The sequence below is a fragment of the Globicephala melas genome, chromosome 1 (assembly GCF_963455315.2).
Source record: "Globicephala melas chromosome 1, mGloMel1.2, whole genome shotgun sequence".
Classification (NCBI taxonomy): Eukaryota; Metazoa; Chordata; class Mammalia; order Artiodactyla; family Delphinidae; genus Globicephala; species Globicephala melas.
In genome coordinates this window covers 176,151,443-176,427,889 of record NC_083314.1, presented here as the reverse complement: position 1 = coordinate 176,427,889, position 276,447 = coordinate 176,151,443, and the positions used below count along the sequence as shown (strand labels likewise).

The 276,447-nt window shown below is 49.0% G+C and overlaps 4 protein-coding genes and 1 non-coding gene across 5 annotated transcripts; all 5 read left to right on the top strand.

The window, feature by feature from the left end:
• Window positions 1–25,162: 25,162 nt before the first annotated feature.
• TMEM51 (transmembrane protein 51) lies at window positions 25,163–69,896 on the top strand. Its single transcript, XM_030877827.3, has 4 exons — window positions 25,163–25,384; window positions 62,010–62,084; window positions 66,090–66,625; window positions 68,735–69,896. The coding sequence occupies exons 3-4, from the start codon at window positions 66,288–66,290 to the stop codon at window positions 69,141–69,143; spliced, it is 747 nt and encodes a 248-aa protein (XP_030733687.2). The 5' UTR covers window positions 25,163–25,384; window positions 62,010–62,084; window positions 66,090–66,287; the 3' UTR covers window positions 69,144–69,896.
• A 21,509-nt stretch (window positions 69,897–91,405) lies between these two features.
• FHAD1 (forkhead associated phosphopeptide binding domain 1) lies at window positions 91,406–227,974 on the top strand. Its single transcript, XM_030877800.2, has 30 exons — window positions 91,406–91,535; window positions 95,982–96,088; window positions 116,179–116,385; window positions 132,444–132,714; window positions 140,645–140,754; window positions 143,843–144,076; window positions 155,467–155,590; window positions 159,193–159,323; window positions 161,586–161,675; window positions 162,703–162,807; window positions 166,346–166,453; window positions 169,193–169,276; window positions 170,314–170,466; window positions 171,339–171,534; window positions 184,191–184,348; window positions 187,513–187,620; window positions 190,913–191,020; window positions 194,497–194,604; window positions 196,996–197,169; window positions 199,301–199,523; window positions 201,041–201,125; window positions 202,718–202,824; window positions 204,596–204,755; window positions 205,977–206,109; window positions 210,668–210,797; window positions 211,467–211,591; window positions 214,511–214,606; window positions 215,029–215,249; window positions 215,791–215,956; window positions 227,413–227,974. The coding sequence occupies exons 2-30, from the start codon at window positions 95,996–95,998 to the stop codon at window positions 227,527–227,529; spliced, it is 4,125 nt and encodes a 1,374-aa protein (XP_030733660.2). The 5' UTR covers window positions 91,406–91,535; window positions 95,982–95,995; the 3' UTR covers window positions 227,530–227,974.
• On the top strand, window positions 178,699–178,805 carry LOC115867228 (U6 spliceosomal RNA). The gene has a single exon (XR_004045013.2). It is a non-coding gene; the product is annotated as a U6 spliceosomal RNA (small nuclear RNA).
• A 10,367-nt stretch (window positions 227,975–238,341) lies between the features above and the next one.
• Window positions 238,342–255,124, top strand: EFHD2 (EF-hand domain family member D2). The gene is made up of 4 exons (XM_030877796.3): window positions 238,342–238,715; window positions 250,835–250,982; window positions 252,182–252,316; window positions 253,349–255,124. Exons 1-4 carry the CDS (start codon window positions 238,411–238,413, stop codon window positions 253,478–253,480), a joined length of 720 nt encoding a protein of 239 aa, XP_030733656.1. The 5' UTR covers window positions 238,342–238,410; the 3' UTR covers window positions 253,481–255,124.
• A 4,959-nt stretch (window positions 255,125–260,083) lies between these two features.
• Window positions 260,084–266,356, top strand: CTRC (chymotrypsin C). Its single transcript, XM_030865694.2, has 8 exons — window positions 260,084–260,207; window positions 261,470–261,561; window positions 261,658–261,755; window positions 262,647–262,772; window positions 263,649–263,785; window positions 264,593–264,738; window positions 265,594–265,746; window positions 266,285–266,356. The coding sequence occupies exons 1-8, from the start codon at window positions 260,168–260,170 to the stop codon at window positions 266,297–266,299; spliced, it is 807 nt and encodes a 268-aa protein (XP_030721554.2). The 5' UTR covers window positions 260,084–260,167; the 3' UTR covers window positions 266,300–266,356.
• Window positions 266,357–276,447: the final 10,091 nt, after the last annotated feature.

Here is a 276,447-nt window from a genome sequence, read left to right as displayed (position 1 = left end):
TGTCCAGGAAACCACTGCAGGCACAGAACCCACATTTCTTCAGGAATCTTCCAGAATTGCCCCAAGACAGGAAGGACTCCTCGCCAGCCACAGGATCAGAGGAGCCTGGGGATCAGCGCTTTGTTTTCTTGACCAGGGCCAGCCCCAGGGGACATGGGGGGCTGGCTGGCGGGGGCCCCTGCCTTTTCTCATGGGACAGCGGGGGCCATGAGTTTCTGATGAGCTCACATCACAGGTGAGGGTGTCGAGGCTCAGAGAGGAGACGCGGCTTGCCCAAGTTGACGCAGCTTGCAAGGGGTCAAAGCCAGGTATTTAAAAAAAAAAAAAAAAGAAAAGAAAGCCAGGGGCTGGAGCTACAACTTGGATCTCGTTCTTCTTAATCCTGGCAGAGAGAAACGGCTCTACAATCATCACTTAAAGAAGAAATCCCCAAAGCAGTGGTGGCTAAACGGAAACCCCATAAGCACACGGAGGAACACGCAATCCACAGCTCCCCCCTGACCAGCAGCTACTTTGCTACCATCCAGGGAGGCTCACTTGCAGCCGAAAGAGGATGGGATTTAGCACCCAGGACCTGTCCTTCAAGGTTTGGTCCCCAGCACTTACCTCCTGCATGACCCTTGGCCTAGATGAGAAACCCAATCTCAGTCGCCACATCTGGAAAGGGTCAAGGGAATAGTTGTATCCTTCTCTCCCTGGGCTGCTGGGGGGACTGGATGAGCCTCCAGTAGAGGACATGGTGAGCAGCAAAGCCTTTAAATCCTGGGATAAAAATAGTCCACAGCTGAGCTCACCATACACCACACACTAGAGCTCAGACTGGGGGAGTGGTTTCTAGCTGAGAGGGGGGCAGGTGGCGCAGAGGAAATAGTTTTGGAATTCTATCTGGAATGAAAATACAGTAAGTCCCCCTACGTACCAACCTTCAAGTTGCGAAACTTTCGAAGACGTGAAACATGCGTTTCGCATGTCCCAAATACATGTTAGTTTCATGTGTCTGGTGTACGTTGTCACGTGCGTGCATCCTCCACAGGTGGCTGTGCAGCTGGCCCCACCATCTCCTGTTTGCTGACGATCCTTCAGCTCTACCATCTCCCCACCTCCTCTCCCTCCTCCAGTCAGTAGCTCTTCTTGCCTGTTCACTCGATGCCAGCCCCTGGATGCCAGCTGTTGTCCTGTACTACTGTGCTTTTTCAAGGTACTGTACTGTAAGACCAAAAAATGTTTTTCTTGGGCTTCCCTGGTGGCGCGGTGGTTGAGAGTCCGCCCTGCCGATGCAGGGGGACACGGGTTTCGTGCCCCAGTCCTGGGAAGATCCCACATGCCGCGGAGCGGCTGGGCCTGTGAGCCGTGGCCCGCTCGGCCCTGCACGTCCGGAGCCTGTGCTCTGCAATGGGAGAGGCCCACAGCAGTGAGATGCCCCGCGTACCGCCAAAAAAAAAAAAGAAAAAAAAATTATTTATTTTTTTGTTTTGTTTTTTTTATGTATTATTGTGTGAAAAAAGGATTATAAAACCCATTACAGTACAGTCCTATATAGCCGATTGTGTTAGTTGGGTACCTAGGCTAACTCTGTTGGACTTATGAAACAAATTGGACTTACAAAACATGCTCTCAGAAAGGAAACTCGTTCATATGTAGGGGGACTTACTGAACATCACGCTGTGACGCTCACACGTTCATTCATCAAACATTTACCAAGTGCCTTCTCTGGGTGGGGACCCCAAGCTTGTCATGGGCAATAAGGAAAACCAATGGGACACAGTCCCCTCCCCTCAAGGAGCTTACATTCTACTAGAAGAAGACATGTAAGCAAATAAATTCCCTGAAGAGTAATGGGAGCTCTCAAGGGGGCACCCGAGGCCCAGAAAAAGGACAGAAAGAGGGGGTGCCCCTGACCCCCTGGGGACTCTCCAGTGTGCTTCATATGTGTGCTTGGAATGATAGAAGAGCTGCTGTCTTTAACCAGAATTTGAGAAAACATACAGGAAAGAGGAGAGAGGTGTCAGAGCAGAGTAGAAAGGGGCCCCTGCACCAGTGGTCAGAATATGTGAGTTTCAAGGCCAGCACCGCCTCTGATTGGCTGTGGGGACCCTGGGCATGGAAGCCACAGCCTTCGCTGGCCCTCAGCTTCCCATCCGGAAATGAAAGCATCCGGATATTGCAGCCCTTCCAGCCCCACAACAGGGATGCTGGAAAAAGATGGCGATGTTTATGATTAGGACACTCGGCCAAAACAGGCCCTGAAACTAGGTGGCCCCAGCTGGGACTGCGCTCCCCCAGGGGAGACAGCGGGGGTGGGGGCGTGAGGGGGCAGCCCCAGGGCCCCCTCCCTCAGTTTCTGTGCCTTTGTCCCAGAGGTATCCTCCACCCTTCACAGGCTCATCTTCAACGTCCCTCGTGGCTCTCCCTTGAGAAGCAGAGCCCCGGTAAATTAACGTTTTCTGCCACACAGCACATAGGGGCTGCTGGGTTACTCAGCACGGCCAGGAGTGGGCGGAAAACGACCTGTGTGGGATCACCACTTCGGGCTCAGCTGAGGGTGAAACAGTAGGGCTGTGGATGGCCGGCTCCCTTATGCGTGTCGATCATGAAAAGACGGTCATTATCGGGGGCGGCCACTGATAAATGTGTTTTGTCACACACCACTCATTTGCTGTACTATTATTCTATTATGCTGTACTATTATTCCATTATTCATTATTCTATTATTCATTTGCCTCATGAAATAAAATGGACACGGAAGATAGAACATGGAAAAAACAAAAAAAGATAAACGTATTGTACTATATGCCCAAAAATACATGTATTAAGAGGGAGATGTAAATAGTTTTTCTAATGACACATTCTATTAACTCTGAATCAGTACTTTTTTTTCTATCAAAAAATGTTAGATAACTTTTATAAATGAAAAAGTTTATTCCTATTGTTCCATTCCAGCACTTTCTACAGTTTATTCATAGGACTTGCATAGATTCCTTGTGGGCTAGCTTGAAAAAACCACCTTGGTTTTTCTTTTCTTTTTTTCTTTCAATTTTATTATTTATTTATTTATTTATTTATTTATTTATTTTTGGCTGCGTTGGGTCTTCATTGCTGCGAGGCGGGCTTCCTCTGATTGCGGCGAACCAGGGCTGCTCTTCCTTGCGGTGCACGGGTTTTCTCATTGTGGTGGCTTCTCTTGTTGTGGAGGCACGGGAATCTAGGTGCGTGGGCTCAGTAGTTTGTGGCGCATGGGCTTAGTTTGCTCTGTGGCATGTGGCATCTTCCCAGACCAGGGCTTGAAACCCATGTTCCCCTGCATTAACCACTGTGCCACCAGGGAAGCCCCACCTTGATTTTTAATAACACTGTTTGCTATAAGAAAATAATTTTTTTATTCCCAATCACACACTTATCAAGAAATCTTTGGAATATAACCAGCTCCCATAAAGCTTTCTTGAATATTACAATCAGGAAAAATTCAGTGTACAATTGTCACTGGTAATGTCATTGGGTAAAATAAGGACAGAATAACTTTTTTCTCCCCCAGGTAGCCATTCTGTTAAAGAAGCTCCATTCTGTTAAAGGAGGTCCGCACCTAGGAGAGAAACTAGTTTCTCAAGTCAAACACCAGAGGCAAGATCTAACTTAAAAACCTTCCAAGGAAGACACCGTTAATTTCACAGGAAAAATGAGCCTATCAGGTAATGAAAACTGGGGTCCTTCTACAGGGGGGTAGGGCAATTTTTAAAGATTCACAGACTCGTAAAAGAGAACTTGGATCAAGTTTCGCACTGCAGAATGGTGGACAGAGTGCCTGAGATATTCATCCTCTCAGCCCCTCAGGTGGCCCGCAGATGCACCCAGGCCTTACACCTCTGGCCAGGAGCAGCCTTATCTGTTGATCCCAGGGTGCCAAGCTGTGATGGAAAGCAGGGACCTTATTCAGGGGCCCTCAAGCAATAATAAGCATAGGAAAACACCTGGCTGGCTGTTAGACCTACAGATGCCTCACCCAAGACACACTGAGCTACCCAGGGGGGTTCTTAGTCCTGGAGGCTAGGTGCATAGAAAACACCTGGAGAGGTTTTCCTTAACCCTAACATGAGGGTCCCACCCCCAGAGATTCTTATTCAATTGGTCTGAGGTGGGGGCCCATAGTTATTCTTTTAAAAGGTGATTCTAAACACACAGCCAGGGTTGAACTCCACCGATTTTTCAACCCAAACTCCCACCCAATGTAAGAGTTTCCAAAGACACCTTAACAGGTATACATGTAGCCTAATTCCCCAGACATCCTCGCTCTTTCTTGCCACTGAGACCAGAGTAAGCACTATGTAAAATTCTGGCTGCCATTATTATTGTTATTATCATTATTACTATCATCATTGGTATTTTGGTCATACCTGCAAGTTCAGCCCACCGGTCCCCCATATCCCAGATGCCATGACCCTCTGGTTTTGGGGTGGAACATGGCTAAGCCAATCAGAGTACTGCTCCATTCCCTACATGCTCGCCCTCCTCCCAGTGATTGGTTCAGCAATGAGCATGTAACCCAATCAGAGCCAAAAAAAGATTTATATTGGACATTGTTGGCCAAGAGGATCTCTCTCTTTTTCCCCCTTGTATGTACCTGGGAGGATTGTCAGCCTAGAGCAGCCAGGGCCACCATGATGAAAGAGAGGCTGCCTAAGATAAAGGCAGCACAGAAAAAAGATAAGCAAGAGAGATGGAGAGAGACCTTATCTAGATGATGTCGTTATATAGGTGCCCTGGATCTAACCATACTGAAGCTGGTTGTAGGCATAGATTTTACATTCCCTTTTCTGTGAGTCAATGTGAGATTGGTTTTCTAGGACTTGAATTGACAAAGACATCCTATTACATTACCTAACATCCCAGCTCACCTTGGACCCTACCCATGCTGACTACCAGCCTGGAAGGGGGCTTCTGCCCCTGAGCCTCCTACTGGTGACTAGGGCATTGTTACCTGATTACAAGCTTTCCCAGGTGCTAACTACCTGCTAGGCTACAATTATTCTCCATTGCTGTGCTCTGCTCACATGTCAGGACACCTCTGGGTCATCTTGAATTAGGATGACCAACCGTCCCAATCTGCCTGGCACTGAGGGGGCTCCCAGGATGTGGGACTTTTAGTGCTAAAATGGAAAATCCCAGGCAAACGAGCAAGGGTCACCTTATTTGTATTAGAAGCAGAAACTGCTAGAACCACTGGAAATCGTTGGCTCCAACAGCAGCCAACACAGCTGGGATTGCCCCCACGGGGCTGGCCTGCCCCAGAGGGAGGGGAAACACTGCCAGACCTTTCATCCTGCCAGCCTGCGCCCACCCACGCCTGAGACGGCCACCTCCAAGAAAGCAAGCACAGTACAAAGAGCCCACAGACGCATCCTTCCCACTGAGGGGAGCCTCATTGCCTCACAAGGCAATCCATTTTTTGGTTGGAAAATTTAAGGTGTTAAAAATAACGAGATCGGGACTTCCCTGGTGGCGCAGTAGTTGAGAATCCACCTGCCAATGCAGGGGACATGGGTTTGAGCCCTGGTCTGGGAAGATTCCACATGCCGCGGAGCAGCTAAGCCTGCGAGCCACAACTACCGAGCCTGCACTCTAGAGCCCACGAGCCACAACTACTGAGCCCTCGTGCCACAACTACTAAAGCTCACGCACGTAGAGCCCATGCTCTGCAACAAGAGAAGCCACCGCAATGAGAAGCCCGTGCACCGCAATGAAGGGTAGCCCCCGCTCGCCACAACTAGAGAAAGCCCCCGCGCAGCAACGAAGACCCAACAACGAAGACCCAATGCAGCCAAAAATAAATAAATAAATTTATTTTTTAAAAAATAACGAGATCATGCGTATAAAGATCTTAGCACATCTGTAACTCTGTTTTGTAGATAAATTCATTTGTACCCTTTTTTTAGATCCCACGTATAAGCTATATCAAGTTACGATGTAGAAAACAACTTACGGGCTTCCCTGGTGGTGCAGTGGTTGAGAGTCCGCCTGCTGATGCAGGGGACACGGGTTCGTGCCCCGGTCCGGGAGGATCCCACATGCCGCAGAGCGGCTGGGCCCGTGGGCCATGGCCGCTGAGCCTGTGCGTCCGGAGCCTGTGCTCCGCAACAGGAGAGGCCACTGCAGTGAAAGGCCCGCATACCGCAAACAAAACAAAACAAAAAAACTTATGATTTCCAGGGGGTAAGGGGGGGAGGGATAAATTGGGAGATTGGGATTGACATATACACACTACTGTGTGTAAAATAGATACTAATAAGGACCTACTGTATAGCACAGGGAACTCTACTCAATACTCTGTAATGACCTATACGGGAAAAGAATCTAAAAAAGGGTGGAGATATATATATATGTATAACTGATTCACTTTGCTGTACAGCAGAAACTAACACAACATTGTAAATCATCTATACTCCAATAAAAAATTTTAAAAAAAGATTCTAGCACAGTACCTGGTATGCTGTGAAACCTAAATAACGATGGTTAGCTGATGCCCCTGCTCAAAACAAGGGTTGATTGTTTTCCCAATTAGCACTAATTTTATGGAGCTTCCTATATACCAGGTCTTATTCTAAGTACTTGAATGCTATTGACTCATTTAATCCTTAGAGTAACCTCAAGAGGTAGGTATTCCCATTATCCCCATTTTACAGGAGAGGAAACCCCAAAACTTACCTCATGGAGATTGAATCCATCAGCCATTATTCTGGAGTCAGCCTTCCCTTCAGGCCTGACTATTGTATAGTAATTCGACAAACATCTAACTGAACACTTGTTATGTGCTAGGCACTGTTCTAGGCACTGGGGATACTGCACTGAGCCAGACAGTCCCTGCTGTCCTGGAGCTTACATTCTAGTGGAAAGGACAACAATGAAGAAGGGAATCAATTGCAGAAACCAGCCATGCCAAGAAAGAAAGAGAGAAAAAGGGAGAGAGGGGAAGGAAAGAGAGAGAGAGAGAGAGAGAGAGAAAGAAAGAAAAAGAAAGAAAGAAAGAAAGAAAGAAAGAAAGAAAGAAAGAAAGAAAGAAAAGAAAAGAAAAGAAAGAAGAAAGAGCAAGTGAAAGAAAGAAAAAGAAACCAGCTGTGCCTGGCTTTTGCAAAAGGGAATTTCCTGGAATACTGGAATGAGCCCTCAGGGCATCACTGAATGAATAGACCTGCTGTAATGCAGATCCAGGGAGGGAACATCTGATTGGCCTGGGCTGTGTCCTGGGCCCACACCGAGGCTATGAGAGGGCGGAGCTTTTGATTACCTTCTTCTCCTCCTGACTGTAATCAGAGGAGATGAGGTAATTCCCCCCCAGAAGACATCAGAGGGGAGTATAAAGGGGAAATCCATGTCCGGCAGCCGGAAAACAACAAACATCATGACACCAGCCCTCAGACATTTCAAGACTTAGCATTCTACCGGTCTCTCCTCTGAGTTGAAACCCCTTGTTCCCCCTCTGGGTTCCATCAACCTAACCCTCGAACTGGATGACGTTAAAGCTGAAATCTACAGTCAACCAGCTGTACAAGTGACCAAGCCCCTGCCTGGCGGAGAAGAAGTGGAGTGCATCCATCAGGGCCCAAGCAGAGAAACAGAACCAGCAGGAGATATGTATGAGGTGATTTATTGCAAGGAATTGGCTTATGCAATTGTGGGAGCTGGTGGGGCAAGTCTGAAATCTTAGGACAGGCATCAGAGAGGGCAGGGGGGAAGCCTGCTATCCACAGGTTCCCCAGCTAGGATTTTGTCTCCATCAGCGAAGCCTCAGCTCTGCTCATAAAGCCCTTCAACTGATGGGATCAGGGCCACCCAGACTATCTAGGATAAACTCCTTTACTTAAAGTCAGTCATTATGAACCCTGATAACATCTATAACTATGTCTGTCAGCAACACCTAAATTAGCATTTGATTGAATAACTGGCCAAGTTGACACACAGAGGTGACCTCATTAAGCCTCTGGGAAGATGTGGCATGTTTAGGGTTGCCAGATAAAATAGAGGAAAGCTTAATGCCCAATTACATTTGAATTTCAGGTAAACGATGCATAATTGTTTAGTATATGTATGACAGAAAGAGAAAGAGAGGAAGGAAGGAGAGGAGGGAGGGAGGGAGGGAGGGAGGAAGAGAGGGAGGAAATATCCTTTAAAAGCCCACCTGCATAAAAAAAAAAAAAAAAAAAAAGCCCACCTGCATATGAAGACTTGGAACTCTGAAGCAACCCTGGGAAGGAGCGTGGCACCGAAGAACCAGGGGCCCCTCTCATTCACTAAACAGCTGTGAGTTTGGAGAATATTTATTGAGCACCTATTATGTGCTAAATACCAAAAGCTATAGCTAATACCCACATAGCATTTTCCATGTGCCAGGCACTGTTCTAGCTGCCTTTTAACTTATTAATTCATTTAATACATAAAACTCAGTGGGAGTAGGTATAATTCCCATTTTATAATGAGGCAATCAAGGCAAAAAGACTAAGAAATGGTCCACAGTCCCAGAGTAGGTAAATGGTAGACCTGGGATTTGAACCCAAGTAGTTTGGCTCCAGGGCTCATATACTTGATAGCCTGTGTACCAGTCAAGGTTCAGAGAAGCTAACCCAGTAGGAGATTAATACACACACACACACACACACACACACACACACACACACACACGCGTGTGTGTGTGTGTGTCTATGTATATACATGTATGAGGGGAGGGAGGGAGAAAAATACCCTTTAAAAGCCTTTATGTATATACGTATACATGTATGTGGCACGGAAGGCACACGCTGTCACCTCCAGCATCACCTCACACTATTGATCACACAGGGTCAGCCCTATTTTGTGTAGAGGAAATGGCCCAAGGGTGTGGATAGCAGGAAGGGAGGTCATTCAGGCCATCTCAGAGGCTCTGCCACACTTCCCCGCTAATCTGCCCCTCTAGATCCTCAGCTTGGTACTTGGGGAATTGACAGTCAACAAGAGCAGCTCTTTCCCTGTCCTTCTAATGCCTTAGGGTGTGAGGGAAGACACAATCAATAAGTAAACAAATAAATAAATCATTACAAGTTGTGGTATGTGTTACAAAGAAAGCAGCAACTGTACCTGGGGTGACTGATCAGGGAAGGCCTCTCTGAGGAGGTGACATTTGAGCTGAGACCTGAAAGGTAAGAAAGAGCCACTAGTCAAAGAGTAGGGCTGAGCCGCATGTGCAAAGGTCCAGAGGTGGGACAGGCTGGCAGGAGCTGAAGGAGGAAGGTCAGTGGGGCTGGAGAGTGGCCTTACAGGAGTGCCATCGGGCAGGCGCTTGTAGGCCTGGTGAGCAGTTAGAGCTTCATCAGAATGAGCAAAGAGAAAGTGGGGGAGCAGATGAAGGGACAGGAGAGGAAGAATCAAAGTCACTTCCCTGTCCCAAACACACACACCCACACTCACATTTACTTGGCTGGAGGGATTGGGCCCTCACTGGAGGGAGACATAATGAGACCTTTCCCTGCTGACTCTGGGGAAGGGAACCTGAAGGAAGGGTCTAGAAGAATGAGAAAGACCCTTGTACCTGAAACCCAGTGGCCTTCTCCGCAAAGCACATCTGCTTCGCATTTAAGGTGCTGAAGTCTCCTATCAGGACCAGTGTTAACCTGCCAGGAAGTCCTGTTTGTGCCGCCTCAAATCATGACCAGGACACGCCTCCCTCCACTGTCCCCTCCTGGCCAAGCCCCATCATCTGTCACTGGGTTATCGTCACAGCCTCTTAAATGGTCTCCCTGCTTCTGTCCTTGTTCCCATCTATTCTCCATGCAGCAGCCAGCTCCTCTTAGAAACACTGTCAGATCCTGTCACTCCTCTGCAGGAAGCTTCTCTGAAGGCTCCGCATCTCACTCTGAGTAAAAGCCTGAGTCCTTCTGGTAACGCACGTGGTCCTACAGATCCCGTCTGCCCCTCACTTCTCTGACCCCATCTCCCACCACCCTCCCAATTGCTTGACTCACTCCAGCCAAATGGTCCTTCTCGGTGTTCCCCAGATACCTTAGCAGACTCAAGCCTCAGGGCCTTTGCACTTGCCGCGCCTCCTACCTAGAACACTCTCCCCATCCTACAGCCCCCATCCCACTCCACGGCACCTCTCACCTCCTTCAAGGTTTCTGAATGTCACTTTCTCTGATCACTCTGTTCAAAACTCCAACTCTCCCCATCCCCCAAGCCTCTAATAGTTTCCATCCTCCTTCCTGCTTTGTTTTACTCTTTTATCTTTATCCAACTTACTTCACTTTCCTTCTTTATATGTTTATTGGTCTTCTCCCCTGACAGAATGCAAGTTATATGAGGGTAGGAATGCTAGTCTGTTTTATCCCCTGCTTATGCCCAGAGACTGAAACAGTACCTGGCACATAGTAGGTGATCAATAAGGTTTACTAAAGGATGAACAGAGTAAATCTAGAATTTGACGCTCAATAATCATAGAAGGATGACTACTAGTAGACTATAAACTTTTGGGATAAGTGTTCCAGTTTAGCCTGATAGCACTGGGGAAGATAAATGAATATAATCCCTTCCTCCCGATTTACCGATGAGGCCCCTAGAGGCCAGGACTCATTGTGTTCTGAGCCCTGTCATTTACCAGCTCTGAGGCTTTCGTCAAGTCACTTTTCGGGGCATCAGTTTCCCTATCTGTAAAATGGGAAGGATGGACTTGATCACCTCTGAGGTCTACCAGACATTCAAACATTTCAACAGGCACCATCAGGAGGGGAAGGGGGGACCTTTCTTCCAAGGTTCAGAAAATCTCTCATGCACATCGCCAGCGAAAGATCAGATGACATTTTTGAAAGGGGAAATGCTGTTGACAAGTAGCCAACTTCTTTTTACATCTTCTTAGAGTGCTGCAGTGCGGTGCCCTCTCTCTCCTTTCTGCCTCTCAGACCCTCACACCTGCAACCCCAGGGTGGCTATGTGGGGGGAAGGGGGAGGGAGGAAAACACACTAATGCCCTTTTCCCTTATTTTGGAGCATTTTCAAATAGAATGCCTAAAAGGCCTGGAACCACTCCAGGGTGTATGCCTGACAGAAAAGGGAGCTTCTGTGCACTAAAAACTGGCGCAAATACGATCATAGTTGCTTTATTCTTAACAGCCCCAAATTAGAAACAGCCTGAAGGCTATCAACAGAAGAATGAAAACATCAGTTGCAGTATATTCAGACAATGGAATACAGTACAGCAACGAAGAAGAACAAAGTACAGCCATACAAAAAGCCCGCCTGGATCTCCCAGACACAATACTGAATGAAAGAAGTCAGGCACAAAAGAGTACATACTGTATAATTCTGTTTATTCGAAGTTCAAAAACAGGCAACATTTATTTACGGTGATGAAGGTTAGAATTAAGATTACTTGTGGGGGACTTCCCTGGTGGCACAGTGGTTAAGAATCCGCCTGCCAATGCAGGAGACACGGGTTCGAGTCCTGGTCCGGGAAGATCCCACATGCTGCGGAGCAACTAAGCCTGTGCGCCACAACTACTGAGCCTGTGCTCCAGAGCCCTTGAGCCACAACTACTGAGCCCACGTGCCACAACTACTGAAGCCCACACGCCTAGAGCCCGTGCTCTGCAACAAGAGAAGCCACCGCAATGAGAAGCCCGCGCACCGCAACGAAGAGTAGCCGCACATGGCAACTCGCCGCAACTGGAGACAGCCCGCACGCAGCAACGAAGACCCAATGCAGCCAAAAATTAATTAATTAATTAATTAAATTTTAAAAGAAAATAAATAAAACTTCACCTGAAAATATTTTTTAAAAAAAAGCTTTAAAAAATAAATAAATAAGTAAAAGGGGGCTTCCGGTGGTCCAGCAGTTAAGATTCCACGCTCCCAGTGCAAGGGGCCCAGGTTCAATCCCTGGTCAGGAAACTAGATGCCGCACGCCACAACTAAGAGTCTGCATGCTGCAACTAAAGAAAAAAGATCCTGCCTGCCACAACTAAAGATCCCACATGCCAAATAAATAAATAAATATTTTTTAAAAAAAAAGTAAAAGGCCTGAAACAAAGGAAGTTTCCAACACAGGCAGGTCGTCGACCACCTACCTGTAGCGGATTTCCACAAAATTGGGTGGCAGTTCCCACCTCCCCCTGGCAGCCCACAGAGTCACTAACTCAGAACTCAGCACATCTGGCCACTGCTTCCTCCTTCTGAGCAACCTGGTCCCCAGAAGCCAAGAGGACAAAGGGCCAGCTGCTTCTGGCTCTAGGCTGCGTGATTCACCCACTACCCTCCTACCCCTTCCTGTCTCCCACCTCCCTCTTGAGGGCCAAAGCCTTGGAGGGGTTCCAATTCCTCCATCTTTTGCTGGCCTCCTCCCCCCACAACCACCCTCCCCCTCACACACAGTGTTGCATAATCCTGGATGAGATGGAGAGGAAATCCCAGCCTGGCACCTGCCTCCGGACCTTTGTGGCTCTCTAGGTGAATTCCATGGAGCGTCCAGTTGGTTCTCCAGTGCCAACCAAGACGCTGGGGAGTCGAACTCAACTACCAGGACGAGGTCTTTGGCACTGCAATCATAGGTCTGCTGAGACCAGTGACTCCTGACTCAGGGCAGAGACCCCATCACTCCACCCCCTTCCTGACCTGGCTTCATTCACGTTGGGAGTTTCTCTCCAATAACAGTAAGAGTCTCCTTATACAGAGCAACTTTTCATTGCTTGCTGCTTCCTTTCACAGATGTCAACTTGTCAGGACTGTTACTGACCCCATTTTACAGATGAGGAAGCTGAGGCTCTGCCAGGTTAAATGACTCACCCAAGGAGCTGTAAACACAGAGCCAGGACTTGAACTCAGGCAGCTCAGCTTCAGTGCCATGTGCCCAGCAGCAAGCTAGACTACCTCACACAGGCACAAGTCTAAATATAAGTGCCGGCACTGTGAATGCTGCCTGGGATTAGCTAAAAGGCAATATAAGGTGCAAGAAATGGTTACGTTTCTCAAAGGAAAAGGTCCCAATTAATACAAAATTTTAAATGTTGAATTACGTTGAATTATGTAGAGAAAACCACTTTCTCCTTTCTGGCCAGAGGGCCAGTTAGCCTGATGGTGCTGTCCAAACTAGGTCCACAGGCTGTCCAAGCAGAATGGAACCGCTGGGAAAATCGAAAGGCATAGGGCAGGTCTGTCTTTTCCCAGGGCTGCACTGGTGCATTGTTACCAGCCCGCTGGCTGCAGAAAGCCTCAGAGCAGAGCCCGGGGTGCGCAGAGGGTTGGCAGGGCAGATGGCTTATCAGGTGCTCCTACACACCAGAGGTGAGGAAGGAATGCCTTCCCACCCAAGCGCTTAGAGAAAACAGGCCCCCCTCCCCGGAGCCCCAGGGACTTGCAAGCTCTTGGACTGCTCAGGGCCCTTTGACCGGAGACAGCCAAGGGACATGGCGCGAAGCTCTGCAGGGAGCTGAGCAGAAACCCAGGGCGCCCTAGGCTCTGCATTATAATTGGATTTTCCAAGAACTGGCTTTGTGCCGCTTTTCAAGCTGCTGATTTACAAACTGACCTCAGCCAGCATTTACTCTTCCCTGTAACTGGATTTGCCAACTCTCAGACTCGGCCTCTTGTATCATCCTTCCATTTTTATCCCTGCTCTTCTCCAGGGAGTCGACCTGGCCCCGCTGTCTGGACTCTCTTTCTGATGTTTAAGTGGAGTGAAGAGAGTCAATATATTACGCTGTGTCAATAACGGCCTCCTGTCAGTCACAGCCATTCTGCCAATCGTCTAGGGTATAGGCGGGCCTTAGGAAAAGTTCGACCAATGGCTTTTCACTTTCGCCCAGGTGACGCTTGTGACTGGCCCCGGCCCTGAGCAGACGGGCAGGGACTTGGGGGTGCAGGAAGCAGGGAAGGCGGCGGTGAAATAAAACCATACCTTTGTGGGAACCAAGTGGCTAGGAGGATAGGCTCTAGGTACAAGAGCCAGCTCTGCCCCCAACTAGCTGTTGATTTGGGACAAACACTCCGTCTCCAATTTAAGGCCTAAATGAGATGCTGCATGTAAAGTGTTTAGCACAGCACCTGGCATGTACAAAGATGATGAAGGGTGACATTTTAACGGATGGTGTTCTTCAGTCCCAGTTTTTCTTCTTGTTTCAAGATCCTCGCCACCCCTAAAATTCAGGCAGCTGTTATCATATGTCTGCTGGAAGGCATGACACAGCGAAAAAAAGAGAGCCAAACAGTCCTGACTTTTGAATTTTGAAAGCCTAGGAAGTCAGGGAAACAGAAAGGACTGATGTGAACGGACAACAGAATAGATGGGGGGCGGGGAACAACCCAGATGCTGGACTAGCAAGACTTCCTGCCTCTTAAGACAAAATAAAGCTTCCCACATCGGAAGGAGGAGGGCAAGTCTGAAAGGAAGCAAGGGAAACCGAGAACGGGCCCCTGGGCTGTGTCCCATTGTGTCCCTTTCCGTGTGGAGTCTGGGAGGGCAGCAGGACCCTAGATGGAATGGTATATCTGGGCTGGTGGATCTGAGACAGCGCCATGATGTTTCTCTGCACCAGCAAGGGGCAGGAGAAAAATCGTCCCGGGGGACCCGAAAGTGGCAGAGGCAGGGAAGAGTGAGGGCTGCCAGCTCAAGTGTGTACACAGGCCAGACAGGTTTTATAAATGAGTGAATCCAGGCTGGATGTGTAACAGGGAGTGTTGGGGACGGTGGTGAATCACAAGCGGGCATGCCTGGTCTGAAGCGGCAGCCACTACACAGGTCCAGCAGATCACTGCTCCACTGGAATGTGTGCCCAGAGCCCTCTGCTCCAGACAGCTAGAGCCTTATGTGAAAATTCCCATTTCAAATATTGGTAACTAATTGTTTTTGTAATAAAATTTTGAAAATTTTGAAAAATAAATGCTATTTATTTTTCCTTTCAGTTTTCTTGAGATACAATTGAGATACAGCATTGTGTAAGTTTAAGGTGTACAGCATAATGATTTGGCTTACATACATCTTGAAATGATGAAAACGAAAAGTTTAGAAAGCACCCATCATCTCATATAGATACAAGGCAACTAATTTTCAAAAATACTATATGGACCAAATCAAACCTACCTCTGGACTACACACGAATGAGAGGATGCCAGGTAGGGGCTCGTCATCCTGCCAGGTTTCCCCTGGGCCCAGCAGGGTGTGGGAGTTGGGGTGAGGGATGGCTCAGTGTGGACTTGCAGGGTCCACAGCCAGCAGCCAGTCTGGGTGGATGGCATTGGCTCCAGATGTGCTCCTAAGGTTGGGGGAGTGGGGTGGCACTACAGAAGGCCCTCAGAAGTTAGATGCAACCCCAGCAAAAGGGGGAAGGGAACATTTCTGCCACCTGGCAGAAGAGGGACTTGTGAGACAAATTAGGCTGAGTCATGGAAAAATAGTTACCTTTCCTGCCAGCTTGTGTTTGTGGTCTGAGGCTCACCTCCTCTGGAGATCTGGGACATTCAAATATTTCTATACTGCATGTGATTTTTGAGAATTCTTTTCTTCCTTATGTCCCTATGTATTCATTTATTTTATTAATCTATTATTTGAGTTAAGATCTTTATTTTGAAATAATTAGATTCACAGGAAATTTTGAATATACAGGAAAACCTTGTGTGTCCTTCACCCAGCCTTCCCCAATGGTAACCTCTTGCGTAACTGTGGTACAATAGCACAGTCAGGAAACTGGCACTGGTACAATTCACAGAGCTTATTCAGATGTCACGTTTGACATGTATTTGTGTGTGTGTGTGTGTGTGTGTAGTTCTCTGCAGTTTTATCACTCGTGTAAATCAGTATGATCACATGTGATCAGTCAAGATCCGGAACTGTTTCATCACCGTAAGCTCCTTCAGCTACTCCAGTGTAGCCACAACACTTCCCTAATCCCCATCCCCTCATCCCTACCCCCATCCCCTGCCAGTGATCTTCAGCTCTGTAATTTGGTTATTTCAAGAATATTACATCAATGAAATCATAGAGTATGTAACCTACTAAGATTGGCTTTTTCTACTGAGCATGATTCCCTCAGCTCAGCGTAAATTGCTGCATATATTGATCATTTGTTCCTTTTGATGGCTGCATGGTATTCCATGGTATGGATGTGCCAGAATTTAACCATTCCCCTATTGAAGGACACTCAGGTTGTTTCCAGTTTGGGGTTATTATCGATTCTTATGTATTTAAAATTAGTTAGAAAATGTCAGCCAGGGGCAGCTGTGTTCTGAGTTTGGATGGGGTACCATATTTTCTGTGGCCCCTCAGTCATGGAATTTTGCACAGACTTTTTCATTGGAACCCTGCAGAAGCCCTGGGAGGGAGGCAGGGCAGAGATTCAATCAACACAATTTTCTTGAGCACTTACTATGTGCCATGCACTAGATACTGGAGTTACGGTAGTGAATGAAACCAGTTAAAACCCCTCTCCTCATTTATTATCCCCACTACACATGTGGGAAAACTGTGATTTGCTCATGGTCACACAGGTAAGAAGTGACAGAACTGGGACTTGAACCCAGGTCTTCTGACTTCCAGGCCAGTACTTTTCTGATTATATTTCTCTGTCTACCCTCAATGACAGCAATATCAGAGCACAAAGCACATGCTGGGGATCCTGTGTGTGATGCTATAAACAGAGGTTCTTAACTGGGGGTGATCTACTCCCAAGGATGTTTGACCATGTCTGGAGTCAGTTTTGGTTGTCACAACTTGAGAGGGGGTTGCTACTAGCATCTAGTAGATAGAGTCTCAGGGAAGCAGCTAAACATCCTACAAGGCCCAGGATAACCCCCACGGCAACGAACGATCCCACCCAAATGTCAACAGTGCTAAAGTTGCAAAACTCTGGTCTAAAGAGCCAAGGGGGCTTCCCTGGTGGCTCAGGGAATCCACCTGACAATGCAGGGGACACAGGTTCGAGCCCTGGTCCAGGAAGTTCCCACGTGCCACGGAGCAACTAAGCCCGTGCGCCACAGCTACTGAGCCTGCGCTCTAGAGCCCGCGAGCCACAACTACTGAGCCACCGTGCTGCAACTACTGAAGCCCGTGCACGTAGAGCCCCTGCTCTGCAACAAGAGAAGCCACCGCAATGAGAAGCCCACGCACCGCAACGAAGAGGAGCCCCCGCTCGCCGCAACTAGAGAAAGCCCGTGCGCAGCAACGAAGACCCAACACAGCCAAAAATAAATAAAATAAAATAAATAAATCTATTTTTTTAAAAAAAGTAGCCATAGGAGTCACGGACAAAGACAACAGCTACCCAGACAACGTAGTGTCATGTTGAACTTCCACCCAAGCCGACACAATCATGTACTTGACAGGTATGGTTAGAGTAGGTACATTGTTGGTTGGGGGCTGATGGAGGGTCCTTATGAAATAAGTACAAAGAACCATCACCTCCTCTATATCGGTGCTGGGAGGATTTTCTGCAGGAGACGAGGGTGCAGGGACAGCAGAAATGGTCGAAGACAGAGACTGGTGATGCAGAAGGGGTAGGAGTCCTATTCCTCCGTTCTGTGCTCTGCCTCCTCTGCTTCTCCTGAAGAACCTTGTTAATCCCCTCCTTCAGGTAGAAATGTACAAGAGGGCGGGGCTGAATACGCCCAGCCCTTTGAGGAGCAGCAGGGAAACGATTGGACATTCAATCCACGCCATAAAGCGCACAAGAAACATAACTTCAGTTTTCAAAACGAGACTTAATTTCTACTTCACTTCTGGGTGGAAGAAATGATAGTTAATCAGAGTCTCCCTACTTCCTGTTCTGGATTGTGTCTATGTTTCTTATATGGGGAGAGGAGGTGCTCCCATAGGGCCAGACCTGGGTAGGGGGCAGGGGCGATCCGGTCTTTTCTGGCACCTGCTGTGGTGGCCTCGTTTCTGTCTTCCAGGAGGCAGGTGTGCCCTCCCAGGCTTCCTGGAATCCATCTCCAGGCCCAACTTCTCTCTCTTTCTTCTCTCAGCTTCTTCTGCCCTCTTGGGCACACGGGAGACGTTGGCAGGGCCTGGCAAAGCCCTGCAAGGCCGTCTCAGCCCCTCTGCCAATCACTCTATGTGACCATCCCTTCCCTTCCCGTGCCACGCTGGGTAAGGGGAGACATTCTCCGAGGCTTGTCCCCAATCCACACTCCCTCCCCCAGACAGCACAGGGCCGCTGCTTTGGTCACGCCTCATCTCTCTGGAGACCCACATCTTCATAACTCTGCCCTCTACCTGCCCCCCCCCCCCTTTGACCTTAACTGGCTTGAGGGAAATGGCTCTTGGGTCTCAGTCTCCAAACATTTTGTTAATGACATAAACGTTATGCCCAGAGGCCTCCAGGCCTTCCTCTTTTGAAACTCAAAGGCCATGTTCTTGCAACTCAAAGTCCTTGTTCTTGAAATTCAAAAGGGTTATCTCTGCTTTCCTGATGAATTGAGTCTTCCTCCAAAGCAAGAAGCGCCAAGGTCTGGAAAAAAGCAAAAGGGAGAAAAACAACTTTCATCAATATCACCAAATATTAGCCCACTGTGGCAGCCTGGGTGGAAGGAATGGGCCACCAGGACCCTAGCAGGTGTGGAAGACACGGCCATGCTCCTCCTGTTGGCCCCTCTCAGCCAGGGGAGCTGAATCTCTGTCCCCCTGTTCATCTTCCATCTTCTGAACCTGGATCAAGGAGTCCCTCAGGGTTTCATAAACACCACTTACATGAGAACCAGGGTAGAAAAGCAGGTGGGAGCACAGGCTCCAGGCACATTAGGATCATAGGCAGACGCCCCCCCCCCCCACTTACCAGCTGAGTGACCTTGATTAGGTCACTTAACCTCTCTGTGTCTCAGTTTCCTCATCTGTAAAATGGGGGAACTCTAGTACCTTCCTCATGTGGTTATGAGGATGATTAAATGAGACAGGAATTGTAAGGTGGGTAGAACACTGCCTGGCACACCGTCAGCGCTGTATGAATGGTGGCTGCTACTGCTATTTACTTATCCTAGAGGTGGATGTCTTTCCTTGAAATCCAAGTCCCACAGGGCCCTTGTGTTTGCTGCTGGTGGTTTCAATGCAGTTAGTTAACTGGGAGAGGATCAGGGCACCTGTGCTTGGTCTCTGGCCCTGCTTCCAGGCTGCTTGCAAAAGCTTCCAAGGGATTCTCTTAAGGTCCTTTTGTTGCAAGCAATGGAAACTCATCAGACTAGTTTAAGTAAAAAGGAAACTCGGCAGAACAGGAATACTGCTCAGCCTGAAGAACTGGAAGGCCGGCAGGAATCCCGGAAGCATCTCTCTCCCACTCTCTCTGCAGAGGGCTTTGCTGGTTTGGCATGTGCCAGCCCAACATGGAGGCCCTCCTATACTGATGGTGCCTGCTATAGGTGTCTGCCGGGGGCTACCAACAGTCATTGGCTTCTTCATTCTGTTGGCAAATCCTCCTTTTGTCTCAGGTGTCTGCACCAACCCCAAGTGACTCCAGGTCAATCCCAAGAGTCTACCCCAGTCTGGAGGGTTCTCGCTGCGATGGGGTTAGGAGTAGTCATGTGAGCCAGCTCCGGCAAGGGAGCGATCAAGGAACTTTCCTAGGAGCTTCTGGGAAAGGTTTCATCATTGATGGAAAAGGGACCCACAGGAAGAGAGAGCGACAGAGGAGGGAGCCTGAGGGAGCGTGAGTAAGGAGGCTGAGCACATCAGAAGGGCCACCTGATTATGAAGTCCCCGTGTGTCCTTGTCAAGGAGTCTGGACTGGATGCCGAGGGCAGTGGGGAACCGTTGCTCAGATCTGTGTTTCACACCGCTGACCATTCAACGGGGAGAATGGATTCAAGGGCGAGAGCTTGGGAGCCCAGTTAGGAAGTAGCTGGATGAACTGACTGATGATTATGAGATCTAGAGGAAGGTTCTACAGGGTGGGGCACAGAGGAATATGGGGTGATAAGGAGGAAGGATTGCTGGTTCTCTGTGCTCAGGTGTCCCAAAAACCTGTACCCCAAAGCCATGATGCCCTCACCAGCTCCATTCTGGGCCATCTGATCCATCTACACAGGCCCCATTAAGCTGGTAACTCAGGAAGAGATGTATTTCTTGAACAAAAAAATTTCAGGCAACGGGATGAAGTTGTTTTATTTAAACAAATTGTCCAATTATCCAATTTCACTTTGCACTACATGAGCACAATTTCTCACCGTGCAGACCTGATTAAACCTTCAGAGCGGTTGGGCCAGTATGTCATGGGTAATGCCTGCAAGCCATACACATCCTTTCCGGGTAGGTGACTAACGTGAACCACTCCAGGTGAAGGTCAGGTTACAAGTATGGTACGTGTTTTACTGCTGACTTTGGCAAGAGTCACAAGGTAGAGACATCATTCAGATCCTCAGCGTTTAGAAATGAGTAAAGGTGGGAAGAGGGGGTCATCTGCTCAGAACTGAGCAAAGGAAGAGTGGCAGACGGGGAAAGATCACAGCAAGAAAGGGAAGACACAGGGGCAGACAAAGGAGGGTGTGCTCTTGGTGGACCATACAGGTGGTTCCTGGCCCCCCTATTTTTTCTAAGTTTTATTATAAATTTAATACATTCTTTTTGAAAAAAATAATAATTACCTCCTCCATCTCTCCCTCCCTCCCTCCCTCTCTCTCTCTCTCTCTCTCTCTCTCACACACACACACACACACACCTCTTCTCAATTTCTAAAGGTAACTACGGTTTGGTTTGGTCTGGTCCCTCCTGAACACTTTCTATGCGTAGTCAAATACATGTGTCTCCATCTGTTTTAAAAACCATTTGTAGGCTTCCCTGGTGGCGCAGTGGTTGAGAGTCCGCCTGCCGATGCAGGGGACACGGGTTTGTGCCCCGGTCCGGGAAGATCCCACATGCCGCGGAGCAGCTGGGCCCGTGAGCCATGGCCGCTGAGCCTGCACGTCCGGAGCCTATACTCCGCAAGCGGGAGAGGCCACAGCAGTGAGAGGCCCTCATACCGCAAAAAACAAACAAACAAACAAACAAAAACACCATTTGTGTGGCATCAAAATTCTTGGTCTCTTGCTTTTCTCAGTTAATGGTCCATCTTGGATATTCATCCCTGTGAGATAGTGCCTTCTCTCTTCATGACTGCATAGTATTCCAGTATGAGCCTGCACCATAATTAATTTAGCATATCTCTTTTTGGTGGCATTTAGCTTATCTCTTTTTGGTGGCATTTAGCTTGACAATGATTTTTCACCATTATAAATAATCAGCAATGGAAATCCTTGAACACATCTTCTTGAGCACACATGTGAGTTCTTCTGCAAGATGATCTCTTCCTCTAAGTGAATTTTTCAGCCTTACTTTATAACAGATTGTGGTCAGTCACTGACCAGAGACAGTCGAATATTTTAAATTAGTTACTTGCTCACTCAGGCAGAGCAAGTCAAAATGTACGCCAGGAAATGCTCGGAACAGCATCCAGTCCTCCTCAAATCCAGACTTTCAGAGCTGGACAAGTTAATGCCCCAAACGACTCATGTTCAGATGTCACTGGACCATTTATAAGGCACTTTTTCACATTCTGGTTCACCTAATCCTCATATTGGTCCTGAAAAATAGGTATTATTGGCATCACTCTTTTTACAGATGAAGAAACTGAGGCTCAGAGAGGATGAGACATTTGCCCAAGGTCACACAGCTCATAAGTGGCAGAGGATTCAGAAACCAAAGAGAGATCTGATGAAATCCTGCCTTCTTTCTAAATCTATGATACAGGTTGTATCATGGTGCCTCACATGAGAAGAGCTTTACAGTGAATAGTTAGCTGAAAAGGTGGGTGAAATAAACATCTGCCCACGTGGCTGAGTTTGCAGGATGTATTGGTTTCCTATTGCTACTGTAACAAATTACCACAAACTCTATGGCTATGAGCAACACAAATTTATTATCTGACAGTTCTGGAGGTCAGAAGTGCAAAATCGGTCTCGCTAGGCTAAAATTTAGGTGTCAGCAGAGCTGTGCTCCTGCTGGAGGGTCTAGGGGAGAATCCATTCCTGACCTTTTCCAGCTTCTAGAGGCTGCCCACATTCCTTGGTTCATGGCCCCCTCCAGCAACTGCATTATTCTGACCTCTGCTTTCAGTGTCGCATCTCTGACTCCCACCCTCTTGCCTCCCTTATGAGAACCCTTGTGATCACATCAGGTCCACCAGGATAATTCAGGATAATCTCCCCATCTCAAGATCCTTAACTCAATCACATCTGCAAGGTCTCTTTTGCCATGTAAGTTAACATATTCACAAGTTCTGGAGATCAGGATGTGAATATCTTTGGGTGGTCATCATTCTGCCTACCACACGGGGTTCCTAGCATAGTTGTTACGAGCAAGTATATACCTTGGTTCAATTCTTGGCTCTACCACCTGCTAATGGATCCAGGGACGTAACTCCTCTGAGTCTTAGCTTCACCTGAAAAACAGGAATAATAGAATTTTCCTTTTAAGGCTGTTGTGATGATTGAATAACACAATGTTTGTGGAGCACTTGAAACATAGGGCTCGGTAAATGGTAACTGTCATCTTCCCCATTGCCTATGATGGTAACAGGTAACAGAAGTTCCACCATTCTAGATTTATTTCTTTGGCTCTTTTCCCAAGGGCATGTCTCAGGCCCTTGTCAGCTGACAGTGGGATAAGGTGGCAGTTAAATTAAGTCAGGCTCCTCAATGGGACATAGAGAACCTGGGAAGATTCAGAGAAACTAACCACATAGAGGGAGAAGGATTGAAGGGGAGGATGACAAAGAGAAATATGGTTCCTTTGCCAGCTTCTGGGTTCTGCCTGTGGCTCAGCTTTGAGAGTTTCTCCAGCCTCTCCCCAGATTAGCCAGTGTCAGCCTGCCTAAAAGGAACACTCTGAAGATGATTTTCTCAGATAGACGAGACCTGCCCAGTTGGGTGTGCAACAGAGCAGGGCGGCTCTGGAGTTGGTCCCTGGCATGGAAAAGTACTGAGGCCCTTGGCCTCTGGGTAGGAGCTGGAACAGCTGTCTGAAATGATCACCCGCAGTCCAGGCCTCTCCAAAGTTGGTCTTGCAGAGTGAAATGAAAACCAGATTCCTGGTCTTATCTGAGAGCTATGTGACTGTTTCCCATCACTCCTTCAGAGCCTGGAAGTTTCCCAAATTCATTGTCTAAACTTTGCAGTGGATACGCACAGCTCTCAAATGGGAGCCTGTTATCACAGGTCCCTTCTACACAAAGGTTCTCCCCATTTGCTAAGATAATGTTATTATTTGGGGCTTTCATTCATCCAGCAAATATTTACTAAGCACCTGCAGGGGGCCAGTATGGGGGCGCAGGGGTCCCAGTCCTCAGGAGAGCAGGAGGCAGACTTGTAAAAAATGACACCGCTATGCAGAGTGCGACACTGGTGTCTTCTTCCTGAGTGACAGATAGGAAAAGCAGAGGAAGCTTGTCTCAGGGCCCAGAACATGACAAGTGATTTTTCTATCGCAGGGAGAGCACAGACTCTGGAGGGGACCAACTTGGGTCAAGCTCCTGACCCTTCTCAGCTGTATGACTTTGGGCAAATGACCTCAACCCTTTACGCTTCAGCTTTCTGTTCTATAAAGTGGGCATAACTGATAACCATCTCCAGGGTTGTTAGGATTAAATGAGGTGGTGCAAGGGCAGCAGGTGGTAACCTGGTGCTTGATCCGCAGTAAGGACGTGAGGGATACCAGTTACTGATGTACTTATGGAGACCATTACTCTGTTTCTCTAAATGCCTTTCCCACCCCCAAATCACAGGACAGCCCCAAACTGGCTTCTTTATAGACACGAGGGGCCTGTTGAACTGTTGCCATTAAGAAGCAACAACGGGAAAAAATACCCACATGTGACCACTCTGTAGGTATACACACATGGGGACCATGTGTACCCATGAAGTCAGCAGTTTGTAAGTGAGCTTGATTGCAATTACCAGCAGGGTGTCTATTTTCCATCCTGGACAGGGCAGATTCCCAGTAGGAGGCGCCTTCTGTCCTCAGCTAGATTCTCTGACACCCGGCCAGCTGCCTATCAGCTTTTCTCAGGACTTGAACTTCAAAGGGCTGGACACACACTGGAGAAATGGACCCTGGCCTGCCCAGTCTTGGAATTCAGAACAATGTAAGGTTGAGAGAGGAGAAGGGCAACCTTCTCCCTCTGTGTTTAGAATCGGGCTGGGTCCCAGCAGCGCAGTTCCACAGCAAACCTCCAGGCAGCGGCCCCACGCAGGGTCGCAGGTTAGAGTCGCCCTCCCAAGCTGTGGTTCACCCTCCCCAGAGCCAGGCCTTGGGCAGCAGCTCTGGGGCTCTCAGCAGAGGCGGACCACCTCCCTGCCACCTGGTCGTTAGGACACCAACCGGTGCTTCCTTGGGCAAGTCCTCCGCAAAGCTGGGAACGGGCCTCCAGCTGGGGAGACACCCGAGCCGGGGCGGCCCCATCCCGGGCGCGGGTGCAGGCACCTGGAATGGGCTCCACCCCGACCAAGGCCCAGGTGTGAGACCCGGAGGGCGCCCAGGGAGCCCGGGAGCGGGTGGGGAGCCGAGTCGAGGGCCTGAACAGACTCGCTTTTCAAAAACTCGCTTCCTCCTTTCTTACCTCCGCCCATCAGTTACCTCGCAGGGCCCCAGCCCTGGGCGGTGCAGGCGGGGCTCAGCACCCTGAACCTGCTGGAGGGTGAAGAGGGAGGCGGCAGCCTCCCCAGGAAGGGGCGGGGGAGTGGGGAGGCCGGTGCACCGGCTACCAGGTGAGCGCCTCACCAGGTAAAGGCGCGGCAGGCGGGCCCGCTGAGCTGAGCCACCGGGCCTGGTGGGGAATCTCTGCTCTTACTTAACCCTTAAAACCCGGACTCCGGGCCAAGACGCCCCTCCCCACCCTACCCGCATACATCCAATTCTCAGTCCCCCGCGGGGGTGGAAGGAGTCAGGGCCCTGTCCCCTCCCCCCCCCCGCCCCCCACCCCGGTTTAGCCAACTTCATGCGTCCCAGCGCCCCCGGCCCGCACTCCTCCCCCAGGCGACTGGACGGAGTGGGTGTCCGCCCTCCGCAGCTGGGGCTCGGCGCCCCGGGCCTCTGGGTGGAGCAGACGGCCGGGCTTGGCGGAGAGGGTCGACTGGTGGGCGGTGCCTCTCGGGGCCGGAGGCCGCTCTGGGCCGGCACCGCCCTCCGTCTCTCGCGGTCCCTCCCTCCGGCACGCCGGCGCCCAGCGGCCGCGCTTCCTGCGTCCCCATCCCGGTGCGAGAGCGGGCTGTGCGCTCTCCGCCCCCGCGCTCCCTCGACCGAGATTCCCCGGAGCCCCCAGCCCCGGGATCGCGGCACCCGTAGGAGGCAGCCTGTGGGGGCCGGGGTCGTGTGGCCCCCAGCCCCCGGTCGCCCGACCGAGACAGAGTTGGACCAGCCGCTGCCCCGGTGAGTCTGCGCCTTCCGCCCCGCCGTGCCCCGCGGAGGGATTGTTCCCCACAGGGCCCCGGGGGGAGTCGACGGCTATCTGGGTCTGTCTGTCCGTTCGTCTGAGAGCTTCCTGCCCGGGGTCTTCGGCGGGAGGACTGTGTACTCGCATCCTCTGGAGCCGCGCCGGGCCAGTGAGGGACCACCCGGCTCCCGGGCATTGCGCTGAGGACAGCTGGCTTCGCCTGGTGGAAGGCAGCCGGCCTCCGGGCCCCCTGTTGGCGGGGACAGGTGCCATCCGCCTGGCGGATTTCGAACCCTTGGCCAAGGAGGCACCTTCCCTCGGTGCTTAGAGCAGAACTTCTCAGTAGGTCCCAGGAAACCACCCGGCGCTGCCCGAAAGAGCCCTTTCCCCCATCCCTTACTCCTTTTTGGAAAGGGAGACTTTTAAGGGATATAGATTCGTGTGTGTGTGTGTGTGTGTGTGTGTGTGTGCGCGCGCGTGTGTGTGTTAGGTACTAGAGGCAAAGGGTGAGAAATTAGTGTGAGCAATGGGGTGTAACTCAGGTTTCTTCACCTAGAAAAATGGGAGTGATAACCTCCCGGGGCGAGGTGGGGCATTAGTGCTTGCCGCAGAGCAAGTATCAATACTACTCAGGTCCAAATCAGATATCTAGTCTGCGCCCTGAAGGGAGCCCTGTGGCCCAGAATGCCAAGTCTGATTAAGAGGGATGGGCACTTTCAGAGCGAAATCTTTCCTAGCCAAAGGACGAGGGTGCAGGAAACCTGGACGTCCTTACGGTTTCCCGAGAAGCTGCGACGGGTCCTCGCTAACTCTGCGGGTGGTCCAGGAGCTGGGAACCCAGGTGTAGCCGGAGCGGGGTGGGCGGGGCCGGAGCCAGCCTGGCGGGAGGCAGGAGAGGGATTGCCCTCTAAGGCTGGCTTCTGGCTTTCGTTTTGAGGGGGGTCACTTCGAGGATGGCCTTCCTAGTGAAGGGTCGGCTCTGGGACCTGTGACTGGCTTTTACACTTTGGAGACGTCACACAGGGATCTTGACCTAAGTTGATAGGGCCAAATGGAATTGGGAGGGGGCCCCTTTCCCTCCAAATGTGTCCCTCCCCAGCTTGCCAGAGCTATCTCCCAGATTGGGAGAAAAGGCAGAAGAGGGAGAAAGGGGAGGAGACTGGCTGTGCATCGGTTCCTCACAAGGTCCTGAGCTGCCAGTGGTTCAATGATTAGGGCCTCTTGAGTATCACAGAGGCCTAGGCCAGCCCCCTGGGGATACAGGGCCAAGGGACCTCAGAGAGTTCCCAGCCTAGTGAGTAGTAAATGGCACGTGTCGTGAAGAGGTGGCAATATAGTCAGACCCCACCGCTCCCTGGCTGTGTGACCCACAGTGTCACTTTGCCTCTCTGAGCCTCAGTTTCTTCATCTGTACAGTGGGAATGATAACCTAGGGTGAGGGGGGACATTCATGCCTCGCACACAGCAAGTACTCTGTAGGAAGCTATGGTACAGGTTTAGGGAAGAATGGAAGAAAGAAAGTAACTCAGGGTGAGGCGTACCAGCAGGTCCTGCTAAGAAAAGAACGTTAGTAAATTAAACGGTGAGGTGGAGTCTCAAGGGGACAGGGTAGGAAGGGTGTCTGGGCAGATGGAACAGCACAGGCAAAGGCACGGAGGTATGAAGGTGCACGAGGTGTGCTGGACCGAGGGAGGCGCTCAGGTAGTGGCAGGTGGGTTTGTGGGAGGATGCAGGGAAGTAAAGGGATTGGAGGGTCTGGAGTGAACTGGACTGGAGAGGTGGGGCGAGGTCATCACAGGTGGGACTTTATTCAGTGGACATCTTAGAACCGATCCACAGATGTTGACTGTGTGCCTTCTATGGGCCAGGCACTGTTCTAGGTGCTCAGTATACATCGCTGGACAAGAAAGACACAAATTCCGTTCAGGCTCTTTAAGCGGGAGAGTTATTTGATCCTGTTGCTGTGTTAGGAAGATAAATCTGGCTGCATGGAAGTTTGGAGAAGGCTGCTAGGGGAGAGGAGGCTGGCCCGCAGGCTGGTGGAGGCATCAGGAATGAAGAAGCTGGCTTGGTGCCCCGCACAGGAGGCAGAGGTGGTCTTAGCATGTGACCACTGGTCAAGGAGGAGATCTGTGGATTCAGTGTGAGGCTCAGACTGCCAGCCTGTCCTCTACCAGAGCAGGGCCCAAGCCCCTCCAGCTGAGGCTTTCCAGCTCTCTGGTTTGAGAAGTCCCGAGCCCCAGGAGCGTCTGCGTCTATGCGAGGAGTGGCAATGCTGGAGACAGAGTCAGCAGCCCATCTCCTGTTGGCATTTGCAGTGGGCAGCCTATCCCTTTGGGGGGGCTCCTGTTTTCCTGGGTCACGGTTCTGGTACATGTTCTTTCCTCCCTCTGCAGGGCTGGCAGTAAAGACCTCAGAGCTCTTGGGCTGGAGGAGACCAGAGCTCCAGGACCTTTGGCTCTGGGCTTCTCATTCGAGGGACTGAGGAGAGTTTTCTCCCTAAGGGCCAGGAAAGTTCCCTAATCTCAGATGCCTTCTGACTGGGGATGGGGTGAAGGGTCTGCTTCTGGCTGCTGGCTTTTGCTTTCCCTTTTGTTGTGTCTGCTCTGAAGTTTAGAGGAGTTTTTTATTTGTTTGGTTGTTTTGTTTTGGTTTTTGCAATTGACAGCTGTAAGAGCATCCTTCTCCTGGTTATAAGTCTCCTTTACTTGGAGGTGGACCATGCACGGCCTTTCACCTGCCACGGGAGGACCCTAGAATGTCCTCTCATTTGACAAACAAAACTCAGAGAGGGGAAGGAACTCACCCAAGGGCCCACAGCAAGTCAGCAGCAGAACCGGATCTAGGTTCCTCTGCATTATCCCAGGAGACTGGCCACGTTCAAGTCAAAGACTTGTTAAGGGCCCCAGGTTAGTCCAGGGTGGGAGATTTTCTCAGCATCTGTCTTGCTCCTCCCCAGTTTGGACAGGTGGCCCCGTTTAGCCTGGTGATGTTTTTTTTCCTCCTTTCTTCTGGATTGAGGCTTTGGTGCACCAGCCACCGTGCTGGGAGCTCTGGCTCCGCGGAGAAACGGGTCACTTGTTTGGCTTTGCCTGCTCCAGGCCACCCACACTGCCCTACCCTTCCTGGACAGCCCCGAGACGCTGGCCTGAGGTCGTGCTCCGGGGATCTCTGCTAAGTGCCTCAGGCTCATCCTCTGCTCCTCCCTCGCCTCTGCCCCAAGCCCTGGGTCAAGATGCTGGGCTGGCCCCCGCCTTCTAGTCTGTGTCGTTTACTCGGGCTGAGCAGCTGAAAGTTTCCTTATTCTCTCTTGCCCTAGATTTCTCAGACATAGCAGCCCTTCAGCCTGAGTGCTGGTTCCTTTAGCTCTTAGAATATTGGAGCCAGAAGGGACCTTAGCCATCCGAAAGTCCACTCCATTTGTTTCACGAACTGGGAGATTGAGGCCTAGGGAAGGGGGAAGGGAAAGGACGGGCCTGAGATCAGAGCTGGGGCTAGAACCCAAGATGCCCGATTCTGTCTTGAATGACTTTGAGGATGGTTCTTGAAGAAAAAACAAAACAGAGCACACTCCTCCTGCAAGGGCCCCTTTCTCCCTATACTCCACACTGCCAGGAATTTGGGGGGTACCCACAGTCACACGTCCAGAAGGAGTAAACGCTGGGGCCCCCGGAAGGCAAGGAGTATACGTATCTTGACGTTTTCAGGACCTATCTCTTCAAACTGACTTTCACGCCAGGGACTAAACTAGTGATTAAACTTACTTGCTGCTCCCTGAACCCTACTTTATCATGTACCCCGGATAGACAGGCTCTTGAAGTTATTTTCTCCCCCAGGTTACAAAGGAAGTACATGCTGATTGTAGAAAACTCGGAAGGAAAACATCACGATACGCTGACAACCACTGTCGCCACGGTGGTGTCTTATTCAGACTTTTTTTGTTTGCTGGCTTGCCTGCTCTGCTATTTCATATCCTGGTCTTCCAATTCATCAATCACGATGTGTACTTTCCCCACGTGACGGTTTTTTCACACCGGTTCTAACCTGCCAGTCTCACGTGCTTCTACCATGTGATGACTGGAAGGTACTTAGGAGGCCAGAATTTTGTGGCCAAAATCAGAACGCTCCAGTAGCCCAAATTCTGTAACGCTATGCAAATTACCACTGTGGGACTTCAGGGGGCCACTTCTCGGGTCACCGTCACCATGGCTGTTGGGGAAAGGGCTGTGTTTACCAAATCTAATGCAAACATTGATTCTCAGTGAGCTTCTTAGAAATGGGGGACATCAGCCATCAGGGGTGGGGTGGGTGTGATCCCAAGATTCTAGGAGGGAGGGAGAGAGCTTCGTTTCTTCTGATCTTTTGCTGTGTTGGTTTTAACCTAACCAGGTGCTTCCACCCTGTTTTTATCACCCCTTTCCCCAAATCTCCCCAGGACTAGGCACTGGGGTGGCAAGGGCAGGTCCCTCGAAAAATCAGAATTTGGGTTGCTTGTCTCCAAGCCCTACCTCTTGGAGAGGCAAAGATGGCAAAGACGTGCAGAGAATTTGTTACCGACTCAGGTGATAAGGTCAGTCACCCCACCCTGGGGACAGGATTTCCTGGCGTCTCTCATCCTCTAACAGGGTTGAAGCCTTGCTAATGCCATGTAAATTGTCAATACTAGTCGTGATCTTGGGGACTTCCCTGGTGGTCCAGTGGTTAAGTCTCCACGTTCCCAATGCAGGGGGCCCAGGTTCGATCCCTGGTCAGGGAACTAGATCCCACATGCTGCAGCGACGATCCCGAGTGTCACAACTAAAGACCCGGCTCCGGTTCACTGGGTTTTTTTTTTTAAAGATTTTTCTTTTTTTTGATGCGGACCATTTTTAAAGTCTTTACTGAATTTGTTAACAATATTGCTTTTGTTTTATGTTTTGGCTTTTTGGCTGCAAGGCATGTGGGATCTTAGCTCCCTGACCAGGGATCAAACCTGCACCCCCTGCATTGGAAGGCGAAGTCTTAACCACTGGACCGCCAGGGAAGTCCCTCACTGGTTTTTATATGGTGACCCTGGGAAACTTGGGATTCCTTGGACAGGTCCTAGAAGCAACTCAGGGGTTTGTGGGGACAGGGCTGAGTGGTGGGAAGCAGGGCCAGCTGGGCAGAAACTCTGCTTACAAATATTAAAGATGTCATGGTGCGAAGGATCCCTTTAAAGAGATTCTGCGACTTTAAAAAGAAAACGAAACCGCTGCTGGTCTAGCCACCTCGATTCTTAGAAGAAACTGAGGCCAGAAAACAGAGTCTGAGGCCTGTGCGGAGCAGGTGAGGGCTCTGAGGCCTCTCACATTGATGAGGGTCTTCAGATGAGGCACTAAAGTCAGTATCAGACAGAGCTCCTGGCTGGAGACACACGTTGGCCCTGCAGCCTGCTTCTCCTCTGGGCCACACTGGTATGTGCGCTAGGAATTCATGTTTATCATCATGACTGTAACTGTCGTGCCAGTGGTCCAGCTTAAATTGCACAATGCACAAAACAGTCATTTGTTCAATGCCAGCATTTAAAACACATCACAGGGTTGGTTAAGCCTGTTTAATGTCCCCAGAGCTTCCCTAATGGAAACATCCTACAGGCGATGGGCCCAAGGTCACCCAGCAAATCTTGGCAGAACCAGGATGAGAATTCACCAGTGAGAGAGGTCCTTTTTTGAGATTGTGGTCTCATATGATGTATAATTCTGGATGCCTCCAGGAGGTTCTGCTATTTTTTCTATTCAAGATGTCGAACCACGTGGCTCTAATGCTTGGTGAATTTTTTGTCTTTGCCAGTTGTTCCTCTTCACAGCTGGTCTGGGAGAGAAAAGGAGAGACAGAATTTCGTTACCCTTGTTCCACATTTTCCCCACCCCGACTGGCCGGGCTTGTGTTGGTTAGGATGTGGACATGGTTTCCTGAAACTTGGGCATGGGGGGAATATGATAAAAAACAAAACACTCACACTTTCAGACTCCATATATTACAGCTTCATTAGCTGCAGTGTGGTGGGTAGGGATTATATATTGGAGTTGCCTTTGGGTAATTGTTTTCAAACACTGACAAATGCAAATTAGACCATGGGGAGTGGGGAGGAAGTTGTCTTTGGCTGCCAAGAGCTGCCATTTTAAACGAATGTGCTGCTAGCATTGCGTGCTGGTCACGAGCTGGTGGGGACCTGAGAGGCCAGCTGCGCCCCCTCGATGGGCCAGTGGTCCCGGGAGCCACCGTTACAATACAGCTGACCAGTGGCAAGGAAACCCAGGAGCTTGGAGGAGTTGGTTTAACCCAGACTTGGAGAGTGAAGGAAGGATTTTCAGAAAGGGCAGAGTCTCAGCTGAAATCCGAAGGGGGAGCAGAAGGTCAGCAGCTGTGCCTGGCAGAGGTACAGCCTGTGCAAAGGCCCAGCGGCATAAGAGAGCTTAATTCACATGGGCTGATACTAGATGTGAAGGGCAGGGGTGGGAAAAACCATTTACTTGATTTCTTTCATTCAACCAGTATTCACTGAGTTCACTCTACAGGCCAGGTGTCCAGGGTTTTGGGGGGAAATGTTCCATAAGGGAGACTCAGTCCCTGCTTTCCTGGAGCTTACACCGTACTGGGTTGGGGGAGGGGTCCGTACATTAGGAAACAAACAAGGGAACTAAACCAATAACCGTATCAGGCACTGAACTGAAATCTTTGCCGCTTCCCCACTGCCTGCAGGGTCAAGTCTGGGCTAAGCCCCTTCGCTTTCAAAGCTCTGAAGACTGGACTCTTTAGAGTTTAGACTCAGTTTACCTTTCCAGAACCATTCCGGCTGCCCCGATCCCTCTCCGCACCCCGGTGCTTTGGTCAGAAGGAACCAGGAACCGCTTCCCACCTCACTTTCCTTCCCCACCCATAGCCACGAACTTTGATGAATTTTCTGTCTAGAAAACCAAAACCAAAAGCAAAACTTGGAGAGGTGAAGGGCATTGTGCATGACCCTAGTGTACGTATCAAAACTAAGAAATTCACATTGCTGCTGGCTAAACGACAGACTTCACTGGGATCTCACCAGCGTTCCCACTGTCATGTTTCTGCTCCAGGATCTGGTCCAAGACACCACCTTGCGTTTAGTTCTCCATCCCCTCATCTCTACTGATCTGTGACCGTTTCTCAGTCTTTCCTTGAATTCCATGACCTCGAGAGCTCTGATGAGTACTGGTCAGTGTTTTGTAGGATGTCCCCCACTTTGGGTTTGTCTGGTGTCTTCTCATGATTAGACTGAGGTTTGAGGAAAGAATACTGCAGAGGTGAAGTGTTCTCGTGACATTATGTCAAGATTTCCACTATGTCAGCATGACTTATTGGGGGTGTTAACCTTGATCCTTTGGTCAAAGTCATGTCTGCAAGAGTTCTCCACTATAAAGTTACTCAAGCCCCTTTTTGTAAGAGGCTTTTAAAGCATGGTAGTAAAAGGTCAAATTATAAAATAAATTCTTGAAAGTGACTGACAGATTGGGCTTCTAAAGTTAAAAAAATTTCCATAGAGTAAATATTAAACTGGAGCAATATTTGCAACACATCCAGACAAGGGGCTGTTTTCTGGACACATACAGGATCTCTTCTAGTCAGTGAGGAAAGGCTAAATGCCCTAGTTAAGAAATGGGATAAAGGAATATATAAAGAAGATGTGGTACATATATACAATGGAATATTACTCAGCCATAAAAAGGAACAAAATTGGGTCATTTGTAGAGACATGGATGGACTTAGAGACTGTCATACAGAGTGAAGGAAGTCAGAAAGAGAAGAACAAATATCATATATTAACACATATATGTGGAGTCTGAAAAAATTGGTATAGGCGATCTTATTTACAAAGCAGAAATAGAGACACAGACGTAGAGAACAAACGTATCGATACCAAGGGGGAAGGGGGAAGGTGGGATGAATTGGTAGAGTGGGGTTGACATATATACACTATTGATACTATATATAAAATAGATAACTAATGAGAACCTACTGTATAGCACAGGGAACTCTACTCAGTGCTCTGTGGTGACCTAAATGAGAAGGGAATCCAAAAAAGAGGGGATATATGTATACGTGTAGCTGATTCACTTTGCTGTACAATATAAGCTAACGCAATATTGTAAAGGAAAAAAAAGAACAAATGGCATTGACCCATAATCATATAGGAAAAAACCCAACAATATTCAACCTCATCATATTAAAGAAGCTGCTAATTAAAACAATGCCATCTTTCACATATAAAATTTTAAATGTTTTGAAAAGTTAAAAAATTTTAAGCTGAAAAAAGGAATGCTGGGGCTTCCCTGGTGGTGCAGTGGTTGAGAGTCCGCCTGCCGATGCAGGGGACACGGGTTCGTGCCCCGGTCCGGGAAGATCCCACATGCTGTGGAGCGGCTGGGCCCATGAGCCATGGCCACTGAGCCTGCACATCTGGAGCCTGTGCTCTGCAATGGGAGAGGCCACAACAGTGAGAGGCCCGCGTACTGCAAAAAAAAAAACAAAAATGGAATGCTGGGCTTCCCTGGTGGTGCAGTGTTTAAGAATCCACCTGCCAATGCTGGGGACACGGGTTCGAGCCCTGGTCCAGGAAGATCCCACATGCCGCAGAGCAACTAAGCCTGTGTGCCACAACTACTGAGCCTGCGCTCTAGAGCCTGCAAGCCACAGCTACTGCAGCCCGCATGCCTAGAGCCTGTGCTCCGCAACAAGGGAATGAGAAGTCTGCACACCGCAATGAAGGGTAGCCCCTGCTCGTCACAACTAGAGAAAGCCCCCGCGCAGCAACAAAGACCCAACGCAGCCAAAAATAAATAAGTAAAATAAATAAATTTATTTTTTTAAAAAAGGAATGCTGATATGGGGAGATGGTGATTTCACAAGCTCAGGGAGGGATTGTAAATTGGAGGACATTCTGAAAATGCATGTCAAAGCTTTAAGAAAGGTAGCAGTTTCAATACTAGGAATTTATCCAGAGGAAACATGATTGTATAAGGAGTTAGTTTCAACAGTTTTTTTTTTTTATAATAGCAATAAAGTGAGAAACCAACTGTGTGTCTGGCAGTAGAGGATTGGTTGTATAAATGATGGGTCCTCCATGTACTGGAATATTCCTCAGCCACATCAGTTTAGATGAACACTGATGATGTGCAAAATTGTTCATTATGTATCAAAAATTTCAAAGGTCACAAAAGCATACTGCAGTAAGATCTCATTTTTGTAAAATTTTAAAAAGTGTGTTTGTTTACAAAACACTCAAAGTCTGAACACCGTCATAGATATTATCAGTAGTTACGGACGGTGGGGTAATGGATGATTTTAATTTTCTTTCTGCTAATCTAGATTTATTAATTTTTGTTTAATAAACAGGCAGTATTTTTATAACAAGAGAAAATGTTTCACTGTTAAAAATCTCATAGGGTTTTGTGGATCCCCTTAGGGTTCCTACTAGGTAAGGTGCTTTGTGAGCTGTAGAGGGCTTTGCAATTATTAGCCTCTATTCCAGGTGATTCTTTTCTCATTTTTAACTTTGAGCATGTGGGTCTCCTTTCCTACCCTTAGGAAGCTGAGATAGGAGCAACGCGGGAACCACAGCAGCTCACTGATCTGTCTGTGATAGGCTGAATGTTTGTGTCCCCCCCCGAAATTCATATGTTGAAGCCCTAACCCCCGATGTGATGGTAATAGGAAGCAGAGTCTTTGGGAGATGGTTAGGTCATGAGAGTGAGACTATCCTCATGGGACTAGTGTCCTTACATGAAGAGGAAGAGAGACAGAGATCACCAAGGAAAGGCCATAAGAAGGCAACATGAAGGCTGTCATCTACAAGCCAGGAAGTGAGGCCTCACCGGACACCAAATCTGCCGACACCTTGTTCTTGGACTTCCCGCCTCCATAACCATAGGAAATACATGTCTGTTGTTTAAGCACCCCCTCCCCAGTCTACGGCATCTTGTTATAGCAGCCTGAGCTAAGATACGACCTCCCAGCATTATGATGCACACGTATATATATGTGTGTATATATAAAACCTGAAGTGTGTGTGTGCTTTACAAACAGTAAAATGTACCCTTTTTCATGTACAGTTCTGTGAGTTTTGGCAAACACAAACAATTGTGTAACCTCCACCATGAGGAAGATATAGAAAAATTTCATTAACCACCCCCCCACATTCCCTCATGCTGCCCCTTTGTAGTCAACCCCTCTGCCACCCCTGGCCCTTAGCAGCCAATCATGTTTGCTGTCCTTGTAGCTTTGCCTTTGTTCCAGGATGTCATGGAAATGGAATCGTACAGTGTGAAGCCTTTTGAGGCTGGCTTCTTTTACTCAGCGTAATGCACACGAGACTCCTCCACGTGGCATTTGTTCCGCTGTGTGGATGTACCACAATTTACGTGTTCCTTCACCTGTTGAAGGTTATTTAGATTGTTTCTGGTTTGGGGTGATTATGACTAAAGCTGCTGTAGACATTTCGCGTGCAGATTTCAGGATGAACGTGAGTTTCTCATTTTTCTTGGGCAAATACCTAGGAGTGGGATGGCTGGGTATGTATGGTGAGTGTATATTTATCTTTATATGAAGTGGCCAAACTTAGAAAGTTTCATGCTGAGGATCCAAGGCGGGGAGGGGGAAAGAGAATGGACTCTTATTGAGCACCTACTGTGTGCCCCGCACGGAGCCAGGAATTTTACACACACAGCCTCAGGCAATCCTCAGCACAGCCTAGGAAGTAATGAGCTCTGGCCCCCCTTTACAGGTGACCCACAGAAAAGGCAGTTTCACATAATCTGACCTAATAAATGCAGAACTACTCTCCTTGACTCTGGGGGCAGCCAAAGCAGGGGCCATGGTAGGAGACCGTCTAGCCTCCATGGTATGTCCTTTACTTCTACCCACCCCCGCATTGTTCCAGCATTTATACATCTTTATCACCTCTAGCCTAGCTCAGAGTCCATTTACTTGAGTGTGCACCCCTGAATTTCCGTAAGGTTTTTCCCAGCTCCTACTTCCAGGACCACAGCTGTATAGGGACCTAATAAAATATTAATAACACCCTCCCCTCCAATGTGGAACGTTAATGACCTGTGTTGAACACCCAGTAGAAACCACTTGTCATCTCTCCTTGAGTAATATTTTGCCTTTTCCCACCGTCATTCAGGGCTGCTGGTGACTCCCCCTACCTCCTCATCCTGCCATGCTGCCGCCTTGTGGGTCTCAGCTGAAATGTCCCCGTCTCTGAGAGACCTTCCTTGATCACCCTGTCCAAAAGACCATCTTCCCCCTTTACTCTTTCCTATTCTGTTTCCTTTTCAGAACATCTCTTGTTAATCCATCCCTCCATGTGTTTGTCTCGTTCAGTAGAAGAGAAGCTTCATGAGAACAGGCTTTGTCTTGTTCATGCCTGTGTTCATCATGCCGGACCCCCAGTAGTTGGTCAGTGAGCGTTTGTTGAATGAATGAATGAATGACATCAGCAGAGATTTGTTGAGACTTTATGACGGGCATAGTTCCGTGCTCAGGGTTTGAGGAGTCCCAGAGAAATGTAAAAATGCCCCGAGGTGGCAATCAGAAGAACACAGGTATTAAGTCCTGCCTGCTTCACTTTTTTTTTTTTTTTTTTAAGATTTATTTATTATTTGGCTGCGTCAGGTCTTAGTTGCGGCACGTGGGACCTTTCGTTGAGGTGTGTGGGCTTCTCTCTAGTTGTAGCATGCCGGTTTTCTCTTCTGTAGTTGTGGCATGTGGGCTCTGTAGTTTGCGACATGCAGCCTCTCTAGTTGAGGCACGTGAGCTCAGTAGTTGCGGCGCGGGCTTAGTTGCCATGCGTCACGTGGGATCTTAGTTCCCTGACCAGGGATCGAACCTGCGTCCCCTGCATTGTAAGGCGGATTCTTTACCACTGGACCACGAGGGCAGTCCCCTGCCTGCTTAACTTTAAATTCAGTTAAAGAGAGAAAGTGGGAAGGAAAAAGAGTCCCTCAAGACATCCGAGAGCTGCTGGTGGCAGTTGGCTAAGACAGAGGACCTGCATTGACAGCTCAAAGGAGAGCTGCTTCCTGCTGGCTGTGGGGGAAGGGGAATCAGTTGGATGTGGAACCAACCAGGATGCGCCGCCTTCCTGGTTAGCTGGGGGAGGGGAGAAGGCCGAGGCAGAGAGACTCACAGTGTGCAGAGACGGGGAAGCAGACCTACGTGACCTCAGGGGCGACATCAGGACCGTTTCCCTCCCTCGGACGTGTCCCTGATGTTGCACCCATCTTCCTCCTGGGAGAGAGCACGTTTTTATCCATGCTGGAATCGTTGGTGCCTGGTACAGGGCCCTGCACACAGTGGTCACTCAAAGAACATGGGAAGTAAGGTTGGGGGGGGGGGGTGCAGACCACACCCTCCCGGGAGATGGGACTTTGTCCTGTAGGCTCTGAGGGACTCCTTTGACGTTTTGACAGACACAGTGGCTGGAGGGTTGGCGTGGCTGCACTTATAGGCTGAGAAAGCCTTAGAGAAGCAGGTTTTAGTAATTCTCGCAATCAACCAGGCCTGAGGAATAGGAGGGAGATGGTTAGGGTGGGAAGAATCACTGCAAAGAAAGGCTTTGAGAAGGAAGAAGAAACAAGTTTGGGGACCAAGGGGGTGCGGAAGTGAGCAGGGGCTGCAAATGCGCATGTCTAAAAGGATGCAGCAGCGGGTGTTAAGGGGAGAGTCTGGCCAGACATGAGGCAGCAGGGAGTGGTGGGGACTGTGGCAGAGTGGAAGGCAGGCCCCTTCCATAGGAGACAGCTGTGACACAGCACCGGCTGCCTGTTACATGTGAGAACTGGGGCCAGGGCTACCCGGTTTTCAAGTTTTGTGTATGAGGTCACCACGTTCTCAGTGTTGGCAACTACTCTATAGCATATAAAATAAATAACACTTCACGGACTAAATAAGACATGTCCGTGGGCCAGATACAGCCCTTAGGCTGCCAGTTTAAGACCTGGAGGTGTGTCTGGGCTGGGGATGGAGTAGGGAGGAGAAGGAATGCTCAAGCACACTGAGATTTCAAGCCCAGGTCACCGGGAGAATGGTGGCCTCTCACACTGTAATTAGGAAGTCTGGAGGAGCGGGGGCGGGGAAGGATGATGTTGGAATGATGTGGACAAAGGAGGATGTCTGTGATGTATGACGAGGGACACGGACCAGCAAAAGCAGCTTTTCTGTGGAAACAGCTGGATTGCAAAGGCCGTTGGTTAGAGACTGGAGGGAGGGCCTGTGAGTGTGGTTCTTTGGTGATGGGGCTGGAAGTGGTCTCCCTGGGACCTTCTGTAAGGGGTTCATTCGTTTTAGATTCGGCAGAGGGTTCGTTTAAGATTTGCACCCTGCTAGGAGGCAAACGTAAGAACGCGGTGTTAGAGCCTTAGAGACACGGGTTTGAATCCTGGGTCGGCCCCTTGCTGTCAGGGACCTTGGGCCAAGTCTCTCTGGGGCCCCCCTTTCCTGGGTCTCTGTCCCACGTGGATGAGAATGTTGGCCTTGACGGGTTGGGAGGAGGTGTCCCCAGCCCCTCCCCAGGTCCCCGTGCCCCACACCGGGCACTAAAATACTTGTCTTACAGTAACCCTCACCCCGCACGACCCCAGCCTCCTCTCCTGGGTCCAGGGCCTCGGATGGGATGCACACGGGGTCCTTCCTGGTTCCCCTCAACCCGCCTGGGCGTCGTGAATCCTACCTCCCCCAGCGTGGCTGCTGCCATCGGCCACCTAGAGCCACGGCACACCCTCAACACCCTTCACCGCGGGGGACTCTCAGCCTCCCGGGGAGAGATCCTGAGGTACAGTGAGTGGCCGCCTCCCTGGTCAGGGCGGCTGGAGGACATCCTGCGGCCCTGGACGCCGGTTCAGGGGTAGTTTTGTGTGACATGGGCCCTGTCCTCATGGAGCTTCTAGTCTCTGGCAGGAGGGAGGGTGACACAGGCTACTCAACACCAGACCACAGCGTTTGTGGTAACATTTATTGAGCACTTACTACAGGCCAGGCACCGGGTTACCTGGCTTCTCTGGGTTGTTTTCCTTAAGTCCCACAACATTGCACTAAGGGTCGTTCTATTATGACACCCACTTTACAGATGAGGAAACTGAGACTCAGCGAAGTCGCTTGCTCCCCTCCCTCCCTAGGTTGCAGAGCTGGGCCCCCCTGGCTCTCAGGAGACCCCACCATTTAGCTGTAGAGAGCCAAGCAAACGGGTGTATTAGGAGCATCACGGACAAGGTGGATTCAAGCTGAGACCGAAAGGAGGGAGAACACAGCTGGAAGGAACAGCCGTGCGCACGAGAGGGCCATGTCCTCTGTGCCCAGGCCCCGTGCGTCCGGGAGTATTTCTCAGTTGTCCACAGTCACCAGCTGCATCCTCCAAACCTAAAGTGGAAGCGAAATAAGCTCCTAGTGCTGCATCAGTACCAACTGGCTGAAGGCTGCCTGGCGTGGTGGTACGTGCCCTACCCGCTCGAGCTCATGGCTTCCTCTGGCAGCTCCATTAGAGAGACACACTTTATATTATGCCCTTTTTACAGCTCAGCTGAAGTAACTTGCTCAAGTTCATAACCAGGAAGCTGTGAAGCTGGGAGTCGAACCTAGAACCTCTTAGCTCCAGAGCCAGAACTTTTAACCCTTGCGAAGGTGGTAGGACTCTGCTGAGTTGACCCACAGGCCACGTGAGGCATGTGTGGCCAGAATCCCTGGGGCAGAGCTGAGAGGCAGTCTTGGTGGAGGAATACATCAGTCCCTGGTCCTCCCTGGCCCAGCTCTTAGCTGTAGCTCTTGCAAGCCTCAGCTCCCGCACTGGGTCCTTCCACCCTGCCTGTCTCTGTATCCTCATGCCCAGCTGACTTCCCAGGCTCCGCCTTGGTCCACACTCAGGATGAGGGTTCTAAGGCTTCCGTAAGCATCGGAATCACTCAGGGAGCTTTGCCAACAGCAGGTCCCGGGCCCCACCCCAGACTCTGCTTCTGTAAGTCCACAAGGGGGCCCTCCAATCTGCATATTTAGCAAGCCCCCCTCCCCACCTCTGTCAGGTAGGGGATGCAGGGGTTCTCAGATAATAGCGGGGCTCAAGTTCCGCTCCCTGACCCCCACCTGCTGCTCAGTCAGCCACGGCCACCTCCTTTATACACCTCCGGTTGCTTAGTCCTTACTCCAGTGCCACGATTAGTACTGCGGGTGCCCCCATTTTACAGATGAGGAGAGCAAGGCTCAGAAAGGGGAAGCAGTTTGCCTAAGGCCACCCAGGCAGACCTGGATTTTAATCACCACTGACTCTACCCACGTTGCTTTACTGCCTCTGCTAAATTGGCATTGGAGCTCCCTGCGGGTCCCCGGTGGGGTTTAGAGGAAGGGCTGTGAATGATGCATTTTCATCACATGCAATCTGTAGACGCTGGGGAAGGAGGCACGAACCTTAGTCAAAGCTTCGGCAACCAGAACACTCCTTGTGTTATCTCCATGGGCTTTTCAGCCTGGTGTGAACAGCTGACGTCATCAGTCAGAACTCCACGGGTTCAGCTTTCAAAGCTACATGTGAATCAAAATGTGGAATGACTCAGATCATTGGCTAGGAGGACGGATTCCTCTGTGACCCAGAGCAGGTCCAGTAACCTCTGGGGGCTTCTCCCCTAGATAGAGGGCTTCTCCCCTAGATAGACTAGGGAATCCCACCCCAACTGGGCTGCAGCACCCAGAGAGAGGGTGAAAGTAAATGCTTCTCCCTGTGCCCCAGCAATTCCACTGCTGGGTATTTATGGAGAGAAAGGCCAACAGCGACCCACCCAAACTCTTACACGTATGTTCATAGCAGCTTATACCCAGCGGCCCAAACGAGAAAGCAGCCCAGGTGTCCACCAGAAGGTGACCAGATTAACAAACTGTGGTGTAGCCACACAACGGACTTCTGAGCAAGAGAAAGGAAGCAAACGAACTACAGACACAGGCAACACCGCGGATGAACAAAAGAAGGCGGACAGAACACACGCCGTATTGGTCCATTTATATAAATTCCTAGTACAGGCAAAACTAACCTATAGTGACAAAAAGCAGATCTGTGATTGCCTGGGGTGGGGGATGATTGGAGGAACGCGCACACAGGGAGCTTCCTGGGAGGGGCTTGTATCTTGATCTCAGCAGTGGTTACATGGATATATGTTGTTAAAACTTATCAAACTGTACACGAAGATCTATGCAATCTACTAGATATAAATTATACTTTAAGTAAACAAGTAAATGACCAGATGCCTCTACCCCAGCCCTGGCAACTCAGAGTCAGCAGTCTTGGGTGGGGCCCAGGGGCATCTGCATTTTCAGCAAGTACCACAGACAGCATCGACCTTCAGCCTGGGGTGGGCACCCCAGACTCTAATCGCTAAAGTTTCTTCTGGCCAGGACAGTTGAGTCTTTGAAGAGGTTGAGCATTTGCTCTGAGTCTGTTTTGAAGCATAAACCTAACTGGGGTCAAAGTCTGGTCCCGGGACTGACTCCTGATAACCGGCAGGAGCGGCTCTAAGCCACGCACAAAGCACCCTCAGTTACCGGGCTGATCCTGGCCGTGTGCCGGGCATCACAGGGTCTGCTGTGCTGGGGACAGAGGGCAGGACTCCCGCACAGGGCTGCGGACGCCTGCCAGGCGCTGGGCATCAGGCAGAGCTAGACAGGCCCTCTCTGGGTTCTGTCTCCCTGCCCTCCAGAAAATCATGACTTTGGCTGTGTGTTGAGGAGCTGTTGTGTTATACCGTTTTGTGTATACGTTGAATTTTATAAGAGGATGTTCTTAGGCACCTCAGCTTAGAGTCAGCCTAGGCTCAAGCCCCACATCTCCACAATTAGCTGTGTGTCTTTGTGCAAGTGACTTAACCTCTCTGTGCTCCTTATCTGTGAAACGAAGAAGATGACAATACTTCTTCGCAGTGCCTTGAGCAAGGGAAGCATTTAGCAAATGTTGGCTGTTACAATTACTATTACCTAATTGAATGCTTATAATAACCCTATGAGCATAGGTGCTATTCTTATCCTCATTTTACAGAGCCAAAACTGAGGCTCAGAGAGGTCAAGTCCCTGGTCCAAAGTCACACAGCCAGGACTGTGTGGAGCTGGAATCAAAACTGGGGTCTGCCTAACTCCTGAGGCTTTTCACTGCACCACACTGCCATCAGCTTTGTGGGATGGGGATCATTACAGAAGACCCCCATGCACTGGAATGAGAATCCATCACTAGTTGAACAAGAGATGTGCCCTTCTTCAGGAAGGCTGTGTGTACTGGTTCTGAAAGTGGGTTCATATCCTGGCTCTGCCAACTGTGGAACCCTGGGCAAGCTGCTTAACCACCTCGGTTTCCTCATCTGTAAAATGGGGGCACTAATCCCGACCTTAAAAGGCTGTTGTGAGGATGAAATGGGTCGGTGTGTATGTGGCACACAGAATGGCAGCCAGCACACGGTAAGCCCATAAGCCTGGTCAGCTTTATTTACCATCACTGCAAGCTTGCACACATCTCGGTTCATGACTGAGCCGGGTGGGTTAGAGAGGATGGGAGGTTGTCCTTCATGCCTTCGAGGAAGTGATAGGACAGTCTGCAGGGCGGCCTGGGGCAACAGGCAGAGAAAAGAGCCTTTTGAACCATGTGCAGGGAACCTGAAGTTCTGTGATTAAACCTTCTCGTGGATCCTCTCATTTTAAAAACTCAAAGCCTTGTTCCCCGCCTTGTCCCGTGTTTCCTAACCGTCATGTTTACTCTTTTGGAAGCGATTCGGGGCTGACAGGCCCTGTCACGTCTAAATGGATGGCAGGCTTCTTGCCGCTGGCTCTCAGGTTGGGGGGTGGGGTGGCAGCAGGTGCTAGACAAGACTGAGCTCAAGGTGGACAGACAACCCTTTTGTTTGTTGATTTTTTGGATTTCTGTTTTTGTTGTTGGTTTTTTTTGTTGTTGTTTTTTGTTTTTTTGCCTGCATCTTGGGAACCACAATGTGGGTTTCTCAAGCTGCTCTGTTTCGTTTGGGTTGAAAACAAAAATAAAAGGCAGGCCATCAAACCGTGACATCCAGCTGCCTGCATGAGACTCTGTGAAGGCTGGTTTATAAATGAAAAATGTGTGACCGCACTAGGCTGAAAGCAGAGGGGCCACACAGCACAGCGTGTCTCTTCTGGAGTCCAACCTCTGTGCTCTTCTTGGCCTGAAGAGGTGCCAGTCTGCCTCTCTGAGCCTCGGTTTCCTCATCTATGAAATGGGCACAATTGTGGCACCCACCTCATGAGGCTGTTGTGAGATGAGGCAGTAAAGGTCTTAGTCCAGTGCCTGGTACACAGTACAGATTCAACAAGCATGAGCTAACGGGATTATCGGTTTGCCAGCCCCACTCTGAGTTGAACTGTTCAAGCTCTGGGTCTCTCACTGACTGGCTGTGTGACCTTGGGCTAATTAGTTCACCTCTCTGAGCTTCAGGTTCTTCATTTGCAAAATTGAGACCCTGTGTTCCCTATGTAAAGGCTTGTCCTGAGGATTAAATTAAGAAGGATAACTCCTAAAGGCAGCCTGGCACCGTCCTTAGGATATTCAAGTGATTGTGCTGCCAACTTGATGCTGGGGGCACACGGCCTTGACTCTCAGGGAGGTTGAACAAGGTCATAAGCCTCCCCCAAAGTGTCCCGGGGCTGCGATGCTGGGGGTACCTGGTACAGCCCCTAGGGAATGTAGTTGATGCTTCTTGGAGTGAGGGAGAGACCAGACACCGGTTACTTACCAGGTAAGTAACCCCTTACCAGGGGTGAAGGTGTGCCAGCCGACAGAGGGCACAGAAATAACAACTGTTCCTAGCTTGAGTGGCCCCTGGGTCTTTCGTGTTGGGCTTGTTTCTGGACTCATGTCTGGGAGTAAAATGTTTCATAGCAACAGTCGTTGGGAACATATGGATAGACAGACCTTGCTTACACAGATTCCGAATACAAAGACGCAATTTACCCAAAAAGCACATGAAGGGATTATGATTCCCCAACAGCAGAATTCTTTATTTTATAGAAGTATTCACTAGGAAATTCTTCTCAATGTCAGGCACCCCTCGTATATGTAGAGTGCTGTTTGATTTATGAATAAGAGGGCGGGATTGTGCAGTGGTAGCAGGTGTAGTTACAGGGGCTAGATCGCTCCCCACTCCACTCCAGGTGGAACCCCTGCTCTGCCTGTTACCATCTATGAGACCGCGTGTCTAATGTGCCTCTATTTCCTCATCTGCAAAATGGGGATTATCATAAATAGTACCTATCTTACCTCATAGGTTTCATGAAAAATAAACAAGATAACCCATGTAAAGAAAAGTTAATGCCACATAGTAAGGGCACAATACTTGTGGCTGTTATTAATTCCAAAAATATTTGCAGAGCATCTTCTATGTGCTGGTGCTGTCTGCCCTGTACCTGCCCTCATGGAGCTTACTCTGGGTTGTGGGATATGAGGGGGAGGGGGGGAGGCAGACAAAACATAACATAAACAAACAAGATGAATTCAGTTGCCGTTGTAGCTGTGTCCCAAAGCAACAGGAAGCTAAGAGGTAGGATCACATGGGGAAATGCTTGCAAACATCTGGCTTGGAACTGCGATAGTGACATTTAAGTGACAGATGAGAGGGAGCCAGTGATGAGGGCAGAGTGGTGGGAGCATGGGGTGGGGGTGAGGGGCAGACTGGAGCAGCTCTTCAGAGACTTGAGATGCACCTGCACCTCACCTGTGGAAATGCAGGTGCTGCACCAGCAGGTCCAGGTGGATCTGAGGTTCTGCTTTTCTAACTAGCTCCAGGGCCACCAAGGCTGCTGGACCACACTGTGAGTGGCCAGTACCGGAAGACAGAGGGAGCCAGGGTCCAGGTGGCAGAGGGCCTGGAAGGCAGGTGGGGAGTTTGGATTTTATTCTCGAAGGCAGTAGGAAGGCAGGCAGGAGAGTGACATGACGAAAGGATGCTTCCAGAAGCTCATTTTGGCTGTGTGGAGAAGACTTGCTGGGGCCAGGGTGGCAGCAGGGAGGCCAGGTAGGAGGCGATGTCATCGCACAGGTGACAGTGGCAGCAATGGAAGAGGCAGGAAGTAGGTTTGAGAACCGTGGGCAAGTAGACTGACGACACTTGCTGAGGTGTTGTATATAGACATCCTTCATAATCCTTTCTATCCTTCCTAATCTTAATAAATATTCTTGTATGCGCTTCACTTTAAAATATTTTAAACCAATAGTCTAGAGCAGTGGTTCTCAGCCCAGGGTGTACTGCCACCCCATCCCCAATCCAAGGGACATTTGGCAAGGTCCCAGCTGGGATCAAGATGCTATTGGCATCTAGCGGGTGGAGACCAGAGATGCTGCTAGATAGCCTATGATGCACGGGACAGCCCCCCAGCAAAGAATTATTGGGCCCAACACGTCAATGGTGCCGAGCTGGGGAAACCCTGGTGTAGAGGCATAGAAAGTCAGACATGCAGAGCCCCCCCCCCTCACCCCAGCCCTACAACCCAAAGGGAACCAGTGTTACCAATTTGCTGCACAGCTGTCCAGGCAGTACACTGTGCATATACAGTACGCAGATTTCCTGTATCCCGTCGCACCCCAGAAGGGATGCTAGGGAAATGCTCAGAACCCGGGAGCGCTGAGCTGCACACGGAGGAGGGCATCTGTTTGTTTTGCCGAATCTGTTCCCGCTCACTGGAGGTCACACCCAGCGGGAGGGGGGAAGGGGGAGGGGAGGGAGGGTGGGCAAGCGGCCCAAAACCTTATTCCTCTACAAAGTGTGATAGTCTTTCTTTTCTCCAAAACCGCACACTGTGAGGCAGGCAGCCTCTCTAACTGGGACTAACTCAAGGAATCCAGGATCTCAGAGCCAGAGGACGCGTTGGGATTACCTAGTTCCACCCAACCTCTTATTTCACAGATGGGAAAACTGAGGCCCAAGGCTTTTTGTAAATGGAAAAAATCCTTTTGTAATAGTCTCTTCTTAAATTACTGGGATTTTAATGTCAGATCTCCAATGTAACGCACAGTCACAGCTTATGTTCCTGATCTTTTTTTTCTCTTGGACGCGTCCCTATGTGAGGTTGGTTACAGTGGCGGACAAAGGGGGCGTAGTTTAACAAAATTAGAAGGCGAAAGACAATGTATTAAATTTCCCTGAAATCAGAATTGATTTCATTTTGAGAGTGTGTCCTCTACTCCAAGGTTCTCTCTTCCTGTCTTTACTGTTACGTCGGTCTTCCTGCTCTGGAAGGATGGCAGTAGCAGAGGGCAGGATGCTTTCGTTTGGCTTTGATGCCCTTACTAAGTGGAAGAGAAAGGTAGCAACCCGATGGCAGTCTTCTCAAAACAGCAGGAGGGATTTTACTGGTCTGTGAACTCCGAGGCGTGAGGAGTACTGGTTTCATCTGTTTTCACGGGCCGAACCGAGGGCGGGATCTGGCATCATTTTCACAGCTTTGGGGAGGTCCGGTTTCAATGCAGCCTCAGGTATGCAGGGCTGCCATGGGGGGGCCCTCCTTCCCTCACCATGCTCCTGTCCTTTACGAGGCCTCAGGGAGCCCCCCACGTGGAAAGAATGAGGCCCTGCCTCTGTAGGACCCCAAGGGAGGAGCGGCAGGTCTGGGAGGTCAGTTCTGGCAGCACTGAGGGCGCCCACAGCTGGAATCCAGCTGTGGTCTCCATCGGCCAGCCCTCTCCCCAGCCCCCCGAGGGGTTTGGCCTCCTGCCTGGAACCTTAGCGAGGAGGGGTGCATTAGGAAGGCTCCCCGGGACTCCTCTGTACCTGTTTTCCCAGATCCCCCAGCTGGAGCAGAGCCTGAACACCGAGCTAAGGGGTTCGGCCTTAAACTCTTTGGCACAGGGGCGCCCCTGACAGCTTCTGAGCAGGCGACAGACAGAACGAAAAAGGCTGTTCCTGGAGCTCAGAACGGCAAGAGCACGCTGGAGGAACTGGACAGGAAGGCGAGGCTGGGGCAGGGAGCCAGGTGGGCACAGGGAGGTGGGAGGGCTCACCCCGCAGCGGCAGCAGTGGAAACAGAAAAGGAGGAAGAGCAGGACGCGTGGGTGGGCCTCGGGCCTGGACGAGGTAGAGCCAGGAGTCACAGACGAGCAGGGTTTCCAGCCCTGGTGAGGAGGACGGCGACTCCGCCAGTGGGAGACTGCAGAGGTCACGGAGCCTTCTCCCAGCCCCAGTTACGTTATCTGCGGACATTGGGTCGTGGGGAGGATGCCGTGAGAGTGTGCGTGGGAACTGCATGGAAATCGGCAGGCCCCAGGGGCCGGCAGGCAGGTGCCAGGGGCCTGTGAGCAGGGCTTTATCCTGAGGGCCCTGGGGAGCCATGGAGGGGTCTTGACGCCGGTGGTGTGATCACATTTGCCTTTGGGAAAGAGCCCCCTGAGAGCAGTGGAGAGACGGCAGGCCGGGAGGCCGGGAGGCAGGGAGGCCCTGGAGGAAGCCTCTGTGGCCAGTATGCAGGTGAGGTGTGAGGTCAGCCTGGGCCAAGGAGGAGGTGGCCCTCCTGGAGCATGGCCGCTCCCCAGGGCGCAGCTCGCTTGTCCCCTTTGTGCTCGGGCAACCGCCGCGATGAATGCAGGGTGGCCAGTGTGGGTCCCAGCAACTCCGCTCTAGGGCTCTCCGTGACTGTGTCTGTACACACAAACCGTGCGCTGGGCAGGTCCCTGCGACAGCAGCCATCATGGCAGAGGCCCGGCTGTTTGACCAGAGAGGCAGCCGCCGCGGAGTGAGAGCGTGAGGCCCAGCACCAGATCCACCTTTCCTTTCAAAGAATCCCCCCAACCCCCTCCCCTCCCCCACCCCTCCCCTCCCCTCCCCCTCCCCTCCCTCCCCCTCCCCCTCCCCCTCCCCCCCCACCGTGCCCGCCACCACGCAGCCCCCCAGCAGTGTCCTGGCAACTCCCCTGCCTCATCAGGGACTAGACCTTCATTACTCCTGCCTCTCCTCTCCTTTCTTCCTCCTGCCATGCTTTCATGGTGTCCACTCCATTTTTGTTCACTTTTCTCTCCTTCTTTGGGTTGTTTGTGCCTCTTTTTTCCTTCCTGTCCCCCTCCCCAATTTGTCAGTTCTCCTAGTTTTTCTTCTCTTTTGCCCCTCTTGGGTGTACAAGGCTGAGGACGTTTTGCTGCTGCTGGCTGTCTCGGTGCCTGCCACAGTGCCTGGCCCACAGGGCACAGACGGCAGTCCCCTCGGGCATGTCTGCCTGTCCCCTGACACCACATGCCCTTCCAGGGCATTCCCTTCCGGGGCATTCCCTTCCTGCTTCCTTTCTTGCTCTGTGTGTATCCGTTTGCTAGATGTACATTATAACCTTGGCGATAGCGTTTTCAAGGACAGGCCTGGTTCTCCCGCCCTCTATTTCCTGCTAACCACCTAGAGGCAACCCTTGATCACCCTCACCTGCTCTGGCTACCTTTGCTTCGGTGATAACGTTCTATGCCAAAACGCATGGAGTTATGATTCCTCAGCTGATCTTCAGATCTAAACACCCTGCAAGGTAGATTAAGGGCCAGACCTTGCATATATTTAATAAACTCCTGTGTTGTCCAGGCCCCTTGTGGGGCAGAGATGATGGGGCGTAGCTCCTGGCCTGAGGGGGACAAGGGACATGACCGGAACACCCACAGATGCACTGGAGACCGTGACACCCACTGTGGGGCTTCCGGGTAGATGATCCCGGTTCGAATCTGGACAGAGGCTGTCGTCTCTGACTGTTCCCCATCCTCGACCCCCTTCCCTCCTCTTACAGTGGGGATGAGGCAGCAGCCAGAGAGAGCTTTGATGATTCGGGCTACAAAGATGATGTGTGAGAGTGTCCAGCTCGGTGCTCAGGCCCAGGAAGGGCTCTGAGTGTGGGTGTCGGGTCACAACCCCTAACACTGTGCTGTGGCAGCGCAGAGAGGGGCAGAGTCCTTGCACATGAGACGGGGCTTCAGGCAGCCCCATGAGCCCCCAGTCCCAGGGGCTGAGCGAGGCCAGGAGAGGTGCAGGGTCAGCTAAGGCCTGGACCCTTAGCTCTAAGCAGGTTACTTAAGACACTGACTTGCATCTTTGTCACTGAGTGGTCCTGGACACATCCGTTCCATCTCTGTCATCAGCAAATCTCTGATTCTGATATTAGACAAAGGATTGCCGTGTTCATGAAAGCAGCGTGTAGATGTTTAAAAACTCATTCTTTAAAGCATGGCTTGGGGGCAGGTGAGAGGCAGGATTTTAGGGGGACTCTGGACTCAGACTATCTGGTTCACAGCCTCATTCTGCTACTTATTAACGTGAGGCTTTGGGCAAGTCACGTAACCTCTCTGGGCCTCTGTAACACGGGGATGGTGGCAGCGTGTTTGTAAAGATTAAATGAGATAATCCAGGCTCAGAGTAAGCATTCAATGCAGGTTAGCTGTTCTTATCATGACTGAAAGATGCAGGTTTCTGAAAACAAAAGGCCCTCTTGTAAAATATGTAATCCTCGTCCCCATTTGTAATGACACACCTAGTCTATATCCAGGTGCTCCTGATACCTGAGTGGGGATGCTTTTCCTGGCAGACAGTCAGTGAAACGCCCGTGAACCCCTGATGTACAGGAGTGTGCCTGGGGGCCCTTAGGGTATGCTGAATAATGAAATTAGGAATGAATAGTGACCCTCCCCTCCCAAAAGATGTTCACATCCTAATCCCAGAACCTGTGAATACGTTACTTTATATGGTTAAAGGGCCTCTGCAGATTCACATTATCCAGATGGGCATGATGTAGTCACAAGAATGCTTTTAAGTGGGAGGCAGGAGGGTCAGAGTCAGAGAAGGAAATGTGACGACAGAAGCGGAGGTTGGGAGATGGAGAGGAGGGGCCAAGGATTGCAGGCGGCCTTTAGAAGCTGAAGCAGGTGAGGAAACGGATTCTCTCCTAAACCTTCCAGAAGCAATGCAGCCCTGCTCATACCTTGATTTTAGACCTCTGACCTCCAGAACTGTAAGAGAGTGAATTTGTGCTGCTTTAAGCCGCTAAATTTATGGTAATTTCCTGCAGCGTTACAGCAGCAACAGGAAGCTAACAGCCCCTCTTGGCGGGGGCGGGGGGTGTCCGTGGGTGTTTATCAGATTTTCATCTGTGTTGGCGGTCAGAGGATGAGCAGTCACTGGTCCCCAGCATCTCACCTGGCCCTGGAAGCCCCTGCTGGGTGTCGCCGTAGCCACTCTCCCCACCTTCCCCGGCCTCCATGTTCTCACAGAGCCCATCTGAAATGCAGGTGCATGTTTCACGACTAATTTCTTCTCTGGAAAGGCCTCTGAAAACAGCTGTCCTGTCACCCTGGGGATTCGTCAATCAGGGCCATGACACGTGCCCACGGAGGGTGCCTCCCCTGGTCCTCAGTCACTGCTGACACCAGGTCTGGGCCTGTCTCCAAGCTGCTGCTGCCCGTCTGGACGGGGAAACGGGCTGCGGTTCCAGCAGCGGGAGCAGCAGAGGCACCTCTTAGCAGCTGCCGGAGGCCACAACCTGGCATGTCACTGGGCTTTATCGTTCACTCACCCAGAAGAGCAACAGCTCCTCGGCAGAGCCCTCCAGCCTCTCACCTTCCCAGGTTTCCCACACACGTGGCGGGGGCAGCGAGCAGTCTCCAATTCTGGGCCAGACCTGGCCTTGGTTACATCACTGGGTCCTCAGAAGCAGCATCTCCCTTTTACAAATATGGAAACTGAGGCCTGCAGAGGTGAAGTGCATTGCCGGGGATGGGTGTACCAAACTGAACAAAGGTCCAACGGACTCTGTATTTTTCATGACACCACTAGGTCAGCTACTCATTCTTTTATTTAATTTTTTTAAATTTTATTTATTTAAAAAATTTTTTGGCTGCGTCGGGTCTTTGCTGTGGCACGCAGGACCTTCATTGTGGCACGCGGGCTTCTCCCTAAGTTGTGGTGCAAGGGCTCCAGGGTGTGTGGGCTCTGTAGTTGTGGTGTGCGAGCTCCAGAGCACGTGGGCTCTATAGTTTGCAGCATGCGGGCTCTCTAGTTGTGGCGCGTGGGCTTCGTTGCCCTGCGGCATGTGGGATCTTAGTTCCCGACCAGGGATCGAACCTGCGTCCCCTGGACTGGAAAGCGGATTCTTTACCACTGGACCACCAGGGAAGTCTCCTACTCTTTCTTTTATTAAATTCCCTGATACCACTATGTCATGCTTTCTTTTTTTTTTAAGTTTTTTTTTTTTCTTGGCCTCACCACGTGGCTTGCAGGATCTTAGTTCTTCGACCAGGGATCGAATCCAGGCCCACGGCAGGGAAAGTGCCAAGTCCTAGCCACTGGATCCCCAGGGAATTCCCCGTCATGCTTTGCATTCGCTCAGTGAACATTTATTCAGCTCCTCCTGCATGGACCAGGCCCGTTCCAGGACTGAGAGAAAGCAGCAAACAAAGCAGACAGAAATTCCCACCCTCGAGAGCTAACATTTCAGAACAGCCCTGTCCAATAGAAATAGAATGTGAGCCCCATATGTAATTTTAAATTTAACTTTTAAATGGGAACCATATGTTTTTAAAAGGTACAAAGAAACAGGCTAAGTTAATTTTAATAATATATTTTATTTAACTCAGTATATCTGAAATAGATCATTTCAGCATGGAATTAATTTAAAATGTTAATGAGATATTCTTATTCTTTCTAAGTCGTTGAAATCTGCTGCGTATCTTACACTTCTATAGCACATCTCACTGCAGACCAGCCACACTTGAAGAGCTCCTTTGCCACCCGTGGCTGGTGGCCATTGTATTGGACAGTGCGGCCCTTGCGTACAGCGAATTCCCACTGGCCATCCCAACAGCCACCTGGGTGTGATTGGTGTCACTCGCACCGCCCAGTGGAGCTGAGCAGCCATCGGTCCATTCCTACCGCAGTCAGCTTGGGATTACGCTGGCCGCATTCAGCTCTGTGGCTTCTCACGGCTGGGTTGTTGTGGAACTGGGGAACCAGCATTTCTTTGTGGGGCGGTAGGCAGAGGTGCTGGGCCTCAGCTCAGAAGGTTGGGTTAATCCAGCCCTTACTTTGTGCCACATCCTCATCTGTGGGCCTTGCTGGGCTACTCTCTTGTTTTATTATTGTTGTTATTATTTCGTTTTCTTTTTTTCTCCCCTCCCCCATTCCATTTTATCTTTCCTCCCCAGGGCAACCATCCCAGGGGCATACAATGCCCTGATTGGCCAGACCTGCGGCATATGCCCACCCGTGGAGCCAGAGTTTGGGTCAGACACCTGGGCTGAGAGTGGAGAGGCCCTGGCCAAGGAAAACTAGAGTGCTGTTGCGCTAGGATTAGGAGTGGGCAGGAACAACAGCATCTTCTGAACTTCTCTAGGGTGCTTGAGACTAACTGCTGCCCCTCCTTGTTTGACACCTCCTCCTGGAAGTTCTGAACCCTGTACCTTCTGGGGACCTCTTCCTCTCCCTGGGGAGCCCTTCTTGGCTTCTTTGCCCAGGCTCCCCTCTTTCCCCAGCTCTGGCTCTGGCTGTCTCGGAAAGACCATAAGGAGTCTTACAAATAAATTCACTGTTACTATTCACCAGGTCTGGGCTGGTTCAGGTGGTAAAAAGCCCTAAGTAACTGTAAATTCAATAAAATAAATCTTTGTTTTTCTCCCAAGTAAACAGAGTCCAGAGGTCAGCAGTCCAGGGCTGGGGGGCTAGCTCTGTGATTACCAGGAACCCATACCCCTTCTGTCTTGTTGCTTTGCCATCGTCTACCTCATGTTCCAGCATAGCTGCTGAGATCCAGCCATCACATCTGCATTACAGCCAGTAGGAAAGGGGTGGGGCGGGGCGGAAGACATGTCCCTTCCATTTAAGAACCCTTCCTGAATGACCCTCTCCCCTGATACTCACTTCTGTTTCTATCCTGTCGGCCAGAAGTTAGTCATATGGCACGGCCAGCTGCCCGAGAAGCTGGATAAGCCACGGGAAACTGAGCATCAGAAGTTTTCTTAACAATGGAGGAAGGGAAGAGTGGATATTGGGAACCACGCGCAGGCAAAACAAAACCATCCTACTGAGTATCAGGCTAGTGAGTTGTTGTCTCCTCTCAGGAGGTGCCCTATGCTTGGGGGTGAGCTGTGCCCTACAGGTGACATCTCACCTTAGCCAGCTGTGTCTGGCACATCCCTGAAAAGGTCACCCCTTTCCCAGCACTTAGCTGGGTCCTGGTTGGCACTTACAGGTCAGATGGCAGAGAGGAAAGGCAGCTGAGCTGTGCACCCTGAGGCCCCTGAGAAATCATTTTGTGCCTCAGCAGTTTCGTCGGGGCTCGTCTGTAGATGAAGAGGCCACTGCAACATCCCCTGTTGGCTGCAAAGAAAGCAGAATGAGTCTTTTTCTAAAAGTTCTAAAGCTCCTAGGAGACTTTAAAACCTGGGGGAACGAGTGGGTGGTGGTGCGTGTGGACTGGGGGAATCCAAATGTCATCCTTCCCTTGCTGCACCATGTCTTGGCGCTTCCTGTATACCCAGCACTGTACACTTAACGTGGATAAAACATTCACTCCTGAGCCCTGTGAGGTCGATTCTGTCTGTTCTAATCACCTCTGGACAGAGAGGGGTTTAACTCCAACCCTCGCATTGACTGTGCCTTGACCTCTCTGTAAAGTGAGGGTTACAGCAGCACTTCCCTCACAGGCTGCTGGAACAAGGGAGAAGATGTTGGAAAGCATGGGCTATGCCATGGAGGTAGTGAGCTCTCAGCCAGGGGTAGTTCTTGTTTTATCTCCCAATGTGAAAGAGGTCCCAAGCCCCCTAAAGCAAGCTCCCCTCCCTCAGCTGTTTTTCTCCTCCTCTCCTGCAGGCTGCCCCATTTTAACCTCGATTCTGGTTTTATGATTAAACATCATTGTCAATTATTTACAAGTCTGTCCAGATGAGTATCAGGGTTACAGGGGACTGAGTAACTCACACGGGGGAAGCTGGTCCTTGTGGAGGGGAAATGAGGGGAAGGAAAACAAGGAATTCTACCTTCTGACCACAGAGGCTGAGGTCAGCCTAGGGAGGGCTTCCAGCAGCCGGGGCGTGGAGAGGGGACTCTCCATCGCAGTGTGGGGACTGGGACGGGAGGCAATGGGTGGTGGGGCATGCTAGCTCTGGAATCAGACATATCCAGTTTGAACCTTTGCTGTACCATTCGCTGTGTGACTTTGAGTAGGTACCTTAACTTCTCTGAACTTCAGTTTCCTCATCTGCGAAACAGGGATCATTATAGAAACTTCCTCATTAGGGTTTTAGGGAAATTTAAACAGGATAGTAAAGAGTAAATCAAAATATAATTATATTAAATAAATAGTAATAATAGCTAATTAATGAATATTTATACGTGAAATATACTAAATTTTATAAATAATAAACAGAATTATTAATAATAATAAAAAACGCATGGAAAGCACCCAGCACAGTGCCTGGCAGTTGGTGAGTGCTTAGGAAATGTTCATGGGTGTTGCTACAATTCCAAAATGTAACCGTTGGAAAAAGAATTGAGTGTGACAAGTGACTTCCTAAAAATCAGAAGCAGGCGGAGGCCAGGGGGCTGGAGAAAGCAGCTCTGGCTAAAATGCTTCAAGTAGGAATTGCAGGTGGAAAGTGGAGAAGAGGGGGTGGAGAGAGTGTTGGACAGCTCAGCTGTGTTCCCAAAGGGCTCTTGGCAGAAGGTTTGGGAACCACTTCTATGGAGGCAGCGTTTGCTGTAGCTAAAAAAGAAAATGTCCAGATATGGGCAGGATAAACTTTCTCAGTCTGTGTCCTAGTCTCCAGAATCAGGGCCAGTCTGATAAAGGCCTGGGCACAGGGAGGGCTTTGGTTCTGCAAAGTCGGTCTCTCCTCTACACACCCCTGGTTTTGGTTTAAAGCCCCTCATATAAAGACCACATAAAATAGACATCCGCCTTGTTTTGTCCCCAGGGTTTAGGAACTGTAGCTTTGAGCCACTAGAAGAGCCTGCTGATACAAGGCTGAGAGTGCTAGCCTTTATCACAGTTGCTATCCCAGCAGAGTTAGAACAGGTGCAGACTTGGCTCGAGAGTGGAATCTCGGATTAACCTGTAAACCAGGTCAAGGGACGCTGGGTTGCCCAGCTTCCCTTCAACCTGGTCCCACAAGGAATGGGTGCAAAATTCACCAAGAGATTGGTTTTATCAAGACTAAGGAACTGTGCCTGATTAGACCAACTATTGGGTAACCAAACAGTCCAAGTGTCGGCAGGTGCCCATAGAAAGGTATAAACACGAATGCTGCCAGTATTCATTTCCTGTGGCTGCTATAAGGAACTACCCCGAACTTGGGGTCTGAAAACAACACAGATCTGTTCTCTTGCAGTCAGTTTCGTGGGCTAAAGTCACAGTGTCGGAGGGGCTGGCTCCTTCTGGAGCCTCTAGGGGAGAATCCGAGTGCTTGCCTCTCCCAGCTCTCGAGGCCGCCTGCTTTCCTGGGCTCGGGACCTCTCCTCTCATCACGCCAGCCTCTTCCTACCATCATCACATTTCCTACTTCCTCCTTTGACTTTTTGCCTCCCCCTTATAAGGACACTTGTAATTAAGTTGGATCCACCTGGATAATCCCAGCTAATCTCCTCAAGACCCTTGAGGTAATCACATCTGGAAAGTCCCTTTTGCCATACAAAGTAACAGTCACAAATTCTGGGCATTAAGATCCGCATATCTTTGGGGGCTATTATGCAGCCTCCCACATGCCTTTTCCCAAATTCTGAGAAACACAGGGCGGTGAGTCACAAATAGCCCTGAAGTGGACCCCGGATTCTTCTCCGTCCCCAACTTAAATGGCCTTGAATTAGCGACCCACGCGTTCTGGGCCTCTTTAAATGTGGATGGCCTCTCACCTGCCTCCACAGGTGTGTAAATGACAGCTGACGTGTCATTAGAGCAGTCGTTCTCTGCCAGGCACTGGGAGAAGGCCCTTAATGCCTTCACTCATTAATACATCATCTTTACTGTCCTTGGAAACTGTCAGGCCGGCTCCCGGCTCAGGGCCTTCGTTCTGTGGGTCCCTCTGTAGGAGGTGCCCTTCTCCCAGATCTCCCACATGCTTCCTTGGAGCCCTCACCTCCTTCCAGTCTTTGCTCAGATATCCCTTACCCAGTGACTGTGTTCCCTGACCACCAGATTTTATTTTATTTTTTATGTATTTTTATTTTTTGGCCACCCATGCAGCATGAGGGATCTTCGTTCCCCAACCAGGGATCGAACCCATGCCCCCTGCTGTGGAAGTTCAGAGTCCTAACCACGGGACTGCCAGCGAAGTCCCCCTGCCCGCCAGATTTTAAATTGGCACCGCCAGCTCTCCCTCCTGCCCAGCCCAGCCTCACAGCTTTCCTCTAGCTTGGACCACCAGGCAACATCCTATAGCCTTTTCTCTGTTAGGCTGGTGGTCTGTGGGCTCTGCGAGACAAAGCTTCTGTCTGTTTTATTCATTCCTCTGTCCCCAGCACTTGAACGGGCCCTGGCACGTGGTGGGTGCTCAGTGACTAGTTTGTTGAGTGCATGAATAAGTACCTGTAACTCAAAACTTGGAGCTCCTAACGCATAACAGCCCGGTGAGGTAGATGCCAGTATCATTCCCCTCTTACAGATGAGGTGACAGGCTGAGAGAGGTAAGAATTCACCCTTCTAGGTAGCAATTAAGTAGCAGAGCTGAGATACGGACGCAGCCTCTGGTCCGGAGCCCACCACGTGGTGAGTGGAGTTGACCTTTGCAGTCATCCTCCGTAGTCCCCGATTTTAGAAGTTCTCCCCTCTGCCCTCCTGTACTTTGTGCTGCAAAATGCCTCTTGAGAAGGATAAACCAAACGCATCAAGTTGGTGTCCAAAACGGCCCACTGCACAAGGACAAATGGTGTGTCCAGACGGTGCCCAGGTTCACACGAGCCTGGCCGGCAGCCAGTACCCTGACCGGGGGCAGCGAGGTGAGATGTGCTCCTCACTCCAGTCTCTTCCCACCAGGTCCCCGGTCCTCCCGCCTCCCCAGGCTCGGAGCTGAGCCTCAGGCGTCTGTGCTCCTGGTCACAGGTCGGCCGTGACATCTCGCTTAACTTCGTCCTCGTGCCCAGAGGGTAGCCTCAGTGGCGGGACCGTGGAGCCAGCCCTTCGTAACAGGGATGCTGTCCTGCCTTGACCTGAGTTAATCAAGCTTGGCGAAAGGCTGGTCTTTTGTTGTTCTGAGGATGAGGAAGTTCTGAACGGGGTGCTCAGGGCCACCACCTCTAAGCTGTGAGACCTGGGCAAGTTTCTCAACCTCTCTGTGCCTCAGTGTATTAAGGGATAACATGGACAAAGTTGGGGACCTCCTCATATGGTTGTGGGGCAGAAAAAAGGTGCTAACCCGTGCAGAGCGCTTAGCGCGCGCCCGGCACACGGGCATGTCCAGGAAGCAGGGGCGGATATTTCACAGTCGCTGACGGTGGGCTGGGGCTGGGGTCGGGGCGGCCGGGTCGCGTGGTCAGAGCCTGTCCTCGGCCCTGCTTACCAGAGCGCGAGGCCATTGGTGGCTCATCCCTAGAGCCTGGAGAAGGATCAGGGTGTCAGACTCGCTTTGATGGTGACAGGAGCTCTCAGACTCCATCCTGGCAGGGAACACATAGAGATGTCACACTTTCCAAGAAATATTGAGTGTGGCCGGAGCCCTCGAGACTGGGCGCCCAGCGCCAGCCCTGTAAGCAGGGTCACACGCCAGCCACTTGCTTAGAGAAAGATACAGTGTCAAGCTCCCGAAGAAAAGGTACCTGGTTTGTTAACTTGCTCCTTCTGTTTATGGCTCCTGGAGTCTTCAGACTTGAATTTGCCTTCCTTAATTTCCTTCCTTAATTTCACCAACACTTCATGGATTAGCAAGGAGACTGGAGACGTCAGGTCTTATAAAATTCACTGATGTCTTATACTGCGGAGGGGAAGCTGCCTCTTTTCTCTGCAGGAAGTGGTGCATCCTGGGAGGTGTCTGCTCTCCCATCTCTGTGCACTTTCCCAGGCTGAACCCTTCCCACGGGACACCTTATCTCCTCCTGCCCCCAAACTCCGCCCAAGGAAAGGTTACAGATGCCTCCAGGTCCTACACAGCTGCTGCTTTATCCTTCCTCCTTCCTGCCCCCTTCAAAGTGAATTGGTCGCTCTCTCTGTAGGCTCATTTTACGTACCCCGTTTTAGTGCTTAGTGGTGCAAAGCATGGGCTTTAAAGTCGGACATACCTTACCCCTGCCTAGCTGTGTGACCTTGGACCAGTTACTTTGCCTCTCTGAACCTCAGTGTCCTAGGTAGAACTAATAACTATTAAATGATTATGCATGGAAAGAGCTCAACAGAGGGCCTGGCACAGAGTCGGCATCCAACGCACGTTCCCTCTTACCTGATGTTCACTTCCCTTCTATAAGAAAGAGTCACCTGTCTTCCTGCTGGACTGTAAAGGCAGTCTCCCACATCTGTGTATCCCCCAAAGCCCCCGGCACACAGTAGGGACCCAGGAATTGTTGGAAACAAATTCTTTAAAAAGTCATTTTAAAAGAAATGCACATATGTTACCCCTCCTGCTCTGGTGATGAAGCATCTCCAGGGGTGAACTGTGTGTTGCCCATTTCTGGCCTGCGTGCCCCACCCAGGGAATGGCCCACAGGGGGCTGGTGTGGTGCAAGGGAAAGGAGGTGGGCCTCCAAGTCAGCTAGATTTGATTGTGAAACTTGAATCTGCAGCTTACAGCTGTGTGACCCAGGGCAAATTACTTAACCTCTCGGAGACTCAGATATAGTGGGGCTAATCATCTTTGAAGGGCGTCTGTGAGGATTGGATGCCTTTAGAAAGGGTGCCTGATTCCTTCTTGAACTGTTCCTATTATTATCATTACTCTGCCTCGCAGTTTACTCAATATCCTTTCTTTTTCTTTTTCCCATCAGCTGCTCAGGCAGCCCTCCTCTCTCCTCTACCTTTAGGACTCATTTGCACAGTGCTTTTCGGTTTTTCCTGAGCGCACAGTCTACAAGAACCTGTTCTAAAAGAATAGGAACCCGACACCCCTTGACCTTGGCTCTTGGGGAGGTAGCCTGAAACTCCCCGGTGGGACAGGGGCAGCGGCAGCGGTGGCTCAGAGCCTTTCCTCCGGCCCCCACCCCTTCCCTGTGGCATGGGACTGGAACTTGGTGACAAAAGTGATTGTGAGCTGAAACTTGGCCGAAGGGCCCCACTGAATTCTTCCTTTGTGATGGGAATGTAGCACAGCCTGGTTCCTGCGAATGGAGCTGGGGATCCCTTTCCCAATTATGCAGCTTGGCAGGAAGAGTTTGGGGCTCGGGGAGAATGGTCAAGGAGCCTCTTTGTCACGGGGGCGGTTGTGCTGCCAGACACCTCCGACTGCCGAGAATCTCCTCCCCCTAAAGCTGGCCAGCCTGGACGCTTCTGGAACTGTGCCTTCCGGGGCCACAGGGTAGAGCTCAAAGGCCACGTGAGGGTCTAGATCAGAGCCCAGGTTTCTGAACTGTGTTCCAGAGAATTGCTGGGATTCGGCGAGACGTGGGGCAAGGGAAGGCTTGCCCATTAACGCTTGGAACCCTGTGCTGTTTCAGCCAGAGCACTGCTGTTTTCTATCGTTTGATTTTCTTTAAAGCATTGTCTTCATATTGTCTCTATGTCTATAGAGAGAGACTCTAATCCAAGTGTGGACTGGTGATAATGACCACCCCCAACGCCCCACCCCCAGCTCATCCTGGTGAGCGCTCAGATGTCAGAGCTGTGACTACTCTCCCCAGGGCACAGCCCCTCCCCTGTCCCCAGGGAAATCCCTGGCTCTGGCTCTACTTGGTCAAAGATGTACGGGAAGAAAGACAGCAGGTGCCCAGGTTGGAGGAACAAAGCTCTGGGTGCTTACCTACGTGCTGGGAAGACCAGCGACCAGCTGAAACCTCAAAGCCCACCAGGGAATATTGATAGAGTCACCATCTCGGGTCAGAATGGAAGTCACATTTAACCTGGGTGCCTTTCCCGTGTTGCTGGCACATCATTTGCATACAGACACAAGATTTGGGTATCCTGAAAATTAGCTCTATCTAATCCTCTCCTCCTCAGCGCCAACCTTGGACTAGGCATTTCCCCTAATTGATATGGGACATCAGTTAAACTTTTTAACTTGCTAGATAGTCATTCATTCATTCTACAAATAGTTATTAAGCAGCTGGTATGGTCTTGGCACACTATGCTGGGTGCTGGGCATACAGAGGTGAAGAAGGCAGACGAGAACTTACTTTCAGGGAGTTTACGCTCCAGTGGGGGAGACAAGGAAGCAACAGGGAAGCAAAACGAGACGATCATAGACTGAGTTAATGTCATCCATCCATGAGACGGAATGTTATAGGGACCGAAGCATGGGGCTTGAGAGTAGCTGGGTGAGGGAGGGGACATTATTTGTAGTGTGGTCAAGGAAATCCTCGCTGAGGACGTGGCATTTGAGCTGAGAGACAGAAGTAGTAAAGAAGTGGACAAACAAAAGAGACAGGTGGAAAAGTTTCGGGTATCAGGAAAAGTAAGTGCAAAGGCCCTGGGGCAGGGTATGCTTAGTGTGACTAGAAACAGACAGGAAGCCACAGAGGGTTGGTGAGCCAAGAGATAAGATATGAGAGAGGCAGGAGCCCAGTCTAGTCTGGTGGGATTTGAAGGCCACAGCGGAGGAGTTCAGATTTTATGCTAAGAGTTATGGAAAGACATTGACGGACTTTCAGAATCTCCTATTGCAAAATATTCCAGCCAGTCAAAAGAGTACATATAAGATATATGTGACGTTTAAGAAATAATTTAATAAACATCCTTGTACCCTTCACTATTCCTCCCCAGCATCATTTCTCACTCCTCCAGGGAGATAACTGTTATCCTAAATTTTAGTTTATAATTTTGCCTTTCTTCCTAATAATTACAAAGATAAAGCAATACATTGCCTGGTTTTGAACTTCGTATAAATATTATAGGATCATGCTGTGTGTGTTCTTCTGCAATTTGCTTTCCTGTTCAACCTCACATGTGTCAGAATGGGCCACGCTGGTGCATGTAGCTGCAGTTTATTCATTTTCTCTGCTGCGTAGTACTCCACTGGGCTATAACTGCATAGTCAGCTGCTGTCGTGGTTTATCCTTTCTCCTGGGACATGACATTATTCGATTTTCTAATGTTGAATCGACTCTACATTCTTGGGGTAAACATTTTTTAAAAATGTTGGATTCCATTAGGTGATATTTTGTTTAGGATTTTTGTTTCTGTGCCAGCAGATCAAATTGACCTGTCATTTTCCTCTCCTTCCCTGTCGCTTTTGGGGTCAAGATTACAGATTCCTCATAACATGACCTGTGGAGTGTTTCTCCTCCTTTTACTCTCAGGAGCACTTGTGTAAGATGGAGAAAACCATGGAAAGATTTTGTCAGTGTAGCCGCCATATCATCATCCTTCTGCAGCCCCACTCTTGGTACAGAATCTTGAATTTTTTTTGCATGTCCCTTCCCTCCAAAAAGCAAACACGTGCCTCCCCCAGGAGTACCTCAAATTGACATGCTCACAGCCTACTTAGAAAGCTGCATTTCTGGTTTTTTACAGGTGGATCCTTAACTCAAGATTTTAGCATGAAGAGTTGTTGTCAGGCCTGCCTGGAGGCTCCCTAGGTAACAACAGGTAGGTGCCTCTCTTAACTGGTTCACCGTTTTCTTGAAAACCCAGATACAGGATCACTCGCTTATCCCTTAGGGCTGCCTTGAACCTGAGCCATGATGGATCCAACTCCTGGGTCCAGAGGTGAGTCCGGCTGAGCTGGGACCCCAGGCTGTTCACCAAGGCTCCTCTGTTTTAGGGACATCTTGGAAACTATGTGGTCCAAATCCTCTAAGCACAAAATTAGCTTCTTTCCATTATTTTTGGAAGGGAAAGAACACCATGCTAAATATAACGTGGGTCAACAAGCCAGAAACAAGATAAATAGCTTCCAGCTGCACCTCAGGGAACTGGGTCTCCACACCCGCGGTGAACCGTCAAGATCTGGTCTCCAGAGGGAGGGTGGAAACGACGAACAGTGTTAAGCTACCATTGGACACATAACCCTGCCATGAACCCCCCCAAAAAACGCCTTTATTTCATTTTCTTATTTGAAAAGCAACACATTTCTGTGTTTTCCAATTCTTATCCTCCCAGAAAGAAAAAGAAAAGAAAAATCATTCTAATCCCAGCACACGGAGAAAATAACTGTAAACATCATGGTTTGTACAATTTGAGTGTTTTGAAATTTAATATAATACATTCATTGGTGTCTCTCAACCTTTTCTTCCCCGACTATCGTTCCTTCCCGGAGGAGTCTTTTTAGACCTTCCTTTTGTAAGGCTCTCCCAACCCCCGCCCCATGAAATTGTCATGCCCGACATGCTGGGGATCTGGAGGACCACTGACTATTGTAACAGGTAAGATTATTTTGCACCATCCCCAAGAGTCAGTTGTTTCCCCCTTGTGGGTGATCTCACCCCATTGAGAATGCAGGCTTTAAATAATATTAAATAACAAACCTTTCTGTAAGAATTTACCGTGTGCTGGTCACATACTATTCTAGGTACTTTAGGTCTATTCACTTTTTTATGTATCATAACTCCCCTATGAGGTGCGTCCTAGAGAGCTTTTATCTCCATCTTACAGTTGTGGAAACTGAGGCACAGAGAGGTTAAGTAACTTGTCCAAGGTCACTCAGCTGGGAAGGTACAGAGTGAGGATCAGAGTCCAGGCAGCCTCGTTCCGAAGCTCACACTTAACTACCAAGCTATGTTGCCTTGTGACAACACATTCTGATTGTAGGAAATTCAAAATACAGAAATAGAGTAAAAGTTACACTTCCCAAGCCCCCTCCATCCCCAGAAGCAATCTTTGGCACAAGTTTGGAATGTGCCCCTTTTCTGGGACTTTACATACATGTTTGCGTACAGGAAAATATATTGTCTCTTTTTCATTTTAACATAAGTAGGATCGTTCGGCCCATTCCCCTGTATATTCATATATACAGACCCATGTATGGAGTTTTATTAAAATTAGAATCACAGTGAACATACTCTTGTTTGACTTTAAAATGTATCATTAGCTGCTTTGAGACCATAATTGAATAAGTGCGTGTACCATGTTTTATTTAACCAAATCCAGATTATCGGCTATTTAAGTAGTTTCTAGTTTCTCGCTACTATAAAGCTATGATGAATATCCTTGCCCTGTGCATAATTCTTAGAAGTGGGAATTAATTGGAGCCTAAGGGTATAAACATTTTTGGAACTTTTGATCCACGAATGCCAAAACTTGCCATCCAGCAACATTGTATGAAATTGCCCATCCCGACACCCTCACGCACACTGAGTATTAGTGCCTGTTTTCAGTCATTGACAATTTAACAGGCCAAAAATGTGTTAGTTCTGACATGTTCATCTCTGCCCGTGTCTCTCATCGGGGACCTGTTTTACTCACGTGACAGCATAAGGCAAAGCTTGAATTGAGAATTAATGAGAAGAGGAAGCAGGGGGAGATAACATGGCCCCATCACTGGTTTAATAAACAGGCTGTCAGCCTCCTGGGAACGAAGCCTGCCTGTCCGGCCCTGAGCAGGTGCTCAGTAAATGGTTTCTTCATCTCTCCTGCTTCCAGCACGAGGCTCGGGCTGCACTTCTCCACCACGGAGCCCTCCAAGTCTGGCCTTGTCTCCAATCCATTTGGCAGGACCTACGCATTCCTAGGGCTGCCAAACCCCTCCTTCCCTTCGCTGGCTGTGAGTGATGTGAGAAACACACAGCCTTGTGTATACCGCAGACTGTTCCCAGCTGGTCTCGCTGCAAATGTCTCCAGCAGGAATGGACAGTTGCTTAACAAAATCTGGGCAAGGAAATCCCAGGATGAAGGGCAGAGGTGCCTACAAAGGCCAGAGCTGCCCCTCTCACCACCCGCGGCCCCAACCAGCCCTGGGGGAAAATCAATAAGGATGGAGTCAGGGCTCCCTGTTCAGTGCTCTGTATGCATACACGTGCATGGTCATATACCAGCACGCATGCATGGGTGTGCATGTATGTACACACACGTGCCCAATGCATTCAGGGGCAGATGCAGATCTTATTATGTGAAGTGGGGCTTCTCTCACAGAGACTTTCCATATGCCCTCCAGCCTGACTTAAGACACCCAGCTGCCTAGTGCCTCAGTTCCTTTCTTCCCACTTTGTTATTCCCTGTAGACTGTTTTCCTGCTGACCTGGAAGCCCCCCTAATTCTTAACTTGCTCACCAGTGTTTCTCCAGCACCTAACACTGCTTAGCAGACGTACAAGAAATATTTGTTGAGTGGGAAAAACAAAAAAAGAGAGAAGGAACTGACTTCAAGCCGATAGAGGATGTTATCCCAATTATTTTTAGAGTATTTTTGAACAAAGTGGCCAGTTTCGGATGGAGCCCTGTGCTGGATGAGAAAGCATCTCGGCAGCATCGGCTCTCACGTGGCCTGGTTAGCCGTCCTTTCGCAAGGAGCGGAAAGAATGCAGAACGGCAAACAGGACCTTGCCCATCGAAACAGCTGTAAAGTTTTACTGTTCTGCAAAAGTTGCTTAGGCAGGAATAACGTATCTGAGGAGTAATTAGCCAGGAGCCTTGCTCGCTGGTCCCCCCGCCCCCTGAAAGTGTTCTACCCTCAACTCTTCAAGTCACTGGCTGATCCGGCTCCCTCTCCCATCCAGCAAATGGTTACGGACTCCCAGGACGGCTGACCGCTGCCTTTAGCACAAGGTCTCTGAGCTGCTTCACGGGAGAGGGTTTCTCATCCAGTTGGGAACAGCAGCTAAGATGAAGGATGTGCAGGCTTCTGCCCCTTTAAGAAAAGCAAAATTCCGTGTGGCTGAAAAGAAGCGTGTCTTGCAGGACAGCTTCGTCCGGCCTCTGTTCATTTCATTCGTTTGATTCAGCAGACATTTTGGGGGGGGGGGCCCTGTTACGTCCCAGGAGCAGAGTGAAAAACATGTGGTCACGGAAAGAGAGAGACTTGCCACGGTAGTTGCTGGTGGCTTGCGGGACACACGGAAGGGCAGCTGAGCCCCGGCGATCAGAGAAGGGCAGAAATGCCGGAGGGGATTTGCGAAGGAGGGCGAGGAAGGGCATGAGTGGGAGAGGCAGGGCCAGGTTGAGCCGGCCATGAGCATGATTCCAAGGAGCCTGGATTTTGTGCTGCGGGAAATAGGGAGCCATGGAGGGTGGTGAGGGTCCGCAGTCGGCTGTTGGACCGGGTCATATCATTGACCGATGCCGGTCAGCCAGGCGATTCTGTCACAACTATTGATCATGGCTCAGGCATGCCATCATTCACTCTCCTTGCCATACCCGGTAAGAGGTGAGATTTTATCGCACTTCATTAAATCCCACAAAATGTTTGAACCACCTGCAGCTCTGACCTTTCCGGCCTCTTGCAGGGAAAGGTCGCGCTTTTCCTTTTCAGGTGGGGGTAGGCGGACCACAGAAGGAATAGGAGCACGTAAGACCTCTGGAATGCATCAGAGGCGAGCCCAGCGAGAGCCTGTGACTCAGTCCCGCTTCTCCCCACCTCCAGGAGCACAGCCGCTGTGTCCACCGGAGCACTTGGAACCAGCACTGATTTTCCCCTCTCCTCTCTCTGCTTTCCTTCCAGACCTCCCAGCCGCAGCTGTCCAGACGGGATGCCTCACATTTGCTTGAAACCATCCCTTGAGAGTCTGGTTGCTGTTTCTTCAGCGTGGCGCTAGGGATTTAGCGCAAGGCGTTTACGGGGCTTTTGTTGCTGCTGCTGCCGTTTTTTATTTATTTATTTTCTTCCTTTGAACCCGGGCCTTGCCCCGCTCCCGCTGGCATGATGGCCCAGTCCAAGGCCAACGGCTCGCACTACGCGCTGACTGCCATTGGCCTGGGGATGCTGGTCCTCGGGGTCATCATGGCCATGTGGAACCTCGTCCCCGGGTTCAGCGCTACCGAAAAGCCAACCGCTCAGGGGAACAAGACGGAGATAGGGAGCGGCATTCTCAAAAGCAAGACCTTCTCCGTAGCCTACGTGCTGGTCGGGGCCGGGGTGATGCTGCTACTCCTGTCCATCTGCCTGAGTATCCGTGACAAGAGGAAGCAGCGGCACGCTGAGGAGCTGGCGCACATCCAGCACCCGGGGGTCGAGCCTCACGCCCACGAGGAAGACAGGTGAGGCTGGCCACCCGCCCCAGGCGGGAGATGGACGCGCACACCCACATGTGCAGGGCTGAGCAATGACGAGAACATTTTAGTCAAGGAGGCTTTCTCCCATTAACGCTTCTGTAAAACAGTTTATCATTTTACCGATACCTTTGTCCTTCAGTCCCAAAGTTTCCCAAATAATGTGGCTTGAATGCATTACAGGTGTGTCCAGGTTTTGACACCTCCAGGGGTTCTGCATGGCTCCTGGGGTGGCCAGAGCCTGCACACTGGAAGCTTGTCCATTTACCCCAATGTCCTGTGTGTTTATGCTTTTAAGTTGAACAGATTGGGAAGTAGTGTTCTCTTTGACCCAAAATGCCACGAACAGATTTAAAAGATAAGTGGTAAATTGGGGAACATATGATAAAGGTTGATATCCCTAGTATAAAAAGAGCCCTTACAAATGAATATGAAAGAGAAACACATCAGTAGGAAAATGGACAAAGGACACAAACAAGCATTTCATAGATATTCACACTGTAGATGTTCAACCTCATTAGTCAGGAAATGCAGACAACCAAAAAAAGGCATCGTAATTCCTTGGCTTTCATATTGGCCCAGACGGACTGCCCCCAGGGTTGGAGGTTTGTAGGGAAGTAGGTTGCTGACCGGAGTGTTGATTGACATAACCTTACTGAAGGGGCGTTCACAGTAAGAGGCCATATTAAAGATGTGTGCACCTATCAGTTCTCTTCCTAAGAGCTTATCTTTGGGAGACAATCACACAAGTGCAAAGGGTTTTGTGCTCATATGTTTATCAGAGCATTGCTGAGAACAGCAAAGACAGGTGACAACCTAATATCCATCAGTCGAACTGAAGTATGACACGCCCATTCAGTGGAGTGCTACACAGCCATCACTGATCTATGTTTGCTAATGTGGGTCCGTATCCACCACATGGAGAAAAGGAGGTTGTATATAACACAGCATGTTAGGAAAGGTTTTCATCACATCGTATGTTGCGGCTATGGAATTAGAGAAAGACCTGGAAAGGTATACGACAGAATGTTAACAGTGATTGTCTCTGGGTGGAACAATTTCAGATGTTTTTATCTTCTTCATTAGATTTTTCTGTGTCGTTTGCATTTTTCAGTAAGAATGTCTTATCTCTATAGTGGGACGGGAGTTGTTTTTATTTTGGAAAAATTAAACCGATTTTCTGAGAGTAAAAGATAATCAGGCATATTCTAGAAAACTTGGGAAACAGAGAAAAGAACAAAGAAGGAAATCGGTCACCCATCATTACCCACCCTGGCTGTGAGCTCTCAAGTTCATTCCTAAAGGAGATGAGAGGAAAGCCCAGGCAAACAGTGAGGTTTCCGGTGTTGGCCATCATCCCCTGTACAGGGTCAAGTGTAGGGTGCTGGAAAATGGCTATTGGCATTACTCCCTATAAACATGTAAAAACTGCCCTGACCTTCTGGTTTTCTCTTTCAACAGTCAAATGAGACTAAGGCTGAGGACCTGACCTATCCTTTGAGTCTAATGGTGAACGTGGAAGACAAAATTACAGAATAATTCGAGATACATGTAAATTTTACATTCCAGATATTCCTTCTCTACCCAGGGACAACCATTTTGCTTCAAATTTGCAGCCGTTTCATGCATGTTTATGTTGTCTTTGGTCAAAGGTTGCCCAGCTGGGCATCGGAATAGCCCACCCAGCATGCTATTAAGTGTGAGGCTAAAAGGCAAGGGAGGTTAACTCCCAGATGATATGGTGTAGTAGTTGAGAATGTGGCATTCATTTCCTGCCCTGCCACTTCTTAAAGGTATGACCAAGTCACTTAACCTCAATGTATCCATTTCCCCATATGTAAAATGGGTATACTAATAGAACCTAACCCATAGTGTCATTAGGAAGATGGCATTGGTTCATATGTACTTGGGACAGTGCCTGGCTCATAGCCAACAGTTGAAGTGTTAGCTCTTATTACTTCTTGGACACACTTGTTGTTTACAAGGCTGGCGTACGTGGTCCCAGTGGCAACATGGGATTTGGAGTCCATCTATCTGTGATTTTAAATGACTTGAGCACAGGCTAACACCCCCGTGTCTGTGCTTGGTGTGTTGCAGCCAAGAGGAGGAGGAGGAGGCCTCCTCAAGGTACTACGTCCCCAGCTATGAGGAAGTGATGAGCACAAACTACTCGGAAGCAAGGGAACCGGACCAGAACCCCAGGATGAGCATCTCTCTCCCCTCCTACGAGTCCTTGACGGGGCTGGATGAGACAAGGCCCACCACAACCAGGGCTGACGTGGAGACCAGCCCGGGGAACCCCCCCGACAGGCAGAACTCCAAGTTGGCCAAACACCTGAAGCCGCTGAAAGTTCGAAGGATAAAATCCGAAAAGCTTCACCTCAAAGACTTTAGGATCAACCTGCCAGACAAAAATGTGCCTCCTCCGTCCATCGAGCCTCTGACTCCCCCGCCACAGTATGATGAGGTCCAAGAGAAGGCCCCCAACTCCCGGCCCCCGGACTGACGACCCCTCCCGGGCGTGTTCCCTCCTGTCACTCAACCTCCACGCCAACAGATCCCGAATGAAGCCACTCAGCCACCGTTGAGAAGCGGAGGGGCCAGGTGTGTACTTAGCAATTTGGACGGGGCCGGGGGGTGAGGGGTTCTGGGATTCAGGAGCGACTCTGCAGCCCCCAGGATCTCACACAGTAGGTGCATCGGAAAGAGCTGCTGCTTCGGATCTCGTGATGCTGTGACCCTATCAAGGAACGGCACCGGCATCTTCCCCCCTTGTCCTTCCGCGACTCTGAATCGCCAGTGATGACACTCCTCGTTCCAATTAGGAAAGGATACCTAGCAACTGGTTTAGATTGTGGTTCTGTTTTGCTTCCACTAGGACTGTTTTGTTTCCAACTGAAGACAAGTTATGCCTTCGCTTCTTCCCTGGTATCCTGAACTGTGGGTAGGAAAGATGACCCGCTTTATGGAAAGGACATGGGCCCGTTTTGTGAATTAAGCCGAATGAGAGGCTGGATGATTACCCTGGGGTGAGACCCAGGTGGGGTTCTCAGAGCCCCTGATGCCGTCAGTTCTTCTGAGGGCCCAAAGCCTGAGGATGCATGAGATCCTAGTTTGAATTGGTAGACATTCCTAGTCTCTCCTGTGTAATGGCAGAAAAAGGAAAGCCGTCTGGGATGCTCCGTTCCTTCTAAAATGCCTTGCAACTGAGCTTTTTGTAATAAAATGTTTTATATGTCACACATTTGGTGCTGAATTACTTTAGCAGTTCTTCCCATACTGACTTGCTTGGGGAGAAATCTCACTGATGAGAATAATACTAGCTAATATATCCTGAACACGTAGTATCTGCCAGGCGCCGTGCTAAGCACCTCACACATTTATCCCATTGTCAGCTGTACCCAAGTCAGGTATTACTTCCTGTGGGTTAGTCCACGAAGAATCAGGTTAATGAAAGGGCCCCATGTCACACCGCTAGGAAATGACAGAGCTGGGATTTGAACCTAGGCCTCCAGGGCCTGAGTCCTTCAACACTCTAGTGTGCCACTCAGTGGAAAGGGCTTTTTCAGACTTTGAATGAGGACCTGTGCTTCCCAAGAGCTGAGACTGTCCCCGTCAACCCACATGCCCAACAGAAAGTTCTGGGTATTTAGACAGCTGCTGTCTACCTGTCTAAACATCCTATGACAGCTCTTCTGAGAACTGGCCCAGATGGGCTGTATGATCATGCAGAGTGAGCGTGTCCTCGTGGAGAGGGCAGGGTGCCTACCTGCGGAGCCCAGGAGAGAAATTCAACAAACGAGAACATGCAGCGGATGGCAGACTGCTGAGGCTGGGCTGAATGAGAGGACCAGGGACGTCGGGGGTCAGGGTCTTGACTGTGGAGTGGGAGTCTGGGAAGACAAATCTGAGTCCAAAGTTCCCTTCCTGGGACTTCCCTGGTGGCCCAGTGGTTAAGACCCTGCGCTTCCAATGCCGGGGGGCTCGGGTTCAGTCCCTGGTCGGGGAAGTTCCACATGCCATGCGGCGCGGCCCAGTAAAAACAAATAAAGTTCCCTTCCTGGTCCTGGCAAGCGTGGAGCGGGCCGCTGGGGGTCTGTGTAGCTAGGAGGGTGGTTAGAAGAGCACATTCTCAGGCCCTGATGTTTCCTAAAAGCTCCTGTGGGAGAAAAGGAGCGGCAGTTAGGAAGTCAAGCACCTTCTCATATCAGAATTGGCAACCATGCCTAAGTTCCAACCTTTCATTTCCTTATGTAAATCCATCTATAAAAAGGGAGCTGCGATACCGGAGCACCGGGTAACTGCTCGGTGGCCTGGGATACCCGGAGGCCTGGTCTGGTCCCAGCCCACCCCTGAGCCAGCCTGTGCCTCTCCATGTATCTCTGGGCTGGACTTGCTATTCATTTACTCCTTTTTTTAAATAAATTTTTAAAAATTTATCTTATTTACTTATTTATTTTTGACTGCGTTGGGTCTTCGTTGCTGCACGCGGACTTTCTCTAGCTGCGGCGAGCGGGGGCTACTCTTCGTTGCAGTGCACAGGCTTCTCGTTGCAGTGGCTTCTCTTGCTGAGGAGCTCGGGCTCTAGGCACGCAGGCTTCAGTAGCTGTGGTGCACAGCCTCAGTAGTTGTGGCGCACGGGCTTAGATGCTCCACAGCATGTGGGATCTTCCCGGACCAGGGCTTGAACCCGTGTCCCCTGCATTGGCAGGCGGATTCTTAACCACTGCGCCACCAGGGAAGCCCCTCATTTACTCTTAATGCTTCCCCCTGATGAGGACAAACAGGAGGAAAAAAGAAAGGGCAATAGCAAGATTCCAAATGAGCTGAGAAATGACCTTCTAAAAGGGCTCTCGATCTGGCCTCTGGTAGATGTCTGCCCAGCCTAGACCTTCCTCAGGAGAGAAAGAAGTTTAGGGCTTGCAGTGGGCTGACTGGTGGCCCCAAAGATCTCAGGCTCTAATCCCTGGGACCTGAGAATGTTACCTTACAAGGTAAAGTTTTGCGGATAGAAGGATTTTGAGTTGAGACTATCCTCGCCCTAAATGCCATCTGTAAGTGTACTTATAAGTGAGAGACAGTAGGAGATTATACACAAAGAAGAGGCGGAGGCAGTGACCACAGAGGCAGGACTAGAGAGACGCACCTACAAGGCAAGGGATGCCAGCAGCTTCTGTGGTTAGAGTCTTCTGAACTCCTTGGCTTTTCAGCTCCTAGGCTGTAAGACTTGAAGCAGCAAATGCCCCAAGGAGAAAAGCTGTACCAACTGTCAAGCTTGCGTCTGTGTTTCCCTTCTCTCCAGAACTTGGCCCACATGTCTCGGTGTCTCTCTAACATTCAGATGCCAGCGAACAGATGTTTTCTTACTTTATCCAGGTTTTCTAAAATTTCTTTAGACTTCACCTGATCTTATGTTATTATTGAACTATCATCTCAGTTACCCCTAGGAAGAAAATTTACAATTTTTAGAGAAAAGGGAACCCTGGTACACTGTTGGTAGGAATGTAAACTGGCGCAGCCACTGTGGAAAACAGTATGGAGGGTTCTCAAAAAACTAAAAATAGAACTACCACATGACCTCGCAACTCCACTCCTGGGTATAAATCCGAAAAAAACAAAAACATGTGTTTTCAAAAACATGTATTTGAAAAGATACATGCACCCCAATGTTCGGAACATTGTTATTTACAATTACCAAGACACGGAAGCAACCTAAGTGTCATCAAGAGATGAATGGATAGGGTTTCCCTGGTGGCGCAGTGGTTGAGAGTCCGCCTGCCGATGCAGGGGACACGGGTCCGTGCCCCGGTCCGGGAAGATCCCACATGCCGCGGAGCGGCTGGGCCTGTGAGCCATGGCCGCTAAGCCTGCGCGTCCGGAGCCTGTGCTCCGCAACAGGAGAGGCCACAACAGTGGGAGGCCCATGTACCGCCAAAAAAAAAAAAAAAAAAAAAGGATGAATGGATAAAGAAGATGTGGTACATATAACCAATGGCATACTATTCAGCCTTAAAAAAGAACGAAATTTTGCAGCAACATGGATGGACTTGGAGGGCATTGTGGTAAGTGAAATAAGTCAAACAAAAACAAATACTGTAGGATATCACCTGTATATGGAATCTAAAAAATACAACAAACAACCGAATGTAACAAAAAAGAAGGAGAGTCACAGATACAGAGAACAAACTAATGGTTGCCAGTGCGGAGGGGGAGGAGGGGGCAATACAGGGGTGGGGAAGTGAGGGATGTGAACTACTGGGTGTACGACAGGCTCAAGGATGTCTTGTACAACACAGGGAATATAGCCAATATTTTGTAATAACTGTAAATGTAAAGTAACCTTTAAAAAGTATATAAAAATTGTTTTAAAAAGAAATCATATTGAAAATTGGAAACAATTTAAATGTCCACCAACAGGAAAATGCACATATAAATTATTGTATTTCCTTACATGGGAATCCTGCATAGCGAGGAAAAAAGAAGGGGGGGGATGCCAGCAGCCACCAGAGCTGGAAGAGGCAAGGGATGGATTCCTCCCTAGAGCATCCAAGGGAGTTGGGTCCTTCTGAAAAACCCTGATTGCAGCCTAGCTGATGCTGATTTGGGGCTCCCGGCCCCCAGACCCATGAGAGGATACGTTTGTTGTTTTAGGCCACTAAGCCTGTGGGAATTCATTACTATGTTTAGCAAACCAACACGGGGCTCCATCTTCAACTCATTAGAGACCAGCCCCCGCTTTGATCTGAACACTTCTGGACTCTTCCTGTAAGGCAGGAGTGCTGTGGAAATTGCACGAAGGACCTTAGTTGTTTTGTACGTGTGGAAACAATCAAGTAGAAAATTATTCACGTTGTTCAGAGAATAGCTCATGGATGTTTAGTACGTAAAATGTGGAGCATGGACGCACCTCCGTCTAAAAGGAAGGCAGGGAGACTGTTAGCTGGGAATGGTAACATAGGCTGGAGCCCTGAGCAGTGCCTAGGAAGACAAGGAAGTTATCTGCAAGAGTAAATTAAAACCAAAGCAGGAGGTCACTTTCACCTCAAAATTCCCGAAGGCACACTCGTCCTGCTTGCTCACTGGTTCAGACTTACCAGAGCTCTCTACCTTTTGACTACAAAAAAAGCTAAAAAGGTAAAAACCAGAAGAAAGACCCTGGCCCTTCCTTTCCTCTCCACCGTGTTTTTGTTCTTAGGGTAAATATTAGAAAGGCAGAGACAGGGGAGAAAAATCAAAAGCCACCCACCTGTTCATGGGCCCTAACTGGCCCCAGGGCTATGAAAGAGCAAAGAAAATTCCCTCCTAGCACTCCCACCCCACCCAAAAGGAGGCATCTCAGCAGCCGTGTTGGTGCCATGTGACCTCCGCCCTCTCAAGTCACAGCCGATAGGTATGTGTTCACCTGACCCAGGAGAACCAATCAGAAGCTGGGCTGGGCTAGGCTCATCTCTCCCAGGTCCTGGGTTGGGCAATGTGGTATCAGGGATTAGGGGGCCACAGGTGAGTGAAGCAGGGGACGTACCTCAGCACAGAGAGAAGCTGACTGCTGAAAGAGGCAGACATGAAGATGAGACCTCAGACATAGCTGTCTCCTGATGACTTTCTGGTCTTTGGTCCTGATCCCTCGGAAAGCCCAGGCGTACTTCTGCCCCTGGGTTCCACAAGAAATGCTGTGTCCTCCCAATAAATTCCCCTTTTAAGGTCGGATCCTAAATTTAGCCCATGTCCTTGAAGGTGGGCCCTGCCTTTGCATCATATCAGGCAGCGCTGGGCCCGCAGTGGATACTCCACCTGGTCTCAATTTTGATTGTCACCTTTCTCAGACCAGTTACAGTTCTGAGAAGGGGAGCCACAGGCAGATGATTGAGGTAGAAGATCGTGTTGGAGCACAACTGCGACTGCAGTGCAGAGCGCTGCCTGATGTGTGTGTGCAGCTAAGTCAACTGCATCCACCCACAGATAAGTATTGAGCTCCACAGATATGTGCCAGGGCACTGTTCTGGGTTCTGGGGATAAAGCATGAAGCCCTGCTCTCCACGGGAAGGGTCCTTGCTTGGACAGTGTTTCCCAAAGTGGGTCCAATGGCCTTGGGTGACAATGACCATGGTCATTTTGGACTGGCTTCTTGCACTGGATATAATAAACTTGAAAGCCACCAGGGAGCCACGTGACAGAGAAAGCTGGTCTGCAAGACGAGACTCATGAAGCAGAGGTTCACGGAGAAAACAGTCCTTCATAGAAAGAGATCTGGGTTCTCCTTAGCCTGGCCTCACTCACTGTCCTATAGGATGCCCCAGGCTACTTTCAATAAAGTTCTATCTTATGCTTAAATGAATTGCAGTGGGTTTCTGTTGCTTGATGCCACATGTCCTGAGACGCCTTGGTTGGATGAACACGTGTGAGATGGGAAAGCTAAAATAAACCCGCAACCGTGGAGCAGAACTGAAAATGGGACACAGCTTTACCCCTGGAAATGGATGGATCAATCTAAACCACAGGCCATAAAGGGCAGCACACGAAGAGCCCTTCTGAGGATTAATGGTCTCGTTTGTTGCCTTAAGGGCGCTGGCCAGGCCCATTTAGCTCCTAGGACAAATTGTGCTGAGTATTTCAGTGTGGAGGTACAAAAGGACAGCCCTGTTCTGTATGCAAGCGCAGAGGGCGAGAGATGGGCTTTCGATTGGGGAGGAGTTTGTTTTAATCCAAGCACTGCTGCTTCCTAGAAGGATGATCGTGGGCTAATAATTTGATCCCTCTGAGCCTTCCTCTCTACACCAGCAAAATGGAGCTTCCTAATTTTGAGCACCTGAGGAAACCACAGACAAAGCGCCAAAGCTACACCTGACACAGAGTGGAGGCGGGGGAGGGGGGGTGCGGGTGGTGGTGGTCGGGGGGGAGTTGCCACGTGGTGGCTGTGACTAGACCACTTGAAGATTCAAGCACTTCTCCAAGTGTGAGCCTCACACTCATTTCTGAAAACGTGTTTTGGGAAAATCCACCAGGCGCCACCAGTAGTTTGCAAGGAATCTTCACATAAAGCCATCTCCAGGAAAACGGCAGCAGGGCCACGTAGGTAAGACGAGTTGAGGCAGCCCTGGGGTCAGCCTTGCACAAGGCTTGGTTCCTCAAGGTACGTGATGGCAACTCTCATGGCGTCCGTTTTGTTTGTTTTCAGTCTAACGCCGAGTTGTCTGTGTATTCAGAGCTAAGTGGCTGGTACTAGGAGCCACAGCCGTCAGGATTCTAGCCACCGTCTTCCTGGTGAGTCCCCAAGCACATTTGCCGGGATTTTAATGGGAAAATGTCCCTGATTAGCTACATTTGGGAATCTCCAAGTTAAACAAAGTCTATTCATTCAACACATTTTTATTGAGCACCTACTATGTGCCACATGCTAGGAATAATCTGCAAACAAATGGATCAAGTCCCTGCTGACACAGAGGGCACATTTTGGGTGGAGGGGGGACATAAAATAAACCGATAAATAAAAATAGGATGCAATGTCAGAAAATGAGAAGCGCTGTGAAGAAAAATGAGGCAGGGTAAAGGATAGATGAGAAGGGATCACAGATCTGGGCCATCAGGAAAAGTCTCCGAGGGAAATAATGTTGCAGAAAAGTGACGAGTGAGCCACATGGATATCTGGGTGCAGAGAATTCCAGAAAATCTCTCAAATATCTGTGCGCATTATGAATCTCCAAACAGATGCCGTATGACGTCGCATTTCCCAAACCCATTTGGCCACAGAAACTCTTTTTCCCCACAGAGCATCTTCCAGGGTCAGCTTTCACAGAACACCCTGCAGGGTATGGTGATGGTCCAAATCTGATATTCTGCAGGGGGAGAAACAGGCCCAGAGCAGACAAGGGTTGTCCAAAGTCCTACAGCTCATTGATGAAGTTGTCCATTAGCTTTCTCGCTGTGTGGCATTCAGATCGCATATCACCAGTAAGGGCAAGCCACTAAGATGGCCCAGCGCCTGACAGTGGTGGTGGTGGGCAGCGGGGTAGAACCAAGTTCATGGGTCCAGGATGAGCCAGGCACAGGCGCCTGGAACCTCCAGCTCAGACCTCCCTGTGTCCACTCCCCGACAGGGAAGCGTGTGCCTCTGATGGGAAGCCTGCACCCCCTCATGACAGCCTCATGGCAGAGGGGTGGATGCTTTCCAAAGTTCTTGCCACCTGTGTGGGTGGTGGTTCACAAGGCACCGTCAGACCATTCAGAAGCACCTTTCACGCTGAGCCGACGGGAGAAAGCCATTCCCCGGTTTCTTTTTAGCAATGCAGCTGGCCTAGGAAGCGAGGTCCGAGAGTGCCTGAAGATGGGATGGTACGTGACAGCGAGCCACAGCACATCAGGCTCAGATCCTCCAATAACTGAAGGAGAGTAGTGGTCAGGAAACCTGCTCTCCTTGGACACTGTGAAGCAAGCTGACCGAGAGGGAGGGAAAGATAGGGAAATACGAGCGCACAATACACAGATGCAAATTTCTCCAGAAAAGCCGCTAGAGAGAACATGCATACACGTGCACCAGACACCTTTAAAACGTAGCCCTGGCAACAGGAGTTTCCTCGGGGCCAACCCGCCTGACTGCCATGTGTGTCATCAGACCCCTGGAGCTCTGCACTTTCCAGGAAGGCAGTTAGGTGGATGACATGCTGATACAAGCCGACCAGCTCCCAGATGCAACATGGGACAAAACGTTCTCAACTTGCAGTGACGCTGTTAGGGATTCAAGGCAACGCCAGAACTGAATGTTCTCACCTCAGATCAGTGGTTCTCAACCAGGATTGGTTTTGCCCCCCAGGGGACATTTGGCAAAGTCACAGTGGCCGGAGGGGGAGCTGCTGCTGGCATCTAGGAGAGCAGGGATTCTGCTAAACAGCCACCAATGCATAGGACAGTCCCCACAACAAAGAACTGCTCTACCCCACAGTCAATGGGGCCGAGTTTGAAAAAACGCTGCCCTGGACAAAGGAAAATCCATTCTCTTGGGTGGTGAGGATTCCCGTCATAGAGCCTGGCCACCCGGTGTCAGTTCCATAAGAGAGAAGTGGGAAACAGTCATCCTTGGAGACCAGTCTGAGTGTGGTACTTACCATTTTCCTTTAAAGAAACAGTCTTTTACAAAGACTGTTTTCCTATCCCTCCCCAATCCAGAACTATAAATCAAATTCCCCATGGCATGATATAAACAGACTTCTCTTCCCTTTCTCCTTTTCTCTATCTCCAGTCCCAACTCTGTGCATTAAAACCTGGAATTTAATTGTAATATAAAAAATGTGGGAAAGAAAAGAGTCAGTAGTAGTTACAAACTCAAATTGATTTTGAGAAGTTTTAGATTATTTAAAAGCATACTTGGAACTAATGGAGGGTGAATAACAGCAACAACAACAAAACGATCTAGAATACAATTTGGGAAGCAAAAGTTATGGCAAAAACCCTTCTGGGCTATAGGTCTTCCTTATCAGAAAAAAGAACCAATGTCAAACAATACAGCATGCATCTCAGAGATAACCTAGGCTCAATACTGTATAAAATTTGGGAGGTGCGTGGGAACTTTAAACGCAAGAAAATATCCTTAGTGTTTATCCTCAAGATGACTTATTTCAGAATGCATCCTTGATGATTATGTCCAGTCAAGAAAAATCACCAGCATCTACTTTAACAAAACACAAAAGAGAGAAAAATCATATAATAATGTAAGAGCAAGCTTTTTCCTTCACTTTTTGGGTAAAACTTGACAAGCTGGGAATATATGTGTTGGTAAGAGAAATTGTGTGAATATTTGATATAAACAAGTGAATAAATGTACCTGCCTGTGCTTCCCTGGTGGCGCAGTGGTTAAGAATCCGCCTGCCAATGCAGGGGACATGGGCTCGAGCCCTGGTCTGGGAAGATCTCACATGCCGCTGAGCAACTAAGCCCATGCGCCACAACTACCGAGCCTGTGCTCTAGAGCCCGTGAGCCACAACTACTGAGCCCGCGTGCCACAACTACTGAAGCCCATGTGCCTAGAGCCCGTGCTTCGCAACAAGAGAAGCCACCGCAATGAGAAGCCTGCGCACCGCAACGAAGAGTAGCCCCCGCTCGCCGCAACTAGAGAAAGCCAGTGCACAGCAAAAAAAGACCCAATGCAGCCAAAAATAAAAATAAATGTACCTGCCTTATCTACATGCTGCCTCTTTCAAAGCTGAACAACAACCACAAAAAAGATAAAAGCTGCATTTTTTTTTGTTTCTGGCAAATTAGTTGTCTGTTTTAAAAATCAGATTCAAAGTATGAGCCCACAGATTGACTTTTTGATTAGGAAAGGACACACCATTCTAGCAGTTGCCAATGATAAATTCATTTTAGCACCAAATGGGTTCTTGTAAATCAGCACAAAAGCATCAGAGAGAAAGATTCAGGAATACACATCTCACAGGAGATGCCGTGAGCGGAAGAGAGCAATAATTTGAAAGGTAGTGCTAAGTTTATTGAAAATATCCACTCCATCAATTAAAATGGCAAAGAGGAATTGGGACCAAAAAAATCTAACTGCTATTTACGATAAAAGTTGATTTTGATGTTTATTTCCCGAGTTTAAAAAAAAAATAAATTTAAGACCTAAGAGTTTTCCATTGACCTGAAAGCAGTAAAAATTGTCCATTCATCTTCCCTCAGGCCAATAATAGAAAGGTCTCAAGGGGCAGAATAGGAGCCAGAAATAAGATTGAAGGGGAAACAGTAAGGAGATGCACATCAAATGACTAAATTCTATGCGTAGGTTAAAAACAGACCATCTCATCGTCCTGCTTCATGTATAGCTGAATTCTCAGATGTGTACGTTTTTATATGTACTTCCTCTCACTGAAACATATAAGTAAGAGCAATATGATTTTATCTCTATGGATTTCTTCAAGTCAGGGTTTCTCAGCTTTGGCACTAATGACATTTGGCGCCAGAGAGCATTTATGTGGGGGGGGGGGCGTCCTGTACACTGTAAGATGTTTAGCAGCATCCCTGGCCTCTACCTACTGGACACCAGTAGCTCCTCCCAGGTGTGACAATCAAAAATGTCTCTAGACATTGTCAAAAGTCCCCTGGGAGGCAAAATATCCCTAACTGAGAGCTACAGCTTTAAGTCTACTGGGGGGAAATGCAGTATGGAGAAGTAGAAAAAAAACAGTATCAGCTGGGTGGCCATTTTCATGTTTGTAAAAGGAAGATGTTGGTAACTGCATTCAGTCACAGGACTGGAAGAATCAAATGACTAAACTATAATGTTATATGTAATGAAAATGCTACAAAAGGGAGAGTTTTGAATAGGAATCGTGCTAGAGCTCATTTTGTCCAACTTCCTTGTACAGAGAAGGAAAACTGAGAGGCAGAGTTGTTTGTCTAAAGACCACACCAATGCAATACAAACATAGGTGGTTACAATTAAATACTGCATAGTTTCCACCTGGAAAAACAAAAACGCAGGAGCCAACCTGCATGAACCCCTGAGGTGGCATAGTATGAGCCTCAAACCAAATAATGAGTTCAGTGGATTAAAACACATCTACACTGTTTAAATCGAAGACTTCTAATGATTTTTTTTTTTTTTTTTTTTTTTTTTGCGGTACGCGGGCCTCTCACTGCTGTGGCCTCTCCCGTTGCGGAGCACATGGCTCAGCGGCCATGGCTCACGGGAGCAGCCGCTCCGCGGCATGTGGGATCTTCCCGGACCGGGGCACGAACCCGTGTCCCCTGCATCGGCAGGCGGACTCGCAACCACTGCGCCACCAGGGAAGCCCCCTAATGATATTTTTTAAAACTCCCTGGTCACTTTGGCAGCTGCTTCTTTGAATACTGACACATAGAAGGAAAGAACCAATCTTTTATTCTGCCTTTCCTGAACCAACTGTATTTTATGATAAACAAAAATGGTTGATGAAGGATTCTAGCTAATAATGACCAAAGGAATAACAATCAAAAAAAAATCACAACTCTGCGACCCCACAAGAAATACAGATCCAGGCAATGATCCTCAAAGGTTGCTAAAGCTATTAGGCAAAAAGTTGATGGATGAGCTCAAGTGCCCACTTACAAATGAATCGATAAGACAAGGTATATACACACAATGAAATATTATTCAGCCTTAAAAAGGAAGGAAATTCTGACACATGCTACAACATGGATGAACCTTGAGGATATTATGTTCAGTGAAATAAGCCGGTCACAAAAAAAGACAAATACTGTATGATTCCACTTGTATGAGGTCCCTAGCGTAGCCAGATTCATAGAAGTAGAAAATAGATGGGTGGTTGCCAGGGGCTGGGGTAAGGGGAGAATGGAGAGTAGTTGTTTAAGGGGTACAGAGTTTCAGTTTTACACGATGAAAAGTTTTTGGAGGTTGGTTAAACAACAATGTGGATATCCTTAACATTAGTGAACTGTATACTTTTAAATGGTTAAGATGGTAAATGTTATGTATATTTTACCATAATTAAAAATTAAAAATGTTAATTATTGGGGGAAAAAAAGCTGTTGGGGACTTTGTAATGGATGGCTCAGTCTGTTAGCACTGGACCTACTGTTCAATCTCAATATCGTTAAAAACGGGATGACCAGACATTATGTGCTCACTGTGCGACGCAGGACGGATCACACAGTACCGCCTACGAAGGCGTCCGGACAACAAAAAGACTTTGATCTCCTCAGACCTCTCGATCTAACTATTAGTTTACAGGAAACATGGGGAAAAGAGGAACAAGTGAACTGAAACCAAGAAGAAGTGATCAGCCACATCCAGGATGTGAATGTTCTACAGGACAAAAGACCCAGTTTCTCCAACAAATCGGTGGCTGGGGGATAAAAAAGGTCAGGGGCGGGGAGTTGCTGTTACAGAATTAAAGACATTTCAGAGACATAACAACCCAATGTGATGTGTGGACCTTGTCTGGAAACCAACAGTAAAAAAGATATCTCTGAGAGAATCAAGGAAATGTGAGCATGGACTGAATATTAGATGGTATTCAGGAACGATTGTAAGTATTTTTAGCTGTGATAATGTCAAGGCAGGGATAAAGTAAAGAAAAAAAAGTCCTTTCAGTTAGGATGTCTTTATGGGTGAAATGACACAACTTGCTCCAAATTAACCTAGAAAAAAACTCAAAAAGGAAGAAAAAAGAAGGAAAGAACATTGGGAAAATGTTGAAGCTGGATGAATACATGGAGTTAATTGCACTCTTCTCTAGTTTTGTGTATGTTTCCAAAATCCCATAATAAAAAACAATTTTTATGTAGGCAATCTCAAAAGAACATACAGACACACAACACAAACAGAGTGAGCTACAACCAAAGCGTAAGCAAATGAGGAAGGCATTACGTAAGCAAATGAGGAAGACATAAGTGCAGGAAACGGGAGATTAAGCCCTGGGCCTTTGCAAAGTGAGCTAACCGAGTCTAAGATGCCTGTATTAAGCTGGCACCCTCAAAGATGCTCTACACCCTGGCAAGAGGAGGGCTTAAAAAAATTTTTTTTCTGGACTTTCAGAAAGGGGAGCCTATGAAAACCTGTAGTTTTCAATGTGGCTCTGGAGAGGAAAACTAATAATGGCCACAATAATGATGATGATGATGACCACCCTGAAGGTTTGTAAACACGTGGGGCTGGGGCTCAAGTTTATACTCCATGTATTCAGTGGGAAAACTCCAAGCTGAGGAAATAAATGTCAGTGTTCAGAGGTTATTAGCATCCCCGGCATCCAGCTGAAACAAACAGAAAAGATTTCCGAGAGAAAAGCAGCCAGGAATCAGACCCCTCAGGATTCCCACAGATTAAGTTCAATCAAAATGAGATCACAGTCAAATTACTAAACATCCAAGCAATAAGTCAGTATGAGCCAGAGTAAGCAGAAACAACAAACAAGACATTGAGACACCCCCCCCCCGCCACTCCCACCCAAAGACTTCAGATGTTGGAATTATCAGATAACAGATTCTAAAATCACTATGTATTCAATATTTTTTTTAAAGAAGGTTTTTAAAATGATCAAGGAATGAGACTATCAAAAATGGCCAGACGGGCTTCCCTGGTGGCGCAGTGGTTGAGAGTCCGCCTGCCGATGCAGGGGACACGGGTTCGTGCCCCGGTCCGGGAAGATCCCACATGCCGCGGAGCGGCTGGGCCCGTGAGCCATGGCCGCTGAGCCTGCGCGTCCGAAGCCTGTTGCTCCGCAACGGGAGAGGCCACAACAGTGAGAGGCCCGGGTACCGCCAAAAAAAAAAAAAAAAAAAAAAAAACTGGCCAGGCATTTGTCCTCAGGAGTTTGTGGGAGCACAGGAGAGCTATTTGACCCCTGTACTTTTGGCTCTTCCATTCTGGTGGGAAAAACAGATTTATTTACAGAATCAAATTATGCTGGCAGTAAAAATTCAAGTGCTTCCAGGAGCCAGAGAGGAAATGTGAGCAGTGCATTGGGCAGGCAGAACATAGGCTGTATCTAAGGAGGGAGCCTCTTCTCAGCCCCAGCAGACTGTTGATCTATATACAAGAAGAGAGTCCAGGTATTGCCAGATATTCCCATTTTCCAAAAAAAAAAAAGGCATAAATCCAGATGTTAATGATCTGTACATGTCGGCTACTGTGGTAGACATCTGGTTTTTGTCACCTGATAACAATTCACCTCTCTTCTAAAATATTATGGTGTTACGATTCCCCTTTGGGAACAACACCTTTCTCCTAGTCTCAGTCCAGTTTCTCAGAGACGGTGTTGATTCCACCTCTGGCTGCAGGGATGGGCATGTGGCTCAAGCTCAGCCAATCACAGCAGAGCAGTCTCCTGGGCCACAATAATCGGCTCAGGAATGGGCCTGTGACCCACCCAGAGAAAATGAGAAGCAGTGAGGCCATTGGGGGAAGCTTAGGAAAAAGACTCGTATCCTTCCCTATGGAATTCAAAGCTGAGAAGATGTAAGGGCTGGAGCTTTGGCAGCCTTTTAGTGACCATTATACAGAGATTCTGTCTAAGGTTGGATCCACATGGTCAAAAGAATCCCTGATAGCTGGAGAGAGGCCAAGGCCTCATGAAATCATCTGAGCCTGAACCCAGAGGTTCCCTCTAGACCTTTCATTTTTGGTAATCGGTGAATTTGCATTCATGCTGAAGACAATTTGAATAGGCTTCTCTGTCACTCCACAGAAAGAGGCCTATCCCTTCAGCAACTAATTAACAGTCTTTTAACACACTGGGAAAGCCAGACAAACATATCTGAGGGCTGACCATGGACCTTCAGTTTGCAATCTCAGCACCTGGCCACCCCTCTCCTTCTGTACTACTGTACCTAGCTTCTCTTATTTCTCATCTTCTAGCCTCCATTCCCACTGCTCCTTCCTTGTACCATACTCTTCTCTCCCTGCTCTACCTCCTGAAATCCTACTCATCCTTCAAAACTCATGTCAAATGGTTCCTTTTTTCTTAGCGCCTTTCCTGACAACCCCACCCTAAGCCCTACCCCAGGCAGAAGAAGATACCTCTCCCTCCATTCCCAGGCCCCTCTGACCCCCCGATGAACACTCAGCCCTTCTGCTGAGGATCCTAATTACCCAGCAACATTCCTGTCTCCCCTGCTTCTTGACCGTGATCCAAATTCAGACCCAGATTAGAAGGGATGATATTTGAGGCTTAAGTTTCAAAAAACAATCAGTTCTTAGGAGAAGTCAGAAAACATGGTGAAAGATGAGGATGTGGGTAAGGGATTAGAAAGAAAAGAACAGTTGTTCCGGGGAAAAGAGAGGGTCTCTGTGGAGTGCAGTGAGGAAGGAGGAAAAGCTGGACATATTTAGACCAAACGAAATGATTCAGAGGAAACCTGAGAAGCAATGTCTAGAGAGGCGTGAGGTTGATCTGACTGGAAAGGAATATAAAAAATGTGTGACGGGAATGACCCAAAACAACAACGACAAAATGCCCAAAATAGGTGCACTGTTCACATGAGAAAAGAATGCAGACAGCGGCAAGACGCTGAGAACCCTCCAGAAAACAAGAGAGAAGGTGACAAAGGATGAGGTCATCTCAAACCAGATAAACTGGAAGGCGTTCTATTGATTGAAAGGGTTTTTCAAAAGCTAGGGCTCATGTTGACTTGCCACTGATGGAAACTCAGGGCACCGAGGCCTTCTGGAATTTTCTGCTCAGCAGACAGACACAGGGAGGGTCCCAGGAGGCCATTTGCTAGATGTAGCAAAAGAGCTACCATGGGTCAAAGGTCAAAACAAGCAAGGTGTCAGTTTATGGGCCACCCCAGGCAAGCACTGTCTCGCTTTTTACTTCTAAGGACCGTGGGACCTTGTCCACTGTTCCCATGCCTCCTATCCCGGGACCAGTTCTTTCTTCATGTGATAAAATACCGAAGCCGGACAGTATCCACTCACAGCGGCCCTTAACCTTTACTGGAGACATATCTGGTTGAGGCTCTGGGCCCTCTTCCCAGAAAAACGCACACAGCCTCAGACACAACAAAGTTTCCTTCCCATTTAAGCAGCTCATACCCGCCCTGGGGTCCATCTCTTGAACAATAGTTCCTAAACTCATTCCCTTAATCAAAAAAACATTTATTGAGTGCCAGTTACCTGCCAGGTACTGCTCCGGGCACCAAGGATACAGGGATCCTCGCCTCGTGGAGTGGACCTTCCAGTTTGTATCTGAGCCCTCAAATAGCGGCCCGGGAATTCAGTGATTCTGACATGGGGCCAGAATTAGGACCTGTCGTCCCAAAGAGCCCCAGCTCAAACACCCCTTCTGTAAGGAGAGAGGGGAGGAGTGTATTTAAAGCATGTGCTCTAACTGGGAAGCTCATAGCCTGCTGAGGGAGTGTAGAGGGTACCTGCACTTGGGAAAAATGTTTGGCAGAATCTCGTAAAGCCGGACGTACGTGTGACCCAGAAATTCTACTCCTAGATATATACCCAAGAGATATGTGCACATGTGCATACGAAAAGGTATACACAATAGCCCCCAATTATCCCTGGTGTTCACACCTCTGTGTCCCCTCCCCTTGAGACTGTACTGTATTTCTAATCAGATGCTGCAAAGGTGATGGGGATGTCATTTCTGTGATTATGTTACAGAAGATAGTAACTTCCATCTTGCCTGGAGACTCTCTCTATGGACTCTCACTGGCTTTGATGAAGCAAGCCACCTTATGGAGAGGCCCACATGGCAAGAAACAGTGCAGGATCTCTGGCTAACAGCCAGCAAGGAGGTGAGGCCCTCAGACTAACTAACATCCCGCAGGGAACTGTATCCTGCCAACCACCACATGAACTGGAAAGTGGATCCTTCCCCAGCTGAGCCTCAGATGAGACCCCAGCCCTGGCCACCTCCCTGATTGCAGCCTGGGAGAGACCCTGAGCAGAGAACCCAGCTAAGCAGTGCCTGGATTCCTGACCCACAGAAACTGTGACATAAGTGTGTGTTTTTTGGAGCCGTTAAGTTTGCCATAATTTGTTCTGCAGGAATAGATAACAGAGTGTAATGCAACGCAGCAGTGAGAATGAATGAACCACAGCTACATCAGACAACGTGGTCGAATCTCACATAGTTGAGTGAAAGAAACCAGGCAGCAAATGGAATCTGTAAGATTCCATTTACATGAAGTTCAAAAGCAAGCAGAACTAATCTATGATTGGAAGTCAGACAAGCGGGAGGGGGTAACCAGAAGGGAGCACAGGGAGACTTCTTGGAGGGGCGGGGGCGGAGGGTGGTGTTCTGCTTCTTGATCTGGGTTCTGGTTAGGGTGGGTGCATACACTTTGTGAAAACTCTTCAAGCGTACACTTATCATTTGTGCTCTTTTCGAGATGTATATTATGTTTTGAAAACAAAAGTTTACAAAAAAGACAGTATGCTGGAGTCAAACAGCTAGGGTTCGAATCTTGGACCTATCACTTACAAGATTTGTAACTGGGCAAGTTACTTGACTTTTCTGAGCCCGCTTCTGTAAAATGGGTTGGGCTAAGAATTAAATAAAACAGTGTATGGCATAGCGGCTGGTACCTAACAAGCCTCAATAAATATTAGCTAGTTTGGTTAACCTCATTCATAATGGTTCATTGTTAATCTCAAAAAAAAAAAGTAGTGGAGGTTGACTTGCCTGGATGCCTGGGAGTCGAATTTACAGAGTTGTCCTGCAGGTGCCAACCCACAGAGACCAGCTGGATTCTCAGAACCCCTCTAGCAGTGATCAGGGGAGGAGCTCAGCCTGCCTCTGACACCCACACCCAGAAAGGTCCCTGGGCAACAAGCAAGATGATAGGCGAGTGTTCAGAGGTCAAGTTTGCTCTGGGTTGGGACTGAGACGATGTAAATCAAAGTTCTCCCCAGGATGTTTGTGATCGGGTTGAGATGGTGCTGTCCTCCCACATCATCAAGAAAACAACAAAAACAAACAGACAGACAGACAGCAATGCGGACATGCACAGAAGGAGTCTGTGGTATCAGGCACAGTTTAGTACTTCACACATATTAACCCATTTGATCTTTACAGTCAATGCTGTTATTACCTCCATTTTACAGGTGAGAGAAGTGAGGTACAGACAGAATAAAACAAACAAACAAACAAAACCAGGCCCATCAGAGGTGGGATCAGCACCCTTCATCTGCAGTTTTCAAACAGAACATACAGACTGGCCTCCCTGGCAAAGCTTTTTTTCTTTTTTCTTTTTCTTTTTTTAGAGAGAGTGGCTTTTTGGTTTTGTTTTAATTTTTTTTAATTAATTATTTATTTTTGGCTGTGTTGGGTCTTCGTTTCTGTGCGAGGGCTCTCTCCAATTGTGGCAAGCGGGGGCCACTCTTCATCGCGGTGCGCGGGCCTCTCACTATCACGGCTTCACCCGTTGCGGAGCACAGGCTCCAGACGCGCAGGCTCAGCGGCCATGGCTCACGGGCCCAGTTGCTCCGCGGCATGTGGGATCCTCCCAGACCAGGGCTCAAACCCGCGTCCCCTGCGTCCCCTGCATTGGCAGGCAGATTGTCAACCACTGTGCCACCAGGGAATCCCCCTGGCAAAGCTTTGGTTTGCAAGAGATGAATGTCCCAACCAGCCTTGTCTCTATCTGAGAAAAAACCTGGGTGTCTTCTCATTTTCTGACAGGGGAAGCGGGTGAGCACAGCTGCAGAAGGCCTCAGTTACCAGCTGTTATTTTGTGGTTTGAATTTATTTTTGTGAACCTGTGTGTGTGTGTGTGTGTGTGTATAAAAACCTGCATTTCCTTAGCCCATAGGGTCAGGTTATTAATGGGCTGTGGAGCCTCTAGTGGCCCTTTGCTCTCTCATCTGTCACCCTACTCAACAGCTTAGCTACTTCCTGCTCTTCGAGCACTCTCTCTTTTACTCTCCCTTTCTCCTGTTCCAGCTCTTTCCCTGGCTCTCTCTTACCCCTTAAAGGCTGGGCAAGCTCCCTACCTCTTCCGGGCCAGAGGCCAGCATTCATTTCTTGTTGGAATGCAGGAGACAACAAGCAGGTCTGGGGAGGGGGCACAGTGGATGGGCTCTCCCAGTCGAGGACAGCCCAGGGAAGGTATGCGGCCGAATGAGATTTTATGGGGCAGAGGTCCTGCAGGGAAGAAGCCCAGTGGGTGGCAGGAGAGGTCCGTGGCGAGCCCCAGCTACCCCCTCCTGGCCTCAGCCCCCTTCCCCTCTTGCTGCGGGCACTGCCGAAACTTCAGGACAGCCGGAAGCCCAGATGGTTCAGGGCTGAGGGAAAGCAGGTGGGGAGCATGGGTGTCTCGTGGCTGTGACACCTGTCACCTGTAGTCCCCGGGGGAAAATACCTTCCCATCACAGTCATCTAGATTCAAATCTTTTTCTGGCTGTGCCACCTTGGGCACATACCTCCATGTCTCTTGAGCCTTATTTTCCTGTTCACGTGGGAGTGATTTGATAGAAATAATACCCATCACGACATTTTTGAGTGCTTCTCTGCTGAGCTCACTGTTCCAGGGGTTTCACACACACCTACTGCCCCAGGTTATGGTGAGGATTAAATGAGATGATCCACAGGAAGGACTGAGACAGTGCCCTGCAGGTGGAAAGCCCAGAGTTAACATCACTCACTCCAGTATTATGAGGACAGCTGGGAACGACGAAGCTGGGACCTGAACCCAGGCCTTTCAGACACCAGCATTCTGATGCTGATGGAGATACAGTACAGCCTTGGTAGCCACCCAGAGCTCAATAAGATTGATTGATTACAGGCATCACCAAGGAGCCCATATACTCCAGAAACCTCTTTTTTTTTTTTTTTTGGCCATGCCGTGTGGCTTGCGGGATCTTAATTCCCCCACCAGGGATTGGACCCGGGCCACGGCAGTGAAAGCACCAAGTCCTAACCAGTGGACTGCCAGGGAATTCCCCAGGTGCAGTATTTTTAACACCCCATCATTGCAAAGTACAATTCTCACTCAGCCCAGGACATGCTATTATAAAGCCATGAGTTATTGGGGTATTTTATTTTCTGTTTTTGAAATTTAAGTGGATGACATGGAACTGGGTTTTAAGACTTTCACACACCCTTTGAGATGACTGTGCCAACCTGTGGGGAGCGGCAGGATACAATCAAGAGTTGGCAATTTCTGCTCCAGGGAGTCTGAATGTCAGCTTTGTTCTCCGTTTTGTATTTCGTCATTGAGAGACGGACTAATGGCAAATACGCTCTCCCAAGCCTATCGGGGGCCGTGGGCTGCTCCGGCTCCAGGCTGGCCTCATGGGCTCCGTAGGGTCTGGCTGGCAGTGAGCAGGGTTTTGTTCTGTGCTCATGTTAATGACACTGAAGACAAGCATGGAGATGGGGGTGGGGCTGGGGAGGGCCATGGCTACAGAAGCCTAGGTCCTGGGGTAAGGACAGTTCAGCTCAGCAGCTCAAGAGGTAGGAGGCAAGGCTGTGGGCGGGTGGCAAGGGCTGCCCCTGTTCATTCACTCATTCATTCATACAGGCACTGTTCTAGGTACTGGTGATACAGTAGTGAACAAAAGAGAAAAAAAAAATCCCTGCCCTCGTGGAGCTTAAGTTGGAGGGCAGGGGGGTGTTGGGAGTGGGGAGACTGACAACAAATAAGATAAGGAAACTAAATAAATAGCACGTTAGAGGAGTGGTAAGATGAAGGGAAGAGCAATAGCATGAGGTGTTTGTTTTGTTATTCATGTTTTTTTGGTTTTTTTTGGTGGCGTCATGGGGCTTGCAGGATGGACCAGGGATCGAACCGGGCAGTGAAAGCACCGAGTCCTAACCACTGGACCGCCAGGGAATTCCAAGACCATTTTAAATAGGGTGATATTTGAGTAAAAATCTAAAGGAGCTGAAGGAGATCCCTGGGGGAAGTGCCTGGTAGGGAGAAGAAACAGTAACTGCAAAGGCCCTGAGGCAGAAATGTGCCTGGAGAGTTGAGCCTGACCCTCTCTGTTCATCTGAAGTTACCACTCAGGGCCCCAGCCTCTGTGGTCACTCCTCATACTTTCCTAGGGTCTTTCTGGTCGAAAGGAACTAACCCAGGCAGAACCTTCCAGGCAGACTGAGGGCCTGGAAGAGATTTCCAGGGACAAGTTCTGGGAGGGCTCTGCGATTCAACTGCGGGGTTGAATAAATCCTGAGGTTTTGCCAAGGTTTTAACAAGGAATTTGCAAGAATGCAACAAATTCATTCCTGGACCATGCTCCAGAGCTGCTTAATCAGAATCTCTGAGGTCTGTGCCAGGGAATGTGCATTTCTAAGAGCCTCTAGTCATGTGGGAGCATCTTTACCATATATTCCATCCCATATCGATTTCCATGATTTTTCTCTCTTATATCTTCTTCTAATTGACTAGAGTGGAGTCTGCCATCTTTCATCTTTCTTAGATGAATATTTTGAGTTTGTCTTGGGGCACCTTGTCAGTCATTTCCTGCCAGGGAAATGAGGCATTCTGTAGGTAGTCAGCGGGGCTGTGCTGCTCCCACACCAAAAGGGTTGATCTGAAAAAGGTGACATGGGGTGAGGGGAGATAGTTGGGATTTGCATGTCTTCTGCACACGCTCCTTCCCCCCCGTCCCGTGCCCATGGGGGGTGCGGGGGGGCTTCTTAAGGATCTGATCCAGGTCAACACTGGGGCCACCGTCTGACACTTGTAGGGACTCAGGTGATGTTTGTTGAAGTAAAGAACACATGAATGAATAAACGTGAGTTTTGACAGGGAAGGACAGGAACAGTAAGGTTGTGGGCTTGTAAATACCCTTTCCCTAGCACGTGGAAGAATCTTCCATTCTTTCAAAATTGTTCCTTCCACCCCATCCATCTCCCATCTCCACCCCCACCCCCAGAAGTGATGGTCCCCCCAGCTTACTCTATTTTCTCCTCCACAACAGAGAGAACTAGAGATTCGGGTGGGACGGGGATACTAACCTCCAAGCTTCTCGTGGTTCAGCTCCATTACCCTCCCACGCCTGACCACCCCCTCCTCAACGCACCTAGTCTAGAGCTAAGGTCAGTAGGAAGGATTCTTGAGTCTGCTCCTTCCCCGCTGTAAAACTCTGGGCTACTTATGTGAACACTGAACCCGTTTCCCCATCCTTGAAACGGGGCCGGGGACCTCTACGCGGCAGGTCGGGGAGGGCTCGCAGCGCTGCAGCGGGCTGTAATTGGCCGGGTGCTCCCAGCGCACCGCCCCTCGTCCTCTGGCGCCGCGCACGCCACGCCCCTCACCAGCACGGCCGGCTGGGTGGCGTTGCCGTGGCGACGCGCGTACACAGGCCGGGCCGGCGCGCGGGCTGTGGGCCGCCGGCTGGAGACTCCGCGGGAGTGCGGCCCGGCGGCCTCGCCCAGAGCGGGCCCGGCGTCTCCCGAGCGGTCAGGGCTCTCGGCGGAGGACGAGGCGTGGGCTTCTTCCTCTGGCCAGGTGAGAGCGGCGCGCGAGGAGGCGGCGGGCGGAAACCTGGGCCGGAGGAGGCCAGCCCTGCGAAGTCAAGGGCGTTGGGGTAGGCAGGGGACCCGGCCGCACCCGAGTCCGAACTCTCTGATCCAGGCTCGGGTCGCCAGGAGCACCCCCAGAGAAGGTGCCCCAATACCAGCCGTTCCTTCCTAAGTGCAGCCCCTACCTCGCCCCCCAAGGTAGCCGGCACGGGAGCTTTAGGCCTCTCCTGGGCACCAGCTCTTGGATGTCCTGTGGGTATAGCTGGGATTAAGAGAGGAACCCCAGTTTCCCCTGATTTATGGACAACACCCACCCAATGGTCAGAGACACACACACACACACACACCCCGCCCCTTACCTGAACTCTCCTTCTTTAAGGAACTTTGAGGCCACTGTAAACCTCAAAAGAAAGTTCGCTCCTATATCCCAATTCTGAGCCATCCAAAGTGGTCAGGGGGGATGCAGATGATTGAAGCTCTTGCTCTTTACCGTGGCTGGTGCTCCATGGCACTGAGTAAGAACGAGTTCACAGAGCTAAACACATTCAAATTACTTTTACAGTGTTTTCAGGCAAGGAAGCGATGCACAGGGCAAAATTAAGGTGGAGAAATATTGTCCAATCCAAAAGCTAAAGAGAGAGAATTTAGGTTTTCCAAGGAGTCATCTAAGATATATACTGACAGGAAAAATGAAAGGTGGTTACTATCAAAGCTTCCTAGCCAGCTGGCTGTACTGACTTGCTTTGAGGTGTCTGTTTGTATTTTCATTCACTCAGCAAGTGTTTACCAAGCACCTACTATGTGTCAGGTGCTGCCCCCCCCCACCGCCCCCTACCCTGGAGAAGGAGTAATGCACAGAACTGGCAGGAACTGCAAAGGGTCTGACGTTTTACCCTGTTTGAAAGTTAGTAAGAGCCTGCCCAGCTTATAGTTCCTGGCAGAAGACAAGAGACTCCTGGGCCAGAAACAAAGAACTTTATTACTCACAGCACAGCCGACATAACAGGCAGCCAGAGCTGCATATGCACATTGGTTTCTGTTGCCCGGAAAGTCCCTCGGGGTGGTGCAGAACAGCCAGTGTGGATGCTGTGCCCACAGTGGGTCTGTGTGCCAGGTAAGGAACTCCAAACTTAGGAAACTGCAATCTTTGAAAGGGGCTGCTAGCAAACCTGCCCAACTTTTGCCCCAGAAGGAGCCGTTATCTTTATTATAAACATTACCTATATCCTCCCAGGCTGTTTGCCATACAAGCATTCTCGGAAAGTTAGTGCAAGACAAAATCTTTCAATGCCTTTGCTCTGAAGATGGGTACAAACACAAAATACCCATGAAGAATCGCTTCTTAACAAAATGAACACAGTTCTGGTTTTCCAGGAACATATATCTTAGTGAAAGAGAAACAAACAGCAAGCATAACTAAATAAAGGAACAGAACATGTCAGAGAATGATAAGTACAAGGAAGGAAACACAGCAGGGGAAAACCAGCAGGGGAATAACATGACTGAGGGTGCCTTTAGCCAGAGTGGTCAGGTGGTTGCCCCAAGGGGGGACGTCTGAGCAGAGAGAAGACCCCAGCCTTGGGGACGTCTGGGGTGAGAGCTAAAACAGAAATATGCGCATGATCCAAGTTTAAGTTTTAGGTGAGCGGCGTTTCCTGTGGTTTTCCTGCAGAAGAGACATTTCTTGAAAGTTTACATTTTAGATTAATTCGACTTGAATGTGTTGCTTGCTAACATGGTTCTCTGCAACTGAAAATTAATAACTGAGGGCAACAGAGCATGGTTCTTTGGGAAGAGGAAATGTCTTTTCCCCTATATACATGACAGCGAACTTAATAAAATTTATTTCTCATTATATGAAAGCATATATATATATATATATTTTTTTTTTTTTTTTTTTTTTTTTTTTGCTGTACGCAGGCCTCTCACTGTTGTGGCCTCTCCCGTTGCGGAGCACAGGCTCCGGATGCACAGGCTCAGCGGCCATGGCTCACGGGCCCAGCCGCTCCGCGGCATGTGGGATCCTCCCGGACCGGGGCACGAACCCGTGTCCCCTGCATCGGCAGGTGGACTCTCAACCACTGCGCCACCAGGGAAGCCCAAAAGCATCAATATTTGTGGGACATCCACAGGCCTCAAAGTTTACAAATATAAACTATCCTGCTTATTTTTATTTCTCTTACCCTGAGGTAGGGTCTCATCTTCCTTTCAGAGGATAGAATGCTGGTTTCAAGGACTTTCTTTTATTACATGTCCCAAGTGTCAGCAGACAGTGCAATTCCCCCACCCCTACTCTGCCCCACCAGCAGCAATGGAGGTTTGTACACTGGTTACATGCAAAGGCCCAGAGTTGTCACACACTTACTATTGTGTGACCTTAACTTCTCTGAGTCTCAGTTTCCTCATTTGTAAAGCGGGACAATCCTGACACCTACCTCGCAGGGTTGTTCTGAGGATGAAAAGAGGCCATGTGTGTAAAAGGATAGCCCAGTGCCTGGCACTTAGTGGGGATTCAGTGATGAAATGATGATGGAAATGTTGATGGAAAGCAGAGCCAGACCGGAGACCCTCTACGGTCACACCTAGATGATTTTTGTTTTTATCCACAGTCTAACAACTTCACACTTCAGTGACCTTTCAGTTGAAAGAGACTTGGGGACTTCCCTGGTGGCTCAGTGGTTAAGAATCCCCCCTACCAATGCAGGGGACAGGGGTTCGAGCCCTGGTCCAGGAAGATCCCACATGCCTCGGAACAACTAAGCCAGTGTGCCACAACTACTGAGCCTGCACTCTAGAGCCCACGAGCCACAACGACTGAAGCCCACACACCCTAGGGCCCGCGTGCCGCAACTACTGAGCCCACGTGCTGCAACTACTGAAGCCTGCACACCTAGAGCCCATGCTCCACGACAGGAGAAGCCACCACAATGAGAAGCCTGCGCACTGTGAGGAAGAGTAGCCTCTGCTCGCCGCAACTAGAGAAAGCCCGCATGCAGCAATGAAGACCCAACACAGCCACAAAAAAAAAAAGGAAAAAAAAGAAAAGAAACTTCCTTTGACATGGCATTGAGATGGATCAGGATTCAAATACCATGTGAATTATCATCAACGTCTTGGAACCTACTGCAGTCACTGAAATTTTTATGTTTTAAAAAACATGTATAGGGCTTCCCTGGTGGCGCAGTGGTTGAGAATCTGCCTGCTAATGCAGGGGACACGGGTTCGAGCCCTGGTCTGGGAAGATCCCACATACTGTGGAGCAACTAGGCCCGTGAGCCACAACTACTGAGCCTGCGTGTCTGGAGCCTGTGCTCCGCAACAAGAGAGGCCGCGATAGTGAGAGGCCCGCGCACCGCGATGAAGAGGGGCCCCCGCTTGCCGCAACTAGAGAAAGCCCTCGCACAGAAACGAAGACCCAACAGAGCCAAAAATAAATAAATAAATAAATTTTAAAAACATGTATAGGATTTACTTTGAAATGCATTAAAATATAAAAGGTATAGATGGGTAAATATGTGATAAAGCAAATATAGCAAAATGTCGATTGTAGAATCTGGGTGTTGGTTATATAGAAGTTCACCATCCTCTTCTTTCAACTTTTCTGTGTGTTTGACATTTTCATAATAAAATGCCAGGAAAAGATACGTACAGAGTCTTGACCGTACAGCCAAGCTATAATCTTGATATTTTGTCTTTGGAAATCTTTTTTTTTAACCTAAATATATGAAGGAATGCAGTGACTTAAAAAGAAAGTATCTTCTAATGCCCATTTCCTTGATGACTGACTCTTTCGCACTTTAAGAAGCTCTGTAGAAGTTGGGGTTCCTTGAGTCAAAGTTCAGAAGCCCAAGATTAATAACAGTCATAATCACAGTAGGACAAATGGGGGTTTAGTGTAGCAATCCCCATTCTAGATGCTTCACATTTAATCCTCACAAAACTCTTTGGGATACAGAGTATTATTAGCCCCATTTTACAGATGAGGAAACAGAGGCATAGAGAGAGAATAAGTAACTCACCCAGAGTCACAGAGCTAGTAAGTGGTGGGTTAGTAACACTGAGCACTTGATTCTGTCAGATAACTAACCCCAAACTAAGCTTAATGGGAGGTGGAGAGCGGTTATCAGTGGAATTCAGATTTGTTTGGGTTTTTTTTTTTTTGCTATTGCTTGTTTGTGCTCTGAGTTACATAAAGGATGTCCTCTTGTGATCAGAACCAAGCTCATCTATGCCGGATATCACTGTTAAAAGGACAGTCTTAAAAATGTGAGGAATTCTAATTGTGATCACTGTTAACTCCAGCTACCCACTCCTACCTCTGCTGACTTCTCCTGTGGACATTATGGTGCATTCCATTCATTCTAAATATGATATTGAATAATTAGAGGACTGTATTTTTCTAACAGAATTGTCTTCTGTAAACCTTTTATAGGGGAAGCAGAGAGTATGAGGGCCTATCTAAAGAGCGCAGAAGGCTTCTTTGTCCTGAATAAAAGCACTACGATTGGAAAGCATGAAGATTCAGACCTTGTTTTAGAGGTAAGACCTCTTCCTACCCAGTCCCCGACCCTCCCTACCCCTCACGCCACCAAAAGTCCTTACTGTTCTGTGGACTCCAATCTCTTCTAAAGCACAGCCTCTGGCTAACAGTCCCAGCCTTCCTCGGTGTGCCACCTATAACCAGTCCCCGCATGTGCTGGGTCTCCCTGGCACATGTGGTGCGAATGAGCACAGTGCAAAGTGCGATGGGCCCTCTGTCCTTTGCTGACTGTGTCTGCAGTGTCCCACCCTGATGGCGCGGGTTGGAAGGTGGGCGTAGAGCTGATGCTTGACCTTCACCTGCTCCACGTCTGGCAGCCACGGCCACCTGAAGTGCCCAGCTTGAGCAATGGCCTCTCGCCCTTTCCAGCGCTTCTGGAGACTGTGGGCCCCTCGGAGCCATCCCCCGCCCCCACACCTCCAAGTAGTAAATCAGGGTAAGCCCCGGGCGTGGCCTCAGCGCTCTCTCATTTCATTTCATTCTCTGAATTAGCTGTGGCTTGGTCCACATTCCCAGCTCATTGACAGCCAAGGAAGTTGGAAGAAATTGTAAGTAAGGAATTATAAAAACAGTGGCTTTGAGCCTTTTAAAATTTTGAAAGGGATTAAAATATTGAAGCAGAAAGAGAAATGCAATGGAATCCCTTTACGACTGTGAAAGGCAGACCTCTCTCAGACTTCACTCGACAGATTTTTTAAAACTTTATTTTGAAATAATTATAGATGCACAAATCGTAGAGAGAATGGCACGAAGCACGTGTGGAGTTCTGTGCCATTTTACCACGTGTGGATTTGTGTGTGGCCATCAAGATACAGAAGTATTCCATCATCAGAGATGTCCCTTGTGATATGCCTTTTATAGTCACAATTCCTCCTCCCACCATCGTCCCCACGTCCCTAAAACCACTCATCTGTTCTCCGTCTCTATAATTTTCATCATTTATGTATGACCTTTGTGATTGATTTTTTTTTTTTTTTACTCAGTGTAATGCCCTTGACATCCATTTAGGTTATTAGCTTGTTCTTTTATTGCTGGGTAATAGTCCACGGTATGGACGCATCACCCATGTTTAACCATTCACCTTTTGAAGGACATTTTGATTCCATTTGGGGCTATTACAAATAAATCTACTATAAACATTTGTGTACAGGTTTTTGTGTGAACATAAGTTTTTATTTCTCTGCAATAAATGCTCAGGAGTATGATTGCATGGATTAACATATATGTTAATATATATTCGGTTTGTAAAGAAACGGCCGGGCTTATCCAGCGTGGCTGTACCATTTTTCATTTCCACCAGCCACGTATGAGACACATCCTCACCAGCAATTAGCATAAACACTGTTTTTCATTTTAGCCGTTTTAGTAAGTGTGTAGTGGTATCTCATCATAGTCTTAACTTGCATTTCCCAAATCGATAGTGATGTTAAATGTCTTTTCATGTACAATAGTATTTGCCTTCTGCATATCCTCTTCGGTGAAATATCTCTTCCTGTCTTTTAAGCACTTCTAATCGAATTGTTTGGTTTTTTACCATTGAGTTTTGAGAATTCTTTATGTATTTTAGATGTGAGTCCCTTGTCAGATAGATGGTTTGCAAATATTTTCTCCCATCCATAGCTTTTTTCATTCTCTTAGCAGAATATTTCACAGACCAAAAGTTTTAATTTTTGATGAAGTCCAGGTAGTTATTTTTTTCTTTTATAGATCATGCTGTTAGTGTCATGTCTAAGAACATGCCACCAGGTCCCTGACCCTGAGGATTTTCTCTTATGTTTTCTTCTAAGTGTTTTATAGTTTTATGTTTAAATCTATGAACCATTTTGGGTTCACTGTTGTTTATGATGTGAGATTTAGGTCAAAGTTCATTTTTATTGCATGTGGACATTTAGTTGTTCCAGAGCCATTTGTTGAAAAGACTATCCTTTCTCCATTGAATTGCTTTTGCAAGTTTGTCAAAAATAATCTGGCCATACTTTCTATGGGGGCTATCTCTTAGTTCCCTATTATGTTTCATGGATCTATGTGTCAGTCCCTCTACCATTATGACACAGCCTTGATTACTGTCGCTATACAAGTCTTAAATCAGGTAGAGTGATTCCTCCCACTTTTCTTTAAAAAAATTTTTTAACCTATTCTAGTTCCTTTGCCTTTCCATTTACATTTTAGCGTAAGCCTGTCTGTATATACAAAATATCATGCTGTAATTTTGATTGGAATTGTGTTTAATCCTATATATCAATGTGAGAATAATTGATATACTCCTACATTTTCTTCCAATTCATGAACATGGTATATTTCTCCATTTATTCAGTGTCTCTCATGAGTGTTTTGTAGTTTTCAGCATACGAGTCCTGTACATGTTTTGTTAGATTTACACTTAAGTATTTCTCTCTTTTTTTTTTTGAGTGATTGTAAATGGTATTACATTTTTAATTTTGGTGTCCACATGTTCGTTGACAGTATATAGAAATTCAGTTGATTTTTGTATGCTTCTGGGTATCTTGCAACCTTAACTGCACTTTCTTATATAAGGGCTTTTGTAGATTTCTTGGGATTTTATACATAAACAATCACGTCATCTGCAAATAAGAACAATTTTATTTCTCCTTTCAGAAAAGGAGATGTGAATGCCTTTAATCTTCTTTTCCTTGCTTTATTTCCCTGGTTAAGACTTCCAGGACTCTGCTGAACAAGAGCAGTGTATAAATCCTTATATTCACTTGTTCCTGACCTTAGGGGAAAACAGTCAGTCCTTCACCGTTAAGTACGAGGTTAGCTGTAGGGTTTTTATACATGTTCTTACGAAGTGCGAAATTTCCCCCTTTATTCCTCGTTTTCTGAGAATGTTTATTGTAAACTCAACAGATTTAAAGATAACTCCATGAACCTCCCCGTGAGATTCTCCTCCATGATACGGTCTCCCTTCAAGGACACAGAAAATCTGTGCAGTGTGCAAAGTGGGAGGAAAAAGAAGAAGAAGAAGCACTGTAGTTTCTTCTTTATCCTAACAAGGCATAGATTTGGGGTAGTTTTATTTCCTGTCTGGCTAAAGTAGAGACAGAGATCTCTGTTTTGAACCTGACTATGATATTAGAAAACTGTAGTAATTTTTAAAAGCACAGGCTTTGGAGATAGACAGACCTGGGTTTGAATCTCATTAGGCTACTTTGTGGCTGAGTGACTTCAACCAAATTACTTAATCACTCTGAGCTCCTTTTCCCTGTCTGTAAACCCCTTACCTCACAGGGTTATTCTGAGGATTAAGTGAGAAATGCACCTAAAGAGCCTGGCATGTGGTGCTCAGTAAATGACACAATGATCATTATTATGGTCTCACAAAACAGAGACTGAGAAGAATCCTCAGAGGTGCACAGGGTTGAGATGAGGATCCACTGACATTAATAAGCCATTTGGAAGAGGGAACCAATGAGGACAGTTATTAACTAGACAGAAATTGAGTTGCATTCATTGTATAAAAATAATTGACTGCTTACTGCTCCTCGGACTTAGCTTAAGAAATACGTCACTGGGCTTCCCTGGTGGTGCAGTGGTTGAGAGTCCGCCTGCCGATGCAGGGGACACGGGTCCGTGCCCCGGTCCGGGAAGATCCCACATGCCGCGGAGTGGCTGGGCCCGTGAGCCATGGCCGCTGAGCCTGCACGTCCGGAGCCTGTGCTCCGCAACGGGAGAGGCCACAGCAGTGAGAGACCCGCGTACCGAAAAAAAAAAAAAAAAGAAAAGAAAATAAATACATCACTGCTGCCAGCTACAGTCACATTGATTTATGAAGGAATCAGTTGCATTTCCGGAAGCACGAGCTCATTTGGGATCCCTGGAGGACAGCTGATACATGAATTGCCAAGCGTTTTGGGGATAGACTTTTGACGGGCGCTTCTGTCTTCTCTTAGACAAATCATCTTCCCAAAGCTTAAATGGGAGAGGAGACTTGCTCTGAAGAGGGGTGTGGGGACATGGGTCCATTTTGAAGAATTGAAACCTATAGACATATCAACATTTTCCAGTTTTATAAAACAAGGTAAAAGTTGCCCCTCTGCTGACTTCACTGGGCCTTTCTGATCAGAAGAATCACCCCTGATCAGCTACGAGCCATCCCGAGGAATAATTCAGTAGTCAATTTATAGTTTATGTTATTGAGGCCACTAGAGGTCATTCCACTAAATAAAATTCAGGGATTTATATTAATAAAAAGTCATCCTTGCAATTACCCAGAGGTTACATCTAGCAAATAAAAAAGATTGTTTGTTTTATTTGCCTGGATCAATCCTAAAGAACAGGCAGTCATGCTTCTAAAGATCTCTTCTCATCAGCAAGGCTGACATGTTGTTTTGACTATTGGTATCGTAGTATTTCAACATCATTTACTCTTTCCAATAATGGAAGGTAGTTACATGCTTCTTGTTTTTAAAAATTGGGAGAAAGGAAAATATAAGGAAGAAAATAACAGTCATTTGTAATCATTTGGCTCAGGGAAAAATCAATATTGATATTTGCAGGGTTTTCCCGTCCAGGCTTTTTTTCTATATCCTGTAAGGAGTTTGGTTCCCTAAAGGCAATAGGAAGCCTGTTTATAGCCAGGCTAGTGAGAACTGTTTATAGTCAACAGTGATAACTGTTGTTATCACTCATTATTTGCACAGTATTTACCCAGAGCCTCAGCACCAAGCCAAGTCTAGGGGCACAGCGATGGCAGAACTGGACCTGGTCCCTGCAATCAGGAAGCTGCCAGGAGAGAGAGAAGTAAGTCAGATGATCCCACAAAGGTGTGACTAATTCCATTCCAACATTGGGGCTGTAAAGGAAAGGAATATGGAAGACAAGGAGGACTTAACTAGACAAAAGGAGAAGGGAATGGCATGTGCAAAGGCCCTGGGGTGGAAGAGCATATTGTGAGCCCAAGGGACTGAGAGAAAACCAGGGCGTCCAGAGTCAGAGTGGGAAGGAGGAGGGCTAAGTGACAAGTAGGCCTCCTTCATGTCACCGTAAGGGTTTTGATCTTTATCTGAAAAGCGATGGGAAGAAGGCTTGAAGGCTGGTAAACAAGGGGCAGACCTGCCAGTGAGCATCCCGGCTGCTGTGTGCAGACGAGCCACCAGGAGCTCTAGTCACAGTCTCCCCTCTCCCGTCTTACACGGCTCAGAAGCCTCAGCCTTGCCCGTTTCACAGCTAAACCTTGCGAGTTGTAATTTATGTGATTTGATGTGTCTTGTAAACTGTAGTTTTTAGAGTTGGATATGGCTGTTATCTAAACGCTGCTGAGAAAGGGGCTCAAGTCTTCCAGAATGAAGAAACACCAAGCCAGTGGTTGTTGGATTTTCCATATGTTTAAGAGTGGTTGTTAAACATGAACTCCTAGACATTCTGACCCAGTGGGTTTGGGGTAAGGCCCAGGAATCTTCACATTTATATGCTCCCCAGGGTCAGGTGGGGGGAATGGAGTCCCCTGGAGTTGGTTCCAGGACCACACTTCGAGAACCCCACCATCAGTGTTCCCTCCCTCTCCCTTCTTGATCAGCAGAGCTCCTGCTTGTGTGTGTGTCTGTGTGTGTGTGTGTGTGTGTGTGTGTGTGTGTATTATTTCAATAAACCTTGTTTTGAGGAAAAGAGAAGCGAAGGTTAAACAATGAAGGGCTGACTGACCCTACCTCCTCCCCAGGGACTCCCCCAGTCCCACCCTGGGGAGGTTCCAGGATCCCTAGAAGACTGAGCTCTAGGACAGCCCAAGTCAGCGCCGGGCTGCAGCTGGGAGGGTGGAGATGGAGGAGAAAAAGAAAGAACAGACATGACAGGGGGATGAAATGCTGGTGTCCGCACCTCCACCCTCGGTGGTCAGTGTCCTGCCAGCTGGCTCCTTTCTTATGGGTAGAGCCATCTCTCCAGCCTGGGTCAGCCCTTCTCGCGTGGGATCGGAGGGTCGTGAAGCCAGACTGAATCTCACACACACACACCAGATCCCATCCAGCCAGATGACTCTCGTCCCTTTTCCTGGCCCTTGCCAGTTCTGGGCTGCCTCTCAGAAAAGAACCAGAGCCTACATCATAATCTTGATTATTATTATTAAACAAGGCTGCTGGGACTGTCCTATTATTTGCATCATTTCACGGACGTGCAGGTATGTCTGCTCGTCAAAGGACACATACAGCTGTAACGCTGATGGGCATGGCCACGTTGCCCACCAGGGGTTTCCGGATGTGGTGTCCTGCCAGCAGTGGACGCCTGTCTCCCACTCCCTCCCCAGCCTAGGGTGCTGACCACCCATTGGATCTTCACTGATCTACGGGGTGAAGTATGGTACCTGTGTCATTTTAATTCACATTTCTCTTATGCTAAGCGAACACCTACATTGTGAGACATAAGGTGACAGGTGGACTCTCTGTGGGGAAATCCACGGAATGGAACAGGCCTGGGAGGGTGCACTTGCTGGCTCCCCATCTGCATCCCGCTTGTCCTCCCGCCTGGGGCGTGCTCCCATACCCCCCCACCCCCACCTCACCCCTGGCTTCTCCCCAAGTGCTCCTCGCTCTGGGGGTTCACCTGTTTGGTCTCGCCAGTCCTCAGGGAATGTTTTGTCCCCTGTTTGGGAACTGGCGGCTGATTTCATTGGTCAGTTCCCACCACAGCAACTGATGGACCTAGTTTCTCACCGGCAGATGGAGGGCTTCCAAGAGGAAAAAGTTCAGAGGAAAGGGCTCGATCGTGATCTCATTTTTCTCATTTTTTTATTGTGGTAAGATATGCATAACATAAAATTTACCATCTTAACCACTTTTATTAAGTGTGCAGTTCAGTGGCATTAAATCTATTCACACTGTTGTGCAGCTGTCACCCCCATCCATCTCCAGAACTCTTTGAATCTTGCAGAACTGAAACTGCACCCATGAAACAACAACTCCCCGTGCCCCCCCATCCCAGCCCCCCGCAACCACCATTCTGCTTTCTGTCTCTATGACCTTGACTACTCTGGGTATCTCACAGAAGTAGAATCATAACAGTATTTGTCTTTTCGTGACTGGCTTCTTTCACTGAGTATAATGTCCTTAAGGTTCATCCATGCTGTGGCATGTGTCCAAATATCCTTCCTCATTCATCTACCGATGGACACTTGGGTTGTTTCCACCTTCTGGCTGTTGCAAACAACGCTATGAACATGGGTGTATAAATATCTCTTCAAGCCCCTGCTTTCAGTTCTTTGGGATATATACCCAAAAGTAGACTTGCTGGATCATATGATAATTTTATTTTTAATTGTTTGAGGAACCACCATGCTGTTTTCCATAGTGGCTGCACCAATTTACATTCTCACAACAGTGCACAAGGGTTCCACTTTCCCTGCGTCCTCACCAACACTTGTTATTTCCCTTTTTTTTTAATAGTAGCCATTCTGATGGATGTGAGATGAAAGAAAGATCATAATCTTTTGAATAGCATACGTAATACAAACAGCTACAGCATACATTTATGGACTGCTTACTGTATCTCACATGGCTTTATACATCATCTATGTATGTTCTGTATATCTATTTATAGAATTATATCCTCAAAACAAATCCTGTGCAGGTGAGAACTACTATTATCATTATTATCCTCATTTGATGACACAGAAATGGGACTCAGAAAGGTTAAGGAACTGGCCCAAATCACACAGCTAGTCGGGGGACGTGGGGCTGAGTTTCAGACTGAGCTGACTCAAGCTTCTAAAAAAAGAAGCTTCACTTTTTGAGTGTAAATTTAGCTTTGGGAACATCTAATATCTAAATTGGAAATTCTCAGTTAACTGCGATAACAAGATAATTGACTAAGCTAGGGAAATTCCACCCTGTGGAATCCAGAATGAGGGTTGTCAGTGAAATGTGAGATGAATGTTCTCGTGATCCTCATTCATGCAACGGGCTGAGGTGGCGCCATCTAGTGGGGGATTTGGGTAAAGAGGAAACGTTGACCTGGTGCTTTCCCAGGAAGAGGAGCATTGGGGCTGTTAAGTGGAGGCCCAGCAAGAACCACCACTCATCTCTCCAATCCAGCCAGAGTAAGTTCTCTGCTTATAAAGACTGGTGGGATTAGATTAGTCCCCCCTGGATAACCCAGGATAGTCTCCCTCTTTTTTTTAATTTTTTTTTTTTTGGGGCTGTGTTTGGTCTTCGTTGCTGAGCACAGGCTTTCTCTAGTTGCGGCGAGCGGGGGCTACTCTTTGTTGCGGTGCACGGGCTTCTCATTGCAGTGGCTTCTCTTGTTGCAGAGCACGGGCTCTAGGCGTGCAGACTCAGTAGCTGTGGCACGTGGGCTCAGTAGTTGTGGCTTGTGGGCTCTGGAGCGCAGGCTCGGTAGTTGTGGCACACAGGCTTCGTTGCTCCGCGGCATGTCGGATCTTCCCGGACCAGGGCTCGAACCTGTGTCCTCTGCACTGGCAGTCGGATTCTTAACCACTGCGCCACCAGGGAAGTCCCCAGTGCTCTTTTAAGAGCACTGATTAGTAACCTTGATATCTGCACAGTCCCTTTTGCCACGTAATGGAGCACATCCCCAGGTTCTGGGGATCAGGACATGGGCATCTTTGGGAGACCATTCTGCCCACCACATTAATACTACCACCTGACTGGACCATTGCTTTGGGACTGGTCTGAGAGCTTTCTGGAGGAATCAGTAGGATCAATGCCACAGGCCATGGAGAAAGATGGCTGGATGAGCTGGAAGGTGATTAATACCATTAACAAGAGGGGAAGAAGCAGGATTGGTTGAGTGAGCACCTCAACATCCAGGAAGCAGCCAGGCAGTTTGGGGCCTGGAGATGAACCAGGGGTTGGAAATACACATCTGCGAATCGAGGGGGTGGTACAGTGGCCCCAGCCCATGGACAGAGTGAGGAGGAAATGGACATCTGAGGGGAGAGCAGCCCGGCATGGAGACCTGGAAGCAGTCAGAGAGGTGAGGGAGCCAGAGAGCTGTTGCCAGGCTGAGGGGATTAATAACAGAGACAGCTTGCTTTGTGCCAGGTACTGTTCTTGGCACTTTCGAGTGTATTAACTCATTTCATCCTTAGGAGGTTAGTGTTGTTTGCCCCACTTTACACATGAGGGCGTTGAGGCACAGATAGGCTGAGTATCCTGCCTGAGGTCACAGAGGGAGGCTGGGGCACTGGGAACCACGCTCGGGCAGTCTGATTTCAGAACCAGCCTCTCCTGAGGCCTTGCCGGTCCACAGGGCTCTCCCGGGGAGACCGAGGAGGAAGGATCCAGCTGACAGGGAAGCAGAGAAGCTTCTTCTTTCCTTCCACTCCCAGACTCGTCGTCTCACCAGCGCCTGGTCATTTCCTCATTTCCTTATTCTTTTGAAAACCCCAATTTTTTACTATTTCTGCACTACATCCCTTTCCTGAGGCAGTGGGGGGATGGGGCTGGGGGATGGGATAGCCAAGAACCAAAAGGTTAAAAGAAATAGATAAAACACACACACACACACATACACACACACACACACACACACACACACACACACACACGAGTTAATTTCAAAAATGTTATCCCTTGAGCTTCCCTGGTGGCGCAGTGGTTGAGAGTCCGCCTGCCGATGCAGGGAACACGGGTTCGTGCCCCGGTCCGGGAAGATCCCACATGCCGTGGAGCGGCTGGGCCCGTGAGCCATGGCCGCTGAGCCTGCGCGTCCGGAGCCTGTGCTCCGCAACGGGAGAGGCCATGACAGTGAGAGGCCCGCGTACCGCAAAAAAAAAAAAAAAAAAAAGTTATCCCACTCCTTTGAACATTTCCCCAAGCAGTACCTTTTGTCAATCCTACGAAGCCCAGCTTATCAAACTCATTTTTGCTGCTCAGGGAGCAACTGAAGAGAAGCAAAGAACCATGCCCAGGCTGCACAGCTGGAAGGTAGCAGAGGTGGGACTTGAACTCAAGTCTTTCTAACTCCAGAGCCCATCCTCTTGCTCTTCATAGAGAACATTTCACATTTGCCATATGTTCTCTCCTAAGGGCTTTTGTATGTATCATTTATACGTCACCAGTAACTTATAAGACTGTCCTTTTGTTACCTTACAGATGAGGAAACTGAGGTATCACTTGCCTAAGGTCACCCTGCTAGGAAGTAGGAGAGCTGGACTCGAGCCCAGTCTAATAACCACCACATTGTCCTGCTTCCCCAACACCTGAACCATCAGGCCACGTGCCTCTCTCTGACAACTGTGTCACATGTCACAGGGAGGCCGAGAGCCCGAGGAGGGCCCCGAGGGCAATGGCAGTGGGTTGAGGACCCAGCGGGAAAGGAACGCTCTTGAAGCCATTTGACAATAAAGGACAGGAAGGGGGAAGGGGAGGCGTTTCTAGGCCGAGGGGATGGTAAGCACGTTCACAGGTTAGACGGAAGTTACACTGTCAAGATGAGGATGCTAAAGCGGAGATGGTTGAGGAGAGGGACCAGACGAGGGTGGGGTGAAGGCAGGACCACCCGGAGGCCCTTGGCAGCTAAGAGAAGCCTTGAAGGTCCCATCTGAGAGTTTCTCCATGCCTGGGAAGTCCAGGTCCTGGCGGGGGGCTGAAGGTACATTCACAGGGGTGTGGGGTGATAGACGGGAGTTTCATGAAGGGACTCCATAGGGAGTGGGCAGGGCTCAGAGAAACCACAAAGGATAGTGCAGGGCCCAGAGCTAGTATAAGTGAGGACTGTTCCCACCCCCAGAGCTGAGGGGTGAGGGGCAGGGGCATTTCCTGGGACCCGGAGACCCCGAGGGCTGGGTAGAGTCCTCTGAGAGAAGCTGTGTGGCCCCACAGAAAGGAAGCCAGGGGAGTAAGTACCCCAACCTCTCTCCTCCCTGCTCTGACCTCTAACCCCCCATTGGCCAAACCCAACCAGAAACCAGAGGCAAGGAGCCCATCAGCCCATGATGCAGCTGCACAGGTGGGCCTGCTGGGCAGAGGGCGCCGTGGAAAGGGATGGAGGAGGGTCGGGAGAAGCAGATGGAGGATGCCGGCAGGTGCGGGAGGTGAAGACCTAGGAGGCTGTTGTCAAAGTAGAATGAAAAGCCTAAGAGCAGGGACTTGCTGGCTGGGGGGCCCAAAGGGCACTGGGCAGCCTCGGGACAGAAGCATGAGGGTGGCAGGAGGGTTTGGGGGCCGGGATGGACTTGAAGGAGCTGGTGGGCTTGAGCAGGGCCCAGGCTGGGTGAGTGTAGGGCATTACCCACAGGGAGGGGAAGGGGAGCAAAGGCTATGTGACTCAAGGAGAGGACGAGAGAGAGGATAAGGAAGGCCGGGATCGGGAGGTTATGGTCTGAGATGGGGCTTCCCAGTTCCAGGTGATGCAGGGTTGAAACCTAGCTCCAAAGGGCGGTTCCAGGTACACGTCGAACCTCAGCGACAACGTCAGCGAACCTCAGGGCAACGTCATAACTAAGTCGGCTTCCCGGGGAGGCTTCCTCAAAGCACAGGAGTCATCAGAGCAGAAAGGTCATTGTTGATAGATGTTTAAACGTCTCAATATTTTATGGACTCACTATATACTTTTTAAAGATATTTAAAATGCAGAAGCCTTTAAAAAATGCACTTGCTTTCTATATTAGGTCCTGCCTATCTCCTCTCTCATTATTAAATCACTCTCTACTCTGGAAATCACAGGGTACAAATCAAAGGTGCAGGTTTTGGAATTAGACTTGGGTTCAAACCCTGACATTGCCCTGTGCCAGCATCTTGATGTTGAGTGAGTCACTTCATCTTAGCCACTTTTTAAATCGTGGTAAAATACATATACATTTTACCATCTTAACCACTTTTAAGTGTACAGATCAGTAGTTGTGAGTGGTTCACATTGTTGTGCAACCAGTCTCAGAATTTTTCATCTTGCAAAACTGAAACTGTACCCATTAAACAACAACTCCCCGTTTCCCCCTTCCCCAGCCCCTGGCAGCCCCCGTTCTATTTTGTTTCTATGAGCTTGACTACGCTATGTACCTCACATAAGTGGAATCATACAAAATTTGCCTTTTTGTGACACTTACTTCACATAATGTCCTCACGGTTCATCCGTGTTGTAGTAAGTGTCAGAATTTCCTTCCTCCTACACTGAATAATATTCCACTGTATGGATGGACCGCATTTTGCTTATCCAGTCATCAGTCAGTGGGCACTTGGGTGGCTTCCACCTTTTGGCAATTGTGAATAATGCTACTATAAACATGAGTGTGCAAATATCTCTTTAAGTTCCTGCTTTCAATTCTTTGGGGTATATACCCGGAAGTGGACTTGCTGGATCGTATGATAATTTTATTCTAAATTTTTTGAGAAGCCGCTATACTGTTTTTCACATCAGCTGCACCATTTTACATTCTCAGCAGTGCGTAAGTGTTCCCCTACTCTACATCTTTGCCAACACTTGTTATTTTCTGTTGTTCTTTGTTTGTTTTTGTTGTTGTTGTTGTTTTGCGGTACGCGGGCCTCTCACTGTTGTGGCCTCTCCCACTGTGGAGCACAGGCTCCGGACGCGCAGGCCCAGCGGCCATGGGTCACGGGCCCAGCCGCTCCATGGCATGTGGGATCTTCCCGGACCGGGGCACGAACCTGCGTCCCCTGCATCGGCAGGCGGACTCTCAACCACTGCGCCACCAAGGAAGCCCTGTTTGTTTGTTTTTGATAGTAGCCGTCCTAATGGGTATGGGGTGGTATCTCACTGTGGATTTGATTTGCATTTCCCTAATGACTAGTAATGTTGAGCATCTTTTTATATGCTTGTTGGACATTTGTATATCTTCTCTGGAGAAATGTCTATTCCAGTTCTTTGCCTATATTTGATCAGGTTATTTGGGGGTTTTTTTGTTGTTGTTGTTGAGTTATAATTCTCTATATATTCTTCATATTAACCCTTCTTCAGAGTTGTGATTTGCAACTATTTTCTCCCATTCTCTAGATGGCCTTTCACCCTGTTTATTGTGTCCTTTGATTCACAGACGTTTTAAATTTTGATATAGTTGAATTTATCTATTTTTTACTTTTGCTGCCTATGCTTTTGGTATCATATCCAAAAAAGCATTGCCAAATTCAATGTCATAAAGCTTTCCTCCTGTGTTTTCCTCTAAAAATTTTATAGTTTTAGACTACGTTTAAGTTTTTGATCCACTTTGAGTTAATGTTTGTATGTGGTGTAAGGTAAGAGTTCAACTTAATTCTTTTGCAGTCTTTCCCAGCATCATTTCTTGAAAATACTGTTCTTTCCCCATTGAATAATCTTGGCACCCTTGTCAAAAATCATTTGACCATGTATGCAAAGTTTTATTTCTGTGCTCTCTATTCTATTCTATTGGTCTATGTGCCTGACCTTATGTCAGTATCACACTGTTTTGATTACTGTAGCTTTGTATGCAGTAAGTTTTGAAATCAGGAAGTGTGAGGCCTCCAGCTTTGCTTTTCTTTCTCAAGATTATTTTGGCTATTTGGGGTCCACTGAGATTCCATATGAATTTTAGGATGGATTTTTCTATTTCTGCAAAAACTGCTATTGGGATTTTGATAGGGATTGCATTGAATCTGTAGATCCTGCTGCGTAGTAATGACATCTTAACAATATTAAGTCTTCCAACCCATGAATACAGGGTGTCTTTCCATTTATTTGTGTCTTTAATTTCTTTCAGCAGCACTTTGTAGTTTTCAGTGTACACATCTTTTACCACCTTGGTTAAATTTATCCTAAAATATGTTATTCATTTTGATGCTATTGGAAATGAAATTATTTTCTTAACTTCCTTTTCAGATTGTTCATTGTGAGCATATAGAAACACAACTGATGTTTGTGTGTTGATTTTGTATCCTACGATTTTGCTACTGAATTTTATTTATTGGTTCTAAGAGGGTTGTGGTTTTTCATGGACTCTTTAGGATTTTGTACATGTAAGATCATGTTGTCTGTGAACAGAGATAATTTTAGTTCTTCCTTTCCAATTTGGATGCCTTTATTTCTTTTTCTTGCCTAATTGCTCTGGCTAGGACTTCCAATACTTTGTTGAATAGAAGTGGCAAAAGCAGGTATCCTTATCTTATTCTTGATCTTAGAGGAAAAGCTTTCAGTCTTTCACCTTTGAGTATGATGCTACCTATGGGCTTTTTCATATTTGACCGTTATTATGTTGAGGTAATTTCCTTCTATTCCCTGTTTGTTGAGTGCTTTTATCATGAAAGAGTGTTGCATTTTGTCAAATGCTTTTTGTACATCAATCAAGATGATCATTTTTTTCCTTCTCTCCGTTAATGTGATGTATTATTACATGGATTGATTTTCATATGTTGAAACATCAAGTCTGCATTCCAAGAATAAATCCCGCTTGGTCATAGTGTATGATCCTTTTAATGTGCTGTTGAATTCAGTTTCCTCATATTTTGTTGAGGATTGTGGTATCAGTGTTCATAAGAGATATTGGTCTGTAGTTTTCTTGTAGTGTCTTTGTCTGGGTTTGGTATCAAGGTAATGCTGTCCTCTCACTTCACCTTTTGAGTCTCAGCTTCTTCATCTCTAAGATGGAGATAATAATAGAACCCTGTTTAGAGCTGTCATGCAGATTAAATGAAAAAAATGCACACAAAATGCTTCAGCAGGGCCCAGTTCACAGGAAGCCCTCAAAATACGTTAGATGATGATAAGGATAATAATAATAATAATAAATAAATAACAGTTCATCTCATAGTTGGACAGCTCAGTAGGATGGAGCTTATACAGTCAGTCTGTATTAGCAGCAGGGCATCTGTCCAGTAGTAGCACTTAGCAATTTTCCAGGTAAAGGGAGCGAGTGATATTATAGGGCAGAACTAGGAAGCTGTCTCCTGGCCTAACACGTGGTAGAGGCTCACCCAATTTTGTGGAGTCATTTAAAACTTCCTGCTTGCTTTGATTTCTTAATAATGGCTTGACAGTTTTTGAGGAACTGAAAGTAGTGAAGCCTGGGAAGAGAAAAACAAAATGTAACACACAGAATTTCTCTCATTCATGGGTTATCAAATGTTCAGAGGACACAAAGATCAATGGGAATGGTGATGAAGATGATGTGGGTGACATTTTCCAAAGAACTAATGTGTTTTAATTTTTTTTAATACTTTATTTTTTTGAACAGTTTTAGGTTTACAGGAAATTGAGCAAAGAATACGGAGAGTTCCCATATATCCACCCCTCCAATACACACAGTTTCCCCTATTATTAACGTCATGCATTAGTGCGGTACATTTGTTACAACTGGTGAACCAATATTGATATGCTATTATTAACTAAGTCCATAGTTTACATTAGGGTTCACTCTTTACGTTGTACGTTCTTTCGTTTTGACAAACGTATAGTGACAAGTATCCACCATTACAGTATCATAAAAAATATTTTCACTGCCCTAAAATCCCCTGAGCCCCAGAGCCCCTGTGCCCCTGGCAAGCACAGATCTTTTACTCTCCTTATAGTTTTACTTTTTCCAGAATTTCGTACAGTTGGAATCATACAGTATGTAACCTTTTCAGACTAGGTTCTTTCACTAAGCAATATGCATTTAAGATTCCTCCATGTCTTTTTGTTATTGGATAACTCATTTATTTTTATCACTAATATTTCATTGTATGGATGTACCACAATTTGTTTATCCATTTACCTTTTAAAGCACATCTTGGTTGCTTCCAGTTTTTGGCAATTATGAATAAAGATGCTGAAGCACGTATCCAAAATAAATGAGTCTTCATGGATATAGAGAACAGACTGTGGTTGCCAAGGGGGAGGGGGTTGGGGGAGAGATGGAGTGGGAGGTTGAGGTTAGCAGATGTAAGCTGTTACATATAGAATGGATAAACAACAAGGTCCTACTGTAGAGCACAGGGAACTATTTTCAATAGCCTATGATAAACCATAATGGAAAAGAATATTTTAAAAAGAATGTATATATATGTATAACTGAATCACTTTGCTGTACAGCAGAAATTAACACAACATTGTAAATCAACTACACTTCAATAAAATAAATAAATAAACAAAAATAAATGAGTCTTAAAAGTCAACAATAAGAAACCAAACAACCCGACTTAAAAATGGGCAAAAGAGCTGAACAGACACCTCACCAGAGATCTACAGATGTCAAATAAGCATATGAAAAGATGTTAAACATCATATATCACTAAGGAATTTCAAATAAACATGAAATATCTCTTCATTTATTTAGACTACTTTGATTTCTTTCATCAACATTTTGTAGTTTTCTTCATATACCTCTTCATATAGCTAAGTATTTTGTTAGATTTATTCCTAAGTACTTCTTTTTTTTTTTTTTTTTCGTGCTAATGTAAATGGTGTTGTGTTTTTAATTTCAAATTCCACTTGTTCATTGTTGGTATATAGGAAAGCAATTGACTTTTGTATATTAATCATGTATCCTGCAACCTGGCTATAATTGCTCACTAGTTCCAGGAGGGCTTTTTGTCAGTCCTTTGGAATTTTCTGCATAGACAATCATGCCATCTGCAAAATGGGCAAAAGACCTGAACAAACACTTCACCAAAGAAGATTTTTTTTTCCTTCCCAATCTATACATCTTTTATTCTCTTTTCTTGCCTTGTTGCATTAGCTAGGACATACAGTACAATGTTGAAAATGAGTGGTGAAAGGGGACATCTTCACCTTATTCCTGATATTAATTGGAAAGCTTCTAGTTTCTCACCATTAAATATGATGTTAGCTTTAGGGTTTTTATAGATGTATTTATGAGGTTGAGGAAGTTCCCCTCCATCCCTAATTTGCCAAGAGTTGTTGTGGTGGTTTGTTGGTTTGTTAGTTTATCATGGATGGGTGTTTAATTTTGTCAAATGCTCTTTTTGCATCTACTGATATGATGCAATTTCTCTTCTCTACACTGTTGATGTGATGGATTACATTAATTGATTTCTAAATGTTGAACCAGCCTTGCATACCTAGAATAAATCCCACTTGACTGTGGTGTATAACTCTTTTTATACATTACTGGATTCAATTTGCTAATATTTTGTTGAGGATTTTGCATCTATGTTCATGAGAGGTATCGGCCTGCAATTTTCCTGTTTTGTAATATCTTTATCTGGTTTTGCTATTAGAATAAGTTTGGCCTCACAGAATGAGCTGGGAAGTGTTCTCTCTTCTTCTATTTTCTGGAAGAGATTATAGAGAACTGGTATCATTCTTTCCTTAATGTTTGATAGAATTTACCAGTGAACCCATCCAGGCCTGGTGATTTCCACGTTGGAAGGTTATTCATTATTGATTCAAATTCTTTACTAGATATGAGTCTATTCAGAGTATTTATTTCTCCTTGCGTGAGTTTCAGTAGATTGTGTCTTTCAAGGAAATAGTCCACTTCATTAAGTTATAAAATCTGTGGGCATAGAATTATTCATAATATTCCTTTATTATCCCTTCAGTGTCCATGAGATCAGTAGTGATGCCATCGCTTTCATTACTGATTTTAGTAATTTGTATCTTCTCTCTTTTTTTCTTGGTTATCCTGCTAGAGGTTTGTCAATTTTATTGATCTTTACAAAAACAAAATGCTCTTTATTTTGCTGATTTTCTCTGTTGTTTTCCTGCTTTTTATCTCATTCATTGCTTCTTTTCTTCTGCTGTGGTAGGCTTATATTGCTCCTCTTTCTCTAGTTTCATAAGGTGGAAGCTTAGATCTTCTTTTCAAATGTGTGCCTTCAATGCCATAAATTTCCCTCCAAGCACTGCTTTCACTGCATCTTGCAAATTTTCACAGGTTGTATTTTCATTTTCATTTAGCTCAAGATAAATTTTTATTTCCCATGAAACTTCCTCCTTGGCCCATCTGTTATTTAGAAGTGTGTTGTTTAATCTCCAAATATTTGGGGATTTTCCAGCTGTCTTTCTGGTATTGGTTTCTAGCCTAATTCCGTTGTGGTCTGAAAACGTACTTTACATAATTTCTACTCTTTTAAATTTGTTGAGGTATATTTCGTGGCCTGGAAAGTGGTCTGCTTGGTGAACGTTCCATGTGAGCTTGAGAAGGATGTGTGTTGTTGTGGGATGAAGTTGCGTGGTTGCCAGTTAGATCCAGATGACGATAGTGCTATTCAGTTCAACTTCATTCTTACTAATTTTCTGCCTGGTGGATCTGCCCATTACTGACAGAGGGCTGTTGAGGTCTCCAGCTACCATGATGGATTCATCTGCTCCTCCTTGCAGTTCTATTGGTTTTTGCCTCCCATACTTTGATGCTCTATTGTTGGGCACATACAATGAAGGATTGTTATGTCTGCTTGGAGAATCGACCCCTTTATCACTATGTATCGCCTCTCTTTATCCCTGATAACTTTCCTTCCTCTGAAGTTGGCTCTGCCTGAAATTAATATAGCTACTCCCACTTTCTTCTTGTGTTTCAGTATTTTAAGTGCCAGAGTGTTTGGTAGGAATTTGAAAGGCACAGTCATTTGAATCAGGCAAACCTGGGAACAAACCAAGCGAGTCAAACTGGCTGACTGTGGGCACACTTAATCATTCTATGCCTCAGTTTCCTCATCTAAAAAATGAGTAACTATCGGACCTACTGTACAGCACAGGGAACTATATTCAATATCTTGTAGTAACCTGTAATGGAAAAGAATCTGAAAAAGAATAGATATTATATATACGTATAACTGGATCACTTTGCTGTACACCTGAAACTAACACAACATTGTAAATCAACTATACTTCAATAAAAAATTAAAATTTTTTTAAATGAGGAAGTCTCCCTTTGAATTATTGTGAAGATGAAATGGGATAATGCAGTAAAGCACTTAGCAAATTTCCTGGCATTTGTGTAATTGCACATAATGTGTAATTAATATATTCTACTAATATATGCAGTTATATTATTATCTATTCATATAATATAAGCTATTATATTATTAATATAAGCTATTGGTTATAATTATATTGTGGGACGTTAGTATAGGTTTCTAAGTCCAAGTGCACTCTATGAAAGTTGGATGAGGCACTCTGAGAAGAGTAACTTAGAAAATAATTGCAAAGTCTCAGGCTGGGGTGGATGGCTCATAGGCAGTGTCCTGAGAAGACAGAAGACTTCACACGTGCCCTGCAGCCCATAGTACAGGGCACCGGGGCCAGGGGGAATGTGATATTTCCTCCCTGGTGCCGAGTTCTGCTCATTCTTCTTACTAAAGTGGTTACACAAGAGGTTTCTGACTCCACTGACAATTCACTGTCTGGGGTCTCCCTCTTTTGGGGGAAATGTGGTCACACTAGGGCCCCTATTGAAAAATAGATCATCTTTGGTTAGATAAATTCTGATAAGCTTTTAAGAAGCAACAGTAATAATTAATCACATGGGAAAAACCTTCATTGTACACCAAGGCTTTTAAATGTAGTTATAAAACTATGTTTTGTGGTGTGAGCTCAATTGTGTTTAAACTTTTTAAAAAGATTGTAAGCATAGAAAAAAGACTTGGAAGGATGTGAACCATCGTGTTCACAGTGCCTGCCTCTGGGGGACGGGAGTCTAAGTGATTTTAATGTCTTTGTGTTTTTCTCTAGTTCTCATTTTCTGCATTATTACAAAAAAAATGTTATTTTAAAAATGAATAGAACAAACAAAAGAAAACAACAGTTATTACAAAACCTCCCCTTAACTTTAACACTTGCAGTAAATGGACAGTTGTCACTTGCCAACTGACCCTTCTGGTTTGTGTTGGGCCATTTCTGCTGTCTTGCCATTCAGGACAACCAAAAGGATACTTGCATGGGATCAGAGAACTACAAAGTGGCCAATTCCCCCCGAGTTCCCTCTTACCTCTGTGTTGCCTGACGCCCTACCCAAAAACTGGGCATCTATCCTGGGTCTGCTGTCAGGGTCTGGTGACCCTCCACTCACTAGCTGTGTGGCCTTAGGCAAGTCACTTCACCTCTCGGACCCTCAGCATCCTCCTCTTAAAATGAGGATTGCAGTGACCATCCAGCCAGATGAAGTGGTTAGCACATTGGGGCACCCAGTGTCAGTGGCACTAGTAAACATTAGGGCCCCCCTTGTTATTCCTGTTTTCCTGGCTCTGACTGTCCCCCTTCTCCATTTCAGTCTGCAGACATCGACAACCATCACGCGCTCATTGAATATAATGAGGCCGAGAGCAGCTTTGTTCTCCAGGACTTCAATTCCCGCAACGGCACATTCGTCAACGGGTGCCACATTCAGAACGTGGCTGTGAAGCTCTTACCCGGTGACATCCTGAGGTTTGGGTCCGGAGGGCTGACCTATGAACTGGTCATCGAAAACCCAGCCTCGGTGAGTCCAGGCCCTTGCGGGGTGGGGGTGGGGTGCAGAGGCGCCGTGTTGTATCACCTTCCGTGCAGCCTAGGGCTCAGATACGGCCACAGGTGGAGTTCGTCTGGAGCGCGTCACTCTGCTTTCGCGATTCCGCCAAGTTCAGACCCATCTCGTGGGTGCCGGGGGAGAGCGAGTCCTCGCGCCCTCTTCTGGGCATTTCGTGGAATTACATGCAAGAGTTGCCTAGCGACCAGCCCGGAGCGAGAGCATTTTCCTGAAAAGTGAAGCTTGGCGAGGGGAGGTGGAAAGCAGATGTGTGCTTTTGAAGATGCAGAGATGGATGCTTCCCTTTTAGGCAGATCAGTGCTCTACAACTTCCTAGCTTTGCGACCTCGGCCAGGGTACTCTGCATGCCTGGGTCTGGGTCTTCTCAGCGGTGCAGGGCGTTGAGAGAGTATCTATGTGTAAAAAGTCAAAGTCTCTGGCGGGAGTAGACGCTCAAGGCCTGATAGCTGTTATCACACCGGATCAGAAAGGTTCCCGGGATCAGGACCTAAAGTATGGCCCCAGGTTAAGCGGAACGTAACCCAAAACTCGCCCAGCAAAGCTCAGTCACAAGAAGTGTCTGGTTCAGTAGGGAGGAAGGATGGGGGCTGGTTAGCGACACAGTCCTGGGTCAGAACCCCAGCTCTGCCACTGGCCTACTCGGTGTGCTCTTGCACAAACCATCGGACCCCTCGGAACCTCGGTTTCCTCATCTACAAAATGGGGCCAACGACAGCAATGACCTTGCAGGCTTATCTCGAGGGCTAAATGAGACGGTTATAATTGTAAAACTCCCAGAATAATGCCCATTCGTGGTGAGCACGCAATTAATACCTGTCATGTGTGTCCCAGAGAGACGGTGTGTTAACCTCACTCGCCAGCACCGAGAACGCTGCATGGACTGAGACCTCCGAGGCTTCAAATCCTTTCTGGGACGAGGCTGGGTATAAATGAACAAAGTTTAGAGAATCTAGACAGAATCCTGGGTTGTGGGTCCCCTAGGCAGCCCTAAATACTCACTCAGAGAAGACCGGCAGCATCCCTCAGGCTGCAGGGCCCGTGACGCCGCATCCACCATGTTTGGCTTTGAAAATCTGGGGCAGTTTTCTCCTGCGGCTGCTCAGACCCCTTTTCCTCCTTGGACCAACATTAAAGTGTGCTCACTCGTGGGATGCACTGGGGTCCACTGGCCGCCCTGAGGAGGGGCTCCTGACCCAGCAGGTGTTGACCTGATCAGGGACTCTCAACCTGGGTTCTAAGGATCCCCCTCGTCAGAACCACGTGGGGAGCAAACCAACAGTGCAGGTCTGGGCTTCACCCCAGGCCTGAGGACTCATAGTTAGGATTCCCAGATGAAATACAGGACACCCAGTTAAATCTGAATTTCAGATAAGCAACAAATAATTTTTAGGTACCGGTGTGGCCCAAATATTGCAAGGAACCACTTATGCTAAAAAAATTATTTGGTGTTTATCTGAAATTCAGATTTAACTGACACCCTATAGTTTATTATGTATTTATTTATTCATTTATTTATTTATGCGAAATCTGGCAACCATACACATCCTCCCTGGGAGAGGGGCCTGGGAATATGCATTCTCACAAGCTCCCTGATGATTCTGATTCCCAATAGTAGGGAAACCCAAATTTAGAATCGTTTGTATGGAACACTTACAGAATTTTTTAGGGATCAAAGAAAAGGGGATTTCAAACTCCCAAGCCTGAAAATCCAAGTTCGCAAAGTTTGATTCAATGTGCCCCACCATGTCTGATTACAAGAATTTTTCAGGAGTGTTCAGTAAAATTACAGGTTCCCAGGCCCCCTCCCTGGGAAGTTCTGACTTTGTGGCTTCGCCCGTGGTGGGAAGAAGAGGGGGAGCAGCAAACAATATCTGCATTTTTTTTCTTTTTTTTTTTCCTACAAAGATAGTTATTGAAATATTATTTATAGGGGCATAACATTTGAAACCTAAATTCTCATCAAAAGGGGGCATTGTTAATAAATTATAAGGAGTTCGTTTATATATGGAATACTGTTCTGCCTTTTGAAAACACAGCTTTATTGAGATATAGTTGACATGCAGTAAGTGGCACAGGTGTAAAGTCTGTGAGTGGATGGGCGTTGACATATGTGCACGCCTGGGAAGCCACAGCCACAATCAAGGCAGCGAACAGCTCCTTCATCCTCCAAAGTCTCCGATCACAGCATGTGTTGTTTGCTTGCTTGCTCTTAACAGCTTCACTGAAGCACAATTTACATAACAGAAACTTCACCCATTTTAAGTGTCAGTTCAGTCAATCTTAATACATTTATGGAGCTGTGCAGCCAACACCACAACCTGCTTTCAGAACATTTTCATCCATTTCTATCACCCCAGACCTCGGAGAAACCTTGGAGGTACTTCACTTGGGGGTTTGTTTTTAACTTTTCATTTTCAAAATTGTGGTAAAATACACATAAAATGTACCATCTTAACCACGTTCAAGTGTACAGTTCACAGTGGCATTAAATCTATTCACGCTGTCGTGCAGCCGTCACCCCCATCCATCTCCAGAACTTTGTTCATCTTCCCAAACTGAAACTCTGTGCCCATCAGATAAAACCCCCTGCTTCCTTCCTCCCCTCCCACCGTGCTTTCTGTGTCTGTGAATTTGACTATTCTAGGTGCCTCATATAAATGGAATCTTACATTGTTTGTCCTTTTGTGACCATCTTATGTCACTTAGTATGATGTCCTCATGGTTCATTCCAGCTGAATAATATTTCATTGTATGGATTTTGTTTATCTGTTCATCCATCCATGGCCACTTGGGTTGCTTCCACCTTTTGGCCATTTTGAGTAAGTTTGTCACGAACATGGGTGTACAGATATGGAATGGGGACTTTATTTGACAAGGTGCTTCTTATATAATTGTGGGAAACAGTGCTGACGACCTCTAACCTTGAGTAGATAAGACGGAAGAAGATGCTTTGTAAGAGCAGCAGGAGGAATCACTGACGTGAACAGCTAAGCGATTCACCTGCTTTCCCTTATCTCACGCTCACAGCAACCTATGAGATGGGCTCTCCCGTGATCCCCATTTTACAGACAAGGAATCCGAAACTCAGAGAGGTTAAGTAATTTCCCCAGGGCCACACAGCTAGTCAGTGCAAATTAAACACGATCCCCACTTGCGGAAAAAGGAGGGGAGAAAACCATTTAGCCTGATGCTAGCTGGAGCAGTAGCCTTGACTGGTTTTCACACAGAGGAAAGCATACTCTCACGGTCACTCGAATATACACGGATTTTTTCAATTCTTATTCAGTACACGCACTTGCACGTTGCTTCATTCCTCGGGTGACTGCAGGCAGCTGCACAAGTGTTGCCCTGGCCTGGGCCCAGGGCACTTTGCAGGACTCTCCCCAACCCCATCTTCTCAAAAGTGCTCTCTGCCGGGGCGTCCCCAGCTTGAGAAGCTTCCATCCGTGACGCTCTTATTCATGGAGGGGCCCTTTGCAGGGCCCGCGTGAGGGCGGCCTGTGAACTGACTGACACGTTGCTACAAATTCCACTTCCTGATGACCCCAACCTGCTGGCTGTTTAAAAGAAGAGAAAGAGGGCTTCCCTGGTGGCGCAGTGGTTGAGAGTCCGCCTGCCGATGCAGGGGACACGGGTTCGTGCCCCGGTCCGGGAAGACCCCACATGCCGCGGATCGGCTGGGCCCGTGAGCCATGGCCGCTGAGCCTGCGCGTCCGGAGCCTGTGCTCCGCAACGGGAGATGCCGCAACAGTGAGAGGCCCGCGTACAGCAAAAAAAAAAAAAAAGAAGAAGAGAAAGAAAGAGGGGAAAAAGGGAGAGGTATTGAAGAGCATCCCTCATCAAATATTTTGAAGCCCAGTTTTTCTAAGAAGTTCGTGGCCGTCTTGCTTCCAGCATGTTCTTGTTTCCAATTGATTTTGGGGTCCCTGGTGAGGGCGCTGTGTTTCCTCCTTGGGTGGAGTTTCCACGGGGGACTGCCCTGCTGTCATACAGGTTAAGTATGATGAGAACTTAACCAACAAAGAGTTCCCAAATGAAAGCACTTATTTCAGGTTTTGTGGTGACCATAACCAATAGAGGAGGGTGTGACAGCATTTTATTGGGGGAGGGGGGTGAGGTGCGGGGCGGTTAGGAATCCAGATGTGTTCGCAGGTGTCACAGTGGTTAGAGCACGTGCCCTGAGGTCAGGCTGACTCCAGCGCCGTCCCAGCCCTGTACTGGCTTTTATACTGGACGTGCACAAATCATCTGCCTCTCAGAGCCTCGGTCCCTACTCCTGTAACAATAGTTCCCACCACCTTGAGGGACCGTGGTATTCAGTGGGCAAAGTACGTAAATTGCTTAGTCCAGTGTCTGGCACCTAATAAGCACATGATAACCCTCAGCTTTAGAGTCAAGCAGACCAGCATGGAGCAGCCAGGATGCCTCCTTTGTACGTGTCCTTCTGGACAGGGGAACCTCCCCAGACCTGCCCCCACTAGCACATAAATACATTTGCAGATAAATTACCCATAGAACAACATACAAGATGGAAAAATATAAAGAAAAACTCTTGTTTGACAAAGTACACTGGCAGCCAGGATGTGCCCAGGACCATACTTTGTAAGTCATAGGTATCTCATCAAAGTATTAGCTAGGGCTGCCATATTGCACAACTCCAGGGTCACCATTCACAACGTGGTCCATGTGGATGGTGCCCACTGAAGCTATGCAGGACATAACCCGCAGGGCCGTCTGCAATGCCCTGAAGCAGCCGTTGATTAATACCATAGAGTCTTGGCACCAGGCGTGGGAAATTGAAGTCATAAGGTCAGGTGTGCCTGCCGTATCGTGGGTTTTGTTTGTTGTTGCCTTTATTCGTGCTTTCTGAGCTCTGGGAAAGGAGGTGTAGAAACAAGCTGTGCTAGTCACAGAGGCGCCATTCTTACAAGGCAGCTGAGTAAGGAAACCCACGTCACCCATATGTATAAATCATGTCTTTCTCTGTTCTGAAATACGGCAAAACGGAGGGAAATGGCCAGAATGAAATAGGAAGCCAGGCGCCACAAATGACGTGCCGAGTTGCTCCATGAGGGGGTTGACAGCTCCTTGGCAGCAGCCCCCATCCCCATGATAGCCTGTGTCTGGCCTTCCCTGTAGCCTGCTCTGCCCTGTTCCCAGTCCAGCCAGACTCTCCCATGTGTCTCCTGGATACTGTCTTCTGTCCCTGCAATGTCATGACGTCCTGTCTTGCGAGAAGAGCGCCCTCTGTCGGCCAATATTCCTTGCTGCTTTAATGGGGAAGCTCTGCAGAACACAATCGAGAAAGCAAGGGCTTTGGAGTTTGATGGACCCAAGTTGAAATGCCAGCTGCAACTGACTTTACCTTTCTGAGCTTCAGTTTCCAATTTCTTCCAAGGAGCTACTCGTTAATCCCAGGTCCCCTTTCCCCCTTCAGTTTTTTTTATAGAGGTCCCTGGGACCACCCCTATCATGGCATAAACTGAGGCTCAGAGAGTTTCAGCGACTTCCCCTAGGTTAGGCATCAGTCATATAGATCCAGAGCCAGGATTAAAAGCCAGCTCTCCTGAGTCCCTTGGAGGCTTTTCCTAATAGCACGAAGCATCGTGGGGCCGTGAGAGCCCAGGCAGGTCCTTCACTGCCCAGCGGTTAAGGAAGGTCTTGCAATTCCCAGTCCAACCTGCAATTTCACACGCTGACAGGGGATGATTCATTATGTGGGTAAAAACGAAGAAACTGATAATAGAAGAAAATGCATTTTCAGTTATCTGGCTTCCTTGCTTGTTGGGTTGGCTCCACTAACTTTTTTTTCAGCTGCACCAACGCAGGATCTTAGTTCCTCAACCGGGGATCAAACCTGCACCCCCTGCATTGGAAGCGTGGAGTCTTAACCACTGGACGGCCAGGGAAGTCCCTGGCTCCACTAACTTTTTTTTCTTTAATTATTTATTTTATTTCTTCATTTCTGGCTGCGTTGGGTCTTCGTTGATGCACGCGGGCTTTCTCTAGTTGCGGCGAGCGGGGGCTACTCTTCGTTGCAGTGCGCGGGGTTCTCATTGCGGTGGCTTCTCTTGTTGCGGAGCACGGGCTCTAGGCGCGCGGGCTTCAGTAGTTGTGGCACACGGGTTCAGTAGTTGTGGCTCGCGGGCTCTAGAGCACAGGCTCAGTAGTTGTGGCCCATGGGCTTAGTTGCTCTGCGGCATGTGGGATCTTCCTGGACCAGGGCTCGAATCTCTGTCCCCTGCATTGGCAGGCAGATTCTTAACCACTGTGCCACCAGGGAAGTCCATCCACTAACTTTTTACCAGGGGTATTGCTGCCGTTCCTGGACAAATTCAGTTGCCCCCTTTCTTCTTCTTTTTTGATGATGATGATAATACCTGATGGCTAATGTTTTATGCTCATTTATTATGGACCAGGAAGTGTTCCAAGCATTTCATGTACACTATCTCACCCACTTCTCACAGACTAAGAAGTGGCTGTTATTATCCCTATTTTTTACAGACAAGGCACAAAAATAACACACTCATCAGGGTCACAGAGGAGGAGCAGAGCAGGGAGCTGGACCAGATTCTGTGTAATGCCAAATCCCAAGTTCTTAACCAGAGGTTGGCAAACTATGGCCCAGGGCCAAATGCAGGCCATCTCCTGTTTTTGTAAAGTTTCATGGGAACACAGCCATCCCATTCATTTCAGTATTGCCTATGTTGTCTGCTCCAACGGCAGAGTTAGCTGGGCAGATCATATGGCACTCAGGGCTGGAAATATTTACTGTCTGGCTCTACAGAAAACGTTTACCAGCCTCTGCTTGTAACACTATGCTGTACTGCCTCTTTCATTTTACTTGGTTTCTGAAAGAAGAACTTAAAGTAGAGGGGGGAGCTGGGGAGAAAGAACTCACTCAGATTGAGCCTTACTGTGTGCCGGGAAATGTGCTGGTTAATAGCTTAAGTTTACTGAGGAATAAGAAAAAACAGACAAGCTGGAAAAATAAATTTTGAACAGTCTTTTCAACACCTCTTTAAAAAAGAGCTGGAAACATGTGGTTCTAAATATACATACGCATATATATGCATTTGCATATATAGTAATAATATAATTACATTGACATGTATCTGATAAATATACTAGACGTGAACATATTATATACACAACAGGTGCATATTATAAATGTTACCTGTTTCTTCAACTGGAAAGTTTTCTTTTAAAACTGTGAAATGTCGGGAATTCCCTGGTGGTCCAGTGGTTAGGACTCAGTGCTCTCACTGCTGAGGGCCTGGGTTCAATTCCTGGTCAGGTAACTAAGATCCCACAAGTGCAGGGCGAGGCCAAAAAACTAAATAAATAAAACTATGGAATGTCTTCCCTGGGTCACTTTTGAAGCAGAAATTTGGGGTTTGTAGCCTGAAGCCTGCTGTAGCTAGAGAACTACTTGTCTGTCAGAGTCTCTCAGCAGCGTTTTACTACGTGTCTTATGATCGGTTCCTTGGTCTTAAATCGTTCTTCTCTGGAGACGCTGCTTTACTTGTATACGTTTAAAGGTACCTTTGGTGCGTGATTACAGTCTGGTGGGTTTTATCTGCGCGTGTCATTACCTTTAAAACAACTTTCATTCCGAGTACGTAGTGAGGCTTACGCTGAAGTCTCCATAAGCATACTGTCCAGGAAATCTTATCGTTTGCAAGTGTCAGAAAACCAACTAAAACTAGCCCAGGCAAAAAAAAAAAAAAAAAAGCTCATGTAACTGAAAAGGCCGAACGCTGCAGCGTAGGCCCAGCTGGATCCAGGCGCCCAAATCATGGTCAGGAATCTGACTCTTTCTTCCCTGTTAGCCTCACAATCTCAGAGAGACTCTCGCCTCCCCTGTAGGAAAGTGGCCCCCAGCAGCCCCGGCACCCTACAAAGTAGCCGTTCCAGGGAGAGAGCCAGCATCTTCATTGGCAGTGGCTTGGATCATGGGGCTTCCCCTGAACCAATCACTGAGGCCAGGGGCAAGGAGTGTGCTCTGATTGGCCAGGCCTGGGTTATGGGCTCACCCCTGGAGTGGAAGGGTCAGAGTTATATGGACTCGGGATTGTCAGGGAAAGGGTGTCTTCCCCGCAAAAAATTAAGGTGCCCGTCCAGAAGATGGAAAAAAGTGGATGCGGGGTAGGCAAAAACAAAGAAGATGTCCATGACATTAGGAAGCATTCCTATTGCCTAAGTGGAACCTTCCTAACGGGATTTGCCACTAGGGATCTGGGGGGAGGAAAATGACGAATAATCCACTTTTCCATTGGAAAAGTCCCAGGCCAGTCTCCAAGGAAGCAGAGTTGCTCATTTCTCTCCTCTGGTGAACAGGTGTGATGAGAAGCTCAGAGTCGGGGCCTTAGTTGTCCATGCCCAAGAAGGGTGGCGTTTCCACGTTCCTGGGACCTCTGAATAGGGCCCGTTCTTGAGGAAGATGTGGCTTTACTGTACCCGGGGTTGAGAAGCCGGCAACTGAGTGAATGACCAGAGACCATGGTGCCCTTCACAACAAAGCCTCTTTCTGGTCAAGCTCTGTCATCTCCTACCTGACCTTGTAGGATTTCCTCTACCCTGTGCTCTTACAGGTCCCGTGGGGACCTACTGATGTGATGAGAAATCCTGAGGCTGGGCGTTTTATATCAAAGGCGATTTCCCGAGACCAGTGAAGTGGAGGGCATGGGGCAGCAGACAGCCTCAGGCTCGGCATCTGCAGCAAAAACTCACACAAAAGGACCCCTGAGGCTGTGTTGTCACCAGATGTCTACAGACGATGCAGATGACATCAGGGGAGGTGGAGATGGGAGCACGGGCTGAACCCTTAGCATCCTGCTGAGACAGAACCCAGACCCGGCCAGGAACCGGGCCGCTTCCTGCTTCCTCTGGCAGACCACACCCTTTGTTACCAAACCAGAACCACATTGCTCCTTCTCTTAACTTAGTTGATGATCATTCATTCATTCATTCATTCATTCCATCTCTCAATCTGGCAAGACCGAATTGGAGTAGGCCAAGTCTAGGAGTAGCAAAAGCTATTTGCAAAAATCCGGCTGTTTTCTCATTAGATTCTATTTCCCATTTTATGGACTGACCAGGAAGCTGATTAGAACTTGAAAGGAAAGGAAAAACCGTAAGATTGAAGATTTACAAGAAAATGGGGGCTGGGAAAAACCCAAACAAATGACTTTTCTGAACAGCTCAAAGGGACTTAATTCTTTTAAGTTCCAAAACCTAAAAATAATGTATAACTTGGCGGTTCTGTGTTCTAAATGTATAATCCTGATTTCTCACACTGAAACCCCGTACATAATTTACCCTTTTCTCTGAGTTACGGTGACACCCCGGGAGCCGTTGAGATAAAGGCCATTTGTCCTGGCACCAAGTAGCCTCCTCTCCTGGCTTCTGAGATCTACTGGCCATGTTTTATAGTCTCCATTCTGTCTTTCCAGGTCCATGGCTCCTCCATGCTGCGGTCCGTGTGCCTACTTGGCACCATCATCCCTACCCCCCAGGCCCTTCCAGACCTCCACATCTATGTATGTTAAATTCTTCTGTATAGAAGACGGTCTCTTCTCCCTCCTTTATGTATTTACTCCCTAATGTATCTATGTCAGTATGGACTCATGTATACTTATTTTACACTTTGAGCTATAATCCAACACTCATTAACTATTTCATCGCTCAAATTCTTCCAGCCTTGGCCACTGGGAGCTCTTTCAGGTTGGTTGCTGTGTCCTTGAGCATCTCCCCACCTTTTCGTTTTGGGCACTTCCTTACTCTCCGCTGTTACAAGATGCGCCAGGCTTAGCATGTATTTTCCCCATCCCAGCCCCAGAATCAAAGTCCTTTTTATTTACACTCCGTTTGCCAACTGTTCAGCTCAGTCAGCGAACACCTACCATGAGTAGCAGGCACTCTGCTGGGCGCCAGTACAGCCAGTGATTGGCTGGTAAGTATTTAACGACCAGCTCTCTGGAATAAAGTACATGCATGCATAGCATAAGGTTTACTGATATAAAGAATGTGTAGCGGGCTTCCCCGGTGGCACAGTGGTTAAGAATCCGCCTGCCAATGCAGGGGTCACAGGTTCAAACCCTGGTCTGGGAAGATCCCACATGCCAAAGAACAACTAAGCCTGAGCGCCACAACTACTGAGCCTGCGCTCTAGAGCCCGTGCCACAACTACTGAGCCCGCGTGCCTAGAACCGATGCTCCCCAACAAGAGAAGCCACCGCAATAAGACTGCGCGCCGCAATGAAGAGTAGCCCCCCGCTCACTGCAACTAGAGGAAAGCCCGTACGCAGCAACGAAGACCCAACGCGGCCAAAAATAAATAAATAAATTAAAAAAAAAAAAAAAAAGAATGTGTAGCCCAGTCTTTCCACATAACAAGAAATACAGTACTCTTTCTTGCAAATTCTGTATAGCCAGCTGAGTCTCACAGAATGTTTTCATTGACTTTAGCTGAACTCTTGTATCCACAGCCAATTTCTCATTGCAGTTGACGAATGAGAGAGTTCCCGACCTGAGCGCTGGTGGATATTTGGGGATATTTTGTATTTATGAATAATACAAGTGAAAAAAGAAAGACGTTAGAAGAACATCACACATTCATCAGTGACATGAGTGACTTTTTTGCTGCATCAGATAATAATTTTCAAATACTGGAAGAACGTTTCCCCAATTTTTTGTTCTATTCATAACATAATGGCTAAGACACAACATGCTTTTGTATAATCTGCATTGTTAACGTTTTCTCCATTACCGTCTTAAGTCTAGGCAATCAACAAAACAAACAAACCAAAAAAAATCAAGCTCTACATGAACCACCATTATTAAACCTATTTGTAAAAGTTTCTAAAAATCAAGCCCTGATTTATAACATTTCCTGATTTCTATGGTGTAATACGCCCTCCACGGTCAATTTCAAGCTCCCAATGACACATCCCTGAATACAGAGATGGAAAGAGAGGTGTGGTAACACATCACTATGTAGCATTTCCAACAGACACATATAGTAGAGCGAAATAACCTCAAGAGCATAGGTAATAATAAAATAGAGTAAAATAATTAGGAAGGGGTGAGTTAAGTTTGTATCTCCTTTGTTTCTGATATAATTTAATTGTAAATTTATGTAAGTTAATTCTTATTAATAGCTGTGTTTATCAACCAGTTGGCAAAATTCCTGGTCATTTAACAATCGGTTCTCTGGGCGGGTACCAGCTGGCCCCAGCACTCCTCTGGTACAGCAGTGAACATACCACAGGTCTTCCCGGATGGAGGCTGGGGTCCTCTGAGCTGCTTCCAGGGCATGGCATGTACCAGATGAATAACACATCCATAAGACAGTTGTCAGTGTTCCTAGAAAATCCCATTTCTAAGTAGCCCATGCGATGTCTTGTGGTTTTTCACACCATCTAATGCTCATTTCCTTTTTTTAACTTGGAAAATATCCTATCGTTCACTAACCAACCATCTAAGATCTGTTTGTGAGTATGGAAAGCAGGTAATAAATCATGACTTCGAGTAACCTAAAAGTCCTAAGAGCACAGGTATTGGAGTCAAATAGTGTCACCGCTTCCTGGCTGTGAGACCTTGGGCAAGTCATTTAACCTCTCTGAGCTTCAGTTTCTTAATCCACATAATGAGGGGTAAAATGCCTCCTCCAAGATTATTCTGGAGATCAGATGAGACCACATGCGTTAAGTACCCAGCAGAGTCTGTGGCACATCTGTGGCTTCTCTACACAGTGGCTCATAGCCGTTGTATTGTCCACAATTACTTACAAATGGCAGAGCACATAACAAGCTCTCCAAGGGCAAGGTTTAAGTTCCCACCTTCTCTGCAGGCTCCAGGGCTTCCTGGCAGAATTCACGTGTACTGTAGGCACTCAATGTGCAAACTACCTTGAATTTTTTTTAGGGTCTCCCATTCAACCTACACTCTTTACAGGGTTAGAAGCAGATATTGGAGACATAACACAAAGAACAAGTAGATAATATGAAAAAAAATGGATAGTGATTTCTTGAGTAAATCATTGACCCGTGTTTATTAAAGCTAATATAAATTCAGCCGTGGATGTGGTCATGGTTAATCCAGGTGGTTGACAACCTGCTATTTTAAAGGTAGTATGGAAAGGAAATCAGGAGTATAACATATGCTACCTCAAAAACAAAACAAAAAACCCAACCATGGCAACATACCATATAGTCAGAGAACAGACACAAAGAAAGAGAAAAGGCATTAGCATGTATTTTTAAACTAAAGTTTCTAAAATCAGACTTGGGGACTTCCCTGGTGACACAGTGGATAAGAATCCACTTGCCAATGCAGGGGACACAGGTTCGAGCCCTGGTTCGGGAAGATCCCACATGTTGCGGAGCAACTAAGCCCGTGTGCCACAACTATTGAGCCTGCGCTCTAGAGCCCACGAGCCACAACTATTGAGCCCGCGTGCCCCAGCTACTGCAGCCCATGCGCCTAGAGCCCACACTCCGAAACAAGAGAAGCCACCGCAAGGAGAAGCCCGTGCACCACAACGAAGAGTAGTCCCCGCTCGCCGCAACTAAAGAAAGCCTGCACGTAGCAACAAAAACCCAACACAGCCAAAAATAAATAAAATTAAATCTAAAATAAATAAATAATGAAAACAGACTTGTCGATAACTGACCTTGACCCCATGCTTCCTGTACAGCCCAGAGCTGGCTTTTGATGTGAGTCTTTTTCTTATGTTTGCTTTTCTCCCTGCCTGTTTCGTTGTAGTTACCAGCAGCAATTTCTGAGAAAACCTTGACCTTCCCTGTGATAGAGCAAGCCGGCAAACTAGAGAAAACCAGCTTTAACCATCCGACTAAAGCTACCCTCAACCAACACACTTCGGAGAAAAAGAAAAACCCAAATTTCATTTTTTAATTTTTAAACCCGAAGAGCTTGGAGTCTCTGCTACATTTACACATCTTTCACTCCTTCCCCCAGGGGCCCTATCGTTCGGGCCCTATGTGCGGCAAGCGACAGAAACCAGCTCTAGCCGGCCTCAGGGATAGAGCCCTTCAGGGTAGCACCCCAGCCAGGGCTCAAAACCAACTTCCTTATCTTCCCCATCATGTTCACAGCAGCACAGTTACAATAGCCAAGAGGTAGAAACCACCCAAGTGCCCATGACGCTTAATGGATAAACAGAATACACTCTAAACTGTATGATGGAATATTATTTAGCCTTAAAAATGAAGGAAATTCTGACATGTTACAACACGGATGAACCTTGAGGACATTATGCTAAGTGAAATACACCAGTCACAAAAAGACAAGTACCATGTGATTTCACTTATCTGAGGTACTTGGTACTTAGAGTAGTCAAATTCATAGAGACAGAATGTTGGTCACCACGGGCTGGGTGGCGGAGGGAATGGGGAGTTGTTGTCTAATGGTAATAGAGTTTACATTTTGCAAGACGAAAAAGTTCTGGAGATCCATCTCACAGTAATGTGAATATACTTAACACCACTGAACTATATACTTTAAAATGGCTAAGATGATAAATTTTAGGTTGCAGGTTATTTACCACAATTTGAAAAATAAATAAACAGCTTCCCTCTCTCCATGTCTGGGCTCTGCTCCCTCATGCTGGCTGCATTCTGAAGTTCCACCAGGTCACTCCAGATCCTGGTGTCCAGCCAAGTCTTCTTGGGTCTCCTTGGCTCTGATTGGATGACTTGCCCCACCACTGAACCAATCAGTATGGCCAGGGAGTGTGATTGGCTGATTGCTTAGCCCCACCCACAGCAACGGGCCAACAGATTGGGAGGGAGATTCCTGGAATTTCCAGAAGAGCCGGGTGGGTTGTGGCCTGTCCACTACAGCAGTGGACCACTTGAGGCATGAGATATGACCACTCCCTTTAGCACCCTGGCAGTTAGTGGGCAGTGAGGGACATCTACCTGAGCATCCCAGCACAAAAGGGATTTCCTTGGGCTTCCCTGGTGGCACAGCGGTTGAGAGTCCACCTGCCGATGCAGGAGACACGGGTTCGTGCCCCGATCCGGGAGGATCCCACATTCCGCGGAGCGGCTGGGCCCGTGAGCCATGGCCACTGAACCTGCGCGTCCGGAGCCTGTGCTCCGCAACGGGAGAGGCCACGACAGTGAGAGGCCCGCGTACCGCAAAAAAAAAAAAGGGAATTCCTCCACACTACCTGTGGTCTCTAGATTTGTTTTCTAGCAGGCGGGGGTAAAACATATTCAAATTTCCCCCTTCCCACCTTCAGCCCTTTCATTCGATAAATCTTTATTAAATAGATGAGGAAAGGTTATAGGAATGATTGAGGCAAGACAGCCCCAGAGGAGAGGACGGGAAGGGATAAGATGGATGGAGAAGTTAGTGCAAGGCAGGAGCAGGACACCTCAGCTTCTGAAAGAGAGAAAGGAAGAAAGCTTAGGTGGAGACCAAGGTGCCCACACTGGAGAGAAATTCGAATCTTCACATAAGGTAATAGAGTTCTGGAACACTGCCAAGTCCGTTCCTGAAACAGGTTTCAACGGGGCCAGTGTCATCATAAATGCTGGGCCAGGTGTCGCCAGGCAATTGGAGTTTGATTTTCCTGAACAATATTCTCCCTGACTCCAAAAACGTCTTCAGGGGAATTCACCGGATTCTTGACTTGGCTGGGAAAGACTGTAGCTAAAAGACTGGTTTGGGAACCTGAGTGAGTGGAGAACCTTCCTCTTGAATACCATCCAGCTGGAGCTATAGGAAGTTCTGTCTGCCAGCGCTCCTATTTCGGAAGCATTCTGTCCTGTTTCTCATTATGTGTCTCCGGTCTGCAGAAAGCGAAACGTGACCCGCCACAGGCAGCAAACCTTTGAACTTAGCTTCTTACTTGAAAAGTGTGTTTTTTTTCTGCCAAGAGACTGTGGGCGGGAGGGGGGGCAGAGAAGGGAGAGAGAGACAGAGAGGGAAAGAGCTTTCCAGAACCCCAGTCCCACCACCCTCTCCACCACCACCTGAGCTTGGTGAATTCCTTAACCTCTCCATGCCTCATTTGTAAGCTAGGAATCAGGAGAGCTCCTCCCCTGCAGGGCTATTGTGAGAAATCAGTGAATAATTACAATAAATGGTAGCATTCACGATGTCACGGTTTAACCACTAGGCTCGGGGTGGGACGGCCACAACAGCATTAACCAAGACAAAGCCAGGTGTCAGCACCTCTCAGCATTTGCTTCTCCCGGTTTAGATGGATTTTGATGTGCTGTCTGTTGAAAGTAGCTACAGACATTTTCCGCTGGGTCAGATGAAGAAAGGTTCCCTCGATAGATGTTTATGGAGCGTCTGCCAGGGATCAGATGTGGCAGATGTTGAGGATCACAGGTTAATGAGCCAGTTGGGGTGCGAGCCAGTTGGGGTGCCGGCCACCCCAGAGCTCTCGGCTTCGGGGAACAGACGGAATGGGAGTGCCAGAGAGAGACACAATGTGGATGCGTGTGTCCTGGAGAGCTGAATCTCGGAGATGTGTTCCTTCATTCTTTCAACCAGTATTTAAGGACCTACTCTGTATGTGCCAAGGGTGTATTCTAGGAGCTGAGGATACGGTGCTGAGCAAGGTAGACAAAAAGCTCTCACCCTCGAGCTCAGAGGTGGCGTTCTACCCGCTCAGACGCTCAATACCAGACGCTCACTACCACATCTGTGATCCTGGGAAAGTCACTAGGTCTTGCTCAGCCTGGGGCTCATCACAGAGCATCAGGGGTATTAAATGAGGTAATGCATGCGAATCTTTTGACTGGGTGCCTGGCACGAAGGCTGCACCCAATAAATGGTGGTGCAATAGTGTGCAAGGTGACCCACGGTGGGGACCACCATCCCAAATTTGGGGAGAGTCTGGGAGGGCTTCCTGGGAGAAGTGACTTATACGCTGAAATCTAGGGCAGCAATTATGTCGCCGGGACAGAAGGGTGAAGACCACCTCAGCTGCTGGTAACCTCCCCTGACCCTCTTGTCTGCCCCTGCAGGTCTCCTTCCCATGGGTGAGGGGCCCAGCACCTTGGCCAAGGCCACAGCCACCTCGGGCCACCCAGCAACCGAACCAGTCACCCTCACCACCACAGACCCCCTTCCACCCGGGCATCTGGCCAGCGCCAGTGCAGAGGAGCTGGTCCCCGGGATTCCCCGGGCCCCCCATGGTCCCACCTGCCTCCCACAAGCGGCCCGTGAGTGCCAGCGGGAAGATGTTCTCCTTCGTGGTGGACAGAGCCGCCCACAGGGTTCCCATCATCAAGCAAGGTACTCATGGGCGCTTCCATGGCAGCTTAGGGGGTGGGCTTTTGGCTAGGAGGGTGGGTCTCAGGTTCTGCTTTCCCCTTTTCTTAAAAAACAATTTTTTATTGAGGTACAGTTGATTTACAGTGTTGTGTTAGTTTCAGGTATGCAGCAAACTGAATCTGTTAAACATATACACGTATCCACTCTTTTTTAGATTCTTTTCCCATATAGACCACTACAGAGTAATGAGGAGAGTTCCCTGTACTATCCAGTAGGTCCTTCTTAGTTATCTATTTTATATATAGTATTGTGTATGTCAATCCCTCTCTTCCAATTTATCCCTCCCCCCTCTTATTCCCGGTAACCATAAGTTTATTTGCTACATCTGTAACTCTCTCTCTGTTTCGTAGATAAGTTCATTTGTACCTTTTTTTAGATTCCACATATAAGCGAGATCATATGATATTTGTCTTTCTCTGGCTTTTGCTCTCTGATTCTGAAGTAGAACATAATCAATTGTGAAAAAATTGGGATAAGCAGAAAGTTAGAAAACAGTCAAAGATAAGCTGTCACCCTTATCACCGGAATTCTCCCTGTTGACTTTTTGGCACAAACTCCAAGACTGTGCTCTGCCCGTCTGCACACGTCAGTACCTCTGTGGTGAGTGTGTGTGTGTGTGTGTGTGTGTGTGTACGTATATATGAATATATATGAATGTGTGTCAGAATCTAAATTTATATACTTCGACTCAGATGTACAGACACATTGGTAACTGAAATCCCTCTTGCCTTAGGAGGTTTTTAAATATTTTATTACCATTTTACAGGTTAGAGGAGACTGAGGCTTATGGAGAAAATTACTTCTCCGGAGGTGATATATTCAATCTAATCTAATCTAACACTTTTCAGTCAAATTTAAGGCTGGTTATCTCAGTGACTGTCACTCACAGCCTGGTCACTTTGGGGACACACAGCCATCAGGGTTTCCTTCTTCCCCTCTCCCACCCCCCCCCAGAAGGCCGCATGGCGTTTGGGGAGGAGACTTCCTGTCTGTCACCATCCTCCCGGCCTTGCCAGCCTTACTGGCAGAGTAGCTGGGTGGACTTAGTCCCTGGCATGATTCCCAGGTTTCTTCTGTGGCCACTGGTGTGAAGGTCCCATTCTCTGTTTTCTGCGTCCCAGCCCCAGACCCCTCTGAGTCCCCAGGTCTCTCGATGCCTCCACACCCTTCCCTGGTCTCACTCAGGACCACTCACCTAGTCACCTCCCTCAGCCATTCAAATAATAGTTATTATTCTGGGCTTCCCTGGTGGCGCAGCGGTTGAGAGTCCGCCTGCCGATGCAGGGGACACGGGTTCGTGCCCCGGTCCGGGAAGATCCCACATGCCGCGGAGCGGCTGGGCGTGTGAGTCATGGCCGCTGAGCCTGCGCGTCCGGAGCCTGTGCTCCGCAACGGGAGAGGCCACAACAGTGAGAGGCCCGCGTACCGCAAAAAAAAAAAAAGTTATTATTCTGAAATATACAGACTAAGGAGCAAATGAAAGGTATCTCTGCAGTTTATATCATCATCATCATCATCATCTAAGGAACGCTCATGTACCTACCACCCAAGTTAAGAAATTACTCAGCCATTTCCCCCCAGCATTTTAATGTGAAAACTTTCAAACATACAGCAAAGCAAAAAGAATTTTACAGAGAACAGCTCTCCTCCTAATTCTACCGCTAACACTTTGCTGTACTCTTTATTACATTTCTGTCTACCCATCCTTCTCGTCCTGCATTAATCCATCTTATTTTTTGATGCATTTCAAAATAAATAGCACACATCTGTAGTCCCCCCCAGATGTTTTAGCACATATACCATTAACTAGAATTCAACATTTTTTGTCTCCTTCGTGTAAAATTAACACACAATGTGTATTAGTTATCATGATTGCATAACAAATTCTCCCCAAACTTAGCAGCATAAAGCAAAAATCAAACATGTGTTATCATCTATACGGTTTCTGTGGGTCAGGAATTTGGGAGCAGCTTAGCAGGATGGCTGTGGCTCAGGGTCCCTCGTAAGGCTGCAGTCATCTGAAGGCTTGACCTGGGCCGAGGATCCACTTCCAAGACAGCGTGCTCACATAACTGTCAGCAGGAGGCCCCAGTTCCTCACCACACAGGCCTCCCCAGAGAGTGGCTCGAGTGTTCTCATGACACGGCAGCTGCTCCTCCTGAGCAAGTGATCCTGGAGAGCAAGATAGAAATTGCAGCATCTCTTGTGACGAAGCCTCAGAAGTCATGCTCTGTCATTGCTGCAACGTCCTGCTGGTTACACAGGGCGTCACCCTCCAGTGTGGGAGAAGACTACACACGGGCCTGAAGACCAGGAAGCGGGGGTTATCGGCAGTCACCTTGGAGGCTGGCTACCACACCATGAAAGTGTAGATCTTGAGTGTGTTCATTGAGTTTTGACGGTCATGTACACCTATGTAACCCGAATTCCTATCAAGATATAGAACATTACCATCACCCCAGAAAGTTCCCTCATGTCCCTCTCCAGTCAATTCCCAGCCCCAGGCCCCAGAGGCAACCACTCTTCTGAATTCTTTTCCTGCCATGGATTAGCTATTCCTGTTCTAGAATCTCAAGTACACAGAACCATGCAGTGCATGTTCCTTTGTGGAAGGCTTTTCTCACTCCGCATAGTATTTCTGAGATCATTCATTCTGTTGCATGGATCGTGTTCTGTTTTATGAACATATATACAGGGTTTTGTTTTTGTTTTTTTTAATGCATCCTTGGACACATGGCACATGGGCTGTTTCTTTTCTTCTCTGTTTTTCACTCCGCCATTTAAATGTTTCCACTGTAATCACCGGTTTCTCCAGTGCCATGTTGAACTTGGGGCTTCTCTAAAGGACTTGCATCCCCCTGGAGAAATGAAGGGTGAGTCGTGTGGCTTAGAGTCCCTCACATCTACCTGGGCTCTATCTCCTCAGCCTCTCAGCCAGGTCTCATGTTTCCAAACGTTTGCCCTCGTTCCCCTGACTCTCCCCCCATCCTCAGAAAAGGACTTTCACCTTCCCTTGTGATGGGGAGTTCCTTTCTGTCTGGGCCTCTCTACTCCACGCTTTAGAGAAAACTCTGTGCTCCAGTCCTCCGTGCTGTCTCTTGACAGAAAACACCTATTTTTAAGAGTTCCGAGAAAACTCTTTCCTCTCTTAGCAAAGCTGGGCTCTTCAAATTAAATTGGTTTACTGTTAGACTGTCACCTTGCTTTAGACTTGAAAAATTCTATTTGAAACCCAAAGCCAAGGACCTATTTATTGCAGGTCAGGTCAGGGTTTCTCAGTCTTGGCACAGTGACATGTGGGGCCGGATGACTTCTTGTTGTGGGATCTGTCCTGTCCACTGTAGAATGTTTAGCAGCTTCCCTGACTCCTACCCGCTAGAGATACCAGTAGCAACACCACCACCACTACCCCCTAACTGTGGTACTCAAAAATGTCTCTAGACATTGCCAAAAATCAAAACGTCATTTTGCCTGGGGGCAAAATCACCCTGTTCTAGTTAATACTCATCCTTCCTTTTCCACAAGGCAATAAACCATCAGCTCCAAGGCCAAATCTTAACTGCAAGAGCTCATGGGAGGTGGGGAAGAATTACTGAGAAAAGAAAATATGTGGAGCGATTTGTTAAAATAGCATCTTGATTCATATATTTTCCCAATAATGGGATCATATGAACCTAACATAAGGAACCTCCTTTTTTTTTTTTTTTTTGTCCGTGCTGCTCAGCTTGCGGGATCTTTGTTCCCCAGCCAGGGATGGAATCTGTGCCCCCTGCAGTGGAAGCACAGAATCCTAACCACTGGACTGCCAAGGAATTCCCTACCTGATTTTTAAAATTCAATAATATATCATAAACCTCTTCCCACTTCAATACATTTACTGCATAGTGGTTAAAAGCATAGGCTCTGAATCCAACAAACTTAGGTTCATCCCTTGACTCCACCACTTACCAGCTGTGTGTCCTTGAGCAGGTGACTTGACATCTCTATGCCTCATATCTCTCACATATAAAATGGAGATGGGAATAATAATGCCTATCTCACGGGGTTGTTATGAAGACGAAATCGTATCCTGCCCATAAGTGCTGAGCACAGCACCTGGTGCATAGCGAACATTCAGTAAATAGTAAAATTTAAAAATTAAGTTATTACCTAACCAGGATTGTTATTTAAGTTTTATTTACAACTTACAATGTCTTAAAGACACAGTTACGGTACGCACACACTGCCCTTGCTGCAGACTGGTGATTATTGGAGAGCACCAGGACAGCTGGGGGTTGTTAAAATATTAAAGCAACTCCCCTGCCGTTTGGCCAACAGCTCACGCCCGAAAATTCTTTTTTTTTTTTTTTAACATCTTTATTGGGGTATAATTGCTTTACAATGGTGTGTTAGTTTCTGCTTTATAACAAAGTGAATCAGTTATACATATACATATGTTCCCATATCTCTTCCCTCTTGCATCTCCCTCCCTCCCACCCTCCCTATCCCACCCCTCTAGGTGGTCACAGAGCACCGAGCTGATCTCCCTGTGCTATGCGGCTGCTTCCCACTAGCTATCTACCTTACGTTTGGTAGTGTATATATGTCCATGCCTCTCTCTCGCTTTGTCACAGCTACCCTTCCCCCTCCCCATATCCTCAAGTCCATTCTCTAGTAGGTCTGTGCTTTATTCCTGTCTTACCCCTGGGTTCTTCATGACATTTTTTTTTTCTTCTTAAATTCCATATATATGTGTTATCATACGGTATTTGTCTTTTTCTTTCTGACTTACTTCACTCTGTATGACAGACTCTAGGTCTATCCACCTCATTACAAATAGCTCAGTTTCGTTTCTTTTTATGGCTGAGTAATATTCTTAAAGTGCCTGTGTCCCCGTATCTGCCGTCCCACCGCCCCAGCCCTCCCGACGCTCCCTGGGGCTTCTCCCCACTGGGACCTCTGAAGGATCCAGCAGCTAGAGTTAAGCCGGTTTTGTCATACACGGCCCTTAGGTTCTTTTTGATAAATAACAGTAGCCGGTAAAGAAGTTTGGGGCGGGTGAGGGGTAACTGCTCCAACACTTCCCTGCCTGAGTGTAAGGAAAGCGAGTCTCAGAGCAAATTCTAGCCCCACAAAGACTTTGAGTAAACACACCTTCCCCAGTAAAGGGACCCCATCGATCAGCCTGTTCTGTAGGTTTGATGAAGTCTCCCCTCCGGCCATCATCTTTCAGGGAAGGGTCCCTCAAGACAGCCACGACAGGGTCGCAGAGGCAGCCTGGGTCACCCCTAGAGATGGCATCAGATGCCAGAGCTCTAAGCTGAGACTGGACAGGGGCCCAGTTAGGGTCAGACCCCGGGGCCCTCCCTGGGGACACAGGCCAGGCAGTACCTTCCTCCAGTGGGAGCCGATTTCTAGCATTCAGCATACCAGGTGCGAGGCCACCCTTTTACCAATAAGAACCCATTTCTGGCCTTCAGTTTGCTCACCAGGAAGACTCTAGGAGTCACAGCTGCCTCTGGACGGTAGCCTGTCTGATGTAATACTGCCCGGCCACACCAGGCCTGGGAACCACAGATTCTGGCAACTGACTGCCCCAGCCTGAAAACTAAATGACCGGCACACATATAGCATCAAACAGACTATGCTGAATATTTAGGAACTAAGCCACAGGCCTGTGACCATCCCTGATGCGCCACAGGGACCCCCCACAATTAGGCTGCATGTTAGAGTCAAGCCTGCACCAGAAGACGATTTTTTTAAAATCTCTTTTCTCTATTCCTTTTTTTTCCTAACCCAGTTGTAGATGTTGGCAGGAAAGGAGGTGTTTGTTAGGTCAGGAAGAAGGGGAACAGGGGGAAATGTTCTGGTTCTGTGCTTTCTGCTACGGCAGCACCAGCCCCAGTGGCTGCTGAGCATCTGAGACGTGGCCCGTGCGACTGAGGAGCCAAACGTTTAATTTTAATTCATTTAAATTTAAAAACTGATATTTGATCCAGTTATTGAAAGGGTCGAAGTCTGTCTGGAACATGTTGAGTTGGCGAATCGACTTTTTCGACTCTAAGTTTTTGTGGAATCTGAAAACAGATCAAGTCTTCCTCCTGAAAATTCAGTTTCCAAATTGAGATGTGCTGTCAGTGTAAAATAAACCCCAGATTTCAAAGGCTTCATACCTCGAAGAAAAAGGATATAAAATATCTCCATATTTTTTGTCGATTACGTGTTGAAACGATATTTTTTTAATGTATTGGGTTAAATAAAATTTATCGTTAAAAAATTCATCTCTTCTTTTTACCTTTTTAACGCGACTACTAGAAAATTGAAAATTGCATTCAGTAGCGCGCATCAGGCACTGCTGCTGTAGTCAGTTAGGACTTAGCTGCTCAGGACCCAAGAGGGTCAGATGGGGGCCGTGAGCTTCAAATCAAAGTTTTCTAATCATGGACCTAGTTGGGGAGGTGGAGGGAGAGAAAATGGGCAGCTGCTGAAGTTCCAGGCCCTTCTGTTCCTCGTGCCCCAGGAAACACTGTGGCCAGGGCTGCTCATTCAACACGCAAGGCTGTGCGTTCTCCGGGCACCACAGGCCATCAGCTATGTCCACTAGAGGTTCTGGGGTCCACAAACAGGTTTGAGACCTGGCTGGGGGGCAGGAATCTTTGGCTCTAAAATGCATAAATAAAAAATGCAGAAGCAAAATGAATAAATGATTGAATGAATGTCCACAAACATGACGGTGCATGCTTCATTCATCATTAATGTTAATACTCATTAAAGTTTCATCACCTTTGAAAACAATTTCTTCAGTTTGTCACTTCACAAGAAGGTAAGATTGTGCAGTGACTGTCCAGAAACCATAGTCACTTGGACATTTAAAATACACTGCTTGGGCCCAAGTGATCTCACAAGTAGAATGATAGAAATCTTTACAAAAGTTTCTACACCAATAAAAAAAAATGTATTCAGTGTTGATGTGAGTGAATTGCGAGATGTCTGATGTGATACAGAGTGGGGCCCCCAAACATAATGCCATACTCCCCGAAAGTCATATAAACAGCCCTTGTAACATTGGGGTTAATAAGAAAAAAATTAGGAAAGCTTACATGTCTGTCAAGTGGATCCTAGTTAAATACATTTGGCACGCTTGTACAGTGGACCACAATGCTACCATTGAAAGGAACCCGGTACAGCTACAAATACTGACATGGGAAGATGTTTTTGATATTGTTAGCTGAAAAGTAAGCTGGAGAAGAATCTCTGTCATGTAAATCCATTTTTGTTTTTTGAAAAGATATGACTGCAATAAAAAAAATATAGCTAACGTTTAGTACTAAATGCTCTATATGAGGGGTCAGCAAACTTTTCCCGTAAAGAGCCAGATAGTAAATACTTTAGGGTTTGTGGGTCACGTGGTCTCTGCTGCAACTACTCAGCTCTGCCTTCGTAGCTGGGAAGCAGCCATAAATAATATGTAAGTGAATCACTGGCTGTGTTGCAATAAAGCTTTATTTACAAAACTAGGCAGAAGGCCAGATTTGGCCACAGGGCCATAGTGTGCCAACCCCTGCTCTATATCATTATTCTATTTAATCTCCAGATAGCCCTTTATAGCAGAGACTATCAGTGATCCTAAATTATATATGAGGAAACTAAGGCTTAGGGAGAGTAAATGACTTGCCTAAGGTCATCAGCTCTTATGCGGCATAGAAAAAAGTCTGGAAAGAGACACATCACAGTGCATCCGTGCAGTTAACGCTGGGGAAGAGAAATGAGGCGGCTCTTACCCTTTCCAGTACTCCTGTAATGCGTTCATTGCATAAGTCTCATGAATGTGAAGGTTAATCTGAAAATATTCTTTAAGACTTTGGGGAAACTCACAGTCTCCTCTGCATTCTCTGTCGACCTTGTGTGTTAGTGTGGACCAACGCCATGGAACTGTCGGAACAATCAGTGGCCGAGGAAATTCCTGGGGCAGGGTTCTCCAGAGAAATTTTTGTGGACCAGGACCTGGCCCAGCACGATAAGGTGAGGGGTCTCGGGGAAGGACGGAGCTACAGCAGCAAGAGGGACCATGGAGAGATTGCCACTGCCTCTTGTTCACTGTGTCTCAAGGACTGCCCCTTTTTCCTACTTCCAAGAAACCACCTCTTCCTCCCAAGACGTTCAGCCAGGTTTGGCCATTGCTCATTTTATCCCAAATAACATCTACAGCTACAAGGTACTGAGCACCAACTGTGTGCTGGGCCATGTCCTGTGCACTTGACATTTATTAGCTCGTTAATCTTCACCATCTTCAAAATAGATTTTATCACCCTCACTTTGCAGATGAGGAAACTGAAGCTCAGAGAGGTTAAGTAATGTGTTCAAGGTTGCCCAGTGCAAGGAGCAGTGTTAGGATTCAAACCTAGGTCTGGTTAACTTCTCAGAGAGTACTTCTAACTCCCACACAGTAATCACTTGGTCAACCTTGAATGATGGAACAGTGATGCAAAAACACGTTCCTAGCAGGAGCAAGTGAGCACTGAAGTCAGGGAGGCCTGGGCAGAGAGACTCGTTAAAGAACCAGAGAGGTTTAAAGCAGGGATGCGAGCAGAACAGATGGATTCAAGGCATCCTGGGAAAGGCCCAGGTCAATTTCTCCCCGCTTAGACACGACCTGAAAGTTACTCTAAAAGAAGCAGTCTATAATATCTCGCTTTCCTTAAGGGCCAGGGCCTGCTCCCGCAGCAATTCTCGGAGTTTATGAGGAGCAGACCTACCTGGGGTTCTTGTCAGACACGGAAATCCAAAACTTCAGGAGGCAGGGGGTTCCAACTCAGGCATCCTGGGACCAAGCTCTGAAAAATGTTGCAGAAAGGCGAGAAGCCACGCTCAGATTCTGTATTTATCGCTGTGTAACAAGCCACCCCAAAACTTAGTGGCTTAAAACAGCAATTCATTATTCCCCAGAATCTATGGGTTGACCTGGAAGGTTCCTTTGCTCGTGTCCCCTGGCCTCACTCATGCAGGCTCAGTCAGCCGCCGGCTTGGCCAGGCTGGTGGTCTCCATTGGTCTCCTTCCCACATCTGGGGCCTCAGCCAGGATGCCTGGACTGGTGGGCCCCTTTCTGCATGTGGATTTTCATCACAACACGGTGGTCTCAGGGTTCCCAGGGGGCCAGAGCAGAAGCTGCACAGCCCGTAAGAACTTGCCTGGAGATCATGGAGCATCACTTCCACTCCATTCAGTTGGTTATAGCAAGTCACAGGGCCAGCCCAGACTAGAGGGTGGGGAAATAGACTGGATGGCAAAGCTGCAAAGTATTTGTAGCCATTTTTCAACCTGCCTCAATTTAACTTGGAAATATAGTGCAACCACTATAAATTTTTCTATTTATAGAAAATTTTTATAAGCCATTTATAATTTTTTCTATTTATAATAGAAATAATTTTTTCTATTTATAAACTATTTATACCCTGACTTGCCAGGACTCCTTCAAGTGACAATAAACAAATTAGCTTGAGGGGGAGCATTTATTAGCTCATCTTATTGGAAAATTTAAAGGGCCTCTAGCTTCAGGTATGGCTAGATCCAGGAGCTTGAATGATGTCATCAGAACACCTCCCCACTACCAATCTCTCCCCTCTGTTTCCCTCAGAGTCTGGCTTTCTACATAAGGCTGGCCTTGTGTGTTAGAAAAGACAAACTCAGGCAAACAAGCCTACATATTTAAAGCTTGTGATCCAGAAGAAGGCAAGCTCCTCTCCCTCTGTAATCGATGTGTGAAATCTCTGATTGACCAGCTTGGGCCACATGCACACAGGGAGGTGGGACAGGAAGGAGCAGGGCACATGACTGACAGTCCTACCCAGACCACATGGAAGAAGGAACGCTTCCTCCAAGAAGGGCAAGGGGACCCTCACCAGGAAAGCAGAACCCACGGCTGTCCGCTGCCCTCTGCAAACTTCTTATATTCCAGCACTGGCATGGGGCCTGGCACTTAGCTGCTGCCTGATGAATGTTTGTTGCATGAAAAATGAATAAGCACCTGGCTGATCATAACAGGGTGAAACAGGGGAAACTGCCCAGGCGTAGGGAACATGTCTGATGCTCTCTCTTGAAGTTTGGCCACCAGCGTTCACAAGGACCCAAAGGAAGGCCCCTGGCAGTAGTTGGCAATGTCAGACAGGATTTCTCATGTGCGAGACCCTGTCCTTCCCCAGGTCACGGAGCCAGCAGGTCGTGAGGCTGACTGGACGGCTCCCCTGGGAATGAGCTGGCCTAGAAATTGCCCGTTTACCTCCTCCTGTGGCTGCTTTGGAAAAGGCCTCTGGGGCACTTTTCTTCTTCTTCTTCAGTTTTGCTGACATTTTATTGATAACTTCTGGTGAGAAGTTTGGGGCATTTTTTTTTCCTTTTTTGGAAAACCTAACAAATTCTTTGGCTGCAGAGCGTTTTCACTGGAGAGACGGAGGACAGGGTTAATTATACCTGTGGGTAAAGTCTAGCAGCAATTTTGTTTTTCCAGCCGAAAGTTTACATGAGCCCACGCAAAGAAATCACCATTCCTGTCTCATTTACTTTCCAGATTCAGTCACCTGGAACAAATTCATACATGAATAGCGAAAAGAGACAGGAAGTACTAGAAGAGAGGAAAGGGAAAACAAATATTTCAGAACGTTTTAAGTTAAAAAAAAATAACCCTCATTATAGGCAGAATGTAGTCAAACAGAACGTTGTTTTCCTGATTACCTTTCCTAGGTCCCCAGTGTGCTAGGCTGACTATTATAAATGAAAATATTATAAGTAAACTTTCTAGCAACAAAAGTTCCCAAGTGGGATGGTTGTTCTTAATATGAAAGTATAATTCTCGGGGAAAGGAAAGTTTCCGTACCTGTGAGGTATAGACATCCATTACAGGAGTCTATATACAAGTACATCATTTTAACCAAATTCTTGTCTGTATGAGATTTTCCAAGCGACAGAGATAGCCTTGAAAGTCTGCTTTTTCCCTCCCTGCCTGCCCTCACCTTCCCAAAGAATGATACCATATTTTTCCTGTATTTCTTTAAATGGGCTCAACCTTACACCCAGACCCACACCTAGTAAATTTCCCATCTGGCCTCCACCCAGGATGAAATAATTCTGCTGCTGGGAAAAGAAGTCAGCCGTCTCTCGGGTTTTGAACTTGAATCCAAATACAAAGACTCCGTGATAGCAAGTCTGCACAACGAAGTGGCCAACCTGAGCCAGAAGCTGTTGGAAACAGCCGCCTCCAGGCAGGAGAGGGTGATCCCGCCCAAGGTTCAGGTTCCGCACGAAGAGGACGATGCCCAACAGAGAGAGATCCAGAGCTTGAAAGACCAGGTAGGGCTCAGAGACAAGTGGGTCGGGGCCTTGGGGTCACAACACAGGGTGACAGCTCTCAGGGAGAGCCTGGGCAGAGCCACCCGGGTAGTTAGAAATGGGCAGTGAGCATAGCATGGTGGAGAAGAGTGCAGATCCAGGGAGTGGAGGGTTGGCAAGTTTCTAGCCTTGTAAGAACAATATTAGATTTGATTAAGTGCCTGCCATGCTCAGGCCCTGGTGCAGGCACTTTTGGTGTATTAGCTTATTTATTTATTTTTGGCTGCGTTGGGTCTTCGTCACTGAGCAGGCTTTCTCTAGTTGCAGTGAGCAGGGGCTGGCTACTCTTCGCCACGGTGTGTGGGCTTCTCATTGCAGTGGCTTCTGTTGCTACAGAGCATGGGCTCTAGACGCGCGGGCTTCAGTAGTTGCAGCATGAGGGCTTCAGTAGTTGTGGCTCGCAGGCTCTAGAGTGCAGGCTCAGTAGTTGTGGCCCACGGACTTAGTTGCTCCATGGCATGAGGGATCTTCCTGGACCAGGGCTCAAACCCGTGTCCCCTGCATTGGCAGGCGGATTCTTAACCACTGCACCATGAGGGAAGTCCCTGCATTAGCTATTTAAACCTCAGTCTTCTGACACATGCCATTCTACAGATGAGGAGACTGAGGCAGGCTCAGAGATGCCCAGGAGCTCGTTACAGCTTGCACAGCAAGTGAGAGGTAGTGATGTGATTTGGGTTCAGCTCTGCCATCTTGTACACCTCATGCTTTCACACCCACTTTGCATTTCCACCCAACTCCTGTCGCTTCAGTGACCACTTCTCACACCCACCCGGACCCAGCCAGAAAGAGCTGGAGATGGAGAGAAGGAACCCCATAGTGTTCCAAACACTGAGGCCTTTATCAAACCCTGAAGGCAGCTGCTGGTTCATTTATAGGGAATTTGACCAAAAATTCTCCACCCAGAATGTCTGGATTTACCAGTCAACTTCCTTTCTCCTGAAACTAAATACAACAAAGAAAAAAAATTTTTTTTAAGTTTTAAAGAACTACTTTAAAATTGGCCATTGATCTTGTACATAAATTATATCTCAACAAAGATGTTAAAAAAACAATTGGTCATTGATGAATTTTGGCCTCAGTGCATAATTCTGCTTAAAACCGTAGTCAGATTTGGTTCAAGATGGCGGAATAGAAGGACATGCTCTCACTCCCTCTTTCGAGAACACCAGAATCACAACTAACTGCTAAACAATCATCCGACAGGAAGACGCTGGAACTCACCAAAAAAGATACCCCACATGCAAAGACAAAGGAGAGGGAGAAATGAGACAGTAGGAAGGGTGCAATCACAATAAAATCAAATCCCATAACTGCTGCGTGGGTGACTCACAAACTGGAGAATATTTATACCACAGAAGTCCACCCACTGGAGTGAAGGTTCTGAGCCCCATGTCAGGCTTCCCAACCTGGAGGTCTGGCAACAGGAGGAGAAATTCCTAGAGAATCAGACTTTAAAGGCTAATGGGATTTGATTGCAGGACTTCAGCAGGACTGGGGGAAACAGAGATTCTACTCTTGGAGGGCACACACAAAGTAGTGTGCACATCGGGACCCAGGGGAAGGAGCAGTGACCCCGTAGGAGACTGAACCAGACCTACCTGCTAGTGTTGGAGGGTCTCCTGCAGAGGTGGGGGGCAGCTGTGTCTCACCAAGGAACAAGGACACTGGCAGCAGAAGTTCTGGGAAGTACTCCTTGGTGTGAGCCCTCCCAGAGTCTGCCATTAGCCCCACCAAAGAGCCTGGGTATGCTCCAGTGTTGGGTTGCCTCAGGACAAACAACCAACAGGGAGGGAACCCAGCCCCACGCATCAGCAAACAAGAGGATTAAAGTTTTACTGAGCTCTGCCCACCAGTGCAACAGCCAGCTCTACCCACCACCAGTTCCTCCCATCAGGAAACTTGCAGAAGCCTCTTAGATAGCCTCATCCACCAGAGGGCAGACAGCAGAAACAAGAAGAACTACAATCCTGCAGCCTGTGGAACAAAAGCCACATTCACAGAAAGACAGACAAGATGAAAAGGCAGAGGGCTATGTACCAGATGAAGGAAGAAGATAAAACCCCAGAAAAACAACTAAATGAAATGGAGATAGGCAATCTTCCAGAAAAAGTATTCAGAATAAAGATAGTGAAGATGATCCCGGACCTCAGAAAAAGAATGGAGGCAAGGATCGAGAAGATGCAAGAAATGTTTAACAAAGATCTAGAAGAATTAAAGAACAAACAAACAGAGATGAAAAATACAATAACTAAAATGAAAAATACACTAGAAGGAATCAATAGAATAACTGAGGCAAAAGAATGGATAAGTGACCTGGAAGACAGAATGGTGGAATTCACTGCTGTGGAACATAATAAAGAAAAAAGAATGAAAAGAAATGAAGACAGCCTAAGAGACCTCTGGGACAACATTAAACGCAACAACGTTCACAATATAGGGATCCCAGAAGGAGAAGAGAGAGAGAAAGGACCCGAGAAGATATTTGAAGAGATTATAGTCAAAAACTTCCCTAACATCGGAAAGGAAATAGCCACCCAAGTCCAGGAAGCACAGAGAGTCCCATACAGGAGAAACCCAAGGAGAAACACACCGAGACACATAGTAATCAAATTGGCAAAAATTAAAGACAAAGAAAAATTATTGACAACAGCAAGGGAAAAATGACAAATAACATACAAGGGAACTCCCATAAGGTTAACAGCTGATTTCTCAGCAGAAACTCTACAAGCCAGAAGGGAGTGGCATGATATACTTAAAGTGATGAAAGGGAAGAACCTACAACCAAGATTACTGTACCCCGCAAGGATCTCATTCAGATTGGGTGGAGAAATCAAAAGCTTTACAAACAAGCAAAAGCTAAGTGAATTCAGCACCACCAAAACAGCTCTACAACAAATGCTAAAGGAACTTCTCTAAGTGGGAAACACAAGAGAAGAGAATAACCTACAAAAACAAACCCAAAACAATTAAGAAAATGGTAATAGGAACACACATATCGATAATTACCTTAAATGTGAATGGATTAAATGCTCCAACCGAAAGACACAGGCTTGCTGAATGGATACAAAAACAAGGCCCATATATATGCTGTCTACAGGAGACCCACTTCAGACCTAGGGACACATACAGACTGAAAGTGAGGGGATGGAAAAAGATATTCCATGCAAATGGAAATCAAAGGAAAGCTGGAGTAGCAATACTCATATCAGATAAAATAGACTTTAAAATAAAGAATGTTACAAGAGACAAGGAAGGACATTATGTAATGATCAAGGGATCAATCCAAGAAGAAGATATAACAATTATAAATATATATGCACCCAACATAGGAGCACCTCAATACATAAGGCAACTGCTAACAGCTCTAAAAGAGGAAATCGACAGTAACACAATAATAGTGGGGGACTTTAACACCTCACTTATACCAATGGACAGATCATCCAAACAGAAAATTAATAAGGAAACACAAGCTTTAAATGACACAATAGACCAGATAGATTTCATTAGTATTTGTAGGACATTCCATCCAAAAACAGCATATTACACTTTCTTCTCAAGTGCACACGGAACATTCTCCAGGATAGATCACATCTTGGGTCACAAATCAAGCCTCAGTAAATTTAAGAAAATTAAAATCATATCAAGCATCTTTTCTGACCACAACGCTATGAGATTAGAAATGAATTACAGGGAAAAACCCGTAAAAAATACAAACACATGAAGGCTAAACAGTACGTTACTAAATAACCAAGAGATCACTGAAGAAATCAAATAGGAAATCAAAAAAATACCTAGAGACAAATTACAATGAAAACACGACTATCCAAAACCTATGGGATGCAGCAAAAGCAGTTCTAAGAGGGAAGTTTATAGCTATACAAGCCTACCTCAAGAAACAAGAAAAATCTCAAATAAACAATCTAACCTTACACCTAAAGGAACTAGAGAAAGAAGAACAAACAAAACCCAAAGTTAGCAGAAGGAAAGAAATCATAAAGATCAGAGCAGAAATAAATGAAATAGAAACAAAGAAAACAAGAGCAAAGATCAATAAAACTAAAAGCTGGTTCTTTGAGAAGATAAACAAATTGACAAACCATTAGCCAGACTCATCCAGAAAAAGAGGGAGAGGACTCAAATCAATAACATTAGAAATGAAAAAGGAGAAGTTACAACAGACACTGCAGAAGTACAAAACACCCTAAGAGACTACTACAAGCAACTCTATGCCAATAAAATGGACAACCTGGAAGAAATGGACAAATTCTTAGAAAGGTATAACCTTCCAAGCCTGAACCAGGAAGAAAGAGAAAATATGAACAGACCAATCACAAGTAATGAAATTGAAACTGTGATTAAAAATCTTCCAACAAACAAAAGTCCAGAACCATATGGCTTCACAGGTGAATTCTATCAAACATTTAGAGAAGAGCTAACACCCATCCTTCTCAAACTCTTCCAAAAAATTTCAGAGGAAGGAACACTCCCAAACTCATTCTCTGAGGCCACCATCACCCTGATACCAAAACCAGACAAAGATACTACAAAGAAAGAAAATTACAGACCAATATCACTGATGAATATAGATTCAAAAATCCTCAACAAAATACTAGCAAACAGAATCCAGCAACACATTAAAAGGATCATACACCACGATCAAGTGGGATTCATCCCAGAGATGCAAAGATTCTTCAATATATGCAAATCAATCAATGTGATACACCATATTAACAAATTGAAAAAGAAAAACCATATGATCATCTCAATGGATGCAGAAAAATCTTTTGACAAAATTAAACACTGATTTATGATAAAAACTCTCCAGAAAGTGCGCATAGAGGGAACCTACTTCAACATAATAAAGGCCATATATGGCAAACCCACAGCAAACATCATTCTCAATGGTGAAAAACTGAAAGCATTTCCTCTAAGATCAGGAATAACACAAGGATGTCCACTCTCATGGCTATTATTCAACATAGTTTTGGAAGTCCTAGCCACAGCAATCAGAGAAGAAAAAACAATAAAAGGAATACAAATTGAAAAAGAAGAAGTAAAACTGTCACTGTTTGCAGATGACAGGATACTATACAGAGAGAATCCTAAAGATGCCACCAGAAAACTACTAGAGCTAATCAATGAACTTGGTAAATTTGCAGGATACAAAATTAATGCACAGAAATCTCTTGCATTCCTATACACTAATGATGAAAAATCTGAAAGAGAAATTAAGAAAACACTCCCATTTACCATTGCAACAAAAAAATAAAATACCTAGGAATAAACCTACATAGGGAGACAAAAAACCTGTATGCAGAAAACTGTAAGACACTGATGAAACAAATTAAAGATGATACCAACAGATGGAGAGATATACCATGTTCTTGGATTGGAAGAATCAACATTGTGAAAATGACTATACTACCCAAAGCTATCTACATATTCAATGCAATCCCTATCAAATTACCAATGGCATTTTTTACAGAACTAGAACCAAAAATCTTAAAATTTGTGTGGGGACACAAAAGACCCCGAATAGCCAAAGCAGTCTTGAGGGAAAAAAACGAGCTGGAGGAATCAGACTCCCTGACTTCAGCCTATACTTCAAAGCTACAGTAATCAAGACAATATGGTACTGGCACAAAAACAGAAATATAGATCAATGGAACAGGATAGAAAGCCCAGAGATAAACCCACGTATCCATGGTCAACTAATCTATGACAAAGGAGGCAAGGATATACAGTGGAGAAAAGACAGTCTCTTCAATAAGTGGTGCTGGGAAAACTGGACAGCTACATGTAAAAGAATGAAATTAGAACACTCCCTAACACCACACACAAAAATAAACTCAAAATGGATTAGAGACCTAAATGTAAGACCAGGCACTATAAAACTCTTAGAGGAAAACATAGGAAGAACACTCTTTGACATAAATCACAGCAAGATATTTTTTGATCCACCTCCTAGAGTAATGGAAATAAATACAAAAATAAACAAATGGGACCAAATGAAACTTCAAAGCTTTTGCACAGCAAAGGAAACCATAAACAAGATGAAAGACAACCCTCAGAATGGGAGAAAATATTTGCAGAGGAAGCAACTGATAAAGGATTAATTTCCAAAATATATAAACAGCTCATGCAGCTCGATATTAAAAAAACAAACAACCCAATCCAAAAATGGGCAGAAGACCTAAATAGACATTTCTCCAAAGAAGACATACAGATGGCCAAGAAGCACATGAAAAGCTGCTCAACATCACTAATTATTAGAGAAATGCAAATCAAAACTACAATGAGGTATCACCTCACACCAGTTAGAATGGGCATCATCAGAAAATCTACAAACAACAAATGCTGGAGAGGGTGTGGAGAAAAGGGAACTCTCTTGCACGGTTGGTGGGAATGTAAGTTGATAACAGTCACTATGGAGAACAGTATGGAGGTTCCTTAAAAAACTAAAAATAGAATTACCATATGACACAGCAATCCCACTACTGGGCATATACCCAGAGAAAACCATAATTCAAAAAGCCACATGCACCCCAATGTTCATTGCAGTACTATTTACAATAGCCAGGTCATGGAATCAACCTAAATGCCCATCGACAGACGAATGGATAAAGAAGATGTGGTACATATATACAATGGAATGTTACTCAGCCATAAAAAGGAAAAAAATTGGGTCATTTGTAGAGACACGGATGGATCTAGAGACTGTCATAGAGTGAAGTAAGTCAGAAAGAGAAGAACAAATATCGTATATTAACGCATATATGTGGAACCTAGAAAAATGGTAAAGATGAACCAGTTTTCAGAGCAGAAATTGAGACACAGATGTGGAGAACAAACGTATGGACACCAAGGGGGGAAAGTGGCCGGGGGTGGGGATGGTGGTGTGATGAATTGGGAGATTGGGATTTACATGTATACACTGATGTGTATAAAATGGGTGACTAATAAGAAATAAACAAATAAACATTTTTTAAAAAGAGGGAAAAAAACGTAGTCAGTGCTTGGGGGCCTTGGTTCTCTTGTTCTCTGTTTACTGTCTTTCCCTTCTGTAACCGATGCTAAGTACACAGTCTCAGTCCTAGAAATGATGCTCTAGAAAGGACACAGATTGTGTATGGTGAACCTAGGAGATTCTAGCAGGAAACTGTAAGCTCCATGAAGGCAAAGGTTGGGCCCAGTAACCTTCTAGAACTCTGTTAGGACCGTGTCTGTTTGTTTGTTCTTTATTCATCCATCTGTCCATTCATTCAAATAAATATTTTGGGGGTGTCTATCCCATGCCACGCCCTCTTCCAGGCTCTGAGAATTCAGCAGAGAACAAGACAGACATGATCCTTCCCCCTGTTATGATCTAGTGAGGGAGACAGAATAAACAAGTAAACAAATACATGCTCTAATATTTAAATGAACTAATGACTCTCCTTCAAACCTGGTTTTGAAAAAACAATGAAAGTAACAGGTCCTATAGGAATTATTAGTGCAAACAGCTACCTTGACATGTAGCTGACACATTAATGAGCATCTTTTTCTTGAACTGAGCCCAATTTTGTTGAAATATTCCTTTCAGTTATTCTCCCATTTCAGAGCTTTCCTGAGAAAATGACATGTCTTTTTCAGGTACATGGACGAGGCTGAATTATTCCCATATACCTTTTTTTTTTTTTTTGGCCGTACCACGCGGCTTGTAGGACCTTAGCTCCCTGACCAGGGATCAAACCCAGGCCTCCAGCAGTGGAAGCACAGAGTCCTAACCACTGGACCACCAGGGAATTCCCCACATACCTTTTATTTTAATTGAAATATATTTGACATATAATATTATATAATTTCCACATATCTTTGAATATCAGCAAGTCACAATTTGAGTATTATTTAAAGTGGCTGCCGATATCTGGGGGAAAAAAATGGTTTTTTTACAAAGAAATTATCTAGAAATAATTACACTGATGCATCATGCTGTTGCCTCCCCTACCACTGGAGCTTCACTTATAACTGAAGGAGAATATTTTATAACAAGGCATACATGAACCAGAGGCTCCACTGGTTTGAACTCAAATCGAGTTTCATCCACTGACATTTTAGTTTCTTAACTATTCCACTACCTGCAGAGCATTCCACCAGAAGCGTAAGCCACATGGCAGGTTGATTTATGGTTCTGATTACTTTACGTGTTTTCCCTGGTCCCCGAAGCTGTGTGCATAATGATTTGCTCTCAAAAATCTTCGATCCGCTACAATATCACTAGAAAATTCTTACCTCCGCGTGCTCTTATATGCCTGTGCTAATTAGAAGCCAAATTATTATCTTGAAACAATCACTCCTCCTAGCACTATTAACTTTCTTATGATTCAGTGCCCATTTTATTACACAGCTTAACCGACATTAAACATCTTGGAATTTATGCCAGTTACAAACAATATGGATATTTATTTTGGTAGTAAAAGTATCAAAGAGGTTTGAAGACTCTTTGGAGTTTTCCAGCAATCCAAAATCCTAAAACTCTGACGCTTAGATTGAAATATTTTAAATCTGTCAAAAGCACTGGAGTCTTAGAGGGGAACGTATGTTTTCCCTTCTGGAAGTTTGCCTCTGTGTGTTCTATCTCTGGTATCATGTAAATAAAAGCATTACGCTGAGAAGAGCTTACAAACACTTTCAGTGTTCCAAGGACCTTTTATGGAAAAGTTGTATTTCCCCCAACAGAGAAAAGTAAGATGTGAAAGAATTTTTTTACTCAAAGTTTCCAAAGCACAAATATACAAAAGTATAGCCTTGGGGAGAGCGAGGGGCAGAGTGGCCTGTGTCCCCACAACTTCTAGCATAGACCACCCCCCAGTAATGTCTCAGGTGCCCCAGGGAAAAAGTAAGTGTAACTGCCCCAAATGTCATCGACTCTGAACCATGATGGTGCATGAAATGAGTCAGAAAACTTGTGAGACCTTGACGCTTCTGTTAATTCTACCAGAGTAATAACGACAAGATTTCCAAGGGCACAAACCAAGACCAAAGGCTGTGAGCGCCATCTGGTGGCCATGTCACCACGCCCGAACCCCATTACCTGGGCATGCCCACCTCCTTCCCCCAATCTTTTTTTTTTTTAATGTGATGCCCGCAACCTGGTCTGATGGTAAACAGGGAAATTCCTGTATTTCTTCTTTTGGGGGGATTATTTTTATTTAAGATACTGAGTCTCTATTTACTCTTATAACAGTTATTTTTAATTTAATGCACATTTTTAAGTTTAAAAAAGGAGCTGCTTCTACGAAAAATGCTAAGAAATTATAGTGGGGCTAGCCAAGAGACATGGGAAAAATAGTGAAAGTGGTATATGAATGACTGAAGTTTAGGAACTCTCTTAGGGTGGGGTTGCCAGATAAAGTAAGGACACCCAGTTAGGTTTGAATTTTAGAATTTCGTTTTAGTGTGTGTCCCAAATATTGCATGGGACACACTTGCACTAAAATATTATTCATTATCTGAAATCCTATTTTAAGTGAACATCCTTTTTACCTCCCCTAAATCTGACAAACTTACCTTAGGAGAACAAAGAAATTGCACCCAGGACTTCCCTGGTAGCGCAGTGGTTAGGAATCCGCCTGCCAGTGCAGGGGACACGGGCTCGAGCCCTGGTCCAGGAAGATCCCACATGCCGCGGAGCAACTAAGCCCGTGCGCCACAATTACTGAGCCCTCGTGCCACAACTACTGAAGCCCGTGCGCCTAGAGCCCATGCTCTGCAACAAGAGAAGGCACTGCAGTGAGAAGCCTGTGCACCGCAACAAAGACCCAATGCAGCCAAAAATAAATAAATAAAATAAATAAATTTATTTTTTAAAAAAAGAAAAGAAATTGCACCCTTCTCCTTGTCACTGCCATTTTGATATCAAAACAAGCTAGCTCTTGTCCTGTCTACAGATTGCGTGGCATTTATGCCCCAATAAACGTATCCCTGTGCGAGTACTGAGGCCTGACATCTGAAAAATCACAGGACAAAGGCCCACCGTGCACCCTGAGGTGGGAAAGTCCTGGCCACTCAGAACAAACAGTCTGGCCGCATCAGACCGAGAGGGAGGGGGTTCCGGGCCCAGCTCTCTTTCCCGGCCTCTCGGGTACCTGCTCTGAGGAGGCCAAGGCCTGGCAGCTACTTTCGGGCTCTTACCAACGTTGCCTTTGACGGAGAGCCTTCCACGCCCCGCGTGTAGACCTAGACCCCTGGAGGGGGGCCCGCCCTCGAGGGGGCTCTGAGCCATGGACTTAGAGGGTGCTCCCAGCAGCCTTAGATAGAGCCGGCCTGTGGTCCTGTATTTCCTCTTAATAACAACCACACTGGTGTTTAAGTGAGCCTGGCAAGGCTTACAGATGCACACATAAAGGTTACCAACCACCTTCCCCAGAGCCAGACGAGGGAAGCAGAAGCTAAAACACCCCGTGGGTAGTCAGAGGAGAGGACTGTCCCGGCTCATCCCCCTGCGCCGTGTGCCAGGCATGATCTGAGCACTCGTACACATGCTAACTTATTAAAATACTTCTAACAATCCTATCAGGTTGGGACTACCATCACCCCATGTACAGACTGAAAAAAAGGAAACAGAATATGGTGTCCTCCTTGTGTTCACAAAGCCCGTAAGTGGCAGAGACAGGACTTGAAGGCCACAGTCCGGCTCCCGAGTCCATGCCACACTTTACAGCCTCCGACTTCTCATGCTCATTCCTAGAGCCACCTGGGAAGGAGGAACCAGGCAACTAAAGACTGGGTTTGAATCACACTCCCCCTCTGACCAGCGCGTGATCCCGCGCAAGGGACCTCACCTCTCTGAGTCTCAACCTGCTCCCTTGCGAAATGGGAACATTAATGGGAACACCAGCCTTCAGCAACGCTGTGAGGAGTATCAGGGTAGCATGTGTGAATGGGCTTTGTAAACGCTGGCGTGTTCTGTGAGGTATAAACTGTCCACTGTTATCATCAGAGGGCGTTCAGTTTATAACCTGCTCCCGCCTCTTGAGCTTTGCTGTGCATCCCGTCAGTGCTGGATGATCTGGTACCAACAGCTGGTCTATTTACGGCTGACAATCCCCAGGTCACAGGAAGACAGCGGCACCTGAGCCCCCGGGTGGCCACGGAGATAAGGTTCGCGTCTCGATGACCTATGACACGGTGGTCACTGAAGGAACAGGCCCCCTCCCGCCCCTTCCACTAGTTGCAACTGAAAAGCTTGGTTTCCCCGACACCCCGACCCAAGATCAACCCGACTCTTTGCCCAACGCTGGAGAAGTACCAGCATGTCCTGCAGGCCTGGCTGGCCCCCTCTGACCGTGCGTTGCCTCCTTCCACAGATCAGTGCCCTACAGCAAGGCTACAGCCAGGTGCTGTGCCAGACCCTGTCTGAGAGAAACTTAGAAATCACATCCCTGAAGAACGAGGCCGAGAACTTAAGGAGGGAGACCGCCATCACATCAGGTGAGGCCCTTCTGCCTTCGGGCCCCAGGGCTTCCGCCCTCCCCCTGCAGACATCGCCAGTCAACCACCACACCTGTGCCCGTGACCTGGGTGCAGCCTCAGGGATCAGAGTTCTCCCCCAGTGGAGGTTTCTTGCCACCCAGTCCCGAGGGCAGGGCCTGATAAATATTTGAGAGAACGTTATCTCTTGGCTACAAGGTCTCCTGAACACTGGCCCCACCAGGGAGAACACAGGTCGCCTTGTGGCTTGGGTGGTTCCACAAACCAGCCTGAGTGCCAAGTAGAGCGTGGACAAAATGGGGTCACTCTTTTAAGGCACCCTTTGTCTCAGCCATTTCAGCCGAGTGCACTTGGGCCCAAGTGAAAACATTTTCTAATTTTATCAGAGGTGGTTCCCTGATAAAGGGCTTGGGTGGGGAGAGGGGCAGCCAACGCACAGCTGTGGCTGAGCGTCGATTCCCTGGATTCTTTCATTCCTTCAACACGTTTATTGAGCACCTACTAGGTGTCAGGCCCCCTTCCAGGCTCTGGGGAGGGAGAGCCAAGCAAGACAGTCAGATTCCTGTACTCACAGACTTGGGAGGGGGTGACAGACAATAAAAGTAAGCGGATGAATAAACAAGCCCACTTCAGAGAGCAGCGGAGCTGTGGAGAAAATAAACTGTGTGTCGTGGTGGCCAGTGCTTCAAGGGGGGAGGCCAAGGGAGAACAGCTTAGTGGGTGTGCAACCATGGAACTCAGGTGGGGCTTGAACCCGTGGGCTGGGACTCGAACCCAGTCAGAACCCACTATCTTTTAATAGAGATCTCACATCTGGTTTCGGGACTTAATAAAGCTCAGGTTCTTTATGTCTCATCGCAGAAAGAATTCAGTGAGAGACAAAGTAAGAAGTGGATTTATTTAGAGAGAAGCACTCCACAGACAGAGCGTGGGCCATCTCAGAAGGCTAGAGGCCCCCAAATGTGGGGCGGTTAGTTTTTATGGGCTGGGTAATTTCATAGGGTAATGAGTTGGAGGATTATGAGAACTCTAATATTTTAGGGAAGGGGCGGGGATTTCCAGGAATTGGGCCACCGCCCACTTTTTTTTTTTTTTTTTTTTGTGGCCTGTCCCGTTGCGGAGCAGAGGCTCCGGACGCGCAGGCTCAGCGGCCATGGCTCACGGGCCCAGCCGTTCCGCGGCATGTGGGATCCTTCCGCACCGGGGCACGAACCCGTGTCCCCTGCATCGGAAGGCGGACTCTCAACCACTGCGCCACCAGGGAAGCCCCACCACCCACTTTTTGACCTTTATGGTCAGCCTCGGAACTGTCCTAGTGCTGGTGGGCGTGTCATTTCGTTAATGTATTACAATGAGCCTGTAATGAGGCTCGAGTTCCACTGGAAGTCGAACCTTACTCCCCCTTGGACTCAGCTGATTCTAACCAGTTTAGGTTGTATCCTCAACGGCTACGTCCTTCTTTCGAGCGGACCTGTTTCCGGTGGGCAAGGACAAACCAAGGGCAAGTGAGGCTGCATGGAGTGCACAAGGGATTGTGGGGCTGGGCAGGGTCGGGGGGTCTGGGTTTTTATTCTAAGGGGGTTGGGAATCCAGTGGAGTATTTTAAGCAGAAACTGACATGTCCAGAGACCTGAAGAGGATGGGACCACTCACATACGAGGGGAGGGAGAGAAGCAGGTGACAGAGAGGAGGCAGTGAGCCTCGGAGGGGCACATCACTCTTAAAGCAGCCAGCGCGTGGCAGGAAACATACCCACAGCTGTAAAACCCAGGCACAGCACTGAGTCGCACGTGAATCACCATCTCTATGAATCTGCGCTTTTCTTCTGCCTCACTCTGCAACTTAATCACCCCACCCCCACCCCCTGCTGCCCCCAGGTCTCTGCTTATGCTCCACCCTAACTTGGGATGTCCTCAGATATTTTCTGAGCACCTCCCCCAGGCTAGGTGCTGTTCTGGGCACCAGGAATGTTAAGGATGAACTCGCTGGTCCTCACCTTCCTCCCGTATGGCGGCCAGTCAAACCTCATCCAAGCATCAAGCCTGTCTCAGATCCCACTTTCTCCAATCAGGGAGTCGGGACAGACCTGGGTTGGGATAACGCTTCAGATGACTGGACCCACTCAAAGTGTGGCAAGCCCCAGAGGGATTTCCAAGTAACTTAACCGTGTCCTGGAGGCAAAGCTCATTTTCAAAATGAAATTCTGGAGCATTTTGTTCTTTATTTCATATACATTCTCGATTGACACCTACCAATGAAACTGGGCCTAATGTTCTTCCAAGAAAAGAACCGTATGAGATAACCCAATACCACTGCATTTATGCACCCTTCTTCCCACTTTTATTCAAAATGATACTACAATGCAAGAGGGAAGAGATATGGGGATATATGTATATGCATAACTGATTCACTTTGTTATAAAGCAGAAAGTAACACACCCTTGTAAAGCAATTATACTCCAATAAAGATGTTTAAAAAAATGATACTACAGTAATAGAGTAGTTATCTATTGCTGCATAGCAAGTTACCCCAAAATGTAATGGATAAAACCCCAACCAATATTTATTATCTCACCCAGTTTCTGTAGTTCAGGAATCTGACGGGGGGGTGCCTTTGAGTTCTCATGAGTTGCAGTCAAGATGTCGGCGGGGGCATCAGTCATGTCATCTAAAGCCTCGGGGAGAGCCAGAGGATCCCCCTTCAGAATGGCTGCTCGTGTGGCTTTTGGCTGGAGGCCTTAGTCCCTCAGCACACGTGCTTCTCTCTAGGGCTGCTTGAGTGTCCTCACAACACGGCAGTTGGCTTCCCCCAGAGTGAGTGATTCAAGGGAGAGCAAAGAGGAGGCCACAGTGTCTTTTATGACCCAGCCTGGGAGGAAACATTCCGTCATTTCCACAGTATCGTATTTACCCATGTCAGCCCCATTCAGGGTGGGAGGGGCTACACAGGGCATGAATCCTAGGCGGCAGGGATCGTTGGGGCCATTTTGGAAGCTGGCTGCCGAGAAGAATAATAGGCGCCCTGTAACCAACATAATTCAGCCACTTTGTGTTCTTGGGACATACACCGTCTCATTTGACCCTTACAATAACTCTGTGCGGGACAGACAGTGGGAGGTGAAAGAGCTTGTCCAAGACCACCAAGCTAACAAGTGGTAGAGAGGGGTCCAACCAACCACCCCATCAATAGTGTCCAGCAGTGCCCTCTGCCACAAGCCCGTCTCCTGGCCTCTGGGGAAGAAGTCCTGGACCTTCCCTGTGCTGCGGCTTTGTTCCCCAGGCCCATGGTGTGGCCTCTCCTCCTGGCTTCGCCTGGCCTGTGCCCACAAGGGGCCCCCAAAGCCTTCTCCTCTCACTGGTGCTGACTGCCCCTCATTCTCACTGAAGCCTCAAACCATGTTCCATGGACCTTGCTCTCATTCCCATTCCTGCTCTGGGACCCTTGGAAAAAGCCTCCCCAGTTCTAGGCGGGCACCGGTGGTGGCCCGGGCTTGGAAGGTCTTGTCCGAACGTTGGCTGACAGCCATGGTGTTGCCAATAATCCTTCCTGCCTCTTTGACCTCCATGAGTTTTTTGTTTTGGTTTGGTTTGGTTTTTTTACAGAGATGGTGTCATCTTTGCAAAGAGAAGTGTTAGTAAAGGATGATCAAGTTCAACAACTAAAACAGGAGGTGAACCAACTAAAGAGTGAGAACAAAGAAAAGGATCACCAGCTCCAAGCCCTCAGCTCCAGAGTGAGTGTCGGGTCATCAGCAAATTGTAGCTGCGAAAAGCAGACACAGTGGAGTCACATGACACACGGTGGTGAGATGAGGCCAGTGCCCAGGGGCACAGGGAGGGTAGCTGCTGGGCAGGTGGTCAACTTCTCTGCAGCTTTTCAAAGTACAGCGTGTATGTGGCTCAGAATAAGCATAATATATATTCAAATCCAGCAAACATTTTCTAACCCCTATTATAAATTAGTTTGTTTACTCCCAGCAACAAACACACTTATTAGCATTATACTGCCATTGCAAAGTTTAATATTAAACAGAATACGATCTCTCTGTGAGCAAGGATGACCACACGGCTGCATCATGGTCCCAGCACCACTGGTTCTCATAATTGCCTTCAAAGCAGAATGTTTGAAGATCCAGGTGCAAACACGCAGACTCTCATTTCTTCCTTAGACTTTAGTGTGTAGAATTTCTCTATGGAAAATGAACGTGGTAGGCAAGCAAAGAGCTTTTTACATGTAACTTTGACTATTTGCAAATCTTGCCTTCAATGCTAACTTCAGAATCCTGGCTCTATAGGGTAAGATTTCTCAGTATTTGTATGATGTGTCTGTTTCTGTGAGTCAAGGTAAAACCTCAAAGCTTTCATCTCAGGTGGCAACTCAGAGATTCCCAGCGGCTACCCGATAGCTAGGTCTGCATGGGGGTGGGGTGAGAACAGATCTTGAGGTTCCAAGGAAAAGGCACAATAAGCAATACCTCGTACGTAGTACCACACCCAGTTTGGAGCTGGTGAAAGGCACTGCATGAGTTTTGGGATCAGACAGACCAGGGTCCAATCCCAGAGCTTTCTTTGGTTGTAACTTATTTGGCCTCCATTTCCCCATCTGTGAAATGGGGATGACAAAATCGTTTTCTGAGAAGTGGGAGGCTGGTTTTAGTTGTGCTCCTCTGCCTCTTCCCCGCGTCAGCTGCCTGGCCAAGCCCTCTGCATTCGTTTCTCCCAAGCAGAGTGTCTTCCCAGACATGTGCTATAGCTGTTTTATGTGGGGTGTGTGTGTGTGTGTGTGTGTGTGTGTGTGTGTGTGTGTTGGGGACGGGAAGGGGATGCAGAGCTGATGCTAAGTAGAGGGAATACGCAAAGACAGCACCTGCTTGGCTCTTCTGCCTCCAGAAGTGCATTTGGATGATTTATGTCCCCGTTTCCCCTTCCTCGTTGACCTTGGAATGAGGTCCCTTCTCCTCTAGCCTGTGCCGGCCAATAGCACAAGGGCTCGTCACCACCAAGGGTACTGCTCTCGTGAACATTTGAGATGGCTTTTTTTTTTTTAATGACATACATCATGTGTGTTAATTTTAGAAAAATAAGTAGATGACATTGAAAAGAAAAAATAAAAAGAGAGGAGAGGAAATGCTACCTTGAGAAATCCGTGTTAATATTTTCATGTATGTTCTTCCAGTCTTGTTTCTATATATTGCCTAGAAATCAATCAATCAATCATTTTATAGTGAATTTATACAATTTTTTAAATTTTTAAATACTTACTATTTTCCCATGCTAATAAATCAACGCTCTCATCATTGGTCTTAAAAGCTACATACTTTCTCCTGGATGTACCCAGGGTTATAAAGTGCTCTGCTGTTATGAACAACTCTTGGGTTGTTTCCTCTTTTTTTTTTTTTTTTCCTTCCACTGTTACTGACAATTCTGTGAAGAGCATCCTTGAAACTACAGATTTACTTATTTCTCCAGCCGTTGTCCTTAAGGTACATTCCTCAAGTGGGCATTGCTGGGTCAATAGAAGGCACACATCCATCCTTATGCCCCTAATGCCTGTTGCCGGGCCCCCCTCGGGAAAGACGGCTCCGTTTACCCCTCCACACCGGTCGGGGCAGTTGTGTCTTTGAGATGCAACCTGCGCAAAAGCCCTAAGAGGGACCCGCGCTCACTGGCTCCGCCCCCTCCACCCTCACCGGTCACAGAGTGAAAACATCCCAATTCCTGCCCCCGAAGTACCCAGACTCTACCATGCTGCATATCCCCTGCGGTGAAGTTTGCTGGTTTCTGAAGAGGAATTTAGACGCTCTATTTCTCAGAACTCATGAGAGGGGTGAACTGGGAACGACTGCAGGATCCCGAGCTCCCATCACACAAATGGTCTCGCGTCTCAGAATTCAGAGGTGTGATGGGGTTATACAGCAGGAAACACTCCTGGGCGTGAACACAGGGACTTGGGACCCCCAGCCAAGCCCCCGTGGCCTTGTCCTTTTTCTCCACAGTGCTCAGTGCTGAAAGAAGAGTTACAGAAGGAAGATGCCCAGAATGAGCACTGGGAAGCCCAGGAGAAAGAGTTAAAGCTCTGCAAAACCGTGCGTTGAACCTCCTCACCCCTAGGTGTCCACTGAAAGCCTAGATTGTGACCTTCAGGGTTTTGGAGGGGTTCCGTGGCCCATTAGCTAGCACAAGCTCTGGGGCTTTCCGGGTGTTTGTCTGTTAATGTAGTCTCATAATTCTTTGATTTGCTAGCCTCAAAGAGATGGGTGAAAAGACCATGGAAAACATACTCTCCCCAGATTTTCTGGGCAGTTGACTCAAGGCCCCTCATCAGGTTTCCCCTGGGTAAAGGGAAGGGAGGTGGCCACCGTATGCTGCTAGAAATTCACCGTGGTCCCTACCCCTGGACTTGTGATGCCTAGACTTTCATGATCCACTGTCACAAGTTTCATCACAGCCCTGAGCACTGTTATTAACACAACTCTTCTTTAAGTATTTTTACTTAAATACATTCAATTTTACACCAATTCATAAAAACAAAATAAAAAGCAAATGTATCACTGGCCTTGTATGGAAGGTGAACATAAAAATTAATACAATGAAAAGATGACCACTAAATGTAAATGTTCACCCCCTGTACCAACCGAACCCTCGTGCACATCACCAGGCATACGTTTTCCATCCGTTGGGAAGGACGGTGCCTGGGACAGGGGCAGGAGACGTGTGCTCTTCTCTAAGTCAGGAGCACACTTCTCTGCCTCAAATGAGAAAAAAGAAAAATTGCATTGTTCTTTTCTTCCAAACTGTGCCCATTGTGTCTTCCAAACAGCCCTCATTTAGATTGAACTCAAAAATATACCCCAAGGAAAGAGATTCTAATGAGTGGATAGGTATCTTGTACTGTTTAATCCAGGATCCATGCTAATCTTCAAAAGAAACTCAAATTTTCCCTCACCCAGCACTTTCATTGCATCCATTGAAAGAAATTCTACTTTGCCTTAAAGATGTAGAATTGGCCCCCAAGGGAAGGAATTAAGCAAATCCCAGACGAGGTTTCTGCCTTAATGAACCGGATGAAATGAGTTATGAAGTTGACTTCCCTGTTGTTGGAACTCTTTTCAGCAAATCCATGACATGGAGAAAGAAATGAAGAAGCTCAGGGAGGAGCTGAAAAGGAGCTGTACCGAGCAGAGCCTGATCTCTAAGACGCTACGGGAAAAGAGCAAGGTATGGCGGGGACAGGTCGGCCTGGCAACCACTCTGGGGCAAGCACTCCACCTGCATCATCTCTGTTCATCCTCACAATGACCCCATGCGGTCTGTACTGGTGTTAACCCCACTTTACAGTCGGGAAAACTGAGGCTCACAGAGGTGAAGGAAGTTAACCAAGTTCACTTGCATAAAGTAGTTGTGCAGAACTTGAATCCAGGACTGCCTGACTCCAAAGCCCCTGTGTGTAACCACTACCCTAGACTGCCTTCAAATCTTAATTGTGAAATTATCTAAGAAAGAATTGATCCATTCAATCAAGTTTGCCAATGATGTTGTTCCAACTTTAAATTCTCATATTGATTTTTTTTCTTTTTGTTCCATCAGTCATTGAGAATGTTTTAAAAATCTCAACATGTTTGTAATTTGTGTGTTTCTTCTTTCACTATTAACGATTTTTGCTTTATATATTTTGAGGCTGTGTTACTAGGTGCATATAAATTTAGAATCCTAATACTTCCTGTAGAACAAAACTTTTGATCATCGTGAAATGTCCCTTTTCATCTCTAGTAGTGTTTCTCCCTTAACGTCTTCTTTGTCATTTAGCTTCATCACTGGCTTTCTGTTGGTTAGAGTTTTCATAGCATATCTTTTTCATACTTTCTCTGTCAATTTTTGTCTTAAGTTTTAGACATATGCCTTCCAAATAGTGTATCATTTTTACAAAATCCAGTTTGACAATCTTTGACTTTTAGTCCATTTATATTATGTAATTACTCATGTGCTGGGGTTTAAATCTACCTTAATGCTCAGTACCAGTTGTACCATCTGTGCTACATTCCTTTTTCTCTCCTTTCTTGCCTCCTTCTGAGTGGATGGTTTTCTCTCATTTCTCTCATTTTCTCTCATTCCACTTTCCCCCTCTATTAGCTTGGAAATATTTCACTTTTTTACTATTCTTTTAGTAATAGTAAGACAATAGCATTCATCCTTGACTCACACACTAATTAAGTTTTTCACTCTTCTACTATTGTCTTAGTAGTCATCCTAAAGACTACAATACGCATTCTTAACTTACCAAGAGGCAATAGTAGTTGATAATTACGCCCTTCTCCTTGACAGTGCAATGAGTTTCAAACACCTTAACTTCACTTACCTCCTCCAGATTTATAAGCCATTGCTGTCATTTTCTAAACTCCTCTTGATAGTTAAAACCCCAAAAGGCATTATTAGTGTTTTTCTATAGTCAGTATCATATCCACACATTACCCTTACTGTTGCTTGTCTTCTTCTGCCTCTCTGATCATCCACCTGGGTTCATTTTTCTTGTGTCTGAAGAATACCCTTTAGTGTTTTCCCTCACTGTGGCTCTGCTGATGACAAATCCTCAGATGTGCCTGTGTGTCTGTCTGGAGATGTATATTTAACCTTCATTCTTAAAACACATTTGACAGCGTGTTGAATTCTACAATGGCGGTTCTTTTCTTTCAGCACGTTGGAGGCAGCATTAGATATGTCACTGTTGTCTCGTGGCTCCTATTATCTCCAGTTAGAAGTCATCTGTAAGACTAACTGTTGTACCTTTGCATAACCTGTCTTTTTCTCCGGTTGCTTTGAAGATTGTCTTTTCCCTTGATTTCCAGAAGTTTTTTCATGGTTTATCTAGGTGTGGATTCATTTTTGTTTACCTCGTCCAGAGTTCGTAGGGGCTTCTTGAAGTCCCTGGCTTGGTGTTTTGCCTTCGTTCAGGTGCTTGGGCTCTGTACCCCATAGGCAGTGGGGAGCTACTAAGGCTTCTGAACAAGGGACTGATGCAATGACATTCGTGGACAGTAACAAGGGTGAAAATGATAGTTAAATTTCTCATGTACTAGGCATTACCCTGAACATTTCATCTCTTCATCTTCACAGCAGTGCTGTGATCTAGAAATCATCCTCCCCATTTTACAGATGAGGAAGTCAAGGCTACTAGTTACTAGTACAGGAACTAACCCAACTGCACAGTCGGTTTTGTCTGACTCCGGGTTCATCTGACTTCAGTTACCCTGGCGTAGCAAACAGCCACATGCTACTGTTTACACTGAAATTAGTCAAAATTAAATAAAATTTTAAATTCAGCTCCTCCATCACACCAGCCACATTTTGAGTGCTCGATACGCAGATATGGCTGGTGGCTGCCGTATCAGACAGCACAGCCTCGCTCAGAGTACCTGTATCGTTGCAGAAAGTTCTGTTGGACAGAGCTGCCTTACAGCTGGGTAACTCTCACAGTACCGTTAAGATTGCACTGGAAGACACTAAACTAGAGGCGAGGAGGCCAGTTGTCACAGGCCAGCTTGCATGTGAGAGGGATTGGAGGACAGGCGTGAGACCACCGAGTGTGAGAGAGGGAGCAGGGCGGCCGCTGAAGGTGACTCTGAGGCTTGGGGATGGGAATGGGGGCCGTTCATGGAGAACACAGATAAGGGCAGAGTCCAAGGTTGGACCTGGCTTTTGCAGCATATGAAAAAGGCTGCTGAAATAGAAGTCAGAGCGTGTTTAGACCTGGGAGAAAACTAAGGCCCAGACAGGTTAGATGACTTTTCCAAGGTAACGGAGCTGGGTAGAGGCTCTTCCACTGCACCACACTACTCAGAAGAAAGCTCTTAAGGGCTTTCCTGGGCCTTTTATTACATCCCTGTGATCCCCCTCTTCAGATCCCTAATAAACAGCCTGTGAATTGGTTTCAGCACAAAATCTTTCCATTTATTTACGAGAGTTTGCCTCATTTCCTGTTAGTGCCAGAGCCCAGGGCTCAGCAGGTACGTCCAAGAATTGAGCAGCTGCGAGGCCTACACTGGCCAGCAAAGGGTAGCGTGGAGCATTCCCAAGCCTACCGCGCGTTGACTGTTACCCAGGCAAGGGGGGAAACGTAGGCCAGCTTCTCCACCTTTAAACGCCTTCCTTTGCAGGCTGCGATTCTTAATAGACATTGCTTTAGCAAGCCTGCAGAGAGGTTTCCACCAGTGAGTGTGCTCAAAGTGGTAACGACAAATAGTTATGATAATAATCCCAATAATAACATTTCCGGGTACCCATCACGAGTTATTAGAACGAGGCTGTGCGGCGGACATTCCCGTCCACCTTTCATAGGTTACAACAGTACTTAACACACTCACAGAGCCCTTAAGCACTATTCCAAACATTGAATCCCCACAATAACTCTGTGCAGTGGTACTGGTATCATCATCCCCATTTGACAGATGAGGCCACCGAGTCACGGAGCAGTGAAATAACTTTCCCAGGGTCGTACGGCTTGTTAGGGACCGAGCTGGGATTGGAGTCTGCGGTAGGACATAGTTGAGCCCAGGGTGCAGAGCTCGGCCCCTTCCCGTAGGGGGCGACTCCCTGTGAGTTTGCCTCCACCCCGTGCGTGCCTGTGACCCCTGCCACTGGGCTGCAGCTGTCCCTACCCCTCAGGGACTCCCCCACTGCCATTAGCCCCCCCAGAAGAGTTTCCCCAGAGGGCATGATGGTCACATTAGCAGCAAAGCCCACGCTTTCATCATCCTTTCAGGTTGAAGAGAAGCTTCAGGAGGATTCCAGAAGGAAATTGCTTCAGCTGCAAGAAATGGGGAGCAGAGAAAACCTCATTAAAGCCAATTTGGAAAGGGCAGTAGGTCAGGTAGGCACGCTGCAGAGCCCCTTCACGGGCCCGTGCCCTCCACGGAATCCCGCACCCAAGCGGCCGGCAGGGATGAGAGAGGAGGAAGACGGCCGGGTTCAGCTCACCCGCTTATCTCAGGGCAGGGCTTTGTGCGGTTTCCGCGTCCCCAGTGGACGTCACTAAAGAGGCTTTTCCTTCTGGGAAGCTGCCCACTCCAGTGTCTGCTGTTGCCTGGGACCCCGACCAAGCAGCCGGTCCCAGCTCAAGGCCCGCCCCCGTGAACCAGCTGTGCACTTCCCTCTTGAGAAGGGTTTGAGCTCTTGAGCCCAGTGGTGTTTCTAGCACTTTGTCTTTCACATTTTTTGTCCTGACGTTTACAGCGATCTTTCTTCCTCTGGGCCCCCAAACAGATGCTACCGTCAGTGTCCCCAGGGAAATGCCACATTTCTTTTTGTTTGTTTGTTTGTTTTGTTTTGTTTTGTTTGGCCAAACTGCGTGGCTTGCAGGATTTTAGTTCCCTGACCAGGGATGGAACCCGTGCCCCCTGCAGTGGAAGCACGGAGTCCTAACCACTGGAGCGCCAGGGAAGTCCTGCCACTTTTCTTAATAAATTAAAACCCAGAATACCACGGCTTATGCCAGATGGAGATGGGCAGGGTGGGGAGAGGGCCATTTCCCAGGGCTCTGACCCAAGATGGCCCAGTGGCCCTTCCTCTTACACGTGGCACAGACATGAGGGCCAGAACATGCAAATGAGCCTTCACCAGAGGCTAAGGGAGAGCAAACGAGAACCCAAGATGGGGCACTGGCCCTCCAGAACACGGCCCACCGAGGGCAGCCCATCTTGGACCCCTCCACAAGGCATCCTCTCCTGGCAGCCACGGCTCCAGGGGGACCAAGAACGTTTTGCGTGTATGTGTTTGTGCTTTTCTTTTTCTGGGAGAGTGAGTCCACCTCGTCACTCACTGGATTCTCAGAAGGATCTGTAAACCACCAGAAAAGGTTAAGAGCCACCATCCTTAAAGGAGCCCTCCATCCCACCCAGCCCAGCTCCCAAAGCCCTTCCGCTTGGTAGCATCCAAGCCTGAACCATCAGTGTGACCGGAATTTGTCCCACGCGCTGACCTTCAGAGGCACCCACAAGTTAAATGACGATGCTGACCCTCAGGCGGGTTTTAAAGCCTCTTCAACCAATTTCCACACCATCACCCCCGCTGTCCTTTCTCCTTCAGGGTGCCGACCCCTCAGCAAGGCAGAGAGCCCGCCAGCCTGGGCTTCCCTCTGTGCACCTGGGCTACCCCTCACCTTGCTGGCACTCTGCACCCACAGCGCATACCCGCTTTGAGGGCATGATCTGCGCCACTTGCCGAGGGCCTGGTCATGGCTCTGACCAGGGGTCATCCAGGAAGACCCTCAGAGACACTGAGATTCCTCCAGGTCTAGACTCGAGAGAGAGAGGACGGACGAGGCTTCTCTGCGCTGCCTGGGCTTTCCTGCTTCACCCCCTTGTCTCCACAGCCCGCTCCCGGCCTGAGGTCCTGCCCTTCCCCAGGCCAGTGACCACAGGACTCAGCTCATCGTCCAGCAGGACCTGTCCCTCCCTTCCCCCACCCCCCGCCAAGCAGTCCCGTAGGGCGCCTCTGGTGGTAATGTGGGCCATCGTCCACAGGGTCCTCTCTACATAAATAACCTCTTCCTTGGGCGAGCTAGGACCCTCCCTTGGCCATGAAACCAGCAGACGACCCAGAGTCCCTCCAATCACCCGGCTGGCTTCCGGCAGGATGACTGCAGAGGTGTCCTTAGGAGAGTCACAATTCCTCTGCTTGGCTTCCCAGAGCTCCCTGGTGTGCAGCAGACTCCTGTGTCTTGGGACCTGTGGACGTTCTCATTGATTCAGTGGCCCTTATGGTCCTTCAGGGCTCTGTTATAGAGCCTTTCATGACCACATTTTGCCAGTGAGCCAAAAACCCAGGCCAAGGGCCATCGTGTTGGTAAATTTCCAGAGAAACTCGGGCTTCTTTGCCGTTCAGGTCTCATGAGCCTGGGGCATCTTGAACTCGTCATTCTCGAAGCCCTGATTTAATTTAACTGCGTTGTTTCATCATCCGTAATAAGAAGACACCAGCACCAGGGAGGCACTCAGTAAAAACTGGCTGAACTGAAGTAGAGGACTTTGAACATCTGACCTGACAGATGTTTCTGTTATAAGCATTCGATGAACATTTATTGAGTGCCTGCTGTGTGCCAAGCACTGCACCAGGCTCCGGGGACCTGGAGAGGAATACAGGAGACGTCGTCTTCAGGACACAAGGTCTAAGGCACAGAATGGCAGCAGGCAGCAACTCCTTCTCTCCCCAGGCGCCCTTGCTGATTACACGAGCTGCTCGGGCTGACAGCCTCAATATTTATCTCACAGCCTGCTGCCAACGAAGCAATCACGGAAGAGCGCTCCTGGCCCTGGACTTCCCACTGGATAATCTTCCGAGAGCCCGAGACGTGTGTGTGCTGACCATGTGCGTCGGCTGTGTTAGGCGGGCACACCTGAAAAGTCATTAGAGCCTGCGGTCCCCCTCTCTTGTGTGGGCACTGCCCCTTCCGGTGAGAGGTGAAGGTGTTAATTACCCATAATGACCGCTAAAGGCGTGCAGAGCCTTCTCACCGATTTCTCCCAGACCCAGCGACGGAGGCGCCTCCCCCAGCCTTGCAGCTGCAGCTGCACCACTCACCTCATCCCCCTTCCCTTTCTTTGTGCTGCAGCTGGAGCTTTTCAGAAGTCAGGTCATCAAGGCCACGTACGGATGCGTGAAACCGTTCCAGGACAAACCCGTCTCCAATCAGCAGGTTCGTGCCTCTTCCCCGCTTTCTCCTTCAGGGACCCGGGGCTCCAGACACTGGGAGCACATGCTCCTGGCTTTTGTGGGTGGCACATATTCTTCACGCTGTTGCTACACCATAAAGATTTGTTAGGATTTTCTGGGACTTCCTGGCTTTTAAAGTAAAAGCCAGTTAAACTCCCTTGCAGTGTTTCTGTGAAAATCCAATTAAACCACCCAGGACCGTGTCTGGTCGCCAGACCCGCACGGTTAACCTCCGTTAGTCCCGCGAGGAAAGGGGCGGCCTCAGCATGGACGGTGCGTCCTCGCTCGCTCGTTCCTTCTGAAGAGGCATATGGCAGTGAGGGTGGGCCTCTGGCTGTAACGATTGCCTTATTATTCTTCCGTTTATCCTCTCCAACCCTGGGTGTCAGCGCACGGGTCAAAAGATCACCCCACGGGCTTCTCTTGGAGAACGTCCTTTTTAGGGGCCCACAGCATCAGGCTCAGCGTGATGAGTCACTCCCAGAATGCAGAAGAATCTAGGACACACTCGTGGCCACATGACAGGCCTTTGGCTCTTAAAAACCATCTCTGATCCTGGGAAAAAGCCCTGGTGACAGAGCCGACATCCACCCTCCAGAGCCATCGCCAAAACACGCCAGGACCTCCCTCCTCTGAGCTTAAGCTGAAGCCCTCCAGGTCCCCTCCCCCCAGAGCCACCCTGCATTTTAATTTATTTATTTATTTATTTATTTTTGGCCGTGTTGGGTCTTCGTTTCTGTGCGAGGGCTCTCTCCAGCTGCGGCGAGCAGAGGCCACTCTTCATCGCGGTGCGCGGGCCTCTCACTATCGTGGCCTCTCCCGTTGCGGAGCACAGGCTCCGGACGCGCAGGCTCAGCGGCCACGGCTCACGGGCCCCGTTGCTCCGCGGCATGTGGGATCTTCCCCGACCGGGGCACAAACCCGTGTCCCCTGCATTGGCAGGTGGACTACCAACCACTGCGCCACCAGGGAAGCCCCACCCTGCATTTTAAATCTTTTTTTTTTTCTTTTTCTCACCAGTTAATAGAGAAGATCACCAGGGTCACAGAGGACAATATCAACTTTCGGCAGAAAAAGCGGACCCTGCAGAAGGAGACCCAGCTCAGCAGCTGCAAACAGGAGGAAATGACAGAGAACATCGTGAAGCTGAAGACATCCTTAGACAGTTGCCAGGTGCCCCCTTCTCCATTTCTCAGATGTCCCCTGTGTCTCGTTTTTGTGCTCCTTGTTCAGGAAATTGTCCAGCTCTGCTTTTAGTCCACCTTTTCTCTTGTTGGAGAAATCTGTTTGGGATCAGAAAACAAAGGACCTCCAGAAATGCCTCCCAGGTGAACTTGGTGTGACCAAGGAGAAGCTGCCCGACACACTCCAAGTATTGCCTTTGGGAGGCCCCAGACCCCGGGGAAAAAAACAGCCCCGTGTTATTTCCAGAGAAACCAAAGAAACGTTCTGCTCTTTATTTGCAGTTTTCTTTTCTGTCCCAGCAGCGGAAGGCTGCTCTTAGCCTTGTTGCCTTTGACTTTGGAGGAGATGCGACCAGAGGGTCTGGCAGAGCCCCCACTTCGTGGCCCCCACGCAGGGGTCCAGCTTATCACATCAGGCAGCTGCTTCTGCTTTCTCTGGTAACACGCAGCTACTATTTGGGGAGTCTGTGCAAGTGCTGGCTTGTCAGCACTCTTTCAAATCAGGAAACCGCACTTTATGACCAGCTTGTGTGTTGATCTCAGCAAGAATTCTGTAGCCAGATTTGGTTCTCGTTTCAGCCAAATCGTCCTTGGCAATTTGGCTTTGGAAGTGCCTACACCTAAACAAAGGGTCTCTTTGACCATCCAGGGTCCAAATTAGAGTGCACATGAAATAAAAGCTGCCTCCTTCCTTCCGCCCCCCAAAAAACGCAAGTAGAACTGGGCCGTCACAGGGCGGCCAACATACGGCGCTGCCTGCTTCACGGGCACGTCAGGAACACTGCTCTTCGCGGGTCACAACCGTCAGGTGCTATTTCTGGCGATGGTGCCCGGGCTCCTCACGACCTCATCTCTTTCCAGGCGTGCATGAAAATGTCTTGCTGTAGCAGTGACCTGAAGAAGGAGATCGACCTCCTGCAGCACCTGCAGGTGAGCCCACCTGTCTCAGGGCTCCAGAAGGTGGCGCTGGACATCTTGCGCCTGTCACTGTCCTGGCTGGAGGAAACGGAGCATCTCCTCCACGAGGTGGGGATCCAGTTCTCCAGCTCCGACAAAGGTGATTGCAACTCTTTTCTCACATAGTTAGTTGCATGACTGAAATATTGCGCTGAATCTGATCACGATGGGACATCTGTTGAGGGAGCCTTCTTAGGTATGTGGCCAAGTGTTCCCTTCTCCAGACTTCACTTTGCTTCACCACTTGAGAAGCAGTGTTCCTGGAAAAAAGTATACAAGTGAGACGTGATTACTGGAGAAAAATGAGACGCAACAGAGGCAAAAGGAAAAATCGAAATTATGCTAAATCTTCTCTCTCCGAAGTAACCATATATATACATATATATAGTAGAGACTTCTTTAGAGCAGTTTTATGTTCATGGCAAAATTGAGAGGATGATACAGAGCTTTCCCAGGTAGCCCCTGTCCCCACTCATACACAGCCTCCCCCATTATCAACATCAGCACCAGAGAGGTGCAGTTGTTAGAACTGATGAACCTACATTGACGCATCATAATCACCCAAAGTCCATGGTTTACATTAGGGTTCACTCTTTTTTTAAAATCTTAATTTTATTGGAGTGTAGTTGATTTACAGTGCTGTGTAGGGTTCACTCTTGGTGTTGCCCGTCCTATGGGTTTGGGCTTGGACAAATGTGTGATGACACGTATCCACCATTATAATGTCATACAGAATCGTTTCACTGCCCTGGCCTTTCTCACCTTCTGAGATGGCCCACGCTCTGTCTGTGGAGTGTGTTTCTCTCTAAATAAATCCACTTCTTACCTATCACTTTGGCTCTCACTGAATTCTTTCTGCGATGAGACATCAACAACCTGAGCTTCATTAAGTCCTGCAACCAGCAGGTCCACCAATAATGAGGCCAACCCCGGAGAGGAACCAGAGGCCCTGTAAGTCACGATTCTCCACCGGGAAGGTGGTCCAGTCCTGAAGGTGCCTTTGACCCCAAACCTACTGCCATAAGCAGAAGCCAGGGAGCACGGTGGGGGATGTGGTTCAGATCAGGCTATCTCTGAGCAGATGGGTGGATTCTGTGCACAAAGCCCTGGTATTAGGTCAACTCGATTTATGAGTTTCACTTCTCAGGTCACTCTATAACTACATAGTAACAGAAAGTACAGAGAATTCATTCAAAGCCACCGTGGAGTCCATAGAGGGGAAGTGAGGTGGGTGAAGTTACAGATCAGGGACATGGGAATAAAGCAAAATGATGATTACCCATAAACCAGAATATCTGATATTCTAGAAATTGAGGAAAGTAAAGCTACAAGTTTAACAAAATAAAAAGAAGCAAAGGAGAAGCCAACTTCAAAGCCAGCCTATGCAATTCCTCCACGGCAGCGCACGTCTGTCTGACTGAAGCCTGGCTCTGCTGTTCCTCAGTGCCTTCCTATTAGTGTCGTAAGTAATCAACATCTCCAGTAATCCCTCTGCAGTGTTCAGGAATTCACCTCGTCATGGGGAAACTTGTGGTTTGAGGACTTATGTTTTTTGCAAAACTTTTCTTTTCAAAACTGGACATTTTTATTCCAAATAAAAGAAACTTATCCAAAAAAAAAAAAAGAATAGTTTCACTGCCTGAAAATCCTCTGTGCTCCCTCCCCGCGCCCCCCCAGCCCCTGGCAACCACAGATCTTTTTACCGTCACCATAGTTTTTGCCTTTTCCAGGATATCATGTAGTTGGAATCATACAACTTTTCAGATTAGTTTCTTTTATTTAGTAATATGCATTTTCGTTTCCTCCAAGTCTTTTCATGGCTTGATAGCTCTTTTTTTTTTTTAAGTCCCAAATAATAGTCCATTATCCATTCACCCACTGAAGGATATCCTGGTGGCTTCCAAGTTTAGGCAGTTATGAATAAAGCTGCCATAAACGTCCATGTGCAGGGTTTTGTGTGGACATGTTTTCAATTCCTTTGAGTAAATACCAAGGGCGCTGTTGCTGAATCGTGTGGTTAGAGTACATTTAGGGTTTTTTTTAATTCATTAATTTAATTTTATTTATTTTTGGCTGTGTTGGGTCTTCATTGCTGCGCGCGGGCTTTCTCTAGTTGCCGTGAGCAGGCACTACTCTTCCTTGCGGTGCACGGTCTTCTCGTTGCAGTGGCTTCTCTTGTTGTGTTGCATGGGCTCTAGGCGCGCAGGCTTCAGTAGTTGTAGCACATGGGCTCAGTAGTTGTGGCTCGCGGGCTCTAGAGCACAGGCTCAGTAGTTGTGGCGCGCGGGCTTAGTTGCTTCGCAGCATGTGGGATCTTCCCAGACCAGGGCTTGAACCCGTGTCCCTTGCATTGGCAGGTGGATTCTTAACCACTACACCACCAGGGAAGTCCCTAGAGTACATTTAGTTTTTAAGAAAACCACAAAACTCTTTTCCAAAGTGGCTGTTTTGCGTTCCCACCAACAATGAATAAGAGTTCCTTTTGCTTCACATCCATGTTAGCGTTTGGTATTGTCACTACTATCATATTTTGTGTGTAACTTCCAAGGCATTTTCCCATGGAAAGAGCTGTGTGATTCTAGGCAAGTTACTTCCCCTCTCTTTGCCTGTTTCTTTACCTGTAAAATGGGGATAATAGGGAATTCTCACCCCTTAGAATTGTGAGGATTAAAATGCATTGATATCTATAAAGTACTTAGAATAGTACCTGGCATAAAATAGGCACTACCTATATACATGTATTGATTTTTTAACTTTACAAAAGAATAATGTCATATTATACCCAATTTCCTTTAGTTTCGTTCCTAACAGTACATCAGGAACACCCTTCCATGTCAACACACACAGACCTACATCATCGCTGTCACTGATGGCAAGGAATCCCATCCTGTAGGATGTACCATAATTTATTTAGCCAGTCCTCTATCATGGGCATTTAAGTTGTTTCCAGTTTTTCATGCTTAATAGATGAGGCTGACATAAATATTATTCACACATACCTGTTCATCTTTTTATCATCCTAGATGTGGAAGGATATGAACCACTGTCATTCAACAAAGATTTATCGCAGGCCTCCTAGATACCAGGCACAGTGCAGGATGGAGATATAATGGGGTCAGAAACAGGTAGAATCCAGGTCATGGAGTATATGGATGTTCGCTGTAAAATTCCTCCCTCTTCGCTGTACATTTGAAATCTTTCATAATAAAATATTGGGGAGCTAACAGACACTATCCCTGAGCTTGTAGATCTTACGGTCTCAGGGAGGAATAGGGTGGGGCATTAAGTGAAAAATCACTCACATGTAAAACTTTAATCGTGACAGTTGCTTTGAAGGAGAAGTGCAGGGCTCTGACCTGGTCAGGGACGGCAGGGCACCTACAGGATGCATAGGAGTTATTTGCCAAAGAGGGGAGGGGAGGGCATTCTCATGGTGGGGCCGGGGGCTTGCAGAGCCCTGGTAAGAAGCTCTGCTTTAACCTGAGAGCAGAGAGAAGCCCATGAAAGGTTTTAAGTAAGGAACTGATGGAACAGGCTTGCATTTGGAGACAGTCATCTTGGCCACAAGTGGAAAATGTACAGGAAGGTGGCCAGCACAGAACCCCGGGAGAGCAGTTAGGAGGCTGTCACAAGACACGATGGTGGCCCTCACTGTGGCAATGGAGGGGATGGAGCAAGAGAGAAGATTCCAGGGGCATTTAAGAGATGAATCAACAGGCCTCAGTGATGGAGTTAGATGTGGCTAGAAGGGAAGTGATGGAGAGAAAGGGGGTTACAGATCTCCAGGTTTCTGGCTTGTGTTAAAAGTACAGATGTGGTTCCTTCACTAAAATCCAGAGTAAGGAATGCCGCAGGAGGACCAGGTTTGAGGGGGAAGATGAGTGTGAGGTGCCTGTAGACATCCAAAGTGAGGTGCCAAGGACGCAGCTGTCACCCTGGATGTCCAACCATATCAGTGATGTGGCCCCGGAACCCAGAAGAACATGTGCCACATAGCGGGTGCTTAGTCAGATGGGATGGATGGACGGGTGGATGGATGGAGGATGACTAAAGCCATACGTGTGAATGGTATCACTAGGAAGAAAGTGGTGAATGAGAAGGGAGAGCCCAGGGCCACACCTGGGAAACTCCAACATTTATTATTGATCCTTCTTGCCAAATCGCTCTCCAGAGAGGCTGCACAAATTTGACATTCTTACAATAATGAATAGAGGAGTGATTTTCAACTCAGGTGATTAAACAACCCCAGCCAGGATATCTCTAAGGTAATCCAGAAGGTGGTGTGAATTTCTTTTAAACGTCTTTAAAAAGAAAGGCAAAAATCAAGATTAACTTTTCTGTAAGTGCCTGCCCCTCACAGATAGCATAGAGAAGAGGGGGGCTGGATTTCTCCCAGCAACCCAGCCCCTCCCCAACCCCAGTATTACTGTTGTTGTAATCACGGCAGAGTCCGAGTGTGCATGAAACCAGGAGAGACGTGGCCCACAGTTCTAGCTGTTCTTCAAAATCAGAACTAAAACAAGGAAAGACCATGATCTCTATCCTAGTAATAGCGGGGCCAAGCAACGTGTGCACTGTCCCCTCCCCAGACTTCAGGAGTCACTGAAGCCTCTGTCTCTAAATCTAGTCATACGTTACCATAAAGAAACATGGGTTGCAAAATTAAGCCATCAGGGGCTTCCCTGGTGGTGCAGTGGTTGAGTCCGCCTGCCGATGCAGGGGACGCGGGTTCGTGCCCCGGTCCGGGAAGATCCCACATGCCGCGGAGCACGTGGGAAGTTAGTGAGGACGGCCCATTCTTTATTCATTCATTAGGAGAGGAAGTTGGTGGTAAAAGGCATTTTATCTTCCAGAACTAGCAATATTATGGCAAAGCCCCAAAAGCCTAAAAGAATGGGATGAACTAGAGTATCCCCTGTATTCTCTGTATTAGGTACTGCTGTACCTAGTTCCTAGAGGCATCTACACAAGGATGGTGGTGGTGAGGATGATGGTGAGGATGGTGAGGATAATTAAGGTGATGAGGGTGATGGTGATGAGGATGGCGATGGTCATGGTGGTGAGAATAATGATTAGATGGTGATGGTGACAACAGTGGCCATCATTCATTATTGAGCACTTATATTCTAGACAATGTTCTAAGTATTTTCCATACATAACCTCGGTTCATCATCACAACAACTCTATAAGGCAGGTAACATTATCCTCATTTTAGAAATGAAGAAACTGGCTCAAAACCTTTTTATGTGTTAGTCCACCATGATAAGTGATTCAAGGTACTTCCCATTACTGAGGCCAGCAGGGCATCCCCACTCACTCATCACCATACACAAACAGTCCTAAGAGCCTTCCGTGTTCACAGTTCCTAAGAGGAGGGTAGGAACCATGGTTTGTTTAACTCCTCCTGGGCACTTGTCACCGTGCTAGTTGTTTTACATGTACTGTGTACTTTCATCTTCCAGCAACTCAATGAGCCAGGTACTATTGTTGTCTTTATTTTGCAAGTCAGGAAACTGAGTATCCATAACATTAAGAAACGTGCTCAAAGTTGCACAGCTGGTACATGGTAGGGTCAGGACTCAAACTGAGGTCGTTGTGATCCTAGCACTTGTGTTTTTTCTGTGACCCCACATGCCCTCCGAAGATCCAGAGGGGTACCAGGTACACGCCCAATTCCTAGAGGACAGGTTCTGTCATTAACTTGAACAGAGACAAACCTGAGAGTTTCACTCCCTGGAGTGAAGGGCGTCTGATGCACACCACAGGCCTTGCCCCAGCAAAGCCCCATTTGCATTATAGCGAACAATTCTGAGTTCAGGCTTTGGAGACCGGCTGCTAAGGTTTGACTCTCAAGTGTGCGCTTACTCATTGTGTGAGCAAGTGTCGACTTCTGTGTGCCTCTGCCTACTTGGTTATAAAATGGGGTTAAGATCTCACCAGGTAGTTGTGAGGATTAAACGATGTGGTACCCAAATCAGGGGGTCACACGTAAGCCTTAGTAAACGGTAGCTGCCGTGAGCATCAGCCTTGAATACTTGTTGATTTAATGTGAACTGAATGTGGATGGCAGGCAGATGGATATGCGCACAGGCAGGGCAGCTTGATTGGCTCACGCCGAGGTGCCTTTACCTGTGACCCCTGCCGTATCTCTATTTGACAGCAAGTCAGATTTTCTTAGCCGTGAGCACTCAGTTCTCTTTCCAGGCCTTCTTCCTCGGCTCTTGACAACAGGCTGCATTTCCTAGCTGCTGAGTGGTAAAGCTGGGACTCCGTCCAGGTCCCTCTGACCACAAAGCCCCTTCTCTGAACCACCATACTACCTGCCTTTTAAAATACTGTCCTAAGGGATAAAACGCATGTAACGAGCTGGGTCTGTAAAGTCCTGGAATAAATCCCTCAGGGAAATCCAGGTTGAGTGAGTATTGTTGGATCATGTCATGAGCAGCCCAGGAGATTGGGGTCACTACTAAAGATCTGATTGATTAAGATATCACCTAACACCTGTCAGAATGGCCGTCACCGAAAAGAACACAAATAACAAGTTGGCGAGGATATGGAGAAAAGGGAACCCTTGTGCACTGTTGGTGGGAATGTAAATTGGTGTGGCCACTATGGAAAACAGTTTGAAAGTTTCTCAAAACACTAAAAATTGAACTACCATATGATCCAGCAATTCCACTCCTGGGTATTTATTCCCCCAAAATGAAAAACACTAATTCAAAAAGATACATGCACCCCAATGTTCATAGCAGCATTATTTATGATAGCCAAGATATGAAAGCAACCTAAGTGCCCATCAACAGATGAGTGGATAAAGAAGATGCAGTAGGGAATTCCCTGGTGGTCCAGTGGATAGGAGTCGACGCTTTCACTGCTATGGCCCAGGTTCAGTCCCTGGTTGGGGAACTAAGATCCCACAAGCTGCATGGCATGCCCCCCCCAAAAAAATAGATGTGATATAGATATATCTATGTATATCTCTATGCAGTGGAATACTACTCAGCCATAAAAAAGAATGAAATGTTGCCATTTGCAGCAACATGGATGGACTTGGAGGGTACTATGCTTAGTGAAATAAGTCAGACAGAGAAAGACAAATACTGTATGATATCACTTTTATGTGGAATCTAAAAAATACAACTAGTGAATATAACAAAAACGAAATAGACTCACAGATATAGAGAACTAACTAGTGGTTACCAGTGGGGAGCGGGAAAGGGGGAGGGACAAGTTAGAGGTAGGGAAATAAGAGGAGCAAACTACTGTGCTCACTTCAGCAGCACACACACTAAAATTGGAACCATACAGAGAAGATTAGCATGGCCCCTGTGCAACGACGACACGGAAATTCATGAAGCGTTCCATATTTTTGTGACCTGAATGGGAAGGAAATTCAAAAAAGAGGGGATATATGAATACATACAGCTGATTCACTTTGCTGTACAGTAGAAACTAACACAACATCGTAAAGCAACTATACTCCAATTTTAAAAAAGAGGTACAAACTACTATGTATAAAATAAGTAAGCTACAACGATATATTTTATAGCACAGGGAATATAGCCAATATTTTATAATAACTATAAATGGAATATAACCTTTAAAAATTGTGAATCACTATGTTGTACACCTGAAACATACAATATTGTACATCGACTATATCTCAATTAAAAAATTAAAAAGCTGTGACCTAAAAAAAAAAAAAATCTGATTGCTGAAGGATTACTGTGTGGTCCCACTGGAAGATAGGAAACATCTAAGGAGGACCTTAAAAGTTAGCTCCCCTCTCCTCCTGCCTGGTTTCTCAGCTTCTTTTGATAAGGGAAAGAAAGGACTTCTTACATTTTTCTTTGCAAGCTCAGTTGACTGTGTCTATTTCTGCAAGATTTTGTTGCAAATAAAAGGCTTCCGTGCATACATAGAAAACCGCTCTTTCTCAGATATCCAAGATATGCAGTATTTTTATGTGAAAAAAAAAGAAAAGCAAGTTGTAATACAATATGAACAGTGTTCTCCCCTTTTTTTTTTTTCAAATGCCAATATCTGACCACAGGAGAAATCTGGTGGAAAAGACACATAAGTGTTGAGAGTATTATCCCAGCATGATGAGACTGCGTGAGCCTTGACTTTCACTCAGTCATTCAACAACTATTTATTGCAGGCCTACTGTGTGCCAGCACTGAGGATACAGCGGGGGGACACTTTCCACTTTATGGGTTTCTGCCCTGTTTGGATTTGTGTAACAGGCATGTGTAACTTTTGTAACCAGAACTATAATCAAGAATTGCTTCTTCTCCCACAGAAGAAAATCCCTCTTTCCAACAGCCCAAGTCAGCATCACCCATCTCTGCCATCTCGGGGTCCTCCGAGTGCCCCTCTCCTCACGCACCCTTCACATGAGCCAGCCCAGCCCTTCACTCTCCAGCCTCTAGTCTCTCTGAAAAGAGAATGACAGACCTAGGTCTGAATTCTGATCCTACTGCTTACCAGCTCCATAGCTTAACCTTGCTGAGAGTCTGTGTCTCACCTATAAATGCAAACACATTGCCTTGCTGGGCTGTTTGTAATGATCAGAAAATATCACGTGTTAAACTCCTGGCATGGTGCCTGGCACACAGCAAGTGGTTAATACTGAATCGCTATTATTATAATATTCTTCTTCTCACTCTTCCAAGCTGGAAATTCTCAGCAAGTGGCATTGTCAGAGGTCAAGGGCCCAGGCACGAGCCTGTTCAGCTCCCCTCCTGTCTCCCTCCGCACCCATCTTTTCTCCTTTCCCTCTATCTTCCCTCACTACGTTCTCTTTCCAAATGCAGCTCTTCCCTCCCTGAGTCTCCCCTTCTCTCTCCCTCCCAGACCACCTTGTGCACTAGCTCCTGAATCATGACCTCCTTCTTCAGCGTACACAGCCTCTCACTCCATCTTTCTCCTTTGTCATCAAACACGCGCTTCAAGCTGGTGCATCTTCACTGGGACCACTGCTTCTTCAGCTCCTTTTCTACCGCTCGTACTCCTGTCCCATTAAGACCTTGAAGTGCGTTACACCCTGTGTGCTCACCACCAACTTCCTACTTTGCCTCTTTGAAAACTGACGTGGCCCCCCTGCACTGAAGCCCCACCTTCCTCCGCCCGCCATGTTCTCTCTGGCCTACCCAACCCTCTCGGTTTGCTTTCTTGAAACCCTCTCATCTTTGATAATTACAGCTTGGGTGGGTGATGCTCCTGGCAGCCAGTAGGCAGAGGCCAGGGATGCTGCTAAACGTCCTACAGTGCCCAGGACGGCTCCCACAACGAGGACTGTCCAGCCCAACACGTCGAGAATGCTGCAGTTAAGAAATGCTGCTGGCTCCTTCGTCTCTAATACATCCCGGTTATTTTTCTGAAAAAAAAAAAAAAACACCCTTCATTAAGCCAACTCACTGCTCCATCAGAAGCTGAAATAGCAGTGACTCAGACCCTGGAGTCACACCACTGTGAGCCCAAGCCCTGGCTCAGCCATTTGCCAGCTGTGTGGCATCCAGCAGCCACATGTCTCAGAGCCCGACTGCCTCATGTGTAAAAGGAGGTGATGGCGGGACAATATAGTGGGGTGATGCGCTGATGGCTTGGCAGAGGGCCGGGCACACAGGTCACACTCATGACATTTCAGTGATGTTTAACTCAAGTTTATACTCTTTAGGCTACTGTTCTAGGCTGGCCACAAATTGAACTCAGCTTTCCATCCCAGCTCTTCCCTCTACTCCTCCCCTCCCCCATCATCTGCTCTACCCCAGTTAAGCTCCACCCTCTTCCAGAACATGCACTGCATTTCCCCACCTCTCATCCTGCCTCCTGCCTTCACCTCCCGTATTAGTTTCCTATGGCTGTTCTAACAAATTACCACAAACTTAGGGGCTTAACACAACTCATATTTATTGTTTTACAGTTCTGGAGGCCAAAGGTCCAAAATCAGTTTTGCTAAGGTAAAGGCAAGGGGCTGGTTCCTTCTGGACGCTCTAGGAAAGAATCCGTTTCCTCACCTTTTCCAGTCTCTAGACTGGAAAAGGCGAGGAAATAAAAATTCCCCGCTTTCCTTGGCTCATGGCAGAGGAGCATCTTCAACTCTCTGCTTCTGTCACATCACCGGCTCTGTCTGTCTGTAGTCAGACTCCCTGTGTCTGCTTCTTGTAAGAACCCATGCGACTATATCGGGTCCACCCAGCTGATCCAGGATGAGCGCCCCCATCTCAAGATCCTTAACTTCACCACATCTGCAAAGGTCCTTCTGCCCTGTTAGGTAATGTTCGCAGGCTCTAAGGATTAGGACCCAGACATCGTTGGGGGGGGAGGCACCATTCACCCAACCACATCTTCCATTCTGAAATGCCATCCCCTCCAACTCTGCACACCCACCAATGCCCACGCCCAGTGGGTCCTCAGCCACGCAATGATCACTCCAGGCGAATGATGGCCCCTCCTCTGGGACCCTCACACTTGCCCACTCCTTCAGCCATCACTTCCACGCCACCTGGAGTCCCTGCCTGTTTCCTCCCAGGCACGTAGACCTTGTCTCTCACACTGAATGGCTTCATATCATCCTCTGCTCAGCACACAGTGCTGCACACGGTAGACAGTCGGTAGGAGCTCTGCAGGTGGTTTTATTGTCCTCCCACAAAAAGAAACTTGGACTTGAGCCCAACCGAAGCTGATCAACAATTTAAAAAACACAAGGTGGGGCTTCCCTGGTGGCGCAGTGGTTGAGAGTCCGCCTGCCGATGCAGGGGACACGGGTTCGTGCCCCGGTCCGGGAAGATCCCACAAGCCGCGGGGCAGCTGGGCCCGTGAGACATGGCCACTGAGCCTGCGCGTCCGGAGCCTGTGCTTTGCAATGGGACAGGCCACAACAGTGAGAGGCCCGCGTACCACAAAAAAAAAAAAAGAAAAAAACACAAGGTGGATGGCAATTCACGTTTCCTTGATGGGAGGGCAGCGTTGCCCTCACCCACCTGTCGGCAAGCTCTGTGAAGACATTATTCAGAAAGCAAAGGAAGTGAATTGAATTGATACTTACCTTCTTCTTCCTTCTCTCTTTAAGGATTGTCTTTGTATCTGAAATACCTTCTGGAACATTATAAAAAAATTACAAGCTGGACCCAGGAACTTCAGGTAATCTTTGAACTTCAAAAGTTCATTTCAGCTCCTCCTTAGAATTTACCTAGCCCGGAGCATTTTAACTCTGTTTCTCCTCTGTTAGGTAGTCAGCACACATCCTCCAAAAGGTGAAATGATACCTCCATTTGCACACGAAATGCTTCAGACAGGGTGGCTGAGATCTCCCAGGAGGGCAAGGAGGCTTGTTTTCCTCTGTCAAAAACCAGAAAAATTTAAATGCCATCAGATCTTTACAATTGTTTATTAAATGCAGTGGAAGAATTACAGCTAGCCACAGTATAGGCAGCAGAATTACGAAAAGTTACATAATGTCGACATTTTAGAGGCAAAATTATCCTTAGGGATTGTATCTCTCTGGTAGCTATTGCCGTATTAATACTGTATAATAAACAACCATAACACTTTTAGCAGTGTTCCACAGTTACTGTCTACTGATCACACATCTGGGGCCAGCCGCGAGGTGGGTCCGCTGGTCTTGGATGGACTTGCTTACGTGTCTGGGTGTTGGCTGGGCCTTGGTCAATATAGGCTGGCCTCAGCTGGAGCAGCTGTGCTCTGTTCCACGTGTTCCACGTGTCTCTGATCCTCCAGCAGGCTGGCCTGGGCACGTTCTCATGGTGTTAGCAGAGGAAGCAGACATCGGGAAGAGAAAGCAGGCCCAATCATGGAGTGCTTTTCAATCCTCTGCTTGTGTTATGTCTGCCAACATCCCATTGGCCAGAGCAAGTCACATGACTGAGTTCAGTGTCAGGGGGCGGGATATGGGTGGGCACTGCAAGTTACGGAGCCAAAGATATGAATAGAGGAAGGGTGAAATATTGGGACCAGCATTACGATCAACCCCAAAGACCATCTGGTCCAGGGGTCAGCAAACTTCTTCTGTAAAGGGCCAGATGGTAAACATTTTAGGCTTTGCAGGACATACAGCCTCTGCCACACTTATCTGACCAGCTGTTGTAGAGCAAAGGCAGCCATAGACAGAAGTAAATGAATGGGCGTGACGGGCATGCTCTGCTCCAATAAAATTTTATTTATAAAAATGGGCAGTGGTCCATATTTGGCCTGCAGACAGTAGTTTGCCACCCCCTGATCTAGTCCATTCTCCTTATTTTACAGAGATGGACAGTGACATTCAGAGGCTAGGTGACTGTTTCAACGTCACACAGATAGTTGGTGGAAGAATCAAGACAAAAGCTCAGGCCTTCTGGCCCTAGCTCACTGCTTTTTCTCTTACACTCAGCAAATAATAACAAATAAGTCTAACTACCATTTACTGAGCACCTACTATGTGCTAAACACTGTGCTAAAAGCTTTCCATCATTATCTCATTCTTACAACTCTAAGAGGTAGATACTAGTATTAACCTCGTTCTCTATACAAAGAAGTGTCTAGAAAGAACTAGAGCTGAGATTCTATCTAGATCTAGAGTCTGAGCTCTTAACCACGATGCTCTACTACTTCCCTACTAGTTACTAAGCTAAGCATCATTTTTCTGTGTTTTGAAGAAAGTTTCGTGAACCTTTGTCCCGCCCCCAAAGGTAGTGGAAATGACTCCTGCGTTAGTCCTGTCCCCCTCAGCTGCAGTTTCCCTTCACCTCATTTCAGATCAAGATCAACAGTTCTCAGGAAACTCAGCAGTATTTGCTGCAAGAAAACTTACGGCAGCATCTGGAAGAGAAGGAGAAGCTGACCGAGGAAAGGCTACAGCAAGAGGAGAAGCTGAAAGCCAGAGTCAAGCGGCTAACGGAAGAGAAATCGGTAAGGTGGCCCCCGTCTTTCTCTTTACTACTGGAAACTGATGAAATGGGCTTTCCTATGAGAAACAGAGGGCGCGTACTTAGATGGAGAAATCTCAGCAACTCCTTGTTGGGAACTAAATTAATTAAAGAGGGTGAATGATGTAGGAGGAATTAACATGAAGCTTGAGTCCTAAAACTCAGAGATCAACTTGAAGATCAACTTGAAGAGGCAAGGTTATTGAAATGTCTAGAAATGGTACTTTGTTTATAAACTGCAGCTGATTTTATTGATACAAATCCCAGTCGTTACTGCAGGTCCCGGTTTGTGTCTAAGTGTGTGCAAGACCAACCAATAGTATTTCAGTCTTCTGCTTTCTCTTCATGCATATCAGGGGAAACACATGGGGCTTCCCTGGTGGCGCAGTGGTTGAGAGTCCGCCTGCCGATGCAGGGGACGCGGGTTCGTGCCCCGGTCCGGGAAGATCCCACATGCCGCGGAGCGGCTAGGCCCGTGAGCCATGGCCGCTGAGCCTGCGCGTCCGGAGCCTGTGCTCCGCAACGGGAGAGGCCGCGGCAATGAGAGGCCCGCGTACCGCAAAAAAAAAAAGAAAAGAAAAGAAACACATGGCCAAAACTGCTACTTACTTTTCCAGAAACCAGCCAATTAGAGGATACTTTACAGCAGCGCCTCTCAACTCAAAGGTGTCCACGGATCACGTGGGGATGTTGTTAAAATGCAGATTCTGATTCAGCAGGTCTTGGGGGCGGGGGGGGAGCCTGGGATTCTGCATTTCTGACCAGCTCCCAGCTGGTACTGACGGCACAGCTCTGCAGACTACATTTTCAGCCACAAAGTCTTAGAAGAAGGTTTTCCCCAAGTTGGCTGATAAGAACCACCTGGACGCTGGTGAAAAATATAGCTTCTTGGGCCCCACCCCAGACCCACTGAATCAGAATCTCAGGAGAAAGCCAGGAAACTGCACATAATGGGCTGATTCTCATCCTTGTCCTTGAGTTGGCCCTTTCTGATATTCAGGGACCCACCATGAATTTAACTACCTCGGTCGCCATCATCCTAGATCAGTGGCTCATGACTTTGGCTGCACTTTTGTCACCTAAGAGATTAAAAAATACTAATGCCTTGTACCCCTCCCCCCACCCCACCCCCAGGTTCTGACCTAACTGGGGTGAGGGTGTGGCTCAGGCACTGGGATTGGTAAGCTCTCCCTGGTGGTTCCAATGTGCAGCCACGGTGGAGGGCCACAGCGTGCTGCCCCTCCTCCACCCCCCTCAAGACAGCAGCACCAGATCCGCTGGAGCCCAACTCCCCCCCAGCACCTCCTTTCTTCCCCTGAGAAGGACTGGACCTGCCGTTTCCTCCACCTTCACCGGGAGAAGCTTGGTGACTTCCTGCTTGGACCGTCCTTCTGTCACACACCCTCACTCTCCAGACGTCTCCAAGAGGCAAAGACCTCTGCCTGCTCCCTTTCATCCTCTAGTTCACGCCCCGCTACCTCTTCTCCTGTCTGCCTCTTTCTCTGCCTTTCTGCCTTTTGTGAAATAAAAGATTAAAAAGGAAGAACCACCTGACCAAAATCACCTGTTAGCCACATAAAGGTACCATTAACAACTGCCTTAAATCAAGGCAGCTCCCTCCAGAAGGACAATTAGACATAGAAAAAGCCAGTGCCATTCCACAGAGAGGGAAATAAAACCAGAAAGAACCTAGCAATCTTCAAAATCTCCACCAGGCTCTCCACCTGTTCCCTCCCTCCTCTCTGATTAACTTCTCCCTTTGCCAAATGTCTTATTTTAGTTTTAACTTTGGTTTGACTTGTTCCCACTGTGGATGTACAGTATTGCAGCCCCAGCATGTTCAACATCACCTTGGGCACCGGCCTGGGCCTCCCAGACGCCCATTTGTAACATCGATTCCAACAGATACAGGGTTTCAAGGGCTGACATCGACCCCCCTTTAATCACAACAAAGCTTAGCGCGCACACCAGCCCATGCAGAGGGGGACGCAATGCCAGGGACCCACCAAGACAGAGCGCCACTGCTCATGTCCACTGTCGTCCCGTCGAGGGTCATCCTTCCCCAGACAAGCACATTGATCAGCTCGACCCCAGGGACTCATCCGAAAGTACTGTTCCAGACTCCAGTGCCAGGTGCCCCGATTTTAAGTGAACCTCCCTCATACCACATGACACCATCACCCCCACCCTTTCTAAAAATATGCTTGTCCGAATTCATTAATTAAACTCCTCACGAGTCCTAACTTGTCTGAGGACTCTGTTTCAAGGGTAAGAAATTCTAGGTTCCCTTATGGAGCCAACATTCTTTTTTTTATTATTTTTTATTTATTTATTTTTTTATTATTTATTATTTTATTATTATTCTTTTTTTTCTTATGATCTGTTAGCAGCAGTCCTCTGATTTGTGCACACACTAATGGTTTAAATCAGGGAGCAGCAAACTTTTTCCACGAAGAGCCAGATAGTATCTATTTTCAGTTTTGCGGGTCGTATGGCCTCTGTTGTGTCTTCTCAGCTCTGTTGTTGTAGTGCAGGGGCAGTTGTGGGCAACCCACGATGAGCATGGAGGGATGCCAATAAAACTTTATTTACAAAGAAGCAGGCAGCGGGCCAGATTTGGCCCAGATGCCGTAGCTTGCCAACTCCTGTCTCTAGGGTCAAAGGGACCAGGGTTCAAACTCCTGTTGACGTGATTTACTAGTAAACTGAACAGATTCCTTAATCTCTCTAAGCCTGTTTCCTCCTTTGCAAAGTTGAAATGACAGAAGAAATGATTAACCTTTACTAGTGAATAGTTATCATGTGACAAGTATTTCATGTGCATCATCTCATCTGCTCCTCACATCAACCCAATGCAGGAAGCACTATTACTGTCCCCATTGTACAGACAGGGAAAGTGAGGCTTCTAAAACTTCTCACTTGCCCAAGACTATACATCTAGGAAGGATCAACCGGAGGCTCTAATGTGGGCCTGCCGACTCCAGACCCCGGACTCTTAGCCCCTAAATATACTGCCCACCGTTTTCTGTGGCAGTGAGAAGTGAAAGAGTTTTCTTGTTGTGAGAAGTGAGTGACTCCGTGCAGTGCCTGGCAGAGAGTCCAGATCCCTACTATGGTAACCATGTCTATTAAACAACAATCATGACTTTCAGGCTTTGGAGGAAACCATTTCTCAGGAGAAAAGCAGAGCAAAGGAAGCATTAGAAGAAGAACAGAGCAAAGTCCAAGAGCTGGAGAATCGCTTAACCCGCCAGAAGGAGGTACGCAGCTCGGGGAGATAGTTGGCTCCAGCCCAAATCCGGCTTGAGGGCCAAATGGAAGAAGTTTAGAACCACAGATGATGGGGAGAAGTGCGTGGCAGAGTTTCCTAGAGTGATTTGTCCTTGGGAGGGCTCAGCTAGTCGGGGAAGAAGCAAAGGGGACTCTAGGAGAGAACCCTAGAGCTGCAGCCTTCACAATTAGTTGGAAAAATTGTAAACAGCGTAAAATACAGCCTTAGATAGGCGACAAGTTGGGATTGGTGACATGAGCATGTACAGAGATTGTATCCCAAATCCCAAAAATGGAGGAATTACAGAATCGTGGGACTTCAGGGCTGCATGTATCCTCCAACAACATCCTAAAATCATCCAGCCTTCAGCTCCACCACCAAGGAATTTTCTGCAGCCCAGGGCAGTCTATCCCAGTGTTGATGCCTTGGGCTGGTGGAACATTCTTCCTTTAGGTTGAATTGACCCAGACTTTCTCCCAGAAGAGTTTCAATCCTCCACCCGCCCCCCGGGCTCCTGCAAGACCCGTCTATTGAATACTTTCTCTTCCACAGAATAACCTTTTATAGATGCTTGAAACTAGAGGCACCCGCTCCTCTCCAGACCCAAGTGCCATTCCCAGCCCTGGAGCATGGCCTTGTTCTGCTCCTCTGAGCTGCTCTGTGCTCCAGAAGCCACAGATGGGCAGCTCACTGGCTGAAAAGGGCCTGCAGACATGTTACGTTTGGTCCTAGAGTGTTTTATCTTGAATTCATAAACTATACTGAAAAATCCAGATTTCCACCCTCTCTTGAAAAGTTCGGAAGTCTGGCCCTCCTTTCCACTTGGCAAAAACGGGCCGGAGTGGAACCAAGTAGCAGAAGTTTGCCACAGTCCTCGCCATTCCCTCTTGCATCACACACAACCCACTTCACTTTGGGTAACTGTCGAGCCCCTGTAGGCATCTGAGTTTGCAACCCATCATCTGTTTTCTTCCTAAAGTTTTTGTAGGCAAAACTGGACACAGTTCTCCAGCATTTAGTGGCCTAGAGCAGGACTCTTCTCTCCCTCGTTGAAGATGTCGTACTTCTATTGATGTGTCCAAAATGGCTTTTGGAAAAGCCCTATTACAGTGTTCACTCATACTTACCTCGTGGTCACCCTCAGATCCCTGAGTCTTTTTTACAAAATGTTTTCGTTAGCGCTTCGGTCCTGGGGCAGCGCAGAGGAGTGAGGAGTGCAGGCTTTGCAGCCTGGCTGGGCTACTTACTGGCTCAATACCTACCTTCTTTAAAGGATGGCTGTGAAGATTAGAGATAATGTACACTAAAGTGTTTGACCCAGAATCATCTCTCAAAGAATGGTAGCTATTAATACTATCAATAACTGTACTTCCACTTCTGTTTAGGTACTTGCCTCTTACCAATCCCCCACTGCATCCCTACTCCTCAGAGGGAAACCCTGGCCCACCCACCAGTGAGGGAGAAATAATGAGCCTGGTGGGCAGAGCCCATGTCATTTGATCCGATCCAGAGAGGGAAAGTGTTTATGTGTTGGGTCTCACTCAGGTTTCCGGCGCAGCTGTGCTCTGCAGGCCTGTGTAAACAGTGTCAGTACCTGGTCCTGAGTTATTTCTCCAGGGGTGGCAAGGAGGAGGAGGGTGTCACAAGGGCTCCCGGCGGCCAAATGCCACTGAGAGGTCATCAGCACAAAGATGGGGAAGCCCCTTGATTTTAGAGATCTCGAGGTCACGGGGCACTTCAGGAGGGAGATTTAAGGAAAGCCTGGTGGTGGACAGCCCCATGGCAGGGAGGAGCTGTGGCCGGGTCACCCAGGCCTAGGACAGCGTCAGCCCACTTCTCCCGGCAGGACCTCTCCGTGGCTTCTTGTCAGGGGAACCTGAGATTAAAATCCCAGACACAGACTTAGATCAACCTCAAACAGTCCTTTGATTTTTCTTTCTATTAGACCTTCCTCCACACTGTCAGATGCATCTTTAAGGACGACAGAATCACTAGGTCATAATGCGGGTTTGGAGGTAACGTTAATGGTTAATTCCCACGACCTGCCCAGGAGCGTGGGAGCAAAGTGGCCCGGGGGGACGGGACCTGGGCGTGAGTCGCACGAGGACAGGCTTCCCTGTAGTGCGTAGCGCCCGTCTCGGCTGCAGAGGAGCTGCCGAGAGCAAAGTCCCGCGTGTAGACGTGAGATCAGGCCAGTGGGGCAGGAAAATGCCTCAACCCGAAACCCTCCTCAGACCTTCGGCTCCTCACGTCTCATGGGAGACGCCAGGCTCCCGCGATGTTACTGCGCTTCTGCTTCGTTGGGGGCTGGTATTGGAACAGCTGAGTGTTGGCGTTTTTTAAACTGCTTTTCACTGCAAAATATATAAAAATGTGTAGTATTTCCTCCATATTATGGATTAGATATTTTTGCAGGCTAATCTCGGACCCTAACCACCAGCTATAATGGAAACCGTGTTCCAAATTCCAGACCTCTGCCAAGCTGGTGTTTACAACACAACCCGTTTGAGAGTTGAGGTGCCCTTTCTTTTTGTTTGTTTTTTTTTTTAACATAATGATGATGAATCTGAGGTGCCCTTTCTCGCGGTGACTAGAAACAGGGGCCTTACCGGCAACTTCTAGCCTTCTGCAATTTGCATAAACCATTTAACTGAACGGCTTATCGGCAAGCTGCTTCCTAGATGAAAGTCCCTGACTGCGGGCACTAATTACCAATCACAGCCCTCGCGTCCTCCCAGAGCTTCCCTTGTGAGCTTTGCCCCCGCCCCCCTAGAGATTGTTACGTGTGGCTCATTAATTCAATACACTGCCCTCCTCTAGAAACCTGATTGTCTCTCAGAGATTTACTTCAACAATGGGAAATTCCATTATTAATGAGATTCTTCTTCTTCTTATCACAGAGGCTGCCTGGCACAATGATAAGAGCTCAGACTCTGAAATAAGACAGGCTTGGTCGCCTCTGCTGGCTTGCTCCCTGCCAGGGCCTCCACCCACAGGCAACGTGAGGGGTTCAATCCTGGCCTCACCACTGACAAACTTCATGGTCCCCGCACCCTCACCAACTTTCCGTTCTTTAGTTTCCTCATCTGTTAAATGGTGACGCTAACTTCTCTGATGAGGTTGCCGTGAGAGTGACGGGAGTGAGAAGCGCTGGCCTTGGGCCCTGGCACGGAAGACCAACCCTCAACGTTTGAGCTACTGTCATTATTAGTATCATCGTTATTAGCAATTTTCCCCCTAAATGTGCAGGCAACCAAAAAAGACTGGTCATTGATTTTCAGATTTTGGAGAGCAGCATTGCCCATGAGAAAAGCAAAGCAAAGGAAGCCTTAGAGACAGAAAAGAGAAAAGTGCGAGATCTGGAGAACCACTTAACCCAGCAGAAGGAGGTCTGAAGAGAGAGAGAAATTGGGTGGTGGCAGCCAAAAGTCCTTTGGAAGGAGCTCCAGAACCAGATGTGAGGCTGTGTTTCGGTGCCCTGAGGTAGAGCAGGTGGTAAAGCGGGCAGGTGGGGAGCCGTGCCTCCGTTCAGAGTGGCCGATATCACAACATAGGACTCACCAGCTGTATGACCCTAGGGCAGATCACCTAACCTCCTGTGCGTCAGTTTCCTCATCTGTAACATGGGGAGGGGTACAGTCCCTGCCTCGCGGGATTAAATGAGTTAGTGTATATTAAGTACTTAGAACTGCACTCGCACACAGAGGGCCGTCTTCAAAAGCACTGCTGGCCAACTACCTAGGGAAGGGAGTTGCACTCCAGGGGAGACCCGCTGGGTTGGAGTCTGGGTCAGTCCCTCAGCCAGCATCCTCCTCGTCGTCGAAAAGTATTTATGATGCACCCAGCGTGGGCACAGTAGGAAAACACCCTCTTGGCGCCAGCCTCCTAGTTTCATAGACTCCAAAGTAGACCCTCCCTGGGCCGATGGACAGATAGAGACACAAACATTGCAGCGTAAGATGGAGTAGACGGTACACAACCAGCTCACACGGTGGTCACATCAAATAAGCACCAGGGGTCAGTGCCTTCTGGAAGAGATGAGAAGCACACCCTCAAGGACAGGGTGATGTGGGAGGGGGAAGGGGTGTCCAAGTGCCAGGCCCAGGCCGAGCCAGTGACATCCACTGCCACCAGCCTGGGGACTGGGCTTACCAGCCGGAGCCGCCATGAAAGGCAGGCCCCAAGGCTCAGAGGAGGGATGAACGCCCGAGTCATGCCGTGAAAGTCAAAGAAGGGCTCTCGGACCCAGGAGGCCAGGTGGCCGTGCCCTCAGTGACCTGTGATGGCATCTCCAGGAGCCGGACTGTAGGGACAGAGGGGGCACACACAGACATGTGCCGGCCCTCATGGAACTTCCAGAAACAAAGCTGGTGACTCAATGAATTGTTTAATTCAGTTTTATTCATCCATCTGCAAATATTTACTGAGTACCTACCACGTGCCAGACCTTATTGGGTGTCAGGGATACTGCAGAGCACTAGACGGACCACGGCCATGCCCCCCACTCTAGGGCGGAGGACAGACAACCATGTAAACAAACACAGGTGACTCCAGAGCCACAGGCTGTGGGGTAGACAAAACCAGGGTGGGTTAGAGAGTGGCCCGCCAGCGGGGAGGGCGTCTCCAAGGAGGTGACCTTGCTTAAGAACTGGAGGGCAGAGGGAACACCACGGGAACATCTGCGGGAAGAGAATGCCACTAGGTCAGGGGTTCCAAGTGCAAAGGAGAGGGACCGGAGTTTGCCAGAGGGACAGGGGCAGGACGGGAAGAATGAAATCAAGCTGGAACAAGACGGAAGCCAAATGGGTCAGAGGAAGAAAGCTGGAGGGAGACACACAGTAGGCGAAGCGAGGCATGGCAGCAGAGCTGGGTGGGCTAAAAGTGTCGATTCTGGTCCCAATTCCAGCTCTGCCCCAACATGCTGTGTGACTCTGGGCAAGCCCCTTGCCCTCTCTGTGTCCCCATCTCTAATGCGGGTGCAGTGACAGAGGTTTGTTTCGAGGAGTCCGTGCATGCATTGTGACCACCTCCGCAGGTGAGGTCAGAGTCCCGGTCGGGTGGGGAGGATGGAGTGCATGGCGGGATATGGGGGCTGGACAGGCAAGCAAAGACCTTGGGAGTGAGGCTGTGCCAGCCCCTGCAGGGAAGTGAGGTCAGAGTCCACACAGGGCGAGGGAGCTCCGACACAGAGCGAGCCTTGTTAAGGGGTAGAACCCAAACTGTGGTCACAGCTGCCCCCAGACCAGCCCTTATATAGATGGGCCAGGGGTGGGGCTTTAGAGTGTGGGCTCCCGCTGAGCAGGGTGGCAGACTCTGGGCCAGTCTACGTTTGAATACACAAGCATGTCTCCTGCCTCCAGGTAGGGTGGGGCTGGAATCAGGAGGACAGCTCAGGCCAGGTCCAGAAGCCAGGTGGCAGGGTGGCTAGGGCAGGGCACTGGCATCTGAACTGGCACCACCACTTCCAGATGGTGTGACCTTAATGCATTACTCATCCTCTCCCTGCCTCACTTACAGCCTCTGTGTCCTCACGTGCAGAATGGGGGGCAGACGCCACCTGGGGGCTCGCATTCAGTGCACGGTGCAGGGGCTCATGTTGCAGAATTTAGAGCGTGGGCAGTATCATCATCATCATTTTCATTTGTAATTTGCCAAGCGGCGCAGAATAAGAGAAAGGAGGGTGCCCTCCCGTGGGGCATGTGGCCTCTTACGTCAGGCAGGACACAGACTCGCAGGGTGGGGTCTGGACAGTCTTAGGCAGACTTGGCAGTGGGAAAATGCCAAGCCCATGCAGGGAGGAGAGTCAGAGCCCAGGTGGGGCGGGGAGGCCCGTGTGCAGAGCAGGGCAGGGGGGATGGAGGCCCAGGACGTAATGCTAGAACAGCAAGGCTGTCGGGAAGATCCTCTTTTCTCCAGAGCCACCCACCCCCAAAGTGTAACAATGTCAGTAGACTTTCTTTTTACCCAATAATGCATGTTCACTAAAGAAAATTTAGAAGATACAGACCAGTGAAAAGAAGAAAATATAAATTACCATAATCTCAATTCACCCCAAATAGCCATTATTTATATTTTGGTACATAGCTTTCCAGTCTTTTGTTTATGCATATATAAATTACTTATTTCATTAAAATGTTATTCTTGCGAACTCTTATATTTGTACGGGAGGCATAACTACAAGTGTTTCAACAACTGCAAACAGGGTTTCTCGACCCTACTCTGGCTGTTTCCCTCCTGGGGCTTGTGTAGTTGAAGCTGGGCTCCAATCCCCTCTCCATCACCGTATCTGTGGGGTATATGTTCTCAGTCCCAAACTGTCCTGGGCTTCAATTTCTGGACCCAAGCCTTTGTAGGCTGGAGAGAGACCGCCAGTGTCCTTTGAAGCCACAGGCGTCAGGCCTGCTGGCACAGGAGGTGTATCCCCCCACCCCCTCCCGCCCCCCACCCCTGCCCTTTGCCTCTCCTGCCCCACCTCCCAAGAAGCCAGGTACTTCCCAACAAGGGACCACACTGGTGCCGTCACCTGTCCGTTTAGTAGTTTAGTTCGCGGCTCAGCGCCAAATATGTTGACCTGAACACTCACCAGCCTGTCACTTCCTGAACACCAGCCCAGAAATCCTGAAAGACGAATAACTCTCTCTTTTAAGGACACAACTAACCAAGACGTGACTTGCGGGTTCTCACCATGCTGGGCACGCCACCCTTCTCACCTCTCTCTCCAGCGAGCACCCAGTTCCTTGAGCTCTCACTCCCAAACCCTGACTCACTGGTGTCAACGATTACTAATCCTGGCTTCCCCTTGCTGTTGTCACTTCCCTTCCTTTCTCGTGCACACACCCTCAAACCGCTTGTTGTTGACTTCCAGATTTCAGAGAGCAGCATCGCCTACGAGAAACACAAAGCGAAGGAGGCCATAGAGAAGGAAAAGAAAAAGGTGCAAGATCTGGAGAACCGCATAACCAGGCAGAAGGAGGTATGAGTCTCAAAGCGGAAAAGGCATGGAGGAGCCAGCATGGCCGAGCACCAGGCTCTGGGGGCAGGCGGTTCAAATCCTACCTCTGCCACCCCCTGGCTGTGGGACACTAGGCAGGAGTTGCCACCTCTGTGCCTTGGTTTCCCCACTTATGAAATACAGATGATCCGATAGATCAACCTCATGGGGTTGTGAGGCTTGATTGCTAACATACACAGAGACAAGCGCCTGGCACTCAGTGAATGCTGCATGTTTTATTGTTGTTGTTCTTATTATTATCTCACAGCCAGGAAGTGGAGGGGCAGAATCTGAACCCAGGACTACCTGACTCTAGGACTTCTCATCATCACCCCTCCTCTCTCTATCCTTGACCTTGGTGTAGGCTCAGCTGCCCGGGGTCACAGAGGGGGCGGCAGGATATAGATGCCTGAATGTCTGATCGCCTTGGTGCTATTTCTCCACCAGAATCTGTCATCATCGCTATCATCATCTTCGTAATCAAACCACGTTTACGATTATTACTGAGAGTAGGAGATGCAGGAGAAGCAGAAGTTGTTGCACAGGACCCTGTCTTAGGCACCTCCAAGCTGGAGGACTGAATTCACCCCTCCTGGGTCCCAACAGTACAAGACACACATACACACACACACACACACACACACACACACAAGCTGATATCTCAAAAGTCAAGGCACGTGATAAACACACAACCTGACAATAGTGGGTTAAATTTAAATACAGGTAAATACAATTTCAAAGGATTTTCAAGACCAGATGGGGCTGGGACTTCCACGGTGGTCCAATGGTTAAGAATCTGCCTTCCAATGCAGGGAACGCGGGTTCGATCCCTGGTCGGGGAACTAAGATCCCACATGCCGCAGGGCAACTAGGCCCGCACGCGCTACAGCCCACGCACCACAACTAGAGAGGAGCTCGCACGCCGTCACGAAGAGCCCTCTCACTGCAACGAAAGATCCCGCATGCCGCAACAAGGATCCGATGCAGCCAAATAAATAAATAAATAGACCAGATGGGACTAGACAGATCTTCAAGTCTATTCACATCGATCTTAGATCATTTTCTTCAAAGAAAGGTTCCCAAATATTACCATACATAGAATCACTGGGGGGTTATTTTTTTCTTCTTTTTCTTTCTTTTTTCTTTTTCTTTATTTGGCTGCGCTGCACAGCACGCGGGATCTTAGTTCCCCAACCAGGGATCAAACCCATGCTCCTTGCAGTGGAAGCGTGGAGTCTTAACCACCAGACCGCCAGAGAAGTCCCCTGGGGGGGGCTGTTCTGGATTAAATAATGTTCATGAAAAGGCTACATGCAGTATGATTCCGACTATATGACGTTCTGGAAAAGGCAAAACTATGGCGACAGTTAAAAGATCAGGGATTAAAAAAAAAAAAAAAAAGATCAGGGATTGGTTAGGGGAGTGGTGATAAACAGAAGGAATACGTAGGGTTTTTAGGGCAGTAAAACTATTCTGTATGGTACTATAATGGTAGACACATGTCATTGTACATTTGTCCAAACCCACAGAATGTGCAATACCAAGAGTGAACCCTAACGTAAACTATGGACTTTGGGTGACAATGATGTGTGGAGGCAGGTTCATCAGTGTAAGAAAGGTACCAGTCCGGTGGGGATGTTGACCGTGGAGGAGCCTGTGCATGTGATGGGGGCAGGGGTTCACGGAAACTCTGTACTTTCTGCTCAGTTTTACTGTGAACCTAAAACTGCTCTAAAGAATGAAGTCAAATAAATAAATAAAGTGCGTCCAGCCCCAGCACAGTGCCTGTCACGAAGCCCACATTCCACAGTGTTGGAGAATGGACCCAAGGAGGAGAGTAGAATTTCGACAAAGATCGGAAGAATGGGTCCCGGGAGGAGGGAGAATGTGTTGAGGACATGGCGACCAGAGTCCAATCTTGCCGGGGCCCCACGGGACGAGGGGAGGTCATCCCAGGGCCGAAGCCACAGAGGAAGATGGAGGAGTGTCCTGGAGGCAGGTCCTGTGACGAAGGGATGAAGGAACTTGGCACATTTATCCTGGAAAATAGATTTAGGGAGAGACATGACAGCCCTCCTCAAATATTTAAAGGGCTGTCTCATAAAAGAGAAATAAAACTTGTTCGATGAGCTCCAGGTGACAGCACTGAGCTCAGAGACCAGAAATCTCAACCAGACAGATCTCAGCTGCATATAAAAAAAGAGTTCTGTAATCATTGGAACCTTCCAGAGAAAACATGGACTTTGGACTTTAAAAGGATCAACAGAACAATACCAGAACAGAGGTCACCTCCTCTCTGAAAACGGGAGGGAGAGGCTAGGGTAGATATTTATACCTGAATTTCTGTTAATTTGATGTTTGCTGTTTGTCTAGGAAATAGATTTAAAAATGCAAAAAGAAGACATTTTAAATGATAAATTAAATGATGCATTGGCCATGGTAGAAAAGACTCAGAAAACAAAGACGGCTGAAAGTCTAAAAGCAGAGAGCCTCACCATGAAATTAAGTGAAACATTAGCTGAACTGGAAACTGCTAAGACGAAAATGGTAAGTCAGTGCCTTCTGGGGACGGGAGAATTCTCCCTTCAATGCGAGATCACGATGCCATGAGGATGCGTGGTTTAGACCAGGGGTTCTCAGCCTCTGCACTGTTGATGTTCTGGGTGGGGTAACTCTTTCTCATGTCCTGTGCATTATAGGATGTGTAGCAGCACCCCTGGTCTGTACCCACGAGATGCCAGTGGCACCCTTCCCCCAGTTGTGACAACCAAAAATGTCTTCCAGCGTTGCCAAATGTCTCTGGCAGGGTAAAATCACCCTCTGCTGGAAGCATTAGTTTAGTATAAAAAGTAAACAGAAGCTATGATGACGCCCTCTGTCCGGGGGCGTCATCATAGAGGTTTGTTTCGAGGAGTCCGTGCATGCATTGTGACCACCTCCGCAGGTGAGGTCAGAGTCCCGGTCGGGTGGGGAGGATGGAGTGCATGGCCGGTCACAATGCATGCACGGACTCCTCGAAACAAACCTCTATGATGTTGTAATTCAGGGTCTTCACAGGATCAGGCTGAAGCACTGAGCAGCCCCAGAATTTAGGGATCAGCGACTATTCCTCAGACGTTAAGATAATGTTTTTCAATTTCATCTCAGCATTCAAGGCCCTCCACCATCAGGGCTCAATATTGCACCCACCTGTCCTTCATACATTGAACAGACAGGTCTGTGGACAAGGAGTTGATGAGGATTGACCTGGCAGAAGTGCACAGAGTGAACCTGAGTGGGACTGGACTTGGAGGCACCGGCTCGGGGCGTGGCACGTTGTTGCTGTAGTCCTGAGTCATAGGACCTGGACACTTGGGGCAGCAGAGGAGGGGAAGGAAGGAGTCGCTCTGGAGAGAGTGAGCAGAAAAAATGGCAGGACTCGACAACTGACTGACAGGACAGGAGCACTGAGAAGAGGGAGGAACCAAAGGAGGCGGGCGAGCTTGGAGCCAGGGCACCGGGCGGGCTGATGACACACGGTGGAGATGCGGGGAAGATGGGGGTCGGGGTTTGTGTGTGGGGGAGGGGTCTCTTGTGGGAGAGGGGATGTCTTCTGGAGAAGGTGAAGAATTCAGACTGAGACGAGGGTGGGGTACCAAGTTCAAAAGTTGCCCAAACTTTTGGCAGGGCGATAAAATAGATTTGGGGCAGGAAGCAAGACATGGGAACAAAATTTGGAAGATAGCCTTGGGGGAGTGATTGTTGAGACAGCAGGCACGTGTGAGAGTCTCAGGCAGAGAATTTATGCATCTGGAGAAGATCAGAGGCTCAACGTGTTAAGGGAATCAGGAGGAGGAGGATGACGTCATCCAGGTAGCAGGAGAATGATGTCATCCCGAGAGGGGAGGAAGGTGGGGGGCGGTCAAGGGAAAAGTTCTGACTCACCATCAGGGGACCACTGATCATTTTTGGGGTTTTTTGTTTGTTTGTTTTTGCGGTACGCGGGTCTCTCACTGTTGTGGCCTCTCCCGTTGCGGAGCACAGGCTCCGGACGCACAGGCTCAGTGGTCATGGCTCACGGGCCCAGCCGCTCCGTGGCATGTGGGATCTTCCCAGACCAGGGCACGAACCCGTGTCCCCTGCATCGGCAGGCGGATTCTCAACCACTGCGCCACCAGGGAAGCCCCATTTTTGTTTTTAAGAACTACAAATTCATTCACTATTCTCTTATAACATTGTTCACTGATTAATTCAACCCACACTTACTGAGCATCTGGGTCTAGATGCTGTGGCAGGGATCTAGACACTGATGCTGTGGGCATATTGGTAAATAAGAAAGGGTAAGTTTCTGCTCTCATGGAGCTTACATTCCAGTGGGAGCAAGAAATAAAGACATGAGATCATTCAGATGGTGAAAAGTGCCTCAGGGGAAATAAAACAGGATCATGTCTCCTTCAGATAGGCAGTCAGGGAGGGCCTCTCTGAGGAGGTGACATTGGAGCTGAGGCCTGTCACATGAGGCGTCAGCCATGCGAGGAGCTGGGGGAAGATTGTACCGTGCAGAGGGAACAGCACATGCAAAGGTCCTGGGGCGGGGCAGAGCTTGGTGCTGGTGGGTGCAGGGGGCCCATGTTGTTATTGCTGTTATCGTCCTCTTATCCAGCTCCCAACATCATGTTAACCACGTCTGTTTTCCCAGATCATGATGGAGGAGCGGATGCAGCTGCAACAGCTCACAGTAAGGGCCCTCCAAGAAGAACAGGAATCCCAGAAGCACGGATTTGAAAAACAGATCATGGAATACAAGGACCAAATCAAACAGCACACCCAGACGATTGTGAGTCTTGAAGAAAGACTCCAGAAAGTGACCGAACACCGTAAAAAAATAGGAGAGATTGCAACGTTGAAGGACAATGACCCAGGTTGGTCCAGAGAGACGCCGAGGAAATCTTAGTGCTCAGGGCAGGTTCTGATGACGCTGTGGGTCCCCCTAGGCTGATGCAGAAGAAAAGTCTGCGCCTCATTTAAAAGCTCCTCTATTGTCTGGAGGCCTTTTCTTCTTGTTACACAGCAAGGTTAGGCGCCCTCAAGGCCCAGGTTCAACAGAAGTAACAGCAATGAGCAGGGACAGCCTTTGTGCCGAGCCGGTCAGCCAGCGAGGGGCACAGGCTGCCGGGGCTGTTAGGGGTGTCAGAGCAGCACCACGGGAATCATCTTTTCCATGTGGAAACATCCCGTGCAGGGGCCTTTCAAAGGCATCTCTCTGCCATCAGCAATTTGCAACTTTGTCTAATGCACTTTTATAACCAGCTGGGGTTTATCTCTTAAAAAAAAAAAAAGAGGCTGAAGAAAGAACTCAAGAGTTGTGAGCACTTATTCGCCCTGAATGACCAAGGTGATGCGTAAAGCTAAAGACAGTGAGCTCTTGGAAGACAGTTCTGGAAGTAGAGGCCTCGGGCCAGGGCTTCTCATCCTCGGCACTAGTATTGCCATTTGGGCTGGAGGGCTCTTGGTTGGGGGCCGTCCTGTGCATTCCGGGTGCTGAGCAGCCTCCCCGGCCTCTGCCCACCGGATGCCAGTAGCCCCCACCCCCACCCCAGTGCGACAACCAAAAATGTCTCCAGACGTGGCCAAACGTCCCCTTCAGGGTAAACTCCCCACTGGTTGAGAACCGTGGTCCTAGCCTCAAGCCAGTTGACAAGCTGTCAGGGCTCACCTCGTGGATTCATTCACTCAGCGTGCATAACTGATCAACTATTATGTCCCAAGCTCATTCTAGGCACTGGGGGTTCAGCAATGGACAGGCCAGGCAGCTAGCCAAATCGCTGCCCTGACAGGGGACCCAGGATGGACAGGGCACCGTGGCACGGGCACAGGACGGGACTCAGTCTCCCAGCCCACGTCCAGGTCGGAGGGAGGATGTCTCAGCTGGGACCCGAGAGCGACTACGTCTTTGTCACCCCACTCTTAGCTCCATGCCTGCCATCAAGCAGGTGCTCCCTAAGCATCTGTCGAACGAATAAATGAGTGGGTGAACTGAGGGTGAGGGCGGAAACTGGAAGGCGTGGGCTGAGGAGTAAGTGGGAGGTGAGGACAGGACGAGACTCTCGTCTGAGCGGAGAGCAGGAAATAGGGCAGGAGGTGCGACCCAGGGGTTAAGGCTCCACCCCTCCTGCGCCCATCTCCTCGTCTGTCAATGGAGTCAGTGATCCCTGCCTTAGAGAGTAGCTGGGAAGATTTCATGAGCTCATACGTGGTGCGGCGGGAGGCGGCAGCCTGTGACACAGAACACACGTTGGTTCCCATTAGGTGGAGAGGGCTGGGGGCATAGGGAAGCTTTGTAAGTTGAGAAAGACATAGATGTGTTGATAAGCAAAGGGGAAGGAAGACATCCGTTGTGTAAGGACTGTGGTGACGCTGGCCTGTCCCTCTGATTCAGCCCAGGAGGGGGAAACACAGCAAGACACTGTGGCAGCACCTCCGGTGGAGAGCACCGCCAAAGACGCAGTGTGTGGACACCTGATGTGAGTACCCGACCGGACCCCTGCTTCTGGCCACGTTGTCAGAGTCTGCAAAAAGGAGTTGAGTCTGGGCTATTCTTGCTGGTATTTGAGTTTTTCGATCCCTTTAGTTTCTCGATCATGTTCAAATTCCAACTCAACACTCTCCAGGTGTGTGGCCCCGGGCAGGTCACGTCACCTCCTGTGCCTCGGCTTCCCTGCTGGTGAGATGAGGTACATGAACTCCAGCTAATGCTATGATTGGCTACTTTTTCCAAGTACCTGCTCGAGGCAAGTGCATTCCTGGGTATTATAAGCGGGTTTCAAACACCACTTGGTGGAGTGGGTCCTGCAGATGGTTCAAAGTTAAGAGGTTGGACTAAACGACCTTGAAGCTTCCTCCCAACCCCAAAGTCCATACCTGGAGCCACAAAGAGCTGACAGTTTCCAGAGAAACAAAATCCATGAATGGGAAAGATCCTGAAAGCCACTGACAAGCAGTGTACAAACAGTAGGCAGGAATGTGATGCAGAGAAAGGATTCAGAAAGTTTCTCGAAAAAGACGAGCCACCAGCCTGAGCCCTGCGCCACGTACCAGTTACCAAAGTCTAACGTCACAGGGGTTTTGCCTCAAGAGGGCAAAGATACTCAGATACTCAGCCTCCATGTTCTGAAAAGTTCCTAACTGACTCCTCCTGGTAGAAAGAGCTCTCTCTAAAGACAGCAGTAGCCACGACCTGGAGAAGAATCAGCACCACGTTACTCTTCTCTGGTCCACTTCCTTAGCTGTGGACACCCTTGAGGCAGAGTTTCATCCTCAAGTTGGAAGAGTTATAGCCAAGGAGTAGAGAGAGAGACAGATAGACAGACACACACAGCACGCGTCTCTCAGGGCTGGGGTGTCTCACCCTTGCTCATAACCCCCTTCAAGGCACCTCTCCCGCTGTCATGCTGGGCCCCTTCCCACGGAACACTGCTCCCCTGTCAGCCACCCTGATCGTCATGGTGCCAAAGACGTCCTGCCCTCTGGGGCATGGGGCCAAAGAGCTGCCCTCATCCCACCCTCCCTGTGTCCCCCTTGATTTTCTGGGCCCCAGGGCCCACACTTCTGCAAAGGGCCCCATGAGCACCACTCACTCACGTGGTACCACGTCTCTCCATCAGGAATTAAAAGAAGCTGGTGAGAGAACGGAAGCCATACCGTCCTCTTCTCTCTCCTCTTCCTCGTCCTCAAAGAATCCCTGAACCCACAAAAAAATAGTCTTCCTTCCTCTTTGCACCAAAGATCAAAAGTCCACAAGAGCATTGGTTCACGCTGACAGACGCTGGAGCAGCAAGAGGTTTCAACTTCATACTAGTCGCATCTCAACCTCAGAGCGAACCCGGCCGGGATCCTTTGTTCTGTCTCCATGTATTTCTTTGTAAGGAAGGTGGATCAAAATGGATTTTTGTTCTGAGAATTTTTAAAGAGTGTGCTTATCGCCCTTCTGGGACTGGCATCACACGGACCATCATTGATTGGGGATCACTTTGCCTTTGTACTTGGCCCCTTCCAGGCACTCAAGACACCAGGGAGATTGAGTTGAACTGACTTGGTCTGTTTCTGTGAATTTCAGAGAGGACTTATTGACTGCTCAGAAGGAAATCCTGTCTCAGCAGGAGATCATCATGAGGTTACGGAAGAACCTCACTGAAGCCCATAGCCGAATGTCAGATTTGAGAGGTGTGTACTCTTGCCCATGTCCCTTGATTTCCTGACCCACTTCAAGAAAGGAAAGAAACGTGTCTGAAGGGTTGGAAAGCTGGGCATTCAAAATCCCACTCAACCTGATTTCCTGGGCCGTCACAGTACTTTTAGCTCAGGGTCAGCAAGAGCTGTATCCTGGGTATTGAACTGATTCCTTTTGACATGGGGCTACAGGGAACATTCTCAGATGGCTCTGGACCTCTGTATGGAAACGCAACTTTCTTTTTCGGAGAGAATATCTGATGACCACAGAGGATTTGTCTCTGGGGGCAAAGGCTTGGGGGTCAACCGTGGGCGCCCCTGGGCAGGCCAGCTGGCACAAGTCCTTAGGGACCTCAAGTAAGGTGTCCCCCGGGCCTCTCCTTCCTCTGATGCAGAAACACCTGCAGCACGTCTGCCTCCCAGGGTTGATTTGGACGTCAGAGACCACTAGAATAGGGGCGACATAGCTGCGAGGTCTGCTCTCTTCTGGACGGACACAAGTCTGACTGAATATTCCTACTTGACCCTTCTTCTCCCAGACTTTTATTTTTGCCTCTCTTCTTCTTGCTTCTTAGAGCTGTCTTCTTTTCCCATCCCTAGCTTCCATCCAGCCAAAGGGCAGGAGTCGGGGGTGTAACTAGGCTTGGGGAGGTGGAGGGAGGGTGAGGAACACTCCTCTCGTCCCCATCTCAAATCCTGTGCACCCCAGACCTTCAGTGGCGTTTGCTCCTGTGTCTGGGCCAGCTGATGCCCCCAAGGCTTTTATGGCAGGATTTCTCAAAGAGTGATTTTTCCATACCAAGTTATGAGAACACGTGGGAGAGAGGCTACAGAGTCCAGTTCTAGAACGGGGAGGCGCTGGACCCGGTTCCGGATGTGCTGTTTATTAGTTGAGCGACTTTAGGCAAGTCCCCTGACCTCTGTGAACCTCAGTTTCTGCACCTGTGACATGGGGGTGTTATTAGGAACTGCCTTGTGGTGTTGCTTTGAAGACTCAAGGCAGTGTTGGTGTCTTTTTTCTGGCCCTGCGGCATGTGGGATCTTAGTTCCCCGACCAGGGATCAGTCCCTCGCCCCCTGCGCTGGAAGCGCAGAGTCTTAACGGCTGGACCGCCAGGGAAGTCCCAGTGTAGGTGTCTTACTTTGGGTTTTCCCACAAGCAGACCCCCAAGACCAGAATTCCACTGCAGGTGGTTTATCTGAGAGATGATCCCAGGGAAGACAGCAGTGGAGGTGAAGTAAGACAGGAGGGGGAAGAAAGCAGATAACGGCTGTGCTGGTCGGTCAGTGGGCACAGTGGGGGACCGAGGTTACTACTGCAGTGTGGTCGCAGGGGTGCCACCTGGGGTGGGAGGGAGCTGGGCTGTGTACCCCAGCCTGTCTCCACCGGTCCGTGGTTGGAGGCTGTTGCCTCTGGCAGGCTCATGAGCAGAGCAGTCTCCAGAGGCCTTAGAACGCCGTAGGAAACATGCAGAGCAGGCAGCCGAAGGTGCCCTAGGATGCCACAGGCTCACCGGTCCTGACAGCTGGGGCCGGGCAGGCGCCTCGCGGGCTGCCTCATGGCGCCAGCGCTCACTGAAAGGTAATGCCGTTTTGCTGTTTTTGGGGGGAAGACGCACGCAGACCTCCTGGCCGTTACTGAAGCCCCCAGAGCATCCCTGCAGGGTGGACCGCCTCGTGGCTCTTAGAGGCCTGGCAGAGCTGCTGTGGCCCTCGTGGAGACCCGGGGCGGGAGACCCCCTCACCAGCTTCCACGTCACTCCCAGGGGAGCTTAACGAGAAGCAGAAGATGGAGCTGGAGCGGAATGTGGCGCTGGTCCAGCAACAAAGCAGCGAGCTGAGTGTGCTCAAGGAAAAGATGGCACAGTTGAGCAGCCTGCTGGAGAAGAAGGACAAGGAGCTAGAGGCCCTCAAGCAGACACTCAGGTGGGTAGGAAGGTCTGCACGGCGGGTGTGAGGAGCCCAGGCACATCCAAGTGCCCAGGGAGCCTGGCACAGAGAGGCAGAGCGGGGGGCGGGGGGGGGTGCTCAGTCAATGCTGGTTGAAGAGTTGAATGAATGAGTAGATGAATGAATGACATACATTTCATTGCTTTACAACCTCATCATTTAAAACAAAGCTTTGCTCAGTTCTGTGCATCTAGACATTCCTGCCCAATATTCCAGATGAGTCTCAGCTTAAATGCCACTTCCTCCAGGAAGCCCTCCATCATTCACCATCAGGAAACATAGCCAAGGGCTCCTGCTCTGCCTGGGGTCCATCAGCTCCTTCATGCCACTTGAGTCAACCCTTCTCACACAGCCAGGCTGCTCCCACCTGCTGATTGTCTGCCTTCCCCATGAGAACCCCTGTGTAGACTCTATTGACTCCCCAGCATTCACACGGTGCCTGGCATATAAAGGAACGTAGTAAATATTGACTGTACAAAGGTATAGACTGGAGGTCAGAGGTCAGAGGTCAGCTTAAACTAACTATATTGTTGTTGTCCCACGGATTCGTCTCAAAAATACATGTGAGTTTGCATTTCCATCTATAGTGTATCCATATTTTGACATAAGATTAATGTTTTTCCCAAGAAAGTTTGCGTAGAGTTGATATCTCATGTATACCCTGTAGCTTCATGTGCTCCGTGGTTCATGGCCAAGGCAGATTCACATAGTGGTTAAAAGAATAGGCTCCAGACCCAGGCTGCATGGATTCGAGGCCAGGCGCCTTCACCTACAAGCTCCACAACCACAGGCAAATTGCTATATGTCTCTCTCCTTGTCTGTAAAACGGGGCAAGCAGAGTCCCCACCTCATGGGACTTCTATGAGAAATAGAAGGGTTGACACATAGTAAGTGTTAGAAACAGCAGACACATAGTAAATACCCCCCATGAATGTCACAGCAGGTGTCCCGCAGACCCAATGCAGGAAGCGAGGATGGGTAGGGGCCTGCCTGTCTGGTCACTGTAGCCTTAAGTTCCCCGAAGCTCATTTCCCTAGAAATCTTCGGGCAGTAGACTTGAAGGCTCAAAGATTTTGGTTCCCTGTAAAAATGGGAGTCCCTTTTCCAATTCTGTTCGTGGGTACAAAGGTAATTCACGGTTCCCGGAATTCATGCTCAACCACTCTGCTGCCCAGTGTCTCATCTTCTCTGCCCTAGGGCCTCCCAAGAGAAACACAGGCTCCAGCTGCACAAGGACAGGGAACAGAAGGCCAGGAACGCAACCCAGATGTGTGACATCTCGGTGCAGATAGAACCAATCCACACCGATATTTTCTTGAGCAGCCAGGAGGTGAGTGCCTGCCCTGTCCCTGGGCAGCTAGAAAGACAAGCTAAGAAAGAGCCCAGCAGTGGCTTTCTTTGTGCTTTTTTTTTTTTTTTAACAGGGTGATGTGAGGTTCCAGTTTGAATGAGAAGGCACAGCTGGGGAAGGGCGGTCCGGGCAGGGTAATGGCCACTACAAAGGCCCTGAGGCAGAAATATGTTTCAGGAGGAATATATGTGGGAAGGAGGGCAGTTTGGGATCTAGGAGAACTTTTACTTTTATTATTATTTTGTGTGTGTGTGTGTGTGTGGCTGTGTTGGGTCTTCGCTGCTGCGCGCAGGCTTTCTCTAGTTGCGGCAAATGGGGGCTACTCTTCGCTGTGGTGCACAGGCTTCTCATTGCTGTAGCTTCTCTTGTTGCGGAGCACAGGCTCTAGGCACACGGGTTTCAGTAGTTGCGGCACGCAGGCTCAGTAGTTGTGGCTCGCAGGCTCTAGACTGCAGGCCCAGTAGTTGTGGCGCACGGGCTTAGTTGCTCCGCGGCATGTGGGATCTTCCCAGACCAGGGATCAAACCTGTGTCCCCTGCATTGGCAGGCGGATTCTTAACCACTGAGCCACCAGGGAAGCACCTTTCTTTGCTTTTGTAAACATCTTCATTTTAAGTTCCAAAAATATTACGTGCTTATGTGAAATGTATGTTATCAAGAGCTTGGCACGTGTGCCATCAGACCTTTTCCTCACAGAAACCACCACGTGCTCATACAGTCAGGATTGTGCAGTGGTTGAAGGTCAGGCTTGGATTCGATTCCAATCTTGACTCCTCCACTCAGAAACCCTGTGACCTCAAGGATGCACCTGAGTACCAATTCCCTCATCTGGGAAGTGGGAGTAATCCAGTCACCGCCCCCCCATGGGGTTGTTGAGAAATGAATTTATACACACAAACACGCGCAAACTTACATATACATATATTTATTTAATAGGGTTTTTTTCAAAACATGGTATCAAGCCGCATATATTCTGCAACTATTTTTTTCTCACATAAGACTATTTAATGGGCATATTGTCAAGTAAGCATGTAAAGATCTACCTCACTCTTTTAAACAGCAGCAATGAATTCCATCACGTCCCTTTTATCCAACCAGTCCCGTATTGATGGACATTTGTTTCTACTTCCACACGTTGCTGTAGTGAATATCCTTGTAAGTATGTAGAACAGATTCCTAGATGTGATTCCGAGATGTCCAGAGGACAGCCTAAACTGTGCTTGGCATGGCCAAACTGCCTTCCCAAAGAGCCATGCCACTTACACTCCATGGCTGACTCTTGGCAACCTCTGCCCAGAGGCCTTTGCATGCCTGGAAGTCCCAGCGGCGCAGCACACAGGGATCGTGTCCTAGAGCGAGAACAGCCTTCAGCACGCAGTCCTCAACGGTGGCGCTCGCCTCTGTCCCCGTGGCAGGGGCCATGATGCTCCCCATTGTACGTGGGCGGCTGACTGTGGGGATGGCGCTTCCTCGAGGCCCCGGGTTTCCTGGAGTCCAAGGATCTCCTTTGCTTTGTGAAACTAGAGAGCAGAGCGTTTCAGTAACGGGCTTTGGACTTTCACTTGGAGACAGGGCCAAATGTGGCAGCTTGCCTTCCTGCCTTCTCAAAGATGCCTTTCCCCTGCCAAAGAGCAGTGAGCCAGGGCCGCCCGCAGCGTGAAGGAAAGGGCTCAGTGGCCCAGCCCTCCGGCCCTGGCAACGATCACCATCCAGAGAACTTTAGCAGAGGTGTCTCCTCGTTACTAGGGCCACCTGGCGATGGGGCTGCAGCGGGTTCCGCAGCTGTGAGCTCCATGGGGCCGGAAGCAGGTCTCACTCCTGTCGGAATCCAAGCTCTTCGTGCAGGACCCGGCCCATATTCATTCACACGTTCAACAACTATTGAGCACCCGCTGTATGCCAGGCCCTGTGCTGGGCTCAGGGGAGGATGCTCAGGGTCCCTGCCCACACCAGACCCCCTGCGACTCTGCACGTGTTTGCTGGAAAGGACTGTTGACCAGAGGCCTGTGATTTTTAGTGTCTGTGACGAGGAGGGGTTCGTTGAGGAAGATGGGGGAGGGAGGCCGCAAGATAAAAGTAAAAAGGATTTTTTCTGTCTCAGAACGGCTTTCCACACTCAGGCTACTTCCTGCTTTCTAAACCAGAGTGGGTCAGAGGGCTTAAGCATTGTATGAGAAAGAATCTCCATCTTCTCTAAATAAACGAATTCCCAGAAGAGCCATGAGTAAGGGTCACATCGGGCTCCGGGGAGCTCTGCAGGCAGAGGAAGGGCTGTCACCAAGCCGGCTACTGCGGCTGCCCCACCCCCAAGGCCGGCCACCCCTGCCCACCTCCTCCTCTCCAGCCTCCAGCGTGTGCTCACACACACACACACACACACACACACACACACACACACACATTCCTCGTGTTTACTCCCAAGGCAAACATACACCCTCAAAGAGAGGGAGGCCAGTGTAGAAAGAGCCTGGGAAGTAAGCTGGCTGTAGCCAGGGTCGGGCTCCCTCGAGGTCCTACTAAGTGCAGCCGGGGGTAGAGTGCCCCCTTCTCTCAGGGACTGAGCCCTGGTCCCAGCAGGAACACTGGGGCAGACCCCTTCCGGCTCCGTATTTCTTGAGCCCCTACTATGCCCGGGGAATAAGGCTGGGCCCTGGGAATAGCACAGTCTACAATGGAGACAAACTCTGCTCTCACAGAGCCCACATTCTGGAAAAGGGGAGACACAGGCAATAAACAAGTCAACGTCGAACAAAATGTCCAGCGGGAGTGAACGCTCCGAGGAAAGACACAGCAGGATTCGGGGCAGAGTAGCGTGTGGGAGGGGGCCTCCCAGGAGGAGACCAGGAGCAGAGCCTGAATGAAATGAAGGAATGAGTGGTGGGGACACGGGGTGAGAAGTGGCCCCAGGAGGACCTCAGACGGCCCTGCTGGGCTCCCCGAGCGAGGCCATGAGCCTTGTGCCCATCGTGGCCAGCGTGGGGCCTGGCACATGTCACATGGGCCTTCAATAAGCATTTGATGAATCAAGGAAGGAAGAGCAAATAAATGTCCCTTTCCCTCTTCTCTGCTTTGTTTACCTGGTAGCATTTATCACTTTCTGGAATTTGAACATGTCTTTCTGCTTGTTTGGTGTGTCTGCCCCATAGAAATGAGCCCCCAGCAGCAGAGCTTTCTGCCTGGTTCCCCGATCTCTCCCTAGTGCCTAAAACAGTGTCTGGTGAGCACTGTCTCTCTGAACCAAAATTGTTATAAGATTGTGATAAAACAAACAAGTTGTCAGTTTCTTCCCTTTCTCGCCATTTTGACTGGGACCTTCCCTAGCCACAGTACTTACATCTGAAAACAATTCCCAACACCCCATCCCATTTCCAGTTTCTTTCTTTAGTATCTATCACTGTCCACCATATATTTTCCATGATTATCTTGTTTATTGTCTGTCTGCTCACACTAGGATGCAGAATCTATGATAACAGGGATTTTGCCAGTTTTAGTCGCTGCTAAGCCCCCAGAGCCTAGAACAAGGCATGGCACATAGACGTGCTCAGTAAACCTTTGTGGTATGAATGAATGAGTGGATGAATGAATCACTTACCCTAGGGAAGCGCTGTTTAATTTGGAGTCTACGACAGGGCTTCAGGGGGTCCCTGAAGCTCCAGAAGTTGTCTGCAAATTTTTGTACGTGAATTTTTCTGGAGGAAGAAACCCGCATTCTTCCTATTCTCAAAGGGGAGAATGTGTACATGACCCTTAAGAGATGAAGAAGACCTTTCCTTGTCTGTGCCCTTCGTAAACCCAACTCTAGCGACATGGCGAGTGACTACCATATTGGATGATGCAGATAGAGAATACTTCCATTGTTGCAGAAAGTTCTGTTGGACCACGCTGTTCCAGAGAGTCCAGGAGTCTCAGAGGAGTGTTTTCCTTTCTGCAGACCAGCCAGGAGTCCGCCCATCAAATTCCCTCGAGCAAATATTAAACCACCATCCTTATTACTAGCTAAGAAGAAAATATCACATGTTCTTACCTAAAAAATGCCCCTCCAGGGACTTCCCTGGCGGTCCAGTGGTTAAGACTCTGCACTTCCGCTGCAGGGGGCGCAGTTTCGATCCCTGGTCAGGGAACTAAGATCCCGCATGCCGCACGGTGCGGGCAAAAAAAAAAAAAATGCCCCTCCAGGAGCGAATTTGATGTGATTGTTCAGAGATGACACCAGAATAACAACAAGTGGAAACCCAAGCTTAGATGAATCTTAGAATAAAAAGAGAAATAAAACATGGGGATGGAACATAGAGGGGATCTCTTATTTATAGTGATGCTAAGTAGGTAGGAAAGTTGGAAGTCTTCCTAGATGTGACTTTGTATTTGAAATGAAATTTTTAAATTCCTTCTCTGCTGAAGCCCCTTAATGATATTTTCCAAGGTACTAAGTAAGTGACAGGGTTTCTGCTAATCCATGATTTGTTCATGTTTCTTCAAACACAAGAGAGGGAGATTCTGATCCCTGATAAAGCTGCTGTCCTCACCATTCTGGCCACAGGAGCAGTCCTTCAGTGATGTAGGGGCCAAGTGCAAAGGGTCCCGACATGAGGAAGTCATTCAGCGTCAGAAAAAGGCCTTATCTGAGCTTCGTGCGCGAATTAAAGAACTTGAGAAGGCCAGCTCGTCAAGTAAGTTTCCTCCTTCTAGTCACCCGCTCTGTGCTGAGAGCCGTGGGCCCCAGACTTGAGGGTTCACTTTGGGGACTGACCAATTTGCCAGGACCACCATCTTCTATCCCCATCATTTCATAACTAAAAGGGCATAGTTATAAAAAAAAAAGATGGGCAGGAAAAAAAAAATTGGGGAGACATGATCTCAGAGTCAAGAGCAGGCCTTGATATTAAATAAACAGGATTTCATGAAAAACTCACAACCTTGTCCTTCTTTTTCTGATTTCACTGTGGCCCAGTGGAAACTTTTTCATAGACTGATGCTGTGCAAGGACCAACCCTGGGGAACTTCCCAGGATAAATACCCTGTTTAGAGGGAATAGGGCTTTCAAGAAGCCAAGCCTGCTGCTGGGTAGAGCACTGGGCTAGGACACAGAAGCCTGGGTTCAAGTCCATCCTCATACCTGTGGCCGAAGGTTCACCCTCAGTGCCTCAGCCCCGTGAGGCTGCAGCCTCATATTAGCTGTGTGGCCTTGGACAAGTCATTTCACCTCTCTGGGCCTTGATTCCTCACCTGCCAAGGGAGGATGGCCTGTGGTAAGTGTCCAGTAAATAGCACCTGTGATTTTTACATGCAGTAACTTCTTCCTGAGCCTTTCTTTTGAGTGTAAATTATTTCTTTTATAGATCATAAGGACCACATGGGTGGATCATTTCTAGACTTAAAGACCCTCGGGATGGAAAAAAATGTTCAGAAAATATTGGATGTAAAACCTGACTTGCCAACTTTTTCAAGAGTAGAGATCCGAGCGGTAACCAAAGAAAATTTGTCTCTGCACTGACTGACACGTGGAGAGGGTGGGCATGAGGACAGACACTAGCCGTGTGCCCTGGCACCACTGTATACATCATTGGTTCGAGACCAGGTCCTCCCTGATGGGCCAGCACCTGTATGGACTGGTCAGTGCCTGGCCGTACCAGCGGTCCAATGTTTGAATAGAAAGGCGGCTTCCCATCACGTACAGCATGATGTAGCATTGTACTGATGTTGGCCAGCTCAATCTCTGGGCCCTCCTTTTCACATCCCATGTTATATTCTGCAGAAAATATTCAACAAGCTAATGTACAACATTATGTCATGAGCTTGCCTAACATTTGCTTTTTGCTATAAACTGAAAAACATGAACACATAAAGGGCAGCAGAAGGGAGCCATGATGACTAAGAAGACACAAGTTCTAGAATCAGAGATCTGTGTCCTAATCCCAGCTCTGCAAGCTCTGTGACCTTGGGCAGGCGCCTAACCTTTCTGGGACTTCATTTCCCAGCTGTAAAATGATGATGGAAAAATTAAAGGAGATAATTATGTAAAGTGCTTATCCCAGTGCCTAGCCCATAGTTATTATTAAACAGTATTTAAACAGTATTATCCAAGAAAAGCTTCCCTTCTTAGGGAGCATAGTTTGTATCTGCCAGGATTTTCAGAAGTAATTTGATGGTCAGGTTGAAGGTGCCCGTATCCTAAATGGATGCTTGATCGGATGTTTGATTGACACACGACAATGGGCAGCTCAGGTCAGCATTAATCACAGGACCTGCTGGGTGTGGCTTGCTGCGGCAGCTGGTCTAAACCAGCTTTTGGAAAAAATAATAAAGCCATCCTATCTGTACCCGCATTTTCTCCAACAATTTTTCTAGACATTTGCTCACACATCTAGAGATGTGAGTCTTCAGAAACGTGTTGGTTTTCCTGAAAAAATTGAACCTTCCTTCTCTGAGGTTGGGAGTAGAGGGACCATCTCCAGGTGGGGAGCTCAGCTGGATCTCACATCCTGATGATCCTGCTTCCAAGATTTACCTTCTCCTCGGCAACAAGCCCTCATCCCACCACTGACACCACAGAGCAGGAAACCTCCCAACTCTCAATCCTCCAAGGTTGGCAGTAATTAAACGAAAGAGCAGGAGGAAGAATAGCTGACATCTGTTAACTGCTTACTGTGTGCCAGGCGTTGAGCTCAGCCGGCTACATGCCTTATCTCACTTAGCCATTGTAGCAGCCTTGTGTCATAGTTACTATTATTGTCCCCATTTAACAGATAAGAAAAATTAAGGCTTCGGGAGGTCAAGTACCTCACCCAAGGTCACAGAATAATGATTGAAGAAGCCATGGGTGTGTCCCTGGTGGTCTGTCTGCTAGCCTGCAGAGACCGGGTGGGGACTGTGTGATTGGATCCCGTAGCCCAGGTTCTTCCTTAGTGACCCTCCCCTCAGGAAAAGGAGGGGAATCTGGAGAGGTACAGAGGATGCAGCTCAGCGTAGCTGAAGCCACTGAGCAGCGTCTCAGGTTCTTTTTGCAGCAGATCTGCCCGGTTTATTGTCATCTTCAGATACCCTCTTTTATTCTCATCTCCACAGATACATAGACAAATATGGCCACTCTTATCTATCACAGTCACTTTGGGGGCCTTTAGATTTTTGTAGTTGTTTTTTTTTTTAGTCTCAGAGGTTTTCAGGGTAGTGCCAACAAATGCTAGGGCTAAGAGACGCTCATGGCAAGCATTAAAAGCCAAGTTATTTTTCAAGGAGGCTTATTATGGTTGTTTGTAGTCACTCAGATCAGGTCCCCTATTCAGTCTGGTGGCCTTTCCGTGCAGTCAGTTGGGCTTCCAGCAGCCAGCTGGCTGGTTGGGGTCTTAGGGAGATGCAGCTGCAAATACTACCTGCATTGGCTCCGGAAAGGGTCTGAAGTGACGCCCACCCACCAGGTTCCAGAGCTGGGAGAAGGTTTGGCCAAATTTTGTGAGGGTAGGGTTTCTGCTGCTTAGAAATGAGATTCCTTTCATAAAAAGGAGGGAGGCTATTTTCTACTTAACCTTCATTCGTTCATTCGACAAACATGCCCACTATGCACCACTCGGTGCCAGGTGCCACGCTGGGCGCAAGGAGGGGGATAGTGAGCAAAGGCAACATGGTCCCCATTTCTCTGGAGCTTGTCTTCTCAACCTCGGCGGTACTGATGTTTTGAGCCAGGTAACTGTTTGTTTGGGAGACTGCCCTGTGTATCGTGGGGTGTTTAGCAGCATCCTTGTCCTCTACCCACTAGACGCCAGCAGCAATTATGACAAACACAAATGTGTCCAGGCATTGCTAAATGTCCTGGAGGGGGTAGGGTGGACAGAGTCACCCCTGGTTGAGAACCACTGGCCTAAAGGGAAGACAGACGAGACAGTGGCCAAAGAACGGCACAAGCGATGCATCATTTCAAAGGCAGTTGTGCTCCGAAGGGGTAGGAACACAGTCATAAAGAAAGCAGTTCACAGAGTCAGACTGGATTTAAAACCAACTCTCTTGGCATGGACATATATACACACACACGCTACCAGAGGTAGAATGGATAGCTAGTGGGAAGCAGCTGCATCGCACAGGGAGAGCAGCCCGGTGCTGTGTGTCTACCTAGAGGGGTGGGATAGGGAGGGTGGGAGGGAGACGCGAGAGGCAGGGGATATGGGAACATATGTATATGTATAGCTGATTCACTTCGTGATACAGCAGAAACTAACACACCATTGTAAAGCAGTTATACTCCAATAAAGATGTTAAAAAAAAAATCAACCCTCTCGAATTATTCTTTAGTAACTTTCCAGTTCTTCCATTATTCTTTGGGTTATTCTTCTGGATGTAGAAAATCATAATGGAATGCCAAGAGAGTTTTTTTTCTTTCTTTTTATTTCAGCCTCAGAATGGCCTTTCCAGCCCAGGGTCCATCATGGCCACTGAGAAGTTAGGGAAAACGGATGTGGCTGCGGCTTTAGATCTTAGTGAAAAGCTGGTAGGTACACCCAGCATCAGTCCCCTCCTGTCCAAACCTGCGTGCCCTGCAAATGGTTTAAACGTCAACTCCACATACATATTTATTTGTTACAGTAGCTCCACGAGACCCATCTACTATCCCAGCATGGGCTGGAAATTGCACAGCCAAATTCCTTGGAAGACTGGGTAGTAAGAGTGAATGTTTATGTCTGTTGTCATTCCCCCTCCCGCCCGCCCCCCAATTCTCAAAAAGGTATAGTGTAAATGGATGCGGGGAAAATGAAAGTCGTACTAAAAGCCCCAATGCACTCATTTGCAAAGCATGTGTTTCTTCTCTGCAATTGCAGAAAATGAATGAAACAGAATTAGACGTTTGCCTCCTCAAAGTGGCCACCAGCGGTCTTGGGCCAGGCCTCTTACCTGCGAAACGCTTTCTCGTAGTACATGGATATGAGCAAAACCCTCGGGAGTCTGATGAATATCAAAGATATGTCAGGTCACGTGTCCATGAAACACCTCTCCCCAAAAGAGAGGGAGAAGGTCAACCAGCTTCGACAAAGAGACCTCGACCTGGTGTTTGATAAGATCACCCTACTCAAGAACCAGCTGGAGAGAAAAGAAGAGCTTTTGAGGCGATACGAGAAAGACATTGAACAGCTCAGGTACGGCCCGTGTCCCCGGCAAAAGGCCCAGGCCTCCATTCTCCAGGCTAAACCTCGGGGCAGCTGCAGACCCGTAGGGACCAGGACAAGAGGACAGAGGCCTGGGTGTGGAGGGGGGAGGCGGGATGGTGACTCAGGGCCTGATAGACCCAAGTCTCTGGGCAAGAAAGCAGCAGATAAAGTACCCTACTCTCTCTTAAGGAATAAGGTGCACCTTTTATGAATGTGTCTGATGTTTCACCACGTGTGTGCTTTTCATAATTCCATCATATTTTCAGTGGTATCAGCTCCCCCACCCTCTCTGGGAAATTGGTAGGGCTGGTAGCATAACCTTTGCCACCTTCATGCTACACTTCCACAGCCCATGGGCTATTTATTCTGCCCTCTATTCCCCAAATCTTCATCCTTCTCCCCCACTTGTAATGAAACCGCTAAGTTAGGCATATATAGAAGTGTTTTGAGAATCTCCCAGGTCGGGGGCATTGGTGGTGAGTTGAGAAAGATGAGGGGAAAAGAGACTTTGTCTCTCCTTTGTGCTCAGGCAGAGCAAAGTGTCGGTTCAGATGTACCAGTCACAGGTGGCAAAGCTGGAAGACGACATCTACAAAGAGGCCGAAGAAAAGGCGCTGCTGAAGGAGGCCCTGGAGCGCGTGGAACAGCGGCTGCACCGGGAGAAGAGGGTCAACAGGGCGATCAGGCAGCAGAAGGTGAGAGGTCCCTGCTCGGAGCAGAGCCTCTGAGGCTGCCCCTCAGCTCCCTTTAGAAGCAGCCAGCTGAGGTCCCAGTGGGATCCAGGCTGCACAGAATGCATTCGCCGATGCAAAGGAAGGTGGCAGAATAGCTTTAGCATTAGGCAGACCCAGGTTTAGACTTGTTCTACCATTTACTGTGTGACTTCAGGCAGCTTTCTTTCTTTTTTTATTTTTTAACATCTTTATTGGAGTATAATTGCTTTACAGTGTTGTGTTAGTTTCTGCTGTATAACAAAGTGAATCAGCTATACGTATATATATATCCCCATATCTCCTCCCTCTTGCGTCTCCCTCCCACCCTCCCTATCCCACCCCTCTAGGTGGTCGCAAAGCACTGAGCTGATCTCCCTGTGCCATGCAGCTGCTTCCCACTAGCTATCTATTTCACATTTGGTAGTGTATATATGTCCATGCTACTCTCTCACTTCGTCCCAGCTTACCCTTCCCCCTCCCCATGTCCTCAAGTCCATTCTCTACATCTGTGTCTTTATTCCTGGCCTTCCCCTAGGTTCATCAGAACTTTTTTTTTTTTTATTCCATATATATGTGTTAGCTTAACCTCTCTGAGACTCATAGTCTAGCTTGTCTCTATTTTTTTAAACTTGTTTTTAATTTAATTTTTATTTTATATTGGAGTATAGTTGACTTACAGTGTTGTGTTAGTTTCAGGTGTACAGCAAAGTGATTCAGTTATACATATACATATATCTATTCTTTTTCAGATTCTTTTCCCATATAAGTTATTACAGAATATTGAGTAGAGTTCCCTGTGCTATACAGTAGGTCCTTGTTGATTATATATTTTATATATAGTAGTGTGTATCTGTTAATTCCAAACTCCTAATTTATCCCTCCCCACCACATTTCCACTTTGGTAACCATAAGTTTGTTTTCAAAGTCTGTGAGTCTGTTTCTGTTTTGTAAATAAGCTCATTTGTATCATTTTTTTAGATTCCACATATAAGTAACATCATATGATATTTGTCTTTGTCTGACTTACTTCACATAGTATGATAATCTCTAGGTCCATCCATGTTGCTGCAAATGGCATTACTTCATTCTTTTTGACGGCTGAGTAGTATTCCATTGTATATATGTACCACATCTTCTTTATCCACTCCTCCATCGACGACATTTGGGCTGCTTCCATGTCCTGGCTGTTGTGAACAGTGCTTTCTGAGACTCATAGTCTAGCTCGTCTGTATTTTTTTAACTTGATAATTCGTGTATCTTATCTTGTTCTTTCTATTCAGATAACTATTTTTTCTACCAGTTTTATTGAGGCATAATTGACATACAGCACTGTATTGAGCTTAAGGGTGTACAGCATAATGATTTGACTTACCTACCTCATGAGATGATTACCACAATAAGTTTAGTGAACATCCCGAATTTTTTTAAAGGCGGCTATTCTTACTTTCATTGTTCTGCCAGGTGCTAGGGATACGCCGATGAATAAGCTCTCTGAGAATAAAGATTTTGGTTTGCCATTCTGAATACCCAGAATGGTACTCAAGTCCTTCTGACTTGGGGCTGTGTATTTGTACACGCATGCTTGCCTGTATGTGTGTACATGTGAGTATGTGCTGTGTGTTTGCACGTGTGTGTATTTGTATGTGTGTGTGTGTTGCCTGCATGAGCTCTAAGGAGGCCAAGGTCATAGAAGGGTGCCCTTCTCCTCAACCAGGAGGTGATGGTCAGATAGCTCCTTGCAGAAGCCTGCCCTCCATCCTGCAAACCTTCCAGGCAGTAGGTTTCCAGACAGCAGGCTCTCTGGCTTATAGCCCCAGAAATGAAAAGTGGCTGTCCTGCTCTGAGGGAGCCTGGATGCGGTGTTTCCAGTACTCACTGCTCTGAATTAAACATCACAGGCCTTAGTCTGCGTGTGTCATGGGGCTGCCTCAGGCAGAGGACAGCTTCCTTTCACGCCAAGCAATGCCAGGGAGAGCTGGGCCAGTGGCAGAGCTGTGACTTTCCCTTTGATGTGCCCTCTGGAGAGCTCACCCCTCCCTGAAGTGACCCCCCCCCACCGCCCCCAGGGCTTGGCAGGCTAGGCCCCAAAGCAGAGACACCAGACCACAGAATGGGACAGCAAAGGGCCCAAAAAAAGCCATTGTCATGTACTGAAAACCTGAGGATTTACATAATCAGGCTTCACATGCATTATTCATGGGCTGCCTCATTCATAACACAATGCAAGGGACGTGCCAGCCTGTTTGGCGCTAGACATCCTTCAGCCCAGAAGGGTCTGAAATGGCCAAGTTGAACCTGTGTCAGGGTCCCCAGAAGAGCTACAGCTAGTAGCTTTCAAATTCGTGGAATTCACAGTTGGGGGAAAGATGTATATGAACTACAGCCATGATCGTGGCATCGCCGATGGTATCGTGTACTGAGCACTCACCAAGGGGCAGGCACCTGCTCCACACCGCACATGCTTCATCTCTCCCGTCAACCCACAAGGGATGCTGGCAAGTGTCGGCCCCTTAGAGAGAGGGGGAAGCTGAGTTGACAGAGGGTACCGTTCCCTGGCTACTAAGCGGCAGAAACAGGATTCCCTCCCCACCTGCTGCCCTCCCCAGCCCATGTTCACTTTTTCACACCCTTTCCTTCTGGGTCTCCCTTACCAGGGTGGCCCCCTTGTATACCTCTCACCGTTGCTCCTGGGGTTTTCACTCCAGGACTCAGGTGCGCATTTCAGGCTTGTTATTAATATGTCGTCAGAAATCCCTGTTTGTCAGGATGAAAACAATAATAAATTTTAAAGTTTTGCTGGATTCTAAAGGGCACTTGTATACATCTGTCTTGGCATCAGTTCTTTCCAGGGAGTATATCTTCGTTGTTTTGAAGCAGAAATTAACAGAAAATAGAATTCCTCTTTTCTAACTTTTACACTTAGTATTTTCACAAGGAGCCTTAGTTTTTGTAGTCTCCTGTATAAAACTTTGAAACTCTTCACCCGTTCATAGAGGTGGCAGGGTTGAAGCACTGAGATGAAATTACACATCTTAAGCTTCAGCATTGGCCCCCCCCAAAAAATTGTAGTTTGTAGTTTTAATGTTTGACCATCTCTTCACCAAGCAGAACTTTCAAGAATCAAAAGTCGTATTTCCACACTAATACCTTTGGCTGTGAAAATGAGACTTGGTAGAAAATGCTGGGCATTCACAGAGAACGGGGTCTGTGGCTCTGTCCATGTGGCAGAGGGACGGGAACCGTGGCCCAGGCCGTGCTCACTCTAATCCACATCACTCGAGAAGCCGGCAGTGTCTCTCAGAGGCCGGATCTGGAGTCAAACAAATAGAGGTCAAGCCCCACCGCTGCCCCGAATTACCCTGAGTAAGTGGCTTGACCTCTGTATCGCAGGTTCCTCAACAAAAGCAACCAAAACTGTTAACAAGGGGCCTACTCCGTGGGGCAGCGGGAGGGTTAAATGGCAAAATGCCTGCAGCGCCTGGCACACGGCAAGCCCGGTTTCTAAGGGGGAAGAATAGGCAGCTCATGGATGGGTGGGGATTCCTCTATTTCTTTCAGGGAGCTTCCTGCCAGCTGACGCCTTCCCCGGTCCTCCCAAAGCCGGCAGCTCTTATGGGACACGCTCTTCTCTTTGGTGAATACGACTAGGGCCACGGCCAAGAAAGGACCCAGATACCTTTTGTGAATGGGTTAAGGCTGGGATTTTCAATAGGAAATTTTTAAATGCACAGAAGTTGCCACTTGAGAAGCACGCAAGCCCTTTCTTAAGGCTTGAAGCGTAAGAAAGGCTGAAGGGCACCGGCTGCTTCCGGCAGGAGAAGCCGCTCGGCTCTCCTGCCAATCAAATCTCCAGCCAATCAAGTCCTGGCTAGGGGGCGTGACCACCGCTTTGCCTTGTGGTCTCAGCCAGGAAAACCCCCTAACCTTCTCTCTGCTTAATTAGCTCGTATTCCTCTTCTTTAAGATGAGAATAAAAATGGCGCCTAACTCGTAGCCTTCCATTCAATGGGAGCTTGTATACAAAACCCTTAGCACATAGGACCACAAAGCATACATGCTCTCCTACCATCGTCATTATCCCCATTATTCTATTTAACTCACTCTCTTCCAAGATTTCCTTGGGCCCAGGTATTCTCAAGATTCTGGCTTCCTCCGTGCCACTTGTGGTTTTTTTGTTTGTTTGTTTTTTGCGTTACGCGGACCTCTCACTGTTGTGGCCTCTCCCGTTGTGGAGCACAGGCTCCGGACGCGCAGGCTCAGCGGCCATGGCTCACGGGCCCAGCAGCTCCGTGGCATGTGGGATCTTCCCGGACCGGGGCACGAACCCACGTGGCCTGCATTGGCAGGCGGACTCTCAACCACTGCGCCACCAGGGAAGTCCCGCAATTGGTAGATGTTGTGTAGGAGGAGCGTGGGATAGGAGGGGCTTGGGTGGTGCTCTTCCACCCACAATGATAAAGTAGAACCGTGTGGCCAGGCCTATGCAGCGTACGGATAGAAGAAGGCTAAAGAAAAAGACCCTCACCCACCCCCTTCTTCTGCCCACCAATCCCAGTGAATCCCAGCGTCTCCTAGAAACCTCAGAGGTGTGTCCCCGAATGGAACAGCTGGGGATGCATTAAACGCTGTTGTGCTTACCTGATATTTTCACTCGGGAACGGGAACGTTTAGAGGGTCTCGTACAGAGCAATGCCAAAGAATCAGCACCTTGCAACTGTTCCTTCAAAGAGAAAGAGAGGCGTACGGAGAGGTTTTGTGATCTTGCAGCCAGACACAAAGTAGGTACCTTATTTTCAAAGGGTAAGAGCTTATGGAGTGTAAATGCCAGCGTGGATGGCCCAAGAAACATCCACACGCCTCCAGTGCCTTCCCCTCCCCCACCCCAGCCCCTGCCCCTGTCCCTTCTCCTGAACAAACGACCTAAGGGACCCAGTATCTGGAGGTGAGAGAAGGCAGAAGGGCAGTGCCACCATCCTAGGTGCTAAATGATTTGGGGACATAGAGACAAAATCATAAGAAAAGGAGAAGGGGGGAGTGGGGAATCCCAGGAACCCCTGCCCTAAGAAGGAAGTATGTGGGTGAAAGAAGGGGGGAAAGTGGTACAGAATGGAGCCAGAAATAAGGATGAAAGTGCCTGTTATAACGATCCCTTCACCTGCCGAAGGGGAGCCCCATTTGATGGTGGGCTTTCTGGCAGCCCATGGGAAATGGAAAACCCAGTGTGGTCCAGTGTTCACAGCGTCCATGAGATATGAGGGATGTGTTGCTCAGAAGTGTTCACAGAACAAAGACAATACTGGATTTTCCCCCAGAGAGGACATTGTGTGATGTAATGGACAGCACCCCTGAGAACGGCAACGCGGTGTTGGCTGGGCCACATCTGTGCACAGCTCTTGAGACGGACTGATGTCGTCACATCCCAGTGAGTTCAGTAAAGTTCAGGAAAAGCAGGTGCACAGGGGCCAGCCTCTGCCCTTCAGTGCCCAGCTGCCCACTGATTGAACTTAATCCAGGAAGGAGTTTTGCAGCAATGTTCAAACTGGGGTTCCCTGGCGCCTTTGGGTGCCGTGGAAAGGTGTGACTCTCAAAGCACACACACCTTTCTCCCACCAGAGAAGCTCTCCATTATCTTATACCCCAAGTTCCTCATGGGATTTTGCTTGGATAAACGGTTCTGCAAAAAAAAAAGTGTTGGGGGAGGGGCAGGATGGGGTGGGAGAGAAGAAGGCTGTTGGTTTAAAACTAACCCCTGCTTTATAATATCTGGGAACTTGGATAGTGACTGTGTCAACTGAGTTTGTGATAAATACTGAGTGGCTGCAGGCTCGAGGCCTTCTCCACGGAAAACACCTGGATGGCAACTGTCAGTTCAATACGGGCCCATCAGCCTTCACGGACAGTCCTCTGAGGGTAGAGTTAGCATCCTTCTGGTAGAATGGAAGTGTCTTGTAAGCACCTATGCCCGGTCCCAAAAGACAGCCTTATTTCCTCCATGAGTTTTGTGACTACCCAGTAGGGTTGCCAGATTTAGGGGAAAACAAACAAAAAACATGATGCCCAGTTAAACTTTGATTTCAGATAAACAGCAAAAGCTATTCAGTATAAATGTCCTAAATATTACGCGGGGCATATTCACACTAACAAATTTGTTGGCTTCATTCTGAAATTCAGATTTAACTGGGCATCCTGTATTTTATCTGCCAACCCCTCCAACATGTCCTGAGCACCAACTAGACACCGAGCAGGGAGGTTCTGAAGCAGGTGTCGCAAGATGGCAGCCCACAGATATATTCCATTTGGCTCATGGGATTTTTTTTAAAGTTACGTTTCAAAATAGGGCAGTTTCCTGTAATACTCTGGATTTCCAGCTTCCCTGGGAAACTCGGAAGATCTGGCGACCCTAGGCCCACAGACCCACAAGCCACCATCACAAGCCTCCATCTTCCAGGCCCCTTAGAAAGGCACTGGGCTCGTGTGTTTGCTGCTGTCCACCACCACCCCAGCTCACTTCACCCACTTCTTTTACTTTCCTGGCCCCTGTAGGAGTCAGATTGGCGACCCCGGTGGATACTCAGGGCTCTCGGAGAAAGTCTCCTTCCTGACGCCACTGCACATTCACCTGCGGAGTGTCAGTCTGCAAGGGAGACCCCAGTTCCCTCTCACTTTTGTGTCTCCAGTGCCTAGGGGATGCTCTTTCTTTGATGAGCTGCCCCTGAGGTGCGGGGCCTTGAGCAGATCAGGGTCAGCAACGGTAATCCAACCCCAGGGGAGTGGCAGGCTCCAGATTTTCAGTGATGCTGACTTCCCAACAGGCCCCTGTAGTCCCTGCCAGGGAGGTTAGCCACTGGGGCTTTCAACATTTCCACTGGGTGGAAAGCCACTGGACATCTACAGCCTCTTCCACTGATCTAGGAGCCTCTGCTTCCAGCTAAAGCAGATCTGTCCTCCAAGAAGAATGCAGTATCCTTCATAGCCTTCTTGGTTGACCACCTCCTTCTCTGCTGCAATCTGGAACAGAGATTCCCTAAAAGGTTCAGCAGGACAGTGTAGCATTGCCCCAAAGCCACACCCCCTTCTGCAGACCTCAATCCTCACCTCCTCACCTAGGAAGGCTCAACATTCCATCCAAATGGGTAGCATCTGAAAGTTGCGAAAAATCCGTTTTTCTCTGATGCAAAAGGCAAAGAAGAACATAAGCTAAATTTTGTCAGTATTCTTTCTGTGTTAAAGAGATGAATGTTTGTAGAGATGGTGAAGAACTCAAAAGATGCAGAACTCACATTTCCAGGTGAGCCGGAAGAGAGAAGAGAGAAAACCATAGAACGTCAGCAGGAAGCCCAGTTGACAGTTATCCCACATCTATTATGTATTGGGCATTCGGCATGTGCCAGGCACAGAGCCAAACACTCGACATGCAGTATCTCATTTAAGCTTCACAACAACCCTATGGGGTGGGTGTTGTTATTATACCCAATTTACAGATGAGATGTCTGAGGCTCAGAGACTTTAGGAGAGCTGGGAATTAGTGCAGATCTGACACCCAGGTGAGGGCTAGCTTTTCCTCCTTTAGGTTATAAACCTCCAGGTAATAAACCTGATACATTTCCAGTGGCATTTCTCTTAAATTTCAAGGAAGCATCCTCTAGAATTCTCTTAAAAGTTGAGAATTAAGACTATGAAATCTTGAACATGTTGAAACATTGCCATTGACAAATCAGCCCTGGAACTGGAATTAAGCCAATCCACGTTCCCACTTTGCAGACAGTAGAGGCGAGCTCTCAGGAAGCTTGAAAGCCAAACACATTTTGGTTGAATATGAGAGAGGAGACATTCAAGTTTGATAAAAGGCCACAGTCATGCTGAGGCAACCACATTACCATGGGAAGAAACGAAGATGTTCTAGGTGAGGGATATATTTGGAAAATAGAAGCTTCTCAACCAGCATCCTTGTGCTAAGACCAGAAGGTGGTTACTACCTAGAGCAGCATGTTAAGAGGATAGAGAGCACCCTGCGGGCCCCACTTGATCTGAGACGTTTGCCACCCTGCAAAGTGGAAATGACTAGAAGTTTGTTACTTATTCATTCACATATATGATTGAGCTGGGAGGAGGCAGAAACTGCCCTACATCTAGGTTTTGTCTGAGGACCACCTGGGGATATAAAATGGCAGAGGGGGTATTGGGATGGGTCCTGGATGCTGTGGGAACATTGTGCTTCTCTGAGATGTGAGACCCCCTGGAACTTCACGCTGCCTCTGGCTTTAACAGAAGCGGGGCACATGGTGCTTCGGCTAAGAGCAAAGAGCCAGCTTCCCATTCTCCCTGCCCTCCAGCCTGACCTTAGAAGTTTGGTGTCTAGGATCTCCTCAGTACAGAAAGGTTTCCTCCAGGTTCCTTGCCAAGTGTAACTTGGGCGACTCCTTCCTCAAGAGTGGGCCTGGAGTCCTTCGGGGGATTGAGTCACCAGGGCCACCTTGAAAAGGATGGTACGTGAAAAATCTGCTCCGTCTCGCCCACTCGTAAGAGAGTCTCCGTCTCTAACAAGCTTCAGAACTAACACCTCCTACCTTTTTAAGACCCTCTGGTTTTTTGTTTTCTGTCCTCCAAATGCCATTCATCGATTTTATATATTTTTTCCATTGCAGCTAACAGTCTTCTATAATTGTTTGTCAGTCATATGCTAAAGGGGGAAATCTTCTAGTTGACAAATATTTGTTGAATACCTAGTCTAGGCCACATATTGTGGTAGAAACTGGGGACAGAAGAATAAACAAGACGATATGATTCCAGCCCTCATTCATTCAACATATATTTGTTGAGAGCCTATGATATATGGCGGGGACTGTCCAGGTGTTAAGGTTCAATCCCGTTCTCAGTGGGAGCCATATCACCCCTGCGAGGCCAAAACTCTACTTTTTTAATGTATAAAGCGCAGACGTACGCACAGCGCTTTCTGTGATATTCAAATTTTATGGACGTGAGAGCAATTAGGAAAAAATGCCTAGAAGAACGATACTGAAAAAAAGGGTGGGAAACACTGGGTTAGATCAGTGAAGAAACACACAAAACTCCCTGTCTTTCTGGGTTTTATTCTGGGATAAATAAATGAATATAATGATTAAATAACTGCTTTTTGAGGACAAAGGCCAGTGCACCGAGCTCAGGAGCGTATTTCACAGGGACCTCCCTCCCCCCCACTCCCAGGTCAAGGGCCAAGAGAGGCCTCCCTGAAAGGGGGATGTTTAAAACCAAGACCTGAGGTGGTGTGGGAATGAACTGGGATCTTTCTAGAACCGATGCTTGCAGATGCCCAAAGCAGCCACTCCAGTATGCCCTGAGTTAATTTCCAGTTAATTTCCAAATTTCCAACCTAGATGTTGTTCTTTAACTGAGGGGCTTCCACCCCTGCCTTGTCCTTCTAAGGATGGGACATGTGGTTCCAAACACTCAGGCTGAACGTGTGTTGCTGCCTGTGGTCACTGGTTCAAGACGGACCTTGCCAGGTTCCCCCAACCCTCGGGCCCACACTTGCATTTTCACGTTTCCCATTCCCCATCTCTTCCTTTTCCCAGTTCAGCCGTCCCGTCTGCCTTCTGCTGCCCCCGTCTCCCCACTTAAAAAAGGGGACCAAAGCTTACTCTGTGGTGCTTCCCACCCCAAGCTCGTGGCAGACCTGGGGCTCGGGGGACCCTGGGACCGAGGAATCTTTATTTTTAAACAAACACCCAGACTCCAACTCCGACAGCCAGCCCCACACCGGGTCAGGGCACTGGCATCTGGGAAACACCCAGAGCCAGCAATTTTATTGAAAATCAAATAAAAAAGGATACAAACGAAAAGTGGTTTAGAGGCGAAAGATTTTCAACATTTCCTGTCTGTTTTCCTTTTATCTGGGCATTCCTGCCAAGATTTACTTTGTGGGCTAGTGTAGAGATGTTAGCCTTTCTTACCCTGAAATGATTTTTTTTTCCTTGAAATGATTTTGAATGCGGTCTCACAACACATTCAAGTCAGCCACTGGCACAGGTCTGGCACAGGAGGTGATTTTTAAACCTGTCTTAAAGAGAAAAGAGCTACAGAGATGGTCCTAACAGCCCCTTCCATTGAAATCCACCCAGAACCTCCTCTCAACGCCTGAGAAAGACAGGACATTCTGGTCCCTATTTGACAGATGAGGAAACCAAGGGTCACGCAGTCAGTGGCAGAGCTGAAACCACCTGACTGAAACCAGCTGAAACCAGCTGACTACCCACCAGCCCTCTTCCCCCAGGGGCATGTGTTGGAGTCAAAACTTGCAGGAAGGCAGTGTGAAACCTGCTGGGAAGAAACTTGCAAGGTACAGTGGCATCTACAGTACACAGAACTGTGTGAGTGAGATTCTTGGGTTGCAATTAATAGAAACCTATTCAGAAAGGGGGGGGGGGGCTTCCCTGCTGGCGCAGTGGTTGAGAGTCCACCTGCCGATGCAGGGAACACGGGTTCGTGCCCCGGTCCGGGAAGATCCCACATGCCGCAGAGCAGCTGGGCCCGTGAGCCATGGCCGCTGAGCCTGCGCATCCGGAGCCTGTGCTCCGCAACGGGAGAGGCTGCAACAGTGAGAGGCCTGCGTACCGCAAAAAAGAAAAAAAGAGGGAGGGGGCTTTTTTAAGGATATAGGGGTGAGTGCCTCATAAAAAGTGAGAGCTGAAAGAGAGCCTGGCCTCGAAATAGAACTGGTAAGCCATCAGATCTCAGGCATCATCTCTTTTACACACACACAAGCGTGTGCACGCACACACACAGGCCATATCTCCTCTCTGTGTCTCTGCATGGCTCCCCTGATCTCTGCTCTCTCCAGTCATGTGACAGGAAGGAATGACCTCACGGTCCCCCAGTTCAAAGGACCAGCCCAGGGAGCAAGTAGCATCTTAGAGCCCATAACCCCACATCCTGGGAGTGACCATTTTAAAAGCCCAGCCCGTGCCAAGTGCCCGATCAGCTATGACCAGGGACAGAGTCACACACATGGCTGCCTGGAGCCAGGAGTAGTGCTCAGAAAAGGGTTAGACGACCCCCTAGAGTATCCTGCATTTTCCCCTCCTAAGACATCAGAGACATAAGGCATTCCGTTCAGTAACAGCTTTTCGAGCGAAAGTCCATCCCAATGAATGTGCCTATAATCAGAAACTCCTGGTTCGAAAAAAGATGCAAATGTAAGAAGAAAATGTTATCTGTGTATCTGGAAGAGTGTACACCAAAATGTGAATAAGGTTACCTGTGGGTAGCGTGATAATGGTGGATCATTTTACCTTCGTTTTGCTCACGTCTATGTGTGTATATAAATATTTTTTACAACAAAGATTTTATTTTAAGTAAAAAAAAAAATGCCATTTGAGAAATATTTGGGGATGTCCCTACAATTATAGAGTTTGGGCATTTGTTGCTCTTGCTTGTTGAAGGTTGGAGCCAGAAAAGACACCCCAAAGATGGACCAAGAAAGGGAGATGCTGAAGAGAGAAGCGTCCAGCAAATCCAGCCAGAACCTTCTGTTTTCTAAACCTGGTGGAAGGAACTAGAAACGTCGTCCCGCTGGGCCTCGCGTGATCCTCCGTGAGTCAGTGTAACTCTTCTGCATCAAACTGCTAAGATGCTTTTTTAGGACTTTAAAGGTTGCTACCGTAGTGTGTTGCTTCCTAGACTGGTATTTTGCACAATACTGTATTTTGGAGTGTGTGAGGAGAGGGGTTCTTTTCACAGATATTATGAATGTAAACATACTCAGGCATATGAAGAATAAGTTTGAAATTCAGACTCCTAGGCCCGGTAGATACAATTATGTGTTTGGGTAGTGACAAACCCAAATGTCACACCTCCAAGGAGCTCCAAGAAATCCGCAGTTGAGAAAACCCAGGGCGTGTACTGGGGCCACAGGACAGAATGGTAACCTCAGGGCTGTTGGGGCCATGGTATAGTGCATTTATATCTGAATTTATTATAATAAATTTGAACACCAACCTGTTTTATCGCTTCCCTAACAGTGAGTCATGTTTATATGGTGCTCTGCGGTTTTCAAAACACTTCTCATCTAATCCTCTCCCAAGCCCTGGGAGGTAAATAGCATTATGTTCCCCATTTTACAAATGAGGAAGCTGAGGCCCAGAGAGGTTAAATGGCCCACCTAAAGTCACGCAGCTAGTAAATTCAAGAATTGGGTCTGGAACCCAGGTTTCTAACTCCATCTCACGCTGCCCATTCTGCCACACCAAGACAGCCCAGTAGGTCAAGTCCCAGGCCATCAGGACAGACCAAGTACCCAGTCATCAAAGAGCACACTGCCCAGGTGGACACACCCCTTTCCCATGGTGTTCGAAGAGACCCTCATTTTTGCCCTCTCTCCAGCCATCTGGTCTCTCCCTGCCTTTCTTGTACGGCCAAAGACCACCAAACAAAACAGGAGGAAGAGCCAGAAGTCATGAATATCATTTATTTTTTATTTTTAAAAAGCCACAGTAGGGCTTCCCTGGTGGCGCAGTGGTTGGGAATCTGCCTGCCCATGCAGGGGACGCGGGTTCATGCCCCGGTCCGGGAAGACCCCACATGCCGCGGAGCGGCTGGGCCCGTGAGCCATGGCCACTGAGCCTGCGCGTCCGGAGCCTGTGCTCTGCAACGGGAGAGGCCACAACAGTGAGAGGCCCGCAAAAAAAAAAAAAAAAAAAAGCCACAATAAAAATATTTTGATATTTTAAAACCAAATGCATTCTTTATACTGATTAAAACTAGAAGGAAATGGGAAAAATTATTTGCAAGATCTTCCACTAAAGGTACTTCTTACAAGTGAGAAGGGTGAGCATCACCTGACCTTAAAAATAATCTTGAAAATCCCAGCAGTTTTCCATAAAGAACATATTACTTATACTGTACCATATCCCCAAATCCAAAACAGCCATCTCCAGCACCAGGAAAGATCACTTGGTCAGGCAGTAGTTAGGCAGCTGGCTCACGTTTGGAAGCCAAATTGTGTGGGGAAAAAAATACTCTGGTTGAATACAAATATTTGAATTTGCATAAGTTAAATGTAATGCCTATGTGACTCCACTGTATTTGAGGTCTTTCAAAGGACGTGTTAATTTGTATCATATCAACATTGCAACCCACAATGGCAAATTCCTTTCTCCACTCCTTGAACTAGATGGTTCTTCAGGTGTCTCCTCAGCCACACACCCCTTTCTCTGAGAATGCACATTCCCCAACCAGGTTTACCCTACCTACTGCTGCTCTCTTGGCCACACCTGATTGGCTGATCAGTAGATAGTCTACCCAAGCCAGACCAATCAGGTTTCTCTTCTAACCCAAGCTGGGCCAATCAGCACCTGTGCCCTTGATATTTGGAAGTGGGACACGGAGTTACCACACAGGGTCATTAATGGTCCGGAGCTGAAGGTCTTGATGCAGTTCCCAGCTGGGGTGGCCATTTCTCGCACTGTGTTTGGAGAAACAAAGCCAGTCTTAGAAAGAGATGGCCAGGATAGATAAGCAACAAGTAGAGACAAGAAACCAAGACCCAGGGAATTCCCTGGCGGTCCATTCTGTGCTTTCACTGCCAAGAGCCCGGACTCAATCCCTGGTCAGGGAACTAGGATCCCATAAGCCACACAGCATGGCAAAAAAAAAAAAGAAGAAGAAACCAAGACGACCCCCAGAGAGACAGTGCAGCAGACACTACAAGCCCCTTAGTCATTGCCTCCCTCTACTGTATAAGCAGCACGCTAAACGCCCTCATTTCCCAGCCTCCCTTGCAGCTAGACCTGGCTGTGTTGTTCAGTTCTGGCCAATGACATGCAGGTGAAGGCCCTGGGCAGGGCTTCCCTTCTGGAATTAAAGGCAAGGCTTTGCTAGGAGAAAGTTTTTCTCTTTGTCCCTTTGCCTTGTCTCCTTTTTCTCTCCTGGAGCTCAGACTTGGAGCTGGAGCAGCCGTGTTGGGGATCACCAGGTAACAAGCAGGAGACCAAAGCCCACCTCAAAGGACAATGGAGTAGAAAGACATGAAAATTCTGGGTGGGAGCCTAGTGGCACCACTGTGCTCTGCACTGTACCTGAACTGCCTACCTCTGTACATCCTGTTGTATAAATAAATAAATCCCTATCAGTTTAAGCCACTGTGGTCAGATGTACCTGTCTGTGCTGTGGAGCAAACCACTCAAAACTTAGTGTCTTAATACAGCAACGATTATTTCTCATGATTCCACGTGTCAAGCTGGCCACTGGTACTGGTCCGGTTGGTTTGGCTGGGCTAGTTTAGGGTGGCTTCGTGTACATGCCTGCCTGGTCACTGGCTGGGTTAGGGCAGTGGTTCTCAACTGGGGGCGATTTTGCCACCCAGGGAGCATTTGGCAATGTCTGGACACACTTTGGTTGTTAAACTGGGGTGGGGGTGATACCATCACCTGGGGTGGAGGCCAGGGATGCTGCTAAACATCCTACAGTGTACAGAACAGCTCCCCACAACCAAGGCTTATTTGATCCAAAATGTCAACAGTACCGAGAAGGAGAAACCCTGGTCTAGAAAGGCCTCAGCTGGGACGTCTGATTCTGCCTGGTGTGGTCCCTCATCGCCCAGCAGGCCAGACCAGGCCACATGTGGTGGGTACAGGTTTCCAAGAGCACCAGGAGAGAGCAAGCCCCAAAGCACACTTTTCAAGTCTCCACCTGCCTTGTGTTTGCCAACATCTCATCAGACAAAGCAAGCCACGTGGCTAGAGTTCATTTGGGAGGGGCTCCAAATTTTTACAATCTACCCACATGCAGGTTTCTGTTGTTTAAAGCTCAAGGCATTCCAACTGATGCAGAAAGTTGCCCTGATTCCTGATGACTTTCTGTTCCTGGTTTCTTTCCTTGGAAAGGCCCATTTTCCAAGGGCCCTTGGGTTCCACTAGGACTCTTTGTATAACTCAAGATTCTCTGGTTGCAAACAACAGAAATCTCCCGTGGCTGACTTAAACAGAAAAAGAGTTTACTGAAAGGAAATGAGGAAGGTTAGAGCACCAAAGGGCAAGCAAAGCTGAGGAGTCTGGACAGGCAGGAGCCGTCTTTTCTTCCCCATAGACGTCCCCTTTTTGCTTCAGCCGGTTTGAGTTTCCGTTATTTGCAACCAAAATGGCATTTACTAAGATGCTCTGCACAGCCCCAACTGGTAGCTCTGAGAAGCTACCAGAGACCTTTCTTTCCCCTGACGTTGTGCCAAGGGACAGCAAGGTACCTGCAGTCCCCCCACCAGAACTCCCAGTCTTCTGATCCCCCAAGAAGCTAAGCCAGACAACTTCCTTCCACCCTTGCCGATGGGGGCCCATTTGGATGCGTGACTTTGCAGATAAGGTGCCCTTCTCCAGCAACTTGGCAGAGCCGTCAGTGCCTGCTGTTGTGGAAACTGGAGTCATGAAAGCGTCTGCGGAAAAAAACAGCTTCCCCCGGATCCGCGTTCCAAAGTGTGTTCCTGGTAAGTGGAGTGGTTTCCAATTTTTTAGGTTCTTAGGAAGGAAAGCAATACACTAACGATGAGAGGAAACCCAAAACCTGCTAATGCTAATGTGCTCCTCTCTTTGTTTTTCATAAATTTATTTATTTATTTTTGGCTGCATTGGGTCTTCATTGCTGCGCCCGGGCTTGCTCTAGTTGTGGCGAGCGGGGGCTACTCTTTGTTGCGGTGCGCGGGCTTCTCTTGTTGCGGAGCACGGGCTCTAGGCATGGAGGCTTCAGTAGTTGTGGCACGTGGGCTCAGTAGTTGTGGCTCACGGGCTCTAGAGCGCAGGCTCAGCGGCCATGGCTCACGGGCTTAGTTGCTCTGCGGCATGTGGGATCTTCCTGGACCAGGGCTCGAACCCGTGTCCCCTGCATCGGCAGGCGGACTCTTAGCCACCAGGGAAGCCCATGTGCTCCTCTTTTTCGTACTGAGTTTCCTAAAGCAGGAGTTAGGGAGCCAGGTGAGGGTAAACTCTTTCGGCTCATCAGCTTGGCCTCATTTCCATCAAGATGCGCCGCTTGCATCCGTCTGCTCCGTGTCCCGAGTTATTCTGGGCCCATTCATGATCTTATGTGCCTGCTTTTGTTTTTAAACATTTTTCTTTGTCCATCTGTTCCCCAGGAATCCATCGCAATGCCTCCGTCCTGCAGTGGGAAACATTAGCAGGCGCCTTGTTTTGAGTTTCCTCTCATCACATTGCTTTCATTCCTAAGACCCTAAGATATCGGAGGCAGAAATCTTACCTCTGGCTCGACGTGGTCTTATCGTCACAGATTAGAGGTGCCCTTTGACTGATAAACCTCTTTTATGGTTAAACAACCAGCCTTCATTCATTCCAACAAACACCAGGTACCTACTATGCGCCAGGTACTAATGATACTGTGCTCGACCTTGGGGCCTTAACCTTTGCTCCCCTTTCTTTTCACGGTCTAATCTGCTGCCCTCCTGCAAAGGAGTTGGAATATTTAATTTAGCGGGTGCGTTGCCTGGGAGAGCTCACCTGTGACATTCCCATCCTCTTTCGGCTTTCTATGAGATTACTACTGGGCCTTCTCTAGAGAAAGCTGCATGCAGCAGTGACCCTCTTCTGGGAGTTTCTTTGTGCCTTTCAACAGTTGAAGTTTAATAGCTAATAATAGCCAACTTTTTATAGCATCCTTGCCAGCCATCAGACCCTGCACTAAGCACGGTCCAGACGTTATCCCTCTCAGTCCTCACTGTCTGTGTCACTCCAATTTCACGTGTGAAAATGATGAGAAGTAAGTTACTTGCCCGAGAACAGAAGCATCAGAGCCCAGACTTCGTACTCAACTGCTCCAATACATCGTTTTCCTCGGTGAAGTCCAGGAACCAGCTTGTTATCTACTGGTTGATGAGGATCAGGTCAGCAAACGTTGTCTATAAAGGGCCACTTCCCTTTGTGAACCATGGGGTCACTGTCATCGTTACTCAACTCTGCCATTGCAGCATTATGCCTAAACAAATGAGCTTGGCTGTGTCCCAATAAAACTTTATTTGTAAAGATAGACAGAGGGCCAGATACGCCAACCCGTGTTAAACTCTCACCCAGACTAGATTGTTAATATCTGCGTGGCTATTGTCTGCCGCATGACTACCAGGAAGCCAGCTGGTCATCATCTCCATCACTGAGAGTATTGTGAGCTTTTCCTACGTGCCATGTGCCACACGCTAAACGAAACACTTTACATAAATTTTCTCATTTAATCCTCTCAAGTACTCCAGGAGGAGAGAGCCATTCGAAAGGCCTCTCGAAAGGTAAAACAGGCTGCCCAAGGTCACCCCAAAGGGATTTTCAATCCCAACTCCTAACCATGACACCACACTGCCTCTCACCATCATAGTGCTGCATCTGGACAACAGGAAACTTTGCTGGTGAGTCTGGACACCTGCCTTCCACTGGACCAAGCCTGAAAGAACCAAGACTTCATGACACACCCCTTCCTCTCGGCATCCTGGTTTACTAGCCCTTCTTAGAGTCCCCTGCTTTCTTTAGTTACTACATAAGTTCAGGTGTTCCCAGCCTAGGCACCATGCTCTCTCTTTCAACCAACTTTGCCTGTCTCCGCCTTGTGTTAATTTTACAACCTTCCTTTCAGTTTCCCAAATCCTCATGTGCCCCTGCAGCGGCCACAAGCAGTGTTTACCCGTAACTTCCTTTTATTCCTTCCACCCTGTCTGCTGGCCAGAGAGCTCTAAATGACCTCTGGGCCACATCGATACCCAAGGACCAGCAGGTCACCCGGCCCCAATCCCTATCTGATGCGGCTGACGCTGTCCTCAGAGGAGCAGGGGACAGACACTTGAGAGGCTTGTTGTTCAAGAGATCCTGTTAACGTTTGTGTTGAGTCATGTGGGTGCACAGAGGTGTCACTTTAGCAGCTTCTCTTTCTTGGCAGTGACCTTGAGACCTGAAATCGGGCCACCAGATGCTCTGGAGGGGACACTGAGAAAACACGCAGTCCATCCTGAGCCCTCAGGCAGAGCGGGCCATCGTGCATCTAGTCAACCTCGATTTCTCCACCAAGGACCTTGGGCCAGGCTCCGTGCAGGGCACTGAGGAGACAAAACTGAGCCAGCCAGACAGGTCGCTTCCCCCAGGAAGTTGTGCTGGGGCGGGATGGGGTAGGAGGTGTCAGGTATTTTATTAAGAGCTTCATTGTGGGTTGTAATAAGTGCTGAGTCCCAGCCAGAGGCGGGCTTAGCTGGAACAGTCGTGGCCTCTGTCAGTCCCCCAGCGCGGGGTCCGACAGATCTCACTCTTCAAACTGGCTAGTCCTGCACTCCCCACCCCCACCCCCACTCTTGCCCGCGACCAGAAGAATTCCAGGACCAGAGCCTGGTGCCAAACACACTTAATAAATAGGTCCTGATTGCCTGGACGTAGACGCACACTGCTTTCACAGAAGAGTATAAAAATCGAAATCAGCTGCCCGTATTATTGCCAGCTTTGGAAAGGGTCCAGGAAGGCACTGCAGATGCAACATTGCTGAGTTTTAAGCCACATGGTACACACACACACACACACACACACACACACACACACACACACAGAGTCTTTGGGTGTTTAAAACAGGGCTAAGACTCAGGCCAATCAGTGTTAACGTTGGACACAGAACCACCTGGGATTTAACAGAAGCAGAAATCACGCTCAGATTTTTTTCCTCCAGCCTGTCCAGTCGGGCATATGCAAATAATTTGAAAGACAATTTTGGTTTTCAAGCAGATTCAACGCATCCAAGATAACCCCCAAAAGAGAGCTCACTAGAGAGATAGGTTGGCTTCTAATGACCTGCAACCACCTGCAGGTCTTGGTCCCATCGTGCCCTTTTGCGCCTGCCCTGCTCAGCAGTCCCATGAGCGCCTGCCTGACACGGCTCCCCACCCCGATCCCCTATGCACAGCTTCCAGACTTTGCAGGACGTGAGAAAGCCTCTGAGATCAACCAGGCTGTGACCCCATTCCCTGCTCTCACTCCTCCAATTGCTCCAAATGAGTATCTGGGTTGTCCCTGAACTTTGACCTCTGTGCACCTTTCTCTATCCATCACAGGTTTGCTGGTGAACACAGAGGGTTTGTGATGATTAATTAGTAAATTGGTATTTATAAAGTGCCAAGTGAATGATGTAGTTTATGAGCTGACTTTATCTCTGCTGGCCTCCCTAATCCCTTCTTGTTTTCCCAGAATCTCAAGCTGGAGGGACCACCCAGTTCCGTCCAGCTCTGGAATGCCCCTCAGAGTTCTCTCCATCTGCCCCCATCACCCAAGAGCTCTTCCCAACCCTTCCTGTGTCTCCCCCTCTTTTTCAAAGTGCTGTTGTTTTTCTTAATATTACCTTACCCCTCCTCAAAAGACAGTTACACAAGTAGATGTGGGAGGAAGCAAAGAAATATGTCAACGGTGACTAAGTCTGCCTAGCTCCCTTGTCGCTGGAGTATCGTCAGAATTGGCCCTCTCTCACCCCTGCCTCTGTAAAAATCCTTTGCCAAGTGTGTGATTTTTCCTGAAGATCATTCTTTCCGCATGACCAAATGCCGTAATGCATAACCAGTCCAGATCGTTTCTTTCTGCCTAAATCCATGCTTGGGACACAGCGCGCAGGGTCACTCAGAAGTGATTTCCCCTAATGAACAGGCAACTGATGGTTCCTGGAAGTTTCACCAGCCAATCAGGGATCATCAGTTATCCCGGGCTGTTCTTCCCCCACTACTTCTCTGGTTTCTGAATAAGTGCTTTTCCTGAAGTCCAATGACCTTAGAAGGAAAGAGTTCAAATAAAATGCAGCCCCTAGCACGCATCTCTGTCTTTGGAGCGGATCAATAAGGCCTCTGAAATGAGGCAAAGCTCTGGGCAGCGTGAGCTCCCACTCCATGGTCACAGCGTCTCAGACCTCTCAACCCCTGAGCACCTGTGAGAAAATCAGCCCAAGAGGTGTTAAAAGGGCTCACCCATCCAGCAGCATTTCCTGAGCTAGGCCTCAACATAACTGCAGCAAGGTCTGGATGTTCTGCTCCCCTTTTACAAGATGCAATAGGTAATGAACTGGAATTCCCCCAACTGTGCATCACGGAGCCTGCCCTCCCTCCAGAGGGTTGTGTCCACATGAGCCAAATGGGTAATTAACCAGAGCATTTAATACATGCAGCCTGTGTGGTTAATTCAAACCAAAACCCCATGTTTTTCACATACATGTAAATTGTTTTTCAAGAAGGCAAACTCTCACCTAATCTCTTCACTGTCAAAAAGTTTGCTCCCAGATGCAAAACATTTCATAATAAAGGTAGCCCTGGGAATTCCCTGGCAGTCCAGTGTTAGGGATCCGTGCTTCCACTGCAGGGGGCACGGGTTCAATCCCTGGTGGAGGAACTAAGATCCTGCATGCCTCACAGCGTTTCCAAAAAAAAAAAAAAAGGTAGCCCTATTTCATGCAGACCCGCTATAAACCATAGGTTGGGGCAAGTTGAGGTTCATCAGATTTTTTTAAGTAATTAGCTGCTTTAAAAAGAAAGCTCAGAATTTGCAAACCCAAGCATTTGCAGGCATAATTTTTAAAGTTTTGATCTACACCCTGTCCCTAGTCTTTTGCATTCAGTAAAAAAACAACTATTTTGCTTCTGTTGGGTCCTTGAAGGACACATATGGAAGATATAGAAACTTACCTTTTAAAAGTAGCTGTACCAAGTTGCCCAAGACCAACAGAAACTTAATTCCAAGCTTTAAAAAAACAAAATCGTGTCATTTAAGCTGAACGTCTTTATTGGATACAGAAACAATCTCAAAAATAAGTTAATGTAAATTTCATATTTTCTTGAACCCTGAAGGTTTTTTTTGTCAATTTTATTATTTTTAAAATGCCTTTTAAATTAATTCAGCAATATTCTTAAACCGTGGAAAATCAAAAAATATCAGTTGAGGGTTTGTTCTGTGCAAATCAGTCTGTAACAGCTTGCTGGTTATACATTCTCAAGGGCTCTCTGCCTCCAGAGCACTGGTTTTTTAAGCCCTAAGCCCATCTCTTCTCTGCACATTGATGGGTAGGAGCTGCTTCTGCAAAGGGGTCTTGAGCATCACCCTAACATTCTAGAGCAGCGGTCCCCAACCTTTTTGGCACCAGGGTCCGTTTTCATGGAAGACAATTTTTTCAAGGACGGGGGCGGGGTGGGGGGGAAGGTTTCGGGATGATTCAAGCGCATTACATTTATCGTGCACTTTATTTCTATCGTTATTACATCAGCTCCACCTCAGATCATCAGGCATTAGATCCCCGGGGGCTGGGGACCCCTGTTTTAGAGAATAAGCACAAAGCACAGTAGTGATTCTCAAACTCCCCTGGGTGTCTGCTAAAAATGCAGATTTCTGGGCCCCATTCCAGAGATCAGTTTTGTCGGTCTGGATTGGTGCCTGGGAACCTGAATTATTAACCAGCCCCACTCCTCCCCCGCAGTGGTTCCGCTGCTGGAGGTCCACAGCTTTGCAGTTTTAAGGTGACAGACCAGACCACAGAGAGAAATTCTCTCTGGTCCCTTCCTGACACCCCATCCCTTGAGTCTTTGAAGAGGACATCTCTTCTCTGGGGTCCCCACTGAAATGGCAATATCAAGATCTCCCTGTCAGTTCCCCTAAAATTAAGTCTCAGACGACCGCGTGGCCCAGCAGCTATTCTGCCAAGTCATTCATGTGATGTGCTGGCCCACAGGGAGAGGGCAAGGCTCTTCTCCCTCTCGCTCTCCCGCTATCTGCGAGGACCTCTCAGGGCTGAGGCCCAGGGCCATATCCCTCGCAGCTGCTGATCCATCCCTCTCCAAAAGATGCAGCAGCTCCACCTGCGGTTACGTCTAAACGGGGGTTCCTGCTCACCGGGTACACCTTCTTCATTACCTCTGCAACCCTCATCGAAAGCGACAGTGTGTAACATTGAGTCGTCTCCATGGCAACCGACAGGGTGTCACACCGCCATGGGATTACGACTCCACGGCGTGGGGATTCCAGAGAAGGGGTTGGGGGCGGTGCCCCCCTGCGCCCCAGACCCACACCCAAACTGCAGGGAAGGACCCCCTCGTCCTTCCCGCCTCGGTCCCCGGCCCCCAGCCCGACCTCTCCCGTTCAGCCGGCACAGTGAGGAGGAGAGGGGGGATGGGTTCTACGGGAGCCCCCCCAACCTTACGGAGGAGGATGGTGGCGGGCCCGGCGCCCCCGGTACACTCTAGTCGCGGAGCTCAAGCCGGAGCCCGAGCCCGCGCGGGGCGGGCTGCGCAAGGCCGGGAGCCGGGGCGGGAGCGGGCGGGCCCAGCGAGGGGCGTAAGTCCCACCTTCGGGGGCGGTGCCTGGCGCTGGGGAGTGTCAGGAAGAGGAAGAGCGCGGCCAGAGGCGGCGCGGGCGCGCGACTAGCAGGGTCCGGGGGCGAGCGCCGCGCGGGCCACCATGGCCACGGACGAGCTGGCCAACAAGCTGAGCCGGCGGCTGCAGATGGAGGGCGAGGGCGGCGTCGAGGCCCCGGAGCAGCCCGGGCTGAACGGGGCGGCGGCGGCGACGGGGGCACCCGACGAGGCGGCCGAGGCGCTGGGCAGCGCGGACGAAGAGCTGAGCGCCAAGCTGCTGCGGCGCGCCGACCTCAACCAGGGCATCGGCGAGCCCCAGTCGCCCAGCCGCCGCATCTTCAACCCCTACACCGAGTTCAAGGAGTTCTCCAGGAAGCAGATCAAGGACATGGAGAAGATGTTCAAGCAGTGAGTGCCCGCCCGATACGGTTCCCCACCCACCCCGAGAGCCGGCCTCGGCTCCCGAGCCCCCGAACCCTGGACCCCGCGCCGTCCCGGGACCCATGCGGCCAGCCGAGCTCCCCGATCCCTGCCACACCAGGGGCGGGGACCCCTGGCCCCTTCCAGATAATCACGAGGCTTCGGGACCTCCTCCCTACCACGCATATGGGTCTGGGGACCCGCAGCCCCTGGCACGCGACCCCTCCTCACCGTGACGCTGCCCCCGACACACCGCACGCGCGCACGCGGAGTGGGGGACCCCGCGGCTCCTTCTAGATAAGCACAGGGGTCTGGAGGGTCCGGTTCTCTGGCCTTGTTAGTGATGCTTCTCCACACGCGCGCACACCGAGATTGAGGACCCCGTGGCCCCCTCTCCCCCTCCTCAGCTACTTGAATTCCCAACCGCCCCCCCCCACCAAACGCGGGTCTAAAACACACACCCCACCCTCCAGCGCCTCAACAAAGGTGACCATTCCTTTTACTGGGGTCCTTTCATTTACTCTGCTTATCTCAGATCCCTCTCAACGTGGGTTCTGGGCCGAGACCCCTCCCCCGCGTCCCCTCCACTTATTCAGCATCTGCCAGCAAACTGTGTCAAAGACCCTTCGGCCCCTCCCACCTCTGCCCTCATCCACTCCGTTAGCCAGGACCCCAGCCCTTGACCCTCAGGTGATCTCCCCAGGGAGGGACCGCTTCCTCCCTGCCCCTGACTCGGCAGGTATGTACACACACACACACCCGCAGCCACGTCCCTGCAGGGCCGAGTCCCCGCCTCCCTCCGCAGACCGTCCCTCCCTCCTCTTACCCTCGTCACCCCGCGACACCCAGCAGCTTTGCAGTCACTGCCCCCTGTTTTCTGTCAGAAAGGCCCCATCTCTCCTTGCCTCCCTTCCTCCACCGCGTGCCCCCTTCCCTCCCCACACAGGGTCCCTGACACCCCACACCTTCCCATCTGACTTGGCTGGTAGCTCTCACCTCTACCTTTACTCCATCCTTAAATTCCATACCCCATGCCCTCAGCAGGTTGGGCAGGTCCTTCCAGGCCTCTGGGCTTCCCCTTCCCCCAACAAAAAAAACTTTAAATCTCTGTGAAATGACTAGAGAGAAAGGCTTCCAGGTCCCCTTCCGGTCCATCACTGCATTCACCCAGTTGGGATTGAGATGGTCAGCCACGCTGCCCCACCCCGAGCAGTGAGGGGGGCCTGGGGCGGGGGTGAAGGTACTCAGCCCCCCTCCCTTTGGTATTCTTCCCTGCCCACCTCCTGTTGACCATCCCCCCTGCCCCTGGCTGGAGGGGAAAACAGCCCAGGGGTGTGATCTGGAGTAGATCTGGAAGTGGATCCAAAAGGTAGAACCGTCCTGAGGCCAAGTCTCAGGTGAGGGAGTCAGGAGGTCTGGCAGCCCAAGGTCGAGAGGAAGGGGCGCTGACCTCACCTTGGCTGGGGCAGTGTGCTCAGACCGTAAGCAGGAAGCCCGGGGTGGCGGGGGGAGGGTTTTGCAACCCCCCAGCTTGAGAAAGGCTCTTTCCCACTCCTCACTGCTTGCTGTGGCCCTGCTTCTGCATTTGGCCCCAATGCAGAAGAGGTTTTTGGTTCTCAGACCTGGATGGCTGGGAGCCCCATGTTTTTCCGAGGGTCAGCCTGGGGTGGAACTGAGTCCTTAACCCCACTCCAGGCCTCTGCATGGAGACCCCTGGGCCTTGAGGAGCCTGCTTCTTTGGCTCCAGGGTCTTGTCTGGGAGTTCTTCTCAAGTTTCTTCCTGATAAAAGACTGGCCCTATCAGGAGAGCAGGAGTTCCAGGATCGCAGCCTCAATAGAAGGCAGTCAGAACTTCCTTATAGACTCTGCCCCGCCCCCTGCCCCCCCCACCCCCCACCCCCGCCGCCCATGAAGTACGAGGGAGATTATTCAAATGCGGCCACCATCAGTGCCGCAGGACTAAGGAGCTTCTCCGTTCCTCCCAGCAGCCCCATGACATAGAACTGTCGTCACCACCATGCCGCAGTTGGACAGTCTGGGCACAGAGCGGTTAGGTAACTTGCCAAGAATACACAGCTCAAAAAATGATGGAGTCATAATCTAAACCCAGGTCTGTGACTCCAAAACCCATGTTCTTCCCTCCTGGGTTTCCCGTCACAGACGTCTGCCTCCACGCGGGGAAACACACCCCTCCAACACCCGCTTCCGTGTGCATGGCTGAGTTTCTCCCACGTGGACCCACCACCAGAGTCATTCTCTTAGGCTTCATCCCCTCTACGCCCGCCAAAAACAAGAAGGAGCTGTTTGGAGACACGCTGAATGAGCAGGGACCTGGGAGGCTGCAGCTTGGGTGGAAGGGGCGCGTGACTAGGGGAATGGTCGTGAAGCTGCATTTGCAGCGCGAGCTCACTTTTTACAGAGGCTGTTTGGCTGTTAGTTTGGCGAGGGGTACTTTGTTGAAAATTGAGGGGAGCTGAACCCCTGGAAGCCCCCTCTTGGCACCACTACTGCCTGATGAGGTATTGGCAGGGGTGAGGGGGGCAGGAAGGGGTCAGGGAGATTCTAGGGAAGGAAGTACCACCCGCCGGGGGCCCTGGCGTGGATGGAAGGCTGCAGATTTTGTATTCAAGGAAACAAGGCTTCACTGTGCCAGCCGAGCCCAGCCCAGCCGAGTCCCGCCTGTGAACAGCCAACAGACGGGCTCTCATGGAAGACAAAACTCGCGTTCTGCTTCTGCTGTCCAAGAGGTGCTGCAGCCTCCTGGGTCCAAGCAGGGCCCAAGGATCACAGCCAAGGCTCTGCTGGGACACTTCCACCCTGATCTGCAGCTCCCATGGCAGAGGGGAGGGGAGCCTGGCCCCCCTGGGAAGCCATCCCCCAGAGCAGAGTGCAGGAGATGGGAGAGGGCAGAGGGAGCTGGGAGCTGGACTTGTCTTGGAGGCCAGGAGCTAGGAAGTGGGGCTTTGTCCTGGCTCTGCCACTCAGTTACCTAGTCTGCCTGCCCCCTCTGGGCCTCAGTCTTCCCATCTGTGAAAGGAGCATGATGTATCTGATGATTCCCAAAGGTGATTCACCAATGACTTCCTTATTTCTGAGTCGTCCGGAACCCTCCCGGATGGCAGAACTGCCTTCCAGGGTCTTCCAGTTCATCCATTCAGTGATCATCAGCAGATACTTCCTAAGGATGGAGATGGAGGGAGAAGAGAGGGGGCAGAGGGAAGATAGACGGGCTTTCCGTCATCGCTGACCTCACGCCGCTGGTAGTTTCCATCTGGGAGAGACCTCCGGGGTTGTCACCAATGCTTCTCCCCCATTTTACAGAAGAGGAAACTGAGGCCCAGGAAGGTGTAGTGACATTCCTGGGGAGGTTTTCCATGGCTGAACCAGAGCATCCTTATCTATACAGTGGGAAAAGTGGTCCCTGCTTCTCGAGGTGGGGCGGGGGGAGGTGATGCACGCAGAGCTCTGGCAAGGTGCCAGGCACCTGGAGGCACCTGGACTCTCAGTCCTTCCTCCTCTTGCAGCCTCAGGCTACACCCCTCACCTCTAATCCGACCCTCTGCCCTCCTCTGTCTGCCCATCCATCCAGGGCTGCTCTGGAACCCTCCAGGCAAGGGGCAGCCACCTCTGGCCTGGCAACAGCCTGCGTGGGGCTCTGCGGGGTGATGTAAGCCGAGACCTGCCAGAGAGGAAGGCAGCCATGTAATTCTGAACCCGCCGTGGAATCCGAGGAAGATGTCCTAGTTCCCTGCCCTGCCCAGCCTCGTCCCCAGCCACTTCATCTCATGACCCCTTGCGTCAGAGAAGAGGGGGGCTTCCCTCTCTCCTTCCCACCTTGCCCTCCCCTCCTCTCCACCTGCTACGCCTCCCTGGTGTCGCCCTAGGCTCCTGCAGCTCACAGCAGCACCACCGCCTCGTCCTTCCTGGAGGGCTGTCTGGTGCAGTGGTTAAGGGCAGGGCCTTTAGAGTCAGCCGCCCTGGGTTGGAATCCCAGCCTGGGGCCCTGGGGCAAGGCACGTAAACCCTTCTGAGCCCCGGTTCCTCACCCTGGAACAGGGAGAATAACAGAACCCACCTCACAAGGTTGTGACGAAGTGCCTGGCACAAAATAAGTACTTTCCAGGTTCCCGTCGCCACCATCCCCAGCCCTGGTGGTGGCACCTAGCACGGAGATTCCTCCACAGAAGCCACTGGCTGACTCTACCTACCCCCATGGAGCTGCCCGGCCTGCCAGACTGGCAAGAACCCTCTTGCTTTGGGCCGGAGTGACGGGGACCCAGCATGAGAACCTTCTTTCCCTCCTGCTGAACCGACACTTTCATTGACGGCTACATATGGCTTTGATAAATAACAAAAATGGGAAACCGAATTCATGATCACTTAACTACGTGGAAGGCAGGTGGCAGAAAAAAGGGCAGCGCAGACAGCAGCCCTGGGATGACACAAAACTAGGACTCCAGCGCCCGTCTGCCACCGCCCGGACGGGGTGCTCTGCTTCTCAGCGCCTGTTTCCCCTGGGGCTAAAGAACCTGCCTGGTAAAGTCCTGAGGATTAAGTTTTAAAAAGTCCTGGGGAATTCCCTGGAGGTCCAGTGGTTAGGACACCGCCCTTTCACTGCCAACGGCCCACGTTCAATCCCCGGTCGGGGAACCGACACGCCTGACCGTGCGGCCAAAAAAAAAAAAAGTCCTGAGCCTTTGTAGAGAGCCCACCATTGTGTCTGGTCTGTGGGCTATTAAAAACATAGATGATGATTTTGAAAAGCTTAAAGTCCATTCCTTTGATCATATTTTATTAAGTTTCTGTGTGCAAAGTCCAGAGAATTAAGGGAAAAATAGAGTTCCTGCCCTCAAGAAGCTTAAAGTCTCACGGAGAGCAGTGGCATAGAGGGGTGGGTCTTTGGGGGGATAGAGAGGATGGGCCCACCGGGCTGGAAACGGCAGGTTCCATTTCTTTATTTCTATGACGAGGACTGAAGTTCTCCTGAGGGATGCCGTGCCGCCGGCCCTCCACAGCCAGCCCCCCGCCGCCACACCCTCTCCTTGTTAAATGGGACCGCCAGGCCCAATGGAGCCTGGTGTGTTATTTCAGGAACTGAACTTCATCCTCACACCAGCCCAGGGAGGTGGGTGCTGTCATTATCCCCATTTGCCAGATGAGGAAAGCAAGGCTCAAGGTTATAATAAGTGGCAGGGCCAGGATTAGAACCAGGTCTGCCTACCGGGAGCTCCCGAGGCCAAGTGAGGGCTGCGTTTATGGGAAAGGAGGAGTCCCAGAGCCTAGGCGGGGGGTGAGGGGGTGAGGGGGGAGGTCCTCTGGGGGTTCAGAGGTTGGGTCCTTCCCCCTGCAGCAGCCAGGAGCTTGCCTTTCTGGGGAGAAGCCCCACACCCCTGGGGAGGGAGGATTTCCTGGCCTCAGGCCTGTCCTCTGCTCTCCTACTTCCCTTCTGATTCTGAGTCACCTCTCCTTTCCGTCCCCCCAGGGACTTTCGGTTCCCTTTTGGTTTGCACCTTCCTGCCTTCTCTCCTCTGTGCCTCTGGGTTCAGGGCCTGGTTTCGGCTGTAGGAGACCCAGCCCTGCTGCCTAGGGCCCTTTCTGCAGGGCCAGCCCAGCCAGGAGCAGAGTCGCCCTGTGGCCTCAGCAGGGACAGTCCCCACATCCTCCATCAGCCGAGTTCCCTCTGACTGCCCAGCAGCCTGCTCCTCGGCAGACTTCTGCTTTTCAAGGTCTCTAGAGAAGCGAGGGTTCCGGGCCAGAAAGGTGCAGCCTGACGGAGCCGGGCCCAGGGACGCCTGAGCTGTGTGCAGACAGAGGGCCGCTGTGGCGTCTCCATTGCAGGCACTTTGCCTCTTGTTTAATCCTGTCTCGGCATCCTGGAAGATGATCATCACCCCTTTCATAGATAAGAAGACCGGGTCTCAGAGAGGGTTCCATGACTTGAGGAGTGGAGACAGGATTTGAACGAGGGTCCTTCTGACTCCCACGTCCCTTTCTCCCATGGGACCCGAAGAGAGCAGCGTCAGTGTCCGCCAGGAGCTTGTTAGAAAGCTCAGAGGCTCAGGCTCCACCCCAGGCCTACTGGGTCAGAATCTGCTTCCCCACCCCCACCCCCCCCACCCCACCCCGGTACGCGGGCCTCTCACTGTTGTGGCCTCTCCCGTTGCGGAGCACAGGCTCCGGACGCGCAGGCTCAGCGGCCATGGCTCACGGGCCCAGCCACTCCGCGGCATGTGGGATCCTCCCGGACCGGGGCAAGAACCCGTGTCCCCTGCATCAGCAGGTGGGCTCTCAACCACTGCGCCACCAGGGAAGCCCAGAATCTGCATTTTAACAAGGCTCACCGGGTGTGCGCATTAAGGTTTAAGAAGCACTGGGCCACCATAGCTGTCTCCCTGCCACGTTACTTAGTCTGGGCAGTGAGGGGAAAACAAGAGGAAAGATTAAGTTAAATAGTAAACACTGGGTTATATTAGACATTCAGTAAATGTTCTTTGCAATCACTTTTATAATAATTATTATTATTAGGGGCAGGCAGGGAAGGAGGCGGCACAGGGGAGAGCCCGGGAGGGGGGAGACCCACTGCTGAAACTACATGTGGAGGGAGCTGCCCTCCCAGGGTGGGCTCAGCATTAGGTGCTCGAACTTGAGGTTAGGACGCCCCCAAGTCCTGACAGCGCCCAGCAATTGCCATCAGCCTTGGGGGCCCCCACTTGATCCTTGGACTTATCGGAAAGCCGTGGAGGAGGCGTGAGCACCCCCCAGCCACACACTCACCCGTATGCACTCACACACCCTCTCCTTGGCTGACACAGGGCAACAGATCAAGTGTCAGAGTCCGCAGATAGGACTGGAGGAAGTGGTGAGAGGCTGGGCTTTCCCCCCATGAGTCAGGCAGTCTGGGGGTGGGAGAGTGCAGGAACGGATGGGCACTGCCGGCCGTCATCACCGAGCCTGTGGGCGTCCACCTGCACGGGGAGGCGGGCCAAGCCAACCTGCCTGTAACAGCTAGCAAGGCCAAAATGTCCCTGTTGTCCAGAACTTTCCTGCCCCAAGCAACCTGCCTTCCCATTTTGCAGGTCAAAGAGTAGAGGCCTAGGAGCCTCTGGGGCCTCCCCAGATAGGATGGAGGAAGACCGGGTCTGTGAATGCTGAGAACAAAGCCAGGTGGGCCTGGGGGCTCAGCGGTCCATAAACACCACTCTCTCCAGCTGTCTGTCCTCCTTGGGACCCCCATGGGCAGAGGGGCCATGAGCAAAGGCCTGGGATGGGAACTAGAAGGGAGAGAATTGGGGTCCCCTATGCTCCCAGATCAGGTGTTCCCACCCTCCCCTTGTGCAGCAGCTGTGATGACTCCTCACTCTGCTCTCAGACTGTACAGCACAGCTGGTGGGTGGGGAGGGTCGTGCGTGAGGAGAAAGTTTCTAATAGTTCCAGAGCCAGAATGTGCTGCTTTAGGTAAGCAGTGAGCTTCCCGTCCTTAGAGGCATTCAAGATGCCAAGCAGGAAAACTGCACTGTGTATCTGACCCTCATGAATGGCTAAATGAGGTGGCCTCCAGTATCCTTCCCAGCCTGAGTTTCTTTGGTGCAGGGTCTGTAGGCATCAAGACGCAGCATAGTAGTTAAAAGCACATGTTTTTCATCAGGTCAGGGTTCTGATCCCAGGTGTGCCCTCGTCAGCTATGGTCTTGGCCCAGTCACTTTCTCCCTGAGCCTCAGTCTCCTCGTCTGTAGTATGGGGATATTTATGCCTGCTTCATGGGGTTCCTGTGAGGATCTGATACGAAACACTTGGCACAGTGCCTGGCACATAGTAAGTGCCCAGCCAAGAGCAGCCACTAATGATAATATTGTTATGAAATGAGGGCAAGCCCTGCACGCTGTAGGAGCCGGCCACTGCTCTCACCCCCGTATCTCCGGGTTATCAGAACCGGGGGAGGAGGAGCCATCAGCCGGATGGGACCTGCAGCCCAAAGGGGCAAAGTCTGCCTGGGTGGTGCCCGCTGCTCCACGTGCAAGGGCAGATGGGAGGGGATTTCGTCACCAGCATCCGGGGCGGCAGCTGCTGAGCCCTCCCCGTCGAGAACTATTCAGGGGGAGGCTCAGAGGGGTGGTGGTTAGGCATGTGGGCACAGCACCAGGTGCAGCCGCCTCCCTCCAGTGCTGGAGAAAAGTGCTCAGCTCCCAGCCCAGGAGCTTTGTTGTCAGTCCTGCCGGACGGAACTGGCCCTCCCAGGCAGGGCCCAAGCCTCTCCTCTCAGCGCAGTCTCCCCCAGCCCTGCAGGCTTGAGAGGCTGGGGCCCTCCATGGGACCGCCTTCCCAAGAAGAAAGCAGGCAGGCAGGGAGGAAAGCTTACAACTTTGGGAATCTTGCTTTTCTCCAGCTGTGTGACCCTGGGCTGCTTGCTACCCACTCTGGGCCCCAAGTTCCCTACATGACATGAAGGGGGTAGACCAGGCATCCCGGCGGATCTTGGGTACGGGCTCTTTTCCTGGATCCTCTGAGCCACCTGCAGCCTCAGCTGCGGCTCAGGGAGCGGGCTGAGGGAAGAGAGGCTCTCCCCAGTCAGGGATAGATGCCTGTTTCCAAGCATCTTCGAACACCATTCTCTCCTGGGTTGCCAGTGGTCCTCCTGCTGGTGGCACAGAGGCAGTCTCCCCCTTGGTCACTTCCCTCCCTGTCAGAGGAAGAACAAGAGAGTAATCCAGGACCGAGGCTTCTCTCTCTCTCTGCCCAGCGAGAGAGCAAAAGATTCTGTCCGGCTGTCTCTTCACCTCCCCCAGGGGCGGGGTCCTTGAATCAGGCCTAATGGGGGTGGGGGAGGGAAGTAGTGGGACCTTCAGAGAAGATGCTGGAGGGACCTCTGGGTCATCGTGTCCACCCGCTGCCTCCAGGCCAGTCTACAACAAGCATTTCCTCCCCGCCATGCACCATCAGGACTGGTGCCTGAGGGAGAAATTGTATTTTTTACCATTATTATTCTCAACACCATTTTTATATTATATGTGCAAAGTACTTAACTAGTATCTGGCACACAAAAGTTCTCAATAGCCCCTATTCTAAAGAAATTGCAGGGTTTAAGCACATACTGTGTACTAGGCATTTTACATCCACAATCTCCTTTATCTCAAATCCCAGAGGTAGATGTTACCGTAGTAGTACTGTAGTTAGCGTGTAATGATTAAGTACTTATTGTGGGCCAGCCTCTGTGCTAAGAATCTGGGTGGATCATCTCTTAACTCTTGCCGCAAGCCTGGGATGGGTCTGATCTCCATGATGTCAATGGTTCATAGGGTCATGTGACTTGAGCAGCGTCACCTAGCCAGCAGGTGGCAGAGCTGGGGTTAGTCTCAGCAGAGCTGCTGTGAGCACAAACTTCCAGGGTTTACCCAGGAACCTGGCTGATCCAATGACCCAGAGCCCACCCACGTCACAGCCCAGGGCACATGGTAGATGTCCACTCCCCCGGGGGCCTTGTGGGAACAACCCCCTCCAGTGTGGCCAGCCCCTGCATTGTCCCCCTGGGGGCAGGAGCCCGGAAGCAGTCATTGATTGATGCTTGATTGACACAGGCAGCGGTTCACGCCGCGGTTTGAGCTGCAGCCCAGCCAGGCCTGGGAGCTGCCAGAGACCGAGATCCAGAGCCCAAGTTTCTGTCCAAGTTTGGACACTTTATCTGCACTTCCTCTGAAACTGAGCCACCCCTGGCTGCAGGAGTAACCCTTGAGCAGTAAATAAAGCTGAGGTTCAAGAGAGGCAGGTGGGGCGGTGGAGAGAGTAGAGTGTGGGCATCACGGGGGGGGGGCGTCTGAACCCTTGGCCAGTGCCCAGACCTCTCCAGCCCCTGTCCCCTAATCAGTCACATGGGGACATAACTGACCCCCCAGGATTGCTGAGCGCAGAGAAAAATGCCTGGCACATAGTAGGAGCTTCATAAAAGTAACAAAGTCTCGTGATAGTGCTGGTAGCTGCAGCTTCTGGAGCCAGCGCTGTGTGAAGTGCTTGTCACGTGTGAACGTACCCAGTCCTCGCAGTGACCTTACGGAAGAGTCCCATCATACCGGGGGTTCTCTGCCTTGTCTCCTGGAGCCCAAGCAGTCTGCTCCAGCCCTGACATGTCGTCATTGGAGCCCGAGTTCAGAAAGAGGCGGGGGCTTTGTCTTCCACAGGGACGCTGAGGAGGGGCATCCACGTGACTTGCCCCGGGAAAGACTGACTCCCTCACCTGGCCACGCTCCAGGGCTGCTCCAGTACCGGTCACTAAGGCTCATGCAGCAGCCACCCAGCCCCTTACCACTGGCAAACAGGCTCCAAAGATGGAAGGGGGGCGGGGCTCCACCGTGTCCCCCACAGGGCCCCTCCAGCTCTAAGCGGAGCCTGGACCACGGGATCGTTGGCCTCCCTGACCCTCCCGAGTCCCACAACCCTCCACCACATCCTCTCGCATCTGCTTCCGCCTCGGCTGTGGCCACTGCTCTCACCCCGGACCCTTTCACCCCATGGTGGGGAAAAAGGCCTCAGGACCCTGTGTTCCTGTAGGGTTCCCAGAGACCTATCTTCCGGTGCTGCATCACTTCCAACCACTGACTCACTTGCTCGTGAACTATTTTTACCCCTTGCACAAATGCTCTGCTCAGCGCTCCAGGCAGATGTCTCTGTCCTGCTGGCAACCCCAGGACATGAGTGGTAGGGGGTGGGGGGGTGGGGCCCAGCAAATGTGCAGGTTTATGAGCCCTACTGACGTGGGGTAGAAGCCCAGCCCCTTCCTTCACTGCTGTGTGACCTTGGGCAGGCCACTTAACCTCTCTGAGCTTCCATTATAAAAGAAGGTTATTATGAAGATTAAGTAAAATAAAGTATGGAAATTTCCCAGCACAAAGATAGGTTTCAAAAAGTGGTTGCTGTCAGATGTCCACAGTCATGTGAAGCTTATGTGTAATTAGAGATGGGAGAGGGGAATTGGGAAGCCCTGTAGAGGCCACAGGAATGAGATGTGTGTTTGTGTAGGAACTCCAAGTCTCCAGGAAGTTTCTGGAACTCAGCCCCTGTATGTCATATTGCTGTCACCAGCGCTGCCACCCAGCCATCTTGAGGCCTCAGGGACCGCACAAGCTTCTTTAGGCTCAGAAGGCCCATGTGACCAGCGCTGAGATGACTCTCCCCAGCCCACCAGGAGACAGGCAGGGCGGTTGCTTGGTTCGCCTTCTGATAAGAGGCCTGGCTGGGCGGCGGGAGCAGCACCCACATCTGCCATGCTGTGTGCTCCCGGCACAGGCAGCACCTCCCCAGCCAGGGCACGGGCCTGGAGCCCAGCTCTGACCCAAGCTCTTACCACAAGGAAGCCAGTCGAGCGAGACGTTTCGACTCTGCCCCTCACCCTGTCCCTCTCTCTGCCAGGCTGTTGTGGTAGAAAAAAGAGACCTGAAATGTGCAGGACAGAGGCACGGTCATCACGTAATCACTGTTCCAGGCCTTTCCAGCCACCCAGCTGGATCCCTGCCACTCACTGCAGGCACCCTGCACAACTTGTTCCCAGAACACACCCCAGGCCACCTTCCAGAAAACTAGCAGTGGCCCCTCCCTCCTGTGACCTCTGGCCCTACCCTGAGACATGTGGTACCTTCTGCTTCCTCCTGGGTGGGAACAGGGAGAGGGGGAGAGATGGAGCCAAGATGTCCCTCGAGTGCCTGTGGAGGTACCTGGAGATGCTCAGTGAGTTCTAACTTCAGGGCCTCCCGTCACAATCCTCACCCCCATGGTATTGTAAATTCTCCCTCCCTGCTTGTTCACATCTCATTCAGTAGAGAGGGGCTGTGGTTTCCGCTGCCTTGTGTAGCAGGTAAATTTGGCCAAAAGTTAGCACTGTTCAACATGTAGGAGGCTGCCAGGTCACGTGGTGAGCTCCCCATCATCAGAGGTAACCAAGCAGTAGCTGGGCCTCAAATTGGGAGTCCACCTGAGCCGAGGTCCTCTCCAGGTGTGATAAGATGACGTGTTGGTGGGAGGCACCTTTTGAGCCCCCAGCCTCCTTGTACTCTGGCTTATGACCACTCTGGTCAGGTATGAGGTGGCAGGATGTCCTTAGGCCTCTCTCTTTGCGCTCACAGGTACGATGCCGGCCGGGATGGCTTCATCGACCTGATGGAGCTAAAGCTCATGATGGAGAAACTTGGAGCCCCCCAGACCCACCTGGGCCTGAAAAACATGATCAAGGAGGTGGATGAGGACTTTGACAGCAAGCTCAGCTTCCGAGAGGTGAGCCCCACTCCCCGTGGGGGGCAGCACCGGGGGGTGGGGAGAAACTAACCCCTCTTTGTCATTGAGCGACTTTGTCCGTGAACGGCCACTGTCGAGTGGCTGATGGTTGGCTGAGTGAGGTGTCAGCGGATCCTAGAGCAGGTACCTGGGGAGATTCTGAGATGCCTAAGTGAGACAGAGGCACGTGCGTTCCTTCACGCAGTGAGCACTGCTGGAGTGACTTCTGTATACCTGACCCCGTGTGGGCTGTGGCAGTACAGAGAAAGGCCCTGTGCTCCGGGGGTCCTGGTGTGTAGAGGGGGAGATGCTCAGAGAGGAAATAACAGGATGCTGTGCTTCAGGAGAAGAGGGGACAGATGGGGGAGGGACATGCACTGCAGGTCCGAGAGGAGCCAGGCGCTGAGCTGGGTGACCTCACACTCCGAATCTCACTCAGGCCTCACTCTGAGACAGGAGCCACGAACGAGCCTGTTTGCTGGAGGAGGAAGCAGAGGCTCAAGGCCAGAGAGCAAGGGCCCTGGTCCCCGGGCAGCATAGGGTTAAAGGCCAGAGGCGGCCTCTGGAGAGTCAAGGCTCAGGCTGGGCCTCGGAGAACTGGCAGGAAGCACAGAAGAGGCGGGGCGAGAGGAGGGGGAGGGGGGCGCCTGGGGGAGCCGAGTCCAGGGAGGAAGGTGCGAGCAGCACACGGTGATGGTTTGGAGTCCGGACCCGGGTTCAAATCCTGCCTCCATCGCTTTCTGGTGCTGAGATTGGGGCAGGTTTTTTCTTGCCCCTGAGCCTTCCTCGCTCTGTAAAATGGGCAGAGCCATGTACCTTTAGGACTCAGTAAATGGAAGTTAGAGCGGATTGGTTTGGGGAACAGGGGAAACAAAGGTAAGAGGTAGGTTGAGGCTTTTAACGGGAGCTGAGCATGGGCAGAGCAGCCTGCAGTAGCCCCAGTCCTGGGGGTGGGGGGCAGGAGACAGGTCACCTAGCCTCCCATCGTACAGATGGGCAAACCAAGGCCCAGAGAGGGAGGGACGCGACAGCCTGTGCAGGACACAGAGCATGGAGGACGGAGAGCCCGGACCTCCAGCTCCCAGGCCTGTGAGTACCTCCTTTCCGGGGAGGCCTGCAGCTGGCCCCGGGTGTGGGCAGGCTCTGGCCCCTTTCCCTCTCTCCCTGACAGCATCAGTGTTCTGTTCTCCCTGCTGCAGTTCCTCCTGATTTTCCGCAAGGCAGCGGCTGGGGAGCTGCAGGAGGACAGCGGGCTGCACGTGCTGGCCCGCCTCTCCGAGATCGATGTGTCCACCGAGGGCGTCAAGGGGGCCAAGAGCTTCTTTGAGGCTAAGGTAAGGAATATGGGAGGAGGTGTGGAACCCAGACTGGGGTTGCCCTGACCCCCACGTGAGGACAGGTGTGGCCGGGGTACTCCGGGGCCCTGAGTTAGCTTAAGGGTCAGCACGTCCCCTTCCTGTCCCTGCTGAGACCGCAGACAGGAGGTGGGGAGCTGACGCCCCTCCTGGGTCGGTCAGGGCCCACGGCGCTCCTGGCTTCTGTCCCCTCCTGTCCAGCCTGTGATCCTTTCCAGCTTCTCTTTCTCTCCCTGCCCCAGAGGTGGGTAAGGGAGGGGTGTGTACTCTTGAAGAGGTGACGGGGCCCCTTTGAGCTGCCCCAGCCCTGTACCCGGAGCCACTACCCGCAAAGGACTGGGCCTTAAAGAGTGGGCCCGGGAGACAGGAAGCAGGCCCAGAAACACAGCACTGGCTCCCGGGGCCTCTGGGAGACACTAGCCCCGCCAGCCCCAGCCGGGAGGGAGTATGATGGGCCCCAGAGGCCACCGCCGTGCACAGTACCCTCCCCTTTCAGCACACGCTCAGATGCAGGGGACAAGTATGGTTCCTGGATCCTGCCCTCCCCGGGCCCCGGGGCCCCTGCCTGTTCTTGCTTCTCCCCCTCCCCATGTTAGCTAAGAACATTCCTTCTGAAGGCCTCCTCCCACCTCCCTCTGGGCTTCTAGGGTTGATGGGATGTTTCCGGGTTCATCAGTGAACCCAGTGCATCTGGGCTTCCCAGGACAGGGGACAGGGTAAGAATAGCAGCTTTGGAAGCTCACATTTCTAGGACCCGTGCTCTGCAGCAGCTACTGAATATGTCTTCTCTCTTTCAATCCTCCCAACGTATCCATGAGGTCGGAGTTACTGAGCGCCAGGCTGTAAGTGGAAGCAGTGAGGCTCAGAGAGGTGACTGAAGTACCTGGCCCAGGACCAGGCTAGTGGGAGGCAGAGCTGTGTGTGCATAGGGGAGGGGGACAGCGGAACCAGAAGAGACCCCAGAGAGAGCCCCTCCGGCCCTGAGCCATTTCCCCCCCGACCCCATCCCAGGTCCAGGCCATGAATGTGTCCAGCCGCTTCGAGGAGGAGATCAAGGCAGAGCAGGAGGAGAGGAAGAAGCAGGCGGAGGAGATGAAGCAGCGGAAGGCCGCCTTCAAGGAGCTGCAGTCCACCTTCAAGTAGCGAGGCTGCGCCCCACCGCCTGGCCCCGGCCCCGGCGCCCAGTCCCGCGGGCGAGGGTGGCGAGGGCCGGCAGACCGCAGGCCAAGCCTGATCCTCGGCTCTGTCTGAAGGGACCATGCTAAAAAGCTACACGTGTCTGTGAACAAGCCGGCTGAGGGGTCTCCCAGAGCGGCCCGGCCCCTCCCCGCTCCCTTCCGCTGTCCCTGAGGCCCTGACACCAGCCGCCTCCCGGCCTGGCCCAGCCCTCCCTGGCCAGTCCTGCACCTCTCGCCTCCTGGCCGCCCACTGCCTGCTGCAGCCGCTCCTGCTTCTGGCTCTAGGGCGCTCCCTGCCGGTGGGCTGCCTGCACACACGCTCCTCCCTGTGCCTCTCCCTTTCCACCTCCTCCTCTACCCCCGCAGAGACCACCTGCCCTTAACCCACAGGCTGCACTGCCCCTGGGGCCCTCGAGCGCCCCCCCCTTGACTGGGGGAGCGACAGGTGGCAAGGATCGTGGCCGGCCCCATAGAGCTGATGGGTGGCACCCGGGCTCCCCATCACCAGCACCTGTTCCTCTGGCCCTGCCTCCTCTCTCTGCTGGAATCAAGGAGGGGGCTTCTATCTTGGCGAAGGGACCCAGGCCCCTGGCACCCCATGCTGGCAAGGAGACCCCAGCTCTCTGGGGCCCAGCCAGGCAGGGTGAGGGGGCAGCTGTGCCAATCTACCTCAAGGGCCCACACTCTGCCGGCCATGCCACGGATTGTGGGCAGGGAAGGCTCTGAGGGCAGAAACACAAGTCCCTGGTCCCCTCCACCCCCCCGCTTTCCCTGGCCCTGAACAGCCTGAGGGTCTCTGGAGAGACGAGGGTGGGGAGGAGGGATTGGCCCCTTCATAGGGAAGGAAACCAGCACGTCTCCATTCTCCAGGAGGCGTCCAAGAAGTGCTTTAAGTGGGACCAGGTTGTGGGGAGCAGGGGGCCTGGCTCGGCTCTTTCATGCCATCCTTCCCCAAGTGACGTTCACCGCCTTGTCACCAGCAACGGGACATGTCCTGTCACACCCACCCCCTGAGGGAGCATGGGGACCCCAGCCCTCCCCGTGCCCATCCCCAGATGGGCCGTGGCCAAGCCTGTGCCACCGGCCCGGCCCTACGCGGCTCCCGATGTGCTCGCTCACGTGTGTGCGTGTCTGTGTGTACGTGCGTCTGTGTCCATTGCTGTGTCGTGAAGCTGTGCCCGTCCTCCAGTCCAAACAAGCGCGTGGCCGCTGAGGCCACAGTTATGCAACTTTCAGTGTGTGTTGTGACAGCGTCACTGCTTTTTAAACTCGGTAACTCTTTATTTTAGTAAAATGCCCCAAGAGTCCACAAAACTCCTGTTGGACTTGCAGAGTTGGACTTGCAGAGGTTTTATTTTTTTGGCCTTAGAATCTGCAGGAATTAGGAGGTACTGACCCCAGTGCAGCAGCCTTGGCCCTGGATTGCGTTTGCCTTAGCGGATATGTTTATACAGATGAATATAAAAAGGTCTTTTTCTTTTGGCCTATTGCTTTTTTTTTTTTCTCTCTTCCCTTCTCACCAAAAAAGAAAAAGGAAAAAAAAAAAAAAGGCTACTTCTTCATTCGGTGGTACGATTATTTTTTTTAACTAAAATAAGATAAAATTCTATATTCTTATGTGTGTGTGGTTCTTGTTGGGGTGGGAGAGGGGAGGGGCTGGGAAAGGAGCGGACAGGATGAGGTCACCTGGGTGCTGGGGCAGCACTGGCTCAGGTGGCTCCCATGTCATTTCAGAAGCAGGGAGAAGAGGGACTCTTCCTAATGGGAGGTTGAGTTTGATGCTCACCTGCTGTCACCAGGGGCTAGTCTAAGCTCTTTATATGTAACAGCTCATTTCATCTGCACAGCCAGCCCAGGAGGGGGCTGGGGGTGCTGTGTTATTCCCAGATAAGAACAGAGACACTCAGAAAGTCTCCCAGAGGCACACAGGCAAGCGGGGCAGCTCCAGGCTGCTCGGTCCACAGCTCGTGCCCCTACCCATCCAGCCGCCCTGCCTGGCAAGTTCATTCAGAGGAGGACATGCACCAGGGGTGGCACCGAGGCCACGGGGATTCTGGATTGAGGCACCCTAGAGCCCCCCAAGACTCTCTGCCACACTCAGATGCACCCCAAGCCTCCCCCGAAGACGGGTGGTTGGATGAAAGGCAAAGAGCCAGGTGATCCCTGTGTAGCTTTGGACAGATCAGGCTCCCGCTGGGTCTCAGTCATCCCATCTGTCCAATGAGAGGGTCTCAAAGTCTTCCCAACCCTTCGGTTTCCAGGTAGGGGGTCCCCCGTCCGTCAAGTGCACCCTGAGTTGGGGGTGCAGGAGTTTGAGATTAGGCTGGGCATCGCTGCCCCCGGGTGGACATGGGTGGTATGACAGCAGCCAGGATGCCCTCCACCTCTGGCTTCCTTACAGGCCCTGCTTGGAGAAGGCTGCGTCCTTGAAGTGTATTTCCTGAGAAAGGCCACTCCCACATGCCACCTGTGGCCTGACATGCCACCATCATTAACACCACATGTTGGGTTAAGCGTCGCCCTTCAATTGCCTTCCCAAGGGCAGAGCATCAGAACCCCTGACATGCTAGCAAAAGGGTCTCAGAACTGAGGGACAGAAGATACTGACAGGGAAGGGCTAAAATTCAAGCCCCAGAGACCCCGCCCAGCCGGCCCGGTGGTGGATGTGGGCCTCCAGCCCTCAGAATGTGAGGGACACAGGCCAGCGGTCCCACGCCAGGCCCTCCACCATCAGATCCAGCTGAGAGGAGCCCCAGCCTCGGCCCGCACAAGACCTCCCACTCCCAGCCCAGGCAGAGGGCACGGGAGGAATAAGGAGGCCTGGAGTGATTCAGGGACCAGGAATGGGAAGGGGAGACGGCTCCTCAAACCCTGCCCATGTCCCGTGCTCTCAGTAAGCCCCCCGCCAAGTCCCGGTCCCCATCACCAAACCCCAAACCCCTCACTCAGCCCCCAAACCCTCTCTCAACACCCAGTACTTTCATCTGACTTTGAGGAGAAACACTGCCAGGCCCCAGGCCCGCCTCCTTAGTGGGTCCCACCCAAGATGTAACCCTTGCCCCCCGAAAGTCCTGTCCCGGCAACTAAAAATTATGGGCCCCGGTCAGTGGCACCTGCACTGTTTCTCAGGCTCTCACCAACAGCCTCCCCGCTTGACTCCCAACCTTGGCATTGCTTCTCCTGGCATTCCCTTCCCCTGAGCCCAGCCTCTGCCAAGTCACCCATGGTTATTTTTCCAGCACAGTCTGGCCCTGAATGGCTGGGGGACATTAAGTGCCCAGATCCTGGGAGGCCCCGCTCCAGGCCCTGGAATACACGAGCTTCAGCGGGATAAGGATGGGGGTGTCTGGCATCGTCACAGTCTCAAGTCCTCATGTTCGTTTTGGACATGGAATCTGCAGAGAAGCCACCCTTTCCCACCTGCCCCCTATCAAGCTCCCACCCAGAACTCACGTCTTCTCGTTTGGGGCTCCCAGCTCTTGGCCCAGAACACTCCAAGGAACACTTATCACCCAGCCAGGCAGGGAGGTCCAGCAGTGCTGAACAGGGTCTTATCCTCTCTGTGGCCCCAGCCCTAGCACAGCGCCTACGCACCGGAGCTGCTCAGTGAGTCTGGGAAGAATGAAGGAATGAAGGGCTTCTGTGTACCTGGTAAGTCAGTGCCTCACAGTGTGGGCAGGCAAGAGTCACAGCTTTAAGTTAACCCAACACCAAGCCCCCTGCCCTCCAATCACAGCAATCCACTCCCCCAGGGCGCCCTTCTGCAGTTATTCCCAAGTCCCCCTGGGGCTGCTTCTTCAATCTTGGTGGCCAGAAAATCAGGTCAGCCAGCCGAGTGTCACCACCATAACTTTAGGCATTTGGAGCCCCTGGAGGGATGGCGTCCTCTGGCCGATGGCTCCCTGCACCAGGGCCAGGTCAGGAGGGGCTGGCACTAGCCGTGCGCACACCCAGAGGCAGCTCCCACCTCTGCCCCAGTTGCTCCCAGTGACAGCACAGTTTTCTCCCTGGCTGCCCTAAAGGCATCTCCAGGGTCCAGAACAGGCACTCATCGTGATCCAAAGAACATTCCCCAATGTCTCTCTCAGCCATTCAGTTGTGCAGAACCTGACATGCGGAGGGGCCACAGCCAGGGCCAAATCGTCCATCAGTACGGTGGGCGCAGTGCCTGGAGCCCACAATAACTTTAAGGCCCAGAGAAATGTTTTAGTTTCTCTTAAAATTGGCAGGAAAAAAATGAATAGAATCCGAACTGGATTATACTAGTCTTTATACCCACGCAGTCATAAAACATAAAATTCTTAATATTTTTTGGTGGAGGAAGGGGCCCACAAAGGCAAAAGGGCCCAGTGACAGTCCAGATTCAAGCTCTCTCATGAGAACCAGACGACCAACAACAATAATAATAACAGCCAACATTTACATAGTGCTTGCCCTATGCCAGGCACTCCTCACAATAACCCTATGAGGCTGGTACCACTTTTTAATCTCCATTCTATAGATGAGGATGTGGAAGCACAGAGAGGTTGAGTCACTAACGCAAGGTCACACAGCTAGGAAGTACTGGCTCTAGGTTTTCCGTCCTTTGGGAATATGGTCCAACACTAGGCAAAGCACTCAACATCCCATCTTCAGCCTCTGAAAAAGACTAAGGTGACGTCAGTTTTCTCCAAGCACAATTGCTGATGCTGTCTTACATAAAGGACCTCAACTGGTAAACGTCTCAAAACAATGAAGTTCCCCTAAAGCTGATGCTGTCTGCACCTTCCAGAGCAGCCAGCAACCTCCCTCTCCAAAAAGGTCAGTTTCTCTGTGAACATTCCAAAAGAAAAAAAATGAACAACTTTTTATCTGGTAACTTACTACCTATGTGCCTGTGCACTTGTGGCTATTTCTATATCAGAGTACATTTTGAACGTGTGGCTCGGGGCTCTGAGAATGACTGTGTTTATAACAGACTGCTTTCTATGTATGACACTGGTGTGTGTGTGTCTGTCTGTCTGCCTGTCCCTGTATGCTTGTATATCCATGGGCTTGTACACGTGACTGAGATGGGCGCCTAGACCTTGCTGTCTCTCTGTGTGTGTAAATCAGCAAACTCCCATCCACAGAAGCCCAGCTAATCATTTTCCCAAGTTGTTCAAGAGAAACTGAGGCCGCAGAAGTTGCCCAAGGTCCAGGGTCCAGCAAGTCACTGACTGCGACAGAAACCAGGAGTCTTGTCTCCTGCCCCCAGAACCCTGGCAACCCCCAATACCTCCCTAGCTCAGCCTGTCTCTCTTTACGATGTCAGTCCCCAGCCCAGGGTGACCCTTTGCAGAGTTTGGTGACCAACAGCTCTGGGTCTGAGGTGTGGTGGGCAGTAGTCACTGACCAGCCTCTAGAAGGCAACAGAATGTTCTCGCAGCGAGTCTGAGATCCCCCAGACACCCCAGTTCTGAGGCCTGAGGCCATCACGCCTACACACACTCCCTCACACTCCCTCTCTGCTGTTGCTTTTTCAGTCAAAACTTTATTGATTTTTAATATGACCGAAGTAACACACACTTGTCTTTAAAAAGGATTTAAGCTGTAAAAACGTGTGAGTTAAGAGTCCTCCTCTACCCCCAGCTCACCACCACGACCGGCAGGGTGTGTAGCGTTCTGAATTTCTTTATTAGGAAATAATTCCTAATGGGACCAGTGGGCCCAGCTCAGAAAACAACTTCCTAGGAGCACGAGAATGAGTCAAAAGAGGACAAAGGGGAGGAGTCGGGCCTCAGGACAAGTGGGTTAAACCAGATGGTCCGAGAGCCAGGCTGAGCCCAAACTGCTGGGGCTCTGGCTGGAACTTCTGGGCACACATCACAAATCCAGATCTGCACTCGACCTTGACATCCAAGTCATGGAATTTTAGGACTGAAAGGAGCCTGAGAGTCCATCTGGTCCTACCTGCCCATTTTAGAGACGGGGAGACTGAAGACCTTGCTGGGAGACACCTGAGCTGGCTCCAGGTAGGAACTTAGCCCACGCCTCAGCCTCCATCCAAAGCCTGGGGAGGAGGTGCTGGAGAGCAGGGGGTACCCCAAGACCAGACAGTATTAGTTGAATAAGGGAGAAAGAAAAGGACAGGAAGCAACCAAAGAGCTATAAAGACAGAGAAGGAAGCGGTGCGTCACGGGAGTTTGCGGCCCCAGACTGACGTTAGAAGCGCTGACTTCAAATCTTGGGTCTGTTGTTGCCCAGCTGTGTGACCCCGGATTGCCCCCGACCCTCTGAGTCTCAGCTTCGTGAAGTTTAATGAGCGAACAAGAGTGTCTACCGCGTGGTGTTGGGAGAATTAAGTGACTGCAAGAGGTATTGGGCACGGCACCCGGCACAATAAATGACAACTAAGAAAAATGAGTCAGGCCAAGCAGCGTGGCAGGGCCCCCCAAACCTGTAAACGTCAGATTTGCTCTGTCTCAGGATATTTGGGAAACTCCTGCCTCCACGCCAGCTCCATCTCCTGCGCAAATTAAACAGTAACCAGCCAAGGTCAGGGAAAGGGCCTTGACAGAACAGGTTCCTCCCAAGGGGTGGCTCAGCCTTGACGAGGTGGGCCCACCCTCCTCCTGCCTATAAGTGGGGACCTGGTCGCCGCGACGGCCACTCGATCCCGGGCACTCACGACATGCTGGGCGTCAGCGTCTTCACAGTGCTCCTGGCCTACGGTAAGCTGTGGCTTGGGGACCAGCGGCAGCCAGCGGGCTGTGAGCTTGGGCTGGCCTCCCGGGGACAAGGCTGGGGTCGGGGACCCTCTGCTCTCCAGGGCTTCAGGAAAGGAGCTTTGGGGTCCCACGTGGGTTCAGCTACTACTGACCAGCTGTGTGTCGGATGAGCCACTTGCCTGCTTGGCGACTCTGCTTCCATAGCTGCAAAATAGGATTCATGTTCCTCACCCCAGGGTGAGGATGAGCCATGAGGTATGGAAAGCACCAGGGACGCAGAAGGCGCCTCATCCCGGGTGACCCCGGGGGGCCTCAGGGCCTACCTTTCCCAGCATCAGCATCTCTCATTTGGGGATTCTTTGCTCCCCCCGCCATGCTGGTGACCTCCCAGATTGGGAATCCAGGAACTTGGCTCGAATGTCCCTCTCTCTTGGCGGGACCTGGACAAGCCACTTCCCCTCTCTAAAGCTCACTGGCTCTTCTGGCAAGTGAGAGCACTTGATTAAGAGTCCTCCAGCTAATAACAACAGTGATGATAACAATAGCTGCTCCTGTGTACCCCATGTTTGCTCTGTGTCGAGCACTGTGCTAAGCCCTTGACGATCAGGAGCCAATTTGATCCTACAACAACCTTGAGAGGCGGGGTCTGTTAATATGCCCATTTTACAGATGAGGACCCCGAGGCTCAGTGATGCTCCATATCTTGGTATCTAAGATCACATGGCTGGTTAGTGGTAGAGCCAGAATTTGAGTCTGGGTCTTCCTCACTGCACAGCACTCGCTCTTGACTGTGCCACACAGCTCCCCAGCTATGACAGTCTGGAATTCTGTAGATTCAGTGCTCACACACCCACACTGTGCTGTGGCCTGAAAAGGGACAGCAGGGTAAGGTTGAAGGACACAGTTGTACCTGGGCACTCACACACAAGCCAGCCACTTTGGGCTTCCTTCAATGATTCGACATTCACTCTATACCAGGTCTTTTTCTCAATTCTTTACCTGCGTCATCTAATTTTTCTTAGTTGTCATTTATTTATGTCATGTTTTTTAAATTCTCAGGACGAACTTACCAGGTTAGCGCTAGTCTTCCCGTTTCACAGAAAGGGAAGTTGAGGCCCAGCAAACTCGATGGCTTCCCCAAAGCCATGCAGGAAAAGTCAAACCCATGTCTGCCCAGCCCCCAAATGTGCGCTCTTTCCACCTGCCCCTTCCCCAAAGCGATGCCAGCCTGGCTCACCTGTGCTCTTCCTCTCCTGTATCCCCAGCCTCCAGCTGCGGGGTCCCCATCTTCCGGCCCAACCTATCAGCCCGGGTGGTGGGCGGAGACAACGCCGTTCCCCACAGCTGGCCCTGGCAGGTAAGCGCACTGCAGCAGGTGGGGAAGGCGAGGTGGAGGTGGGTGGGGAGCAGGTCCCTGGGGGCTGACACGTGGTCCTTCCCCATCCTCCCCCAGATCTCCCTCCAGTACCTCAAGAATGGCGTGTGGAGGCACACCTGCGGTGGCACCTTGATCACCCCCAGTCACGTCCTCACAGCTGCCCACTGCATCAGGTGAACGGGATGCTGCCCAGACACCCCACCCTCGCCCGGGGACAGGAGCCTGATAAGCTGCTTTTCTTGAGCACACACTCCAGACACTGGGCTGAATAAGCTACTCCCATCCAGTAACTCAGTTGTTAATTTATTCATTCCATAAGTATTTACTGTGCGCCTACTATACGCCAGGGAACACGGCAGTGAGGACACAGTCTGTGCTCTCAGGGAGCTTATATTCTAGTGGAAGACAGAGTGACAGACCATTCAACAAGTAAATATATAACAAAGCAAGTGGCAATGAAGAAAAATAAAGCAGAAAGAGAATAAAAAGTATGAGGAGTTCTATTTTAAATGACATGGCCGGGGGAAGATCTCTCTTGAAAGGAGTTGTTTGAGCAAAGACCTGAAGGAAATAAGGGAAGACGTCATTGGTCTGGGGGTAAGGTGTTCCAGGTGGAGGGAACAGCTGATGCAAAGGCCCGGAGGAGGGAGCCCACTTGGTAGGTTTGAGAAATAAAGTGGAAGCCGGTGTGGCGGGGCATTTTGTGTGAGAGGAGAGGAAGAGGCGGTTAGAGAGGAATGCAGGAGAGAGAATGCAGGCCAGCAGCATGTGGACTAGCTCATCTTCACAGCAGCCCTGGCAGGTGAGTTCCAAGATTATCTCCACCTTCTAGGTGAGAGAACTGAAGCTGAGCCTACCCACCTAGCAGTCAAAGTGGACTTGACTCCAAGACCAGGGTCCTTTCCCGTGCCCTGGGAAGGGTCAATGGGATGAACACTCCCTTCCCCCGAACAAGTCCCACGGTGGCCCCAAAGCTGGGTCACTAAAGACCCAACGTCCCCCTCTACCCCACCGGCCAGTGGGGACAGGAGGCCACCCTGACCCGGTCCCCTTGCTCTGTCCAGCAATACCCTGACTTACCGCGTGGCCCTGGGGAAGAACAACCTGGAGGTGGAGAATGAGGAAGGCTCCGTGTTCATGGGCGTGGACACCATCTTTGTCCACGAGAAGTGGAACTCCTTCCTAATTCGGTGAGTGCCCAGCTGGCCATCCCACAGCCCCCTTGGAGCAGCTCAGAAGAAGGAGGCGTCCCTGAGATGCGGCCGGAGCCTGTCCCTGGACCCCATCCTTAGCCTGAACAGCCAACAGATGATGACTTTACGCAAAATGGCAAAATGCTAAGTGGAGGTGGACACCGCTCCAATACCCATCACTGGCCAAGGGTCTCTGGAAAGTACACAGGGAATAAGGATCCTGAGGCTCCCCCAGTATATTACCTGAAGTCTCTCAGCCCGAGGATGAGCCAGCACTCACCTTTACTGATGCATGCTCGCATTGTAATAAGCAGCTTACATGCCATCTCTTATTTAATCCTCACAACAGCCCTAGACAAGGAACCGAGGATCAGAGAGGTTAAAGAATGTGTCCCAGGTCACACAGCCCAGTACATGGCAGAACTAGAAATCAAACCAGGCTCTCTCTAGGGTTGTCCATTTTCATTCTGGCGACACGAAAACATTAAAAATTGCATCCGCAAGTGTTTTTATCGTTATAATTTCCAATTTGCTTAGCTGAATTTCAGTTGATACATAACCTTGCAGTGGTTCAGAAGGCTTCTGCTCTTGTCTCCCCTCTGTTAAGCCTTTCATGATGTGAAGACACAAGGTGGCGCGGGGTGGGGGGGAAGGGGAAGAAGCTACACCTACAGGAGCGGGTGATGGGGTTAGAAGGCAGATCATTGGTCCTCCGGCATCTCTGTCTGCCAGTAAGAAGCTGGAGGTCCAGGATATTTATGGAGGACCCCTGCTCACCCTTGGCCCGACTCCCAACTCACAGCCTGGGCCTCTTAGCATTGGCTTGGGGGAGCAGGCCCTCCTGCCATTCACCACCTCCACTTTGGATTCCAGCAATGACATTGCCCTTATCAAACTGGCGGAGCCCGTGGAACTGAGTGACACCATCCAGCCAGCCTGCCTGCCAGAGGAGGGTTCCTTGCTGCCTCAGGACTACCCCTGCTACGTCACTGGCTGGGGCCGTCTCTGGAGTGAGTATAGCCCCTGGCCAAACACGAGTGTCTTATTGGAGGAAGCAGCTCCCGTGATAAGCACACCACCCACATTTGCCCACCACTTTCCTTTTTGCCTTAACATCTTCACATCTTTTTTAATTTTGTAATAATGGTTAATATTTATTAAGCATATACCATGTGGCAGACACTCTAACAAGTGCATATAAAGGGTGTTATAAGGATTAAATGGACTAGAATTTGTCAAGGGCTTAGAACAGGGCTAGGCACATACTAAGTGTCATGTCAGTGACGAGTAAATAAATGAAACTAACCATCTTGGGGCGGGGATTAGATCTTATGACCTTATGTTATACCACACGCCCAAGTAAATTCCAACTGAATTAAAAGGTTAAATGCAAATAAATGAAACTACAGAATACTTAGATGAAAATGCAGATCCTCTACAATTTGGAAAGTTTGGGGGTGAGAAAGACCTTTCAGTGTGTGACACCAAAGGCAGAGAACTACAGGGAAACCATTGGCAATTAAAACCCCAGAACCCAAATTAAAGATAACTCAGTGGTTATTTCTTAAGGGTTTTCTATGGGTTGGTTCTGCCTTCCCTGCCCTTAGAGGGGTCTCTAACCCAAACAGTTCAGGACCATTGGCTCAGAGTCTCGCCTCTCAATTAAGGGCCTGTGTGTGGGTCCCTCAAAGTCTCTCCAGAACTCGCCCGGTCATGGCCCAGCCCCATCCAGCCCTCTGTTCCCTGAAGGCCTGGGCCTGGGCTGGCGCTGAGGCTGCCTGGGCTGACCGCCCGGTCACCACCCATTCTCTCTCCAGCCAACGGCCCCATCGCTGACGAGCTGCAGCAGGGCCTGCAGCCCGTGGTGGATCACGCCACATGCTCCCAGAAAGACTGGTGGGGCAACAATGTGAAGAACACCATGGTCTGCGCCGGGGGTGATGGTGTCATCTCAGCCTGCAACGTAAGTGTCGAGGCGCTGCCCCACGTCCCTACTGCAGGTGGCCAGATGGAAGGGGGCAGTGAGGAGGGCAAAGGAGTGAGAAGTGGGGAGACGCCACCCCCTCTCCCTGGGGGGAGACTGAGCCCTGGCTGGGCCTAAGAGGCTCAGGAGAAACTTGCCACTGTCCCCCTTCCCCTCCCCCACCAGCACTGTGGCCAGAGCATGAAAGTTGAATGTGAGTCTGAGTCCGAGTCCCAGCCCCCCACTTCATAGCTGTGTAACCTTGGGCAGGCTGTTTGATTTAGCTGAACCTCAGTTTTCCCATGCATAAAATGGAGTGGTAGTAAGCACAGGGCTGCTATGAGGACTAAGTGAGTCTAACACAGGTAGAAGAGACTTCGGTGAAGTCCGGGCACACGTTCCTTCATACCATCAGCTCCGTTGGTCCAGGGAGACAGAAGACTCAGGGAGTCTGACACAGAACGAAGAAACATCTAGGACAATCGGGGACTGTCCCGTTTTCAAACACATGAGCCTCTCCCCACTTGCATTTTCTTCCCTTTTCTCGGGTCTCCTACACGGCTCCCAGCATGCTCATCCCTCTGGGCAGCTCAGAGTCTTAGGCGCGGTGACCTGAACAGCTAGGGAAACCAAGGCACAGAGAGGGTTCTCAACACCTCAAGATCACACAGCAAAGCAAGACCTAGTCTGACACCCCAGGGCCCCCCAGAATAAGGCCAAGTTACCCACAAACCACATTTTCTCTGCCTCCCTCACTATGGACACGCTGAGGCCAAAACAGGGGCTACCCATATGCCCCGCCCTGACCTTCCTGCTTCCCGAGCCTCCCTCTGACGCCCGCCCCATCTGGCACAGGGGGACTCGGGCGGCCCACTGAACTGCCAGGCCAAGGACGGCTCTTGGGAGGTGCGGGGCATCGTCAGCTTCGGCTCCGGGCTGAGCTGCAACACCCTCAAGAAGCCCACGGTCTTCACCCGCGTGTCCGCCTACAACAACTGGATCAACGAGGTGGGTGCGCCTCCCCTGCCCCCTGCTCTGCACCCGCCCCTCACCCTCCCTCGCCCTTCCTTCACTGACTCCCCTACTCACTCTTTCACTCACTCCATTTACTCACTCACTCCTTCCAGAAGTTTTGATCGCGTGCTTATTGCAGGCAGCCTTGAGTCAGGGGCAGTGAAGCAAACGGCCATTCACTTCCCCACCCTTTCATCCATCAGCAAATACTTCTGTCCCAAGCCCAGGCTCCCCACCAGTGCCCCCAAATGTGAAGCGTGGCCCCAGCACAGGAGAGGGGGCAGCATGGATGGCCGTCTATATTTTGAGGGTGCGGGGACAGAGAGTCACCCTGGGCTGGGGGCTTCCACCCTGGGAGCAGGAGGTATCCTGAGCTCACCTGCACAGTGGTCGGAAGTGCCCGAGAGGGCCACACCCCTCGGGCAGAGGCAAGCCTGTCTTGTCAAGGCCCGGGGCTGCCGGCCATGTTCCTACCCTCCCAGCAGAGCCTCACACCCCGCAGAGTCCCTCACTCTGTTCTCTGCTTCTCCAGAAACTACAGCTGTGATTCATCCCTGGGAGCCAAGGCCGCAAATCCCGGCAACCACAATAAACCTCCTTTCCCCTCAAGCGACCTGTGTTCTTGATTTGCGCGTCCCCTGCGGGTTCCCGGGCTCTCTAGGGGCTGCCCGTTTCCATACCAGGGGTGCAATGAGAGATCCCCCTCAGCCAGCCTGGTTAGGCCTTGGAAGGAGCTGCTGGGGCTGCTGGTGGAGGGGGCACCCCCAGGAAGCCACCTGGTGCCTGAGGGAATATGAGTTAAGGACACACCAGACACCTGCCCCATCCCCGCACATCTCATAAGCCGTGAACCACCGGGCCCTGATCAGACCGCAATGGCTTCCACACATAGTCACAGCAGGTCAGAGGTGGGAAAGCTTGCACTGCACTAGACAGGCAGGGCAGCTCAGGCCCAGAGAAGGAAAGAGCTGGGCCAGATCACAGGAGCAGACGTCCAGTCATGCACAGGCAAGAGGCTCAGGGCAGGGCCCTCTGGTCCTGAGGCCGACTAGAGGGCGAGGGGTCCAGAAAAGAGAGGGACCCAGTGTCCAGTGAGGTACATCCAAGCGGGACCCCCGACCCCTGACCATAGGGTCTCTGGTCCAGGGCGCTCCTGGGGATGTGCTGCTCTATGGAGGGAGGTATCCCCAACCCGGCCGCTGAAGTCCTCCTAGGAAAGTCATCAACTATGGCTGCCTCTGGTTGGTCCATGAGTTGTCCAGTTTCTCCATCAGACTTTGGTTCCTGGAGATGGGGACCGTGGCCTCCCACGATGTCCAGCTCATTCTCAAAAAATACTTTATTTTCTCAACCAGCAATGGGACCTACAAGGAGCCCAGCACCAGCTCAGCCATAGGAATCTAGGGATGGTCCAGACAAGATTCCTGCTCTGCAGGAGACAGACCCATAAACAGATCACTGAGTTCCCTGGTGTAAGTGTGAAGGTAGGAATACAGTCCAGGAGCATGGCGAAGGGACACTTAAACCAGTGAGAGTAGGCAGGAAGAGTCCAGGATGGCTTCCTAGAGGTGGTGATGCCCAGTGTAATGTATTCTTTACATTTGAGCAGAAGGTACCAAAATACAGAAGATGCTGCTAGTTGCTTGACCCAAACTTCATTCCCAGCCTCCTCCTTTTGTAGTTGTCTCTATACTGGAGGCTAAAAATGCTAACTTCTTGCTGTCCCCAGGTCCCTTGCAGTTATAATATCAAAGTCATAGCTAACACTTACTCTGTGCCAGGCACCGTCCTACAGGTTTTACGTGTATTACCTCACTTAATCTCCAAAACAATCCTAAGACGTAGGTTATTAACATCATCCCCATTTCACAAATGAGAAAACTGAGGCTAGAGATGGTTAGTGACTTCCCAAGGTGATTTACCTGGGAGGTGATGGAGCTGGGATCCAGACTTTGTTAATCTGGCCCCAGAGCCCATGCTCTTGACCACCATGCTCTACTGCCCTGTGATGAATATGGATATGATGCCTGGAACTAAGGCAGCCTTCTTGTGGCGAAGAGAATTACAGAGACATGAGCTCAGACATCATCGAGCTGCAGATCTGATGCCAGCAACCGTTCTCTGAATGTCTAATTATGTAAAAACTAAATAAACCTGCATTTGTTTTAACCACTGTAGTCCAGTTTTCAGTTACTTGCAGCTCAGCACAGTCCTAAGTGATACCCTGGGGGATAACATAAGGGGTCACTTTCCTGACTGAGGGAAGGCCATAAGCAAAGTCATGGTAACTGCTTGGAAGAATCTCCAAGCAGAAGGTATTGCTAGAGCATAAGGCACAGGGCAGGGATTGGGTGACCAGTGGTCCTGGCACTGAGTAGTTTTCTAGGAAGTGGTACTTTCAGTGCTGTCCCAGGCAAACTGGGATGGTCAGTCACCCTAACGGGGAGGGGCAAGAGATGTGGCTAGAGAGTGAGAAAGGCCCTTCCTGGAAGGACTTGTAGCCATGGTAGAGGGTTGTTGGGACTTTATTCTGAGGGCAATAGGGAGCCGTAGAGTGGTTTTAGATAGAGAAGTGATCTCTGTGGTCAGATGTACACACTAAAGCATTCATCTGACAGCTATATGGAGGGTGATTTGGAGCAGGCAAGAATGGAGGCAGGGAGGCCAGTGAGGAGGCTGCTGCAATGTTCTAGGCCAGAATTAATGGGGCCCCAACCATCAAGCTGCAGATGGAAAGGAGAGATAGGTTCAGTAATTCAGTAATAATTCAGTAATTAGTTAAGAGGCATATGTATAGTGTTGGACAGCAGCATCCCCCCCAGTGCCAAATCTATATAAATTTTGGGAACGTGATTGGATGATCAAAGCTACTTTTTATTAGCTAATAAATGGTAAAACATAAGCCACAGTTCTCTCTGCTCAACAAGAGTGTAAAATTCTCAGATTCAGGGACAAGACCCACTGTTACATACAAGGGTCAATGCCTATCTGTGGTAGACAAAATACTAGCCCTCCAAAGACGTCCATGCCATAGATTCCAGAACATATGAATGCATTACCTTACGTGGCAAAAGAGATTTTGCAGGTGTGATTAATTGAAGGACCCTGGGATGGGGTGATTAGCCTGGATTATCCAGACGGGCTCAGTGGAATCACAAGAGTCCTTTTTTTTTTTTTTTTACATCTTTATTGGAGTATAATTTCTTTACAATGGTGTGTTGGTTTCTGCTTTATAACAAAGTGAATCAGTTATACATATACATATGTTCCCGTATCTCTTCCCTCTTGCGTCTCCCGCCCTCCCACCCTCCCTATCCCACCCCTCCAGGCGGTCACAAAGCACCGAGCTGATCTCCCTGTGCTATGCGGCTGCTTCCCACTAGCTATCTACCTTACGTTTGGTAGTGTATATATGTCCATGCCTCTCTCTCGCTTTGTCACAGCTCACCCTTCCCCCTCCCCGTATCCTCAAGTCCGTTCTCTAGTAGGTCTGTGTCTTTATTCCCATCTTACCCCTAGTTCTTCATGACATTTTTTTTCTTAAATTCCATATATATGTGTTAGCATACAATATTTGTCTTTCTCTTTCTGACTTACTTCACTCTGTATGACAGACTCTAGGTCTATCCACCTCATTACAAATAGCTCAATTTCGTTTCTTTTTATGGCTGAGTAATTAGATCACTCCCTAACACCATACACAAAAATAAGCTCAAAGTGGATTAAAGACCTAAATGTAAGGCCAGAAACTGTCAAACTCTTAGAGGAAACATAGGCAGGACACTCTATGACATAAATCACAGCAAGATCCTTTTTGACCCACCTCCTAGAGAAATGGAAATAAAAACAAAAATAAACAAATGGGACCTAATGAAACTGCAAAGCTTTTGCACAACAAAGGAAACCATAAACAAGACCAAAAGACAACCCTCAGAATAGGAGAAAATATTGGCAAATGAAGCAACTGACAAAGGATTAATCTCCAAAATTTATAAGCAGCTCATACAGCTCAATAACAGAAAAACAAATAACCCAATCCAAAAATGGGCAGAAAACCTAAATAGACATTTCTCCAAAGAAGATATACAGACTGCCAACAAACACATGAAAGAATGCTCAACATCATTAATCATTAGAGAAATGCAAATCAAAACTACAATGAGATATCATCTCACACCAGTCAGAATGGCCATCATCAAAAAATCCAGAAACAATAAATGCTGGAGAGGGTGTGGAGAAAAGGGAACACTCTTGCACTGCTGGTGGGAGTGTGAATTGGTACAGCCACTATGGAGAACAGTATGGAGGTTCCTTAAAAAACTACAAATAGAACTACGACATGACCCAGCAATCCCACTACTGGGCATATACCCTGAGAAAACCATAATTCAAAAAGAGTCATGTACCAAAATGTTCACTGCAGCTCTATTTACAATAGCCAGGAGGTGGAAGCAACCTAAGTGTCCATCATCAGATGAATGGATAAAGAAGATGTGGCACATATATACAATGGAATATTACTCAGCCATAAAAAGAAACAAGAGTCCTTTTAAGAGGGATTAGTCACAAGGAGATATGAGGACAGAAGCAGGGGGTCAGAGTCAGAGGGAGATCTGAAGATGTGATGCTGCTGACTTTGTAGATGGAGGGAGGGGCCACAAGCCAAGGAATGCAGGCAGCCTCTAGACGCTGGAAAAGGCAAGGGAAGGGATTCTCCACTAGAGTCTCCAGAAGAAACCAGCCCTGCTTTAGCCCAGTGACACCGATTGTGGACTTGTGACCTCCAGAGCTGTAAAAACGTACACTTTTATGTTTTCAGCACCTTATTTGTGGTAATTTGTTAAAGCAGCATAGGAGTTAAATACACCATCACTCCTCTCTTCCAGCAAATCTAAAGTACTAGGTGGGGAGTGTAAGAGGGTGGCAAAGGAAGGGTCAGGAAGGACTCCCTGGGATCTGGCTGGGATGAGAGCAAGGATCTGTAGACTTTGTCCAAGAGGTCACAAACCAGTGGTTGGGAGCCAGGGAGAGTGGGCACTTAGGGAGTGACCCTCCACCTCCACCTTCTGCCTTGGCAGGAGTTCCCCTGGCCTGGGGGCATGAGAGCCCTCATGCCAGTGACCCACTAGAGTGCCATTGTGTGTCTAATGCAGGCACCGTGGCTAGTGTGTACTGAGCACTTGGTAATCTGTGTGCCAGGTACCATCCAAGGGCTTTATATACTCAATCTCATTTAATAATCCTGGCAACCCCGATTATCATCCCCCTTTGCAGATGAGGAACCTGAGACTCAGAGGGGTTTAAGAACTCACCCAAGGGGCTTCCCTGGTGGTGCAGTGGTTGAGAGTCCACCTGCCAATGCAGGGGACACAGGTTCGTGCCCTGGTCTGGGAAGATCCCACATGCCGCGGAGCAGCTGGGCCCGTGAGCCATGGCTGCTGAGCCTGTGCGTCCGGAGCCTGTGCTCTGCAACAGGAGAGGCCACAACAGTGAGAGGCCCATGTACCGCAAAAAAAAAAAAAAAAAAACTCACCCAATAACAATTTGATACCTATCTCTGAGTTCTTTTACAGGAAATAAGGCCCCCACCCAGGTGAAGGACAGTAACTTCAGGCTGAGCCCAAGCACGTGGTCAGAGCCAGAAGGCTCATGACGGAGATTCCTGGAACAGCACCCTGTCACCTGACCACCAACCAATCAGAGGAAGGTTACACACCTTGGAGTCCTCCCGGCAAATTTTGCCTATAAAAACTCTTCCCGAAAACCTTTGGAGAGTTCAGGCTTTTTGAGCATGAGCTGCCCATTCTCCTTGCTTGGCCCTGCAATAAACCATTCTCTGTTCAAAAACCAAACCAAACAAAACAAAAAGAAACCCTCACCCAAGATTGCACAGCTAGTAATGGGGCACCAGGACTTAAACCCAGGTAGTCTGACTCCAGAGCCTGTGTGACTAACAACCATGTTATTCTGCCATTAATCCCGAAATCTCAAGGCCCCCCTCACACACTGATTCCTCTAGTGGCCCTGCCAGGAAAGGGTGGAGGCTGTACATGTGCTGACAAGCTTGAGCGAAGCTGGCAATGAGCCCACGTAGACAGAAACCTAAGAGGAGAATTGTTGCTCAAAGACGTTCACAAAGGCTTTTACCCACTGTATCAGCTACTTCCAGCATAATTAATAATGTTGAGCAAAAACCAACCACAGATGCTCAGTGGAATCCAATGACAAGTATTTATTGCTCACACGCCTGGGGTCAGTTGGGGTCAGTTAGGTGGCCCTGCTGATTTTGGCTGGAATCACTCATATGTCTAGGGGTCAAGCCTGGGTCTGGCTGGGACAGCTCAGCTCCACAGGGCTCTCATCCTCCTCCCAGGAGGCCACCGCAAAGTTACATAACAAAAGGCATGGATACAGGGAGGGGTGAAGGATCAGAGCCATCCTGGCAATCTCCCACACACACACACATCCCCCCCCCCCCCGTTATCTTGGACACAAATTAATAGCATAAACTATGGCAGGGCAGAAGGGAAGGCGGTCACTATGCTGGAGCTCTGAACTCTGCCACTGATAGGCAATGACAGCAGCTGAGTCACTTAACCTCTCAGAGACTCAGTTTTCTCATCTGTAAAATGGGCACCTCCCCTCCATCCCTCCCTCCTTCCCTTTGGGAGCCAACAAAATAACAGGGGCTTGTGATCGGAGGCATCATTACTGCTACTGACCTCACACCTGGACCCCTATTAGGAGATCCTCCCTCTCCCTTTTATTCCTAAGGAGAGGGAGCTTCATTCCCAGCAGGCCGTGGGGGTCAGTCCTCTGAAGCTCACTCTCATCAGGTGGGGGGCACCTATCTGCAAAGCTTCACAAGATGATGGGCTGGGGAGCAGGTAATGACAGAGAATAAACACAGAGCATCTTCCCAAAGCACTGATTTCCTATGAAGGTTGTGTGGGAAGAAAAAAATGCACATTAAAATAAACCCAGCTGTGCTATGAAATAAGCTGCAAAATTCAGATCAAGCTTTCAAGACGAAGAATGAGACTCCGGAGACATTTTGCTCTTGTGGTGACTGCTACGTGCTAGACCCCACATCGTTGATCTACTGAAAACCGGAGCCTGCAAACCAAATCTATTTTGTAAATAAAGCTTTATTGGAAAACAGCTATGCCTATCGGGCTACTTTTGCACTGTAACAGCAAGGTTGAGTAGTTGCAACAGAGACCGTATGGCCCGCAATTCTAAACTATTTATTAGCTGGTCCTTTACAGAAACAATTTGCCAACCCCTGATCTCCTAGGATTCTTTGATGGAAAAGTTGGAAGAATTCTGTGCTATTCTGATAGCTGAGGCCTACAGGTCGAAGGCTTGAAGAGGGAACATTTTATTGAACATTTATGATTCTCAGTGTTTTAAGTGAATAAACCGTTGCTTAATTCTAACAACAATCCTAAGAGATAGATGGGATTGTTACTGTTGCATTTGGTAGGTGAAGAAATTGAGGTAAAGAGATGAAACTTGTTCTAGCCCAGGTCGCCTCAAATGTTAACGTGCAGAAGAATCACCTAGGTATCTTGTTAAACTGCAGATGCTGAATCAGTAGGCCTGGGTGGGAGAGTCTGCATTTCTTTTATATTTATATATACACACACATATATATATTTGACTGCCCCGGGTCTTAGTTGCAGCATACGGGATCTTCGTTGTGGCATGCGGGCTCTTAGTTGCGGCATGTGGGATCTAGTTCCCTGACCAGGGATGGAACCCCGGCCCCCTGCACTGGGAGCGCAGAGTCTTAACAACTGGACCACCGGGGAAGTCCTGAGTCTGCATTTCTTTTTTTTTTTTTTTTAAGATTTTTTTTGATGTGGACCATTTTTAAAGTCTTTATTGAATTTGTTACAATACTGCTTCTGTTTTATGTTTTTTGGTCGCAAGTCATGTGGGATCTTAGCTCCCCAACCAGGGATCAAACCCACAGCCCCTGCATTGGAAGGCGAAGTCTTAGCCACTGGACCTCCAGGGAAGTCCCCCCGAGTCTCCATTTCTAAACAGATCCTAAACTAGGCTGGTCCAGACCACTCTGTGAGTAGCGACAATCCAGACCAGAGTCCCTACCAGGAGGCACAGGGGTGCAAACCCAAGCCTCTAAGCACGGAGCATATGGCGTCTCAGAGGAACCCTTATGAATGAGTCATACGCCCCGTGAGAAATTCGCATCTGCATCTCCCTGGCCCCGCTGAGACCTCAAAGACCCAGCCGAGGCTAGAACTTTACAGATTGCCTTGTTGTCCCACAACAGATCAACGGGGGACTGAGCCCCAGAGGGGGAAGTGGGCTGTAAAACCCACTCTCTCTCCCAGCCTCCGTTCCCCCTCCAGAAGCCTCCATTGTTATTTGGTGCTGTCCCTCCCCCGCACCTCCATCAGGAGCCTGGAGCCCAGATCTAGAGGTGGGACTTGTGCTCCACGCCTGGCCAATCCACCCTAGCAGCCCCTCCTCCACCACAACAATTGGTTCAGGGATGGGCATGCGACCTGAGGCGGATCCAATCAGAGAGAGTTGCAGGACTTCTGCGGGAACTACCAGGAAGCTTTCGCTCATTCCCTGATGTGTTTGAGGATGAGGGATGCGAGGCTAGAACAGCAAAATGGGGGAAAGAGGAAGAGGGGATGGTTTTGCTCTCCAGGGTACCTTCGACAATGTGTAGAGACATTTCTGGTTGTCACAACTTAAGGGAGGAGGGCAGGGACTGCTGGCATCTAGTGGGCGGGGACCAGCATTGCTGCTAAGTACCCTACAATGCACAGGAGGGCTCTCATCGCAAAGAGCCATCACCCAAAGGTCAACAGTGCCATGGTTGAGAAACCCTGGGTCAGGGATTCTGTAGCCCTCGTGTCCCCATAGGACCACCTGGAGCTCCTACAGGCCAGTTAATGGAGCCTGAGAGTGGACGCTCACAGTGGAAAGCAGAGCCAGAAGATGGAGAGGAGCCGAGTCCTAGGGACATCACCAGAGCCCTGGATCCAGCTGTGCCTGAAGTGAGCCCTGCTCCTGGACTTTTCCATCTTGTGTCCCAATGAATGACTCTTTGGCTTAAGCCTGTTTGATGACGTTTTCTGTCACTTTCAAACCCTCCCAGCAATATGGTGAAATAGGCCAGGCATATGTTCCTCTCACTGTTTTCATTCATGGGCAGCCCCAGGCCAGAGGACCTGTGTGATCACACAGCAAGCCCATGGCATGCACAAAACTGGTATTTGTCCAGTGACCTCATACAGGGAAAATCTTATAGTAAAACAAACGCAGATACGTGAAACAGAATGGCATAGTCACATTAATTCAAGATAAAATAGGAAACTTCAGAAATAGTTTGTTGTTGTAGTGACTGCTACAGATTGTAAACAAGAGCCCACACTGTTAAAGGAGTTAGGGAATGCAGTTGGGACTAGAGCCCAGATATTCTGACGTCTAATGCAACGGGATTCTGTACCCCAGCCTCCTTCACCTTCCTCACGATCCTGGGGAGATTACAAAATTTTCTCACACCCATTTTCTCACGCATACAATGATCCTGCAATCAGGCCTGGATTGTTATTTAAGAAACTCGGGCCCAGGAGAGAAGTGACTTGTCCCTCCAAGCTATAATGCTCAGATCTGACTCAGTGAGGGCTTGAACTCAGATCTTAACAGAGGGAGTCCACTTTCTGCTCTGCTTTTCTAGCTGGGCAAAAGGTAGAATCTGTGGTCACAGAGCAGGACTGTCTCACCAGAGCCTGGCCTGCCTGGCACCGTGCTCAGACCCCAAGCAATAAGAGTGAAGGTTTAAGGCAGAACGAGAACATCCATCAGGAACCCTCGCTCATTTTCTCCACCCGTCTCCCCGCCCCCCTACCCCCGCCAAAAACAAGGGGCTTATTGCAGTGCTAGGAGGACATTTGGAAGGCCACCTTCAGCAGCATCAAGTAAAAGGGCTTGGAAATCAGACCAACCTATGTTGGAATCCCCATTCTGCCGCTTAGAAGCTGTGTGTTCTTGGGCAAGTCACTTTACCTCTCTGAACCTCAGCTTCCTCCCTTGAAATATGAGACCCTTGTGCAAGGTTTTGTAAGGCTTAGATTAGGTAAGACATCTGAGTGCATCTGATGTATATGTTTGGTGAGTGTCAGCCTCCCTTTCTAAGAAGTTCCTGCTCTGACCCCACTTGGCAGATGAAGTTACTGGAGAAGTAAAAACTGTTGTCGTCTTAGGAACAGATGATAGATACAGCCCTCCTCGGCCAGCACTCCCTCCTCACTGTTGCTGGGACTGCCAAACCCCACCTGTGTGGGTCTGTTTTGTGCTTCTCCTAGGTAAGCACGTTCATGTTTTTCAAATCCTCACCACATTGTTGCAAAACAGACTGGGCACACGTTTCTCTGCCTGGTTCACAGAAGGGCAGGCCCCAGGCCTAGAGACTTCCATGGCTTGTCCAGGGTCACACAGCAAGCCATAGCATGGCCTAGAACAGGCTTCCTCAACCTCGGCACCACTGACGTTCAGGGTGGGATAATTCCTTGTTATGACGGGCTGCCGGGGGCCTTATAGGATGTTTAACAGCATCTCTAGACTCTCCCCACTACATACCAGTAATACCCCATCCCCAGCCAAAAATGTCTCTGGACATTGCCAAATGTCCCCTTGGTAGGCAATACCAGC

Excerpts from the sequence above, each read along its gene's own strand:
- TMEM51 (XM_030877827.3), top strand. The coding sequence starts at position 66,288 with ATGATGGCCCAGTCCAAGGCCAACGGCTCGCACTACGCGCTGACTGCC. Across the intron at positions 66,626-68,734 it reads CACGCCCACGAGGAAGACAG|CCAAGAGGAGGAGGAGGAGG; the intron begins GTGAGGCTGGCC and ends GGTGTGTTGCAG.
- CTRC (XM_030865694.2), top strand. The coding sequence starts at position 260,168 with ATGCTGGGCGTCAGCGTCTTCACAGTGCTCCTGGCCTACG. Across the intron at positions 260,208-261,469 it reads CACAGTGCTCCTGGCCTACG|CCTCCAGCTGCGGGGTCCCC; the intron begins GTAAGCTGTGGC and ends CTGTATCCCCAG. Across the intron at positions 264,739-265,593 it reads GTGTCATCTCAGCCTGCAAC|GGGGACTCGGGCGGCCCACT; the intron begins GTAAGTGTCGAG and ends CATCTGGCACAG.
- EFHD2 (XM_030877796.3), top strand. The coding sequence starts at position 238,411 with ATGGCCACGGACGAGCTGGCCAACAAGCTGAGCCGGCGGCTGCAGATG. Across the intron at positions 238,716-250,834 it reads ATGGAGAAGATGTTCAAGCA|GTACGATGCCGGCCGGGATG; the intron begins GTGAGTGCCCGC and ends TTGCGCTCACAG. Across the intron at positions 252,317-253,348 it reads AGAGCTTCTTTGAGGCTAAG|GTCCAGGCCATGAATGTGTC; the intron begins GTAAGGAATATG and ends ACCCCATCCCAG.
- FHAD1 (XM_030877800.2), top strand. The coding sequence starts at position 95,996 with ATGAGGGCCTATCTAAAGAGCGCAGAAGGCTTCTTTGTCCTGAATAAA. Across the intron at positions 199,524-201,040 it reads GTTGAAGGACAATGACCCAG|CCCAGGAGGGGGAAACACAG; the intron begins GTTGGTCCAGAG and ends CCTCTGATTCAG. Across the intron at positions 201,126-202,717 it reads GCAGTGTGTGGACACCTGAT|AGAGGACTTATTGACTGCTC; the intron begins GTGAGTACCCGA and ends TGTGAATTTCAG.